Source organism: Nelumbo lutea, chromosome 4, assembly GCF_056320005.1.
Source record: "Nelumbo lutea isolate HS-2025 chromosome 4, American lotus-T2T, whole genome shotgun sequence".
In the NCBI taxonomy this organism is placed as follows: Eukaryota; Viridiplantae; Streptophyta; class Magnoliopsida; order Proteales; family Nelumbonaceae; genus Nelumbo; species Nelumbo lutea.
Genome location: NC_142687.1, coordinates 88564675 through 88853032, shown reverse-complemented (window position 1 = coordinate 88853032; position 288358 = coordinate 88564675). Strand labels below are relative to the sequence as shown.

General features: G+C 39.7%; 8 protein-coding genes and 1 non-coding gene across 18 annotated transcripts in view; 6 read left to right on the top strand and 3 right to left on the bottom strand.

Moving 5' to 3' along the window:
* The window catches only part of LOC148861644 (uncharacterized), a 78650-nt gene extending 23200 nt beyond the window's left edge, over nt 1-55450 (top strand). For 4 of the 5 annotated variants that reach the window (XM_088985741.1, XM_088985743.1, XM_088985744.1 and 1 more), the window contains 16 exons: nt 5118-5183; nt 5280-5369; nt 5530-5838; nt 11532-11629; nt 17760-17795; nt 25468-25588; nt 25736-25972; nt 40385-40480; nt 40633-40698; nt 40859-40897; nt 40992-41126; nt 49913-50271; nt 50756-50849; nt 51412-51603; nt 53892-54012; nt 54770-55289. In XM_088985741.1, coding sequence (XP_088841867.1) covers nt 5118-5183; nt 5280-5369; nt 5530-5838; nt 11532-11629; nt 17760-17795; nt 25468-25588; nt 25736-25972; nt 40385-40480; nt 40633-40698; nt 40859-40897; nt 40992-41126; nt 49913-50271; nt 50756-50849; nt 51412-51603; nt 53892-53990 — 2037 coding nt within the window. In that variant the 3' untranslated portion in view covers nt 53991-54012; nt 54770-55289. Of the gene's footprint in view, nt 1-5117; nt 5184-5279; nt 5370-5529; nt 5839-11531; nt 11630-17759; nt 17796-25467; nt 25589-25735; nt 25973-40384; nt 40481-40632; nt 40699-40858; nt 40898-40991; nt 41127-49912; nt 50272-50755; nt 50850-51411; nt 51604-53891; nt 54013-54769; nt 55290-55390 lie in introns of those variants that run through there. The other variant, XR_016113187.1, reaches the window with a different exon arrangement.
* LOC148861645 (U4 spliceosomal RNA) lies at nt 4622-4760 on the top strand. The gene has a single exon (XR_016095152.1). It is a non-coding gene; the product is annotated as a U4 spliceosomal RNA (small nuclear RNA).
* Nucleotides 55451-63450: 8000 nt separating the features above from the next.
* LOC148861643 (zinc finger protein CONSTANS-LIKE 13-like) lies at nt 63451-66921 on the top strand. Its single transcript, XM_088982809.1, has 4 exons — nt 63451-64696; nt 64906-65124; nt 65965-66251; nt 66509-66921. The coding sequence occupies exons 1-4, from the start codon at nt 64058-64060 to the stop codon at nt 66612-66614; spliced, it is 1251 nt and encodes a 416-aa protein (XP_088838935.1). The 5' UTR covers nt 63451-64057; the 3' UTR covers nt 66615-66921.
* A 1571-nt stretch (nt 66922-68492) lies between these two features.
* LOC148861642 (uncharacterized) lies at nt 68493-69831 on the bottom strand. Its single transcript, XM_088942014.1, has 2 exons — nt 69358-69831; nt 68493-69270 (listed from the first exon to the last, which is right to left on the bottom strand). Exons 1-2 carry the CDS (start codon nt 69601-69603, stop codon nt 68890-68892), a joined length of 627 nt encoding a protein of 208 aa, XP_088798140.1. The 5' UTR covers nt 69604-69831; the 3' UTR covers nt 68493-68889.
* Nucleotides 69832-80287: 10456 nt separating this feature from the next.
* LOC148861641 (CASP-like protein 1E1) lies at nt 80288-82005 on the bottom strand. The gene is made up of 2 exons (XM_088982331.1): nt 81650-82005; nt 80288-80968 (listed from the first exon to the last, which is right to left on the bottom strand). The coding sequence occupies exons 1-2, from the start codon at nt 81898-81900 to the stop codon at nt 80620-80622; spliced, it is 600 nt and encodes a 199-aa protein (XP_088838457.1). The 5' UTR covers nt 81901-82005; the 3' UTR covers nt 80288-80619.
* Nucleotides 82006-96473: 14468 nt separating this feature from the next.
* Nucleotides 96474-99197, top strand: LOC148861640 (CASP-like protein 1D1). Of its 2 annotated transcripts, XM_088982491.1 has the most exons (4): nt 96474-96837; nt 98239-98328; nt 98487-98613; nt 98719-99197. In XM_088982491.1, exons 1-4 carry the CDS (start codon nt 96569-96571, stop codon nt 98935-98937), a joined length of 705 nt encoding a protein of 234 aa, XP_088838617.1. In that variant the 5' UTR covers nt 96474-96568; the 3' UTR covers nt 98938-99197. The 2 variants fall into 2 exon arrangements, with proteins under 2 accessions (XP_088838617.1, XP_088838618.1); XM_088982492.1 differs by lacking the exon at nt 98239-98328 and having other exon boundaries at nt 96478-96837.
* Nucleotides 99198-105247: 6050 nt separating this feature from the next.
* On the top strand, nt 105248-260046 carry LOC148861638 (phytyl ester synthase 1, chloroplastic-like). 4 transcript variants are annotated; one of them, XM_088982144.1, is made up of 13 exons: nt 105636-106317; nt 106528-106579; nt 108585-108640; nt 133449-133607; nt 133724-133828; nt 134699-134802; nt 176753-176874; nt 177155-177263; nt 197635-197768; nt 197865-198234; nt 203929-204042; nt 259205-259290; nt 259385-260046. In XM_088982144.1, the coding sequence occupies exons 1-13, from the start codon at nt 105885-105887 to the stop codon at nt 259683-259685; spliced, it is 2145 nt and encodes a 714-aa protein (XP_088838270.1). In that variant the 5' UTR covers nt 105636-105884; the 3' UTR covers nt 259686-260046. The 4 variants fall into 4 exon arrangements, with proteins under 4 accessions (XP_088838274.1, XP_088838271.1, XP_088838270.1 ...); XM_088982148.1 differs by lacking the exons at nt 105636-106317; nt 108585-108640 and adding an exon at nt 105248-105514; XM_088982145.1 differs by lacking the exons at nt 259205-259290; nt 259385-260046 and adding an exon at nt 206327-206598 and having other exon boundaries at nt 105621-106317.
* On the top strand, nt 112713-114783 carry LOC148861639 (uncharacterized). 2 transcript variants are annotated; one of them, XM_088982150.1, is made up of 2 exons: nt 112713-114320; nt 114647-114783. In XM_088982150.1, the coding sequence occupies exons 1-2, from the start codon at nt 113522-113524 to the stop codon at nt 114682-114684; spliced, it is 837 nt and encodes a 278-aa protein (XP_088838276.1). In that variant the 5' UTR covers nt 112713-113521; the 3' UTR covers nt 114685-114783. The 2 variants fall into 2 exon arrangements, with proteins under 2 accessions (XP_088838276.1, XP_088838275.1); XM_088982149.1 differs by having other exon boundaries at nt 112713-114356.
* A 7327-nt stretch (nt 260047-267373) lies between the features above and the next one.
* Nucleotides 267374-269108, bottom strand: PCB2 (NAD(P)-binding Rossmann-fold superfamily protein). Its single transcript, XM_088940945.1, has one exon. It carries the CDS (start codon nt 268877-268879, stop codon nt 267617-267619), a length of 1263 nt encoding a protein of 420 aa, XP_088797071.1. The 5' UTR covers nt 268880-269108; the 3' UTR covers nt 267374-267616.
* Nucleotides 269109-288358: the final 19250 nt, after the last annotated feature.

Below are 288358 nucleotides of genomic sequence, written 5' to 3'. Positions count from 1 at the left end.
CCTAACCTTCAGACTCAGCACATCCTGGATTTTCACTTCTTCAAACAGAAATGCCTTAGATTCAACCTTAGCAATCTCCTCCACTGGCTTGCCTCCAAGAAGCTCTCCATTTCACTGAAGAGTCCTCTTTCTTCTTTACTTGTTGGGGGCTGATCCTCCACTGTCAAATGTTGGGACAGATCAGGTTCTAGAGTCGACCTTGGGCAGGGGTGAAGAAAGGGCAGAAGAAGAGCTTCATCCCAGCTTGGCTATTGCCGTTAGCTTGGAGGAGAATGGATTAGAGGAAGGGGGAAGAAACAGAGGTAAAGGCCCGATCACTTTGTGGCCCAGAGTGTATAACATGAAGAAGCTTGTATTGGTGGCCCGGTCAATTAGTGAGGCAGGCGAGGAGGAAGCTTGTATTGATGAGACTCATAAGATCGATAGTGTTGTTGATGATTTAACTATGGTTGCAGATGTGGTAGTTGATGTAAGTGAAGATTTAGGCCTGATTGTGCTGGGAGGTGAATCTTTCACAAGAGAAATGTTTCAAGAATTGGAGGAGAATTACAAGTTGCCCACTGATAAAGCTCTTCTTTCTTAGTTTTAAAAAATAACTCAAAGACACTGTGAGCCATTTCTCTATACTTGAGTTCAACTCTTGATCTTTCTACAATTGATTGCTTCTTGCTCCTTCAAGAAACGATAATTCTTCCAACAAAAGTGTAATACCTAGAAGTTTTGAAGATGATTGGGTGGGGATTGGTAAACTATGTGATGTATGTCCATGGTTGTGCAACTTAAGCAAGACAAATGTGTCTGTTGCAGATAGTTTTGAAGTAATCCAATGAAGGGTTGTGTGGTGCCCGTACTTTAGAAGGCCTCTTTTTGATGGGGAGATGGAGGAATGTGTGAGTTTATTATCAAAGTTGTAGCTGGCTGAAGTGCAAACTGGAGGTAGGGACTTAAGATGGTGGAAGGAAATTTAAAATGACATTTTCTTTGTTAAATCTTTCTATAATGCCCTGTAAGGAATCAAGTGGAGAAATCAGTATGAGAGGAGTTTGTGGATTCAAAATTGACTTCTTGGAACCTAGACATCTAAGAGAGATTTTTGCTCGATGAGCTACAATGTGAGGATATAAAAAGGAGAAGATTGCTTGGATCTGTGTACCCTTTTCCATTTGTTGGGAAGCCTGAAAAGAAAGAAATGGGAGGATCTTTGAAGACAAAGTGAGAAGAAGAGATAAAATAATGATGCTTTGCAAGGAACGTCTTGGAAGTGGTTTTTGGTCTTTACTGAGTTGGAGCCGAGAAGCTAATATTGTTGTCTTCTTTTTTATTAATAAAGTTTTCCTTTTTATTTATTATCAAAAAAAGAGGTACGACGTTGTGCCTCTCTGTGGGATGCTTGTACCTTTCTTCATTGCTCTTTAATAAATACTTACTTTTATTTATAAAGAAAAAAACACCATGACTTAAAATGTGCACATATTTCCTATTATTTTCGCTTTCCATTAGTATCAATGTGAAATATTTCTGGAATTGATATATTCCCCAATGAAAACTATTGGCACTATGTGGAGTACAAAAGATGGTATTATAAAATAAGTTAGCGACAATATTGGGGCAAAAACTTCAGTCTCTTCTACTTGGCAACCAATTCTCAACTGGATAGACCAAACTCTAAAGACTAGCAAGATGGAAGGGTATGTATCTCTCTCTTAGTGGAAGGATTACTCTTATAAAGATTGTGCTATCCAATCTCCGGGTATATTACCTTTCACTTTGAAAGGTTCCAACCTCTGTAATAGACTCAATTGAAAAATTGCAAAAGGAGTTCTTATGGGGAGTTAAAAGGGATTGAAGAAGTTCCACTTAGTGAAGTGGAGTAAGGTCTGCAAGGAAAAGAAAGATTGGGGGGGGGGTTATTTATCAAAAAAAAAACAAAGATGGGGATAAGAAGATTGAAGATTTTCAATAAAGTTCTTTTAGTGGTTGTGGAGGTTTGGGCTGGAGAGGAAGGCGTTTTGGAGAAGGGTGGTGGCATTTAAATATGGGGTTACTGGATTTGGGTGGGAACCTAGAAAAGTGAAGTTATGCTATGGAGTTAGTGTGTGGAATGGGATTATGTGTTTCCAGTTAGCTTTTTTCAATCTTGTATCCTTCAGAGTTAGTGATGGTACAACAATCAAATTTTGGGAAGATGATTGGATGGGTATTGGAAAGCTCTGTGATCTTTGCACTCATCTGTATGGGTTGGGTATGAAAAATAGCTCTGTTGCAGAGAATTTTGAGGTCAATCAAGGTAAAGCAGTATGGTGTCCTGGAAGAACTCCAGTCAGCTGAAATTTAACACTCAGGTGGAAAGGAAGGATTCAGGATGGTGGAAAGAAGCTAGAAATGGACTATTTTTAGTCAAATCTTTCTACAAGGTCAATTGGAGAAAATGCAGAATTGGATGGCTTTTGGGGGAACCTTGTCCCCCCAAGGGTGGAAGCTTTTGCTTGGCTAGTGATGATGGAGAGCATTTTGACATAATGCCATCTTCAAAATAGAGGCTTGTACCTAGCTAGTAGATGCTACCTCTGTGAGAATGCTGACGAGAATGTCTATCATTTGCTTGTTGAGTGCGTTTTCTCCAATTTCATATGGGCCTTTTTCTTTGGGCTCTTCAGTATAGCGGGTGGTCTCCAATTTTGTGGAGGGGATTTTCTCTAAGTGGCCAATGGCAAGGGGAAATGTTAAGGAAAGGATCGCCTAGATCTGCATTTCTTTTGCTGTTTGTTGGGAAGTTTGGAAAGAAAGAAATAGAAGAATTTTTGAAGAGAAGGCTTGACCAATGGAGCATATCACATCACTATGTGGCAAAGGAATTATGGACTGAGTTCTCATTCTTCCATAGTTTGAAGGAATCACAAAAGAAGATTTTGGCTCTGGTTTTTGGAACATTCTGGTATTGGGTTAACAGTTTCCCTTTTGTTTGGTTTATGTATTTCTCCTTTTTTCTTTCCAATGTCTCCTCTATGTTTTGTTTCACTATCCCTGTAGTTTTGTTTTCTAGTAATATCTAATCACTATCAGATGTACTTTTCTCTATCATTAATGAATTTTCTTTTTTATTTATTACAAAAAACATTATTCTAGATAATATGTGGACTGGTATATTGCCTGCCTAATTAACACGATTACCACTTCGAGTTAAATCTGGTCATGTGCATAGAAGACCATCAACAATACCCACAAGAATAAGGATTTGTTACAAGTTGAAGGGGCTAGAAGGGCAAGGGTTAGACCAAAAAGAACATGCATAGTAGTCGGAAATGATTTAAGCGCCAGTAATTTAACAATGGCTATGACATTAAACAGTATGGATTGGCGAAACAGTATTCATGTAGCCAACCCCATATGGTTGGGACAAGGCTTGGATGATAATTTTGGCATATTTCACAATGTCCCCACTATGTTATAATTTTACAGTATTTCCCATGCCACATTTCTGTTGTTTCTGACACATTTCCTATACCTGCATGACTGATGTTGCAACCAACGATTGACCTTTTCAAGTGATTGGACCATTGCTTCTAATACACTTCAAATGTTACAGTCCTGGCTTCCCATCTTTCCCTGTATATACTTTTAACTATTTACTTCATTAATCAATGCCATGCTCCTTAAATCTTTACTCATGTATTATGTAACATGTCTGTGTGTAATTATGCCAGCTATTAAGATCTGTGCTTTTGGTCCCTTTAACTTGGATCTTTTGAGTGAAGGGGTTTGATTATCTTTTTCTCTCTATGAACAAACTCTCCTCAATCATTTATTGATCCGAACCACCCTTCAAAAATCTTGTTTTTGAATCTGTTTTTTTTTTTTTTTTTATCAGTAACAAAATTTCATTAGATTCATAAGAAATAGGCACAACAATCCAGAGAGTTAAAAAGACTTAGCTCTCTACAAGAGAGCAAAATAACATCTCACAATACAGCCCAGTACAATCTTGTTTTTGAATCTGTTATTTGCAATTATCTTTGTGGTTAGCATTTTATAATGTCTAGGTACTAGTATTTTGAATAATTATTTATGCATAGACTGAACTGTTTTTTTTTTTTTTTTTGATGAATAAGATTTTATTATAGAAAGAAGAGAAAAAGTTACAACTGTGTAGGGAGAGGCATGGGCTGCAACCTCTCCTAACAGACTAAAAATAAATCAAATTACAATTGTGCCCAATACAATTGTTCCCTATTTGCCCCTTGCTTGGCTATGCTGTCAGCCATACCATTAACTGATCTCCCCACCCATTGTATCCTTACACATATATTCCTTGTATTTCACTTGATTTTTTTCAGTTCATTTTTGTAACACCAGACAACATTCTCTGGTTTCTGCAGCCACCCCACCACCACCTTAGAGTCACCTTCTATTAGTAGCTGTTGCACTCCTAGCTGTACTGCAAATTGTACCCCTTGGAGGGCAGCTAGTAATTCTGCCCTAGAGGAGTCGTCCTTGAATTGTTGGACACTAATTTTCCCTTGTTTTCCTTGTAGATCATAGAGGTATGGAAAGATTTTATTATTATGTTACCTATTGCAGCATAATAGTTAAGATAAACTGATGGTGAATTGGCGGCATCCATATCTTTGTGCCTGGGGCAATACTCAGCTAGTGAGGTATTAACTGAAGTGCGTCAATGGCTGGTTGAAAACTATTTCCAAACCACCTCTTTGGCCTGGGTTGGCCCTGGCTGTTGAGAATATCTAGAAGGGCTCCCTGTTGAAAAGAAAGAAGGAATCGGCGATATAGATTTCTTTGTACTTGAAGTTTTAATTTTCCTCCCCTTTAGAGTTTGTGTATGAGTTTGTACATCTTTCTGTGGGAGATTATTTTATTTAGCTTTTGATCTTTCTCTTTGTAATTGCAAGGACCAAATCCCGCCTGCATCTGGGTTTGGGGGGGGTTATGGGTTGGGGGATGGGCTACCCCGGTTGTGTAGCCCTTCAAAAGATATCAGAAAAAGATCTTTCTCTTTGTATTTTTTAAAATTTTTTTAGTGACTACAGATTTGGCTTCCCAAGCTCCTGTTTTACTCTATAGTAATGCATTTACTGGTTATAACAGAGTATTTTGTGCAGGTTAATGATGCTGTCCTTGCAGGCAATAACACCCTTGTTTCATGTTCTTCAGACACAACCCTTAAGGTTCATAAACTCTGAAAAATTAGTATTGCATTGTTAATATTCACCAAAAATATGTACTGTCTTTATTGACCTTCTTGCTTCATTGGTGGATGCCAGACATGGAATTGCTTGTCTGGCGGAGCTTGTAGCAGAACTCTGCACCAACATACTGACTATGTCACTTGTCTTGCTACTGCTGAAGAAAATGTAATTGCTTACTCAACTTTTGAAAGTATTGTTGAAAGGGTTCCTTTTTAATATTTTGCACTTTTATGTTAGATTAGACATTATTTTGTATTCATGAGAGCAGTAATTTTGATTTGGTCACCATGAGTTTCTGATCTTTTTGTAGTGTCATGCATTTTAGAGCAATATTGTTGCCTCGGGTGGACTTGGTGGGGAGGTTTTCATATGGGATCTTGAAGCTGCCCTTGTTCCTGTCTCAAAGTCAGCTGAGACCATGGAGGATGATTGTCAAAATGGTATTATTAGTGCTGGAAATTTTGGGATGCCAATTACAGGTCTTTGTTCAATTAGTTCAACCAGCAGTATATCTCTCCACACGACTCAGTCACATGGATATAGTCCTATTGCTGCCAAAGGCCATAAAGAGTCGGTCTATGCATTGGCAATGAATGACAGTGGAAGCTTACTTGTTTCTGGAGGAACTGAAAAGGTAAACCGATAGATACAGTTAGCTTCCCCGTGATTTTGGTATTACCCCTCATAATTGGTCTTAGTTGTCTATACTCTATATTGAGTTGAAGGGGTTAAGGGTCACTTGGACACCCCCTGTAGTTTCACATATTTACTAAGGCCTACTCTCTAGTTTGCATATTACTAAAGCATGTCCTATAGTTTGCAACCACTTTACTTAATGGACCTTCCATCAGGAACCATTTATATTTTCATCTTGGAATGGTCATGTAACCTTTTAAGATGTCTGGAAAATGTGAAAGGGCATATGTTCAGGGTTTTTATTCCAAAAGTACCCCTAGTAGTTATTGTATCTACCTTTTAGAAACAAAATCCACCCCCACATTATAACTTGGTCTAGAGAAAGCATGTAGTGCATGTGATATGAGAATTTCTGGGGGCATTATTGGAATAAAAAACCTTGGAGCCTTGCCCTTCACATTTTCACTCATTTTAAGAGGTAAAATGACTGTTAGTGTTGATTGTGTAGGGGCATTTTAGTCTTTATAGTTATGTTTTAAAGCTGATGTGTAATGTTCTGTTAGTTGATGTGTCTCATACTTATGTAGGGGCAAAGGAGTCTTTTGCTTTTATGAATAGAAACATATAAATTAAATCTGGCCAGCTAGAGAGGTGATCATTCTCTCTAGTTCGAACCAGAATTCTTCTTCTCTATTCTCCTTTCTTCTTCTACTTCTTCTAGTCTTTCTATTATCTCTTCAACTCTAATTCTAACAGAATTCTAGTGCAGATTAGGTTTATAATATGGTATCAGAGCCATTGTGACAAAACCCGAATCTGCCCAGAATTCTGGTTTTCTCGCATTCAGCCTAGGTTTTTTTATTTTTTCTTCATCATCGATTGGAGATAGGGAAAGGGGCTGAAAAGGAGTGGTCACCCTCTTCCCTTGGAGGTTTCTATGCCTCCGGTGAGAAGAGGGCTGGTTTGAGTGATGCAGTGGAGTGTTGAGTGTAGGTTGATATTTTGGTGATTAGGTAAGTGGGTTTTGTGCAGTTTTCAGTGTGGACCAAATGGTTAGTGAGTTCCAAGTAGTGTGGTGAGAATTCTGGTTGTCGTGTATTAGGGTTTTGTGCAGATTTCAGTGTGGATCGAATGGTTAGTGAGTTCCAAGTAGTGTGGTGAGAATTCAGGTAGTTCTGTAGTAGGGTTGTGGTGTGGAGAGTGAAGAATTCAGCGACAGGTGGTGCTGAGTACAGTGTGGTGAGAGGTGAATTAGGAAGACTTTTTTTTTTTTTTTCATCTATGGGAGATAACAGTGAAAACAAAACTAGTGTAGTGGTTCCCACCGACTACCTGAATGTTCAGATGACTTCTATCAAATTGAATGGGGAAAACTATGTGTCTTGGGCGAAATCTGTACAAGTCTTTCTTAAAGATAAGAAGAAAGTGAAGCATATAAGGGAAGAAAAACCCTCTACTGAGTCTCAATATTATGGTGATTGGGAACAAGAGGATGCATAGATTATAACCTGGTTATGGAAAGGTATGGAACACAAGATCAATATGAATTTCATGTTTCTTGATACAACCAAGGAAGTTTGGGACCATACTAAGAAGTTGTATTCGGGACAAGACAACACAACTAGAGTGTATTAGCTTTATCAGGAATACTTTAATTTGCAATAGGGTAATCAGAATTTTGAGGAGTACTATGCTAGCATGAGAAACCTTCGGAATGAGCTGAATGTGTACCATCCCCTCACCTCAGATGTTAAAATTCAGCAACTGCAGAGAGAACAACTAGATGTGACTAGATTTTTTGGTAGGACTGAAATCTGTATATGAACCAGTGTGGGCACAAATACTAGGAGGGTAAGCTCTTCCATCGTTAGAAGAGGTGTTTGCTCGTCTTCGGAGGATCTCTATTGGATCTACAGAGAATTCTAGTATCTCTGACAGGTCGGCCTTTGTAGTGTCAAGAGGAGGCCGTGGTGTTAGAGGTGGAGTTCGGGGAGCTCAATCTGGCCGTAGTGGTAGCAATGGACCGGTGTATGGTCATAGTGGTGGTGGTGGACCTATGTATAGTCGTGGTGGTGGACGTATTGGAGGTCAAGATTCAGGGGGAGTTCATGGTAGAGGACGTAGTTCTGGTTCAAGAAGATGTATGCACTGTGGTATGGAAGGACATACCATCAATTCTTGTTATGATTTGCATGGCCTACCTTCAACTTGGGCAAATCATGCGGTGACTAGTGATGGTAGTTCTAGACAGGAGGGTCATCCAGCTGATCAGATGCCCTTTATAACTTATGTCTGTTAGTAAGTTGACCAAATCTCTTAATTGCTCTATCACTTTTTAATCTTCCTCTTGTGTTTTTCAGGATCTCAAGATGGGGATGAAGATTGGTGGAGGGCATGAAGCTGGTGGACTGTATTATCTTGATGGTGGTGGCAGCGCATCAACAGCTCTTCAAACATCTCTTTCTCCTCTTCAGTGGCACTGTCGATTTGGTCATCAATCACTTAAAGTTTTGAAGTCTCTTGTTCTATTGTTGAGTCATCTTTCTGTTTTGGATCTTGAGTCATGTTAGTTGGGGAAACATTATCGTGTTCCCTTTAGTCGTAGGGTTGATAATCGTATGTTGAGTCCTTTTTCTTTAGTTCATTCAGATGTTTGGGGTCCAAATAAAATAATGTCATATAATGGTTATAAATACTTTGTTATTTTTGTTGATGATTGTTTAAGGATGATGTAGCTTTACCTAATGAAAGAAAGGAGTGAATTGTTTTTCATTTTCAAAAAATTTTATGTTGAAATTTGCAACCAATTTGGTGAACACATTATGATTCTCTGTTCCGATAATGGCCGTGAATACTTTTATACACCATTTCAGGGGTTTTTGGAATAACATGGCATTATCCATCAGACTTCATGTACCTACACCCCACAACAAAATGGGGTAGCTAAGAGGAAGAACTGTCACATTTTGGAAACTGCTCGATCCCTTGTGCACCATATGGATGTACCTAAACCTTTTTGGAGTGATGCTGTGCTTACATCTTGCTTTTTGATTAACCAGATGCCTACATCCATCCTTGAAGGTCATTCTCCCTTCACCACATTGTTTCCTACCTTGTCTCCGTTTCACCTTCCTCCTCGGACTTTTGGGTGTGTCTGTTTTGTTTATAATCTAGGACCGGGAAGGGACAAGTTAGATGCATGATCCATTAAGTGTATTTTCCTTGGCTATTACCGGACCCAGAAGGGGTATAAGTGTTATAACCCTATCTATTCCTTGGTGTGTGCTGATGTTACTTTCTTTGAGTCCACTCTGTTTTTCTCGGGGTCAGGTGATGTTTCTTCTTCCTCAACACCACCTCCTCTTCCAGTTCTAGTTGAGGATCCCATTCTACTTGTTCCGGGTGTGATCAAATGTTTGCCTCCGGTGCAACTTCTTATTGAACGGCCATCTATTCGTCAAGTGTATACACATCGACAACATGTACTGGCTCCTCCCTAGCTCCATCACCGTTGACAAATCTGACTGTTGTTCCCACACTAGCTTCAACCCTAGTTTCTGATCTTGATCTTTCGATTGCCTTGCAGAAAGGTAAACGTGGTTGCACTCTTCATCCTATTTCTAATTATGTTTCTATCACCCACATTTTTGCTTCCCATCGTCAGTTTATCTCTTTGTTATCTTCTATTACTGTTCCTACGGATGTCTAGGAAGCCCTTGCCTCTCCAGGGTGGCGCCGTGGAATGGAAGAACTCTCTGCCTTAACTCATAATCATACGTGGGATCTCACCACACTTCCTCCTAGTAAGCAGACTGTCGGTTTTAAGTGGGTATACACTATTAAGTATTTACCTGATGGTAGTAAAGAACAGTTAAAAGCTAAACCGGTTGCCAAAGGGTATTCCCAATCATATGGTATTGACATCAAGAATGCTTTCTTACATGTTGATCTACTTGAGGAAGTCTATATGGAGCAACCATCGGGGTTTGTTGCTCATGGGGAGGATGGTAAGGTGTGCAAACTAAAGAAGGCCATTTGTGGACTTAAACAATCTCCTCGTGCGTGGTTTGGTAGGTTTAGTGAAGTGGTAAAGAAGTTTGGTATGAAACAGTGTCAGGTTGATCTCTCAGTCTTCAGTCATGACTCGCAGGTTGGAAAGATCTTATTGGTGGTATATGTAGATGATATTGTCATTATCGGGAGTGATAGACTAGGAATTGATAGGTCGAAGATCTTTTTGTAGGAACACTTTCAAACAAAGGACCTTGGTAAACTAAAATACTTCTTGGGGATAGAAGTAGCAAGGTCTAAGCATGGTATTAATTTGTATCAGAGGAAATATGTTCTTGATTTGTTGGAAGAAACAGGATTATTAGGTGCCAAACCAGTTGAAACACGTATGGAATCAAATACTAAGTTGAGCAGTGATATGGGTGAAGAGTTCGAAGATCCTGGAAGGTACAAGCGGTTGGTGGGTAAACTAAGCTACCTAAGCATTACCCGACTAGATATTTCATTTGCAGTTAGTGTAGTGAGTCAGTTCATGCAGAAACCTCGGGTTCCACATTGGGATGCAGTTCTAAGGATTGTAAGGTATTTGAAGGGAGCTCCTAGTCGTGGCTTGATATATAAGAGTGGAGGAAAACTTGAAATAGAGGGATATACTAATGCTGATTGGGCTGGCTCTATATCTGACAGAAGATCCATTACGGGTTATTGTACTTTCCTTGGGGGTAATTTGGTGACATGGAAAAGTAAGAAACAGATAGTTGTGGCAAGAAGTAGTGCATAAGCAGAATATAGAGCTGTGGCACATACCACTTGTGAATTAGTGTGGCTGAGAAATCTTCTACAGGATATGGGATATTCGATTGACACTCCAATGAAGCTCTATTGTGACAACCAAGCTGCAGTCCACATCTCTTCTAATCCGGTGTTTCATGAGAGAACAAAGCATATAGAAGTTGGCTGACACTTTGTGAAAGAGAAGGTGCTGAGTGGAATGATAGATACTGCATATGTTAACACGGGAAATCAATGGGCAGATCTGTTCACCAAAGGATTGAGTTAGGGGAGAGTGGACTACATATGTAACAAGCTGGGATTATATGATACGTACTCACCAGCTTGAGGGGAAGTGTTAGTGTTGACTGTGTAGGGGTATTTTAGTCTTTATAGTTATGTTTTAAAGCTGATGTGTAGTGTTCTGTTAGTTGATGTTTCCCATACTTAAGTAGGGGCAAAGGAGTCTTTTGCTTTTATGAATAGAAACATATAAGTTAAATCTGGCCGACTAGAGAGGTGATCATTCTCTCTAGTTCGAACCAGAATTCTTCTTCTTCTTCTTCTTCTACTTCTTCTAGTCTTTTTATTATCTCTTCAACTCTAATTCTACCAAATTCTAGTGCAGATTAGGTTTATAATAATAACCTTTCCCAGACAGAAATACAGACGGTTGCTGACAGAAGGTTGATTAAATAAAGCAGTTGCAAACTATAGGGGGTGGGGGTGTTTTAATAACACACACTAGAGGATACACTTTAGTAAATAAGTGAAACTATAGGAGGTGTCTAAGTATGTGGTCCAGGGGTTAATTGTATTATTTGATTGCTGGTATTTGGTGTCCTCGTTATTTGTTTCATTTTTTCCTCTCTGCAATCAATTTTCTGGTTTCCATAATCTTCTATGTAGGTTTTGCGTGTTTGGGATCCAAGAACTGGTTCAAAAACAATGAAGCTAAGAGGCCATACGGATAACATTAGGGCTCTGCTTCTGGATCCAACTGGCAGGTCGGTTTAGTTAGATGTGCAATTTATCATGTTCAATTTGTTTAAAATTTTAGCCAAAATTCATTTTCCCATTGACTGTAATTTCCACCGCAACCTGAAAAATGTTATTCATACTTTTTTGTTCTTCTTTTATTATTTGAAGTTTGACTTGAAAAATGCAAACACACTTGGTTTCATATAGAGATATGAACCAAGATAATGTGGAAGGGTTGAAGGCATATGTTAGTAACAATAGAGCTCTATAACTAGCAGATTCTAAAACCTGCCTATCAGATCAGAAAGGGAAATTTCACTTCCTAATTGTTAATTATAGTTTTCTTAGTAGTTATCTTTTCTTAATGTTTCATAATAATCAGTTACTTTTTTCCTTATTTTTTTCTTAAATGAATGAAAACAACTGGCCTTCCTTTGAACCCTATCATGCAACCTGACCAAGGCTTGTTAATAAGAGACTTCAGAAATTAATGTTCCTGTGAGGACAACCTCGGTCTTGGAGGCATCCACATCCCTTATCGGCTCACTATAGGTCCAAATAACAGAATCATTGTGATCTGTGAACCCCCAAGGTGGATTCCAGATGGTCTAGACTCTAGAGTTCCTAAAGAGAGCTTCTGTCAAAATTCAATTTGATATTTTGAATGGTGGAGGACATGAAGCTAAACCTAGGAAAATTGTGGAATTAGTCACATGGAGATGGTTTTGTACAAGAAAGAAGGTGGAGGGTGCAAAAGCAAAGAATTAAGACTTCTATTCTTTTAATAAAACATTTATGTTGTTCTGCTTTTTGTATTCTACTCCATTGATGGAGATCTTAATTAGAATAGAAAAGGGTTTAGGGGATTAATCAGAGCCCAAGAAGGTAGGCAATTTCCAAAAGAAAGTCTATGGTTCAAATAATAACAAAAAATTAAAAATTGATTTGGTGAATATCTTGTGGAGAAGGCAAAGTGTGGTATTATTAATTCTTTAAAATGAGAGGGTGGCAAAGCCCATCTATATACAGTGAGAAACTATACATATGTTGAAACACCTCACAAGAAGTCTCAAGCTTTGAGGAATGCTCCTTATACTTTCAGGCATGGCCCTCAAGGTTGATCCATGAGGCCTTTTCCTTGAGCCTTGCCTCAAGTTGATCCTGAAGGCATAAACCTCATATTTCTTCTAACTCCTCACTCTTTGATTGTCTAGGCACCTCTGCAATGTTTCTGTTTTTTTTTTTTTTTAATTTTTAAATAAAACCCTAAATCCTAGGGTAATTCCCCAGGTTTCATAGCAACCAGCTATCATCTTTTTCCCAGTAATTGGTAATAATCTTCATGATAAGTTATAAACTTCATATCAGAATATAGAAAATCAATATATTCATGAGAAGAAAAAGAAGAAAGAAAAGAAAATTCAGAAAACACAGGAGCTGAGCCCCTGTTTTAAGGGTTAAAGATAGCATGGCAAACATGTGTGTTGTTTTATCCCTAACAAATAAGAAATTAATAAAAAGAAACTAGTATATAAACCCGCAAAATGAATAATTTAATGCAATAATGTTTATTTTGTGATTATAATATCAGAAAACAAAAAATATAAGATTATTATATAGCGTCTTGTATAAAAAGACTAGACACTTGGGCATGGTGATCATCCATGGGAACTTTGTTGCTTAGGTGTCTTGACAACTATGGGTAGGTAGCAGGTGCTAGCTGCCTAGCTCACTGAAAGGGTGCTTGGCACAGATTCTGATATTGTTCTCATTCTTTTACCATAATTAATTTAACTTCTATTTGTTACTGATTCATAAAGAACTATTTGAAATCCAGGCAATTACTTTACTTAGCAAGCTTTGGCAATGATGAGAGTGGAAGAATGTTTTTTTGGAGACATTGGGCCTTTAATCTTTGATAAGAACAGAAACCTTTCTCCTGTCCATTCTGCCCTTCTCATTTCAATCACCATTCTTGAATGGCTCTGGTTGTGAAAAGTAGCAATCTTAAAGCTTACTTGTATTCACTCGTAATTTTCAAGGCGTGAAGGCGAGGCTAGGCAACCATGGGGCACTCAAGCGCCTAGGCGATGAAATCAGAAAATAGGAAGCCTACATGTTTCTACCCCTCATGAGCTAGTTACTTGGTTTTATACATTAACCTACAAACCTCTAAACTAAATTTTCTGCTTATGATTCTTGCAGTTGTACTTAAAGTATGCAACACAGAATATTATAAATAGAAATTCGGACTTAAAAGAACTGAAGAGGGTGTTGCCCCTGTATTTGGCCAAGAAAAGAAAATGAACTTAAGGAGAAAGGAGGAGGGCGGAGCCCCTGTTTTAGACCAAAAAAAGAAAAAGAACAAGGGGCTCCGCTGCTGTTTTAGACCAAGAAAAACTGGGGAAACACTAAAATAAGAGAAGAAAATGAAAAGAAGGGGGCAGAGCCCCTGTTTCAGACCACCAATGAAGAGGAAAAAATGATGAAAATGCTCAGAGAAATGAAGAAGAAAAGGGGGCAGAACCCCTGTTCCAGATCACCTTCAAGGAGGAAAAAAGTGCAGGTAAATGAATAAGTAAAAAAAATCATGCAAAAAACGTAGGGAAAAGACAAAAAAAAAAAGAAGAGGGTGATTCACCCTCTATTGCAAAAAACGTAGGGACTGAAAACTGTTCGAAGTTGTTTAGATTTCCTTTTCGGTTATGCAGCATTGCAGCAACAGCTTGGAGTTGGACTGGGTGTGAAACAAATCTGACCAGACAGCTCTCCCTCTTATTTTCAGTTCTGCCATGAAAATAAACCCTAAAAATGACAAAAGGTTTGCTAGTATTCTTCTAATAAAAAGAGTGATAATGTGTGATAGGTTTTATTATAATAATAAAAAAACAAACCAATAAAAATTATTTGCAGGAAAAGACAAAAAAAAAATCATGCAGATTCACCCCTATTTCTTCTTGCATCCCAAACCAGACTGCCGAGAATTCTTTAAACCTCCACCTCAGAAGACCCCTAAGGGACTCGGAGATTTCTGATTTAATAGCCTTAATCCAAACCCTCAAAGATGCCTACATATCCCCCTCTCATTCTGACACCCGAATATGGACCCTTCACCCAAATGGCGAATTCTTTTCTAAGTCTATGTTCATGGCTTTGACTGCTGAAGATCAGCATTCCTCTTTTCCTTACAAGAAAATCTGGTGCAGCCACATCCCCTCAAGAATTTGCTTCTTTGTATGTGAAGCATGTCTCCAGAAAGTTAACACTTTTGATCTCCTACAGAAAAAACTTTTGGGAAGACGCTCCATTTCTCCTCATGTTTGTATTTTATGTCTCAGTGAGGGTGAATTTGCAGATCACATTCTTCTTCATTGCAGTTTCACTCAAAGGATATGGTCCCACTTCTTGAATATGGCAGGGTACAGCTGGGTTTTTCCAAAACACATTATGGACAACTTGAATCAATGACAAGGAACAGGGCTTAGCAAAAGGGGTAAAGTCTTTTGGCAATCAGTGCCTCATGCAGTGATGTGGGGTGTTTGGGATGAAAGAAACAACCGTATCTTTGACAATAAAAGCAGAACCTTGGAGGTGTTAATCTCAGATTTTACCTATCTTTGCATCCTTTGGTCGGTGAATTCAACTCTGTTTAAAGGACTTTCAGTTAATGATCTTATCAGAGATATTCACCACTTTTTGTTTCTGCCTCATCCCCAGCAAACATCCTTCAGGCATCCCGTATCCATCAGTGAAGGTGTGTGATAACCCTTAGTTTTGACGGTTGTGCCTTAGGTAATCCGGGCCTTGCAGGTATTGGTGGCACAGTAAGGGACGAAAGGGTGATATCTGCTGGACTTTTAGTGGTCCAATCGGCTGGGCTGACTCCACAAAGGCTGAAGTGATGCCTGCTCTCACCAGAATCAGGATAATAAAGAATTTGGGAATTCAGAATTTGATCATTGCAGGTGATTCAGCAAATATGATAAAATAGTTGAGACAAAAAAGGGGGCCCTTGGAGACTGTATCACTATCTGACTGAAGCTTGGGATTCTTGGGATGGTTTGAATATTAACTTAGTTTGGATTCCTAGGGATCACAATCATACTGCAGATGGCCTAGCTAAATTTGGTGTGTATTTGGAACATTTGTATAGCGACAAGCTTCCTCCTTTGTAACTTGTAGGGGTTCCCCCCTGCTTTGTATATCTCCTCTTGATCCCCCCCCCTCTTTTTCTTAATAAATTCTGGTTAAATTTTCTCAAAAAAAAAATAGCGTGTCTTGCATCTAGGTGCCCTCCTAGGAGTTAAGCGCACACCTAGTCGCCTAGGCATGCACCTTTTAAAAAAATTACATAGCGTTTGGGCGAGGTGAAATTTGAAAACCGCCTAGTCGCCTAGGCACCTATTGAGGAATTGTGTTGACCACTATGATCCACTCTACAACGTGACACTTATTGTGCCCTCTGTTCTGTTTCACAAGAAATCCTCTTTTAACTTAAAAATTTATATGTAAGTGATGCTAATACTTTTTTGATAGTAAAAGCAAAAATTTCATTAAAAACAGTATTACAATCTAATCAGATGTTAAGGCAACACGTGCAAGCAACACTAAAACACCAATACATACCAAATAAATCATCCAGATTACAAATTTTAACCCCAAAACTTCCCAAAGCCTGTCGCCAAGGTCCTCTTTTTTGACTTGTTTGAATTCTGGAAGTTCCAAGACCCAGTCTGAGACAGATTTGCCAACATCTGTCACCAGCCTATCCAAATTCCTAGCTATATCTTCAAACACTCTTCTGTTCTTTCCTTTCAGATGTTCCAGCAGAGTGCAAAAGGTATGCGGCTCCAAATTAACCTTGCTTTCTTACTTTCTTACTGTCTCTGAACATTGGTCATGATGAGAAAATCTCTGAAGGAAACCTTGGCTGAAAGTTTCTTACCCCAAACAATGCTGTGAAGAGATTCCATATGAAATCAGAAATTTTGCAAGATATGAACAAATGACTAACTGTTTGAAGCTGAAAAGAGACTCCATATGATGCTAATACTGACAATGGAAGAAAACAAATTTGAGGCTGAGATAAGGCCTAATCACCTTAATGTAACTGAGAGGTTCATGTTTCATCTTTTAAGTTGAGCATCTTATCTGGTGGATATTAAGATTTGTGCCAATTTACTTGCAAAAAATTTCCTTGTATGTTCCATTTTATGGGTTATGTAACGCCATATGGCCTTTTTTTTTGTTTTTTTTGCACCATTTTTTGCTTCTCTTTTTTGCATGGCTGTCTCAGGACTGCTTTTGTCTTAAGTTTTGGTTTGCACGTTGTTCCTCCTTTTGCTTTAACGAAATACATATTCACCAGTTATAAGGAGAGGAGTTTGACATTGTTGATGAAGAATGAAGTGTTCTATTGGTATGCTGCAGGTGAAAGGGTGAGGCTTGTGCATCTGTGGTTGTTCTGCATTTGGTTCCTGGGATTAGTTTGTGTGCTTATGCGGATGTTTCAGATTCTGGGTTATAGCTTTTATGTTTCTTTTGGGGTGGTTGGTTTTGTAAGATATTTGAGGGGTTGTTGTGATGGGATTTGGGTGAAAAAGTTTTAAAAGGAAAGTGTTTGGGTGAATATTGTTCCTTAGCTTGGTTTGGAGGTGTTTCCCCAACACCTCTCTAGGTTGTATTTGCTTTTTCTTTTTAATGAATTTTCTTTTTTACTTATAAAAAAATACATATTCACCAGTTATCAAGAAGAAAAATCTTACTGGTAAGAAATAGAAAAGGGGCAAATGATAAACACACTTATACATGGATAGATTCATACATAGCGCCGTTACTTGGTGCAATGGTTAAATCTTGGGATGACAGGCATGAGAACTTGAGTTTGAGTCTGACACTGGTCACTATGTGTTACTTAAACCATCACATGTTAGAACTCTATCCAGTCCACCCCTCATAAGAACCAAGATTGCTGGGATCACCCTAAAAATATGACATGTATTGAAAAATGTCTTTTTGTAGTTGTGTTCTGCCTACTGTGGTTTTGTTTTTGATCTGTTTCTCTCTTGTTACTATATCATGTAATGTACCAGTTCCAGAAAAGGGTAAGAAATTATATCATGTGATGTACTCAGGTTTTTCATCATCATGCTGCAGGTTTTGCTTGTCGGGATCATCTGATTCTATGATCAGGTAAATGTTTCATAAGTATGATGAAGTTAAGGATTCATATCAGATTTGTAATATCATGCTACATATATGTGGTTACTTGCTAGGTCAGTTGGCTTTAACCATTGTTAGTTGGGTCTTTTATTGTTATCCTCTTTTATTTATCCATTTTTATTGGGAACTTAAATTTTTATTTATCCTTTTTGTTAGACCAAGAATGTCTTTGTATATACGAGGGGAAACCCCTAAATTACTAGCGAACAATATGATGTATGGTTCTATATGTTTTAACAAAAAAGATTGGGGCTGGGGAAACAAAAAAAATTAGGGTGGGCTGCTCTTTTTAAAAAAAATTGGGGAGATGGAACAATATGATGTATGGTTCTATATGTTTTAACAAAAAAGATTGGGGCTGGGGAAACAAAAAAAGTTAGGGTGGGCTGCTCTTTCTAAAAAAATTGGGGAGGTGGAACCCCCTTGTCAGGGCGTTGAGAAATTGGAGCCTTCAAGCTTCGCCTGGATAAACGTTTTCAGTATGCCTTTACATGCCTGGAGCTTTCAAACATTCAGGGATGTTGGGGATGCATGTGGGAGTTTTAGGTTCTTCTGGGGTGGTGAGGAAGTTTGCCAGGAAAGCCTTTGAAGAGTTTGAGAGGAGTAAGAGGGAAGAAAGCTTGAAGAAAGGTGTAACTGGAAGAGGAGGGATGTAGGATGAAGATGATGATACACAGGAGGAGGTGTTTGAAGGTGAAGATTAGGATCCTGTTTCTGCTAGGCTCTGTTTGCTCGTGTCACAGGTTATCAATTGTGGAGTTGTCTGAGGATCTGGTCCTGGAGTGTTAGATCTCTATGCTGCTAGAGTTTTGTAGTTTGCTGATATTTTTGTGAAAGCTGTGTCACAGTTCGTCTTTTCTTCTCTCAGGTGATATCTTATCACCTTCATTTTGTATTCTTTTATTTTTAATGGAATTCTTATTTACTTTTCCAAAAAATAATCTGTGTCAAGCTGGCAATTGTCCATAAGGCCCTGTACAGTTCAGTTTGCTTGGTGTCATACTCTGCTTAATTTTCACAAGTAGTTGGGGCTAAACAGAACTTGCAAAAGTTTGCAAAATGAAGGAAAGCGGGTTTTATAGGTTAATAAAGATGGTTTAAAACAAAGTATAAAATGCATATTTAATAGGAAAGGTTGGTTAGAAGTCTATAAGGATTTTATGGGGATAGAAAGAATTAAGGTGTTGCCAGTAGTTGCTTAATAACAGAAACAAAGGGTAAGTGAAAGAGATAATGGGGATTAAGAGATTTAGGGGATAAATTGGCAGTTGAGAGAGAAAGTAGAACAGTAGCAGTAGTAAATGATCTGACTGCATTCAGGAATTAGTACCTAGATATAGGAGTCGTACTTCTATGCAGTTGTAGTCAGTACCAGGTGGAGCAAAGGGAATAGTTTTTTTTTTTTTTCTTTTTTTTTTGGGGGTGGGGTATCAGAAAAGAAACACAAAGCAAAGAATAGAAAATCTTTGATTTTGTGCAAAAGAAAGTTTGTCTAGTTTTATATAGAAGGTGTAAAATATCTCTTTTAAGATCAATGTTTTCAGGCCAGAGAGATCAGAGAAGAGGAAGAAGGAAGAAGAGAAAGAGAGGAAGAGAGAAGAAAATTTGGATTCAAAAATTATGGCTGGCGGCGCCAGCTATTAGCTTTTATATTAGGGCGACCCAACTTATAAAAATAAGAGGAATTACATGAGTGCCCCTGCGACACTAAAGAACAGAAAAATAAATAAACAGCTAGGAGAAACTAACTGATTTCAAAACTCCCCCTCAAGTTGGGACATAGATATCAATCATGCCCAACTTGTCACATAAATCATTGTTCCGTGGATGATGTAACCCCTTGGTAAAGATGTCTGCAAGTTGATCTATGGAACCGACATATAGAGTGCACACTTCCCCATTTATAAGTTTTTCCCTAATAAAATGCTTGTCAACCTCAATATATTTAGTTATATCATGAAATACTGGGTTGGCAGCAATATTGATAACAACTTTGTTATCACAATACGAGGATATGGGGCCATGAACAGGAAATCCCAACTGATTCAACAAGTTGTTTATCCACATAGCTTCACCCACTCCATGAGACATTGCTCTATATTCAGCTTCAGCACTAGACCTCGCTACAACATTCTGTTTCTTGCTTCTCCACGTGACTAGGTTTCCTCCCACAAAGGTACAATACCCATCGGTAGACTTTCTTTCATTAACTGATTCAGCCCAGTCAGCATTAGTATACACCTCAACCTTCAAGTGGCCATTCTTTTGAAAAAGTAAACCAGCCCCTGGGAACTTCTTTAGGTACCCGAGGATTCTATCGGTTGCCTCTAAGTGTGTAGTCTTAGGAGCATGCATGAATTGGCGAAGAACACCCATAGTATAAGCAACGTTCGGCTCTGTCATAGACAAATATAATAGTCTGTCAACAAGTCTTTGGAATTGTTTTACATCCTTGATAGTCTCACCTTGACAATCACCTAATCTGTGGTTCGGATCAATGAGGTAGTCAACAGGCTTGAGTCCAAGTTTTCTTGTATCTTGTAATAAATCTAGGATGTATTTTCTTTGAGAAATGAAAATCCCCCTTTTTGAACGGGCCACTTCAATTCCAAGAAAATACTTCAAGGAACCTAGATCCTTCACCTCAAACTGAGTGGATAGGAACTCCTTTAGTCTCTGAATTTCCACCTTCCAGTCGCCTGTGATCACTGTCGTCAACATACACTATCAAGGCTGCAATTTTTCCCTTTCCTTGTTTCACAAATAATGTATGATCAGTCAGACACTGTTTATAGCCAATTTGTTGTACAACTAGCTGAAACTTGCTAAACCAAGCTCTCGGTGATTGTTTTAGTCCGTACAAGGACTTCTTTAACCTACACACCTATTTTTGGTCTTGAGCATAGAAACTAGGAGGTTGCATCATGTACACCTCTTCTTTAAGATCACCATTCAGGAAGGCATTTTTAATATCTAACTGGTGGAAGATCCCAATCAAGGTTAGCAACAAGAGAAAAAGGAACTCTGAAAGAATTCATCTTAGCAACAGGAGCAAATGTCTCTGCATAGTCTACTCCATACACCTGAGTAAACCCTTTCACCACTAACCGAGCTTTGTACCTTTCTACTATACCATCAGCCCTGTGTTTTATTGCAAAAACCCACTTGCAGTGTTGCACCCTACCGGTTCCTTTCCCACAGGAAGGTCCACTAATTCCCATGTACCATTTTTATGCAATGCATCGATCTCTTCTTTCATTGTATCTGTCCATTCAGGTACTAAAAGAGCTTCTACCACATTTTTGGGGATAGGGACACTATCAATGGAAGAGAGAAAAGCATAAAAGGAGGATGAGATGTTCTCATATGAGATAAAGTGGGAGATAGGATGTTTGGTGGTACATGACCTAACTCCCTTCCTTTGTGCAATAGGGATGTCAAGGTCTTTGGCAGACGAAGAATCAATTACAATAGGATCAGGAATGTCAATAGGAATAATAGTACTTGGTGGGATGGGATCTGTTCCCAGTGAATCTGGTGATGTTGGCAGTACAGTTTCAAGTTGCTCCATAGCTTTTGAACCCAGCTAGCCCTTGCGGCGACGGAGAAAGACACGGAATGGAGGATCAGGTAGAGGAGGTAGCACTTGAAATTGTTTCTCCTTCACCCTATTCTCCCCCTGAGGAGAAATCGGAAAGAAATGATCACTCTCAAAGAAAGACACATCCACAGAAACATAGTATTTCCGAAAAACAGGATCAAAACAATGGTAACCCTTTTGAGAAGAAGGATAGCCCAAGAAGACACAAGGGAGAGCACGAGGGTCAAGCTTACCATGGATAGGAGACAAGTTTTGAACAAAACAACGACAACCAACACACGAATGGGAATAGAAAAAAAGGGGCTTTAGTGAATAGGGGCTGATGAGGGGCCTTGTACCCTAACACCCTAGATGGCATACTGTTGATGTGATAGGTAGCACATAACACAACATCCAACCAAAAACGTTTTGGAACACTCATATGGATGAGTAACCCACAAGCTACTTCAAGTAGATGGTGGTTTTTTCTTTTTGCAACACCATTTTGTTGAGGAGTTTTGGTACAAGAACTACAGTGGATAGACCCACACGAAGCAAAGAACTTTGTGAGATCACTATGGAATTATTCTTTGGCATTGTCAGGTTGGAAAATTTGGACCTCTGTCTGAAATTGGGTGAATATCATGTATTGGAAATCTTTTACGATCTTTGGTACTTCATCCCTGGACCGCATGGGGTACACCCATGTATATCTAGATTAGTCATCAATAAAAGTAATGAAATAGTTATAGCCAAGCTCAAATGGTAAAGTAACGGGGCCCCAAACATCAGAATAAACAATATAGAAAGGAAAATCAGATTTATTATTTCTTGAAAAAAAGATTTCTACAATGTTTGCACAACTGACAAGTTTGACATTTGAACCTAGACACTGACACTGATTTAAATAAATCTAGAAGTAAGAGCTTTCGCGACTCAAACGATAAATGATCCAAATGACTATGCCATTACTTGACTCATACTAGACTGACTTATAGATTCAAAGACTGCAAGACTAGATTTGTTCTCCAGCATGTAGAGACCATCCACCATACAATCTCTACCAATCATCTTCCTTGAGTCCAAATCTTGTAGAACACAAGAAGAAGGGAAAAAGGTCATTGAACAATTTATGGAATTTGTAATGCTACTGACAGAAAACAAGTTTATAGGTAATTTTGGAACATGTAATACATTAGAAAGGGTAAGTCCAAAAGGAAGGGTTATGGTTCATTGACCAGCTATTGTGGAAAAAGAACCATAAGCTAATCTCACTTTGTCCCTACCAGATAAAAGTTGATAGGACTGAAAGCAATTTTACTTACCCGTCATATGGTTTGAGGTTCCAAAGTAAATTATCCAAGGGGAATCAGGTAATGGGAAGACACATGGAAGGTTGTGGTAGAATTACCATTACCTGAAGTAGATGCAAAAGAAGTTGAGGCAGGAGGAGCAGAATCCATCTGACGGATTGCTCTCCCATACAGATCCAAGCGGTCACGGAAAGAGTTAATGATATCTTCACAGAGATCGACAACGGAATGGTGGTCCTGGTGAATAGCAGTAGATGACTGAGGCTCCTAAGAGGCCAAGTTTGCTGTATTGAACCTTTTTTGACTCTGCTGTCCAAACTTCTTATTCTGATCTGATTTCTTACTCAACTCTTGGGTGCACTTTGGCTTTCTCTGGAGGTCCCAACAAGTATCTCGGGTATGTTTGGCCTTCTGGCAATGAGCACACCATAACTTATCCATATCTTCCACTCTCTTTTGGAAGTCACCCTTTTTAAAGGAATTATTGCTTCCTACATCTATACTCCCTTTAGCCACTAAGGCAATCTGCTCCCCCTCGGAGCTATTCATTACACTTTGCCTACTCTCTTCGGACTGTACTAGAGCATACACTTCTTGCACTGAAGGTAGATTTTTACTTCCTAATATCTGAACTCTGAGACTCATATATAGGGCACTCTCTTCGGACTGTACTAGAGCATACACTTCTTGCACTGAAGGTAGATTTTTACTTCCTAATATCTGAACTCTGAGACTCATATACAGGGTTCAACCCCAAGAGGAAGGCAAAGACCCGTTGTTGGGAAACCAGAGACTTGTAGGCCTTAGCATCAGCATCACACTTCCAATCAATGTTTTGATAGTGATATAGTTCTTTGAGGTCAAATCTGAATAGTAGGCTGAGAGGGTCCTCTCCCCCTGCTTACATGTAGAGGAGGCAGCTTGCAACTAGTATATTTTGGCATAGTGGTGTTGCTCTGAATAGGTAGATTTTGCCTGCTCCCAAATCTCAACATCTGTTTCAGCCCACATGAAAGTCTTCCTGACTGGAGGCAACATAGACAGTAACAGCCATGACATCACCATGCTGTTTTCCTAATCCCACCTATCATGCTCTACCCCCTGAGACTTTGGTTCTTTAGTTTTACCATTAATATAGCCCGCCTTCCCCCTGGTTGTTATGTATAATTTGATTCCCCTTGACCATTCTAGGTAGTTAAGACAATCAAAAGGTATCACAGCCATGGGAAAACTCATGTCAAATACCCCACTCACTCCAGCTTGACTGGAGGGCCCACTAGACAGGATGGAATCCTCAGAAGACATATTATAAGATTTAGGTTCCCAGATCAGGTCTGTTCAAAAAAGGTCACAGTTCAGTCACAAATCATTAACAGTTCCATTCATATTGGTTCAGTTCAGCCACTATTTAATTACAGTTCAGTCAGTTCAGTCAAAGTTCAAACCCTAATTCAGTTCAGCCACAGTTCAGTCACTGTTTAATTACAGTTCAGTCCCCAGTTCAGATTCAGTCAAGTGTAAATTTTAGGAATACCACACAGATCAGTTTGTCTGTACATTGCTGAAAGACAGTTCAGAAACGAAACTGGGGGCTAGGCTGACTTTGTATGTTCCCTTTTCATCACTTTTCTTGGATACACAGCTACTGGAAATGTTTCCAAGGAAGGTAGCCAGCTACTGTCATACAGTTACAGGTCATTTAGGCCTACACTGCCCAGTTGTTTGGGTCAAAAAAAAAAAAAAAATTCAAGACTACACGATCCACAGTTCAAGGAAACCTAGCAGTTTCATGTCATCTAGACCTCAAAAAACCCACTTACCTGGGTACAAGAGAGGATCACACGATCCACAGAAGATAGATTTATCCTCCTTCCTTAAGTGTTTCTTGGCACATGGCCAAGGAAGAAGAGAAGAAGACTAGCAGAACACCCTTCAGATCAGTCTGATCTGCTTCTTGATCAGATTTGATCCACAGCAAGGAGAGTCAAAAAAGGAAACTTTATCACTCTTTCTGATCTCAGAAGGCCTGCTCTGATACCATGTTTTCAGGCCAGAGATATCAGAGAAGGAGAGGAAGAGAGGAGGAAGGAAGAAGAGGAAGAGAGAAGAAAATTTGGATTCAAAATTAGAGGAATTACAAGAGCACCCCTGCGGCACTAAGGAACAGAAAAATAAATAAACAGCTAGGAGAAACTAACTGATTTCAACAATCAATAACATATTTATTTTCCTAAGAAGCAAAACTGAAAACATGAAAAGAAAAGAAAATATACTTGCTTATAATGAAATATTGCAAGGCCTCCCTAACTGTTGAAATTCTCCCAATATCCAGCATATCTTGCGGATCATTTGACCAAGAGATATATGCACAAGACAGAATGGAGTGATGAAACAAGATTTACACACACATATTCATGTGCACATACATGTGTGTACATACCTACATGCATACATATTTAATAATATTTATATACACAAATATGAAGACATATTGGTTCGGGTTGGGTCAGGTTGCACAAAGCCTCAACGCTAACTCGAAGTCAAACTTAGTCCGATCCAGTCCAACTTGACCTTTTCGGGTTCAGTTTGGGCTAACTTGGCCCAAGTTGCATCTCACTGTATTTGCTTATGCTTGAGAATGAGAATTGGCATAATGAGCTACCTATTAATAACTGAATGTGTGTGTATGTCGCATTTTACAGAAGTAGGTTACTCACTAAGTGATTGATTTTGTTATTTGATTTCATAGACTATGGGATCTTGGTCAGCAGCGATGTGTGCATTCTTATGCTGTACATACAGACTCTGTTTGGGCACTAGCGAGCACTCCAACATTCAGCCACGTTTATAGTGGTGGGAGGGATCTTTCTGTAAGTATTGTTTCCATTAAAATCTTTGTCTTGGAAAAAATTCCTCCCCCCATTCCCAACAAAAAAAGAAAAAGTTATTTTGGTGCTTTATAGTCTATATGCTGCAACTTCTGTCACTTTCATCTGTAATCTTGGTTGCTATTTCAGTTATACCTGACGGACTTGACGACAAGAGAGAGTGTTTTGCTTTGTACAAAAGAACACCCTATTTTGCAGCTGGCCTTGCATGATGACAGTATATGGGTTGCAACTACAGATTCTTCTGTACATAGGTGGCCGGCTGATGGCCGTAACCCTCAGAAGGTTTTTCAAAGAGGTGGTTCATTCTTGGCTGGCAACTTGTCCTATACCAGGGCTAGAGCTTGCTTGGAAGGCTCTACTCCTGTAAGTTCTGTCTGCCCTGATTTATTTTATGGTAAAAATTTATTTTGTAATTGCATTTCATGGTGAAAATTTTGATGCCTGAGGAATTAGTCCTAATTTGAGATAAACTGGTACTTGTCATTATTATGTTAACAATATATTGAACTTAACATTTCCTCCAGGTTCCATTCTCCACTACCTTCAAGGTTTGCTTTTTTTTTTTTTTTAAGACAATTTGCAGGAAACACATGTTTACTTTTATTATAGTTCTGGCCTTGTAGGACACTTTTGAGACTGCATTTGATTGCACATATTAGTAAACCACACTATTTCTGCCTTTTGTTTCTCCTTCACATGTTCTCTTTTAGTTTTGACCATGAAAACTTTTAAAGCTTCACTTTCTGTAGCTTTGCATGCAGTGCAGTTTAGTTCAATATGTGATTTAGTCCTTTACAAGTTAGTTTGTTTTTGGGTTTCAGAATAGATATTTGTTTAGGGTTGAATGAAACTTCCAACAAGTTAGGGTCTATTTCTTGTTGGGAAGGTAAAATCTTAACCTGAGAAGTATTAGAAAATTTGAGTTTCAGAGAGGCCACTTCGTGCTAAAAATGATGGAGGTTAGGACTTAGGACTGTACTGTGTCTAGTCCACCCCTTCCAATTGGACAGCCGGGTCCAGCCTTCATAATGGAATTTTGACAAAGGCCATAAATGATTTCATGAATGACATTTTTCCTCCACTGAAAATGTCAGGTTTCTTTGTTAAAAATGTCTTTCTTTTCTTTTGCTGAAATTATTTTTTCTAGGTCCTTGAAGCTTAAAAAAAACTTATCTTTTCTAGGTCCTTGAAGCTTATTATTTAATGTGGACCATGTATAAGGGGCCATTGCTTGAAGCAATGGTAAATTCTCAAGATGACAAGTGTGAGAATGCAGGTTCATGTCTTATAGTGCCCACTTCGTGCAAGATAATGTCGAAGGTTAGGTCTGTATATGGTCAGCTGGGACCAACATTAATGGCCTCTAAAATTAGACCATGTGACTTTCCCAACCTTTTGTCTCAGTTATCAGCCAGTCGGACTGGTGACCTGGTGACTAGTCACAATCCCAGTTTGTATCAACCTCTAATGGGTTATATTACAAAACCCATTGATTTGGTGAATGACTTGCTGACCTGGATGGTTGAACTGTTGATCCAGCTGAACTGTTCAGTGGGTCATTGGGTTTTTATACCATTTTATCATTTTTTTTGGATTTTTTTGAACTGCTGACCCATTGATCAGGAGGAAAATGGTTCAACATCTGGGCTAGGTTTTAAAAATGTGGGTCTTTAGTAGGCTGACTCATACTGAGTTTATTTTTTTAATTTTTTTTTTGTAATACTTTAAGCCTTGTAGACAATTCAATGTTCATAAGAGTTTGGTGAAAGTTTTAATACTCTCTGCCAACCCAACCCTCCTTTATCCAAGCTTGGTACCATAATGTACGATACGCTCACACTGAATATGGCACTGAACAGAATGGAATGGTGGAAGGCATGGAACAGGATTCAAGTAGCTGACATCATATAGTTGGCAAAAGGCTTAGATAATGATGATTTTAAGCCTTGTAGACCTTAGTATGGTGTAGGGTCTATAACTATGTGTATCATTTTCAGTTTTCTAGCGCCTATCATTCAATACATGGTTATACTATGCGCCGGACTAGGCTCCTGTAGCGGCTTTTTGGTACATTTGGCAGAAGGCAATTATTAGGATATTCAAGCACAAAAGTAGCTCCGCTGATTCAGTGTTTTAGAAAAAATTGGGAAAATGTTTTCTTGGCTTTCTGTGAACAAATTGTTTAAGAACAGAATTTACAATTCTTTTTTTTTGTATATAATAATCTTTTCATAAAGCAGGGTTTGGGGGTATAGGACTGCATGGGCAGTGATTGTAAAATCCCTGTGTACAGCAGCCTGTTGTACATGTTTTCTCTCTTTAATGATATTATTATTCTTTACCTCTTCTCCAGAAAATAAAAAAGGAAAAACAAAGCTGAGACAGACTGGACCAAAAATTAGCTTGAAATGATGATTGCCACGTTTCCTTGTTTTATTCATTTGGACACTGCAAAGAAAGAAGGGTTCAGTTGCAGCTCAAAAACCTCCATAAAGACTGACATTGCAGAGATCAGATTGCAAGGTCTATTTGTCTTGCTGCATTTTTTAAATGCTGTAAGGTTAGCTCTATATCCCATCCCTCCTCCCAAGACTACCAATAGCTGGGAGCAACATTGGATAATGGCCATTTTGGATTTTTTGACCATATATTGCCAATTCTTTGTTTTAGTTATCTTTAGTAGGTTGGCCTTTAGTTTGAAGTTTATCTTGGTAGTACTAAGACCAATCTAGATATATATTTCCTATTTCCAAGTATAGTCTCTCACGACCCTTTTGCCTTTCCTCAAAAATACTCCAGCAAACTGCAAATGGAGTGCAGCTCCAAAATATCTTTGCCTTCTTGCTTCCATGTATAACAGGCCACAAAGAGAAAATCCCTTTGGGAAGCTTTTGTCTTCAAACTCAACGAGTAGAGAGTAACCCAACATAAACTTAGTGAAATTGCAATGAATGAAAAGATGCCTATTCTCTTCTATGTAGTTGCAGCATAAGTAGCATCTATTTTTCATCTGAAGTCTCCTCTTCTTAGCAGCCAAGTTGAAGCTTCCACCCTAGGTGATGATAACATATTTCTTTGTTTTATGTTTGGACAGTATAAAGGGTTCAATTGAAGCTCAAAAGCTCCAAGAACAATGCAAGGATTAGATGGAAAAATACATCTGATTCACTTATTTTTTCATCATCATTGAATTATCCCTCGGTATCCAATCCTAAGTGTATCCTGATTTGTACCCAATTTTGAATTAACATTATTTCTCATCTGGAAGATGGTGGGCGTTGGTGCAAGGGTTGGGTTACTCCATTGTGACCTGGGTAACCTGGGTTCTAATCTTGGAAACAACCTCTCTGTATGTGCACTGCACTGGGCTGTCTTTTTTATTATTTCTCATCTGGAACCCAATTCAATGCTCTGTCTTGATCCTCTGAACATGGGGAACCTCATGAGTTCCTGTGGCTTCAGTGACATGTACTATCTATGTTTATGTAGTCCAGATACAACCCCAGAAGCTCCTCCTTATGTTGCATTAATAATATTAAAAAAGTACAGTTGCCACCAACCAAAGGATGGCTAAAAAGACCAAAATCATAAACAGCCTACAAGCAAGCCCAAAATGAACCCCCCCCCCCCCCCTATTTACTCCTTGCTTTGCTAGAGCATCATTCATTCCATTTTCTGATCTTCTTACCCACTTACACTGTACCCTTAACTCCCTTGTTAAGTACAATATTTCCCTTAACTGTTGCTTGTAAGGCCATGCACCTAAAATTCTTACCTGCATCCAGCCGGTTACCAGCTAGGAGTCACCTTCCACTTTTAGCTGTTGCATACCCCGCTGCTTAGCCGATCTAAGACTTTGTATTAAGGCCTTTATTTCTGCCCGAAGTGAGTCGCCCACCCCAAATTGGACCCGAGAAGAGGGCCAGCACTTTTCCTTCCTCATCTTTGAAGATTTCCCCAATGCCTGAAGGACCTGGGTTGCCTAGAGAACTTCCATCGAAATTCAGCTTCACTCTAGCCTGTAGAGAAGGGGACCAACTCTCCTACACTATATGAGAAGTGGAGGAGGAAGTAGCCATAGCACTCCAACCTCTAACCAAATCATCATAAGAGAAGTCCTTGAAGAGTTGCAGAATTTTCAGCCAATGTAAAATTTTGATGGTGATGCCCTTGACAAGTGCTTCCTTTGATTTTTCCCTCTCTTGGAAGATCCTATTGATTCTTTCTTCCCAAATTGACCATATGATGGCTGCTCTTGTTATTCTCCACATCACCCTACCCTTTTTCTTTGGTTGATGGAAAGCTAGGTTCAAAAAAGGCTTAGCACACACGATGGGGGGTTCCAGCTACAACAAAAGAGAGAAGAGAACCAGTCCCAAATGTAATAAGCAAAAGGACATGATGTAAATAGGTGATTCACCGTGTCACCATTCCTTAGGCAAAGGCAACAAATGTTAGGGGACAGGCACCAGTTTGGACTTTTTCTCTGAAGTACGTCCAAGGTATTGATCTTTTGGAGCACCACTTCCCACTTCCCAGAGAAAAGCCTTAACCTTTGTTGGAACAGGAGTAGACCGCACTTCTTTCATAGTAGGAGACTGAATTAATTTATCAGATCTTGATTGCAAATGAGTGTGTAGAGGAGATGAAGAGATCTAGGAAAAGAGGTTTTGTTTGTTAGCTGGACTTAGAGAAAGCCTATGATCTGGTGGATTGGCAGTTTCTGTTAGAGGTCATGAGGAATTGTGGGTTTGGGGAAAAGTGGTGCAGTTAGATGATGGGTTGTGTCAGTAATTGTCACTTTTCCATCCTAGTAAGCGAAGTGGTTAGGGACTTGTTTCCAGCCTGTAGGGGCATTAGGCAAGGGGGTCCCCTTTCGCCTTTTCTCTTTACCTTGGTAGCTGATGCTTTTAGTCAAATTATCACTAGGGCTGATAGAGAAGAGGTCATAAGGGGGTGGAGAATAGGCAGAAACCATGTTACAGTTCTGCATCTTCAGTTTGCAGATGATTTAATGATATTTTGTTATGGAGGCTGTTGAAATAGCTTAGTTTATTCTGGTTCTTTTATTCAGTTAATTTAATGATATTCTGTTTATGACTGTAAGTGCTGCAGGGGCATAAGAGTCCTTTCCCCACCTTTTAAGTGTCACTCTATATGATATAATATATTTTGGTGCCATCAGAACTGATTTGATTCCCAAACACTTTCTCTTCTCTTCTCCCTTCTTTCTTCCCTCTTGCCTCTCTTCTCCCTTTTTTCTTTTGTATTTTTCTGTTAATGGAGGCTTTAGTGAGGCTTTGGTGAGAGCTGCATAGCAGGGATTAATTTGGAGAATGAGGAGGTCGAGGCTATTTCCCATTGCCTTGAATGCTCTACTTCCTCTTGGCCTATGTCCTACTTTGGGCTTCCATTAGGGGCAAATCCTAGGGAGAGTAGGTTTAGGACTCCAGTCATCATGAAGTTTGAGAAGAGGTTAACGGTGTGGACTAAAAATTACATCTCATTTGGGTGGAAGGATTTCATTGATAAGAGCTACTTTTACTAACCTACCTACTTAGTCTTTAGGGTACCGCCTAGGGAAGCGAAGAAATTAGAAAAATTGATGAGAGACTTCCTTTGGGATCTAGGAGAGGAGAAAAAAGATCATTTGATCAGATGGGAGGTTGTGGGTAGAAGCAAAGAGGAAGGGGGATTAGGTTTAGGAAATTTGGTCAAAAAGAATTTGGCTCTACTAAGTGAGTGGTTATGGAGATGGTGAAGAGTATTCATGGATGCTCAGAGAATCGATGGGATGTTGGTGCATCAAGAAAGGGCTAACATGGCAACACCTTGGAAGGCAATCTACAAAATTCTCCCAAAGTTTCTCAGTTGTTTTCGGTATGATACTTGTTCTGAGACTTCTGTTTGTTTTCGGGAAGACACTTGGGATGGGGATCTCACTCTTAAAGATCTTTTTCCTTCCTCGTTTTCTATTTCTTGGTTTAAAAATGAGTCAATTTCAAAGTTCCTTCCTTCTCCGTTAAATCCATTGGCCTTGTCTTGGGATTTGGGTTTTCGTCGAGGGTTAAAGGATGAGGAAGTTGATTGCCTGGCAATTTCAAAGTTCCTTCCTTCATGTGGTTTCTTTTTTAAAATACCTCCTCATTATAGGATTTCCTGTCCAAAGAAGTCTAGTGTAGGCGGACCCCCCTAGGGTAGTGGCTTTTTCTTGGGAAGTGTGACGTGGGAAAGGAGCAGCCAGACATTGAAGGATTACATCTTAAATAGGGCAATACATTGGTTAAAATCTATGGAATTGTTTTATCCCTTCTCCTTTAATAACCTGTGGAGGAACTAGACAACAGTAGCAAGCTGCTCTTCCATAAAGGATGGGGTTTCTACAAACTAGGCCCCACCTCCACAAGGTTTCATGAAACTGAATTTTGATGGCAACAACCAGGGCAACCCAGGGTCCTTTGGTTTGGGAGGAGTTTTGAGAAATGAGGTTGGAGAGGTGGCATCTCATGCCTCTCCAAGGGATTATATCTTCCTCTTGATCTTAATGAAATGTGATATTATTTATCAAAAAAAAAAAAGAAACAAGAACAAGAGAAAAACCTTGAGGGGGATTCCGACCTATAGAGATGATGGGCCGAATGGGCCTCGGTTTCTTTATTTTTCTTCAGTTATGTGATGGTGGGTCGAATAGGCCTTAGTTTCTTTGTTCTCTTTAAGTTATGTTTATGACTTATGTTTGTTAGTAGTGGGCCTTAGTTATGGGCCTGTTTTTCTCTTTTATTATTGTCTTTAGTGCTGACTGCCCTACTAAGGGTAACCGTGTAATTGTCCTCATTATTACAATCGAAGAATAAAGATATTGTTGGGGGCTGAAGAGAGGATTAAACAACTCTCTTTTCTCCTTCCCTTTCTTCCATTTCCTTCCTCCATCACTTCTCTCTTTTCCATCTCCTTGAATCTTCTCCTCATGTTTTTTCTTTTCTTTTGTTTTAGATTATTGCAGGTAGGATTTACAACTTAAATTCTACTATCCACACAAGTCATTTATGCTTTCTACTACATGAACCCTCAGAGGAAGAAATTGAAGGGATGAGAGATCCATCATATGGATGGCCAAACCTTATAGGAAGGTAGGGCGAAATTTCAAAAATTTCCTCTCTCCCATCTAGGAATCACATTCCCTGTTTTAGAAAAACTGCATTTTTCAAGGATCAATCTTGAACCGAGAACTGAACCAGATCTAAACCAAAACGCTAGGAGAGGGATATACCTGATACGAAGATGCAATATCTCCCAACGAAGGTGTTCACGCCCAAAGAAAGACTTCAAAGACTACTCCCACTGAAGATGACATAGTGAATGGTGGAGCAAAATCAGCAGGGTCCGTTCAACGAACCGAATTCTTCAGCAAGAATTCGATGGTGGCGGTGAGCATGACTTCTGATCAGCCTTTCTTTAAAGACTGATATTTGGGTAAGGAGTTCTCTTTTAAGAGATAAGGATAAGACCTTATCTTATCTGCAGATTAAATCAACTCTCTCCTAATCTCATTAGGAGGTTTCCAAATCTGAATTAAGATCTGGACTCTCTGAGTGGATAGGGTAAGACCCTATCCTATTTGCTGATTTAATCCCAGATCCGCCCCCTTTATTTAACTAATCAAATTAGGCCAGTTCGAAATGGGCTTTAGGCCCAATAAGTCTAAGTGCTCAAACTGCTTCCAAACTGTTGCCCAGTTGGGCTTCTTTGTATGGTGTGGGACCCAAACATTGATCTACACATCAGCCACATGGGTATAGTCCAACCTCTGTTACAAGGCCTGGCCGAATTCACTGAAAAGACAGTGAACCCCTGAAGCCCATCACATGGACTCCTAATGGGCCCAACACTTACACTAAGTGGCCCCTGGGCCAAGCCACCTTATAAAAACCCAGGGACTGTGGGCAGATGCAAGATTAACCCATCAGGTATTACACTCAATGGTCTTACACTTAACCTCTCAGCCCATAATGATCATACACTGCCCGACAAGAGAGGACTTCTCCCCCGGCTACAAGGAACAATGCTGCACTCTCTACTCACATGGATCCCGGGAATTAAAATCTTTTGCAAAAATTTTGAAACCATAATATATATATTTATATCAGTATATAAAATATATTTTGCAAAACAAATTTCAACGATTGAAATCGGCTGCCGGCAATCTTGGTTTCCATTAGAGAGAGTGCATCCCCGATCATTACCTTTGTCCGACAAAGAGGCTGATCTTGTCACTATGATCACCCACTCAGATGAATTCTCAGACTGTCTCAACATACCCAGGATTTGACCCCCGCTAAGTGTCTCACTGATTGGCATATCAAATACAACCCAATCCAACACCTAGTGCAGTATCATAATTGAGTCTAGGGGTCAGGTGTAATTTTCCAGTTTTGCCCACTAATCACCAAGGTCCAAGGCAATACTAGAAATCTGGTCCGGTTTAGGGTTTCAAGTAAACCTACACTACATGTACCTCAGGTCTCACCCTGGCAGCTGAGACAGGCCACCCCAACACTTGGCGGCACATCAGCAGGATAAATCTCCCCAGACTTATCCAATGGCTGTGAACATTCTAAACTAACATGAGTCTCATAAGTGTCCAGTTTAAGGGTATTACACAGAAGCACACCACTATAACATGAATCAAATATGTACTTTATTCATTTACAATAAATGTCATAATGTACATCAATCTGATTGGAGCTAAGGGCATACACTGTCTAATAGAAATTACCTTGAATTTATTCAAAGAAAGGGAATGCAAAGAAGTGAACTTATCCTTTTAAGGGAGTATTCCCACACCAAATCTCCTCCCGAAACAGAACTTTGTTACCTAAGCACACATCATACCTGATGTATGGTTGAAAGGAATGCAGGAGATCAACAATGGCTTTCCAAGGAGAAAAGTGAGAAGCCCTTGAGTCGACACCAGCATCCCATCCATTTGCTTCCAAGCCATGTATGTTTTCTACTACAGAGTGCCATAAACTGTTTGTCTCTAATGGAAACCTCCACAACCACTTCCCTAGCAAAGCCAAATTTCTTAACCTAGGGTAAAGAGGAAGGGGGTCTCCTTGTCTAAGGCCCCTCTTAGTAGGAAAGAAGTCCCCAACTACTCCATTCACCATGACAGAATAGTGACAAGTAGTGATACAACCTTTAATCCATTTGCACCGTCTCTCTCCTAAACCTTTGTTTCTCAAGATGAAGTTTGCAAATCTGGCCCTTTTCTCCTTTTCTTTTCCTATAATCCATGCACTCATTGGCGATTAGTATTTGATCAGCAATTTGTCTCCTTAGCATGAAATCCCCTTGATATTGAGAAATTAAACTAATAGGCCTAAAGTCCTTGGGTTGAACTGCATCCACTTTCTTGGGGATTAAGGCTATAAAAATAACATTTGTACCCAAGTTAAACTTTCCCGTTTCATAGAACTCTGAGAAATCCTCCACCAAATCATCACCTAGAACAAGGCATCTGGGCCTAGGGCTTTTGATCTATCCATAGAGAACAAGGCATCTTTTATTTCTTGAACCTCAAAAGGCCTCTCTAAGGGTTCCAGAAGCTCCCTCTGTCTGATTTGCCAGTCAAAACCCACTAAGGGTTCCAGAAGCTTCCTCTCTTGGCAACACTTCTCCATTCCACTCCAACCTTACTACATTAATCTTCCTTTTTCTTCCATTTGCCAAATTATGAAAGAACCTTGTGTTACCATCCCCTTCTTTTACCAGTTGCATCCTGCCTTTTGTCTCCAGGTTACCTCTTCCTTCCCTAGGGTTTCCTCTAATTCTTGTTGCATTATTTATTTATTTTTATCATTAACAGAAAACTTTTATTAATAAGAAAGATTGAAATACAAAAGGTAAACTCTCTTAACTCTCCCCCTAGAGATAAAATTACAATGTAGCCTAAAACAATTGCCTTTTCCCACCCCCTGTTTGGCCAATGCGTCTGCAAAAGAATTGGCACACCTTTTAACCCATTATGTGCGCACTTCCATACCCTGAGTTAACCATTTTAATTGTCTTCACTCGTTAATGTATGTCCACAACCCATCATTTGCCTTCTCTATCTGAGAATCTGCCCTAGAAGGGTCCAAGAAGACCTTTTGCAAAATTTAAACTAAAGACCACACCGAAACCAACTCTAATTCTTTGAGACTTCTTCTATACACCAAATGCCAATTGAGTTCAGTCCCTAGACCAGAAAAGGCAACAAAGGAGGATGCATTCTTATTTTTGTACCTAGAAAGGGAGAATAAGGAAGGGAATTGATCTTTAAGTGGTACCTCCCCCACCCACACATGTTCCTAGAACCTCACCAAATTTCTAGAGCACAAATTATACTTGACAAAGGGTAGAAAAAGAGGGAAGATAGCATGAATAGCTTTCCAAGGTGCTAGAGTAGTTACTCGAGATGAAATTCCCGCATCCCAACCATCAACTGCCAACCCATGTATGCTCTTAACCACCTTTGTCCACAGTTTATCATGATCCACCAGAAATCTCCACAACCATTTCCCCAACAAAGCCATTTTCCTCTTCTGAATGTTCCTGATTCCTAAACCCCTCTGAATCCTTACTTTTACTCACCATTTGCCATCCAACCCTATGATCCTTCTTTTCCTCTCCTGGCTCCCACAAAAAATCCCTCATTAACTTCTCTAACCTTCTACAAATCCTCAAAGGCATCCTAAAAACTGACATGAAATAGATTGACTGATTAGCCAAAGTAGATCTAATCAGAGTGATTCTTCCACCAAGAGAGAGTGAAGGGATGGGATATCCATCACATGGACGCCCAAATCTTGCGGAATGGACTGGGCGAATTTCAAAAAAAAAATTCTCCCATCTTTGCAGGGAATCAAATTCCCTATTTTAGAAAAACATATTTTTCAAGGATCAATCTTGAACCATGAACCAAACCAGATCTGAACCAAAAGGAGTAGGAGGGAGGATGTACCTAATATGGAGATTTAGTGTCTCCCAATGGAGGTGTTCACGCCCAAGGAAGGATCCAAAGACTGCTCCCACTGAAGATGGTGCAGTGTAGGATGGAGCAGAATCAACAATGTTCTTCAAAAGAACTTGACCCTTCGCAAGAATCAACTGGATGGCTTGTGAGTATAGCTCCAATCAATCTTTTCCCAAAAGATTGGTATCAAGATCAGATCTTGATTTCTCTCAAGAACTAGAGATCGAATTGAAGGTAATGGCGGCGGCAGGAAGGAGGCAGCAAGAGAGATTTTGCAGAGGTTGCAGAAATCTCTCTTCTGTGATTTCAGGTCTGAAGACAAGAGTCTTAGGTTGCATGTTCAAAGCTGCCGCCCCCTCCTTTTATAGATTTAAAGGGATCAGCTCCTAATCCTATTAGGAACTGCTGATCCAAATTATATTTGGATTAGAAGTCCCTTTAAGTGATAAGGGAGAACCCTTATCTTATCTGCAGATCAGATCAGCCATCTCCTAATCTAATTAGGAGGCTTCCAGATCTAAATCTTATTTAGATCTTGGACTCTCTAAGTGGGTCTAGGCCCAATCCTATCAGCTGATCCATCTCAGAATTCGCCCCCTTTAATTCACTGATTAAATCAGCCCAGTTCGAAATGGGCTTAAGGCCCATTTAAGGTTATGTACTCACTTAGCCTTCCAAACTGCTGCCCAGTTGGGCTTCCTTGTATGGCATGGGACCCAAACATTAATCTACACATCAGCTACATGGGTTCAGCCCAGCCTTTGTTACATGACCTGGTCGAATACACTGTTATGGACAGTGCACCCCTTGAAACCCATCTTATGGGCTCTATGGGCCCAACACTTACCCTAAGTGGTCCCTGGGCCAAGCCACCTTGTAACACCCAGGGACTGTGGGCAGACGCAAGATCAAGTATTATCCTCAATGGTCTTACACTTAACCTCTCAGCCCATAATGATCAAACACTGCCCGACAAAGGAGGACCTCTCCCTCGACTGCAAGGAACAGTGTTGCACTCTTTGCTTACATGGATCCCGGGAATTAAAACCTTTTGCAAATCATTTCGAAACCATAACATATATATATATATATGTATATATATATATATATATATATATATATCTTTATATATTTTGCAAAACAAAATCTCAACAATTGAAATCGGCTGTCGGCAGTCTTGGTTTCCATCAGAGAGAGTGCATCCCCGATCATTACCTTTGTCTGACAAAGGGGCTGATCCTGTCACTATGATCACCCACTCAGATGAATTCTCAGACTGTCCCAACATACCTAGGTTTTGACCCCCGCTAAGGATCTCACTGATTGGTACATCAAAGACAGTCCGATCTGACACCTAGTGTAGTATCATAATCGAGTCTAGGGGTCAGGTGTAACTTTCTACTTTTGCCCATCTATCTCCAAGGTCCAGGGCAATATTGGAAATCTGGTCCGGTTCAAAGGTTCTATTAATCCTACACTGCATGTGCTTCGAGTATCACCTTGGTAGCTGAGACAAGCCACCCCAATAGTTGGCAACACACTAGTGTCAGCCTCGGCAGGATAAATCTCCTCAGACTTACCCAATGGCTGTGAACATTCTAAACTAACACAAGTCTTATTAAGTGTCCAATTTAAGGGTATTACACAGAAACACACCACAAGAACATGAATCAAATGTGTACTTTATTCATTTACAATAAATTCATAATGTACATATTTCTGATTGAAGCTAAGGGCATACAACTGTCTAACAGCTCCCACTTGCACTTAGGTCCAATCTGGTATAAGCCGGAGTCCCATACTTTCCACGTGTTTCTCGAATACTTTCTGTGTCAGTGGCTTAGTCAATGGGTCTGCTACATTCTCCACTGATGCTACCTTCTGAATCAAGATGTCCCCTCTACCAACAATCTCCTGGAGTACGTGGTACTTCCTCTCGATGTGTTTCGACTTCGAATGAGCTCGTGGCTCCTTAGCCTGAGCAATCGCTCCATTGTTGTCACACAATAATGGGATGGATGATGTGCTGGACGGAACTACTCCCAATTCGTGAACGAACTTCTTCATCCACACGGCTTCCTTGGCAGCTTCACTTGCAGCAATGTATTTGGCCTCGGTTTTGGAGTCTGCTGTGGACCCCTGTTTGCTGCTTTTCCAGCAAACAACACACGATCCTATCGTGAAAACATATCCAGATGTAGACTTTCTATCATCCGGATCCGACTGGAAATCCGCATCTGTATACCCTTGGATCTATAGTGAACTACCATCGAACACCAGACAAAACTCTTTTGTCCTTCGAAGGTACTTAAGTATGCATTTCACACCAGTCCAATGCTCCTGCCGTGGGTTGGCCTAGAATCTGCTTACTACACTCACTGCTTAGGCGATGTCAGGACGAGTGCACAACATGGCATACATGATGCTCCCTACGGCTGAGGCATAGGGAACATCTTTCATGCTCTCGATCTCCTCAGAGGTCTTTGGAGACATCTTCTTGGAGAGATTGACTCCATGCCTGAAAGGAACATTTCCTCTGTTGAACAATAGTCTCACCTTCATCCTCTAATTTAGAGATGAGATTTTTCCTCCTTCTGTCATTAGCTAATGTGTGGAAGAATTTTGTATTTCAATCCCCCTCCTTTATCCAAGTTTGCCTAGATTTCTGTCTCCAACTTATCTCTTCTCTGATTAAGATATCTTCCAATTCCTTTCTTAGTCTCCCTCTTTCCTGCTTCTCTCTTTCTCCAAATATTCCATCATTCTCTTTACTGTCCAGCAACTCAATATTATCAATTACCTCTTGCTTGTTTGCTTCCAGTCTCCCAAACTTCTGAACATTCCATATCTTGATTTTTGCTTTCAACTCAATATTATCGATTACCTCTTGGTTGAATGACCTTTTATTTATCAATAAATGTAGATGTGTCAATACTGATTATAAATAAAGATGATGTCAATCTGTCTTCTGGCCTGATTGTATGTTTATGGCTTCATTGACCTTTCGTTTCTAGTATTAACACTAGAGGTTTTCTCGTTATAGACTCCTTATATGTCAATCTGTCTTGGTTTGTGTTGTAGACTCCTTATATGGTGCTGTAGATTTTCTCGTTACATATATTGGCCCCTATAGGCAATAGCAGTGGCCATGTGCTTTTCTCTCTTTTATTTGAATATAGCTCAAGATAGGAGTCACCTGGTTGACTGAAAAACAAGCATACACAAAATTAGAGAAGACCATTCAATTTCTCCATCCTGTTCTTGATGGATTGATTGGATTCTAACTATCATACATAGACCAGGTAAAATTAAAACAAAAATTATCTAAATATCCTATACAATCTAAATTGGACATAAGGCCAGTAGGATGGCACTCATGGGCTATGATGTACAGAAGTCTATACATGCTATGTGTACCTGTGTTGGATATTATACTTTCCCAATACTACATTGGATGTTTAGTCTGAGAAACCTTTTTAAATGTGCTATCTTTTCTTGTATTCATTTATCAGAATCATTCCAATTATTTGGTTAATTTACCTTTCTCTGTAGTTTGTCAGCCAATTTACTTAATTTGCATTTTGATAAACTCTTCTTACAACCTGAAATTATAATATTGAACCTGTTTCTTAACTCTCAGAAGTTCTTACCCTGCCCCCCTCCCGGATGCCTCTTTGTGGGTCTGATTTGGTTTCTTGTGGATATTTTTTGTTGGTTTTTTGGCATTGATAAGTACTTACTGTTTGACATTTTTCCAGGTCCCTGTTTACAAGGAACCATCTTTTACAATTCCTGGAACCCCAGGAATTGTACAGCATAAAATTTTAAATAATAGAAGGCATGTCCTGACTAAGGTGATTATGATGCTTGCCTTTGAAATGCCCATTTTACAGGGTTTTTATTTGTTTTTTTTTTCTTCTTGTATATACTATGGTCTTGATTAAAAAATGCCGGTATTGGTTAATATAGTTTTATAACCTAATCTCCCTTTACTTTTCTTTTATAGGATACTGCAGGCTCAGTGAAGCTATGGGAGATCACCAGGGGCATTGTGGTTGAGGATTATGGCAAGGTTGCTTGAGTAAAATTGTACCTTATGTTTGATTGTTGACTAAAGCAATATCATTGTTAGTCATTGGATATGCTGGAAAGGAAAAAGTACTGATGATAATGCCAAGTTTTCTTATTTTGTGATGCATTGTTATGGATTAATTATATTGGCTACTTTGCAGGTTTCATTTGAAGAGAAGAAGGAAGAATTATTTGAGATGGTTTGTAAATATAAGATATTTGCATTCAATACCATATACAATTTTCAGTTCTTTAGACGACCTTTCTGTTTTCATTTCCTTTTGGCTTCTCCAGGTAAGTATTCCTGCATGGTTCACTACGGATACTAGGCTTGGAAGCTTGTCCATCCATTTGGATACCCCACAATGCTTTTCTGCAGAAATGTACTCTGCTGACCTTAACATATTTGGGAAACCTGAGGATGACAAGGTAAATTCTTTAATTGTTTTTTTTTTGTATCTTATTTAAGCAATAATATTTTTGGATTGTTTATTTATAGTAATATGAAAACCTTTCTTTCTTCCCCTTTTGGTGATATAGTGCAGTTACTTGAAAAATGTCTTTAATATTTTGTTCTAGAATAAATTAGATACCCAAAATTGTAGTCATTTTATAGATTATGCAATATATGATATCATGTTGGGGGCTTTTCTTTTTCACATTTTTCTTGATGAAGAATTCTCTAAAACATAGTTGTCAAGTGATCCCTAGGCAACAAGGCACCCTTGGAGGCTTGCCTCACCTAATAGCCAAGCAATTTTGTACATTGTGTTATGAAATACTTTTATATTCTTAATTTTTGGAGTTTATGTTGGAAAACGTGGGGTTATTGGTTCAGATCTGAAAATAGAATTGTATATATTCCTAGGATTGTGGAAGGATTGATTTAGAAAGTTTTTTTCTTTCTATTTCTTTCTTTCTATTTTTGTACTTTCTATTTTCTCTTCTTTCTATTTTTTCTTCTTTCTATTTTCTTTTCTTTCTATTTTTCTTTCTTTCTATTTATTGCAGCAGCTTACTGTATAAATATGCCCATTGGCAATAGAATGAAACATATCAGCATTCTACCATTCCAAAACATGGTATTAGAGCTCTAGGTTTGTCAACTTCGAGATTTTTTCGGCCTTCATTGCCAGTTTTTTTTTTGTTTTTCTCTTCTGGCCTTCAGTGTTGATCTATAACCAGAAGTGCTCTTTTATTCTCCTTTCCTGTTGGCCTTATTTTTCCTCCATTAACAATGTCCGACATGACTGCAACAAGTGCTCCCGTCCAAACCGATGAAGGAGCAACAAACTCTCATCCTCACACTGGTGATTTGCAGAATATTCAGGCAACATATAGACTGAATGGCCAGAATTACTTGAAGTGGTCACAACTAGTGCGTATCTATTTGAAGGGAAAAGGAAAAATTAGTCACCTCCTTGGAATAAGACCAAGGTTGGGCGAGCCAAATTTTGATGCTTGGGACGAAGAGGACTCTATGATTATGTCATGGTTGTGGAGTTCAATGACACCCGAGATCAGTGATACTTGTATGTTTCTTCCCTCTGCAAAGGCTATTTGGGATGCTGTCCAACAAACCTATTCCAAAGCCCATGACGCTGCTCGTGTCTATGAGGTCAAAGTGAAGACTGTGGCGGCCAAACAAGGGAGCAGGAGTGTTACAGAGTATGCAAATCTGCTGCAAAATTTATGGCATGAGCTTGATCATTATCGGGTTCTTGAGGCAAAGTGCGCAAATGATGCTGTGATCTTGAAGAATTTTATTGAAAAAGATAGGGTGTATGATTTTTTGGTCGGACTGAATGTCGAATTTGATCAGGTTCGAAGACAAATTCTTGGCAAAGAAGAAGTGCCTCCATTGAATGAAGTCATAACCCTCGTCAGAGCTGAGGAAAGCCGCCGTGGAATTATGCTTGAGCCTAAAGATCCCGAAGGCTCAGCCATGGTGGCAAGGGGAGGAAGTTATAGTGGTTCAAAGGGTGAGAACAATCACAACTTGGCTCGTGACACAACCACTCGTGACTCTAACGATAACCTCTGGTGCACCTATTGCAAGAAGCCCAGACACACGAAAGATCGGTGCTGGAAACTTCATGGGAAACCTCCCACATCCAGCAAGGAATGGGGAAATCGAGGAGTTTCAAAAGGAGTTCAACAGGCCCATAATGTCTCCACAACCCCACAGCAAGAACGCTCGAGTCAGGGACCATTTAATGATGAAGAAATTGAAAGGCTAAGGTGCTTCCTGAAATCCTTGAAACCAGGAAGTGGTTCTACCTCTCTTGCTCTCTTAGGTGAGTCTTTATCTCTAGGATTACATGCCTCGGCTAGTGTTTTTCCATGGATTCTTAATTCTGGAGCTACTGACCACATGACACCCTCTTCACTACATTTTCTCACCTATACACCCTGTCCTAGTAATAGAAAAATTTCTGTTGCCGATGGTTCTTTCACCATTGTGGCAGGGATTGGGAATATTCAAATTGCTCCATCCCTATTACTTAAAAATGTGCTTCATGTTCCTAAGTTATCCACTAGCCTTATCTCTATACATAAACTCACCCAGGATGTGAACTGCAATGTTGTGTTCTTCCCTTCTTATTGTGTATTTTAGGACCAGGTTTCGGGGAAGAAGATTGGATTTGCTAAGGAAAGAGATGGACTCTACTACCTTGAAGCAACCAACAAATCATCTCACACTGTTATGCATGTCACACATGAGTCATTCTTATCTACCTCCAATAAAGATTTAATTTGGCGTCATCATTTCCGTTTTGGTCATCCTTCATTTCCTATTTTAAAAACAATGCTTCCTTCCTTGTTTAAAGGAATTGATGTTGAAACCTTTCATTGTGATGTTTGTGAACTTGCTAAGCACAAAAGGATTTCTTTCCCAATCAGCAATTAAAGATCTTCAACTCATTTTTATTTGATTCATTCGGATATATGGGGCCCTTCTCAAATTTCCAACATTACTAGTTCCAGATGGTTCGTCACCTTTATTGATGATTGCACTAGGGTCACATGGATTTTTCTTCTTAAGTTTAAATGTGATGTGGGTACGGTTCTTCTCAACTTTCATAACATGGTCCAAACTAAGTTTGGTGTGAGAATTAAAAGGTTTCGATCTGATAATGCTACAGATTATTTTAATCAGAATTTGTCCCCATTTTTTTAGAAAGAAGGCATTATGCATGAATCCTCCTGTGTTAACACTCCCCAACAGAATGGGGTAGCTGAGAGAAAAAATGGCCATCTTTTGCAAACCACCTGAGCCTTTCTCTTTCAAAATCAGGTGCCAAAACAATATTGGGGGGAAGTTGTCCTTACTACTGCCTACACCATAAATAGACTACCATCTAAAGTTCTTGACAACTGAAGCCCAATACAAGTCCTTTCTCAAATTTACCCTGATATTCGAGCCTCAAATAATCTCACACCAAGAATTTTTGGCTGCATTGCCTTTGTTCATGTCCATAATAAGGGAAAATTAAACCCACGAGCAATCAGGTGTGTCTTCTTGGGATATTCCCCAACTCAGAAAGGTTATAAATGTTATCATCCAGCCACCAGAAAATTCTACACCTCCACCGATGTCACATTTGAGGAAGGAAAATCTTTTTTCACTCAACCTTATCTTTAGGGGGAGCCCTCATTAATGGAAGATAAGGCATCAGATCTATTGTCCCTAGATGTTTTACCCTCCTCACAGACAGTCAATCGTCAAGAATCACATCCCTCTGAGTCACATTCCTCTGAGCCCCACATTCCCGAGTCTCAACAAGAGTCAAACAACCCGACCATTGAACCAAATTTGGACACTGTTAACCCCACGAATGATGTGCATGATAATGTGAGATATATACAAGTTTACTCTAGGAGGAAAAATCCAGATCCTCAACCTGTGCAAGTCCAAGATTCAATTCCTAATCCTAGAACTGAGGGATGCTTAGATCCTGAACCTACACCTTCACAGTCTGAGTATGAGTATGACCTACCTATTGCACTGAGAAAAGGAACCAGAGAATGTACCAAACGCCCATTGTACCCTTTAGCCAAATATGTATCATTCCAAAGATTCTCTAAATCCCATAAAAGTTTTCTAGCCAACCTTAACACCATTCCAATTACTAATACTCTAGTCGAGGCACTTTCTAATAAGGAGTGGAGAAAAGCCATGAGAGTGGAAATGGAGGCATTAGAAAAAAACAACACATGGGAAGTTGTGGATCTACCAAGAAACAAGAAGACGGTAGGTTGTAAATGGGTGTTCACAATTAAGTACAAATCTGATGGGTCATTAGAAAGGTACAAAGCACGCCTGGTAGCCAAGGGATATACACAGACTTATGGGGTAGATTATCAGGAGACTTTTGCCCCAATAGTTAAAATGAATACAGTAAGGGTGTTACTGTCGTTGGTTGCTAACTATAATTGGGATTTGCAACAGTTTGATATAAAAAATGCGTTTCTCCATGGTGATCTAGAAGAGGAGATATACATGGACATTCCACCGGGTTTTGGAGAAGGCATTAAAGGGAACAAAGTTTGTCGGTTGAAGAAAGCACTATACGGTCTCAAACAATCTTCGAGAGCATGGTTTGGAAGGTTTACGAAGGTAATGCTGAGTACAAGTTACAAGCAAAGTCAAGGTGACCACACATTGTTTATTAAACACACAACCTCAGGGGGAGTTACTGCACTATTAGTATATGTGGATGATATAATCGTTACTGGGAATGATAAAAAGGAGAAGGAAGCATTGAAAAACTGCCTTGCCAGAGAATTTGAGATAAAAGACTTGGGGAGACTAAAGTATTTTCTCGGAATTGAAGTTGCACATTCTAAACAAGGCATCTTTATCTCTCAACAAAAGTATGTTGTCAATCTTTTGAGAGAAACAAGAATATTGGCATGTAAACCAGCTTCCACGCCTATAAATCCCAATCATAAACTTGGAGAAGCTCACGAGAATGCAAGTGTAGACAAGGAGATGTTCCAAAGACTAGTTGGAAAGCTCATTTATCTTGCACATACACGACCGGATATTGCATATGCTGTAAGTGTAATAAGTCGGTTTATGCATAATCCTAAAGAAGTTCATCTGCAGGCTGCTCATCGAATTCTGCACTATTTGAAAGCCAATCCAGGAAAAGGAATTTTATTCAGAAGAAATGGAGGACTGACTCTTGAAGCATATACAGATGCCGATTATGCAGGATCTCCAGTAGATAGACGGTCCACTTCTGGTTACTGTACCTTCTTAGGAGGAAACTTAGTCACTTGGAGGAGTAAGAAGCAAAATGTAGTGGCTCGGTCAAAGTGCAGAGGTGGAATTCAGGGCTATGGCACAAGGAGTGTGTGAATTACTCTGGTTGAAGATAATTTTAGAAGACCTGAAGATTCCACAAGAAGAGCCTATGAAACTATATTGTGACAACAAGTAAGCCATCGATATTGCTCACAATTCTGTTCAACATGACAGGACGAAGCACATCAAAATTGACCGATACTTTATAAAAGAGAAACTGGACAGCAAGTTGATTTGCACTCCCTATGTGTCTACAAAAGGACAACTGGCTGATGTACTTACTAAAGGGCTCCATAGTACAGACTTTCGGAGAATTATAGCCAAGCTGGGAATGGAGGATCTCTATTCACTAGCTTGGGGGGGAGTGTTGGAAAACATGGGCTTATTGGTTCAGTTCTGAAAATAGAATTGTATATATTCCTAGGATTGTGGAAGGATTGATTTAGAAAGTTTTTTCTTTCTATTTCTTTCTTTCTATTTTTGACTTTCTATTTTCTCTTCTTTCTATTTTCGTTTCTTTCTATTTATTGCAGCAGCTTACTGTATAACTATGCCCATTGGCAATAGAATGAAACATATCAGTATTCTACCATTCCAAAACAGTTTATAATTTTAAAATAGACATTATTGAACTAAAATATTCACTTTACGTGTTTATATACTAATTTCTTTTTATTATTTTCTTATTTGTTAGAGTTTAATCAACATAGACATTGCTAAATGTTGTATTGAACCGTCAAAGACTTCTAGACTTGAACCACTAAGTAATGAAGTGTGAACCAACATGAAAGAGAATAAATAGTAAATCAAGAAGAAAATAGGAAGAAGAAATAGAGCAAAAACCAAGATTTAACATGCTTCGGCTTGGTAGCCAACTTGAGGTGGGGAAGCCAACTTGAGTTTGCAAGTAAGGATATTGAAGCAACCTCCATGAAAATTAGTGTATTGTTGAAGCAACAACCATGAACTTGAGATGTTGAAGGGGCCTCTTTGAAACCAAAGTTGAATGAACAAATGTTAGAAAGCTAGAGTAGAGCCAAGTGATGATCTAGTAATCACCAAACTAAAGCTGGCCAATACAAAGCCAACACATATCATGCCAAAGAATTGAAGTTAGCCATCAAAAGGCCAATCACAACCATTGTGCTGAAGACCCAGCAATGTCAAACAGCTAGATAATCGGAAATGCCAATAGAATTACCAAAACAAAGTTGGCTAGCAGAAAGCCAACTGTAGTGAACTCCATAAAATAGAGCAAAGATTTTGAGTTGATCAACAAAAAGCCAACTATGAACTCCATAAACCAAATCGAGTAATCAGAAAGCCAGCTAGATAAAGTGAATTAAAATCCCATGTCACCTAAGGAGATCAAAACTCCAAGGATTTCTTCAACAATAACTCAAAACTGATGAGCATAATAAAGGATCATTGTTCAAACATTTTGTCAAACATCTTCCATGCAAAACATAAGGTAAACAAACCAGATATTGACCGATGATGGTAGATCTATCATTCACCAAAATATTCCAAATATCAAACCAAGCCACAAACAAGATCGGATTGGAACATAGGGAGCTACCATAGGGTATTTGTTTTTTACTTAAAAAGATCCATCGCCTAGGTGACTAGGCGACAAGGTGCCCCCTGTCACCTAGCCTTGTCTTGGCACCTTGAAAAGTATGCTATAAAAATTTGGTAACTAATAGATGACAAATGCCTACTGTATAGTTATTTTGTCTTATTCTCAATTGTTTTAGATTGGTAAACTTAAATTTATTAATATGTGAAAAAAATGATGTTGCATTTAATACATATATAATATATATATATATATATATATAATGCAATTAGATATATTTCTGTATAGCATTCAATATGGCTTTGTTAAGAAAAATGCTGATGTGTAGTAGCCATACTTACCTTGGCTTTCCTCATCTTGTTAGTTGGCTGAAGTTGTTTATCCTGAATGTTCTGGAAAGTATATTTTACTTAGGGTCAGTTTGGAAGGAGTACAAATACGAATATGTAGAGTGCAAAACAATGTATTTTGTATGTATTTGTAAATGTACATATTTGCATTTGTATTCCTTCCAAACTGAGCCTTAAGTATTGATGTATTTTGGTTCCTACTCTGGAAACCTTTAATGTTTTAGTCTACTACCAAGCTCTCTATTTTAAAATTTCTGTTGTTTTTTGATAGTAAGGATAAATATTTTATTAAAAGGAAAAGAAACTACAATGCCAAAACTTGTGTTCTTTTAATTTTATGGTTAGTAGTAACAAATGATTATGGTTTTTCTTTTTCATTAGAGATAAGGGATAAAAGGTATGGTATAAAAGCTAGATTTGAAATATGTAGCTCCCCCCTGTAACTTAATGTATCCATTGAAGATAAGTATAGAATTAAAACTGTCTGCCCCTTAGATGGATCCCCAATACAGCTTCTGTGAAAGGTAAGGAATTGTTGAGGAAAGCCTAATGAAAAAGGGGTAAACTAGTATTTTGAATTGTTAACGTGTGATCTGGTTTAGAGAAGGTTTAGGAATGATAGTATTTTGAATTGCAATACACATTTACAATAATTATAAAAACACCCCTGGACCCAAAAAGTTGAAAAGACACCCATAATTCCTCATATATTGAACTATAAGGTGGTATTTGAGGACTGTTGAAATAGGTATTGAACCAAATGCAGAAAAGTCCCCAAACTTTAAAACAACTTAAATCCATGGATAGTATTACCATGCTCTCTGATTAAAAAAGGTCAGTCCAGTGCACCAGGCTGCCACCAATGTGGGGTCTGGGGAGGGACTGATGTAGGCACCTTACCCCTGCACGTATACAGAGAGGATGTTTCCAAGATTTGAATCCTGGTCACCCAGGTCGCAATGGATGAACCCAATTGTTGCAAAGGTCCACCCTCACCATGCTTTCTGATTGATATAAGGTGTAAAATTTATACATATGTAGTGTTTAAATTAATAAAGATTATTGTTATTTATCAAAAAGGTAGGGGTATAATCTCCACCCTCAATGCTAGTGCTTCATCACAGACAAGTAGGTTGCTAGTTTACTAAAATGTTGAATGGGAATTTTCTAAATTTGAAACCTCTTGTTGATTCAACTTTCAATACCTATTTTATCAGTTATCAATTAATAAGTAGACAAATGGCTCATATTGATTGGATCCGCTTCCAATATATTAAAACGATTATCATACCATTATTGCCCAAAGAATATTGAAAATGCATGAATAAAGAAAAATTTTCAGAAAACTCCTTTTCTTGAACCTTCCCTAGTCAAATTATCTGCTGCCAGACTTAGCTGATCTTGGAGATCATCTAAACATGACCTTCATACTGGCTGTCAACAATCTAGCCTCTCTTATTGCATGCCAATATGGCCATAAGCCAAATTCAATGGTCTCCATCTATCTAATTATGAGGTGAGAGTTCTTAAATAATTAATAATCAATTAATCTTTGATAATCCAATACTTTAGCTAACCTCAGTCCTTTGTAGTAGGGCTGTAGGGGTAGTAGTTCTGCACACATTGAATTACCCTTTCTGATTGACACTGGTATTTTACCATCATCTCACCAGATTGATTTCTTAAAGCCCTTCCAATACCTGATCTTTCTGGATTTTTGAGATGCTATTCTTTTTATTATCTTGTTTCTCCTTCTCAAATGGAAAACTGCAAATTTGTTGTTTTATCACTCTGTTGGAGTTCTTATACCCCATTTATGAGCATCTCTTGCCTTCAAAAATAAAAGTATCTTTTCCTTCCAAAAGCTATCGAAAGGAGCTAAGTTCCAAATAATATGAAATCTCATTGTTTCTTTTTCTGGATTATTGGAGTCAACATGTTTCTCTTCTATTAATTTACATGTACTATGCAGGTCAATCTAGCCCGGGAGACCCTTAAGGGGTTGTTGGCTCATTGGTTGGCCAAAAGGAAGAAAAGATCTGGACAACAGGCTTCAGCTAATGGTGATGTTGCATCAAAGGACATGGCTGTTAGAAATCATTCCCAGTCAAGAATTGAGATTGATGGTAATGCAGACAGTGACTCAATGGTCTATCCTCCGTTTGAGTTCTCAACAGTTTCCTCACCCTCTATAATTACTGAGGGCTCCCATGGAGGTCCATGGAGAAAGAAAATAACTGAGTTGAACGGAAGTGAAGATGAGAAAGATTTGCCATGGTGGTGTCTGGATTGTGTCTTGAATAATCGATTACCACCCAAAGAAAATACCAAGTAATGTTCCAACCTCAAGTGCATCTCTCTCTCTCTCTCTCTCTCTCTCTCACACACACACACACACACACACACACATTTCTATAAAACTCTTGCTTCTAAAGGCTTACTTGGACTAAGGTGCTGTCTCTATTTCATTTTTGGGTAATTTCTTTAGGTGCTTATTGTTGAATTTGTAACAAAATAAGTACAAATTTTTGGAGAATGCATTTTCACAACAGCCCAGAGACGTCTGAGCTTCTTGAATATATATGTTCAGATTTTTCATCAGAAATTTATTTACCTGTAAGAAAATCTACATTCTAGGTTGATAAAAACTAGGAATTGCATCTTGTTGATTGTCAACCACCTCCTTTTCTGTTGAACTTAGAAATAGAAGAAGAAAAGTTCTTTGTATAACTTCATTTGGAGTTTTTTATTGTTTGATGTAGATATGACAGTAATTAAATGATTCTTAAATTGAGTTTGTTGTTGTTCTCAACAGATGCAGCTTTTACTTATATCCATGCGAAGGTTCAACTGTCCCAGTCCTCACACAAGGGAAACTAAGTGCACCTCGGATACTGCGGATGCATAAAGTATGGACATTTAATTGTTTGCTTTATTGTTGATTTATCTTTAGAATGGTCAGAATCTACATGTATGGATTGGTCATACATACACACACACACACAATGTATGTACATCTATTTATTATGATGGTAAGTGGTCTTCCTCAGATGGAGATTGTGTGGATATTTAACCTTTAGATATTTGACAGGATATCCTGACTTTATTTCTATATACTTTGGCCTTGAATTGCAAATTATTTTGGACCTTCTTTAACAATGTTATGTGTAGTTATGCAGCCATTGACAAATTCTAAATATATATGAATATAGGGAATGGCATCAGTGCCCTGTTCAAAGCTCAAATTTGTACTTCACGTTTGGGTTTTGGGCCAGTGCATACATGAATTCATACTCAGCATTTGAGTCTTAGCTTCTTATTGGACCAAATTCAGATATATCTCTATCTGAATTCGATCCAATCCATTTGCGGCACCACATGAAATCTCTTATGTGGACTTGTTTAAGGAGTTTGATGAAAAGAATTCTAATCACTGAGTAATAAATTGGTATTATTGATATGTTTGTCCAGGTTGTTAACTATGTCGTAGAAAAGATGGTTCTTGACAAACCATTGGAAGGCGGAAATTCTGATGGAACATATGCTCCCAGTTTGCCTGGGCAATCACAACTTGCAACACTTGGAGGGGATGGTTCGTTCTGCCCTGGCTTGAAGCCCTGGCAAAAGCTAAAGCCTTCTATAGAGATCCTGTGCAATAATCAGGCAAGTAATTCTATCAAAGATATTTGAGGAAGTTATCAAGTAGCTTGTTAGCCAACTAAATTAGTTTATGGGTTTTAATATGTGTTCATGATTCATGGATGACATGTGAAGAACCAAACTGCTTTATCAATGTTGTTCTAATATCATCATTGCGGGATCCGTGTTTCTTTTTGAAGAGACCCTCCCTGTTACACTCTTAACTAGCCTTGACAGGCCAAAAGATCACTGGGTTGCTAGAATTAGTTCTCAGTGCTAATTCTTCTATATATTCACCGTAACTAGTTACCAAATGGTACCCATTTTCCAACTGGTCATTACCATTCTATTTCTCTACCTGATTCTAAGTTTCAGTTCTGCTCCAGTAAGTTAAACCTGCCAAAATCAACCTAGTCTGAATTCTTGTGGATTTTCTTCTCATCTCAATTATTTAATTTTTGATTCCTAAACAGAGTGATTTATGAAAAGATGGGGAAAGGTGTGTAACCAAGTGCAAGTCTCACACTCTTGACGTAAAATAGTGTAATGCAATTTGCAAACCAATTCCATATATAAAATATATGAAAGAAACCCTGAACTAGACTTTAGAAAGTGTACAATCTCTTAAGGTGCCAATTTTTTGAAATTTCAGGTTCTTTTAGTATCCTTGCTTTTACTACATCTTGAATTTTTCTACAATTTAATATTTGTTTTTGAAAATATCCTCTGTCCATGGTTTTTATATGTATGTAATTGTTTACTCTTTTGGACACTTTAATCATCCCACTCGAGTTAATACTGGTTTAGATTATTGGGTGTGCCCTTGTGCTGTGGTTTTATTTATTTTTTGATATACAAGGAAATATTACACCCAACACAAGACCTGAACACCAAGCATATCTGCTAGAGGTAAGAACTTGAGCTCTTGTTGAGTGGCCAAATCTTCTTGAAATTCTCTCTCTTGTCTTTTATTTGCCAGCCAATCTGCCACCTGGTTTCCCTCCCTGTGAACATGGTTATATGTAACACTCGACTTTGCCTCTTCAACTAGCTTCCTACATTGCAACAGTATGACCTTGCAAGTCTACGTCGTCTTCCCACAACCTTTAAGTGCATCAACAGTTGTTTTGGAGTCTCCTATAATAATGTTATTAGCTTCTAAGTCCACTAGTTGTTTATGTGCTCTGAGAGCTGCCCTCATTTCAGCTGTGGCGATGGTAGAAGATCCAATCGGGCATGCTCCTATTTTTATCTCCTCCATGGTTTTGAGTAACATATCTAAAAGCACGTAGATCATTTGTCAGTTTGTGAAGGGGGGGGGGGTCCATTTTACCCATATGTTTGGTTTTTCAAGTCTTTCCTTACATTGGCACATCTTCCTTTGGGCTTTGATATATTCTCTACAACTTCATAATGGTTGGTCTATGATTTCAGATGGGCTATAATTTTTGTTTTTCATTTCTGTTTTTTCCATAGGTACCACATGATATAACCTGTTTTCTCCCACACCATATCTGATTCTTCGAGGTGTCTATTTCCCTGAATTTCGTCCCACCATTCTATAATACTTTGGTGTCTGTTCTGATCGAGACCTACAATATTATTACCCATTGTTTGAGTCAGGATTAGATGGGAGTATCTGTGTCTATTTAGTTTTATAACACAAGTGGGAATACAGGATAGTTGGTTAGTGTACTTTTATTACTTAAAGGGGTTAACATTGATTCCCTCTCCACCCCTTGCTTAGCTAACCCATCAGCAAAAGAATTAGCTGATATTTTAACCATCCACAGAATTAAGTTGTATTCCAATGGATGCAGCATAGGAAATCCAGAAGAGTCAGGCATTAGGGAAATATGGGCCTTGGAATCTCAGATATAAGAATAGGAAAATAAGGCATCATTGGCAGATTGCCTTGCTTGTTAGGGAGTGGATATTAGAGGAACTAAAATGGGGTGGGTATCCTTTGTGTTAAAATCAAAACTGTATGGATTGGACTCTTGGTGGGTCAGGATTAGGCTATGTATCTTCTTGCTGTTTACTCTTGTTATGCATATATGAGTTTGCACCTTGTACATTTATCACTTATCAAAACAATTTCGCCTATTACTGATCAAAACAAAAGTTATATCCATGCCTTGTTGACACTGGTCTAGGGAATGATACAAATCCAGACTGAAGTTCATCCAACTTGAAAAATGTTAAACTAGGAAAATGGCTTCCTGAATTGTAATTCCTATCTTTTTATACTTTTATTTGTTATGTGGTTGGTGAGATGATGCCATGTGGATTTCATCTTGTTAATTGTTCAGGTTTTATCCCCTGACATGAGCTTAGCAACGGTGCGAGCTTATATATGGAAAAAGAATGATGACTTGGTCCTTAATTATAAAATAGTGCAGGGCCGATGATCTCTTCACTCAATGGAAGGAGGTTAGTGGAAGCCTGAATTTTTATTTTCAATTCATTAATGCTATTATCTGCCCTACTACAATCTTCTTGCAGTTGCTTTAAGATGATAAAATTCAGTTGATTTGATGAAACTTTGGCTTCTGAGATCTCTTCTTTAGCGTTCCTAATACAGATATGTATCATGTAAGATGAATTTGACTTTGAGATCCATGATGGTTCCCCAAGTTTTAAACCTTTTTGTTGAGTTAACTGTAGTGTTTTGTGCCACCTCACCTGTCTTGTTTTAAGTTTTGATTAATAAACATTGAATTTGATGTTCAATAGATAAGTTACTATGTTGTTGATTATATTTATGATATTTAGAGTTTAAACAGTTTAAATATACAAGGCTTCAACTTCTCTGTTAGTAATATTATGATCTAATCAATTAGCTAATTGTGCTTTTTGAAATATTTTCATTCAGATTTAGATTTCCAATTTCTTGTGCAATATTTTATTTTTCAAAAGTGGCACTTCACTTTGCCCAGGTGAACACCTCACCTTGCGCCTTAGACCTCTGGCTCTCGGAATCCTTGTGCTTTAGTAGTCCATGCTTTTAAAACACTTAACTTGGTTACTTTAACTGGATTTGTAACTTAGAATATGGAATCCTCACAAAACTCGAATTAGTCCAGGAATAAACCCAATCATTTTAATTAAGTTAGGGTTTGAGTGTATCTACATTTTGCATTCTAAGATATTGCTTTTCTTTGCATTTTTTTTTGCTTTCTATCTATAGATGGTTGCTGGATTGGAGTTTCTGGCCTGTGGTGGAAAGGTCAGGCATGTAAATTACAGGAGTATAACTGATTCTTCAAGGCTGCTGGTCATGATTGGAACTGCTTATTGCGTTCTTGTAAATTTTGGAAGCTGATTATTCGACAAAGTGTTGTTGAAAACTTGCAGAGTTTCCTTGGGAGAAATTTTCTAGCCTGGCACATGATATTTCAAGACAAAGTTTGTGTTGCAAGCATGCAGGCAGGTGATTGATGGTCAGGGTGTACGTATTCTCAGCGAAATTGACTGGCTAGAGGCAGGAGGTTATGAAATTGTAAATGAGAAAAAAAAAACGATGTTACAATTGTAGAAAACAACCTTAAAAGGAGCAAAATTAGAGATAAAGACAATGCCGAAAGCTGTGTAGATGAGGATCTGTGGGGCACCTAAAGAACTGTTTTTAGAAAGTATTGTTTGTTGGTAATAAAACAATTTCTGCTTGTGTGAAACTAGTCATTCAATTTATATATTCCTTTTCTTCATCTTTCGTGATGTTCTTTAAGAAAGGTTGGAATATGTAAGATATCTGATGAGGTTTTCCTGATTGCTGATTTTTTGTAATTTCTTCTGTACTTGTTTTTAGCTTACTGGTATAAAGAGGTTATGGGCATTATGTATGCCAGGAAAAAGACACATTTCATACAGAACAGGAAGAAGCCCAGCCCTAGTGGTAAATATCTGGTTATCTGCTTTCAAATTTAATAAGGGTCCTTAATTTTTCTTCTTTCTTTTTAATTGTGGACATATATAATTCAAACAAAATATGTTTTGAGATGTATATTACAAGTGGAACATGAGACTCTTTGGTGCAGGTGGGTTGATGCTTGGGAGTTGAGAGAGAGTCTCTTTCTGGTCATTTGTATTTTGTATTGTCAAGTCATATTTGATGGATGATGGTCATGGATGTAATGTAATGTCTGTGTCAACAACTCATTCGGTCTCCTCTCTTTGCAACTTCAACTGCTCCAGAGTTGGATTTGCATTGCACGGGCACTGAGCGCCGAGGTGCCTCCTCGATCTCACCAAGGGCTGGGAATCTAGCACATTAATACTTATTTACTTGAATCTCTTTGCCTCCACAAAAGTAACGTTACAGTGTTTCACTTTCACTAGCACCTTCTGTTAGGACCGGATGATGAATGAAATCTAGTGGCGGTTGGAGTGGTCAAATTTGTGTAGTGTTACTGAACATGTCCTTGGGACCCCAATTGGACGGATTTGGTCCAATCCTATCCAGTCCAATGTGAGCCCACTTATTAATGGATTGGACCCAGTCCAGTTCAAATCCAATCCAATCCATTAAAATATAAATGGATTGGATTGGAACCAACCCAAACCGAATGAAATATAAAAAATTATATAAAAGCACTTTTAGCATTGAAAACACTTATGTAAAAGTACTTTGATAAAAATATTTTCATAAAAGTGCTTTTACAAAAGCACTTTATTAAAAGTACTTCGAAAAAGTGCTTTGTCGGAAAGTGCTTTCATAGACTTATAAAAGTACTTTCATAAAAGTTTTTATAAAAGTATTTTCATAGAAGTGTTTTTCTAAAAGTATTTTTGAGAAGTACTTCGAGAAAGTGTTTTTGTAAAAACACTTTTTGAAAAGTACATTCAGACTTGTAAAAGTACTTTTGTAGAAATGCTTTTGTAAAAGTACTTTTATAAAAGTGCTTTCGTAAAAGTGATTTTATGCTGATTTCGATTTTGTATAATTTCAAATTGGACAAGGTTTGGCCTCATGATCGGATTATTGGAAGTTTGGTTTAGGTTTAATTCAAACCAATTAAAATTTGGATCAATTTATTTTGGATTGGTCCAATCTAATAATTATAATGGATTGTCCAAATCCAATTTGATAAGGTTTGGATCGGATTGGATCGATTGACACCCGTACTTTTGGGTTAATTAAAGTGACCTCTCTTGTGCTTGACCTCTATGTCTCTATGCTATCTTCTTGTAACTTTCATATTATTAGGATGCTTAAGATAAAAATGACAAAAGAGAAAAAGAACCGGAAGTGAATGTAATCATCTGAACCATGATGTGGAGGTAGAAGTGGAGATGATGGACTGGTTCCAACTTGTGGAAAAGGCTGAAAGGCACAGATGAGAACGGTGGTAGAGCAAAAGATGGGCGGATGGAGATTAAAGCAGGCGGTGATCAAGGTTCAAAATATCGTAACATATCAGTCTATATCGGCCGATACATACTATTTCAATAAGAACTCGCATCTAAATCATTTTTTTTTCATTTTTTTTCATATGTATCAGTCAATACGGGCCCGTATCGGGCTGTTTCGGATATGTATCGGCCAATACGGTTCCGTAGCGAATTGTTTTGGATATGTATCGAATGATACGAACCCGAAATAGGCCGATACAAACCGAAACCTTTTGGTTCCCCTTCTTGTATTAATTTGGTTAATTTATATTTAATACCAAATCTCTCTCATTAATGTCATTTGTTACTCCTATATTTAAGTCTAACTTCTCCTTCATTAATTAGTTAATTAGTCCTATATTTAAAACAAATTTAAATTTAAATTTGAATTTTAGCGCCTGATTCCAATTCTTTCATTAATTCAATTAATTAATGATCCTCTCTCTCATTAATTTCGCTTTGCTAGTATAAAAACTACAAATGTTAACATTAGCAGGACTTAAACCTTAGTCACTAGATTTTAACACCCATAACTTCGCCACTAAGCCACTCCAATTTGCTTGTTATAATTATATACATTTTTAGTTTTAAGTAAATTTTATCTTTTCTTAGTAGTGCTTATTAAAAAATGCTGAAATTAATTATTAAAATTTATATACTAATAAATATTAAGATAAATTATATTGGTTATCTGAAAATTGATGTGTGTGTATATATATATATATTCTCATTTTAGTTTTTTTTTGCTTTTTTCACATTTTAGTTATTCCATCAATTTTCAACGGTTATTAATTATATCAAAGGTTCAAAATTTCATCACGTATCGGCCGTATCAGTCGATATGTATCATTCCAGCAAGTTTTCGGCACGGTACATGGTACCAAATTGAATGTGCCATATCTATTCATCGTATCAAGGCCGTATCGTACCTTTATCATTGAGTATCGATGCGTTTCGGCACTGTATCGGCTGATACAATACGATTTTACTGTGGTGGAAATGCAAATAAAACTCCCTTCGAAAGAGGGTTTCTAAACCCATTTCAAAAGCCCTCTTTCTTTCCCAAACCCTTCAAAAAGCTTTTTAACATTTTTAAAGATTCAAATCTTGTAAAAATTTGCCAAAACGCCTATAAATTTGCAAGATTCAACAAGTTTTTCAAGGTTATGAAAAAAGGAGTGAAACTAAATATGTTTTTTTCAAATTTCTTTTACATTTTCAGCCAATGTTAGAAAATATAAGGGGAAAAAAAGTGGTTTGCCCCTTACCCCTTTGGCTGGGGGCTTTCTAGACCCCCCCCCCCCCATCCCCCTTTTCGTTGTAGCCTAATTTATTTTTTTGAGTTAGGGGGGTCTTGCTCCACTTCGACAAGACCCCCCTTTCAACAACCATTATGCATTTTTATTTTTCTTTATATAAAAGTTTTTTTATTAAAGATAAAGAAAAAAATGAAATCCCTCCTTACTCCTCTTAAGGAAGCTTACACCTCTTCCATTCTGAACTATGCTTCACGCCTCTAGGTAGTGGAATGCCTTTGTGTTTTAAAACATTGATATTTATTTTTTTTAATTTTTAGAATAAAATATGCAAAATAATTATTTCATCTATTATGTCCACAAATCCATTCAATTTTTTGTTACATATTTACTTTTCTTAATTTTAATTTAATTTTTAGAATAAAACATAAAAAAATAATTATTTGAATAAAAATAAAAAATAATTTAGCTTTTATAAAATTAGAATAAAACATGCAAAATAATTACTTGATCTATTATGTCCATAATTAGGTAGTATGTTTCTATTCCCAACTTCCCGTTTATTGATTATAATATGTTTTTTCATAAAACCCACTGAAAATGTGTTATTTTTATGCATAAATAGCTCATTTACGTCTTATATTTAGTGATATTGATGTTTATTTATGATTTATTAGAGTATTTATAGCATTTCCATGTGTTTCCATGCGTATCTTAATTTTTTGTCCGTATCCATGTGTATACAAGGTGCATCCCGATACATCTCTTAAATTTGCCTCTCTGATACTCATAGCATTTCCGATACTTTGAACCTTGATTATATCTTGATATGTCACATTTTATATAAACATTAAAATATGTTTTTTACATTTAAATAACTTATTTACAATCATATAAAACTTATAAGTATTATTACTAATATATTTTTTACGATTTATTTAAATTTTCTATCATACTTATGTGTGTCTTGATTTTTCATCCGTATCTATGCGTATCTAAAATGTATCCCAACACGTTTCTTAAAATTGTGTTTCCGATACTTTGAACCTTGGGTTCAAAATATCGATACACTCGATACGCCCCTATCGGCGTATCGGGCGAATTGATACTATTTTTTTTTGCTTTTTTTTTATTTTTTTCTGAAACCGGTTCAGGGGGCCCGGTTTAAGGCTCCTCTACCCCTTGAACAAGTCATACCCCCAATACACCCACTATAGGGGCGTATCGAAGGGGTCCCGGAACGATGCATATCAGCCGATACGTGTCAATTCTTTGAACCTTGGTTGTGATGTGAATGATGGTCGTAGATTAGTGGAGGCTGAAATCGTTGTATATCATGGATGGCTAAGATTAATTGATTGATCTTAGGATGCCGTTTTGATGGTTGAGGTTGAAATTTTGTCACATTATTTGGGTGGTCAAGACTGACTAGTTGATCAATTTTGACAGTTTAGATTTTTATGTTGATTAAGATTTGGTGTAATTTTTTGGATTTCCTAGACTAGTTGCATCAAATGCCTATTTACTTGAAGCTATTGCACATCATTTGGATTTTTAAGATTGGTTGGCTAATCTTAACAGTTTTTTTTTTTTTTAATCTTTTGTTGTATGACTCCAACCACAAGTATATGTTATAATAATATTAAGGGAAAATTGCAAATTTGCACATTGTATTTTGGGCCTTGAAGTTTAAAATATGCCAATTCAGTATTTATACTTTCAAAAACATGCCAATTTAGTATCTACCATCCATTAATCAGCTGTCAATTATGTGTATTATGTGACATTATGATTGAATTCGGATTAGCTGAAGGCTTTAGCTGTTCAGCAGGCTATGGAACCAATGATGCCAATATTAAATTCATAAAAGATGTGGATCCCATGTATTTAATACTGACAAAACCTTATCATTGGTTCTACAGCCCGTTGAATAACTAAAACGATCAGTTAAACTTTGCTAGTCAAAATTGGCTTTCAAGAAAAAAATACTGTTCATCATCTTCTTCCTCAAGAAGATGAAACAGAGGAGGATGGTATGTTGGCGGAGATTGATCTAAGATCGTTAGTGGCAGTAATGATATTATAGAAGTGATCCCTACACCTTTGATATGCTATATCGTAACAATCTTTTTGGACAAATACTCAAAGAAATCGTAACAATCTTTGGGTTGTGGATTTCAATCCTAAGAATCTGTGTGGAATCCTCAAAGAAATCTTAACAATCGTAGCAATCTCTATTATTGGTGGGTTTCAACTGTAACCCTAGAATTTTAGACTGAAAGACCGTCTTCAAGTGACATATATCATAAGTGGGTTCATATGCTGGACGGCGTAATAGCAGTTAAGGCTGTTAAGCTCCTGGTGGGTGGTGAGAAGTAAAAGCCCAGGCCCTAATCCTTCTTGTTGGAGGAGACCTGAACCAGAAACTGATGGTGACAACCGACGATTTGGTGGACTAAATATTTCTGCTCCTGCTCCCCGACCTTGTTGCTCATAAATCTTGGCAAACTCCCCATTGTGACCTTTTCCACCGGCGACATTAATTTTCACTCCTGGATATTGCCCTCCAGTTTGTCCAAAATCAATTTGGATGGATTGGATAGACCAACAAGACGTTGGATTGAACCAATTCAATCCAAAATATTTATTAGATTAAATTGGTCCTGGTCTGTCCTTAACAAATTTATATTGGATTGGTTGGATTAAGTCACTGTCTGATCCATTGATATAAGATAAGAAAATGTGTCAATATACCAGGTTTGGGTTGAAATCAATCTAAATCAAAATGAATTTGAACAGATTGGACAGTCCAGTCATTGAATTGGATCGGTCAAAATTGATCCAAAACATTCATTGGATTGGATTGAACCTGATCCATTTATAATGGGCTCATATTAAAATGAATGAGATTGGACCAAATCCAATCCAATTGACACCCCTACTCATGATGAAATTGGGATTTGCTGGAATTTTTGTGGGCTTTTAGATTTTTAACAACCCGGATCCTTATAATGATCCCCACATGTTGGGAAGCGACCAATTGTAGTTTGGCTGAGACCATGGTGGAATGGTGAGGCATAATATCAATGAAAATAAATACAGTCAAAGGGTTTGGAGCTGGAAACATTGTAGGTGGATGTATCGTTCTGCCTTTTGAAGAATCGAGTGTGATTTTGTGCTAAATGCTTCGTTTATGTTAATTTTGGCATTTTGTTTTCTTTAAAATTTTATGTGCAATCCCTTTTCCAGTGTCACCTTAACCAGCATGAAGAACAGGTTTATAAAGAAAATTAGCTGACGCCTGAAGGGCATTTGTATCTTTTTACATTTTATTTAATGGCTGGTTTACAGTAGGTATTAAATTGGTATGTCTTGAAAATTTAGGTACTGGATTAATATGCTTTAAAGTTTGGGGACTAAATTGAGACTAGGCACAAAGTACAGGATACTAATCTGCCATTTTCCCTAATAAATAGGTATAAATGGGTATATTGTGTTTAACATTGCAATTTGCACTAGTACAAATGCATGCAACTGCAAATAAAAAGAACGCAAATGGTTTAATGTTGTTTTGGGTTTTACTTTACTCCAGGTCTTCTATTACTTTCATTTGTACTGCAAAGAAACAAAGGAAGTTAAATTTTGAAACAGAAATAAATCAAAATTTGCACTACCAGTTGTACATCAGTGCAAATTAATTTGCACTGCAAGAACAAAATTGTTTTATAAAGCAAGACATGGGATTTTTTTTTAATATTTGAAGGTCAAACTTCTTTTGTATGAAACAGTGATGAAAAAGGATCATTTGTCATCATATAAAAGTACAAGGTGCTGTGTGAAACCCCCTAAAACTACATGTTGCCTATGTGGGGTGGGGGGGGTTTTCTGTGTTTCATGAATCATCCCAAGAAAACGATGACATACTGCAAGACTTTGGCATTTCAACTTCCTAGAAAAAATTTCATTGATTAAGACGGGCTACAAAACGTGAATAACCTCTCTCTCTCTCTCTCTCTCATATGCCTCTCGTGTGTTTCTAGTTTGATTACGCGACAAAGTTGGGCACCCTCACAGAAAAGAGGACAAGAACATTAATTGTATAGGATAGAAAGTGAAGCAAGAATCTTTGAATCTCTCTGTTCCATTCCATTCTATTCTATTCTATTCTATTCAATGTACCGGAACCGGAAGGACACTGGTGAAGAAGGCAATGCCATCCGATGATTTTATACTTTTGAGAAAGATCTGAGCCCACATCCAAGGTAAGGGCCCACGTAAATTTGGTGACGCACTTGTGGGCCTTTGCAGAGCAAAGCCCATGAGACTAATCTTGATTACTAGAAGTTTACTACTGACTACTGAGGGGCCCAGGGCTCTCTTCTCTCATTACGTGGTCTCGTGCTCATCCCAAATCGCAGAGACTTCAGAGCTTAATACACCACTTATTATTATACTTAACATTAGAAGCAGAGTGCCACGACGCGGCTGTTCCGCAAGCCATCCATTTATCTGTTTTTTTATTCCTAAAACCATTGGTTTTAATTAATTAATTAAGGTGGTGTTTGGTAAATCTTTTCGTGGTCTTCTGGGTTTAGGTTGGAAAATCGAAAATCAGTCCTTTTCTATTTAGGGGGAATTTGTTTTGGGGATTTTGAGAGGGGGAAAACTTACCATGAAATCCATCATTTTTTTTTTTTCAGATTTATGTAGGATTAGGGGAAGTTTATTTTCCTAGACATCACTAATCCCTGTGATACCCATCTCCTATGTGGGTAAATTAACTTTTCCATCTAAGGAAAAATTGCCAACACTTGGGTGGGAAAAATTGCCCCTTGATAAAGGAATTTTTATAAATAAAATAGTTATTATTTTATTTATCTAGAAAATAAAAAAACATAAATAAATGCACTTACCCAGGTAAATAATTTATCGAAACACGAACAAGGCCTTAGTAACTAAAGGCCAAATTTTAGGAAAAACCCGAAAAGACTTATAAACCCCAGATTTTAGGAAGTTTCAAATGAATTTTTTTTTTTGCATAATAAATAATTTTTAAATGTGATTTTAAAAGCTCCATAGACCAATCCACTTGCCAAACGGCATTTGTATTTAAAATATTTCTAAAAAATTGTTGTCAAACGGTACCTCATTAAAGTAGCTTTTCGGTTTTATCATGTCAAATAATAATAATAATTAATAAGTTAATAATCGCATAGCTTCCATTGATGTATGAACATACGCTGCAGTATTTTCTTGATTAAGATTCCAATCTAACAGTCAACATACCGTGCTTTGTATCCTGATCAGGGTGGCTAATTATTTACTAGAACCGTTAAAAGCTTAAAAATCTGTTGGGACTAATGGGACAGGATTGGTGGCTTTTACCAGAAAATTGGGTTCAGGACTAAAAATATCAGACCTCTCCTTCTTCTCTCTCTGTTGTGTGTCAGTCCGTCTGTAAGACTGTACTCTGTACTTGTTATTGTCCTCTCCCTATAATCCTTTCTCTTTTGGAAAAGATCGAGCGAGAAAACCAGAAATCACCTTTTTGTTTCTCGTCTCCTTCAAGAGACAAGAGAGAGAAGAGATTCAGCAAACCAGCTTTCCCTCGTTGAAGTCTAAAATCTGGAGAGAGTGAGAAACCTTCTCTGTCGTCAGCATCCCTGTCTATGCCGTTTCTTTTACATAGAAAAATGCAGGCAGTGAGGGCAGTTTGATCGTTCTTATGCCTTGTTATAATTTTCCTCATTACTTTCTCTGTTCAAGTCTGTCTTTTCTTCTTCTCTCCTCTGTTTTCCAGAGAAATTGCAGAGATATAACGAAAGAAAATGGCCGAGTTTATACGGGATCCGCAAAGTCCTGAAGAAGAGCAGGAGCAGCCAATTAACGTAAAAGGAAAAGAAGATGATGAGCAACGACAACAACAGCAGAATAGAGAAACCCAGAAATGTCTCTGCGATTTCTGTGGAGAATTGAGAGCACTGATCTACTGCAGGGCCGATACTGCTAAGCTCTGTATCTCCTGCGACCATGACGTCCACTCGGGTAACCCACTCTTTGGAAAGCACTCTCGGTCGCAACTTTGCGATGCTTGCGCTTCAAACCCGGCTTCAATTTACTGTTCCACGGAGAATCTCGTCCTCTGTCAGAACTGTGACTGGGACAGTCATGGTGGTTCTTCATCCACGCTTCACGACAGGAGACCCCTTGAAGGGTTTTCTGGCTGTCCTTCGGCGATTGAGTTATCTTCCATTCTTGGGTTTGAAGACGTAGGGTACAAGTCTCTGTTACTGAGAGAGGATGATCCTGAAGGGAATTCATTTGTTTCTGTCCACTATGGATCGATGGGTGATAAGCTCACTGATGATTTGGCATGGGACACTTCTGTTGTAAGTCTCGACAATCTGATTGTTTCGACTAATTCGAGCCAAAATTTCCAGGCAATAGGGATCCCTCCTCCGCCCAAGGTAAGGCTCTGAAAGTTCCCTTTCTCTTCTATTTATTTTATTTTGGCTAAAGTGGATTAATTCAAATTGGGCTTAAATAAACGGTGGGATCTCAGAAACTTATACTTCTGGTTTCCTCTATTTTGAACGAGAATTTCTTATTGCTGTTTTGCTTTTGACTATCATCATTTGTTATTAACATTCTTTAGATGTTCATTTTTTTGCCTCAGAACCGAAAAACAGCTTGTGGGAAACACAAGGAAGAGATACTCCATCAGCTCTGCAAACTAGCAAAGTTGGAAAGCTTAAGCAGCATGAACATTGAACCTGGGGAGATCGAATCACTTCTTGGGTTAGAAACTCCAATTCTGGAGCAAAATCTACAGAGTGGATACATGCATACAGGAATTGGACACAACACAGGGGTAACATTACTATCTGGTTACGATGTAAGCCCTCTTTTTCACCTTGCTTTAGTCTGAATCACCTTGTTATACTCCCTATCATTTTATTTCTCATTGATTAGCAATGTTGATATGGTAGTGCTTTCTATAGTAACTCATTGTGCAGCCTTGAAGGGTCTCTTCTATTTAATTGAGCCGTTATGCGAAGGTTTTGTTAAGGTGGCAACTAATAGAAGAGGCTTTGAGATTTAGGAACTCATTCAAAGGCTAGCTTTAGGATTTAGGAAAGTTCTGTGGTGGGTGGCCTATTACCATCCTAACTTAAGTATGCCTATCTCTTTTTCTTGATCCTTCTTTAGTGGAAAAAATGAATTAGTACTGCATCATCTCTGCTCTTATGTGAATGAATATTCCTGCTCCTCAACCAGCTTTATTACTTAGAATGTGGTATCAATTTGTTCACCAAGTAACCCTACAGTTGTCCCTTCAGTGAGCTGGTCATCAGTAATCTTTTTTCAGCTGGTATGGGCTAATGGTGCATGAGTGTACTACTAATAAATTAATGTTAGGTCATTTGGTGTTGGCATTTAAAGGTCTTGGGTTCTATGGTGGCAATCTCTTGGGAGTGCTGAAAGGAAGAACCAACCTTAGCCAGTGGAGTTGTGTCCATGCATCAAAGATCATATCTGTTACAAGTTTGTTTTTTATGGATCTTAATCTAATCTATTATTTAATTTCAGCCTGTAGTTTGATCTATTTTTTGAGTGGTTATGGTTGGATTGAAGCATTGTGAATTTATAATTGGTTTCAGCCTGTAGTTTTGCTTCTTCAATTTGATATGATATTTACCTGGTGAAGTTAAATATTTGGTTTCTACGTATGCAGGCAAGTGTACTTCAATGGCATGGTGACTGTGGTGAGCCAGCAGATCAAGTTCCAATTTCACTCACTTATTCAGAGAACCATTTAGAGGAAAGCCTGCTGGTTCTTGGCAAACCTACTGAAGATTGTGGCACTGTAAGCCATGCCAACGCTGGCTACAAAGAGCAGTTACAATGTCCAATTGTTACAGAGAGCTTACCAATCTTGGCAAGAACTTTTCAACATGAGTTAACTAGAATTGACAGGGGCTCAGTGATCTCAAGGTACAAAGAGAAGAAGAAAGCAAGAAGGTAACCACGTTATCTTTGACCTTACCAAAAGTAAATAAATAAAAACTTCATGAAGACAGTTGGTATAAGTACTTTACAATTTTTCAACGAGTCAGAAAACTAAAATTAGATTTCATTTATGATTAAAGAATATGAGCCAACTTCCTAACTTGAATTAGGAAACAACATGATTTTTATATTTAGAGTGAGCTGAGGACTTTGTCTTTCATCATTTTTTAGTGAGCTGATACTCTTAATTGGAAAAAAAAAAAAAACAGATATGACAAGCATATTCGATATGAATCCCGGAAAGTTCGTGCAGAGAGCAGGACAAGGATCAAAGGGCGTTTTGCCAAGGTGGATAACACAAGTACTGGCACATAAAAGAGACAATTCACTTGGAGTTTTTTGGAGCATTTCAATCTAGTTTTAGTATTCTCTACTCTTTTCAGAGTGTTCTTTTATTGTTTTGTTTTGCAGATTAATATCTGAAAGATAAGCAGTGGCAGCTAAATTTTCTTACAGATACACATCTCACTTTTTTGTTTTTGTTGTTTTTTTTGTGCCCCATGAAAATGTGAAACTGTATGGAAATTGAGGTAATTCATATCTCATATTTGAGAAATGACTGCCCAAAATAAATCTCTGCTTGGTTATCAGAGTTTTACCTATTGAGCTGAGGTTTAAGCCATGTTTTGTCTTCTAAGCTTGAAACACAGTGCCAGCAGCTATGAGAAACAAACCTTGTTCTCTGGTGCCTATTACTAGAGGTCAGTTTTCAGCACTCATAATTTAACAACGGATATAGCATTAAACAGAACAAAATGGCGAAACAGGATTCATGTAACCAACCCCATTATAGTAGGGATGATTGCTGGAGGTCAGTATATCCAACAGAATGAAGCAACACATGTAGGCTGTAGCTAGATGAATTGTTTAGAGAAAAGATTTAGATTGCCCAGATGTTAGATGTAGGAGCAAGTTTTTAAGTATTGATACATATCTTACCTGCACATTGCATGGGAAGAATGGCAATGTTTCGGTGTCATTCTCCCATATCTAAGAGTAACAACTAATGACTGATAAACATCAGTTTATCAATTGGTAGATCTTTTGTGCATTTGTCGACAAACATATGTAAGCTTGTTGAACATGTTACAAGTTCAGAGGTTCCTTAACCTGATGGAGAGTCTATGTTGGATAAATGTCTTTCCATGTGACTAAGATAAGTTGAATTGAGTTGAGAATATTTCATTTTTTTGGCACTCCAAGTCCCAGATTCTTGATGCTGCATTTGGTTCCTTGTTATTGAAATAAGTGGGTAAGTGTGCAAGAAATCTTTCCATTCAGTTTCTTTTCCAATCCAAAATGTACTAGAGACTCTGTTTGCACTTTGCAGTGCAAATCTGAACCAGCGCCCAACTCAGTTTTACACCCATTTGTTTGTAACTATGATTTGAACTCCTACAGTCCTACCGGATATAAAACTTGTACTTTTTGTCTCATTTGCATTCACTTGAAGTGAAAATTTTGCATCCCAAAAACCAATGCAAAATTTGTATCACCTTCCTAGTTCCTCCTACCTCACGTGGGGACCAAATCATCTTGTTTCTTATATCTGTCCCAAACATATAGCCCTCCTCTTACCTCCATTCTCTTTCATATAAGATGGGGAACCAACATCATTTCACCACTTATTTTACTTCTTACAAACAAATAAAGCCAAGTCTGAGGCAAAAGTAAACCAGAATTCACACTCAACCTATTTGCACTCCCATGCATTTACACCAGTGCAATTGAGATTCAACTTGCAAATAATTCGAGCCTGAAGAACCGAAGGCAACATAAAAACCATACTCACAAAATATAAAATTCATACCATATATACAGCTTGTTGTAAGAATTTAAGAGTTCATTTGGTTCATAGTCAAAATCAGAATTGGAACCGGAATGGCCTATTCCCATAGACTGTTTGGTTCAGATAAAAATCAGAATGAGAATTTGAATAAACTGGAATAGGATTTCATTCCCATAGGAGGGGGAGGGATGTGGGAATGCCATTCTACCAGGAATAGGAATGGGGTTCCCATTCTGCCCAACCAAACAGTTGGAATCGGAATCCAATTCCAGACCCCTATTCCCACAAATCAAACAGGCGCTAAGAGAATTAGGGTTCTTAACCGGTCCAAGTTAATTCCTTTTTTAATACAGCTTTATCAGACTTGCTCCGGAGTACACGTCTAAGTAAATGCCCATCCATCCTTATTGAAATCCAATCCACCCAATTTCATATAGCTGGACTTGGAAGCCCAAAAGCTCTTTTACTTGAAAGAATTTCAATTATATTAACAAACCTATAGGCCTGGGCCCGGCCCAGCCCAATCTACACCACAGTCCACACGTGACTATGAGCACTGGACCTGGACTTGAAACTGTCTCCATCTTTGGAGTTTGGACCTTAACTCAAGCTCGCTTTCATAATTCATCCCCAAAAAACGGAAAATGTGGACCCCACCAACAAAAATGTGCTGGGTTGGTGGGGTCCACCATCTTCTCTCCTGCTGCAATCTGCAAATCTGCTGCTATTAGCTTTTTTTTTTCTCCTGTACAGAGCAAACTCCTCAGTCTTGAGTAAGAGAAAAAGGAAAACAGAAAAGAACTAGAACAGTAAGGTTAGGAGGTCCGTCTTGATTCTCTCAGCAGCACCGACGTCGTCTCCGTTGCCGTCGATCAAAGCAGTGACCGTTAACCTCAGCTCCGGCTCATGCACAGCAACACCGGCGGCCAATACCTCCACCCTGTGTTTGTCGAATACCCCAAAAATTTCCTTCACCAGACTCCGCCGTACCATCGCCGAGCGCACCTCGAAGAACGCAACGTTGCCGGAAACAGTCACGTCTACCGACGACGATGCATTCGGATGGTTGCACAAGCGTAATGCACGAACCGCCGCTGCCTTCCGTCGTTTCAATTCTTCTAAGCATTCCTCGAGTTCTTTTATGTAAGCAATTGTCTCCTCGATTATCTTCACCCTCGTAGCCTGCATTTCCTCAGACCCGTTATCTATTTTACCATTTCGATACAACCCAGCACAAATACCAGAGGGGGGGGGGGGGATTCCGCTAACCTTATGGAGGAGATTGGGAATCATGGATTGGAGAGTTGCGTAGAGACCGCTCATCTGGACTCTCCGGTCGCGTTCTATCTGAGGCGAAGGTTTCCGTTTTCTTGAACATGAAGCAGCTTCTGCGTTAATAGTGATTTCCTTTGACGGCGATAATTCAGATAATGGAACAATTGCAGCATCGCTGTAGCCTTCCATGAGCTTCAGAAGCAGCTTAGAAACGTCTTTGTCTTCATGGTTTCCTTCCATCGATTCGTCTCTGTTAAACAAACTGTTGAGCCTCTAAAACCATGGTGAGAGGGGGAGGAGGGTATGGACCATTTATCGAGTTGGGTAGTTGAGTACGAGGGGCAATGGCCGTCGTGATGTTTGGTTCCGATTAAGGAAACTAATCGAATATTTTCTGCAAAGAGATTTGCCCGCAGGCGCGCAGAGAGAGAGAGAGAGAGAGAGAGAGGAATGTGCAGTGTACGCACCAACGAATTATAACGTTTTGATTCTGTTTTTTAGGGGAAGTTGAAGCATGTGCGGTAGTTACATTATAGTTCTCGGAACCAATTAGTCAATTACTCATACTTCTTTTCCAGAATGACAAAGTTATCCTTATAATGAATCTCAAGATGGTTCCATTTCTCTTCAGTTTTCTGGTGAAAAAGACCAAATGAGGTCGAATCAGGGTCGGTCATGGTCTAGCAATTTTGGGGTCGGTTTTAAGTAGGGGTGAGAAAAATACCGAAAACTGAATCGACTGAAAAAATCAATCGAAAATCGGTTAATCGAATCAGTCTGTTTGGTTTTGGTTCGGTATTTAAAAAAAATAAAGGTATCGGTTTGGTTTCTGTTAATCAATATAAAAAATTGGCAGTTAATTGAACCGATCGGTATATATATATTTCTATATATTTTATATATATTTATATATATTATATATATTATATATTTTTATATATTATAAATTAATAAATATACATTATATATAAATATATTTATATTTTTTATAATATATTGTAAAAATAAAAAAACCAAAAAATCGATGAACCAAACTGATGGTTAACTGAACCGGTCAACCGGTTAACCGATTGGCATTGGTTCGGTTTAGGTTACCAGTTTTCTAAAAACCGGTAGTATCAATTCGGTTACAAAAAAGGCTCACGGTTCGGTTAACCAAACTATGAGTACCCCTAGTTTTAACTTTTAAGGTCTATTTGTGGCATTTGTTCTTCTTTTTTTTTTTTTTTGCTCTTTCCTTTCAAAAGAATGAATCATGTTTTTTAAAAACTTGATTTTTATTAAATATAATACATAACTTAAAATTTATATTATCTTTATTGATTAAATTGAGTAATTTAATATGTATATTATCATAATATATTAACATATGATTTAAAAATTATCATTATAACTTAAACTTTATAAATATTACATTTTACATTACTTATTATACACATTCAAATATTAAAATGAAAATAAATGACCAAACCACTTAAGTAATTCAATAATCAAGTGAGACCATGACCGTGTAAAAGTGATTTTCTCATTTTTCGAAGCAATTTTGTACAAAATGTTATAAAATAAACACCATCGATAGTTCGATGCAAAACAACTTCTAAATCGATCAATCTACAATTTTTTCGGTTTGGTTTAGATTAACCTAGAAAGAAAAACCTACAATTAATTTAGCTAGTTGGCATAATATATTTATAATATATATTATAAATACCTACTTACTCGTGAGTGTTAAAGTGGAGTATTTTATGATAAGGGCAAATTTCATAAATTACCTTTATGATTTAGCTAATTGACTAACTATACTCTGTTTACATATTATCTTAAACTATCCTTATTGTTTTTAAGAATTGATATCATGTGCTAACAGAAAGAAACGAAATGTTGAATTTTCTCTCATGAAAAATTTGCCCTCCTCCCATCGGTTGTCAGCACCACTAACGTAGCAAAAATATTTGTGGAAAGGAAGAGATTGTATTGGGAAACCCTAGAATTGGAAACCGGAAAATTGTGGATTTGGGGATTTTGTGGCATTCAAATGCAAGAGCCTCAGATCTGCCATGGCTGAACTTGCAGGCGGTGGGGAGGGTGTTGGCATTCGAAGGGAAGATGTCGAGGAGGAAGACATTGGTGAGGCTGAGTTTGAACGCATATGAGTTTATAAATTTGTTGAATAGGTTAGATCCGATGAAGGTTGAGCTCAACTGATCATTGCTTAAAGTGGCCCTTCTAACCCTCTCCTCACCGACGGTAGCCTCTCTAAGTGGAGAACCTTCCCAAATGGCCAAACGAGTCTGGTAAGTTCGAATCTGAGAAGGAATGTTCCCACTATGACTGGTTCTATTTCCCAAACAAGAACCTTCCCAAAAGAGGATGGAGAGCGCTATCAACACACTTCCTTTCAACAAAGCAAGTTATTTTTCATTCTCAAGAAAATTAACAAATCAAATTAATTTATTCTCTCTAATCTCTTCGCACTTATTTATTTATTATTTATTGAGGTGGGAGCTTTATGGGGATTAAACCTGTTCATGGCCTAGATAACCTAATGGATTGGCCCTAGCCAACCCATTCTATATCAGACTTGGACAAACTTTTAAGCCTACCGGCTTGGGTTCTTACTCTAAACCAAGCCTGAGCCCTACTTGACTGATAAATTACATGGAAAACACACTTCACATGCACCTTGAGAACTGGTTTTAAAATTCCCGACAAAAGTTAGACTTATTTCATATTGAAAATTTATTGAACTTGTTTTGAACTTTTAAGTAGGAGCTTGTTTACACTCCTTAAAGTTATAAAGAAGAGAGTATAGAGACTTTCTACCATGCATGTGTGCGATGCAATGAGGCGCTTCAGAGGTACATTTTGCTCGCACTTTCGCGTGCACCCGCATGGTTTGCAAGAAGTAACTATATTTTTAATGTGATGGCATTTGAAGCGATGAGAAGGTTTGCGATGACACATTTCGTAGACTACAATTTGCAAAATCGCGAATCACATAACATGAATTTTGTGAAATCACAAATCACAGACATCACGATTTGCAAAATCAAAAATTGCAAACTGTGGATTTTGCGAAATCGCATTTGGTTTTGATCTGCACATAAGGGTGCATTGGCTTGAAGGGTGAACCATGACCATTGATGTTTTAAGTTAATCCAACGGTCATGACTTGATCTCGTGTGATCAAGGGACAATATTTAAACATTAAAGGTCACTAACCATGCATGTGTGCGATGCAATGAGGCGCTTCAGAGGTACATTTTGCTCGCACTTTCGCGTGCACCCGCATGGTTTGCAAGAAGTAACTATATTTTTAATGTGATGGCATTTGAAGCGATGAGAAGGTTTGCGATGACACATTTCGTAGACTACAATTTGCAAAATCGCGAATCACATAACATGAATTTTGTGAAATCACAAATCACAGACATCACGATTTGCAAAATAAAAAATTGCAAACTGTGGATTTTGTGAAATCACATTTGGTTTTGATCTGCACATAAGGGTGCATTGGCTTGAAGGGTGAACCATGACCATTGATGTTTTAAGTTAATCCAACGGTCATGACTTGATCTCGTGTGATCAAGGGACAATATTTAAACATTAAAGGTCACTAACCATTAACTAATTGAGAGCAGTCACAAAGTTTGAAATCATGGCTATACAAAGAGGCTCTTTGAACCAATGCATTTCTCTTGGTGATGACTCTCCAAGATCTCTAAAAAGGATGTGAGCAAAGCCAAATCATACACAAGTTTTGATCACTTCTCACTCAAAATCACTACTGCCTCTCTCAGTCCGATTTACTATTGTCTCACAAAAGATTTCTTTAGAGAATCTTCAACTTTGTTGATTGCAATTTTCACTCAAAGTTCTATTGAATCCTGGGAATGAATTTACCTGTAACACAACAACAAACTCAGTGAATCTGAGTGGGGGCAAATAACATTCTAAACATAGTGTCTTTAGATACACCTCAGAGCTTCTCCTCCAAGTTTTTGGTGACCCCAATTTCATAACATTATTAATAATATTAGTAGTAAAAAATATATTATACTATAGAATATTATATGGGTTTAACTATGATGCTGAAAAGACATGATACTAAAAAAACTTGCGACCAATCAACCATAATCTCAAAAGTAGGAAGCAATCAAGTGGGTTTTCAATAAAATTCATGGGAGGCCTACTTTGCAATACTGATTGCGCTACTGCAATTCTTAAAGCATCAAAGTTAAATGGGGTTGGTGGCTTTATTCTAGGATGGAAGAAAGAGGATTTATTTTTGGGAGAATGATGGTTCAGCCCAGGGTCAGAATTTTTAGGCCCAAAGTACATTTGGGGTAGGTGCCATCTCGGAATTGATGTCAATTCATGGGTAGGCATTGGTGTATAAAGTGGGGGTATTTTACATTTTAATTGTTTATAGATCTACAGTGGAAATTAGAAATTTGCAATGGGCGTATCTGTACTTTTCCGTTTATTTTCTGCAACTTAAACAAACAATCCACAATATTTCTCCTCACAACTGACAGTGAGGAGAAATATTTGACAAGGGAAGAATGACAATCGCTGTAATTCTCCACAATATCTCTTCCTCCATTTAATCTGACAGTGAGGAGAACATGGAGATAACTGATTTGGACTTTCTACAAAAATTGGTGGTGTTCCGTGAATGACAATCCGCATTAAATTTGTGACAAATAAACATTCAACACATTAAATTTGTGTCAAAGAACCATCCCTTAAGAGAAATCTATTTGCAAAACTCTATTGAGGTTTGTTCCGAAGGAATATAAATACAAATATGTAGACTACAAATATTTTGTATTATTTTATATATATTTAGGGGGTGTTCTTTTTCTGGATTTGGAGAGGGGGGAAAGTTGCTCAATGGGATTTTGGTTCTCATTGACCAGGAATCCCATTTTTTTTTCAGTTTTATGTGGGGACCAGGGAAAGTTTATTTTCTTGGGTATCACTTATCACTTACCCAAGAAAGTGATATCCATATCCTAGGTGGGTAAATAACCTTCCCACATAGGGGGAAGGTTGCCAACACTTGAATGGGACAAAAATGTCCCTTTTAATAATGAATTTCTATGATTAAAATGGCCATTGCCTTATTTACCTGGGAAATAAAAGAACATGGGTAAATGCACTTACCAGGGTAAGGGTTTCCTGGTAAGTGCATTTACCCGGGTAAGTAACTTACCGAAAAGCGAACGAGGCCTTATATTATACATATTTGTATTTATATTCCTTCCAAACTGAACTTTACTGCTTTTGATTTGAAACATGAATAGAGATACAAGTCCACCCATGAACCACTTGAAAACTGATATTAAAAATCCAAAACATTAAAAATAGTTTTAATTTAAGCCTCAAAATCATTTTTTCGATGAAACTAATTAGATAGCTGTTCCCAAGCAATTCAGGCCCCATTTGGCATGTTTTTCCCTGCGGTCTGTCGGTTATTTATAAATTTGGTAGATTGCAATTTGGTCTTTTCCTATTTGATTCGTGGTAGATCTAACCATCACAAGCTTATGTGCCAAAAAGACGTGAAAAAGCTTATGTGCCAAAATCACAAAACGGGCGATTTTCAAGAAGATCCAAATGGAACTTTTTCATTTTTTTCTATTCATCTTTGCATGGAAAGACACAAAAAAGAAACACCTAATGGATTGGTGGTGGGGGCTTTGTGGAGATTAAACATGTTCATGGGCTGGATAACCTAATGGATTGGCCCTATCCAGCCCATTCTATATCAGACTTGGACAAACTTTTAAGCCTACAGGCTTCAGTTCTAACTATAAACACCGAACCTAACTATTTTTCTGGTTGGATTAAAGCTTTCCCAAATAAACCAAGCCTAAGCCCTACTTGATTGATGAATTACATGGAAAACACACTTCACATGCACCTTAAAAATTGGTTTTAAAATTCCCAACAAAAGTTTTTGTTTCAACTTGTTTTCTCTTCCTTAAAAACTTGTTTCACATTGGAAAATTATTGAACTTGTTTTGAGCTTTTAAGTAAGAGATTGTTTACACTCGTTAAAGTTATAAAGAAGAGAGTATAGAGACTTTCTACCGTGCATGTGTGCAATGCAATGAGGCACTTCAGAGGTACATTTTGCTCGCACTTTCGGGTGCACCCGCGTGGTTTGCAAAAAGCTAATATATTTTTAATGTGATGACATTTGATGCAATGAGAAGGTTTGTGGTGGTGCATTAATCGTAGACTACAATTTTCAAAATCGCAAATCACATAACATGAATTTTGTGAAATCACAAATCACAGACATTACGATTTGCAAAATCGCAAATTGCAAACAGTGGATTTTGCGAAATCGCATTTGGGTTTGATTTGCACATAAGGGTGCGTTGGCTTGAAGGGTGAAACATGATCGTTGACGTTTTAAGTTAATCCAACAGTTATGACTTGATCGAGTGTGTTTAAGGGACAATATTTAAACATTAAAAGTCACTAACCATTAACTAATTGAGGGCAGTCACAAAGTTTGAAGTCATGGCTATACAAAGAGGCTCTTCGAACCAATGCATTTCTCTTGGTGATGACTCTTCAGGATCTCTAAAAAGGATGTAAGAAAAGCTGAATCATACACAAGTTTTGATCACTTCACACTCAAAATCACTACTGCCTCTCTCAGTCTGATCTACTATTGTCTCATAGAAGGTTTCTTTAAAGATTCTTCAACTTTGTTGATCATGGTTTTCAAAACCGAACCAGACTGAATGGTTAGACCGGGAAAACCGGGAATTAGTCACCTTACCGGTTCCGTTTTTCCCCAAAACCGTTGATTTTGGTCAGCAAACCACTGAATTGGCCGATTAATTGTTCGAACAGTTTTGACCGTTTTAAAATTTTTTTAATTTAAAAAAAAATTGTCAGAACAAGGCGGTCATTCGGTTGAACGATCGGACCATTCGAACCGGTAACTTAGACCCATGACCGGTTCGGTTTTAAAAACCATGTTGTTGATTGTAGTTTTCACCCAAGGCTCTGTTGTATCTTGAGAACGAATTTGCCTATAACAAAACAACAAACTCGGTGAATTTAAGTGGGGCAAATAACGTTCTAAAGATAATGTCTTTAGATACGCCTTAGAGCTTCTCCTCCAAATTTTTGTGACCCCAATTTCATAACATTATTAATAATATTAGTAGCAAAAAATATATTATACAATATTCTATATATTATATGGGTTCAACTATGATGCTGGAAAGACATGATACTGAAAAAAACTCACAACCAATCAACCATAATCTCAAAAGTAGAAACCAATCAGGTGGGTTTTTAGTATAATTCATGGGGGTTGTGATTGGTCAAAACCTTTCCAATATGATATCTTTCTAGCATCATAAATTTTATCATATTATATAATATATTATCAATAATGTATAATTAATTATAATAAAATATTTGTCTAAATTGGGCTTCGGGCTTTATATAAAACTAGGTTTGGGCTCAAGATTTAGGCTCAATGGTTAGACCAAGCTCAGTCTCAGGCCTAGTCATTTACTATTTACAAAGAGGCAAAGCCTGACCCATAAACAGGTCCAATGGGGTTACACAATGTGGAATTGTTTTACGTGGCACATAGGTTGACACCCATAAGAAATTTGCTTCTTACCCTATCCACCATCAATATTGGCAAGTTTTAGGTCCAAAGACCATCCTAGATGTGAACTGATTTCCTACACACATGCTTGACCAGGCCAAGGGACAAGGGGCCTTAAGTAGGGGTGGCAATTTTCCACCCAACCTGTTGAACCCACCCAACCCAACCATTTACTTGGTGGGTTGTGTGATCAACCTGATGTAGCACGATCTGGTCACTCCTAGCTGGCAGGGGCTTCGCTCCTATCTGGCAATGGACAACACCTGAGAAGGAGAAGATGAAGGGTTCCTGGGGAGCTCGCCCGATGGGAACACTCCGATGCTTAAGTTAGAACTCTGAGAGAGAAGCTTAGAGAGTAATGACGAGCTAAGAGTGGAGATGCGCACTACTCGATTACTAAAAATTCAATTACCTTTTCCTTGGGGGTCGGAGCCCTTATATATTAATGCGCTACCAAATCGGGTGTAACCGCCTTTGATTCTTCTGCTACAACCGTTATTCGTCAGGCTGATTTGATTGGCGCAGGTATTCGTCGCAGTGTACGGTCCTGTCACTTGAGAGACGTTATGCAGAGCTGGCGTGCACGACGCCGCTTGATGTGAGACGTGGGCGCAGTCGTCTGGACTTGCGGGTGCTGCGCCGCCGGACAAGAGACGTGGGAGCAGTCTGACGAGCATGATCTGGTCGGATAAGAAGTTTCTTGAAGGCTTCGGGTTACTCAGTAGCGAGCTCCTTTGTAGCGAGCTCACTTGTAGGGAACTCTTTCGTAGCGAGCTCCAATAGCAAGCTGCCTTGCAGCAAGCCGTGCTGTAGCAGGCTGTAGCAAGCTGTGGCGAGCTATCTTATAGCGAGTTCTGCTAAGGTTTCAACGAGTTCATTACGCAAAGTTGTGGCCAAGCTATCATGCTGAGTGTCACTTACGCTGAGTCATGTCCACGTGTCACCTGGTTAGGAGATCGGGTCAGATCACCCTCCATCACAACCCATCACCCAACCTGCCCATTTAAATGGGTTGGGTTGGGTTGGGTTGTGGATAACCATTGGGTTAACCATTACAGATATAAGTATTAATTCCTTAGCTTTTTTTTTAATTTTCTTCATTTGAATTAAATAATTTATAATTAATGCATTAATTTTGTATTAATTATTGACTAAATTTAGTTCCAATTTACTTACATTGACCCACTTCGGGTTGGTCAGTTCGGTTCCAAACCCATGCACAAACCTGATATGGGACGGTCCAAATCAATCCACCATTGACTGAACTGGTCCGATTTGGTCCAACCATACTAATCCAGATCTAAATGGTTCAACCACCCTTGATGTGATTAGCTCGAATATAATCCAATTAGATAGTTCAAGTTGGTTTGACCGGTTTGAACCTAAGTGGTTCGGTTAAACCCGAAATCCGAACACAATCGAATGGCTTCGCCGCTTGTGTAAAGATATCATGCATGTAATGTGATTTAAACCTTTACCACTTGTGTGAATAGTAACTACTATTACCATCAAGCTATGACCAACTTATTTGCTAAGAGAGAGTTAGTTTGTTTTTTAAGTCCATAAATATAAGATTAATGGGTTTGGGCGGATTGAATTGGGTTAAAGAAGGTTTGGGTTGAACTCAACCATTTAATTTTATATAATTGGGTCATTAATGGATTGGCGGGTTAAATGGGTTGGGTTGAATCTCAACCCAAACCAAACCCAACCCAATCTGCCCAATTGCCAGCCTTAAGGAATGGCTGATCAAGCTTAGCCTAACCCAGAAGGTTAGGCCCATCCAGAAAGCCCGAGTACCCAGGCCTGGCCTGGACCATTGATCACTTAGGCCTACTATGCAATACCAATTGCACTGCTGCAATTCCTAATGACTTAGTTTGGAAAGAGTATAAATGCAAATATGCACAGTGTAAATACAAACAAAATATAAGGTTTTGCATTTATACTTCTTCCACACTAAGCCAAAACATCAAAGTCAAATGGGGTTGGTGGCTTTATTCTAGCCTGGAAGAACCTGCAACTTAAACAAGCAATCCACTGTTTGTGGAGTGGTGATAACAGACAGTGAGGAGAAATATTTGACGGGAAGAATGACAGTCGCTGTAATTCCCCACAAGATCTCTTCCTCCATTTAATCTTTCTACAAATAATGGTGGTGTTCCGTGAATGACAGTTCGCATCAAAATTTGTAACAAATAAATAACCATTCAACACATCAATTTGTGTCAAAGAACCATCCGTTAGGTGAGTTTTCTAGCATTCCTCTTCATGCAAAATTCTTTGTGATAGATAACCATTCAACGCATTAAGTTTTGAAGGAACATAAATACAAATATGTGTACTACAAATATTTTGTATTATTTTATATATTTATATAGTATATATATTTGCATTTGTATTTTTTTCAAATTGAACTTTAAGCTTAGGTCCCATTTGGGGTGTCTTTCCACATAGCCTTTCGGCTGTTTATAAGTTGGGTAGATCGATTTTTGATATATTCCTGTTTGGTTCATGAAAGATCTAGCTACCAAAAACCGGAGCATCAAAAATACGCAAGAAGTCTATTTTGGGCTGATTTTGAGAAACTCCAAATGAAGTTTTTTGCGTCTTTTGCATTTTATTCTCATGCAGAAAGACACAGAGAGACATGTATATGCCAAATGCAAAGCCTTATATTTTGTATTATTTTTATACATATTTATATTTGTATTCTTTCAAACCGACAACCACTGCTTTAGATTTGAATCATGAATAAACACAACTCCACCCCATGAACCACTTGAAATTATAAGAAGAAAGATGATATTAGAAGTCTTCTCCCGTATTTTCCCATAATTAGGTCTGGCGTTGAGGGCTTTAATTAATGGTGTCGCAACTCACTCGTTCATCCAACCACCAGAGCATTTTCAATTCAATAGTGAATAGTACCAAGTTGTGAGAAGGCTTTCTTCCACGCAACGGTTTCTGGCATTATATGGACTGAACTACTGCTGAAGAACCCCATATGCCATAAAATCTTATTAGCTAAGAGTTCAAAAAATTAAAAATAGTTTTAATTTAAGCCTCAAAATCAAATTTTTGATGAAATTAGATCAGATAGCTGCTCCCAAGCAATTCAGGCCCATTTGGCATATTTTTCCATGCGGTTGGTTGGTTATTTATAATAAGTTCGGTAGGTTGTGATTTGGTCTTTTTTTTGTTTGATTCGTGGTAAATTTAACTACCAATAGCCGATGCATTGAAAAAATGCAAAAAGCTCAAAATGAGCGATTTTCGGAAAAATCCAAATGAAACTTTTGCATTTTTTTTTATTCATTTTTATACGGTAAGATGCACAAAAAAGATTCATCTTAACCAAACAGACTTGCCAAACGGCCCTTCAATTAACGCAGAAGCCCTCCCAAACGGACTCTAAGTCAGGAATTAAAGGGAGTAGGTGCATCTAGCTGCTGCTATGGTATTAAATATTAATGCACAACTAATTAAGATGGAGTCTGGAGCTCATGGCAAATTAAAAAAGAAGCAAGTAGTGGTACCAGCAGTTACAACATGCAACCAATACAGAGCGAATATATGTGATGTATGGAATGGGATAGTTGCAATTAAGACGTGTTTGTCTTGTGGAGGTTCAAAACGGCGAGCAGCACCAGCAGGACAAAGAGCAGGGACCCAAGCAGCGAGACGCCTATAGAAGCCGCGACTTGGTGGCAGTAAGTCCCGAATACTTTGCAGACCTTCTGCCAGTTGGCGTGCGAGTTGCCTTGGTAGCCAAGGAGGCCGATTGCAGCGGCAGCCCCATTGCCGGAGAAAAGCAGACCCACCATTATCACATCCAGGCTGATGATGATGGTTGCCAATGTTATGGCGTTGCCTCTCGCTCGTTTCGCGATTAGTAGCAGCAGTGACAAAGCTGCGTATGCACAGGCTATGGCGTTTGACACCATGAAGAACCTTCAACAACAGAGATATCAACAAAACCCCCCAAATAAAAACCCGGTTAGCTATATATTATTATTGCAGGCTTCTAGTTCGATATTACAGTTATGTTCGGTGAAAAAGCACTTACTTTGGATAATAAGTGCTTCTTTAGATATTTTGAAAATCATTTTGGTTGGTCAAGACAGGTCAGAAACACACAAAAAAAAAGTGCTTAAAAAAAATAAAAATTTTGAGCTTGTTTGTAATGGGCTTATTTCTTGAAAAATCACTTATTCAGACTTATTATTTTCTAAATGCATAAAAGTACTTATTGACGTGGTTGTGGGTTAAAATAAGTGATTAAAAATAAGCACTCTCCAACAAATAAGGTTTTAGCCTAATTGGGACTTGGGAGCAATGTTAGCACTATCAGCACCGGGTGCCATGAGCTATTAATATATTTAGTCACTGCACTTAAGTTATTAGGTGAGATCCCTGAATAAGCTTAAAAAGGGCTTGGTTTAACAAGTTCTAACCATCTCAAGGCTTCTGGTATATTGGTCTGGATCTTCTGCCCATAAGAACTCTGTTATGTCTATCTATATAACATCACAGTCACATATGGGAAACATCTCATCCTAAAAACTCTATCGGTATCAAATTTAAACAAAAAATAACAATGAAAAAATGATAACAAGGAGAAAGAGTGCTTACACAAAAGCAGAGGAGTAGTGAGACTTGGCAGTTAAAGGAACATACGAGGGTGGAACGTTAGAGAGGAGAGAGAATGGAACCATCTTGGTCTCCCTAGCAACGCCGATGATGATAGCAGCCACAAGGGTTGTGACTACGGCCAGTAGTCGAAGTAGGAAGTCTGATGACCTTACACTACTTCTTGGGTTCGCCACTTTTGCTTCCACTTCGACACCATGGTTGGCCTTGTATTGGCTTTGGCTTCTCTCCATCTTCTGAGACGCTTTTTGAGCAACTTCACTAAGAGATAGAGAAAGAAAGAGAGAGGGGCCTTGTATAAATAGAGTAATCAGCTGGAGATGGATTGAACGAGAAGTGAAATGAACAATTTATTGGACTAGCTTATTTAGGTAGGCAGTTAATACATGAGACAAGTCAACCCGTGGTTCCATTCGTTTTTTTTTTTCTTTCTTTTTATATGTTTTTGGTATACATGGTTCCTTTTTTTCTTGATATCCACATTCCACCATGAATTCCATTCTTATATTCTTATAAATTAAGCATTGTCTCTGTGCTATATTGTATTAAACTACCAGTACCACCACAATAAAAGGAAAAAAAATATATATGACTAAGATACTCTTGTCATAAAATTCAGAAAGACTGAAACCATATTTATTTGGGTAAATTGCTGAACCTTTTTTAAAATTTCGTAATTGCAATCACCTGGCCTGAACCTTTTAATACAGTTGCAAGTAGACCCCAAATAAAAAATAGATAATTTAAAGTTGCAGTTTTGTCTTTGTGTGATTGATATGAAAGGAAAATTTGAAAAATAAATCAATTTAAAAAAAATGATTGGAAAGTTTTGGTGAAGTGATTCATATGAAGAGTTAAAATTGGAAAATAAACATTACTATATGGGTATTTTGGACATTTTTATGTCTTTACTTATAAAATTCTACCAAAGGGGGTCCACTTGCAACCATATCAAAAAATTTATGAGAGGTGATTGCAATTACCAAACTTCAGGGGAGGTTTCAACAACAACCAAGCTTTAAGGGAGGTTTTAGCAATTTACCCTATTTATTTACCAAAAAATAGGGGTATCAATTGGACTGGATTTGGTCCAATCCGATCTGGTCTAATATGAGTCCATTACAGATGGATCAGGTCCAATCCAATACGATGAATACTCTGAACCATTTTGGATACCAAACTTCAGGAGAGGTTTTAGCAATTTACCCTATTTATTTTACCAAAAAATAGGGGTGCCAATTGGACTGAATTTGGTCCAATACGATCTGATCTAATATGAGTCCATTATAGATGGATCAGGTCCAATCCAATACTCTGGACTATTTTGGACCAGTCCAATTCAATGTTTGGACCATCCAATCTATTCAAATTGGTTTTAATTTTGATTGTTTCCAATCCAAACCTGGCCCATTGACACCTGTATTTTCATATTCTATCAATGGACTGGATATTGGTTCAATCCAACCCAATCCAATATAAACCCATTACAGATGGACTAGGTTCAATCCAATTCAAACTTTGGACCATTAAATCTGGATTGGTCCAATTCAATATGTCTTACTGGTCCATCCAATCCATCCAAATTGATTTTGATTTGAATGGGCTCCAACCCAAAACTGGTCCATTGACACCCTATATGTGAGTAGCTCACATCATTCCTTGAATGGGGCAGTACAATTGCTGTTTCTATTGAAAGGTTTTGGGTTCATCAATGCAGTACCCTTTCTAAAGGGCTTTTCTATCACAATAGCTGAAACATGAGTAGGTCTAGAATCCCAAGAGTTGGTTGGCTAGGCAGGTAGGAGATGCAGCGGTCGGTAGAGGGCGACTCTAGGGCAGAACCAGAGGGTGATGGAGGAAAGCAATGGCCCCATATGCCTCTATCTTGGAGGAGAGGATCAATGATAGAGGATAATCAAGCAATGGACTGTCTAACAAACAAAGGTCACCAAGGAGCTTCATGGGTAGAATTCATTGGGAGTTGGATTATATTGGTTTAGGCGGTGTTTGGCATCGGTGCTGTTTTTTGAGAAAACAGTGCCATGTAGGCACCACATCAGAGAAAATGGTGCTTGAAGCAATGCCCTCTTGTTTGGTATCGTTTTCTCAAAAAAAAAAGAAAATGTTGCTCCAGACCATATCTTGAAAATCAGCAAAGTGTGATCTGGAGCAACGCCAAATTTGATGCTTTCTGGGAAAATGGTGTGTTGCTGCCAATGATACAATGACGTGGTATCATTTTGGACGTTGGATAATAAGATCAATATTGAAAACGTTATTACCAGCACTGGTACCAAACTAAACTAGTGGTGTTTTCTCAAAAAAAAAAATAAAAACAACTATGTGATAGCACTGGTTTCAAACAGAAAATAAACACCATTTTCTCAGAAAACGGTTCGATGTTCCAGCTCGATGCCAAACACCTACTTAATGAATATTGCAAGAATAGTAATCCTGTACCTTTTATATTTCAGTTCCTTTTCTGTAAACTTCAGCCATTTACCATATGAGTTCCCTTTCTAATTTGGTTCATGTGGTAGTTGTTTTCTGTTTTGAAAAAATTGACAAACACCCCCTCGCCCCTCTGTGATTACTGAACAAGAGAATACCTAATTCAGAACAAAGGCACTCCTTCATATGGAAAAAATCAAAAGTTTTCTAAACAAACTGTCCCTCTCTAGAGGGATGGTTTGTTAGAAGAAAACTTCAAAGGCAGCAATTGCTGATTTGCTGGTAAGAAATCGTGAGGAAATAAGTGAGCTTGGAGAACAAGGCACAGGGGAACAGGTGAGACTATATACCACTAGAGAGAAGACTTCACACATATTAACATGTGAAATCATGTAATTACTCCCTTGGGCCTTGTCCCATCTGCCTTGGATTAGATGGCCATCAATAACTCTCTCCATGGACGGCAGCCATTACTGCCCATTTATCACTGTCTTCTGCCATGAATGGAGCTCAGCTCAGCTCACATCTGACGTGATCATGATGGCGAAACTTTCTTAGGTTGCCCAATAAATCACAGAGACAGTCCCCTTTGTTTTAAATTCAAAACACTGAGTTATTCCACGTGAAGGAAATCAAGCCACGGGTTGGTTTAGAGATTTTTAACTTGGATTTTCGTCAGCCATTCTTTAATAGGAAGTTAAATAAATTACATGAATGCTTATCATTGTAGGAGGTGTTCGAAAATATAGTTGATTTTATTTTTGAAAATAAAAAATCATGGTTTTCAAAACCGGACCAGGCCTAACGGTATGATCGGAAAAATCGAGGTGACCAGTTCCGTTTTATCTCAGAATTGTTATTTTGCCAACAACCATTGATTTAGTCAGAAAAATCATAGATTCGGGCGGTCAAATCATTGGACCCGAAAACCGGACCCCTGACCGATTCGTCATCTGACTCAATTTTAAAAACTTATAAAAAACAACTGTTATTAGTAAAATTATATTATTTTTGCTATAACAGTTATTTTTGTTATTAAAAATAAAATCAATCATGTTGTCGAACGCTCCTGTAACACGTAATGTGTGGGGGAGAACGACATATAGGCTTGTTTAGTCTTTTTTTTTATTTTTTTTTATACAAAGAAAAAAAAATTAAAACAGTGAGTGATGTTTTCTTTTAATTTGGATGGTATTTGTGAGAATAGTGTGGATCGCTTGGTTTTGATTTATGCCACAATATTTCTCCATATTCATTTGATGGTGTAGCTCATTTACAACCACAATATAGCATGGATTGAATTGGATTATATCGTAATTTATCATCCACAATTAATTTCCGTGGATCACTTTAGGTTTTGATGGATTTAACTGAATAATAAATGATTGAAATATTTTTATTTAAAAGTTTATTATATATATATGGTTTCTATCACACCATAGTGGGGCCCAATAGATTTAAATACAACACACCTTATTAAGACCACAGTACCAAATACCCCCTTTTATTATTAGCATGCCCATATTTTATTAAACAGTAATAGGGTAATAGGAAAGTGTTGTGATCGTGGCTACAGCCAGCCAGTGTTTTCGAACCAATGTTGATCTGAATGATTGGACTCTTTTGTTCAAAAATCGTTCAAGCAACCAGTTTGTTTTACCCTTAACCTGTTATTGGGTCAAAAATCGTTAATTTTGAAGAACCGCTAACCCGAGTGATTGAACTGTTGACCTGTTCGACTTAGACAGTAGTTCACCATTTAATTTCAAAAAAGGATGTTGAAAGATGAAGAGGGGCTCTCATGTTAGAATTTCAGAGATCACTGAGATCCCAGAGAGAGAGAGAGAGAGAGAGAGAAGAATTGATTTCAACTTGATGTTGTGCTTCTATTGTCACTACCATCTCTGTCACCATCACCGGTGATTGTCAGATCCTCCTGTTTATCCTCCTCTCCTTCCTTTCCTTTTTTTCTCCTTTCTCCCCTTCCCTTTTCTTTCTTTCCTTTCTTTCCTTCTTTTCTTTCTTTCTTCTTTCTTTCTCAGCCAATAGCCACCTCTGTCTCAGCCTCTCTTCTCATAAAAGAAAGACAACCACAAATATTTGCCCTAATCTAATCAAACTGTCTGAAACGTTTAACCTGAATGGTCGAATTGCTGACCGGGGAACTAGTAGCCACAACAGTTCCATTTCCGAGTTGATTTTTAAAACCTTGGTTGCAGCAGATGCAAACTACTAAAATGGTCATGATGAAAGAAAATGTCTAAATAGGGGCGTGAGCAACAAAAGAAACAGTTGAGGAAACACTTGTGCTAAACAAGAAGAATTTGGATTTGCTCCTCACAGATCAATCCTCACAACACTTGCAGCCAAGGGCGGAGCCATGACCCCCCCTATGGCCTAGAAAATCCCCACTCTTCATGTATATTTCCCCTCCCCTAGTCCCCACCCCAATGGTTGTAGCCAAGGGCGGAGCCATGACCCCCCCCCCCCCTATGGCCTAGAAAATCCTCACTCTTCATGTATATTTCCCCCTCCCCCAATTCCCACCCCAATGGTTGGCCCCCCATGGCCATCCATATTTATTCTCCTCCACCCCCTTCCCCATTTCAATTAGATTTTGGTCCCCTATAAAAAATTCCGGGGTCGCCCTACTTGCATCCGTGGGAGCACCTCTTGTACTTGTATCTTCTCATTCATAGGAAGATGTTCCTAATATATACATGACTGACTGCAACATGTTGTGAGGTTGGTCTGAGGAGTGCCATATGAGGAGCAAATCTTAATTTTATCATCCAATTCCTCAAGAAAATTAAACCTGTATATATAGACCATCTGAAACAATATTATGAAAGACATATGGGGACTAGTAGAAGCAAGAGGAAAGCAAATCTAGAAGATTTCTTTGAGGAAGCTTGCCTTTGGCTTCACTTCTAGACCACCATACAAAAAATTTAATCCATTTATTTTCCTCTCTTTCCTCTTGGGTTGCAAATTTGCACATGTCATTCAACTAGTAGCCCAATATAAGGAAAACATTCTATGCATGTGGAGGTTTTTGGGGCCCATGTGTTTTACACTATTGGGTCAAATAACTTGTTGGATTTTAATCTCATTAGAGATTAAACCCAATGTGGTTTGATTGATTAATTACATGAAAAGCACACATACACACATATTTTGGAAAATAGTTTTTTTCTCTTACTAAAATCAAATTTTAACTTATCTCACATTGGAAAATTATTAAACTTGTTTTGAGTTTTTAAATAGGAGCTTATTTACACTCCTTAAAATATAAGAGGAGACTATGGAGGCTTTCTACTGTGAAATGCGCATGCACACGTGTGCATGCATCTATGCAGTGTAATGAGGCGTTTTAGAGAAGTACTTTACTTCGCAAAGAGCAACTTTGACTTTTGGTGCGAGACTGCATGTTGATGTTTCAACTGTCATGATTCGATCAGGTGTAATCAAGAGGCTCTATTCAAAGTTAACAACCATTAACTGTTCAATGAGCCTTTTCTAAACCAGTACCTTCCCCTGCTCCATAACTCTTCAGAAATTATTTAAGGAGTGTGAATTAAGCAAATGAACATAAGATTTCTGAAAATCACTCTTGTCTCTATCAGTTCAATCTGTTATTGTCTCAAAAAGGTTTCTTCGAAGACTCCTCAACTTTGTTGATTATAGATTCTCGCCTAAGGCTCTGTTGTATCTTGAGAACGAATTAACCTGTAACCCAACAGCAAACTTAATAAAACTAAGGTGTTATTCGGTAGTATGTTCATCTCGTGGATGAACCATTTCAGTCCATGCCACGGGATGAACGGTGTGTTCGGTTTGCTGTGAACAGGACCGGTTCACACTATCTTGTGGACCAGTCCTGTCCACACCAATTTCTCGGCAACGCCTTTTTTTTGTGGATGGGGTCGATCCACGGGTTGAAAATGCTAATATGTTTCATGCACGCTCTCTATAACCCTACATCCTTTACTGTTGTCTACACTGAAAGTCTCCATCACTGAATGAAGTTGTTTTGCTCTGCGAAGGTTTCCACCAAACCTCTGTTGTGCTCCACCGAAGCCGTCCAAGCTCTTCACCAAGGTATCATCTAGTGGAAAGACCCCTATTGCATCTTTTTTTTATCTTGACCAACATCCTTTGTTTTTTCTCTTCACCGAAGCCGTCCAACCTCTATTGTGCTCCACCGAACCTCTCTTGTGCTTTTTTTAATCTTGACCAACATGATCCAAATTTCTTCTCATTTTCATCTAATTGAAGGGACTCTGTGGCATTCTTCATTTTGTTTTGATTCATTCCATATGCATGGGCAGATTTATGCGAGATCCTTTCAACCTCACCTTTTGGCTTCTTTTGGTTTCTTTTCAGCAGCTCAGCACTTTGGTTTCTTTCAACCTTAAATCGTCTTTGCTTTTTCTTATTCTGCATTTTCATTTTACAGGTATTATTCTCTCTCTACCACTCCCATGTTTGTCTTTTTGGATATTCTTAACGCAAATGGTAGTCAATAATCAAAAGCAAGTATAACCTCCATCACAATCATTTGCAAGTTGGACTGTCAAAATAATGTTTTTTAGCTTTCCTAGAAATCCATCAGCACTTTTCTTATATTTGCTTCATCCATAGAAAAAATGATGTCTAGTGGGGACAAATTCTAGGCAGAACCATGCGGGGAGGAACTCGTTGTCAAAGACTTACCCAAATATACTATTAATCCTTCATGCATGCCAAATCTTCTTGCATTGGTCTCAATGAGTTTGCTTGAACCTAGAATTCAAGCTTTAGATGGGGATTGAGATTTTGAAACAGAGAATGTTACCCTATCCCTCAATACTCTAAAGGTTGTCTTTCTTTCAAATAAAGGTATGTATAGTCATACGGGCTTAGTGAGTTAGTGGTGGACATATTGCCAATTATAGTTGTTTAGGAAAAGAGATCCAGTTATAATTATTAAGTAGTGAGTTGAAACAAATAATTCATAGAGGAGGTTTATTGGACACTAAAGTCTATAGTGCTTTGGCTGAAAGCAAATGACAAAAATATTATTTTCTCTTATGTTTTTGCAAGGGTGAGGAGGGGACTTTATTCCAAAACCACAATCAGGAGAGAAGTGGTAAACATCCCAAATGAGAATAAAGAAAGTATTGTGAAATCCTATTCAAGACTTTACACCGTTGTTCCGTGGAGAGTGTTCACTAGAGATAGTTCTTTGTAAGTTGGGGGAGAAAATGCTTGCTGGGTAGACTGAGAAAGAAATTCAGGCAGCTTTTAGTGGGGTGAGTGGGAATAAAGCATCAGGACCAGATGGTTATAATGTAGCCTTATTCATGGCTTGTTGGCATATTGTGAAGCATGATATATTTCTTTTATTTGTGAATTGTGAAGAGTGAAAATATTAAAGTAGTTAAAGAGGTTTGCAATCTATAATGCAAAGGTGGCGGAGATAAGTGATAATTCAACTTTCATATCCTTAATTCCAAAGAAGGGAGCTATTGAGTTGAAGAAACTTAGGCCCGCAAATAATCTTACTTTCATATCCTTAAATATCTTACTTAATTTTTTAAGTTTTATATTTTTTAATGTTTTTATCAATGAAATAATGTTTTATTTAAATATTTAATACATATTTTATAATTTTATAATTATTTTACTATTGTTTTATAAAAAAAATGATATTTTTTGTTAATATTAATTTATTGGTGTATTTTTTAAAATTATTTATTATATAAAATGCAAAAATTAGATATTTATGATTAACCGTGTATATCATTCATTTTATGTACATAAGATACATGGAACCAAAACGCCACTATGGGTGTGGACCGGTCCTGTTCACACAATTTGTTCATAATTAGGGATTATGGTGTGATATGAATTGATCCCTACCACACAGGGTATAGTGTGGATCAGTCCACACCCACCAATTTCTCATCCACACTACAGAACACTCCCTAAGTGAGGAAAAATAATATTTTAAAGACAATATCTTTAAACACACCTCAAAAGTCAAAGCTTCTCCTCAAAATTTTCATAACCCCAATTCCCAACATAATTCACCATAGAAGTTTTTCTACAATAATGGGCAAAACATTTGCTTATTATATACAAAGCATCTATACTTGTCTATCGAGCTTTCATTTATTCATGATTTCATTGTAACAGACATCTAATTGCAGCAATCAATTATGATAAAAAAAAATCATGAATTCAAGGCCAGATAACCCATGTTATCATCTTTCTGAGTTGTCACTCTCTCCGACATGGATGGCGTGGCTTTGTTATATCCATCATTGGAATGAGTGTTTCATCCTTTTCATCCTTTAAAAATTAATGGATTGTTTGCCCATATGTATGGTTTTGTTTTTCAAAACAAAAACATCTGTGCAACTTATACATCAAAAAATTCAGATTCTCACTTCACATCTTCAGGGAAGAGGTTTTCGAGGTGCCACTTGAACCTTATCACAAGGACCATATTAACCATGTGGAGAAATGAAGTCACCTTTTGTATGAACAAGTTACGGGATATCGTATATGTGTTTAACTTTGGATTTCTAGTTCAAATTGCATATTTTTAGCTGGTTATTTAATACTATATTCAATAAATCATATAATATTTGTACTACATTTTTTGCTTTAAAAATAATCACCATTTTGAATATTTGATGGTTCATAAAACATGAATGTTTTTTTTTTTTGAAAATAAACAAGTTTTTTTTTTCTTTTGCTTTTCATCATGAAAACATAGTTCGATCAAGAACGTGTTTGTGTTTTCTTGTTGATATGGAAATTTAAAAAATAAATGAAAAAAATGGTAATTTTAGGGTCCTTTTGGTTGATCGTCAGGTATGGATTGGAATTGGAATCGGAAGCCCCTAGAATTGAAATCAGAATTGCCTATTTGGTTCATGCAGGAATTGGAATCAGATTCTAGTCATTGTTATTTGGTTCATTGGAATTGGAATTAGAATCATTTGAAAGTTTTTCAATTTTGTATTAATTTATTAATATTTTATTATTTTATTAGTACTTTATTATTATATTATTATTATTTAATAATCAATAACTTAGTATTTTATTATTAATTTGTAATATTTTATGAATAGGTTGTTGTTGTTATGAATATTTCATTACAAGTTTATTAATAATTTATTATTTTATTAATATTTAATAATTCATATCTTTATTTTTAGGGGTTTTTTATCGTTCAGTCCACCCCTAGGTGGAACTAGAATTTTTAGGAGTGGATTGAATCCTGCCCGTGGATTGATGCCAAATTCCTGGGCAATATGTGATTTATAGGGGGGGAGTATTAGTAGACTAGGAGGGGGCTGCAAATAAGATTTCTGAGGGGGATTGCAGTCCAAAAATCCCTTATTTTTATTATTATTTTATTATAATTTTATTATAATACTATAATTATATTACTATTTTACTATTATTTTATTAATAACTTACTAATACATAGGCTCTGTTTGTTGTATCTTTTTGTGTTGTCTTTCAATTGTTTACAAGCCAAGTAAAGCGCACCATGGTCTTTTTCCGTTTGGTTCGTAATAGATCTAGCCACCAAAAGTCAGTGCGCCAAAAAGACGTGAAAAGCCAATTTTGGGAAGTTTCAAATGGAGCTTTTCGCATCTTTCTCATTTTATTCTCGCGTGAAAAGACACGGAAAGACGTGCAATAGCCAAAATAGTTTAAGATTGCTTAGATCTTCATGCAAAAGTTCAATGTGTCTTTTGACTGTTAAAGCTACCATAAGATCTTTCCAAAAAGAGTTGCAAAAAGGCCCCCTAATTGTTTATTATTACTTTAATAATATTTTATTATTTTATTAATATAAGGATTGGGGGTTTTGTGAAGAATTCTTTACTTCCTAATAGACTAACATGGGAACCCCATTCCCAAGGGGAGCCTGGAATGGCCACTCCCCCATATGGAGAAATCCCATTCAAATCAAAATCCCATTGCATACAAGCAAATGGTTGAAATTAGAGACTCCGAATCTCCTGCCCACAAAAATTATGCCCATGTCTACTCATATAACTTTGCAGCCACACATGGGGAATATCTCATCTTCCTACTTAGTATTATGTACACGGCAGGAGGTCTGGAGTCAAAATGAGATCGGATCTACTGTTCACAAAAATGCTACCACGCATATCAATGTGCAGTGTTGTGGGTACGTAGCAAATCTGGACTCATATTTATGGGTAAAAATCCATTTCAAAACCCCTATATGCTTTGTGCATTTATGGATTAAATAAGTGTTTGGTAGTGTGGTTATTTTCCAAATAAATACTGTCACATCAGCACCAGCATTTTTCATATGTTTCAATCCATCTCTTAGGAAGTTTAACAATTTCTTTAGAAATATATGAAAGTATTTTTTTTCCGATAAACAGTTTCTTGCTTTTTTTTCCTCTTTTGACCTCTTGATGTTATTAAAAACATGGCAAATCATGAATGGAGGACCAAAAATGGTCCCTTTTCACCGAAATTCATTCGGGTATAAAGGGAATTTAGAGGGTTCTCCACAAGGCTTGTCCCACAAGCACTCCACTGCACATCCTCTCCACACATTGAGAACATCTTCCATGACAAGTATAGAATATGTTCCTAATACACAGAGGGGATGCGCGGTGGGGTGCTTGTGGATTGGGAGTTCATACGAACTCGTATAAGGTTTCACAGACAGTCTAACAGATGGGCTGAAGCGGAATGCATTAGAATTTGAGGGGGATTGAACTCAAATCAAGGGATAGCTTGTCTTAAATTATCCGTTACAAATATTGGGAGGGCAGTGCTCAGCACTGTGTTCATCTCATGGATGGAACTAGTCCATGCTATATCGTGGATCGGTCCTGTCCACACTCCAATTTAGTGTCAACGGAAAAAACTCGTGGATAAAGCTCATTCACAGTCTATTTAGGCTAAAGCCCTATATTGTCTATTTCACATTTTACCATTGGAGGTCTTTGTCGCTCACACGCTAAAACTTTCCACCGCTGTAACTCTCCACCACCGGTAATTATTTTGTCAATAAAATATTAATTATTTCACTTCATTTTTTATTTTTTTAATTTTTTTATATTTTTATTAATAAAATAATATTTTTAAATATTTAAAATATATTTTTTATATTTTAATTATTTTACTATTGTTTTTATAAAAAATTAATATTTTTTGGTTAGTATTAATTCATTAATACATTTTTTAATATATTTATCATATAAAATATAAAAATTAGATATTTATGATTAACTGTATAAATCATTCATAAAATATATATGAAATACATGAAATCGAAAAAGTATGATATATAAATGTGACTAATTCATATAATTTATCTATAATTCAAAACAGTTATAAATTATGGTATGATGTGGATTAGTGTCTATCACATATTATGACGTAGACATCCACCAATTTCTCATCACATTAAACACCCGTCTCGCTGCTTTCAAGATAAGATGTCTAAATAAAAAATTCAAAACATTAAAGAGAAAGAGAAAGAGAGAGACGATGCTTATCGCTCTGAAACAGTTTATTATTGGGAGATTTGGGAGATAGCTTGTCTTAGTGGCCCGACAGACAAGATGTCTAAATCAAATCATTATTGGGTTTTCTTTTAGAGATGGGTTTCCATTCTTTTTCTACTTAATTATTGTTTGATTCTCTTCGCACGGCAAACGATAAAACAAATAAATTTTTTTATGAGTATTTGTAATTCATCTAGTTACTTTAGAAGAATTTCATCATCCTTTTAGGCTTTTATTAGTCAAATCACTGACTCAATTTAAAGCAAGTATTCATTTACCTGTCAAAACCTGAGCCTGAGGCATAAATATGAAAAATTCAAATTGAATTTAATTACAGACTTATCGGAAGCAACCAAGGATGAAAAGTCAGCACCACCCATAAATATGGAGTCGCCTTTTGACCGGAGGAGAACGATGCCAACATAAGGTGAAGATGACATTTCATTTAATTTAGTTGGATTATATGAAATGAGGTGGACCCTTTGTCAATGAACAGATAAAGCCCACTTTTCAGTCTGCCGTCTGTGAACAAAAACATATTTTTTACTTTTAATTTCCTCCCCTTTTTTTAATTTCTGTTTTATAAAAAATATTTATAATTTTTTATGTTTTACTTTTTTTATTATGAATTTCCAACTTTCTTGCTTTTCCTTTTGGTTGGTAAGATCCCACTTTGTTGTTTGATTTTTAGCAAAATTGTGTGAACAAAAACGTGGACCAATGATATTTTTGATTAATAAGGCTCAGTTTAGAAGGAGTATAAATGCAAATATGTATAGCATAAATACATATAGAATAATATAAATTATAAGGTTTTGCACTTAGGAGTGGTGACAAGCCGAGTTTTTTTATGACCTGTTTGAACTCGACTCGTGAAAAGCTCGGCTCGGCTCGGATTCAGCTGAATTCGAGCTCGAGTTCGAGCCCAATTCAATAGCTCGATTATTAAACGAGTCGAGCTTGACCCTACTAGAGCTCGGTTCGTGAGGCTCACGAGCCTTATAGAATAGTTTCGAGCTTAGCTCGAGCCTAGTACTATTCAATGTGGCTCGGCTCGAATCCACCCATATTTGTACTTTATATATTTGCATTTGTATTCCTTCCAAACTCAGCCTAAGGTGAAAGTATACTTTGTAAATTATGAATCAATAAACAAGGTTTTGAATCAGAATATGGATTATTCTGATTCTAACTATTTGATTGGGTGGAATTAGAATTACATTCCCATTCTCCCATTTGAGAGAATGGCTCTTCCCTTCTCCTTTCTTGTGAATGAAATTTCATTTCAACTTATTTCAATTCTGATTTTTACTCTTATTTGGATCAAATAGACTATATATAAGAATAGGTTCCAATTCCAAGGAATTTTGATTTCAATTTTTCTTCTAATTCTGACTGCAAACCAAATCAACCCAGATGTTTTTAAGGTAATTAGTTGAGATTTCGATTTTATCGTTGAAAGTGTTTGGGTTGTATCATAACTGTTCAACCTTGCCACGTGTACGCTGCACTCAATGAATTTGGCCAAATGCACATTGGCCACATCAGCGATGCAACTCAATGCTCACTAAGCAGTGGCATAGATTAACGAGACTCACGGATGGATAAGCTCCAAGACACCTAGGGCCATAATCCATGAGGACACCCAAGGAGAACGAAGTCCTGCATGGTCAAAGATAGGGACCCTCTCCGAGGAAGCCAGGTCTTCCAAGAACCTCAAGGGCAGCTTCATCACTTTAACCCTGCAAAGATCTTGTTCGACTATAACACGAACAGTCTATTTAAAGACATCTTCCTCCTCATGAATCTTGAACTTTATAGCCTTTTGCTCTCTTTGCACTCCTTAGTTTAGACTAGCTCTTCTTTCTACGGCTCAGCTCGACCGACCTCTTTTTTATTAATTTGAGCGTTGGAGTGCTTTTATTTATGGGATCACATCCTCAGACTTTTGATCTTTCTCTGCTTACATGTCCTCGATGCACAACTTCGTCTTTTCACTTCGACTTCATCCAATTGACAAAATATCTGCTACGTATTTATTCACCTCATATCAGACAGCATCAGAATGCACTGTAGTCGAGTTCTTTATTCCCTTATTGATTATTGAAAACTATGCATGAGAGGTGAAGCTGCAGCTTGTAGAGGTCAACAACTGATCAGCCACCAATTTTCTGTTCTTTTTTCCTTAAAACATTCACACAAGACTTGAATTGCAGTGGAGAAGCTCGGGTTCACACTTGAACATTTCAGAGTTCACACTACCTTTTTTTTTGGTTGAATGATAGATGAGTCCAAATTTGCTAACCGCAATACATTGCTGACTACATTTTTTTGAAAATGTCAATGATATGGATTACAAAAATATTCCCACTGTGCGGCTAGATGAACATGGCCAACCATGTATTATGATCAGCATGTCCGAACTCTGGTAGATTGGGGTCCAGAGGCGAGGAGCCGAGGACCCATCAATCCATCATGTATAGCAGTCGCCCATGAAAGCCGCCTACAGTCCACGCACGATCTGTAGGGCGGAATTTAGGGAGTTGCACTTCACTTTCTGTGAAGTGAAGACCCAAAAGCATCTATACTTGACAGCTTGACAATTGGCGGAGCATTCCGGCTTCCGAGGGCAATACAATAAAGCAGGACGCAATTGACAATTCATCCTTCCACGTGGCGTTTCTTGAATATTCCACTAGCGTAAGTGGCGTGTCGGGTCCTGCAAGCAACCAACCACCGTGCCGGACCATCCCGGCTCTGAGTCTCTCGTCTATATAATAATCGTCATCTCCTTACTCGTCCATCTCCCTATCCGTTTACATTATTACATGAAATAGTACGTATCCAAGAAAAAAAAGAGGGCTAGCTAGAGATAGAGCAGAGGACGCCCATGGAGAGCACCACCACCGAGAAGAAGCCAACAGCCGATTCCGGCAAGGCTATGTCGGAATCTCAAGCACCAAGAGAAACGTCCTCTCGCACCACGGGCAGCTTCACCGTGCTGGATTTCTCCCTAAGGTTCCTACTGTTTGCGTCGACACTTACGGCCGTGGTGGTGATGGTCACCAGCAAGCAGACCGAGTTCATCCCAATCCCATTTCTACCAGTGCCGGCCAGGGTGGCTAAAGCAGCCAAGTTTAACCATTCTCCCGCCTTTATGTGAGTCTGTTTACTTCTTTTAACAACTACGATTAGAATTAGTACATCTCAATTAAAGTTGGTCTTACGCTTTGCCATATATAGCCGCACAAACTGGCAAAGCATGCCGGCCGGCCGCTGCTTGAGCGACCCCGGCCGAGAAGTTCCTGAAGAGGAGGATGTTTTGCTTTCTGCTTTTTTAGATAACCCTTCTTCTTGGGTGCCCCGAGGGCCCGAGGGAAGACGATTGGCTTGCTCTCTTTCACTGATTGTTGCTTTGGATAAATCAGCTGCTCTCATCGGAGCAGCGCTGGACTAAAACCGTTAAATAATGGCATTCTGTGCATTGCTGTGGCCTCCCTTTCCTCACGTCATCCAATTCATGGTGAGAAAACATTACTGAAATGTGAACACGCCGGCGTGTTTGAGTTTTGAAATTAAAAAAAAAAAAAAAAAGAATGAATTGACGTGATTTATTGAATTGTTTTACGAATACTGGCGTCGTGTTCACAATTCACCGGAGGTCGTTGAAGTGTTCTGCGACCATGGTCGCAGTTTATACGAGCCCATTCATGAATTGGTGGGGTCACATGGAGACTGTAATTTACGGTTTTAGCCAAAGGCTAGCGTAGCTGATTTTTGTGCATCGGCGCACAGGGCTATAAGACCTTTGTGGAGAGTTTTGTTGTGAGCCGATTTTATCCGCTCAGCCATCCCGTTGAGCTAAAAAAACACGCTATGACAATGGGCATTGGGCCTAGCAGGCGAGCAGATTAGATAAAAGTGGAGCTGATTATGTGCCCATTTCGGGAAACAGGATTCAGTCAGAGCAAATTCCATTCGAACACTCATCATATCCTTGCATTGGGAATATCTCCCATGAAATAAAGTATAGAAGTAGGAGATATTCTCGATGCAAGGCTATAAAGACTATTTGAACAGTATTAAAAGTAGGAAATATTCTCGATGCAAATCTATAAAGACTATTTGAACAGTATTAAAACAGACTTTGCTTTGATTGAAGCTTATTTCCCATTTGGGCGTAGTAAATCCAAAAAGCATGCCATTGTGATCTAGATGTGAGAAATGTAGACCTCGTAAAAAGTTGATTCTTTTAATTTTGACTTTTTTTCATATAGTTTTTTATTTTTTTAAATTTCAGTTATTTTTTGAAATGACCCGAATTGACCTATGGGTCGATCCTAATCCGAATATTTAGGGTTAGTATTTAGCATTTGATAACTCAACTTAAAATTCAACCTGACCCAAAATCAACCCAAAATGTCTTGGCCCAACTCAAACCCGACCCACCCAACCCAATTGCCAGGTCTAGAGAAATGTTATGTGAATGTAATACAAGTATTCAACCACCACGGCTCTATTGTCGCAATTCACTTTCAACATGGAAGTCATACCAAACAGGTTCTATGGTCGTGGCTTACGTTGGATTAGATATCGTGGGAGGCCATATGATGTATGGAAGGCCATGATTTCACGGTTTTTAGCCTTAAAGTTACGTCAATGGGCATAGCAGGTTTCACCACCCTTTTTTTCTTTTCTTTCCTTCTTGTTTTATTTTAAGAAAAACCAGTCCGATTCGACCAGTCGAACTGGTCTAACCAGGAATAAGTAACATCCATCGGTCTAATTTGGATTAACCATGCATGCAGATACTTCGTGGCTGCACTTTCAGTGGCCTGTTTACACGGTCTCATTTCCACGCTTACATCCCTGGCAACTATCTGGAAGCCATGTCCCTCAAAGAAACTCTTGCTCCATTTGGCCTTTAGTGATGTGGTAAGCTCTGAACTTCCTTTTTCTCTTTGTGCTCTCAGACATTGTTGCTTGCCGAAAGGTTAGGGTTTGTACTTTGTAATCTGAACTGATCTGTATCTGGTGCAGCTAATGTTGGGGTTGGTGGCTTCGGCCACCGGCACGGCTGGCAGTGTCGCTTACATTGGGCTTAGGGGAAATTCTAATGTCGGGTGGAGTAAGATCTGTTCCGTCTACGACAAATTCTGCCGGCACATTGGGAGTTCTATTGCAGTCTCTCTATTTGCTTCCATTCTACTCGTCTTGCTCGTTATGCTCTCGACATACTCCCTTTACCGCTCCAAGTAATTAATCGGATTCCTGAGCCATAAAGCTTAAATTAGTAGCGGGTCTGCAGTAAGAAGTGTTTTCGTGTCGTTCAAGTGTTTGGGTTTATGTGTGTATGATGTAAATTAGTGCCTTTGGTATTGTTGTGATTTAATCATGCATGTATTAATGTTTTTTTTCACTTTTTCTTCTCTTGATTAAGATTAATTGTCGTTGTATTCGATGTAAATTGTTTCTTGTGTAAGTAATAATTCATGATTTACAGAGTATTTTTTCCTGAATTGGGAATTCTTATAACAATAGCAAGAATTAAAGACATTGAGACAACTCAACTGTACAAATTGATTATTTCTTTAACTACTTGTACATGCAGAATCATGGTTTTCAAAACCGGAACGAAATGGATGGTTGGACCGGAAAAACTGGGAACCGGTCCGGTCAGGTGACTGGTTCCGGTTTTCCCCAAAACCGGATTTTGCATAAAAACCGCTGATTTTAGTTAGCAAACCTGACCTGGGCAGTTAACCATTTGAATGGTTTTGACCAGTTTTCATTTCTTTTAATTTTTTTTTTTTGTCAGAATGGGCTGACTGTTCAAATACCCGGTAACTGGACCCCTAACCGATTCGGTCTCCTGGTCGATTTTAAAAACCATGTGCAAAATTATGCGCTATTGAATAAAAAAATTGCTCAAATTCCTATTGCACATGGTTTAATTCCTCACTATTATTGGCTTTAGGCTAAAAACTGAAAATTGGAGTTGGAAAAGCTCGAATCCAATAAGTTGGGTTCAAAATATTTATAAAAATTATGTAAATATTGCTCAAGAAGGTGGCTGTAACAAGAGCATACCCCCCCCCCCCCCCCCACAAAATGTAGAAACCCTCTTTCCATAGTTATAAAAATGGTTTTTTTTTTCTGTTCAAATCCATTCATTTTCACTAATTGGTTGTACAATAACAAGTAACAGAAACAAATATTATTCAATGAAAATATGAAATTTCAAAGGCATGCAAAATTGAATTTGAAAGTTGAAACCTCTTTTTTATTTTTTGACAATCTATTTGAAACCACATGGAAATTAATTCATCTGTTCAAACCTAGAATAATCGTTTCTGTCTTTTAACAAGCAGAGTTGACTCTATCTTTGGATTAGATGATAATTAAGTTTGTAGCTCGGCTCAGCTGCTGAACCACCATGATTGGATAGGAGAGCATTTTGGTAGTTGAATACTTGAATTTGGACCAAGTTGAACAAAATCTAATATATACGTGGATAATGTGTTCTTAAAAGTATTTTACAAGAATATATTATCACCACCAAAGTCCAAGGAGTTGGTATGAAAGAATTATAGAGTCCAGAATTTGCTTCTTGAAAAAGAAGTCTAATAATTATTTAATTAAGTGAAGGAAAGCTCTTAAGCAACATTTCATCCGTTTTTCAACTTGACCTCTATTTTGATTTTTGATTTCTAAAATAATATTTCTAGCATCTGCTTGTCACAATGATATTGATTTCTTGCAGTTCAATATTCAAAATAATACTCCAGATTGTCCACCAGATAAGGACCCATTAGTTGGGTCATGTGTGTTCAATCTTATCCCATAGTTCATTTCATCCCATGCTTAATCTTGTAATGGAGTTTTGTAGAATTTGGGAGAGCTTTCATGCAAAGGCTTTTGCTTTTATAAGGCGAGCCCTGCCCAAACAGCTTTCATGAAAAGGTTTTTAGTTGAAGTTTCTTTAATTACTTTAATCTTCAAAGCATATCACCAAAAGCAGCTCAACTAAAACTCCACCATTCCCAAATGGGCTCCTACAGAATTTACTCTAGAAGCTATCTATGGAAGTGGATTTATTATATACACATGGCCAGGCCTCAAGATGAAATTAACTATTTCCATGAATAAAAGCTTTGCTAATTAGATCATGTAATGAAGCCTCAATGACTTAGGAATCTTTCATATATTGGATAGGGGTGGCAAATGAATGGGTTGGGTAAGGGTTGAATATCAATTCACTTATATTAATTCATCAACCCACTATAACCCATCATCAATCATTGTTAAAGGTTCATAATCCACCCTAACCCTAATCCAACATGGCTCACCCATATTGACCCACTTGACCCATCCATATTAATCCTTAACCACTCTCACCATACTAACCCATTTACCCTTACTTATAAATACAAAGATGGGTCGAAACAACCTATATATCCAAAATAATGAATTTTGAGAGAAGAATCTCTCTCAAGACTTCCACGTGACAAAAACGAGTCAGGTCAACCCATATACCCGAAAATGCAAAAATTGTAGATAAATGTAGAAAATAGTAAAAAATTACAAAAAATGCAAAAACACAAAAAACACAAAAAAAAATACGAAAAATTACAGAAAATTCAGATCTTTTGTAGAAAAAACAGAAAATATGCAAAAAATACCAGAAAATTGTATGAAAATGCATGAAAAACACCAAAAAATGTAAAAAGGATGTAGAAAAGCACCAAAAAATTATAGAAAATGAAAAAACCATAAAATTTTAGAAAATGTAGAAAATTTTCAAATAATTGCAAAAAAATAGCAACAAAATACAGAAAATGCATAAAATAACAAAAAATTGCAGAAAATGCATAACTTTTATAAAAGTGCTTTCGCAAAAGTACTTTTATGAAAGTACTACAAAAGTGCTTCTACAAAAGTGCTTTCATAAAAGTACTTTCATAAAAGCACGTACTTTTATAAAAGTGCTTCTATGCTTTCACAAAAGTGTTTTTGTAAAAGTAGTTTAATAAAAGTGCTTTTATGATTTCATGGAAGTTTTTTTGTAAAAGTACTTTCATTTTTGTAAAAGTACTTTTATAAAAATGCTTTTGTGTAAAAGTAATTTTGTAAAAGTCCTTTTCATAAAATTACTTTATAAAATTGCTTTTGTAAAAGTAATTTTGGTAATAATATGGTTGTCTAGGGCTAGAAATTTGTGGGAAAATCAAGGTAGGCCTGGCCAAACCAAATCATAAATGATCATCCCTAATAGAGAGGAATAGAGTGAAAAAGGGGGGTTAGATGGAACTCGATGTCATAAGTGAGAGAGAGGGGGGGGAATGGAATCTAGTGTTATAATTGGAGGGAGAGGGGGAGAGAGGGAGTTGTGTGGGAGTTGATGGGGCGCATGTGGAGAGAGAGAGAGAGAAAATCTAATTAATAGAATCGACCGGTTTGGTTTCGGTTAACTAATATAGAAAATTGGCGGTTAGCCAAACCGACCAGTACACATATATTTCTATATAGTTCATACATATTTATGTATATTTTATATTTTCTATATATTATAAATTAATAAATATGCATTATATATAAATATATGTTTATAATATATAATATTATATTTATTATTTAAAATATAATATTTTATATAAAATTATATTTTTATTATATATTTATATGTTTTTATAATATATATTATAAATATAAAAAAAACTAAAAAAACGATGAACCAAACTGATGGTTAACTAAACCAGTCAACCGGTTAATCGATCGGCTTCGGCTTGGTTTCGGTTACCGATTTTCCAAAAGCCGATAGGACCGGTTTGTTGGAATGGTTTAGAATCCATCATATGGATGGCTAAACCATGCTAGATGGTTGGGCGAAATTTCAAAAAAAAATTCTATCCCTTGCAGGAACCGATTTCCCGATAAATTCGAAAGCTGAATTTTCTAGATCGATCTTGCATTGAAATAGACTAGATTTGAAACCAAATCACAAGTGGAAATTATACGTAATACAAATACCACAAGCGTAGATCCCAAGGTGAAAGTTTACGCCCAAGTCAATCCTAAAACCAACCTCTACTGAAAATGGCATAGTGTGTAGATGAAATTGATTCAACAACACTATTTTCAACAAAACTGTGATCCAATTTGCTTGAATCGAATGAGGTAAGTGAGCCTAATTTTTTTCAACGCTTTTCTTGTAAAAACTAAAAGGAAAAAGTGATAAAAAAATCAGTTGTTGAAAGCCTAGGTCGTGATAGGGTTTCTTGGGAGATAAAGAAAAGAGGAGAAAACAAGAGAGATAGGTGTTCTAGTTTGTTTCGCCCTCTTCTTCTTTTATCTCTTTATGGAGCACTCTCCTAAACAAATTAGGAGATTATACAAATCTAATTTGGATCTGGACTCTATTAAGAGATAACCCTTATTTTCTTAAGATGATAGGTGCTCCATACCTATTACCAAACCCATATTCGAGTCAATCGACCTAGAGCACATTACAACTTAACAACTTACTTAATCTTATTAATTATGGGTCTTAAGTCCATCTACTTCAAAGGCTCACGACCCAAGGTGTTGTATGGCCACTTTAGGCCTGATTTCAAACCCAAGTGAAATCCACTAGCTAATAATTTAGGTTTTCATGAGAGAATGTAAACCCATATATTCACTTTGTTCAACAAAGGGGCCGATCTTATCATTATGATTACCCACTCAGATGAATTCTTAGACTGCCCCAATACACTTAGGTATTTGACCATGAATATCACTGGTTGGCATATCAAAGACAACAAGTCTAACACCTAGTATAGTACCATACTCAAGTTTGAGTTATGTGTAACTTTCTTATTTTTGCCCATTTATCTTCAAGGTTCAAGGCATAATTGGAAATTGGTCCGAGTTCAATGCTTTTAATAAATACAAACTGGATGTGCTTGGGGTTTAGTCATAGAAATTGAGACAAGTTGCTCCAACTCTTTGGCAGCACACCAGTATTAGCCTTAGCAAGATAAACTCCCCAAATTTATAAAATGGCTAAGAACATTATAGACTAACACCACAAGTCTCTTAAATGTCCAGTTTAAGGGGCAATAATAGAAACATACCAATATTAACATGAAACAACAATGTATTTTATCCATTTACAAAAAAAAAAAATGTTTATGTACATCATTCTTATTGGAGCTAAGGTCATACATTGTCTAAGACGGTTCGATTTCAAAAATAGGCTTACAAATAAATAACTAAACTGTGAGCACCTCTATTGTGTGGTACTTGATGGGGGCTTGACATTAGGGGTGAGAGAGTGTGTGTGTGTGTGTTAGAGGATTTATTTTAAAATTTTTCATTATTTTTATTTTAATGAAAGTAATTTATTTTTCTTTTATTTAAAAGGGCAAATAAAAAACTAACAAAAATGCCTTATGAATATATATAATTCAGCCACATTGTTCTCAAAAATCATAACCCAATTATAATTATAAGGGAAAATCTATGATGCGGAAAATATATGGTATGGGAAGAGTTTTAACCAATCAAAACCCACCTATGAATTTTGATAAATAACACTTGATTGGCTATCACATTTATGATTCCAATTGATTGTTAAGAAGTTATTTAGATATCATATCTTTTCCATATCATAGTCGAACCCATAATTATAATAGTGATTTCATATTTTTGGTTGTTTGTTGAGCTCCCTTGGAAAACAAAAGTTTTACACTCCCATATCCACTTTTAACTTTTAATTTTAGTAGTAGTATAATATAGATATAGATATATAATACCAAGGTTTTAAAAATCGACCAAGAAACAGAACCGTTCTAGCTACCGGTTTTTGGGTCAGCGGTTCGATCGTTTGGGTCGAACGGTTCGGACGGTTTGCAATTTTGTATTAGGGCAAATATTTATGTTGATATGAGAAAGGAGAATGGAGAAGAGACTGATAGACTGATGTTGACTGAGAAAGAAAAAAATAAAGAAGAAAAGAAAGAAAAAAAGAAAGAAAGAGAAAGGAAAAAAAGAAAAGAAGAGAAAGGAAGGCTGCATTTGGTTTCAAGGAAAAAGTTGGGAAACCTTTACAAACCTTGTATAGATTTCCTTACCTTTCCCTACCTTTTCTTTCAAGCCAAACAAGCTAGAAAGGAAGAAGAAAGAAGAGGGAAGAAGAAAGAAGAGGAGGAGGATGGTTCAACGCTCATGGCGATAACATATCTGAGTTGTCATATCTCATATTTGAGATCAATTTTTCTACAACATTTTTTCTTCTTCTTTGTCTTGGATCTCAGATTTGAGATGTGTCTGAGGATCTCATATTTGAGGTCTTGTGTTTTTCCTCTCTAAGTTTTTAAAACTGTGAACCACTATTTGGGTAAAATGAGTCGACGATTTAACCACCCGTGTTAGCGGTTTTCTGACGGAGTCAATGGTTTTTGACAAAAAAATGGGTTAGAGGTGAAACTGAACTGATTGCTTAGACGGTTTCTGGGCTGAACGGTCCGACCGTCCGGGTCAACGACGGTTTAAAAACATTGTATAATACTATCGGGCCAGGCCGGACCAATTCGTCGGGCTACCCGGCCGATGATGTCCGGAGGTGGCGCGGCCTTGTCGCCTGTCGGAGGCGGCGAAGGAGTGAGTGAGTGGTGAGTTTTGGCGAAAGAGAGAACCAGAGAAGGCTATGAACAGGTGGGCAAGAAATCAAGAACAAGGCATGGGCGCAACTCAGAAGCTCAAGCGCGTCTCTCGCCAAAACGCTCTCCGCCATCCTACCGTACGGGTGAAAGAAAACAAGATTACTCACCCAACAAAGAAACAAGAAAAACCAGTAATTTTCACTGTTCTCCTTTTTCTTTTTCCTTGTCGTTAAGATCTGTTTTCTTGTTTTCCGTGTTTTATCTGCATAATCAATGGGATTCCAGAAACGGTTCAATCCCTTTCCGTCTTTTCTTTTCAATCGACCAAACGAAATTCATTAAATTACTATTTTTCACCTTCAGTCCGTTGCAGAGAAGCTTGGGCGAGAAAAGTGTGATTAGTTTTAGTTAGAGCAATTCCAGACGTAATAAATCACTGCATTAATAACTTCGTGTAATTCTCCATAAAAATCTCTGTATCATAGCGTCTCTTCTGAGCTTCCCTGAAGTGCTGAAACTTACTTCAAACCCCAGTTTCAGAGCTTATTGGTTGGAGAGGCCATGGCCTTGGCTATAGTATATTGTTCTGCTACTCGTCTTCTGGGTTTGCCTTCTCTTACTGCATTTTCTAGACCCAAAATATGCGGTAGATTTCAGTGTCGTACTTTGGCCAGTGGGAACCCGGCGGTGGTGTCTTCGGAGTCTGTTGAAACCAATGGAGCTCCTTTCGTTAGAGACCAGGATGGAATTGGGTCTAGGATTGATGGAGGGAATGGTCATTTTGGTCCGAAATGTATGGACAATACGAAGAACGTAATGGGTCTGGAAGAGTTGGAAGTGTTGTGGGATGATGGTTTTGGGACTTACAGTGTGAAGGATTTCCTTGATATGGCCAAGGACATGGTTAAGCCTGATGGTGGGCCTCCTCGCTGGTTTTGTCCCCTCGAATGTGGGCGTTCATTAAAAGATTCACCTGTGCTACTGTTTTTGCCCGGTAATCAATGTCTAACTGTGGATAGCGCCGTGCTTGCTAATTGACCAAGGCGAACTCTTAGGCAATTAAATTTTGTATTAGTTTAAACCTTTTGTTACTTTATGTTTCACTGATTATTAATGTTTTAGGCAATTTGTGTTTCAGTATTTTGGAGGTTTTCTGTAACTTCGATATCTGAATGCTGATTGCTTTATTAATTGGGGCATGCAGGAATTGATGGTACGGGCCTGGGGATCATTTTGCATCATAAATCTCTTGGCAAGTTAGTCAAATCTATCCTATTTGCTAAAGTGAATGTGGCATTATTTTATGTCATTGGGGGTTATTACATGTTATCACTTGCACAGCCACAAATAAGGCCTTATGAACACGATCTCAAGTTTTACATGTTAGGAGTTGGATATAAATTTTTAGTTAATTTGGAGAAGCAACTTTCGCATTATTGAATTCAATGATTATTTGATAAGTGAAGAATCAAAGTTGTATACGGTTTTTTGTGTTCCATTTTCTTGAATGTTTTTAGCCATTTTCCCATTGATGAATGGATTGCCCTTTCCCTTTAAGACTATTTTTCTTAAATAAAAATATAAAATGAATTTTATCCATCTGGATGATAAACTATGACATGACTTACACCAAATGACTCCTTTGTTAACAGGTAATCAGCCTTGGTTTAGAAAGGTGCTTTCATTTTTCCTTTATGAATAACTAGAGTAATATGTTAAGTTTTAACCCCATCTGATCTGACTAAGATCCGAGTCCAATTAAAATTCATATTACATACAATTTATAACTAATAAATTAAATATTTCAATTTATATTCTCCATTGTATTACAAAAAAAGAGGGTGGGCCTTGGTGCAATGGTTGGGTTACTCCACTGTGACATAGGTGACCAGGTTTCAAATCTTGGAAACAGCCTCTCTGTATGTGTAGGGGTAATGTTGTGTATATCTATCCCTCCCCAAACCCCACATTAGTGGGAGCCTCACGCTAATGTTGTTCGTTCATTCATCCTAATAAAATATCTTCTTAAAAGGCAATTAAAATTATAAAATCATTATTTTTTTTGTGTGAAAATCAAGAATTTAAGACTATTACATGGACTTGTTTGGCTTGCCTTTAGGGGCGTGGCACAAAGACGGCTCATAGAATCAGGAATGTAATATATCATACATCACATTAGCTACTTGAAGTAATGCAATTGAGGAAAAAAAAAAGAGATTATGGGTTTTACATGCTTGAAAATGTTTTATATGTTTGATTTTATTTTTAAATTTACATTTGGATACGCTTTACATGTTATGTTTATGTATTTTAATTTTAGATAATATGTTTTTTCAGAATGTTTATTTTAAAATTTAAGTTTATACTTTTATTAATATTATCTTTAATATTTTGTTTGATTTTTTTTCTATCGTTTTTAATTTTTTAATTTTTTTTGTGCCTTGCTTCAAAAAGGCTTGTGTGCCTCGCCTTGCACCTCAGGCGCCCCTTGTGCTTTTAAAATACTGATGTTAACAAGAGAAAAAGAAAATCAATACTAGACACACAATGAGAGTCCACAAAAACAAAATGCCACCTCAAAGAGGATCTCAGAAGCAAAACAATTCAATAAAAAAATCTACTTTGGAAGAGTAGCACCAGGAAATTTTCATTCTAGGAAGGCATTTCTTTTGTCTATCTTGTATTATTTCTTTAAGTGCAAATGAGTATATGATAATAAAATAGGGAAGTCTATCTTATATTTCCTGTTGTTTTCCTTATGTTTTCTGCCATGTGGATATCATTTAACTTGTATGAAGTTGGATACAAGTGTTAATTTTTCCATATGTATGGCTTTCTTTCGAAGATTCAAAATATTAATATGCATGGTATGCATGGACATGTGTATTGGGTGTTTTCGGGTGGCTCAAAACCTTTTTGTTTTATTTTTTTAGTTTTTAATTTTTACAGGGGGCTTAAATTATTGTTATTTAACCCCCCAAAACTTTGTTTTTTTTTTGAGAAGCCTTAAATTCGTTTGGCTTTCCTTCTTGCATTCTTTCTGCAACGAATTTAACTTCTAAACATGTTCCCGATCTATTCCTCATGTGTTTATCCTGTGAGTGAAAAGTTGACACTATTAATATGGAATATCAAGAAAATTTTCATTCTGATTGTCAGGGAAAAACTGTACATTTGGCCCTATATGTACTGCAAATTATGGCCTACATATCAAGTTACATCTAGATGAAGATATCTAATTTAGAAAAATTTTCACTGCAGGGTTTTTGAAGTTAGATGCATGCATATCCCTGTTTATGATCGGACATCATTTGAAGGTGTTGATCTTTGAACTCTTTCTAATTGAATTAATTGAAAAAAATATGAAGCTTTCCATGGGAATATAATTTTGATGAGTTTTTTTTTTTTAATTTATTTTTCCTTTTCAATTTTCTTTTAGGTTCCTTCTATGAGTTGATAAAATGTTAGATGTTGATGTATCAAACTGGCATTTTAACTGCTGAAAATTTTGACAAAACTCACATAAGTATAACTTATAAATTTATTGGATTACTCAAAACAAAAAGAAAAGATAAAATGCATACTGATAATAATAGTTTTTAAGGTTATTATAAAAAAATAATAGGCTTTAAGGTTCCTGAGGGAGAAATGCAAAATATTTTTTGTGATTTGTAAAACTGTGAACCATTGGTACAAGTTGAAACAAATATAAATTCAATATTTATGTTTAAAGCCACCAATCATCATCCTCATCCATGCCTTATCCCAACAATATGCGGTTGGTTACATGAATCCTGTTTCGCCAATCCATTCTATTTAAAGTCATATCCACTGTTAAATTATTAGTGCCTAGATAATTTCTTACTACCTCTACTCATGTCCTTTTAGCATCCCAGATGATGTTGCAGCTTCTAGATCATTCTTTTTGCCCTTATTCCTTTTGACTATAAATTATTCGCATAGAACCACATCTTTTTATTTTTGTTAGCAAAGTTATATACGAGAACCTTTAATAAATTATAGTTGCGAGGAATGGCTAATTTCATCTATACTCCTAATATCACACGGTTTAAAGGGAAAATTAGAGAAAGGAAGGGAAAGATAAGGTTTGAAGGATACTTGGTGTTTTTTTTTATTTGAATTCTTTGTTATTGTTGTTCATTGACAGATATCAAAATGAGTTTGATAAACTTAGTGACGTAGGATGAATAGTTCTGATGCCAACTTGATATAGGACTGAAGACTGATGTGATCCAAACATAGTTGTCAAGGATTAATGCAAGTATTAAGGACACAAAGGAATGGAAGGAAAACCCAAATGCAACAAGATGCTTTAGAAGTCAGAAGAATCATTGGACTGTTCGGGTTTCAAAAGTTTTCATCAGACTGAAAGGGGGTTTGTTTGGGATTTGGCCTATCAAAAGGGCAGTTTTAAGAAAAATATTAAAGCCATAGGAGAAGCTAAGTAATCAAATGGAGTCTTTAGTTGGTAATTTGGAGTCTAGAGTTTAGATGTTGTTGGGCTACCTTGGACTGTTGGAGACTCCTTGAGGGCAAAATATTAGCTCTCTTATCAGGTTGAGGCTTGCAAAGCAGCTTGGATTCAGCCAATTGGAAGTGGAAGGGGATTTCTCAATTAGTAAATAGTAATAAGCTGAATGTAAATGAACAATTTGAGGGTTTGGAACCACAGACAAACCATAAGGGAGGTGAGATGTCTAGCCAGTGATATGGGGGTCAACTTTAGATGGGTTAGAAGAGCATATATGGGTGTTGTTGGGCTACCTTGGACTGTTGGAGACTCCTTGAGGGCAAAATATTAGCTCTCTTATCAGGTTGAGGCTTGCAAAGCAGCTTGGATTCAGCCAATTGGAAGTGGAAGGGGATTTCTCAATTAGTAAATAGTAATAAGCTGAATGTAAATGAACAATTTGAGGGTTTGGAACCACAGACAAACCATAAGGGAGGTGAGATGTCTAGCCAGTGATATGGGGGTCAACTTTAGATGGGTTAGAAGAGCATATATGGGTGGTGAACACACATATTAAAACAAATTATAAATGATATATATAGTATATAATAGAATTTATGAACATGCATATTAGTAAGATGTAACAATGTGAATGATATTTTAATATGGTGCCCACCTTGTTATTTTGTTGTCTAGGCAGGTGCCTAGTTGCTTAGATGGGTGCCTTATTGCTATAAGTCAAAGTGTTAGGTCAGGTGTCCATGTGCCTAGTTGCCTAGACAACACTTTGACAACTATAGATCCAAGAAGTGTTTTAAAAGTGCAAGGGGCATTTTACGCCCGAAATGCAAGACGCTAGGCGAGGCGTGTGTGCCTTTCTGAAGCAAGGTGCAAAAATGCAAAAATGAAAAGTACTAAACATAAACTTAAATTTTAAAATAAATGTTTCAAAAAGCCTATTGTCTCAAATTAAAATACATAAACATAACATGTAAAACATATTTAAAATGAAAATTTGAAAATAAAATCAAGCATAGCATATAAAACATATTCAAGCATCAAGCATGTATAACTCTCAATGTCTTTATTTTTTCCTCAATTGCATTATTTCAAATAGCTAATGTGATGTTAAACATTACGCATTCCTGATTTTATGAGCCACTTTTGTATCAAGCCTCTCAAGGCAAGCCCAAACAAGTCCATATTAGGGTCATAAATTCTTAATCCCTATAAAATAAGATTTTATAGTTTTAATTGTCTTTTAAAAATATTTTTTATTAGGATGAATGAATGAGCAATATTAGCAAATATGGGGTTTTTGGAGCTTCAGTGAGTGAGCGAAAAATATGCTTTGAAATTCAGAGAAAGAAGTTTGGTAGGTAAAGTTCAGAGAAAGAAGTTTGGTAAGTAAGATTCAGAAGGAAGTTTCTCTCTCTAGAAAGTGTGTAGGTGTTGAGTCACTTCTAGGTTTCCTAGAATCACTCTAAGGCCTTGGGAATCACTCACTAAAATCCACATAAGCAGAAAAATATACTTCAAAATTCATTGCTCACATTTTGAGACTTTTTTTTTGGAAAAAAGTAACTTTTAGTAGAACATACAAAGTACAACAGGCCCCCAAGGGAAACTACCCTGGCTGGGCAAAAGCAAGAATAGAACATCAAAGTTACAATTCCAAAATACTTCTAGAGCTCATCAGGGCCACCAGACTATGCTTCTGAAGAACCTTATAGCTGAGATCCAGGACACCGTCCTTCCAAAATAGAAGGAGACAATCCTCCATATCCCTAGAAACCTGCTGGAACGTCCTATTTCTTTCAGACCAAATAGTACTAATTACAGCTGCTGGCACAACAACCCAAACAGTTTGCAGACTTTGAGAGCCCTTGAACATCCCAGCCCCAAAGGAGATCCAGAACATTTCTTGGCATGACCCAACTCAATCCGAAAGCAGAAATAAAGTGCCATAGACTAAGGAAACAAAAAGACGGTGGATGAAAAGATGATTTGTCCTCTGAACTCTGCATGCAGAAAATACAACTCTGGTCAGGGATCTGCACTGCCCTTCCGAGCAGATTAGCCTTGGTTAGGCACCTATCCAGAGCTGCAGCCCACACCAAAGCATTGACTTTGAAGGGGAGATTGGGTTCCAAATTTTTGAAGCTGGGACTGTGCCCTGGTTGCTCTCCGACAGCTTGAGAGGAAAAGATTTAACAGAAAACAGTCCATCTGCAGTCGAGTTTCAGCTCCAACTATCCTCTCTGCTAGAATCCACCTCCTGGCCTGAAAGAAGCTCTAACATCCCAGCCAAACTCCTGGCCTGAAAGAAACCTTAAAATTACTGTGGAGAACACTGATATGGACCCCACAGCTATGGTCCCACTGTGTTCGTAGGGTAGAAGATGTTCTAGTCTGCCTAGGGTTAGCTATTGGTCATTTAGTTGTTTCAGTTGTTATTTATTTCAGTCTTTGTTTTACTCTATTTGTTATGTAAAGACTAAGGGCAGATCTGTCCTTTCCATGTAATGAGCATAACCTATAAATATTAATTAAAGTGGCGGCGGCAGAACATTAAGCTTCTGCTCCTCCTTTCAACCCTTGTGTTCTACTGCTTCTCCTCCCTCTTCCTCTTCTCTCCTCTTTCTTCCTTCTTATCTTCGATCTTGAGATTCATTAGGGTTCAGGACTGATAACAGTCCTGAACTTCTAGTTGGTATCAGAGCCAAGTTCTCTCATGTGAGTCTAGTCCAGCCGACCACATGAGAACCATCTAAGGCTGGAAGCTGAGAAAGCAGAGTTCGTTAATTGGTTCTTGGAGATCTCCAGAGGATTAGCAGCTGTTTGAAGAAGTGTCATAGTTGTAGCAAGTTGGTGATCAGGAAGAATCAGAGAAGGCTAGGGTTTGGGTAACCTTGGTAGGTAGCGAACTGCATTCTACTGTAAGTTTTTTACTTTCTGAGAGAAGTAACATTAGAAAAGATAGGTTGGACCTATCCAGCAAGGGTGGCCGAACTACTCTAGGGTTTTATCTCTCTATTCTCTAGGGTTTCTCTAGGGTTTTGTCTTATCCCTATGGAAAACCCTAGTATTAGGCCGAAACTTGTGATCTTATTCCTGCGGAAAACCCTTGAATTCTCCTCAACATTGATCAGTTTTAGGGTTTCATATTAACCCTAATACAAACCTTATCCGTACGGCTCTTAGGACTGGTTAAAACCTCAAATTGGCTTCAGCATATCAGATTGCTCTTCAAACTGTGTTTCAGTTTTCTTTTGGGGTTTCGAACACTTTTGAAGGGGTGAAAACAGTTCGGACTGTTGCTGTTGTGTGTGGTTATTGATTCCAGATCAGTCTTATATATATTTCATGCACATCTATCGTGAGTACAGATTGGTTCTCTACTGATTTTGTGACTGTTGTTGGGAGTTCTAGTGCTGGTTTTGACTGTAGTAACCATAATCTTTGATACTTCTGGTTCTTGACTGAAATGGAGTTTAAGAATCAGGCAGAAGGCAGTTTTGGGAATAGCAGTTATGGCGGTGGTTCTGAGACAGGTTTTCAGATTACAACCGTAAAGTTTGATGGATCAAACTATTTGGAATGGGCCCAATCAGCCATGATGGCTATTGGGGGAAGGGGCAAAGTAGGGTATCTCTTGGGAGATGTGGCAGAACCTTCCAAGGGAGACCCTATGTATACCAAGTGGGTCTAAGAAAACTACTTGGTTATGACATGGCTTTGTAATTCAATGCAGCCCCATATCAGCCGAAATTACTTATGGGCAAAGACAGCCAAGGAGATATGGAATGTGATGAAAGAGACTTACTCCCAACCCCTTAATGTTGCAAGAGCATATGAGTTGAAATGTGAGGTGAATGCCCTTAAACAAGGAGAGAAACCGGTGTCGGTCTATTTCTCTAACTTGCAATCCCTGTGGCATGAGATTGATCACTTAGAGACTCTTGAGTGGGAGAGTCCCAAAGATGCTCAGATACATAGAAAGCACATTGAGACAAATAGAGTGTTTGAGTTTCTGGCAGGACTGAATACAGAATATGATATTGTGAGGCAGCAGATCTTGACTAAAGATAGTGTGACCCCCTCTCAGGCATACTCCTTAGTGCACAGTGAAGAGACCAGGAGGAAAGTCATGATGCAACCTCAGCCGCTTACACCTGCCTTGGTAGCTGTCAAACCCAAAACAGAGGGTGATTCAGAGAGGGACAGAAAGAAGGAAGATAAAAGGGATGTGGTGTGTGAGCATTGCAAGAAACATAAACACACAAAAGAAACATGTTGGAAGTTGCATCCACATTTGGTCCTGGCAAAGTTGAGAAATAAAAGGAGTAATGCTCATGTGGCTACGACTACTGATTCAGCATCCTCATCTGGCACGAGAGGCACACCATTAGAGACCTTAGCTGCAGTTCGGGCAGCTCTAATACAATTGGAGAAGGAAGTTGGCAGTTCAGCTCAGTTACTGCAGTCATCATCAGCTCCGGCTACATCGGCCTTTGCACACTCAGGTACTCGAGCCTCAGCCTACCATGCCTCCGCTCCAGGTACTACTGAACCGTGTTGGGTAATATATTCAGGTGCATCTGACCATATGACTAGCTTGCCCTCTTTGTTTACTACTTATCACTTATCTTCTGGTAGGGATAAAGTATCTATAGCTGATGGCTCTCTTGTCCCTATTTCTGGCAAGGGTGACATCAAACTGTCAGATACTATATCCTTGTCCTTTGTCTTGCATGTTCCTAAACTGGACACTAACCTCCTTTCCGTCAGTAGCATTACCAAACATTTGAATTGCTCAGTAACTTTCTTTCCTGACCGATGTGTTATTCAGGACATGGAGACGAAGAAGGTGATTGGGGCTGGCTGTGAGACGAATGGGATCTATCTGCTCGAGGAGAGTTCTCGTTGGGAAGAGTCAGTGGATAAGAAGTTACTTGTTTCTCAAGTTGTGAGTCCGGTTATGTTGTGGCATAACCGATTGGGTCATTTATCTTTTCGGTCCTTGAAGAGTCTGCTTCCTACTTTGTTTGAGTCTGTTGAGTCATCTCAGTTGAAGTGTGAAAGTTGTGAGTTGGCTAAACATTGTAGAAACTCTTACTCATTGAGTAATAAAAGGAGTAATAGTTCTTTTGATATTGTGCATACTGATGTTTGGGGGCTATATCACATTCCTTCTATAGGGGGCTACAGGTATTTTTTGCTATTTGTTGATGACCACACCCGGTTTTCATGGGTTTATCTTATGCGATCACGAGATGAGGTGCCTGTCCCGACCCAAAACTTCCACCAAATGATCCTAACACAATTTGATGTCAGGATAAAAGTGCTTAGATCTGATAATGCAAAGGAATACTTTGCTAAGCCATTGGCATCGTACCTCCTTAATCATGGGGTTATTCAACAGAGCACGTGTCCTCATACACCTCAGCAGAATGGGGTTGCAGAGAGGAAGAATAGGCACATCTTGGAGGTGGCTAGAAGTATTATGTTTACCTCCAATGTCCTTATTCGCTTATGGGGTGATGCTATCCTTACGACGGTATATCTTATTAATCGGATTCCTTCTTGGGTTCTTGATATGAAACCTCATTTTTCCCTTCTATATCCCAATGAGGAGTTGTTCACTATTCCCCTCAAGACATTTGGTTGTACCTGTTTTGTTCAGCTTTTTGGTCCCAATCACTCCAAGTTTCAACCCAAGGCCTCCAAATGCATCTTTCTTGGTTATGCACAAACTCAAAAGGGTTATTGTTGTTATGATCCTTCTCAGGGAAGAATTTTGTATCCATGGATGTCACTTTCTTTGAGGAGACACCCTACTATTCTCGGGTCTCTCCTTAGGGGGAGAGTAGTGAGCGTGGAGATTTGGGTTTTTTTCTTCAAGGGGAGGGGGAGTGCAGTGAGGACAGGGTTAATACCTTTGGGGCTGTTCCCTTACCTATTCCAGTTGATGATGAGGGCTGTAGTAGCGAGGGTGGTCAAAGGGATCGGGAGTTGAGAGTCTATCATAGGCGATGCAGGCAGATTGATCCTGGTCATCAGCAGTCCCAACCAGCTACAATCTCTTTTGCGGCTCCAAGTCCAGATATTACAGTCCCAGGGCCCACAGAGACTCCTTCCATTGTTGCTACCTCACCCTCTGCAGATGACCTTGACATTCCCATTGCCCTCCGTAAAGGAAAACGGCATTGCACCACATCTACAGCTCACTGCATCTCCCAGTTTTTGTCCTATGATCGCCTATCTCCCTCCTACAGGTCCTATCTCACCTCTGTTGCTGATGTCCCTATTCCGAGAATAGTGCAAGAAGCCCTATCAGTCCCGGAGTGGAGAGGTGAAATGCAAGTTGAAATGGATGCCCTGTTGAAAAATAATACCTGGGAGCTAGTTGACTTGCCCAAAGGAAAGAAACCAGTTGGATGCAGGTGGGTATTTACTGTGAAGCATAATGCGGATGGTTCCATTGAGAGGTACAAAGCTCAGCTAGTTGCAAAAGGGTTCACTCAGACTTATGGTATAGATTACTTGGAGACATTTGCCCCGGTAGCCAAGATGACCACCATTCGGGTTCTATTATCTCGCAGCAAGCTACACTTGGCCTTTGTACCAAATGGATGTTAAGAATGCTTTCCTGAATGGGGACTTGCAAGAAGATGTCTACATGCAGTTGCCTCCTGGATTCTATGATACAGAGGCAGGTAAGAAAGTTTGTCGGCTCAATAAGGCATTGTATGGTTTGAAGCAGTCACCTAGAGCTTGGTTTGGCAGATTCAGACTAGCCCTTGGAAGTTCGGTTATGTACAGGCCCAGTCAGATCATACACTGTTCATCAAGAGGGTGGAGTCATCACTGACACTACTTGCAGTTTATGTTGATGATATTGTGGTCACAGGAAACGACAACCATGAGATTGAGTCCCTCAAACAGCTCCATCAAGAATTTGAGTTGAAAGATCTGGGTACACTACGGTATTTTTTGGGTATTGAGGTTGCTAGATCTAAGCAGGGGATCTTTGTCTCTCAAAGGAAATATGTGTTAGATCTCTTGGCTGAAACTGGAAAGCTAGGTGTCAAACCTGTAGATACACCCATTGAACAGAACCACAGGATTAATGCAGAGAGTGGGGAGCTGCTTGAAGACAAAGTTATGTTCCAGTGGTTAGTGGGAAAGCTCCTATATCTATGCCTTACCCGACCAGACATCAGTTATGCCGTTAGTGTTATCAGTCAGTACATGCATTCTCCTAGAACCACGCACCTTCTAGCAGCAGAAAGAATACTAGCATACTTGAAGAGATGCTCGGGTAGAGGTATACTGTTCAAGAACAATGACCACATGAAGGTGGAAGTCTATACGGATGCCGATTGGGCTGGGAGTGTTGATGACAGAAGGTCTACCTCTGGATATTGTGCTCTTGTGGGAGGTAACCTGGTTTCTTGGCGGAGTAAGAAACAAAGTGTTGTCTCTCGATCCAGTGCTGAAGCTGAGTACAGGTCAATGGCTAATGGAGTGGCTGAAATTCTTTGGCTGAGATCACTACTTGAGGAGTTGGGTGTTGAGTATGAGAAGCCCCTGATGCTGTATTGTGATAATCAAGCGGCTATTAATATAGCACACAACCCAGTGCAGCATGACAGGACTAAACATATTGAAGTTGATCGGCACTTCGTACGAGAGAGGGTCTCATCATAAGACGTATGTCTCCTATACATCACCTCCAATATGCAACCGACAGATATCCTCACTAAAGCTGTATCACGAAAGAAGCTAGAGGCAGATCTATCCAAGTTGGGAATGATAAACATTTATTCCCAACTTGAGGGGGAGTGTAGAGAACACTGATGTGGACCCCACAGCTACAGTCCCACTGTGTTCGTAGGGTAGAAGATGTTCTAGTCTGCCTAGGGTTAGCTATTGGTCATTTAGTTGTTTCAGTTATTATTTATTTCAGTCTTTGTTTTACTCTATTTGTTATGTAAAGACTAAGGGCAGATCTGTCCTTTCCATGTAATGAGCATAACCTATAAATATTAATTAAAGTGGCGGCGGCAGAACATTAAGCTTCTGCTCCTCCTTTCAACCCTTGTGTTCTACTACTTCTCCTCCCTCTTCCTCTTCTCTCCTCTTTCTTCCTTCTTATCTTCGATCCTGAGATTCATTAGGGTTCAAGACTGATAACAGTTCTAAACTTCTAGTATTACAATTCTGCCACTCATAAACCAGCCTAAAGAAAACTAAATCACTCTTAAGATACTTAACCAATGAGGCATGACTCAGTGAGAGCTGAATTTTTGGTTGCTATTGTTGGGGTGCAAAAAGCTAAGGATATGGGAATTGCTAGGATGATTCTTGAAGGGGACTCAAAAATAGTTGTTGTCTGGTTGAAAAAAGGAGAAGGGGTTCTATGGCAATTCAGAAATGATTTCAGAAGATTGAAGATGATCTCAAGAAATATGCAAATCCATGTAAGATGGGTTAGGAGGTCTGCAAATGGGTTGGTTGATGGATTTGAAATTTTAATAAAATTTTATTGAGTTGCTGATAAAAGAAAAGATACTTAACCAATGAGGCAATGGATTTGAAATTTTAGAGATACGCTTGCTATGACTAGGGGTGGATTTGAGCCGAGCCAAGCCAAATATCCAGCTATTTGAGCTCGGCTCACAAATATAGTATGAGGCTTGAGCTTGAGTCAAAAGCTTATAAGTTCGAGCTCAGCTCGGCTCGAGCTCGAATGTGAGCCAAATGTTTTATAAAAATAATATTTTTTATTTGACATTTAAAAAATTAAAAATTATATATATTATTTTCTATATGTATACTATTTTTATATTTATTATTTTTTTATATGTATATATGTATGTATATATGCATATATACATATATGTAAAAGTTCGATTATGTGGAGACTATAACTTGATGTATCTTATTAGTATAGTCCTTGTTGTACATTACTTATACTTCTTATTCTTCTTTTCTCTTTCAACCCTATATGGGCATTCTTGTAATTGTACATATCTTTTAATATATAAGAGACTCTTTGATGTGGGGGTCATTCATTCTTGACACCTCTAAGATTATTCTTGTTCTTCTCTCTATTCAAACAAGAATGTTGACATGGTATCAGAGTAGGTTGCTCTCTGATATATTCTCTCTCTCGTGAAACTCACTAGAAGTAGTAATCCTGTCATATTAGGGCTGTTTTGTTCAACCCTTTTCTGCTCAGTCTTCTTTGCGCAACCAGCAGGAGAGATTTCGTTAGATCTCTCTTGTGAGACATTGGTTCAAGGCCAAAATTCAGTTATGGTGTCGCCTAGACCTGATCTATTCTACCTACAAACAACATCTGATTTGGTGAAGTTTTCGAAGGAGTTTTGATCTTCTTGGGGCTGTAACACTATACAGTTTCCTTTTTTGGACTGTAACTCTTTTTTTTTTTTTTGATTTCTGGCCTTCTACATCAGCCTGCGATTTGAGTTTTTCTCTCCAGATTGAAGGGTCCTCTCAAGCTCTTCTTAATCCTACACTCAGTTTCTGGTTTGGAGATTGATAAGGACTGTTTCGATCAGCACAAGATATCTCCTTATTCTTGAAAAAGACGCCTGCTGTGTTGGTAAATCACAGTTTTCTTTCAATTGGCTAACTCGATCAACCTATAACCCTAGATTTTGTGTCATCCTAGGGTTTTCTTGCTTCCCATTTATTTGATTCAGACTTCAGATTCATATTTGAAGGGTTTTAGACTTGACAGTCTTAAAACTTGCCTTTTTTTTGGATTGTCATCTTGAGTTCTTGATTGCTGAATTTGGCTATCTCTGATATCCTTGTGCCTGGACTGCTGTTTTCTTGCTGAAATGGCCTCCAATAGAGAAGATACTATTCCTATAAAGCTGGAAGGATCAACCTATGGAATCGACACTGTTGCTGTAGCACATGGGAGTAAGAAATCTATTGCTAGTGGTGATTCTTTTGTTAAAGGTAATTCTCTGGCATCTATGGTTGAGGAAAACATTCGACAACTAGTAACTTCTACTATTTCTTCATCTCTTTCTGCTATTGGCTTACCTGGTGAGTTTTCTGGTTATCGTGCTTCTTCTTCTCATACTTTGATCTTTAACTCTTGAGCTACCAACCACATGACAGGATCCTACCCTAACCAACCAAGTAACCTTACTAAGACCCATCACAAACATATTCTTACTGGCAATAGTGAAAAGTTAAACATCATTGATAATAATGATCCATCTCTTAAGCTTTCACCCACTGCATCTTTCCCTCTTACCAAGACCCTTCTTGTTCCTAATCTCACTACAAACTTGATTTCTGTTGGCCAATTAATTGATGAAGGCAACATTCTCATTTTCTCTCAAGATGGATGTTTGATTCAGGACCGGAACACTGGGGAGGTGAAAGGGAAGGGGTGCAGGTTGGGCCGTCTGTTTGCATTGGAGTTCGAGAAGCCTTAAACACCAACATCATCAGTTTATTTCAATTCCTCTACTTCTAGTTCCTTTATGAGTCATAGAAATAATGTTTGGGACTTATGGCATGAATGTTTGGGTCATTTACATTTTGAAAAATTAAAATTTTTGTTTGATTTAGACCTTATTAAGAATAAAGTTCCTTCTTTGCACACCTTTGATACATCTTGTGTTTCTTGTTGCTTGAGTAAGAGTCGTACCATACCATTTCCTCACATATCTGAGCAAGCTACCTCTTCCTTCGAGCTTATACATAGTGATGTCTAGACCGCTTCTATCTCTTCTCGCTTGGATACAAATATTTTGTGTTGTTCATTGATGATTGTACCAGGTACACATGGATATACTTTATTCGCCACAAGATTGAGGTGTTCCCAACATTTAAGTTGTTTCATGCTATGGTGTGGGTTCAGTTTCAATCACAAGTGCGTATTCTTCGTTCAGATTCAGGGGTGTTACAAACTGTATACTTAAAATAGGAAGATGTTACAGATTGTATAATTAAAATAGGAAGTAAATACTAGGGAGATATGATGTTACAGATTGTATAACTAAAATAGGAAGTAAATACTAGGGAGATATGATTTACCTTGATTGTAGGACTGATTTGTAGGAATTTGATTAGTCTTCTTTCCTAATATATTCTTTCCTTACATAGAATTTGTAACTTGTATATATACATACGAGATTGATGAATAATAATATAAATTCTTCTTCTTCCTCTGTTTACTCTTATTTTACATGGTATCAGAGCATCTAGTTTTTGCCTGCCCTTTTGTTTTTTTTAAAGTAAACAGTAGGTAGAGGAAAATTTCTGGGTGTTTCGGGTCACCTCCTTGGAGCAGTCAGAGCATCTAGTCTTTGCAAAGTCCGGTTGTCAGCAGCCCTGCGCATGTGTCTAACACACCGCCTGAAGATTCTGCCACAGTCACACGCATCGGCACGTGGAGGCGCATCTATCGCCGGAAAATTTTTTCGGTTGTTGTCTTTTGGCTCGCCTCGTCTTGTATAGCACATATTTGTGCTTTGTTACGTGCATATCCATTCCGGTTGTTTCAACAGGTGTGCTCTGTTGATTTTCGGTGTTCAAAATATTTTGTTTATTTGAATTTTGAGATTATGGCAGGCAAGAAATCAGTAGTTATGTCGGATGTTATTCCAGTGATGTCAAAAATAACTGAGCATAAGCTTAATGGCTCTGATTATCTGGATTGGGGTAAAACTATTCAACTATATTTGCTGAGTATTGCTATGGATAACCATTTGACTGATGACCCTCCTAATGATGACTCGAGAAAGTCTTGGTTGAGGGAGGATGCCCGTTTGTTCTTGCAAATATGCAACTCCATTGAAAGTGAGGTGGTTGGTTTAGTCACTCACTGTGGATTTGTTAAGGAATTAATGAACTATCTAGAGTTCTTGTACTCCGGAAAGGGGAATATTTCCCGCATTTATGATGTGTGCAAAGCCTTTTACAGGGCAGACAAAGGCGATAGATCTCTTGCAATCTATTTCATGGATTTCAAGAAAACATATGAAGATAGCAAACTTTCCCATACTCCCCCTGAGCAACAAAGCCAGGTGGTTGCTCTATATAAACTTCTTCTTGAAGATCCCCATGAAGAAAAGCATTCTTGATGTCTAACTGATGAAGGGGCCAATTATAAGTAGCTGCCATAGAAATAAACAACCTGATAGAAGTAAGTTTAGCAATAAGAGAAAAGGTATCAGAATAATCCACTCCATAAGTCTGAGCATATCATTTAGCAACAAGACGGGCTTTCAATCGAGCAATGAACCCATCAGATTGACTTTAACTGTAAACACCCATTTACACCCAATAGCCTTCTTATTTGCAGGTAAATTTACCAAGGTCCAATTACCATTGTCCTCTAAAGCATTCATCTCCTCAATCATAGCATTACGCCATTCAGGGTGAGAAAGGACTTCCTTAACAGTCTTAGGAACAGAGATAGAATCAAGAGATGCAATAAAAGAACAAGAAGAGGACGACAAATGATTATAAGACACAAATGAAGAAACTGGATAAGTACACTTACGCTTACTTTTACGAAGAGCAATAGGATGATCATCATTAGAGACTGGTTCTGATGATGAAGGAACAGGATCAGTTGAGACTGGATCTGCCGACGAAGGAGCTGGTGCAAGACATGGATCCGGAGGGGTTGGTCGTCGAGAATAAACCTGTACTGTAGGTGGCTTAGGCCTGGCAGGAGCAGATTCAATAGGATGTGAACCAGATGATGTGACAGTATAGATTAACAAATCATCATCCTCCCCCTGAATTGAATGAGGAGTAGATGGAAAGAAAGGTGTATCTTCTAGGAAATTAACATCACCTGACACAAGATATCTGTGAAGAGTAGGACAATAACATCTATACCCTTTTTGAACACGGGAATACCCAAGAAAAAGACACTTCAAAGATTTTGGATCTAGTTTGGTAACCTGAGGACGAACATCCCGAAAAAAGCATGTACACCCAAATACAAGTGCAACGAAGTTGTCCAGATACTCCTCAACAGAATCGTGTGGCCAAGTGCAAGAATGGACATATCCTTAGTGTTGTGAGGACATTATTGCAGGAGTCCCATACTTCACCTTCCTTTTGGGTAGATGCAGCCAGTACAACTGTGTTTTTGATCAACTATATTCCTTCCTCAATTCTTGGTAATATGTCTCCCTTTTAGAAGTTATTTGGTCGTTCTATAGATTTATCTATGCTTCATGTTTTTGGATGTGTGTGCTTTGTTCATCTTCCCTCTCATGAACGCTCTAAATTGTCTGCACAGTCTGTCATGCGTGCCTTTGTGGGTTATAGTCCTGACCACAAAGGATTTCTTTGCTATGATCCCTCTACTTGTCGCATTCGTATATCACGTAATGTTGTTTTCCTTGAGCACTGTTGACAGATGTTGTTGTACACATATGTTTAGTACCACAAGGGTACTTTTGTAATTTCTTCTTTTTTTATGTTGTACGACCATCCTAGTATAAATAATAACATACTGTACACGCTTGCAGTATTCTTTTGGGCTCTCAGTCCTCTCGCCTCTCCTCTCTTTCTCTTCTCTTGTTCAACATGGTATCAGAGCAAGTCGTCCAGGCCTGAAGGGTGATGTCGAGCAAATCTGATTTGTTCATCTTCCAAAGTCGAGCAGTCAGTCTCTTCATCTCCCAGCTGTATCCATCTGTTGTTCGACCTTAAGAAAGTAGGAAGCATGCCTGACTTTTCATCTTCCAGCGTAGAAAAAAGTTCTGGTTTATAGAGAGTTTTCTATCTAATGTTCAATATTAGTCTGCCTGACTTTGCATCTTCCAGCGTAGAGAAAGTTCTGGTTTATAGAGAGGCTATCATCTGATGTTCAAGAAGGTATTATCTACTATTCATCTGTTGTTCGGGTGCCCTGGTATTCGACTGAAGTTTTTTTTTTTGTGTTACTTTGCACCCATTGATGGACTATTAATGCCCTGGTATTCGACTGAAGTGTTCTTTTTGTATTACTGTTGTTCGGCTATCCTGTTGATGGACTGAAATAGCTCTTTCTTTTACTTTTCTCTAATTGACTGTTCGGTTGCCCTGAAGTTGGCACTGTTCCAGGTTTGCCGATTAGGTGTGTGGTGAACTTCACCTTGCTCCTTCCATTCTGTTGTGGGGTCGTATGATCTCTGTAAAACCGTAGGTCATACAAACCTGTTTATGTGCTGCAACAACAATGTTTTTCTTTTGGATCCTTGTAAAACCGTAGGTCATACAGACCTGTTTACGTGCTGCAACAACAGTGTTTGTTCTTGGATCCCTGTGAAACCGTAGGTCATAAGGACCTGTTTGTGTGCTGCAATAGTAGTCTTTTTAGTGGACTGAAGGTTAGGAAGTGCCTGGTGCCTTATGTAACAACTCTGTGAGGCAGTGCTCCTTCTTTGGGTGTTGTTTTTTAAACCTGAAATCATGAGTGGTGAAGATTCAGCCACATCTGGAGTTTCTTCAATGCTGAATGGAATGAGTGGGGGTGGTGACCTATCCTTTCCTATGGCTATTGTCCCTCTTGATGGTTTAAATTACCTAGAGTGGTCAAGAGGGATCAAGCTATACATCACTGCAAGGGGAAAGATAGGCTATATTAATGGGAGAATAAAAGAACCACTATGGGAGTGTTGAATATGATAGATGGAATCAGGAGAACGGTATGGTTATGTCTTGGCTCTTAGTCTCCATGCAACCTCAAATAAGGAAGAATTTCATGTGGGCTGAAACTGCAAATGAGATCTGGGAACAAACAAAATCTACATATTCAGAACTGCGATACTATGCCAAGATCTATTAACTACAGGCAGAATCATCTACTTGTAGACATGGGGAGAGGTGTTTATCAGTATATTACTCTGACTTGACTTTTGTCTGGAAGGAGTTGGACCATTACCAGAATGTGGATTGGAAGTGTAACGAGGATTCAAAACTGTACAAGAAACTTGTCTCCCAACAAAGAGTGTTTGCCTTCTTACATGGTCTGAATCCTATGTATGAATCTATCAGAGTCCAAATTCTCAGCTCTAAGAATCTTCCATTAGTTCAAGAAGTTTATGCTCTTGTACAATCTGAAGAGAGCAGAAGGAATTTGATGAACAACCCTGGTGGGGATGCAGTTGTGTTGGCAGCAAAAGGGGGTGTCTCTACTAGTGTGGGATCTTCTTCCAGGAAAGGAGATCTCCAGAAAAAAAACAGAAGATAAGGACAAATTGTGGTGCACTCATTGCCAGAAACCCCGACACACCAGAGATACCTGTTGGGATCTTCATGGGAAACCAAAATGGGCTCAAGATCTGAATAAGAAGCAAGGTTCAGATGTGAATAAAAGGTCTGGATAGCAAGGTACAAAGAAATACAACATGGATACTTGGGAGAATCAACCCTCCATCCCTACTATGACTCAGACACATCTCTTTGGATCTGACCCAAGGGAGGATATTATGAATTCTTTCTATGACCATTTAGAGCTCTATGGTAGAGCAATTCGTCAGATGGATGCTCCTCCCTCAACATCATTTGCATCTACGTCAGGTAACTCTGCCACAGCTTTCCATGTTGCTTCTCACACCCTTGACTCTCCATGGATCATTGATTATGAAGCGTCAAAACACATGACTGGTACGTCCTCTTACTTTCAAAGCTATCACCTTCTTTCTGGAAGAGACAAGGTGAGACTAGCTGATGGATCATACACTTCCATAGCTGGTCAAGGAACCATCTCTCTTCCCCTTGGCCTTACCCTCTCTGATGTCCTACATGTTCCAAAATTTTCCATTAATTTGTTCTCTGTTAGTAGTGTTACTAATTCCTTAAACTGCTCAGTGACCTTTTTCCCTTCTCATTTTGTGATTCAGGATTTGGCCTCGGGGAGGACGATTGGTAGGGGACGTATGGTTGATGGACTTTACATGCTAGAGAATAAGGCTGGTCTTCATGTTACAAAGTCTATGAGTCAGTCCTGTAAGAGTCAAGTTTATTTAAGAGAAAGGAGGGACAGATCTGTCAAGAATCTGTCCCTCCTTTCAGCAACTTGTGTCCTCTTGCTTCTCTTCTATTCTCTCCCTTTTCTCTCATCTTCTTTTCTATTTTACAAACCTAAAACCTTTTAGGATTCAAGACTGATTACAGTCTTGATCTTCTACTCTTCATAATTCCTTTCACATGAAGGACTTGGGCCCTCTCACATATTTCTTGGGACTGAAAGTACATCATAGTGATCGAGGGTATTTTGTTTGTCAGCAGAAGTATGCCTCTAACCTTGTTAAACTTGCTGGTCTTAATGATGAAAAGCATGTTGATACACCTATGGGGCTAAATCTTAAGTTATCTAAATCTGAAGGTCCATTACTTCCTGATGCTACTTTATATCGCCACCTTGTGGGGTCCCTCATATATCTCACTATGACTCGGCCTGAAATTTCTCATGCTGTTCAGGTTGTTTGTCAATTTTTTTTTTGCTCCTCGTCAGCCTCATATGACCGTTGTTCATCGCATCATTCGATATATTAGAAGCACAACTTCCTAGGGATTGTTCTTCTCTTCCTCTCCTATATAGTTGAGAGCATATGCTGATGTGGATTGGACTGGTTGTCCAAACACTCGTAGGTCCACTTCTAGGTGGTGTGTTTTTATGGGTGATTCACTCATCTCTTGGAAGTGTAAGAAACAATAAACAATTTTCAAGTCTTCCACTAAAGTAGAGTATAGGGTCATGTCTTCGGTTTGCAGTGAGATTGTTTGGTTACAGTCTTTATGGATCTTGGCATTCAGCTTCCTACTTCTACTCCTCTCCATGCAGACAATATGAGTGCTATCAAGATTGCATCTAACCCTGTCTTCCATGAAAGGACCATGCACATCGAGGTGGATTGCCACTTTATCCGAGATCTCTTCGCTATTGGGTCTATATCGCTTCCTCATATAGCCTTGGACATGCAGATTGCTGATATCTTCACCAAAGCTATGACTAGAGTTCGACATCTCTTTCTTATAGACAAACTGATGCTTATGTCTAGGCATTAGTTTGAGGGGGTTGTGGAGACTCTATAACTTGATGTATCTTATTAGTATAGTCCTTGTTGTAAATTACTTATACTTCTTATTTTTCTTTTCTCTTTTAGCCCTATATGGGCATTCTTGTAATTGTACATATCTTTTAATATATAAGAGACTCTTTGAGGTGGGGGTCATTCATTCTTGACACCTCTAAGATTATTCTTGTTCTTCTCTTTATTCAGACAAGAATGTTGACAGATTAGGCTCACGAGCCAACCCGAAGATTATTAGGCTTGAGCTCGGCTTGAAGCTTGGTTTAGATCGAGCCAACCCGAGCTTTTCATGAATCAAGCTCAAATAGCTTGTGAAAAGCTCAGCTTGTGGCCACCCCTAGCTATGACTAGGCAAATTGAAATACTAGGCAAAGCCCTACAAACATGTAAAGTCAAATGACCAAAATGGCTCTTTCATACAAAATTACAAATACAACAATTTCTATGATACCTGAAAGGTATCATACTGGAAAAAACTTTAACTAATCAGAGACTAATGTGAATTTGAATGAATACCAGTTGATACCAATTGGATAATACTAGTTCATTGTTCATTAGTTTTTTAGGTATGATACCTTTTGGTATCATAGTCGGACTCTCATCATCATCATCTAATCTTTGTCCCAAACTCCCAGTATATGGGTTGGCTACATGACTCCTATTTTTCCATTCTATTTTGTTCAGTGCCATATCCATTGTTAAATTATGGACACTTCAATCATTTCTTATTGCTTCAACCCAAGTCCTTTTCGGTCCGCCCTTGGCTCTTCTAGCTTCTTTAACTTGTAGCAGACCACTTTTCCTAATAGGTGCTGTAGATGCTCTTACCATGTATATGATCAAACCATTTCAATCTACTTTCGCTTATTTTATAACCTATTGGAACTTCTCCTAGGTTCATTCGTATGACTTCATTTCTAACCCTGTCCTTTCTAGTTTTACTAGTCATCCATCTAAACATATGTATTTCTCCCACATTCATCCTTTGGACATGCTTTTTCTCAACCGCCCAACACTTTTCTCTGTAAAACATATCTGACCTTACAACTATTCCTAGATGCTTGGGAATGCTTCTTCAAAATGTTGATAACAAGGTGTATGTTCATGTTTGTTCTTGCATGGTGAAAAGTTAACGATATTGAAATTGAAGACTTCAACTTTGAGGTGGAAAAGTGAAGTGGAGATTGTAGCCAAGAAATTCGTGTTCGAAGAAGGGAGAAACAAGGGAAGTTATGGAAGGGAGAGCTACAAGGAGCGTAGAAAGTGTGGACGGTTGATGGAGAAGTGAGGTGGTGATTGAGAAAAGATGTTGGTCTTAGAAGGAAAAAGTTGAAATCAATTGATGTTAAAGATCAAAGAAGAAGGGAGAACTACGATTTTGCTAATAGAAGAAGCGGTACAATGGTTGAGAGGTTTCACTAATGGGGCTCTACTCACTATTAAGATCGTTGGGTGGAAAAGCACGCTGGATCTCTCAAGGAGAAGGTATCAAGTCAGTCTAAAAATCAACCAGAAAGGGTGGTTTTTGGAGATTACAATATTTTTTGGAATACCCCAGAAGGAGAAAAGAGGTTGGGGTTGGAGACTGTTGGCTCAAATTTGAAGGAGAGACCGAGTGCCATGAGCTAGAGGAAACCCAGCAACACTCCTTGGAGGCTAATAAGTGAGAGGATTTGCAGCAACAAATATCAGTGACTAGCCTTGGAAAGGTCCATAGGTTAGCATTGGAAAACGATTTCAGAGGTTGGGATAGAAGAATGATTGTAAAGGCTGAGAAGAAGTTTCCTGATTGGAAGTTGATTGTAGAGGCTATTATGAAGGAATTAGAAATATCCTCTGGAGTTTTGGTATTTCCTTTTCATGAGAGAAGAGCTATTTTGGATATAGGGTCGAAAATGGTAAACTTTAGGTTGGTGGAGACTAGACAAGGGGTGGTGGTATTAGAAAAATGGTCGTTCTCTTGCAAGAAGGTGGAGGTAGTGGCTAAAGCTTTTGAGATATTGTTGTTTGGCTTACCTTTCACTCTATGGAAGGAAACCTCCTTTGAAAGGATCACTCTGGGGGCTTTTAGAGGTTAATGCATCTGTTTTGCGAGCAACAAAGGTGAAGATTACTGGAATTTTGCTGGAGGATGTTCCTCAGATGATTGATATCCTCGCCAACGGTCTCTGCACCAAAGTTTGGTTGGTCACTAGACCTGTTCATGGGCCGGGCCGATCTTTGCCTATGTATCCATAGAATACATTCATGCTTGAGCCCAACCATTGGGCCTAGGTCTTTTGCTCGAGCCCAACCAGAAATTTTTCATTTTTATTGAATAAAAAAGTTTTTTATTTATATTAAAAGCCCTCAAAACTAAAATATAATAAAAGATCTCATTATTACTTGAAAAAGAGAGGAGAAACAAAGAAAAAAAATATTGTATATATAATTTATTAAATAAAATATGTTTTTTATTATATAATATATATTATCAAGTCAGGCTTAGGATCGGGCTGGTCTTTTTTGAGAAAGCCCGAGCCCAACCTGAATAAAGGTCAAACTTGGTGTTTAGGCTTGAGCCCGAACCCATGGGCCTAAAATAATGTTGGGTGGGACCGGGCCAACCCATTAGGCTACTCGATCCATGAACAGATTGGTCATGGAATATGAAACGCCACTATGGAGGAATGGGCTAGAGGTTGAAGAAGATGCTGATCTGGCAATTAAGAATATGCGTGGCGAAAGAGGTGAGGAAGCCCTTAATGGTGTGTGGTTCTCGGAAGGAGAGCAACTAAAAGTTGGGGCCCAACTTGAGATAGGCCTTGACCCTTGAAAATGAGAATCATGCAAAATTCCCTAGAGAAAACTTTAATTCAGCGAGTGAGATTTCTTATGTCAAAGCAACCAGGGGCAGGGCTCAGTTACAAAACTTCATACTCGATGGGGGCCTAACTCATACTAATTCGATGTTGGGCGAGTTGGGGGCCCAATTAACTCGGTCCTAGTAGATGCTGCTCCGAGAACCCCCTATTTGCTAATGTTGTTCATTCATTCATTGCAATAAAATATTTTCTTAGAAGGCAATGGAAGTTATAAAATCATTATTTTTTGTGAGAAATAAGAATTTCAGACCCTAACATAGACTTGTTCGGGCTTGCCTCGAGGGGCATGGTCGGGGGTTTGGGGGCGGAGCCCCGGCCCAGTCGTTAGACTCAAAAAAAGCAAAAAGACGCATGCCTGGGATGAGGCGCAAGGCACATCAGGCACACCAGGCGCTTGCCTTTTGAAAGTGGTGCGCCTAGGCCTTGGGCGAGGCACATACCCCAAAATGCGCCTCACCTGTGTGCTTAGGCATGCCTTTTAAATCACTGGGTGAGTGATAGGTATCTCCTCTCTACCAATTCTCTAACCCCTCACTAAATTCCTAGCATCAGCCCTACCAATCAATTTCCCGAGGACTTCCGCAATCAGAGTGAGCAGGAATGGAGAAAGAGGGTCCCCTTGCCTAATTCCCCTAATAGCTTGGAAATGATCAACGGCAATTCCATTAACTAGAATTGACTAATGACAAGTCCTGATACAACCTAAGATCCATTTGCACCATCATTCACCGAACCCAAAATTTTTCATTATTTCCACCAATAAACCCCAATCAACAAGATCATATGCCTTTTCTAAGTCCAATTTACAAATCAGTCCCTTCCTTCCCGATCTCTTCATCTCTTTAACACATTCATTTGCAATCAAAATCTAATCAATAATTTGTCTATCCTAAATGAAAGCCCCTTGAGCCGATGAGATCAATGAAGGTAATACAGCCCTAATTCTCTTAGAAAGCACCTTAGCAATTATTTTGTACAAACTATTGATCATACTAATTGGCCTGTAATCCTTTGGGTGCACAACATCAGGCTTTTTAGGGATTAAAGCAATAAATGTGGAGTTGAGCCCTGGATAGATTACACCTCTCTCGAAAAATTCATTAAAGATTTCTATAAATCATTTTAAAACTTCCAGCAGCCTTGGTAGAAAGCCATCATAAAACCATCTAGACTAGGGGCTTTAGATCTATCCATAGAGAAGACCTCTTTGATCTCTTCAATCTCAAAATTTCCTTCCAACCACTCCTTAGAGTTCTCAGTCAGCTTAGGCCAATCTAATCCATCAAATCTACAATCTTCTATTCAAAGGTCTTTTAAATATTGACTTAAAGTGATCCACAAAAGCTTGGGCAATCTCATTATGATTGGGCAGGGTGGCATCCCCTACCAACAACTTGGAGACAAAAGTTTTCCTCCTTCCATTAGCCAAAGCATGGAAAATTTTGGTATTTCTACCTCCCTCTTTAAGCTAATTATTCCTTGATTTTTGTCGCCAACTTATCTCTTCCTTCAATAAGAGATATTCCAACTGTTTCCTTAGAGACCACCTTTCATCTTTGTCCCTTTCTTCAAACAAGCCTGAGTTTTCTTTTGCATCTAGATCCTCAATCTTACTAATCAGCTCTTGCTTCCTCTCCTCAAGTCTCCCAAACTGCTGGATGTTCCACTCCTTAATTTTGGCTTTGAGTTCCTTCAGCTTCCAATGGAACTTCATTCCTTCCCACAAGGCCCTTGGATTGCTCTCCTCCCACCATTCCTTAACTTTTTTCTATGAATCCATCTGCACAAAGCCACATGTTCTCAAACCTAAAAGTTGCTGGACCTCTTCCACCCAAATCTTCCTCAAAGATTGAAATAGGCCAATGATCAGAGGTGATTCTAGGTTAGGCTCTAGACACTAGGTTACCCCAATGCTCCTCACAATCCAAGGTGAATAAAAACCTGTCTAATTTAGAATAAATTGGAGTGGACTACAAATTAGACCAAGTAAAATATGAACTAAAATGTCTTTTGCTGTTTAAAACAATATTCACATTAATTGTGATATGCAATTTGATTCAACAATTTGCTCATAAATTGTGTGATAATTCCATGAAACAATTTCATTTTGCTATTTGAATCCTTTTATCTGCATTTTGATTTGAATCCCAAATCATGGGATTTTAAAAACATTGGGGAGTAAATCAATCTACCTTTTTTTTTATAGTTAATAGAGTATGCCTGTATTCATTGGCAAGAAAAGCCGTGCTTGATTAGTAGATTTGATAGCAAGGAAAATTACAAGCAGTTCACAGCTGACAATACATGTAAAATTTTCAATTTATAAATTTACAGAACATTCTCATGCCCAGGGATTCCCCAAAGAAGACTTTCATTTTTTGCTACATTGTCAGCCAGGTAATTGTCAGTCCTTGGAACGCACCTTAACGAGCAGTTCAGGCTGCTTGTTATTTCTTTTACTTCTCTAACAAGAAACCAGTAAATCCAAGGGATCTCTTCTGCACATGGCCAATGGCAACAACTTCACAATCCCCCTTCACAATCAGATTTCTCCAATTACTCATAGCTGCCAACTTTAGTCCTTAAATTATAGCCAGCATTCGTCCCTTGCTCCTCAATGATTTGCCATACCATATTGGCACTGGAAAACTGAGTAAAATATTGTTTCTATCATCTCTCACTGTCCCTCCTATCCTGACGCACCTGGGTTGCCTAAGCTGCACTCATCAAAATATAATTTTATTCTGCCTGTTTCAGGAAGTCTCCATTCTACTAATCTGGGTTGGTTCCTAATGAAAAAACCAGCCACAATTTGCCAACCTTTCCATAGTTATTGGTTTTAACCCCCTTTAATCCTTCATTCAACGATGCCCAACATACTATTCTCACCTTGATGAGTTCTATTAATGACTGTACATCTTGTTCTTTGTTCTTAATAATCTAGCCTTCCTCTCATCCCATATACTCCATAACATAGGAGCTTTTATGCAATGCCTAAAAAATCTTTGTTCTTTTTGTATGAGAGTTTGATAGACTTTCTGTGAAGAGATCAATGATATTTGGAGGTGCTTCCCAAGAAGTCCCAAAAAAGGAATAGAAAGTAAGTCCATGCATTTCTGAGAGGCAAATTGACATGACAATAAATGGTGGTTTGTACTGTCAACATACCTTTCGTCTTTCTTTATTCATTCCCTTTTTTTGATAGATTCTTTATTCATTCCCTTTCTGTATATATTCTTTTTATTAATGTGTTTTCATTATCTTACGAAAAATATACTCTTTTTTCAGTTGGAATAAAAAGAAAAGGTGATAATAAATTTAGAAATGCGTGGGTGAGTTCTTAGGTTGGGGTTTGGGACTAGAAGGTATCACTGTGGGGTATAAAATGATGCATGGTGTAGGACCCTTTTGTTTCCAATGGATTTTAAATTTATGGATACTGGCAGGAATATCTTATTTTCTCCCTCTTTCTCTCTCTACATTTTGTTTGCTTAACACTTCCCTGTAGGTTCATAGATACCTAACTGAAATGGTAATTTTCTCCATATTGTGGATGTTTTATCATCTATATTTATGTTTTCAGATTGACCAATATATTGTACACATTTTTATTGTATTTTATGCATGCAAACAATTTCTTGGATTTATCAATGGAAAAACTAGTTATTTTTTTTCTCTCCCTTCTGTTTAGGACTGGTGAAATTTGTTGAAGATGCTGTGAAACTTGAGCATGCTTTAGCTCCAAATAAGCCAATTTATTTAGTTGGGGATTCATTTGGAGGATGTTTAGCACTTTCAGTTGCTGCTCGTAACCCTTCTATAGACTTAGTACTGGTATTAGCCAATCCAGGTCAGACTGCCCATGTGTGATTTATCTTTTCTATTATAAAATTTGTGCTTTTTAAATCATCTTTGATTCCTTTTAATTTGTATTATAAGTTAGCAATATTTTTCCTTTTTATTTAGCAACATCATTTGGAAAATCACAACTTCAACCATTGCTCCCGGTTTTGGAGGCTTTGCCAAATAGACTTCATGTTACTGTCCTTTACCTTCTAAGCTTCATCATGGGTATGTGATTTGTCTCTTTGAAATCTTAAATGGGATTCTTTTTTTATTGTGGAAGAAAGTCAGAATTATCTTATAATTTTGGTATTATTTTTTCTTAATTGTTTTTGGAGTCAGAGTATACATTTGATTATTCCTATGGGTTATATGTACTACATTATGTAGGTTTGTTTTAATTCTAATGCAATTAGGAGTCAGTTCTGGTCAATTTCTTAGTTGGAGTTGGAGTCAATAAAGGGTGATCCAAGCCTACATGTTGAGTCTATAAATAGGTTTAGTAGTTGGAAATCAGAAGAGTTGCTTTGGTGAATAAAAGTTTGGTTTAGTGAATTCTGGGTTGTAGCAAGGTTGGAGACATCAACCATGTAGCACCCACCACACCCAAACAAAGTACCATCTTAGCAAAATTCAAACCCCCATACAGAAAAGGGAGTGAAAAATGGAGGAAATCAATTCAATTTTCATTGCCAACTCCTGTATTTATATAGTTACAAACAGATCTAATAACTGGATCCTGCCTGACCATCCTAACTAGCTGATGTGGCTTCCTCCTGTAAACATACTTAATGGGCAACGATTGGGCTTTCAGAGGTTACCCACTGGCTGAGTGTGGGCTTGGACTGTAGTTGGACCAATAGTTGTTGGCTGCTGGGTATCAAATCTGTTAGTCAAGTCTTCTTAATGTTTGCTCTTCCACCTATTCACATGTTCTTTGTACTCTTAATGTTGTAACTAGTAAGTTTGTTTGGGATCCATTTGATGACCATCCTGTTGCTCTTAAGTTTGTTGAAATCCACAATTTTCACCTATTTTCTGTTGTGTTGGATTTCAATTTGTACTCATCCTAGTTTCTCCCATATTTCATGACATTAGGTGATCTAATTAAGATGGCAATGGTCATTGATGATGGACTTCCTCCCGCACGAACACTTGAACAATTGTTGGGAAATCTCACTGCCTTATTGCCACAGCTTTCAGTAAGAATCTGCTTCCTTTGCTTAAGGTTTGTGTGTTTAAGGTTCTGATTTGTGATGTGCATGATCAGTTTTTCATTTTTATGTATTTAATTTTACTTGTCTTGATTGTGTGTCAAAAAATTACTCGTCTTGATAAGTAATAGAAAAGTTTTCAAATATAGCAGACCCAAGTAGGTAGGTTGAAGAAGAGAGAACAGAGAAAAAGAAGAGGTTAGAATGAAAGAAATCAATTAGAGTGGGAAGACGGTCTTGTGGTGTGCGCGACTTGTGAAAAATGACTAGTATACCCTCCGTGGGTGGCAGAAACATAAGCCGTAAGATAAAGCATAAGAAAACAGCAACATAAACACAAACAAGGAGAAAAATAAACATCTCAACGTTCCCCCTCAAGTTGAGCATAGGTGTTAATCATGTCCAGATTGTCTACACAATGTTCCAAATTAGCTTTAGAAACTCCTTTAGTGATCACATCCGCTATCTATCCTCCAAAATCCACAAATGGTTGATAGACCTCATCAAAAGTTACCCTTTCTCTTATAAAATGTTTGTCAACCTTGATATGCTTTGTTCTATTTTGCTGTATTGGATTATGGGCTATATTAATTGCTACTTGATTATTTCAGTAAAGCACCATAGGCCTGTCATATTAGACTCCCAACTTATCTTGTAATGAACAAACTCATAACACCTCTGAGACTTCATGTGCCTTAGCCTGTACTCTGCTGATACAAATATGGAACAAAAGAAATGGAAGACATGCAGGTTATGGTCAAAGTCAACAGGTTGACTAGTGGATCTAACTTACTATTTTACTCATAATAGTAGTCTTGGTGTCAAGTTTGGTTTGTGTTGGTTTAATCATTAGAGAGTTAAGTTTTAATCTTGTAGAAATTTACTATTTATAGTAACTTTTGAGATACTATTTAGAGCAATTCTTTCAATTGCTATTTATAGTAAAATCATTACTAACTTTTTTTAGTAATTTATGGTTTCTTATATAAGTTAGAAGAAAATGAAAACACCAAGAATTAAAGGGAAAAATAAGAGTTTAAGAGTGGCGATTTCAGTTTCAGATCTTAAGTTGACATTAAAGAGAAAAAGTAAGAGAGAGAGAGGGAGAGAAGAAGAAAACCTGTTCGAACCCAAGAGAAGAGAATAGTTCTAATTCTCTCTTAGGTTGACCAGGATATATAGATTACTAAAATAAATAGAAAAAGTCTTTTATGCCCCTATTTAAGTTGGGACACATCAGCACTCACTAAAAGACACAACATCATATTAATAAAACTCAAATGACTATGCTACCCTTCTTTAGTTGACACTAAACACTCCCCCTCAAGCTGGAGAGTATATATCATATAGTCCCAACTTGTTACATATGTAATCCACTCTTGCTCGGTTCAACCCTTTGGTAAACAAATCTGCTCATTGACTCCCTGTATTAACATATGCTGTACTTATCCTCCACTAAGAATCTTTTCTCTCACAAAGTGACAATCAACCTCTATGTGCTTTGTTCTCTCATGAAAAACTGGGTTAGAGGAGATGTGGACTACAACTTGGTTGCCACAATATAGCTTCATCAGAGTGGTAACCGAGTACCCCATCTCCTATAGGAGATTTCTCAGCCACACTAGTTCACAAGTTGTATGTGCCATGGCTCTGTATTCGGCTTCTGCACTACTTCTTGCCACCACGGTTTGCTTCTTGCTCTTCCATGTCACCAAGTTACCCCCAAGGAAAGTACAATAACCTGCAGTAGACCTTCTGTCAGATATAGATCCAGCCCAATGAGGATCTGTATATCCCTCTATTTCAATATTTCCACCACTCTTATATAGCAAGCCACGACCAGGAGCTCCCTTCAAATACCTTACAATCCTTAGGACAGCGTCCCAATGTGGAACTCAAGGATTCTGCATAAATTGATTCACCACACTCACTGCAACTGAGATATCTGGCCAAGTGATAGTTATATAGTTTAATAGTTTAGCTTGCCCACCAACCTTTTGTACCTTCCTGGATCTTCAAACTCCTCACCTGTATCACTGTTCAACTTGACATTCAATTCCATGGGTGTTTCCGCTGGTTTGGCACCCAATAAGCCTATCTCCTCCAATAGTTCAAGAACAAATTTCCTCTGGCACAAATTAATACCATACTTGGACCTTGCCACTTCTATCCCTAAGAAGTATTTCAATTTGCCAAGGTCTTTTGTTTGAAAATGATCATGCAGAAATGCTTTCAACCCGTCAATCCCAGGCCTGTCACTGCCAGTAATAACTATATCATCAACATAAACCATTAACAAAATCTTCCCCACATTAGAGTCATAGCTGAATACTGAATGGTTAACCTGACACTGTTTCATGCCAAATTTCTTTACGACTTCACTAAATCTGCCAAACCAAGCACGAGGGGACTGTTTAAGTCTATAAATAGCTTTCCTGAGCCTACACACCTTACCATCCTCTCCCTAAGCAACAAACCCGAGTGGTTGCTCCATATACACCTCTTCAAGAAGATCACCATGCAAAAAAGTGTTCTTAATATCAAGCTGAAACAAGGGCCAATCATGTATAGCAGCTAGGGAGATCAAAACACGAATAGAACCAATCTTGGCAACAGGAGAGAAGGTCTCTGTGTAGTCAATACCATATAACTGTGAATAACCCTTGGCAACCAATTGAGCTTTCAATCTCTCAGCACTACCATCAGGCAAATACTTGACCGTACATACCCACTTACATCCTATAGTATGCTTACTTGGGGGAAGAGTGGTGAGATCCCACGTATGATTATGAGCTAGAGTTGAGAGTTCTTCCATCGCCTGATGCCACCCCGGAGAGATAAGGGCTTCTTGGACATCCTTAGGATCAGAAACAGAAGATAACAACAAAACAAATTGTCGATGGGAAGAAGATAGGTGAGAAACATAAACATGAATGAAGATAGGATGAAGGGTACAATTACGTTTACCTTTCCGCAGGGCAATGGGAAGGTCAAGGTTAGAAACGTGGGGTGATGGTGTTACGGAAGTCACTTTTGGATCCGTCGACGATGAATAAGCTAGAGGGGCCGGTGCATGTCGATGCGTATACACTTGATAGATAGGTGGCCATGCAAGAGGAAGTGGCACCGGAGGTGAAGATTTAGGTACAACTGGAACAAGAGGAATGGGGTTCGTGACAGGAACTGGAAGCGGAAGGAAAGAAGAAGGGGAAGAGACATCTGACCCAGAAAAGAACGGAACCGACTCAAAGAAGGTAACATCGGGACACACAAAACAATGTTGAGAACTGGGATTGTAACACTTGTACCCTTTTTGGGTCCTAGAATAGCCATGAAAGACACACTTCATTGATCGTGCATCTAATTTGTCTTGTTTGGGACCAAGATTATGAACAAAGTACACACACCCAAAAACCTGAGGAGTAAGAGGAAAAGGAGACAATGTAGGAAACAGGACAAGAGACTAACCATCAAGGATGGACATAGGCATTCTGTTAATAAGAAAGCAAGATGTAAGCATAGCATCACTCTAGAAACGTTTGGGTACATTCATATGGTGCAACAGGGACCAAGCAGTTTCTAAGAGATGGCGATTTTTCCATTTAGCCACCTATTTTGTTTGGGGGTGTAAGAGCAAGAGGTTTGATGAACAATACCATGTTGTTCTAAATATTGCTGAAAGGGTGTATAAAAATATTCTCGGCCATTATCTAAACGTAGGATCTTGATGTGAATACCAAATTGAGTGCGGATTTCAGCATGAAACTTTTGGAAAATAGAAAATAATTCACTTCTTTCTTTCATAAGATAAAACCATGTCATCCTTGAATAATCATCAACAAAAATAACAAAGTACTTGTATCCATTGTGTGACACTACTGTATTTGGACCCCAAATGTCCAAATGGACCAAAGAAAAAGGACTCGACATACGATAATCGATTCTAGGACTGAAGTAAACCTGATGATGTTTCCCATACTGACACGACTTACAATCCAATGTAAAAAGACGACTCAATGCTGGAACAAGTTGCTTAAGTGCTTTAAGAGACGGGTGCCCAAGCCTGCAATGCCACTGGAGAGGAGTGAGAGGCGACTGAAGAGCTGTTGAAGAACCACCACCACCACCATCAAGGTAATACAGTCCACCAGCTTCATGCCCTCCACCAATCTTCATCCCCGTCTCGAGATCCTGAAATACACAAGATGAAGGATAAAAGGTGATAGAGCAATTAAGAGACTTGGTCAATTTACTAATAGACATAAGACTAAAAGGAAATTTGGGTACATATAGAACTGAAGACAAAGATAATGAACCAGTTTTAACATCACCAATACCACTTATGGAAGAAGTGGAACCATTAGCAAGAGTGACAGTGTTGATTGTAGAGGATGAAGAAAGTGAAGAAAACACACCTGGAGTCCCAGTCATGTGATTGGAATCTCTAGAATCAATGATCTAGTGGGAGGATTTGGATGCCAAACAAGCCATACCTAAGTGGGCAAGTGTAGCTGTACTCGGTTGAGAAGTATTCAGGATCAACCGCTCATATTCAGTATGAGAAATACTCATCATCTCCTGTCCGGAGGCATCTATAGGTGAAGGTGTTGCACCGGTCTGTTGACTCCCTTGTTCCATATCACCACTTGCCACTGCATGATTTGCCTAGGATGACGGTGAAGGGATAGGATATCCATCAGATGGACGCCCAAAGATTGCAGAATAAGGGGGCGAATTTCAAAAATTTCTCTCCCTTCAACTGGGAATCGCATTCCCTATTTAGAAAATCATATTTTCAAGGATCATTCTTGAACCATAAACTGAACCAGATCTGAACTAAAAGGAGTAGGATGGGATTATACCTGGTACGGAGAAACAGTATCTCCCAATGGAGGTGTTCACGCCCAAGGAAGGATCCAAAATCTGCTCCCACTGAAGATGGCGCAGTGCAGGATGGAGCAGAATCAGTAGTGTTCTTCCAAAAGAACTTGACCCTTCGCAAGAATCAACAGGATGGCTTGTGAATACAGTTCCAATCAATCTTTTCTCCAAAAGATTGGTACCAAGATCAAATCTTGATTACTCCTGTAGAGAATAGGAGATCGAACTGCTGGAGGCGGCGGCTGCAGGAAGGAGGCGGTGAAGGGATAGGAAATCCATCATATGGACGCCCAAGATTTCCAAATAAAGGGGGCGAATTTCAAAATTTTTTCTTTTCCTTCAACTGGGAATCGAATTCCCTATTTAGAAAAACATATTTTCAATGATCATTCTTGAACCATAAACTGAACCAGATCTGAACCAAAAGGAGGAGAGAGAGATAATACCTGATACAGAGAAATAATATCTCAATGGAGGTGTCCACGCCCAAGGTAGAAACCAAAATCTGCTCCCACTGAAGATGGCGCAGTGCAAGGTGGAGCAAAATCAGCAGTGTCCTTCCAAAGAACTTGATTCTTCCCAAGAATCACCTGGACGGCTTGTGAATACAACTCCTACCAATCTTTTCTCCAAAAGATCGGAATCAAGATCCATTCTTGATTTCTCCCAAGCAATGGAGATTGAACTGCTATAGGCGGCGGCTGCAGGGAGGAGGCGGCTAGAGAGTATTTGCAGGGTGCAGAATTCTCTCTTCTGCGATCTCAACTCTGAAGACAAGACAGTTGGTTGTCTGTTGTGATGTGTCTAAAGGCTGCCGCCCCCTCTCCCTTTTATAGACTTAAAGGGATCAGCTCCTAATCCCATTAGGAGTTGCTAACCCAAATCATATATGGATTAGAAGTCCCTTTAAGATAAGGGATAATCCTTATCTTATCTGCAGATTAGATCAGCCCGCTCCTAATCTAATTAGGAAGTTTCCAAATCTAAATCTCATTTAGATCTTGGACTCTCTAAGTGGATAGGGTGTGGGCCCAATCCTATCAGCTGATCTTATCTCAAATTTCGCCCCTTAATGACTAATCAAATTAGCCCAGTTCGAAATGGGCTTAAGGCCCATTTAGGGTTATGTATTCATTTAGCCTTCCAAACTGCTGCCTAGTTGGGCTTCCTTGTATGGCGTGGGACCCAAACATTGATCTACACATCAACCACATGGGTTCAGCCCAGCCTTTGTTACAAGGCCTGGCTGAATACACTGTTATGGACAGTGCACCCCCTGAAACCCATCAGATGGGCTCTATGGGCCCAACACTTACCCTAAGTGGTCCCTGGGCCAAGCTACCTTGTAACACCCAGGGACTATGGGCAGATGCAAGATTAGCCCATCAGGTATTATCCTCAATGGCCTTACACTTAACCTCTCAGCCCATAATGATCATACACTGCCCGACAAGAGAGGACCTCTCCCTCGGCTGTAAGGAACAGTGTTGCACTCTCTCTCAAGTATGGATCCCGGGAATTAAAACCTTTTGCAAACATTTCAAAACCATAATATATATATACTTTTTATATCTCATATAAAATATATTTTGCAAAAGAAATCTCAACGATTGAAATCGGCTGCCGTCAGTCTTGGTTTCCATCAGTGAGAGTGCATCCCCGATCATTACCTTTGTCCGACAAAGGGGTTGATCCTGTCACTATGATCACCCACTCAGATGAATCCTCAGACTGTCCCAAACTACCCATGTTTTGACCCCCGCTAAGGATCTCACTGATTGGTACATCAAAGACAGCCCAATCAGTCACCTAGTCCAGTATCATAATCGAGTCTAGGGGTCGGGTGTAATTTTCCAGTTTTGCCCATCAATTTCCAAGGTCCAAGGAAATACTGGAAATCTGGTCTAGTTCAAAAATTCAATTAATCCCACACTGTATGTGCCTAGGGTCTCACCCCGACAGCTGAGACAAGCCACCCCAACCGACTTGGTGGCACCACATTGTCGCCTTGTCAGGATAGGTCTCCCCAGACCGACCCATTGGTTGTGAACATTCTAAACTAACACGAGTCTCATTAAGTGTCCAGTTTAAGGGTATTACGCAGAAACATACCAAGGGAACATGAACCAAATATGCACTTTTATTCATTTACAATAAACTCATAAAGTACATCATTTTGATTGAAGCTAAGGCCATACAAAACTGTCTAACAGCTTCCACTTGCACTTAGGTCCAATGAGGTACTAGCCGGAGTCCCAGACTTTCCATGTGTTTCATAAACACTTTTTGTGTCAGTGGCTTAGTCAATGGGTCTACCACATTATCCGCTGATGCTACCTCTTACTATCATCCTCCCGCAGGTCCAGTGTTGTCATACAACAGTGGAATGGGTGATGTGCTGAATTCCAAATTCAGGAATGAACACTTTCATTCATAAGGCAGCCTCACTTACGACAATGCGTTCGGCCTGGGTTGTGGACTATTAATTTGCAACTTAGGACCCCTGTTTGCTGACACTCAGGAAATAACACACGATCCTATCGTGAAAACATATACAGATGTAGACTCTCTATCATCTGGATCCGACTGGAAATCGACATCTGTATACCCTTGGATCTATAGTGAGCTACCATCGAATACTAGACAAAACTCTTTTGTCTTTCGAAGATACTTAAGTATGTTTTTCACAGCAGTCCAATGCTCCTGCCCTGGGTTGGCCTGAAATCTGCTTACTACACTCACCGCCTGAGCAATGTCAGGGCGAGTGCACAGCATGGCATACATGATGCTCCCTACGGCAGAGGCATAGGGAACGTCTTTCATGCCATCAATCTCCAAAGAAGTCTTGGGAGACATCTTCTTGGAGAGAGTGACTCCGTACCTGAAAGGAACATTTCCTTTCTTGGAGTTTTCCATGCTGTATCTTTTGACTATTTTATCAATGTAGGCAGATTGGGATAATCCTATTATCCGCTTCGATCTATCTCTATAGAGTCGAAGACCCAGTATATAGGAGGCCTCTCCAAGATTTTTCATGGAGAATTGTTGTGAAAGCCACACTTTCACCGTAGTCAACATTCCTACATCATTCCCAATGAGTAGAATGTCATCTACATATAGAACCAAGAAGGTAACCTTATCTCCACTGTACTTTCTGTAAACACAGGGTTCATCCAGATTCTGCTCGAAGTCAAACGATTTGATGGTAGAGTCAAAACGGATGTTCCAACTTCTAGAAGCTTGCTTAAGTCCATAAATGGATCTATTAAGTTTACATACCATGTTTTCCTGACCTACAGCAATGAAGCCTTGTGGGTGCTGCATATAGATATCTTCAGTAAAATCTCCATTCAGGAATACAGTTTTGACATCCATCTGCCAAATCTCATAATCATGGTATGCTACTACAACTAGCAGGATCCTAATGGATTTAAGCATGGCCACAGGCGAAAAGGTTTCCTCATAATCGATGCCTTCTTTCTGAGCGTACCCTTTCACCACCAGACGAGCTTTGAAGGTCTCAACTCTACCATCGGGGCCCTTCTTCCTCTTGTAAATCCATTTGCAACCGATTGCTTTTACCCCGGAGGGCGGATCTACTAGTGTCCAGACTCCATTGGTCTCCATTGAGTCCCATCTCTGCTCTCATGGCCTCCACCCACTTCTGGGAATCTATGTCCAACATAGCTTCCGCGTAAGTCACGGGATCCTCATCACTGGTCAAGGTTTCCACCAGGTAATTATTCTGGTCATAACCATAACGGACTGGTGGCCTGGATACCCGAGTGGATCTTCTAGGTTGGTCACTACCTAGAACTTGTGGGACATCTCCCACTGCTCCTGAGCTCTCCTCATCAAGAACAATTTCCTGACGATGGGTGTCCAGGATATAATCGGTCTCCAAGAACTGGGCATTTCGACTGCAGAACACTTTCTGCTCATTTGGGTCATAGTAAAGGTAACCTACACAGCCTTTTGGGTAGCCTACAAATAGGCAACGACTGGTCTTGGATTCCAACTTGTCTGCACTCGTTCTTTTAATGTGTGCTGGACAACCCCAAATCTTCAAGTGTCTGACACTTGGTTTCTTTCCGGTCCAAAGTTCATAGGGAGTGTTCAGAACCGATTTGGTTGGAACCCGATTCAGCACGTAAATCGCAGTCTCTAATGCGTAACCCCAAAAGGATGTGGGTAACTCTGAGTGTATGAGAAGTGACCGGACCATATCCAATAAGGTCCTATTCCTCCTCTCTGAAACACTGTTAAGTTGTGGTGTAGCAGGAGGAGCTAATTGTGATACTATCCCATTGTCCTTCAAGTAGTCCCTGAACTCGTCAGAGAGATGCTCGCCACCTCGATCAGATCGAAGGGCTTTAATTTCTCTCCCCAACTGTTTCTCGACCTCTTGTCTAAACTCTTTGAACTTTTCAAAGGATTCAGACTTGTGTTTCATTAGGTACACGTAACCATATCGTGAGAAATCATTTGTGAAGGTGATGAAATACACGTGTTGATTCCGTGTCCTAACACTCAGGGGACCACATACATCAATATGTATTAGGTCAAGTGTGCCTGTACATCTTTCAGGCTTACCGTCAAATGGCCGTTTCGTCATCTTGCCTTGTAGGCAAGGCTCATAGGTGGGAAGATCTTCTACAGTTAGAAAATCCAAAGGACCATCCTTTACCAACCTTGTGATTCGGTCAACACCGAAGTGGCCAAGTCGGTAATGCCACAGACACGTGGGATTAACTGTATCACGGGCTCTCTTCTTGGGGATTTCAGTCGACGTAGTTTCGGTTATGTTAGTTTCTAGAGAAGGATGTAGAACATAGAGACCGTTCTCTAGTTCCCCATATGCAATGAATCTGTTATTTCTTTTAATAGTAATCGTATTAGTAAAAAAGACAGAATAACCATCTCCACAGTTTTGAAACAGAAATCAAATTTTTCTTAAGTTTTGTACATAAAGACAATCTTTTAGTACAACTTTTCCTTCTCTAAAAAATAACTCCACGGTTCCTATTGCCACGGCTGCAACAGTTGCAGTAGTCCCCAAGTAGAGAGTGACTTCTCCTTCACTCAGCCTTCTGCTTACCTTGAACCCCTGTAGTGAGTTACACGCATGAGTTGAAGCCCCGGAGTCAATACACCAGGACGCAAAAGCTACCAATAAATTGGTTTCTATAACACAAGTTTCGAAATTACCTTTCTTGGATTCCAGGTAGGTAGGACAATTCCGTTTCCAGTGGCCGGTCCTTTTGCAGAAGTGACATGCATCCGATGCTTTGTCTTTCTTCTGAAGACAATGGTCGTGAACTTGTTGGCCCTTGGACATTTGAGTGGTCATGAATTGGTTCAAGACCTTTTGCCGAGTAGAATGATTTTGCTATTCATACATCGTCCTCAGGCTGTCCAATATGTCTTTGGCAAGTTCGATCTGATCGAACTGCCTCTGTATTGGGTTGTCCAAGGAGGCAATGATGTAACACGAGGCTAGGGAGTTTTTCTCCTCCCATTCCTGATAGTCACTCTTTCGGGCCTCAGAAGCCCTGTCACCCGGACACTCGGGGGCAGGATTCTTTGCCACTTTGTCTAGCTTTTCTGAAGCTAGGACCAGAATAAGGTTCCTGTACCAGTCGGCGTAGTTTGGGCCCTTAAGCTTGTTGTCATCAAGAAGCTTTGCAAAAGATCCGTTTGCCATTTTCTGATAAAAGAGAAAACATCAGTCCACAACCTAATTTGACTCATGTTCATTTCATAGATATGGATTTTAATCTACGATTCATTTCCATTTTTTCATCTCTGAGATTTCCCTCCTTTCTTAGTGATGGAGACTACGGTTTCTCTGGAAATGTGGGAAATCACATAGGGTGCATGGAGCCAATTGTTTCAGCTGCATAACCCCACCACCTCTCTATGAAGGATCATATCCACTCATCATATGAGTTTTCCCTTTCGCCTCTGTCAAACAAGGTTTAGAGTCGTTTTCAGGTAAACCTTTCTGTCCAGTGAGTGCTTACCCATCATATTCGTGAACGCCAAGGTACCGTGAGAGAGTCCCCATTTTCTGGTGAAGCCCCTCCCACATCGGTCTATGACGCCCCTATCATCTTATGAAACACTCAGACAAGCCCAACAGCAAATGGATAGCCCATTTTCTGGTGCGTTTCCTTATTATTGAATGACTCATCCTCATGCTAATGATGGAAGGCCTTTAAAGAGTTCATCATATGAATCTCTGTATCACTTGCACTCATATTAGCTGAAGGGAACAAATAATTACGCCCTAGTTTGATTTAGGTCAAACCAAAGTGGCTCCCACTGACTTTCATAAAGCCAGATTTCGGTGGGCCTAAAATCGGCTAGGGTTCCGCACGTAACCTCTTGATGAGGCGTGGGGCCCACCACTGAGGGAGGTCATCCAATGACCAAAATGGACACCATGGCAATGATGTGCATTCGCGCAAGAGCCACTGTCGAATGAGCATGGGCCAAGCACTTATGGCCCATGTACGCAACACATCACACATCCATACATCTCATGTAGGGATAAATTGATCAAATCAATTAATTATCTGTAAGGCCCATTGGAAACCCGTTAAAATTCCATAATATTAACCATTAATATTATCTAGGTATATGGGATGAATTAGGGTTACCCAGTTCGGCCCATGTAGCTTTATCCTTTAAAGTGGGCTTTTGCAGTTTTAACTATTTAAAACTGGGCCTTTACAGGTTGGGCCGAATTAACCATTTAATTAAATATCAATCATCAGGCCCATTAGTGGGAAAATCAGGGCTGACTTTCAGCCTTGTTTAAACCCTAGATTTGGTCCAAACAGTTTGAACCAATCTTGGTTCGAATGGGTTTAGGGTTTGATTTTTAATTAAATCCTTAATTCAAGAAAATAATCTGAAATTAAATAACTGATAAAAGAAAATCAATAATCAGTTAATCAGGGCTGTTCGCACACTCCATCCTGCAAAACAAAGGTTAAATCACAGATTGCAGTTTCTCAGACTGCAAATCGCAGATAGCGAATCTCCCATCTACGAAATCTCCTTCTTTGCGCCGCCATCTTCGATCCAAAATTAAAAATAAATAGAAATCCCATTTCTATTAATTATTACATCAAATCGAATGCCTATACATTGAGTCTAAAAATAAAAAGAAATTATTTACAGACCAAATGTAATAAATAAATTCAATAAACTACAAATCTTGCAGTTCTCCCTGCGCAAACCAAGATTTCGATCTCTTGTACGAACAACCCATAAATCAAGAAAATTATAAAGAACTATTCTAAATAATAATCAGATTTATTTAAAATTAATTTCAGATTATTTGCCCATCTGTTTTGGGAACAATTTTCCCAAAACCCATATCTGCGCAAATTGGGTAGAACGCCTTCTCCCTATTTGCGCAGGTTCATATCTGAAACAGAATGGTTCAATATTTGAACCATGGCTCTGATACCACTGAAGGGATAGGAAATTCATCATATGGACGCCCAAGATTGCCGAATAAAGGTGGCGAATTTCAAAAATTTTTCTTTCCCTTCAATTGGGAATCGAATTCCTTATTTAGAAAAACATATTTTCAAGGATCATTCTTGAACCATAAACTGAACCAGATCTAAACCAAAAGGAGGAGAGAGAGATAATACCTGATACAGAGAAAATAATATCTCTCAATGGAGGTGTTCACGCCGATGGTAGAAACCAAAATCTGCTCCCACTGAAGATGGCGCAGTGCAAGGTGGAGCAGAATCAACAGTGTCCTTCCTAAGAACTTGATTATTCCCAAGAATCACCTGGACGGCTTGTGAATACAAATCCTACCAATCTTTTCTCCAAAAGATTGGAATCAAGATCCAATCTTGATTACTCCCAAGCAATGGAGATCGAATTGCTATAGACAGCGGCTGCAGGAAGGAGGCGGCTAGAGAGTATTTGCAGGGTGCAGAATTCTCTATTCTGTGATCTCAACTCTGAAGACAAGACTGGGCGGAACTAATTCCAACTCGTGAATGGACTTCTTCATCCACACGGCTTCTTTGGCAGCCTCACTTGCGGCAATGTACTCGGCCTCGGTCGTGGAGTCTGCAGTGGACCCCTGTTTGCTGCTTTTCCAGCAAATAGCACACGATCCTATCGTGAAAACATATCCAGATGTAGACTTTCTATCGTTTGGATCTGACTGGAAATCGGCATCTGTATACCCTTGGATCTGTAGTGAGCTACCATCGAATACTAGAGAAAACTCTTTTGTCCTTCGAAGGTACTTAAGTATGTTTTCAACAGCAGTCCAGTGCTCCTACCCTGGGTTGTCCTGAAATCTGCTTACTACACTCATTGCCTGAGCAATGTTAGGACGAGTGCACAACATGGCATACATGATGATTCTTATTGCAGAGGCATAGGGAACGTCTTTCATGCCATCAATCTCCTCAGAAGTCTTGGGAGACATCTTCTTGGAGAGAGTGACTCCGTGCCTGAAAGGAACATTTCCTTTGTTGGAGTTTTCCATGTTGTATCTTTTGACTATTTTGTCAATGTAAGCAGATTGGGACAATCTTATTATCCGCTTCGAGGAAGATTTCTTCAGCCTGCATACCTTCCCTTTTATATCAGTTCCATACATCCCTGGAGGAAGAGACATGTAAACCTCCTCATGTAATTCATCATTTAGAAGTGCATTTTTCACATCCAATTGATAAAGGGACCAGTCAAATTGAGCAGCTAAAGATGTCATATTGGCAACAGGTGCAAAAGTCTCTAAATAATCAATCCCATATGTCTGTGTATAGCCTTTTGCAACCAGTCTGGCCTTGTACATTTCAATGGTACCATCAGCTCTGTATTTGATAGTAAAGACCCACTTGCAACCAACAGGATCCTTCCCTTCAGGCAAATCCATCACTTCCCAAGTGTCATTCTTTTGTAGGGCATCTATTTCAGATTTCATAGCATCCCTCCATTTTGGAATCTTAAGAGCTTCTGACACAGACCTGGGAATAGGATGAGAAGCAACAGAAGAGAGATAGGCAAAATATGAAGGTGAAAGCAAACTGTAAGAAAGGTGCTTGGAAATGCAGTGTGCAGTGCACTTCCGTTTTCCTTTTGTAACAGCAATGGGAATATCAAGGTCAGGGAAGGATGAATCCAAAGGTGCTGAACCAGTACCTGTTGTCTCTTCTGTGACTGGAGGTGTAGGAGGCTCATGTGTTGTAGGAGAAACAACTTGCACATTTATGGATCTTTGCCTTTGATACACCTTGGGATTGAGGACAGGATGAGGAGGTAGGGTACCAGGACAAGGAGAATGGAAGGACTGGTCCAACCTTGATTCATTTGAGGGAGAGGCAGACACATCAAGGGACTCAACAGGGACAGGAAGAGGAAGAGCAAACACCTGTGTCAAATTCACCCCTGTGGACAATGTCCTTCTGGAGAGGAACCATAAAAAGGGGAAGACTCATCAAAGATGACATCCATTGAGACATACCGATTGCTAGACTTTGGATCAAAACAGCAATAACCCTTTTGTTTGGGGGAATAACCAAGGAAGATACACTTTTGGGCTTTGGGTTCAAATTTATGCATTTGAACACTTGGAACATGTACATATCAGGTGCAGCCAAAGACACGAATAGGAATAGGAAAAAGATCTTTGTCCGGATGAAGAAGAGTGAAGGGAGACTTAAAACCCAAAACCCTGGATGGCATGCGGTTTGAGATAGGTAGCAGTAAGTACAGCATCACCCCAAAACCTGGTAGGAACATGTGAGGCAAATAAGATACTTTTTGCAACCTCAACAATATGCCTGTTTTTCCTCTCAGCAACCCCATTCTGTTATGGGGTCCTAGCACATGAGTTTTGATGAATAACCCCCATGTTAGAAAGATAGCAGGATAGTTTTTTTCAAAGTAATCTTTTGCATTGTCTGATCTGAAGATTTTAATCCTGGTATCAAATTGGGTTAGAACAAATTCATGGAATTGTTTTACAAGTCTTGGGACTTCATCACGGGATTTCATTAGGAATATCCAAGTGAATCGTGAAAAGTCATCAATAAACATGATAAAATATTTGTAGCCACCCATGGAGGTTAAGTGGTAAGGCCCCCACACATTAGAATGCACAATATTAAAAGGAACAAAAGATCTTTTATTTTTCAAAGGATACTTGCTTCTACAATGCTTTGACAATTCACAAGACTCACAATGAAGACTGGATAGACTAATTCCCTTAAACAGTTCAGGGAATAGATGACTCAAAGCCAAAAAAGATAGATGACCAAAACGACAATGACACAACATAATCTGACTAACAGACTCTGAAGAGACAGATCCAAGAGCAACATTCCCAAGATGATTAGTGCATTGTTCCGGAGTATCAAGCAGGTATATTCTGTTCGCCTCATGGCCACTCCCAATCACCTTCTGAGACTCCAGATCCTAAAAAACACAGTAGGAAGGAAAAAAGGTTACACAACAGTTTAGTGACTTGGTTAAACTGCTCACAGACAACAAATTTGTATTTAGTTTAGGTACATGAAGGGCAGAAGGGAGGTACAAGGAATCTGTAGCCTTGATGGTTCCCTTACTAGACATAGGGGCAAGTGAACCATCAGCTAAAGTGATTTTATCACGTCCAGGAAGTAAGTCATATGAAACAAACAAGGTAGACAGATTGGTCATATGGTCAGAAGCACCTGAGTCAATAATCCAAGGGATCTTGAGATTACCTGAAGAAGTAGCATGATTAGCAGAAGCCCTTATACCTGAATGAGCAAATGCTGAAGTAGTAGATTTTTCTGAAGGGTCGGTAGCAAAGGTTACATCACTCAGTTGATTGATCATCTTCCCAAACTTTTCATATTCTGCTCTCATGGCTGCCAACTGTGCAGAAGCAGACATCTCTTCACTATCTGGCCCGGCGGCTACATTTGCACTTCTTGATCTTTTACTATCATATTTTTTCTGAAAACTGATGGGAACAAGATTAGGATGTAACTTCCAGCACTTGTCTTTGGTGTGCTTCGGCCTCTTGCAGTACTCACATACAACTTCTTTCTTTCCTGTGCCACTAGAAGTTCCAACATTCCCTTTAGGTTTAATCCCCATATTGGCAAAATGATCATTAATATCAGCCCCTTGAACCTGTACAGCCCTTCTGCTCTCTAAACTACTCACCAATGCATAAGCTTGTGACAAAGATACACACTCCTTGGAAAGAATATTCTGTTTTGTGATATCATATTCCGGGTTTAGTCTGGTTAAGAACTCAAATACCCTGTTTCTTTCAACCAGTTTCCTGTAGGTCTCTGCATCATTGGTGGTGTCCCAGGTTACAGCTTCTATCAAGTCTATTTCTTGCCACAAAGACTTCAAAGTTGAGAAGTATAAAGATAGTGGTTTCTCCCCCTGTCTCAGATTCTTCACATCACTTCTCAACTTATAGGCTCTAGCCACATTTAGTTTTTGGGAATAGGTTTCAGCAACACTATCCCATATTTCCTTTGCTGAATTCATCCATAGATAGTGTTGGCTGATCTTTGGCTGCATTGAGTTCACAAGCCACCCAATGACAGTGTAATTTTCTTGCATCCACTTCTCGTAGGATAGATTGTCTTCTGGGGGAGCCTTCTTACTCCCGGAAATGAACCCCCACTTTCCTCTACTACAAACATGAATCTTTACTCATTGTGACCATGCTAGATAATTAGTTCCATCTAGCTTAACTGTGGTCACAGTCAATAAGGAATCACTTGGAGTCCCCTGACCCAGTCCATATTCAGCATCACTTTTGTTTTCAAACTCTGAGGAGTACATCATGTAAACACTCCAAATATGATTTCAGATGACTTCTACAAGTATGCTGGATAAAAACAAGCAATAACTGAGTTCAGCCGACCACAAGGAGACAATACACTGAGTTCAGCCGACCACAAGGAGACAATACACTGAGTTCAGCCGACCACAAGGAGGCAACACACTGAGCCAAGAAGAGTAAGTACCAATCGGTATTGCTGAATAGGCCTTTTCACAAACACAGTGTGGGCAATAGAGACAACCCCACTGTCAAAGAAGAGAAAAGACCCCAAAAACTGTTCGTACAACCCTCTAAAAACAGCCGAACAAGAGTAACAATAAACAGCCTTGTTACAAGGATGTTTCGGCAGATTTTAACAGTCCAAGAAGAAGAGAAAAAACAGCCCAGAAATTTCTGGGTTAAACTAGATTTAATGGAGTTGAAGGTAGTACAAAACAGCTAGGATTTTCGAAAACTTCAACAGTCCAAACACAGTCGAAGGTAATGCAAAACAGAACCAGAAAACTGAGCACAACTTACAGTTCGATCTTCAGCAGTCCAAACACAGTCGAGCTTCAAAAACGGAACCGAGCTGTTCCCCTTCCCCTTTTTTTCTTCTTCTCTGATTCTTCCTGGTCACCGAACCCTTTCTCCAAGAGATTCTAGTCTTGGGCTTGTCCAATGACCTCCAAGAATCAGGCAGTACGTGACTAAGCCTCCAGCCCTAGGACGTTCAAGTTCAGATACGCTCTGATACCATGTTGAAACTAAAGAGAGGAGAGGAGACTTGTGTGTTTCAGCAATGAGGGTTCTAAGAAGAGTTTTCGAACAGTCTCTATCTCAGCCCTCTAACACTGTTTTATTAGATATTTTTGAGTAATTACAAGGAGGCCCTTAGTTGGGCAGAATTTACAAAGAACTTAAAAAAAAAATCTTAACATTGACAGGATGGGTCCAAAATAACAAGAAGAATAAACAACCTATGGGCCATTCGGCCCATCTTCTCTACAATATTTAATTAAATGGTTAATTCGGCCCAACCTGTAAAGGCCTAGTTTTTAATAGTTAAAACTGCAAAAACCCACTTTAAAGAATACAAGCTATATGGGCCGAATTGGGTAACTCTAATTCAGCCCATATACCTAGATAATATTAATGGTTAATATTATGGATTTTTTTTAACGGGCTTCCACTGGGTCTCACAGATAATTAATTGATTGGATCAATTTATTCCTGCATGAGATGTATGAATGTGTGATGTGCTGCGTACATGGGCCATAAGTACTTGGCCCATGCTCATTCGACAGTGGCTCTTGTGCACACCATGGCTGAATGCACATCACTGCCATGGTGTCCCTTTTGGCATTGGATGACCTCCCTCAGTGGTGGCCCCACACCTCATCAAGAGGTCACGTGCGGAACCCTAGTCGATTTAAAGCCCACCGAAATCTGGCTTTATGAAAGTCAGTGGGAGCCACTTTGGTTTGACCTAAATCAAACTAGGGCGTAATTATTTGTTCCTTCCAGCTAATATGAGTGCAAGTGATAGAGAGATTCATATGGTGAAATCTCTAAAGGCCTTCCATCATTAGCATGAGGATGGGTCCTTCAGTAATGAGGAAACGCACTAGAAAATGGGCTATCCTTTTGTTGTTGGGCTTGTCTGAGTGTTTCATAAGATGATAGGGGTGTCATAGACCGATGTGGGAGGGGCTTCACCAGAAAATGAGAACTCTCTCACGGTACCTTGGCGTTCACGAATATGATGGGTGAGCACTCACTGGACAGAAAGGTTTACCTGAAAACGGCTCTGAACCTTGTCTGACAGAGGCCAAAGGGAAAACTCATATGATGAGTGGATATGATCCTTCACAGAAAGGTGGTGGGGTTATGCAGCTGAAACTGTTGGCTCCATGCACCCTATGTGATTTCCCACATTTCCAGAGATAACCCGTAGTCTCCGTCACTGAGAAAGGAGGGAAATCTCAGAGATGAATAAATGGAAATAGATCGTAGATTAAAATCCATATCTATGAAATGAACATGAGTCAAATTAGGTTGTGGACTGATGTTTGCTCTTTTATCAGAAAATGGCAAACGGATCTTTTGCAAAGCTTCTTGATGACAACAAGCTTAAGGGCCCAAACTACGCCGACTGGTACAGGAACCTTATGCTGGTCCTAACTTCAGAAAAGCTAGACAAAGTGGTAAAGAATCCTACCCCAAAGCGTCCGGGAGACAGGGCTTTTGTGGCCCGAAGAAGAAACTATCAGGAATGGGAGGAGAAAAACTCCCTAGCCCGGTGTTACATCATTGCCTCCTTGGACAACCCAAAACAGAGGCAGTTCGATCAGATCGAACTTGCCAAGGACATATTGGACAGCCTGAGGACAATGTATGAAGAGCAGAATCGTTCTACTCGGCAAAAGGTCTTGAAACAGTTCATGACCACTCAAATGTCCAAATGCCAACAAGTTCACGACCATTGTCTCCGGATGATGGGTTACATCAACGAACTGGAGGCTCTTGGATCCGGGTAGGACCTCGCAACCCAGAAAGATGCTATCCTTAATTCTTTGCCTCCTTCCTTTAATCCGTTCATCATGAACTATAACATGAACAAGCAGAATGTCAGCTTGCAAGATCTCAGCAATATGTTGCAAAGAGCTGAAGAACTGATTAAAAAGGATGAGCCTGTAGCTATGTTTGTTGAATCTAGCAAAACGGGCAAGAGAAAGAGAAGGCAAAAAAGCCTCAGAAGAAAGCCATTAAGAGCAAAAGGTAGAAGAAAGACAAAGCATCGGATGCCTATCACATCTGCAAGAAGACCGGCCACTAGAAAAGGAATTGTCCTGCTTACCTGGAATCCAAGAAAGGTAATTTCGAAACTTGTGTTATAGAAACCAATTTATTTGTAGTTTCTACGTCCTGGTGTATTGGCTCTGGGGCTTCAACTCATGCGTGTAACTCACTACAGGGGTTCAAGGTAAGCAGAAGGCTGAGTGAAGGAGAAGGAAAAGTTGTACTGAAAGATTGTTTAGAATGTTCACTTGGTATGCCCTTAGCTTCAATCAAAATGATGTACTTTATGAGTTTATTGTAAATGAATAAAAGTGCATATTTGATTCATGTTCCCTTGGTATGTTTCTGTGTAATACCCTTAAACTGGACATTTAATGAGACTCGTGTTTGTTTAGAATGTTCACAGCCAGTGGGTCGGTCTAGGGAGACCTATCCTGACAAGGCTGAAACTATGGTGCCACCAAGTCGGTTGGGGTGGCTTGTCTCAGCTACCAGGGTGAGACCCTAGGCACACACAGCGTGGGATTAATTGAATCTTTGAACTGGACCGGATTTCTAGTATTGCCTTGGACCTTGGAGATTGATGGGCAAAAACTGGAAAGTTACACCCGACCCCTAGACTCGATTATGATACTGCACTAGGTGTCAGATTGGGCTGTCTTTGATGTACCAATCAGTGAGATTCTTAACGGAGGTCAAAACCTGTGTATGTTGGGATAGTTTGAGAATTCATCTGAGTGGGTGATCATAGTGACAGGGTCAGCCCCTTTGTCGGACAAAGGTAATGATCGGGGATGCGCTCTCACTGATGGAAACCAAGACTGCCGGCAGCCGATTTCAATCGTTGAAATTTATTTTGCAAAATATATTTTATATGAGATATAAAAGTATATATATATTATGGTTTTGAAATGTTTGCAAATAGGTTTTAATTCCCGGGATCCATATATGAGAGTGCAACACTGTTCTTAGCAGCCGAGGGAGAGGTCCTCTCTTGTCGGGCAGTGTATGATCATTATGGGCTGAGAGGTTAAGTGTAAGGCCATTGAGGATAATACCTGATGGGCTAATCTTGCATCTGCCCACAGTCCCTGGGTGTTACAAGGTGTCTTGGCCCAGGGACCACTTATGGTAAGTGTTGGGCCCATAGAGCCCATCTGATGGGTTTTAGGGGGTGCACTGTCCATAACAATGTATTCGGCCAGGCCTTGTAATAAAGGCTGGGCTGATCCCATGTGGTTGATGTGTAGATCAATGTTTGGGTCCCACGCCATACAAGGAAGCCCAACTGGGCAGCAGTTTGGAAGGCTTAATGAATACATTACCCTAAATGGGCCTTAAGCCCATTTCGAACTGGGCTAATTTGTTTAGTTTTTGAGGGGCGAATTCTGAGATAAGATCAGCTGATAGGATTGGGCCCACACCCTATCCACTCAGAGAGTCCAAGATCTAAAGGACATTTAGATTTGGAAACTTCCTAATTAGGTTAGGAGCTGGCTGATCTAATCTGCAGATAAGATAAGGATTATCCCTTATCTTAAAGGGACTTCTAATCCAGATATGATTTGGCTTAGCAACTCCTAATGGGATTAGGAGCTGATCCCTTTAAGTCTATAAAAGGAAGAGGGGGCGGCAGCTTTTAGACATCCAACACAATCACCAGCAACAGTCTTTTCTTCAGAACTGATATCAAAGAAGAGAGAATTTTGCACCCTGCAAATACTCTCTAGCCGCATCCTCCCTGCAGCCGCCGCCTATAGCAGTTTGATCTCCATTGTTTGGGAGAAATGAAGATTGGATCTTGATTCCAATCTTTTGGAGAAAAGATTGGTGGGAGTTGTATTCACAAGCCGCCCAGGTGATTCTTGGGAAGAATACTGCTGATTCTGCTCCACCCTGCACTGCGCCATCTTCAGTGGGAGCAGATTTTGGATCCTACCTTTGGCGTGAACACCTCCATTGAGAGATATTGTTTCTCTGTATCAGGTATTATCTCTCCCTACTCTTTTTGGTTCAGATCTGGTTCAGTTTATGGTTCAAGAATGATCATTGAAAATATGATTTTTTAAATAGGGAATTCGATTCCTAGTTGAAGGGAAAGAAAAATTTTTGAAATCTGCCCCCTTTATTCCTCAATCTTGGGCGTCAATGTGATGGATTTCCTATCCCTTCAGTCTAATGGTTGCCGCCCTCTCCTCCTTTTATAATCTTAAAGGGATCAGCTCCTAATCCCATTAGGTGTTGGTGATCTAAATCATATTTGGATTTAGAAGTCCCTTTAAGTGATAAGGGATAACCCTTATCTTATCTGCAGATTAGATCAGCCATCTCCTAATCTAATTAGGAGGCTTCCAGATCTAAATCTTATTTAGATCTTGGACTCTCTAACTGGATTGGGTCTGGGCCCAATCCTATTAGCTGATCCATCTCAGAATTCGCCCCTTTAATTGACTGGTCAAACCCGCCCTGTTCGAAATGGGTTTAAGGCTCATTTAAGGTTATTTATTCACTTAGCCTTCCAAACTACTGCCCAATTGGGCTTTCTTGTTTGGCATGGGACTCAAGCATTGATCTACACATCAGCCACATGGGTTCGGCCCATCCTTTGTTACAAGGCCTGGCCGAATACACTGTTATGGACAGTGCACCCCCTGAAACCCATCTCATGGGCTCAATGGGCCAACACTTACCCTAAGTGGTCCCTGGGCCAAACCACCTTGTAACACCTAGGGACTGTGGGCAGATGCAAGATTAGTCCATCAGGTATTATCCTCAATGGTCTTACACTTAACCTCTCAGCCCATAATGATCATACACTGCCCGACAAGAGAGGACCTCTCCCTCAGCTGCAAGGAATAGTGTCGTATTCTCTGATCATATGGATCCCGGGAATTAAAACCTTTTGCAAATCATTTCGAAACCATAATATATATACTTTTATATCTCATATAAAATATATTTTGCAAATAAACAAATCTCAACGATTGAAATCGGCTGCTGGCAGTCTTGGTTTCCATCGGTGAGAGTGCATCCTCGATCATTACCTTTGCCCGACAAAGGGGCTGATCCTGTCACTATGATCACCCACTCTGATGAATTCTCAGACTGTCCCAATATACCCAGGATTTGACCCCCGCTAAGGATCTCACTGAATGGTACATCAAAGACAACCCAATCTGATACCTAGTGCAGTATCATAATCGAATTTAGAGGTCGGGTGTAATTTTCCAGTTTTGCCCATCAATCTCCAAGGTCCAGGGAAATACTGGAAATCTGGTCCAATTCAAAGATTCAATTAATCTTACACTCTAAGTGCCTAGGGTCTCACCCAAGCAGCTGAGACAGGCCACCCCAACCGAATTGGTGGCACCATAGTGTCAGCATTGTCAGGATAGGTCTCCCCAGACCGACCCACTGGCTGTGAACATTCTAAACTAACACGAGTCTCATTAAGTGTCCTATTTAAGGGTATTACACAGAAACATACCAAGGAAACATGAATCAAATATGCACTTTTATTCACTCATAAAGTACATCAATTTGATTGAAGCTAAGGGCATACAAAACTGTCTAACAATGATGTGCATTCAGCCATGGTGTGCGCAAGAGCCACTGTTGAATGAGCATGGGCCAAGCACTTATGGCCCATGTACGTAGCACATCACACATCCATACATCTCATGCAGGGATAAATTGATCTAATCAATTAATCATCTGTAATGCCCATTGGAAGCCCGTTTTAAATCCATAATATTAACCATTAATATTATCTAGGTATATGGGCTGAATTAGGGTTACCCAGTTCGGCCCATATAGCCTTATACTTTGAAGTGGGCTTTTTGGCTGTTTTAACTACTTAAAACTGGGCTTTTATTGGTTGGGCCGAATTAACCATTTAATTAAATATCAATCCTCAGGCCCATTAGTGGGAAAATTTGTTAGACAGTTTTGTATGCCCTTAGTTTCAACCAAAATTGATGTACTTTATGAGTTTATTGTAAATGAATAAAAGTGCATATTTGATTTGTGTTCCCTTGGTATGTTTCTGTGTAATACCCTTAAACTGGACAGTTATTGAGACTTCTGTTAGTTTAGAATGTTCACAGCCAGTGGGTCGGTCTAGGGAGACCTATCTTGACAAGGCTGACACTGTGGTGCCACCAAGTCGGTTGGGGTGGCTTGTCTCAGCTACCGGGGTGAGACCCTAGGCACATACAGTGTGGGATTAATTGAATCTTTGAACTGGACCAGATTTCCAGTATTGCCCTGGACCTTGGAGATTGATGGGCAAAACTAGAAACTTACACCCGACCCCTAGACTCGATTATGATACTGCACTAGGTGTCGGATCGGGGTGTCTTTGATGTACCAATCAGTGAGATCCTTAGCGGGGGTCAAACCTAGGTATGTTGGGACAATGCGAGAATTCATCTGAGTGGGTGATCATAGTGACAGGATCAGCCCCTTTGTCGGACAAAGGTAATGATCGGGGATGCGCTCTCACTGTTGGAAACCAAGATTGCCGGCAGCCGATTTCAACCGTTGAGATTTGTTTTGCAAAGTATATTTTATATGAGATATAAAAGTATATACATTATGGTTTCTAAAATGTTTGCAAAAGGTTTTAATTCCCGGGATCCATATAAGTGGAGAGTGCAACACTGTTCCTTGCAGCCGAGGGAGAGGTCCTCTCTTGTCGGGCAGTGTATGATCATTAAGGGCTGAGAGGTTAAGTGTAAGACCATTGAGGATAATACTTGATGGGCTAATTTTGCATTTGCCCACAGTCCCTGGGTGCTACAAGGTGGTTTGGCCCAGGGACCACTTATGGTAAGTGTTGGGCCCATAGAGCCCATTCGATGGGTTTCAGGGGGTGCACTGTCTTTAACAGTGTATTCGACCAGGCCTTGTAACAAAGACTGGGCCGAACCCATGTGGCTGATGTGTAGATCAATGTTTGGTTCCCACGCCATACAAGGAAGCCCAACTGGGCAGCAGTTAGGAAGGTTAAGTAAGCACATAAGCTTGATGGGCCTAAAGCCCATTTCGAACAGGGCTATTTATTTAGTTAATTAAATGGGCGAATTCTGAGATGGATTAGCAGATAGGATAGGATATTAATCCTATCCACTAAGAGAGTCCAGATCTGAATGTGATTCAGATCTAGAAACCTCCTAATGGGATTAGGATAAAGCTAATCTAATCTGCAGATAAGATAAGGGTTTATCGTTATCACTAGAAGAGAAGGATGATCCAAATATGATTTGGATAAGCACCTCCTAATGGGATTAGGAGCTGATCTTTTAATTTAACAAAAAAGGAGGGGGCGGCAGCCTAGAAAAAAAAGAGAGACCAAGAAACACATCAGATCTTCTTTAGTGCTGAAATCCAGAAGAGAGAATTCTGCACCCTGCGAATACTCTCTTGCCCTCTCCCTGCTCTTGTCGCCTTGTTTGCCAGTTCGATCTCCAGCTGTGGGAGAAGTCAAGATTGGATATTGACATCAGTTCTTTGAGAAAGGATTGAAAAGGAAGCTGTGTTCACGTACCATTTTACTGATTCTTGCGAAGGACAGAGTTCTTGGGGAAGAACACTGCTGATTCTGCTCCATCCTGTACTGCGCCATCTTCAGTGGGAGTCGTCTTTGGATCCTTCCTTGGGCGTGAACACCTTCGTTGGGAGATATTACTTCTCCGTATCAGGTATTATTCTCTCCCATTCCTTTTGGTTCAGATCTGGTTCAGTTTAAGGTTCAAGATTTATCCTTGAAAATATGATTTTCTAAATAGGGAATGTGATTCCCAGTTGAAGGGAGAGGAAATTTTTTTTTGAAATTCGCCCCTTATTCCAAAAATCTTTGGGTGTCCATGGGATTGATCTCTCATCCTTTCAAAATTAGGGCTGACTTTCAGCCTTGATTAGACCCTAGATTTGGTCCAAACAGTTTGAACCAATCTTGGTTCGAATGGGTGTAGGGTTTGATCTTTAATTAAATCTTTAATTCAAGAAAATAATCTGAAATTAAAGAACTGATAAAACAAAACAAGAATCAGTCAAATAGGGTTGTTCGCACAATCCATCCTGCAAAACAGAGGTTAGATCACAGATTGCAGTTTCACAAACTGCAAATCGCAGGTAGCGAATGTCCCAACTGCGAAATCTCCTTCCGTGCGCCGCCATCTTTGATCCAAAAAATATAGAAAACAAAAAACCTAATTTCTATTATAATTACATCAGATCGAATGCCTAATACATTGAGTCCAAAAAAAAAAAAATTATTTACAGGCCAAATGTAATGAATCAAGAAACTGCAAATCTTGCAGGTTCCCTGCGCAAACCAAGAATTCGATCTCCTCTTGTACGAACAGCCCATAAATCAAGAAAATCATAAAGAACTATTCTTAACAATAATCAGATTTATATAAAATTAATTTCAGATTATTTGCCCATCAATGTTGGGAAGAGATTTCCCAAAACCCATATCTGCGCAAATCGGGTAGAACGCCTTCTGCCCTTTTGCGCAGGTTTAGATCTGAAACAAATTGGTTCAAGATTTGAATCATGGCTCTGGACCACTGAAGGGATAGGATATCCATCAGATGGACGCTCAAAGATTGCGGAATAAGGGGGCGAATTTCAAAAATTTCTCTCCCTTCAATTGGGAATCACATTCCCTATTTTGAAAATCATATTTTCAAGGATCATTGTTGAACCATAAACTGAACCAGATTTGAACCAAAAGTAGGAAGGGATTATACCTAATACAGAGAAACAGTATCTCCCAATGGAGGTGTTCACGCCCAAGGAAGGATCCAAAATCTGCTCCCATTGAAGATGGCGTAGTGCATGATGGAGTAGAATCAGTAGTGTTCTTCCAAAAGAACTTGACCCTTCGCAAGAATCAATAGGATGGCTTGTGAATACAGCTCCAATCAATCTTTTTTCCAAAAGATTGGTACCAAGATCAAATCTGGATTACTCCTATAGAGAGTAGGAGATCGAACTGCTGGAGGCGGCGGCTACAGGAAGGAGGCGGTAAGAGAGTATTCGCAGGGTGCAGAATTCTCTCTTCTTGTGACTTCAGCTCTGAAGACAAGAATGTGTTGGTTGCATGTCTAAAGGCTGCTACCCCCTCCTCCTTTTATAATCTTAAAGGGATCAGCTCCTAATTCCATTAGGAGTTGGTGATCCAAATCATATTTGGATTTAGAAGTCCCTTTAAGTGATAAGGGATAACCCTTATCTTATATGCAGATCAGATCAGCCATCTCCTAATCTAATTAGGAGGCTTCCAGATCTAAATCTTATTTAGATCTTGGACTCTCTAAGTGGATAGGGTCTGGGCCCAATCCTATCAGCTGATCCATCTCAGAATTCACCCCTTTAATTGACTGGTCAAACCAGCCCAGTTCGAAATGGGCTTAAGGCCCATTTAAGGTTATGTACTCACTTAGCCTTCCAAACTGCTGCCCAGTTGAGCTTCCTTGTATGGCGTGGGACCCAAGCATTGATCTACACATCAACCGCATGGGTTCGGCCCAGTCTTTGTTGCAAGGCCTGGCCGAATACACTGTTATGGACAGTGCACCCCCTGAAACCCATCTCATGGGCTCTATGGGCCCAACACTTATCCTAAGTGGTCCTTGGGCCAAGCCACCTTGTAACACCCAGGGACTGTGGGCAGATGCAAGATTAGCCCTTCAGGTATTATCCTCAATGGTCTTACACTTAACCTCTCAGCCCATAATGATCATACATTGCCCGACAAGAGAGGACCTCTCCCTCGGCTGCAAGGAACAGTGTTGTGCTCTCTGTTCATATGGATCCTAGGAATTAAATCCTTTTGCAAATCATTTCGAAACCATAGTATATATACTTTTATATCTCATATAAAATATATTTTGCAAAACAAATCTCAACGATTGAAATCGGCTGCTGGCAGTCTTGGTTTCCATCAGTAAGAGTGCATCCCCGATCATTACCTTTGTTCGACAAAGGGGCTGATCCTGTCACTATGATCACCCACTCAGATGAATTCTCAGACTGTCCCAACATACCCAGGTTTTGACCCCCGTTAAGGATCTCACTGAATGGTACATCAAAGACAACCCAATCCGACACCTAGTGCAGTATCATAATCGAGTTTAGGGGTCGGGTGTAATTTTCCAGTTTTGCCATCAATATCCAAGGTCCAGGGCAATACTGGAAATCTGGTCCAGTTCAAAGATTCAATTAATCCTACACTGTAAGTGCCTAGGGTCTCACCCTAGCAGCTGAGACAGGCCACTCCAACCGACTTGGTGGCACCACAGTATCTGCCTTGTCAGGATAGGTCTCCCCAGACCGACCCACTGGCTGTGAACATTCTAAACTAACACGAGTCTCATTAAGTTTCCACTTTAAGGGTATTACACAGAAACATACCAAGGGAACATGAATCAAATATGCATTTTTATTCATTTACAATAAACTCATAAAGTACATCATCTTGATTGAAGCTAAGGGCATACAAAACTGTCTAACACCCTCCATTCTGGAATCTTAAGAGCTTTTGACACAGACCAGGGAATAGGATGAGAAGCAACAGAAGAGAGATAGGCAAAATATGAAGGTGAAAGCAAACTGTAAGAAAGGTGCTTGGAAATGTAGTGTTATCCTGTCCTGAATAAAGCTTCCTTGTATGATCCCAAATTTCCTTGGTTGTGTCTAGGAACATGAAGTTTACACTAATCTTAGGTTCCATATTGTTCCATAGCCAAGTCATAATATGTATATTTTTTTGCTCCCAATCACCATACTCTTGGGAATATGCTGGGGATTTTTCTTCTCTTATATGCTTTACTTTCTTCTTAGCTCTGAGAAACACTTCAACAGATTTGGCCCAAGGTACGTAATTTTCTCCATTCAATTTAGTTGAGGTCATTTGTACATTCAAGTAGTCTTGAGGGATCATAACCGAATTATGTTCATTATCTCCCATGGCTGTAATTTTTTTTGTTTCAACCTGCCTACCCAGTAATCACTACACTGCACTCCAACAACATTGTACTTCACTCCTCAAGTTAATCACTCACCACCATATGACTGACCATTGCTGAAACATACACTGTCACAGGTTTCAGGAATGTTAACCTCTACTATTGTCACTTTCGGCACCTCACAAACATATCACACACAAGGGTACCACACATCTGAACCTACCACATATCTGAACCTGCCACCATACTGATACTAAGCCTTCGACCCACTAATCTGAACCACACATCTTCACCTACCATGAAACCTACTGTTGCGTCCCTCTTCGTTCCATCGAGTGGAGGGTTCTCTACCAAATCACCTGAAACCACAACTTCACACCCAACCGAACACATTAAAAACTCCAGAATGAAGATACAAACTCCTTTTCAGTCCTTTTACGAAACTCCAAAAAAAAAGAGAAGAAAATTGAGAGATTACGAACAGTTAAAGAGAAGAAGTAAGAGAGAGAGAGAGGGAGAGAAGAAGAGGAGAAATCGAAGAAGAAAACCTGTTCGAGCCCAAGAGAAGAGAATAGTTCTAATTCTCTCTTAGGTCGACCAGGATACTAAAATAAATAGAAAAAGTCTTTTATGCCCCTATTTAAGTTGGGATACATCAGCACTCACTAAAAGACACAACACTATATTAATAAAACTCAAATGACTATTCTACCCTTCTTTAGTTGACACTAACAAAGAGTGAAGGAGAAGCAGAAGGGTTCAGAGGAAGAGAGGAGAAGAGATGGGAAAAGAAGGGGTTAGGAGAAGAGAATGATCGAACCACTATCCAGCCCCAAATTGTATTACTTTTAATTCTAATTGTAATGATGTACAACATGACAGGATTACCCTTAATAGGGTGGCTGCATAAATAGGACATAAAGAAAGACTGTAGGCCCATTAACATGAAATTAAAAGAAAAGAGAGTAAACATGACTGACCCAACTACTTAACACTCCCCCTCAAGCTGAACATGGATTTATTTATTTTTTTTTTGATAATTGAATAAATTTTATTAGATATCAAAGATAAGAAGTACAAGAATCCCAAGGAGAGGCACGAGATGCAACCTCTCTAGAATATTCAGATACAGCTATCCCTACTTACTAGAATAAGTTACAAAATGCCCAAAAAAAGACCTTCCTTGGATACCCCTTGGCCAAAGAATCAGCCAGTGTTTGCCAACCTGCTTACCCATTTAACATCCACTCTCATAGTTCTAGACAACCACTTCACTCTTTTGAGATCTCTATATCCCCATATGGCAGTGTTTGGATTTAACAGCCACCCTACTACCACCTGAGAATCTCCTTCAATTAGAAGATGTTCCACCCCAAGCTGGTTAGCAACCTGAATCCCTTGAACAACAGCTAGTAACTCAGCTCTTGTAGAGTCTCCCACTCCCACCGGTCTTGAGAATAATGAGATAATGTTGCTGTCCTTATTCCTTGGCACACCCCCTACACCTGAAGACCCAAGATTACCTGGGCTGCTCCCATCAAAGTTCAATTTAATGACACTGTTGGGTAGCTGCCCAATTCAGTTCCTCTTCGTGGGAGGATAACCTCCAGAATAGGGGAAAGTGAGAGTGAAGAGAGAAAGAGATCAAATGTTCTTATTATTCCCTTATTGTAAGTACACCTCTGTATTTATATTCAATCTTGCCTTCAATGTAACTGATTTACAACAAAATTATAACAACTTGCCAACTTGTTTGATTCAGTTAACTCCAACTTGAGTCAGTCAACTCCAGCTGTCTTTGCACTGGCTTCCTTATGCTGAGGTGGTCTTCTCCTCCTTCTAGAATATACTTGTAGTTCCTGCCCCCTTGTGCCTCTAACAGACACCTTCTGGGGGAGGTTCCCACTCTACCACACTTCTATTCTTTCTAGTGGAAGTGCTAGCCACTTCTAGCCAGTTTCTCCAAAGATCATCGAAAGAGAATTCAGCAAACAGGGACAAGTTCTTTAACCAATGGATTACTCTAGTTAAGATACAGTCCTTCACTTCATCCAAGCTTCTTTACTTCTCTAGGAAGGTTCTAGCATTCCTTTCCTCCCAAACAGTCCACAATATAGCTGCCCTGATACACTTCCATATGATTTTACCTCTTCTTGTGTGCCACCCAAAGGTAGACGGATTAAACAACATATTTACATCAGACGGTGGGTTCCACCTACACCCAAATAAATTAAAGCTCCAACTCCATAAGGCTGTAGCAAAGGAGGAAGAAATCAGTAGATGGAAATAGTTCTCATTCTAGGCCTTGCACAGGAAGCACCAATTAGGGGAAAGGCATAGATAAAGTCTCTAATTTTACAAGTTTTCCAACGTATTGATTTTCCCGTAGAAAACTTCCCAACAAAAAACAACAATTTTGGGGAAAGTAGGTTTTATCCAAATTTCTTTAATAGGGAACACCCGAGGGTTAGGATTGGCCATGAGGGATTTGGTCCAAACTCTTTGATCAGATTTAGTGGAGTCCAAACAAACCGATTCGAGTAAAAGAAGAAACTCAGAAACACAAACCAGTTCATCATCCCTTAATCCCCTACGAAAGCCAAAGTCCCACCTTGAAGGCAAAGGAAGTATTGGACTGTAAAGGGAGAGAGAGAGGGGAAAAGATTCTTGAGAGGTTGGTTACCCACCCAAACATCCTCCCAGAAATGAATAGAAATGCCAGAGCAAGCTTCGTACCTGATGAACTTGAGGAAGTGAGGGAGAATACCATGTGTAGCCTTCCAAGGTGTTTTGAGAGTTGCACGACGAGATATCTCGGCATCCCAACCATTCTCTAAGCAGCCATGTATGCTTGACACCACCTTATGCCATAATCTCTCTCTCTCTCTCTCGAGGCCATCTCCATAGCCACTTCCCTAAAAGAGCTTTGTTCTTATGAACTATGTTCCCTATCCCTAAGCCCCCTTCTTTTCTTCTATTGACCATCTCCCATCTGATTAGATGATCCTTATTCGCCTCTCTTGGTTCCCACAAGAAATCCCTCATTAGTTTTTCCAATTTCTTAGCCTCCCTTGGGGGAATCCTAAAAACTGAGAGGAAGTAGGTTGGAAGGTTAGCAAGTGTTGCCCTAATCAAGGTTACCCTATCCCCTATAGAGATTGTAGAGAAGATGGGCCGAATGGCCCATAGGCTGTTACTGGGCCCATACTCTTTTATGTTCCCCTTTTGTAATTTCTTGTCCAACTAAGGACCTCTCTTGTAATTACTAAAAGATTAACTTAATAAAAGTGTATTAGAGAGTTAGAAGGAGGTTAAGTTCGAACTCCTCATCCTCTAACCCTTCTTGCCGCAGCTCTCTCTTCTTCTCTAATCTTCTCTTGCTAGTTTTCTTTGTTTCAAACACAGTCCCTACTTCTAGGACTGTTTTTCAACTTGGTATCAGAGCAGGCCATTGCTTGGCATGTCCCTCATGTGGTTCTAGTTCAGCCAACTACATGAGGAGGTTCTAGGGTTGAAAGTTTACAGTCATCCGCCTGGTTCTTGGAGGTCATTGGAGGGTGCCCAAGCTTCTACACACTTGGAGAAGGGTTCGGTGACTAGGAAGAATCAGCGAACAAGTTGTTTGGCCTGATTTGAAATCAGAGAAAAGGGTTTTCGAAGTCATCCTAGAGGACAAGTGTTAGGCCTGGTTTATAGTTCAAACCAGAGACTCTCTTACTGTAAGTCTTTGCACAGTTGTTTCTGGGTTTTTTTTTTTTACTGTTCTGGACTGTTAAAAGTCCGAAGTTTCTTTGGAAACAGTACAACTATTCGGCTATCCTCTGGTCTGGTTTAATCCAGAGATTTCTGGGTTGTTTTTCATTTCTTTTCTGGACTGTCAAGTAGCCGAAATACCTCTGGAATCACTATTGCTGAGACTGCTTCATTCGGCCACTGTTGCTGGACTACTCCTACTCAGAAATTTCTGGGTTGCTTTGGAGGTCCTATTTGGCTGATTATTGGGTTGGGAAGCTGCTGAGACTGTTTTAAATCTAAGTGATACTAGTCTCATCTTCATTCCAGCCCCTTCTTGGACCTATACTGAACACTTTGAAGTGGTTTCTTCAGTTAACAATAGGCTATTAAGTATTGCATATTGAGTGTTCGACAAAAGGTCTCTTAAGGACTGTGGTCTTTTTTCTTCCTCTTTAGGACATCGACTGTTAGAATCTGAAATACCTTGTGATTGGAGGTTTCTGGGTGTCCTTTTGAAGGCTGAAATAGTAAAGAAAGAACTACTACCGAACTTTGCATGATGGATTTCTCAAACCTTGAAAACAAGAATGCTGCTGAATATGGGCAGATTTTGGGAACCCCAACTGATTCTATGCTGGCTGTAACTACAGTCAAGCTTGATGGGACCAACTACTTGGCTTGGTTGCAATCAGTGAAAATCCATATTTGTAGCAAAGGAAAATGGGGTTTTATTTCTGGGAGCAAGAAAGCTCCTTCAGAGGATGATCCATCTTATGAGAGATGGGTACAAGAAAACTACACTGTGATTGGGTGGCTTGTGAACTCAATGCAGCCACAGATCAGTCAACATTATCTGTGGATGAATTCGGCTAAAGAAATCTATGATAGTGTTGCAGAGACTTACTCCCAGAAGTTGAATGTTGCTAGAGCTTACAAACTGAGAAGTGATGTGAAGAATCTAAGACAGGGGGAGAAGTCACTTGCAGCATACTTCTCAACCTTAAAATCTATATGGCAAGAGATTGATTTGATAGAGGCTGTGACATGGGATACCCCTAAGGATGCTGAAACATACAGGAAATTGGTTGAACGGAATAGGGTCTTTGAGTTCTTGACAGGGCTGAATTCTGAATATGATATTACAAAGCAAAACATCTTGTCCAAGGAAGATGTTTCATTGTCACAAGCATATACTTTGGTCAGCAGTGAAGAAAGTAGAAGGCAAGTGCAGGTTCAAGGAGTTTGTATCAATGATCGTTTTGCAAATATGGGAATTAAACCCAAAGGGGTTATAGAAGCTCACAATGGCACAGGAAGGAAAGAAGTGGTGTGTGAATATTGTAAGAAGCCGAAACACACAAAGGACAAGTGCTGGAAATTGCATCCCAATCTTGTACCTATCAGATTCCCGAAAAAGAATGATAGTAGAAAGACAGGAAGTGCACATGCAGCCACAGGCACAGATGTAGAGGTTGAGTTTACCAGTGCACAGTTGGCAGCCATGAAAGCTGAATATGAGAAGTTTGGAAAGATGATCAGTCAGTTTGAAGGTGTATCTTCATCATCCATCCCTTCTGAAAGTCCAGCCACCATTGCATTTGCTCACTTAGGTATAAGGGCTTCCACTAACCATGCATCCACCTCAGGTAAACACAAAACCCTTGGATCATAGACTCAGGTGCTTTTGATCACATGACCAACCTTTCCACTTTATTTGTTTCATATGATTTACTTCCTGGCCGTGACAAAATCACCTTAGCTGATGGTTCTCTTGCCCCTATTTCTGACAAGGGAACTGTCAAGGTTATAGACTCCTTACTCTTATCTTCCACTCTTCATGTGCCTAAATTAAATACCAACTTATTATCTGTAAGTAGCCTGACCAAATCATTGAATTGTTGTGTAACCTTTTCCCCTTCTCACTGTGTGTTTCAGGACCTGAAGTCTCAGAAGGTGATTGGGAGTGGCCATGAAGCGAATGGAATATACTTGCTTGACACCCCTGGCCAATGCTTTGATCATCCCAAGAATGTTGCTTTTGGTTCTACTTTTTCAGAGTCTGTTAGTCAAATTATGTTGAGTCATTGTCGGTTGGGTCATTTACCTTTTCTGCTTTAAGCCATTTGTTTCCAAAACTGTTTAAGGGAGTCAGTGTGTCCAGTCTCAATTGTGACTCCTGTCAGTTGTCAAAGCATTGTAGAAAAAATTACCCTGTGAGCAATAAAAGATCCTCTTTTCTTTTTCATATTGGGCACTCTGATGTGTGGGGGCCATACCATTTATCCTCTATGGGGGGTTACAAATATTTTATCTTGTTTATTGATGACTTCTCTAGATTCACCTGGATATACTTAATGAAATCCCGGGATGAAGTCCCAAGACTTGTGAGGCAATTTCATGAGCTTGTTCTAACTCAATTTCGTACCAGAAATAAGGTTTTCAGATCTGACAATGCAAAAGAGTATTTTGAGAAGAGTTTATCCTTGTATTTTTCTGACATGGGGGTTATTCATCAAAGCTCTTGTGTTAGAACCCCTGAACAAAATGGAGTTGCTGAGAGGAAAAATAGACATATTGTTGAAGTTGCAAGGAGCCTTTTGTTTGCTTCATATGTTCCCACAAGATTTTGGGGTGTGCTGTACTTACTGCTACCTATCTCATAAACTGTATGCCATCCAGGGTATTAGGGTTTAAATCCCTCTTCAGTCTTCTTCATCCAGACAAGGATCTCTTCCCAATTCCTCTTCGTGTGTTTGGCTGTACTTGCTATGTTCACATTCCAAGTGTGCAAAGACACAAGTTTGAACCGAAATCCCACAAATGTATCTTCCTTGGTTACTCCCCAACACAAAAGGATTATTGTTGTTTTGATCCAAAGACTGGAACCGGACATGTCTCTATGGATGTTACTTTTAATGAACTTTCTCCTTTTTATGGTTCCTCTCAGGATGGACATTGTCCACAGGGGGAGAGTCTGTCACAAGTTTTTGCTCTTCCTCTTCCTGTCCCAGTTGAGTCTCTTGACAAACCTGTATCCTCACCAAATGAGTCAAAGGAGGATCAATCACTTCATATCTCTTGTCTTAGGGACCCTATTTCTTTACCCCCTCGCCCTATCCATAATCCCAAAGTGTATCAAAGGCAGAGATCCAGGAATGAGCAAGTGGTTTCCTTTACAACAGATGAAGCTCATACATTCCCAAGCAAGTGGTTTCCTGTTCAACTCCTTTGGAATCATCTTTTCCAGACCTTGACGTCCCCATTGCTGCTAGGAAAGGGAAGCGGAAATGTACTGCACACTGCATTTCCAAACACCTTTCTTATGACCTGCTTTCTCCTTCATACTTTGCCGATCTCTCTTCTGTTGCTTCTAACCCCATTCCTAGGTCTGTTTCAAAAGCTCTTAGGATTCCAGAATGGAGAGATGCCATGGAAACCGAAATGGATGCTCTACATGCAAATGGTACTTGGGAGGTGGTGGATTTGCCTGAAGGGAAGGATCCGGTTGGGTGCAAGTGGGTTTCTATTGAGAGGTACAAGGCTAGACTTGTTGCCAAAGGCTACACATAGACATATGGGATTGACTACCTGGAGACTTTTGCCCCTGTTGCCAAGATGACATCTGTGAGGGTTCTTTTATCTCTGGCAGCTCACTTTGATTGGCCTCTCTATCAGTTGGATGTAAAGAATGCATTTTTGAATGGTGACTTACATGAGGAAGTCTACATGTGTCTTTCCCCAGGGATGTATGGGAAAGATATGCAAGGAAAGGTATGCAAATTGAAGAAATCTCTTTATGGTCTTAAACAATCTCCTAGAGCCTGGTTTGAGAGATTTAGAGCTGCACTTGTTAAATTCGGCTATGTTCAGACACAGTCAGATCATACTCTGTTTGTGAAGAAAAGTAGATCTTTTGTAGTGTATCTCATTGTGTATGTTGATGACATTATAGTGATTGGTGGTGATGCCTCGGGCATTCTGGCTCTTAAGTCTTTCCTCCGTACAGAGGTTGAGATTAAGGATCTGGGGGAGTTGAGATACTTCCTTGGCATAGAAGTTGCCAGATCCAAGGATGGGATCCTTATTTCCCAAAGGAAATATGTTCTTGATTTATTGTCTGAAACTGGAAAACTGGGTGCAAGACCTGTTAGACAGTTTTGTATGCCCTTAGCTTCAATCTGATTTGATGTACTTTTGTTATTTATTGGAAATAAATAAAGTGCATATTTGATTCATGTTGTTTGGTTTAATTCTGTGTAAAACCCTAAAACTGGACATTTATAGAGACTCATGTTAGTTTTAAATGTTCACAGCCGTTGGATAAGTCTGAGGAGATTTATCCTGCCAAGGCTGATACTGGTGTGCCACCAAGTGTTGGGATGGCCTGTCTCAGCCATCAGGGTAAGACCCGAGGCACATGCAGTATGGGATTACTTGAATCCTTGAACCGGACCAGATTTCCAGTATTGCCCTGGACCTTGGAGATAGATGGGCAAAACTGGAAAGTTACACCTGACCCCTAGACTCGATTATGACATTTCACTAGGTGTTGGATCAGGCTGCCTTTGATATGCCATTCAGTGAGATCCTTAGCGGGGATCAAAACCTAGGTATGTTGGGGCAGTTTGAGAATTCATCTGAGTGGGTGATCATAGTGACAGAATCAGCCACTTTGTCGGACAAAGGGTAATGATTGGGAATGCACTCTCTCTGTTGGAAACCAAACTGCCGGCAGTTGATTTCAATCGTTGGAATTTTGTTTTGCAAAATTAATATATTTATATATATATGTACGGTTTCGAATTGTTTGCAAATGGTTTTAATTCCCGGGATCCATGTGAGAGGAGAGTGCGGCACTGTTCCTTGCAGCCGAGGGAGAGGTCCTCTCTTGTCGGGCAGTGCTTGATCATTAAGGGCTGAGAGGTTAAGTGTAAGACCATTGAGGATAATACCTGATGGGCTAATCTTGCACCTGCCCACAGTCCCTGGGTTTTTATAAGATGGCTTGGCCCAGGGACCACTTAATGTAAGTGTTGGGCCCATAGGGTCCATATGATGGACTCAAGGGGTTCATTGAGTTTTTCAGTGAATTCGGCTGGGGGCCTTGTTTTAGAGGCTGGGCCGAACCCATGTGGCTGGTGTGTAGATCAATGCTTGGGTCCCACGCCATACAAAGAAACCCAACTGGGCAGCAGATTGGAAAGTAATTAGACACTGAACACTTAATGGGCCAAAAGCCCATTTCGAGGTGGGCTGATACGATCACCCATCCATGGGGCGAATTTGAGATTAAAGTTAGTAAAAGGATTGGGCCTTTAGCCTTATCCACTCTTAGAGACCAAATTCAAATTAGATTTGAATCTGGTAACCTCCTGATAAGATCAGGAGTAAGCTAACTCTATCTGCAGAAAGGATTAAGATTATCCCCTATCCAAATACTGATTTGGATTGGGATAACTCCTAAAAAGGAGGTTTCTTAATCAAGAAGAAAGGAGGAGATTTCAAACAAAAAGAAAAATCGCAAGAAAGGTTCCTGCGAATTCAGATCAGATTTTCATACTCTCCAAAAAAACAGAAAAAGCAGTTCAGCCTTTTTCGTTTTAGAGATCTCCTCCTGCCGCCGCCATCTGCCATTGCAAGATTAGATTTTTGCAGAAAAGAAAGTCAAGAAATCTGTTCTTGACATCAGTCTTGCAAGAAAGACTGAAAAAGATTCAGTGTTTAATACTTCCAGAGGATTCTTGTGAAGGATCCAGTGTGTAGGACGCACTCTGCTGGTTCTGTTCCATTCACAGCTGTGTCATCTTCAGCAGGAACGGATCTTGGAGCATTCTTTGGGCGTGAACACCAACTTTGGGAGATACTGCTTCTCCGGATCAGGTATATTCCTCCCTTTTATCTTTTGGTACAGATTTGGTTTGATTATGGTTCAAGTAGGATCCTTGAATATTGTATTCTAAATTTAGGGAATATGATTCCCAGTTGAGAGAAGGTAGGAAATTTTTGAAATTCGCCCACCCATTCTGCAACCTTTATGGCGTCCATTAGATGGATCCTACCATTCTTTCAAGACCAGCTGCAACACCCATTGATATGAGTCACAAACTTTCAGCTACAGATGGAACTCTGTTGGAAGACAAAGGGGTTTTTCAGAGACTTCTTGGGAAGCTTCTGTACCTGTGCATGACTAGACCAGATATTGTGTATGCTGTCAGTTGCATTAGCTAGCTGATGCATGCCCCTAGAGATACTCATATGGCAGTAGCAAAACGGATTTTATGCTATCTGAAAGGCTCTCCAGGGAAAGGAATCCTATTTACCAAGCATGACCACCTGAAACTTGAAGCCTATACTGATGTTGATTGGGCTGGAAATATGGATGATAGAAGATCTACTTCAGGATATTGCAGTCTGGTGGCTGGTAGTGTTGTCTTTTGGAGGAATAAGAAACAATCTGTTGTGGCCAGATCCTTTGCAGAAGCAGAGTATAGAGCCATGGCACATGGGGTCTCGGAATTGTTGTGGCTAAGGTCCTTAATGGAAGAACTTGGGATTGATCATGACAGACAATGATGTTGTACTGTGATAATCAGACTGCCATCAACATTGCTCACAACTCGGTACAACATGATCGAACCAAACATATTGAAGTTGATAGACACTTTATTCGAGAAAGAGTCTCCTCCGGAGAAGTGTGCCTTCCATTCGCTACTTCTGAAGGACAATTGGCAGACTTTCTCACCAAGGGCATTTCCAAGGCAAGACTTCATCATGACACTGGCAAGCTGGGCATGATTGACATCTATGCTCAGCTTTTGGGGGAGTGTAGAGAAGATGGGCCGAATGGCCAATAGGCTGTTACTGTATATTATCTTTATGTTCTTCTCTGTAATGGGCCTTATTCTGGGCTCATACTCTTTTATGTTCCCCTTTTGTAATTTCTTGTCCAACTAAGGACCTCTCTTGTAATTACTAAAAGATTAACTTAATAAAAGTGTATTAGAGAGTTAGAGGGAGGTTAAGTTCGAACTCCTCATCCTCTAACCCTTCTTGCCGCAGCTCTCTCTTCTTCTCTAATCTTCTCTTGCTAGTTTTCTTTGTTTCAAACACAGTCCCTACTTCTAGGACTGTTTTTCAACTGTAATTCCTTTTCCATGCCACCAAACATTCCCAAATTTCTCCACAATAGGGGACCAAAAACTACTCTCTTTAGGGTTTGCACCTAAGGGAAGCCCTAAGTATGTCAAAGGCCAAGAAGAGATGGCACAACCTAAACACACTGCAATGGACTCTACCTCCCCATCCTCCAAGTTTATTCCAACGACACAACTTTTATCAAGGTTTATCCTCAAATTGGATGCATTCTCAAAAGCCCTTATTAGATACTTAAGATTGTCCACCTTCCTTAAGTCACTCCCCTCACAAAAAATTATGATATTATCATCAAACTGAAGGTGGGTCACGGGAACGCTTCTTCTACCTAGTCTCGATCCCTTTATTAGCTCTTGCCCATTTGCTTTTGAGATCAATTTACTAAACACATCAACAAGAAGTGTGAAAAGGAAGGGAGAGAGTGGGTCACCTTGTCTTGGGCCTCTATTGGCTGGGAAGAAGTCCTTAACCACTCTATTCACTAGGACTGAGTAATATAGGAAATTAGGCTTCCACTTTTCCAATTATACAATTTGTTCCCAAAGCCTCGCCTTTTAACACCTCCAATAGAAAACTCTAGTCCACTAAATTGTAAGCCTTTTTTAAGTCCAGTTTGCACACAAAACCTTGATTGCCTGATCTCATCATTTCCTCCACATTTTCATTTGCTATGAGGATCTGATCTATAATTTGTCTATCCTATATAAAAGCTCCTTGTGCTTGACTAATAAGAGTAGGTAGAACTGCCTTGATCCTCCTTGAGAGCATTTTTGCTAATACCTTAACTAGTCACCAGGCTACTTGGCCTAAAATCTTTGGGATGTTTAGCACCAGTCTTTTTGGGAACATGAGCTAGGAATGTAGCATTTACTCTAGGACTCACTACATGTTTTTTCTCAAATTCTCTTATGACCCCTGTAGAGAGACTGGGCCGAATGGGCCCTAGTATCTTTTCTTGTAGTGTGTTTTCATTTATCTGTTTGTTAATGGGCCTATCTTTATGAGCCTGCTATTTCTTTTTGTAAGTTCTCTTTATGTTACTGCCTAGTTGGACACCCACTTAAGGGCATACTTGTAATTAGCCTAAAGAATGAAGTTTAACAAAAGGATTAGAGAAGGGAGGGAAGAGATAATTCAAACTCTTCTTCTTCCTCTTCTTTTCTCCATCTTCTTCCTTTGTGCTGCTGTTCTCTACTTTTCTCTCTAATTTTAACCAAGTTTATTTTCAGTTTTGGTGGACTGATTCACATCTACCCCTATCAAATCTTCTTCGAGTATACCCCAACAATCTTGACAGAATGCCATTGTAAATCCATCTAGTCCTGGAGCCTTATTTCTATCCATGGAGAGGACAGCCTGTCTTATCTCTTCTTCCCTAATAGTTCTTACTAGCCATCCCCTGTCCATCTAATTCAAGATTGACTAATCCTCATCCTCCACTCTCAACCGATTCTCCAAAGGTCTTTGAATGATTGATTTGAAGTGAGCCACAAAGCAACTAGCAATCTTCTCTTGTGAAGTTATATCAACTCCATCAACCTCAAGATTTACTATCAAGTTTTTCCTTCTTCTCCCATTCTTCTAAGAGGAAAAATCATCATATTGTTGAGGTTGCTAGAAATATTTCATTTTTTTTATGTTCTAATAATATATTGGGGGGAATTCTGTCCTTACTACAACCTACTTGATTAATTGCATGCTATCTCGGGTTCTTGGTTTCAAATCCCCCATTAGTCTCCTTTTCATAGGCAAAAACTTGTTTTTTATTTCTCTTCATGTGTTTGACTGCACTTGTTATGTTCATATTCCTAGTTTTCGAAGACATAAGTTTGAACTCAAAGCCCAAAAGTGCTTTTGACCCAATTACAAGTCATCTTTATCCCTTTTAATAATTACATGGCTTTCCTCTTCTCATAGATATAGCACCACCATCCAGCTTCCTCTTCCTTCCAGAGCCATCTTATTACAAGCTTTGAGTTGCTGTCTTCAATTACCAACTTTTTGATATTCAGCTCCTTAGCCCTTTGAATTCCTTCCACAGTAGCCACAATGTCAACCCTCAAGGTGTCCTCTATTCCAATTGGACCTGAATAGATTGCAATGACATTTCCCTCATTTGTAAAGACTCCTCCAATGCCAGACGGACCAGGATTGCCTTCACTCTTCATTTCCCTCCTCATTCTAAAGAATCCTCCATTTCTAAAGGCTCCTTAGCCTTTTGAATTCTATTCTCTATTTATTTTTCAACTGTTACTTCTTATTTTGCATTGCTAAACTGAACAAGTGAAGCAGAGTCTAGCGCATGACATTTTCATTCAAGCAATGAAAACTTATAATACATAGTGCTCCATTGTGATATTTTTTGTCATAATTTTTGACTTTTGAAGGTGTTGCATGCATTCTATGAGGTTGTAGGTGGATTGGCAGCTTACAAACCCAAAAGAGATGTAGAAATCTTGTGTGCCTGTGGATTATAATTTCACATGCCTCTGAATATATTTGGTTGATCTCAAATAAGGGCTTCAGTGTCTCATCTTTGTGGGTGACATTGTTATCTATTTATCTTCAGGGTTTGGCTGATATTTTACCCAAGGAGACTCTTTTGTGGAAATTAAATCTGCTCAAGGCAGGTGCTGCTTATGCTAATTCTCGTGTTCATGCTGTCAAAGCTGAAGTACTAGTTCTCGCCAGGTTCTACTTGTCACTTTATATCTCCAAAATTCTGTGATTTTGTTGCATCAACTACAATGTAGTTTTTGATGGTCTTCTGTCTACCTGTAAGACTTGTGTGCTTGCTGTAATGGATGTAAATCTGTTTCAAATGCATTTATCTTTTCCTTTTGTATATATATTTCATCTCTGTTAATGAGCCATTGGACCTTTTCCTCCAAATTATTATAAGGATGTTCTGTTTTGGTTGTTATTAAATTTCTATGTCTTGGATACTATTCTTTTAACTGTTTTTATTTAGTGGCAAGGACAATATGTTGCCTACTGGAGCTGAAGCTCAAAGGCTTTCAAAGTCATTGCAGAATTGCAAAGTTCGCTACTTCAAGGATAATGCTCATACTCTATTCTTGGTAAGTCATATTTTCCTTCTGTTTTTCTTTCCTGCTTGTCTTTTCTTCTTATAGATGTTTCTTCACCTGTGATGCAAATGAAAGCTTTCTTCATTAGGTATTAGCTTTAAGATAGCTACAGGAATTCATGATCCATTGATTCATTCAAGATTGTGATTCTTGCATAAGTATCTAGTTATCAAAATTTTATGCAAGTTATTGATGATTCATCTGAATGTTGAAAATTTATGCAAGTTCAGATAGTTAGTGTTCTCCAATTGACAACATAGTGTCTCAGTTGCAGTAACCCATCTTCTCAGGCTGGTATCTTCTCTTAGTCAGCAACCATCAGCAAGATTGCTTAAACCTTATATTTGTAGGCATGGAAATGCTATATTGAGGCATCTATGGCCCCTATTGGGCATAGTTTCATTGTTTCTGAAAGCATACTGTTGAAAAAGTCCCATTGCAATTATGTCTACTTGTCCATGATAACTGACAGCAGTAAACCCCTAGAAGTCAACATCACAAACTGTTGCGATATTTATGTATTTTTTCTGATTTTATTTATTTTTTCTGGGTTTTTCTTACTATGATCAGACAGGGGTATACTTGTCGTTTTGTGTATTTTAAAGGCACTTTTATATAATGGAGGAGGTGGGCTATGAACCAACCTATGTTATTTTTGGGAGAATGACCAATCAGCCCAGATCAGAATTTTATAGCCCGATAGTGCAGGGGGAATGCATCCTGACCGTGAATTGATGCCAAATTCATGGGCAGGATGTGGTTTATAGGGGGGGAGAGGGCTAGTAGTAGGGGGGGGGCTGGAATTCAGAATTCTGCATCGGGTGTATCTGTACTTCTCCGGTTATTTTTCCCCCAAATAGATTTCTTTTAGCTTGTTTTTCCACTTCTTTTATTCTTTGTTCAAAACAAGTTGGATCAGAGCAAAAAGTTCTTAGTTTTTTGAGGTGAAACTTGTTCAGTTCTAGGATCATTAAATTGCATGGTGCCTTTAAAAGACTGGTCAATGTACTTGAACTGCCTGAACTTAGAAGATTTTTGGAGATTGATTTATATGTTTTGGTGCATCAGAGCAATCCTAGAGAAATTTCCTGAAAATCAAAGAAAAATCAGAGTTTCAGAGTTTCTGCTTTGTTGAAGTTTAGAGAGCAACATTAGTATCTTGCTCAGGTACAGATTAATGTATGAATTCCTGTAGAGATTGATCTTGTTTTTACAGAGTTCCGAGCATTCTGGAGTGAGTGCTCCCCATTTATCCCACTCTTAACTTTGGCACCAAGTGGAACCTACTGCTGTGAATCTTGATTGTAAGTCAAGATTTCTTATGTTATAGGCATTTTGGTGATCAAGGATCATCAATTACAATTATTATCAAGATTTCTTATGCTACTGGGGATAACTGAGTATGCAAAATATCTCCACATAAACATTACGTATATACTTTCAGTTACACTGTAGTTAATTTTGCCTGTATGCCTGTACCTGCAGAAAATGTAGTTAATTCTGCCTGAAATGCATACTAGTTACTCTGTAATGCTAAGAAAAATACCAACTCAATTACTTTTATACAAGGAAAGATGGAGAAAGAAAATATAGCTTGAGCCACAAAAATATTGAATTAATCAGAATACGACCCCATGAGCTCGATGAAGTTTGATGCTGAATAGCTTATAATTTAACCCATGGGCCTGTTAATAGAACAATAGTTTAGAACAGAGCTGATTATATTTGCACAAAGGACCTGTTTGGATAGACTTTTATAAAGTACTGTCTTACTTTTGAAAGTACAAAAGTATGAAAAGTACGATATAGCATTTGTATTGTATACTTTATGCTTCTGTTTCTATAATTTTTAAAAGTATGAAAACCCCCAAAAGCACGAAGTTGGCTTTTTATACTTCTTGCTTATGGCGAAATAGTGCTTCCATTTTTGTGCGAACGGGTGATCATGTGTGACCACCCTCCAATAAAACTCTCAAACCTACCTCTTCTTGCTGCTGTTGGAGTCAGACCATCGCACTGGTCTCAGGCCGCCAAACCACCGGAAACCATCACCAGAAGCACGAACTGACGTGCTTTTGCCAAACAGAAAATGGTACTTCTGTTTTGGAAAGCATACTTTTCAAAATTTTTTACCCAAACGGTTTTCAAAGAAAAAACACCAAAGTAAAAATATTTTATATACTTTGCACTTTGGTATTTTTAATAGTACAAAAAGTAGAAGTCTATTCAAACAGCGCTTGGTTTTGCCTTGGTTTTCTTTGTTATAATATGTCTAAAAGACACCATTTTGGTACTTTGTCGAAAGAAAAAGTATCTTCTTTGATCACCTTGTGAATGAGTCTAGACTTATGATATTCAACAGGAAAAAAAAAATTATGGCCAAAATACGGACATCAATTTTGTCTATGACAAAGATTACTATGCTATATCATTTTTTTTATGTGGGCTTAGTTTCTTTAGACTATTTTTTATAGATGTTATTTGAGTTTTATAATCTTTTAATCAGATAAGTATCACCTCTCAGTTTACTAGTTGAGGTGACCTGGGCTAGTGTAAGTATGTAGTCTTTTACTCAAAAGCTCTTTATTAGAGAATTTGAACCCCAACCTTGGGCTCAGTATGAGCTCTATCTGATCCTGCTTTTGAGTATAGGTTTACGAGGCCAATCTAAGGTGGGGTTCTTTAGATCTCCTTTTAATGCAAAGCCATATGAATAATGTAGTTATGGTTGCTCCTCCTTTCTGTTGCTTTATTCTCATAATGAAGTTCTACTGCCATTGTTAGCCAAAAACATTTTCTACAGCATCTGGTGATGCAAATTAGTTCACAAGGAATTCAAGGGATCAAAAGAAAAAGAGGAATAAACAAAACAACAGAGAAAAAAAAAAGAAAATGCAAAGGACTGGTCTTGCAAAATTTCCTAGTAAAGACTGCAAGGTGCCATATCTTTAAGTTTGATTGTTTGTAGTAATCAGGAAGATCAGAAACAACAACTAATAGAACAAGGTACTTACCAGAAGTTGCTTGAAAAATATTGATCAAAAGTAAAGAAGAATAATCCCTCTATAGTAATCAACTATGGAGAAAGTAGAGAAAAGTCAAGGTTTATTGCAGATATCAGAAAATATATCAAAAGAATAAGATACCAGTTTGAAAGTTTTCTTGTGTAACTAGTAGAACAAGGTACTTGCGTTTCGAGGCGTACGATGAAGAGGCTAACGAGGACTAGCTGTAGGCTAACTTTGACCTAGTAGAGGAAGTTCGTGACTTGGCCTAGATACGGACCGCAATATACCAGCAGCGAGTAGCTCGATACTATAACGCTTGAGTTAAGAGATGCCAATTCTGAGTTGGTGACCTAGTACTCAGGAAAGTTATGGTGCCTGAGCCCAACTCGGGTAAGATGGGCTCGAACTAGGAAGGCCCCTATAGGGTTTCAAAGGTGATCGATGAAGGAACTTACGAGCTTGAAACCTTGGAGGGAAGGCAAGTACCCTGTGCGTGGAACGTTGACAACCTAAGGAGGTACTATCTATGAGGACTTTGGAGTTTCGAGTTGTGTCCGCAAAAGCCACAAATTATGCTAAGTACAAAAACATAGACTGCCCACTACGGTGACCTTGTCGAGTCGACATGTATTGTAGGCATTTCGGGTAAAAGATTAAGGGGAAACCAAACCGCTCTAAGCTCTAATGCCCCCTAGGTCGACCTTGGAAGATGTTGGCTATTCGGCTGCGTTTCGACTTAACCAAGAAGTTTAAGGCACCCTATCCTGACCTCGGAAGACGTCAGCAGTTCGACAATGTTTTGGCTTAGTCGAAATCTTGGTAAACTTATTCGCTTTGGCACCTTGGCGTTGGTGCACCTTGTGACTCCAACTCTCGTGGAATACTTGGCCCATTTTCTAAAATAGAAAATAAAAGGTGCAAAGGAAGGCACAATCTATGCAAAAAACTGACTTCTTATTAACAAAAAGAAAAGTACATGGCTACTCAAAAAGTAGTTTTTTTTAAGATAGTCGAGCTTGGAGGCTCGACATACAGTATATACATGGGGGTCCAAGAAAAGAGGTAAGAAAGTCAGACATTTTGAGGCTCCTCAGTGCCCACATCATCCACACCATCAACATCGATACCAGCTTCATCGCCCATGCCGCCCGCCCTCAACCTCATCTTCCTCCTTAGAGTTAGGTTCCGGTAGGAACCACTATCTGCTGATTCGATCAAGCTTCTTGTGGAAGGAAGAGGAGAAAGTTGTAGATTTCAGCAATAGGGAAGAGAAAAGGGAAAAAAGGAGAAGGTCAACTAGGATTGTGTATCATAACCCTAGCCGCCAGCTCCTCATTCTATTTATATTTAACTTAAATATGAGATATTACAAAGATGCCCTTAGTAGGGCGGCAACTCAAACTAAATAGTTACAACTCTTTTAAAAATAAAAGCTAATGGGCCCAAGGCCCAACAACTTCTTAATTAATTTAAAAGAAAACAAACTAAACACAAATCGGCCCATTCAACACTCCCCCTCAAGTTGGGAGTAGATGTCACACATTCCCAACTTGCGTAGATCATGCTCCAGCTTATTCTTTGCAACGGCTTTTGTGAGAACATCAGCAAGCTGCAGATCAGAAGAAACGTATGGAAGACAAACTTCTTCAGAAGTTACCCTTTCTCTGATAAAATGTCTATCTACTTCAATGTTCTTAGTTCGGTCATGCTGGACTGGATTATGGGCAATATTAATTGCTGCCTGGTTATCGCAGTATAGCATCATAGGTTCTTCTGCCTGTACGCCGATTTCTTCTAACAGAAAACGGATCCAGAGAAGTTCTGAAACTCCATGTGCCATGGCCCTATATTCGGCTTCTGCACTTGATCTTGCCACAACTGTTTGTTTTTTACTCTTCCATGAGACTAGGTTACCCCCAACTAGGGTGCACACTCCTGAAGTTGATCTTCTGTCATCAAAGCATCCTGCCCAATCCACATCTGTATAAGTCTCTAGCTTCAATTGTCCATGATTAGTAAACAATATGCCTCTGCCTGGATGTCCCTTCAAATAAGCAAGGATCCTGTCAACTGCCTTCCAGTGTTGTTTTCATGGAGCATGCATGTATTGACTCACTACACTTACTGCATAGGAGATGTCCGGTCTTGTCATACACAAGATTAGTATCCGACCCACAAGTCTTTGGTATCTCCCAAGGTCCTTTACTAGTTCACCTTCTGATGCACAGATTCAGTAGAAGATCAAGACTGTAATCAGTCTTGAATCCTAATAGGTTTTAGGTTTACAAAACAGAAGAAAAGTGAGAGAAAGGAGAAAGAATAGAAGAGAAACAGGAGAACACAAGGGGTTGAAAGGAGGGACAGATTCTAACAGATCTGCCGCCGCCACTCTCTTATTATTTATAGGTTATGTTCAGTACATAATGGAAAGGACACATCTGCCCTTAGTACTTACATGATAAATAAAGTAAATAAAAACTGAAATAAATAACAACTGAATTAACAAACTGACTCAAACTGACACTACTATAACTGAAACAAATAACTATGCATGCTGTCCTACGAATATAGTGGGGACGACTACAGTGGGGCCCACATCAGTGTTCTCTACACTCCCCCTCAAGTTGGGAGTAGATATCTATCATTCCCAACTTGGATAGGTCTGTCTCTAACTTCTTCCTTGGTACAGCCTTGGTGAGGATATCCGCGTGCTGCATATTAGATGTGATGTACGGAACACACACTTCTTGTGATGTGACCCTCTCTCGCACAAAATGTCGATCAATTTCGATATGTTTAGTTCTGTCATGCTGCACTGGGTTGTGGGCTATATTAATAGTTGCCTGATTATCACAATACAACATTAAGGGCTTTTCATAGTCAATACCCAACTCTTCAAATATTGACCTCAGCCATAAGATTTCAGTCACTCCATTAGCCATTGACCTGTATTCCGCTTCAGCACTGGAGCGGGAAACAACACTCTGCTTCTTACTCCTCCAAGAGACAAGGTTACTTCCCACAAGGGCACAATATCCAGAGGTAGACCTTCTGTCATCAACACTCCCAGCACAATCGGCGTCTGTATAGACTTCCACCCTCATGTGATTATTGTTCTTGAGCAGTATACCTCTACCCGGGCATCTCTTTAGGTATGCTAATATTCTCTCTGCCGCAAGAAGATGAGAAGTTCTAGGGGAGTGCATGTACTGGCTAACAACACTAACTGCATAGCTGATATCTGGCCGAGTGAGGCAGAGATATAGGAGCTTTCCAACCAACCGTTGGAACATAACTTTGTCTTCAAGAGGCTCCCCGCCCTCTGCACTAATCTTGTGATTTTGTTCGATGGGTGTATCAGCCGGCTTAACACCCAACTTTTCAGTTTCCGCCAATAAATCTAGAACATATTTTCTCTGAGAGATAAAAATCCCTTGCTTGGATCTAGCAACCTCAATACCCAAAAAGTACCATAGTGCACCAAGATCTTTCACCTCAAACTCTTGATGAAGGAGCTGTTTGAGGGACTCAGTTTCATGGCTGTCATTTCCTGTCACCACAATATCATCAACATATACTACAAGTAGTGTCAGAGAGGACTCCACCCTCTTGATGAATAGTGTATGATCTGACTGGGCCTGTACATAACCAAACTTTCCAAGGGCTAATCTTAACCTATCAAACCAGGCTCTAGGTGACTGCTTCAAACCATACAATGCCTTGTTCAGTCGGCAAACCTTCTTACCTGTCTCTGTATCATAGAATCCAGGAGGCAACTACATGTAGACCTCTTCTTGCAAGTCTCCATTCAGGAAGGCATTTTTAACATCCATCTAAAATAAGGGCCAAGAATGATTTGCTGCAAGGGATAATAGAACTCGGATGGTGGTCATCTTGGCTATTGGGGCAAAGGTCTCCAAGTAGTCTATACCATAAGTCTGAGTGAACCCCTTTGCAACCAGCCGGGCTTTGTATCTTTCAATAGAGCCATCAGCATTATGCTTCACGGTGAACACCCATCTGCATCCCACCGGTTTCTTTCCTTTTGGTGGGTCAACCAGTGCCCAAGTATTATTCTTCAACAGGGCATCCATTTCGACTTGCATTGCATCTTTCCATTCTAGAACTAATAAGGCTTCTTGCACTGTTCTTGGGATAGGGACATCGGCAATGGAAGTGAGATAGGACTGGTAAGATGGAGATAAACAACCATAGGATAAGAACTGTGAGATGTTGTGAGCTGTAGAAGTGGTGCAATGTCGTTTCCCTTTGCGAATGGCAATAGGGAGATCAAGGTCATCCACAAGAGGGGAAGTGGCAATAGTGGGAGGTGTCTCAGTAGGCTCTGGATCTGGAGCCGCAGAAGGAACTGGAGCTGGAGCTGGCCGGGATTGCCGATGACTAGGATCAACCTGCCTGCATCGCCTGTGATAGACTCTCAACTCCGGCTCCCTCTAACCACCCTCACCACTACAACCTTCATTACCCAGTGGAATAGGTAAAGGAACAACCCCACTCAAAACAACTCCACTTTCCCAACCCCACTTCCACTCTCACTGCTCTCCCCCATGAGGAAAGAAACTCAAAACAGCCCCACTCTCACTGCTCTCCCCTTGAGGAGAAACTCTAGGATAATAGGGTGTCTCCTCAAAGAAGGTGACATCCATGGAGACAAATCGTTTCCCTGAAACCGGATCATAGCAACAATAACCCTTTTGAGTTTGTGCATAACTAGGGAAAATGCATTTGGAGGCCTTAGGTTCAAACTTGGAATGATGAGGCCCGAGAAGCTGAACGAAACAGGTACAACCAAAGGTTTTAAGGGGAACAATGAACAACTCCTCGTCTGGGTATAGAAGGGAAAAAGGGGTTATCATATCAAGAACCCGGGAAGGAACTCAATTGATGAGATAAACTGCTGTGAGGATAGCATCACCCCAGAAGTGAATAGGTACATTGGAGGTAAACATAATGCTTCTAGCCACCTCCAAGATATGCCTATTCTTCCTTTCGGCAATGCCGTTCTGCTGTGGTGTATAAGGGCAAGTGCTCTAGTGAATAACTCCATGGCTAAGAACTCACAAACTGGGAAACAAAAGACTTCTTATCCACTGACTCCTCCCGACGAGAACTCTCTCCAAGCAGATAGATCCCGTTCATCTCACGACCAGTCCCAATTAACTTCCTCGTCTCCAAATCCTGAAAAACACATCGGTCAGGGAAAAAGGTTACTGAACAATTCATTTGTTTGGTAATACTACTAACTGAAAGCAGGTTAGTATCAAGCTTAGGAACATACAAGACAGAAGATAAAGAGATAGTATCCGATAGCTTGATGTCCCCCTTGCCCGAAATGGGAACAAGAGAGCCATCAGCAATGGATACTCTATCTCGGCCAGAGGACAAGTGATAAGAAGTGAACAATGATGGAAAGCTAGTCATATGGTCGGATGCACCTGAATCTATTACCCACTAGTGGTCAGTATTACCTGGAGCTGAAGCATGGTAAGCTGAGACTCGAATGTGCAAATGCAGATGTGGCAGGAGCTGATGGTGACTGAGATGGCTGAGCTTGTTAGACAGTTTTGTATGCCCTTAGCTTCAATCAAAATTGATGTACTTTATGAGTTTATTGTAAATGAATAAAAGTGCATATTTGATTCATGTTCCCTTGGTATGTTTCTGTGTAATACCCTTAAACTGGACACTTAATGAGACTCGTGTTAGTTTAGAATGTTCACAGCCAGTGGGTCGGTCTGGGGAGACCTATCCTGACAAGGCTGACACTGTGGTGCCACCAAGTCGGTTGGGGTGGCTTGTCTCAGCTACCGGGGTGAGACCCTAGGCACATACAATGTGGGATTAATTGAAACTTTGAACTGGACCAGATTTCCAGTATTGCCTTGGACCTTGGAGATTGATGGGCAAAACTGGAAAATTACACCCGACCCCTAGACTCGATTATGATACTGCACTAGGTGTCGGATTAGGCTATCTTTCATATATCAATCAGTGAGATCCTTAGCGGGGGTCAAAACCTGGGAATGTTGGGATAGTCTGAGAATTCATCTGAGTGGGTAATCATAGTGACAGGATCAGCCCCTTTGTCGGACAAAGGTAATGATTGGGGATGCACTCTCACTGATGGAAACCAAGACTGCTGGCAGCTGATTTCAATCGTTGAGATTTGTTTTGCAAAATATATTTTATATGAGATATAAAAAGTATATATATATTATGGTTTTGAAATGTTTGCAAAAGGTTTTAATTCCCGGGATCCATACTTGAGAGAGAGTGCAACACTGTTCCTTACAGCCGAGGGAGAGGTCCTCTCTTGTCGGGCAGTGTATGATCATTATGGGCTGAGAGGTTAAGTGTAAGGCCATTGAGGATAATACCTGATGGGCTAATCTTGCATCTGCCCATAGTCCCTGGGTGTTACAAGGTAGCTTGGCTCAAGACCACTTAGGGTAAGTGTTGGGCCCATAGAGCCCATCTGATGGGTTTCAGGGGGTGCACTGTCCATAACAGTGTATTCGGCCAGGCCTTGTAACAATGGCTGGGCTGAACCCATGTGGCTGATGTGTAGATCAATGTTTGGGTCCCACGCCATACAAGGAAGCCCAACTGGGCAGCAGTTTGGAAGGCTTAATGAATACATAACCCTTAATGGGCCTTAGGCCCATTTCGAACTAGGCTAATTTGATTAGTCTTTAAGGGGCGAATTTTGAGATAAGATCAGCTGATAGGATTGGGCCCACACCCTATCCACTTAGAGAGTCCAAGATCTAAATGAGATTTAGATTTGAAAACTTCCTAATTAGATTAGGAGTTGGTTGATCTAATCTGCAGATAAGATAAGGATTATCCCTTATCTTAAAGGGACTTCTAATCCAGATATGATTTGGGTTAGCAACTCCTAATGGGATTAGGAGCTGATCCCTTTAAGTCTATAAAAGGAAGAGGGGGCGGCAGCCTTTAGACATCAAAAAAAAAAACACAATCACCAGCAATAGTCTTGTCTTCAGAGCTGAGATTACAGAGGAGAGAATTCTGCACCCTGCAAATTCTCTCTAGCCGCCTCCTTCTTGCAGCCGCCGCCTATAGCAGTTCGATCTCCATTGCTTGGGAGAAATCAAGATCAGATTTTGATTCCAATCTTTTGGAGAAAAGATTGGTAGGAGTTGTATTCACTAGCCGCCCAGGTGATTCTTGGGAAGAATCAAGTTCTTATGGAGGACACTGCTGATTCTGCTCCACCCTACACTGCGCCATCTTCAGTGGGAGCAGATTTTGGTTTCTACCTTGGGCGTGAACACCTCCGTTGAGAGATATTATTTCTCTGTATCTAGTATTATCTCTCCTCCCCCTTTTGGTTCAAATCTGGTTCAGTTTATGGTTCAAGAATGATCCTTGAAAATATGATTTTCTAAATAGGGAATTCGATTCCTAGTTGAAGGGAAAGAAAAATTTTTGAAATTCGCCCCCCCCCCTTTATTCCGCAATCTTGGGCGTTCATATGATGGTTTCCTTTCCCTTTAGAGCTGAACTCCCAACTTCCTTTTCCAACTGTATGAGGGCAGCCCGAACAGCAGCTAAATTCTTTAGGGATGTGCCTGATGAGGATGTTGAATCAGTGTTCACGGCCACATGAGCATTACCCTTCTTATTTCTTAGTTTTGCTGGGACCAAGTGAGGATGTAGCTTCCAACAAGTATCTTTTGTGTGCTTGGGTTTCTTGCAATGTTCACATATCAAATCCCGTTTATCTTCCTTCTTCTTGTCCCTTTCTGGATCACCCCCTGGCTTAGGTTTAATAGCTTCAAGGCTGGGAAAGGGGGCTGAGGCTGCATCATGACTTTCCTCCTGGTCTCTTCACTATGCACCAGAGAGTATGCTTGAGAAAGGATCACACTATCTCTTGTCAATATCTGTTGTCGCACAATGTCATATTCTGAATTCAAACCAACCAGAAACTCAAATACCCTATTCGTCTCGACTTGCTTTCTGTGAGTCTGTGCATCTTTGGGACTCTCCCACTCAAGGGTTTCTAGATGGTCAATCTCATGCCACAAGGATTTCAAGGTAGAGAAGTAGACAAAAACTGGCTTCTCTCCTTGTTTAAGGCTGTTCACCTCACACTTCAGTTCATAGGCTCTGGCAACATTAAGGGGTTGGGAATAGGTTTCTTTCACAACATCGCATATCTCTTTGGCTGTCTTTGCCTACAAGTAATTTCAGCTGATATGTGGCTGTATAGAATTACACGCCATGCCATAACCAAATAGTTCTCTTGAACCTACTTGGTGTATGTTGGGTCCTCCTTGGAAGGTTCTTTCACATCTCCCAAGAGGTAACCCAGTTTTCCCCTTCCTCCAATAGCCATCATAGCTGATTGAGCCCACTCCAAGTAATTTAACCCATCAAATCTCATAGTTGTAATATGAAACCCGGTTTCAGATACACTACCATAACTGTTGTTTCCAAAACTACTTTCTCCCTGACCCTTAAACTCCATCTTTGATCAAGAATCAGTGGCTACAAACTGTTAGAGCCACTATACCAGAAAACAAAGTAAAACAAGCAGGTCTGAAATCTGATCTGAAACCAACACAAATCTGATCTGAAATCTGATCTGAAACCAACCCAAATCTGATTTGAAATCAATCGCCTATTACAGTATATGCAAGAAATCAACTCAAATCTGATCTGAAATCAATCGGCATGCACAGTACCAGGCAGCCTGTCAATCTGAGATGCTATTTTCTGAAATCACTACTGTGGGCCCACTGTTGTGAGAGCAAAATTAGGGTTTCTACTGTAGGTCTGAAATAAGTGCTCAGCTGCACTCTCCAAGCAGTCCGCACAAGTGGGACTTGTCGTAGGGCAATATGAAACCCTAAAAACTAATCACCTCTGAGAGGGGGGGGGGGTTCGGCCCAACAGTCAAACCCTAGAAACAAACTTAAAAACAGTTCGGCCTCTCCTTCTAGATAGGTCCAACCTATCTCGACTGATTGCAGTCTCTGAAACTCAATAAAAAAAACTTACTTATGGATTTCGGTTTACTGCCTTCCAGGGTTACCTGAACCCTAACCTTCGCTGCTTGTTCTTGAGTACCAACTCTCTGCAAGCCACGACAAGTCTTCAACTGCTACAAACCTCTCCTGATAATCTCCAAGATTCAGCCACTGAATACTTCTTCGTAAGCTTTCAGCCCTAGCTAGTCCTCATGTGGTCGGCTGGACTAGACACACATGAGAAGCCCTAGATAGGCTCTGATACCAAGTAGAAGATCAAGACTATAATCACTCTTGAATCCTAATAGGTTTTAGGTTTACAAAACAGAAGAAAAGTGAGAAAGGAGAAAGAATAGAAGAGAAACAGGAGAACACAAGGGGTTGAAAGGAGGGGCAGATTCTAACAGATCTGCCGCCGCCACTCTCTTATTATTTATAGGTTATGTTCGGTACATAATGGAAAGGACACATCTGCCCTTAGTACTTACATGATAAATAAAGTAAACAAAAACTGAAAAAAATAACAACTAAATTAACAAACTGACTCAAACTGACACTACTATAACTGAAACAAATAACTAAACATGCTGTCCTACGAATACAGTGGGAACCACTGCAGTAGAGCCCACATCAGTGTTCTCTATAAATTCTATGGTTCTAATCAATGGGGGTGCTAGCTGCCTTTGTTCCAAGCTTCCCTGTCTCTTGGAGAAGGTTCAAGACATACTTCCTTTGAGAGATAAAAATTCTATGTTTCGATCTTGCAACTTCGATGCCTAAGAAGTATCTCAATTCTCCAAGATCTTTCATCTCAAATTCCTTATGCAGGTTCCTCTTCAGACTATCAATCACACTCAGATCATTCCCAGTGGCAACAATATCATCCACATAAACAATTAGGATTGACACCAAAGATCCCCTGCGCTTCACAAACAAGGTGTGATTAGATTGAGTTTGAGTGTAGCCAAAAACAATCAGGGCCTTTTTGAATTTGTCAAACCATGCTCTGGGAGATTGTTTCAAGCCATATAGTGACTTCTTCAGCTTGCATACCTTTCCCTTTCCAGCATTATCATAAAAATCAGCTGGAAGATCCATATACACTTCTTCTTGCATATCCCCATTTAGGAAAGCATTCTTCACATCCAGTTGAAACAAGGGCCAAGAGTATGAGGCAGCAAGAGAAAGGAGTACCCGAGCAGAGGTCATCTTTGCAACTAGCGCAAATGTCTCTAGATAATCAAAGCCATAGGTCTGTGTGTACCCTTTCGCAACAAGTCTTGCCTTGTACCTCTCTATACTTCCATCTGCCTTATACTTTACTGTGTAAACCCATCTGCATCCAACTGTCTCCTTGCCTTCTGGTAGGTCCACAATCTCCCATGTCTGATTCTTAATCAAAGCCTCCATCTCTTCCTGCATAGCTGTCTTCCACTCAGGTTTGGAGAGAGCCTCACTAACACCCTTGGGTATAGACACTGAATCAAGAGAAGAGAGAAAATCACGGTTGGAAGGAGAAAGTCTACTGTAGGATAAGTACTGTGAAATACAATGAGCAGTGCACTTTCTCTTCCCTTTTCTAAGTGCAATAGGGAGATCAAGGTTATCTGTAACAGTGTTAGTAGGACCAAAGGGAACTTAAATAGTAGTGGGATCAAGAGGAATACCTGAATCTGTATCAGCCGAATCTGGAGTCTCCAAGGGATCGACAGGAAGTGGTGTGAGTTATGCTGTAGTGGAATCAACCGCCTTATGAAGTCTCTACCATGAGTAGTGCTGTGAGACGGAACGCAAAGGAGGTGGCAAGGTAGGTGACATCGGGTGGTGGTCAAGCACAGGAGTAGACACAGGGACTGGAAGAAGTACGTAGATTCAAAAAACACTCCCCCTGAGAAGGATTCCTTGAGAAGAAGTACGTAGATTCAAAAAGGTAATGTCCATAGTAACATACCGGTTCCCAGAGACTGGATCATAGCAACGGTACCCTTTCTGATTCTCTGCATATCCAAGGAAGGCACATTTCTTTGCCTTGGGATCAAGCTTCGAACGGTAAGGACCAAGGATATGCGCAAAGCAGACACACCCAAACACCCTTAGAGGAATATGAAACATCTCCCCCTGAGGAAAAAGAAGGCTGAATGGAGTGCTGAATCCAAGTATACGAGAAGGCACCCTGTTAATCAGATATACTGCCGTGAGAGCTGCATCACCCCAAAAACGAATTGGAACTGTAGTTGTGATCATCATGCTTCTTGCCGTCTCAACAATGTGTCTGTTCTTCCTCTCTGCAACACCATTCTGCTGTGGACTGTAGGAGCAACTACTCTGATGGACAACACCATACTCCAACATATATGAGGCAAGATGTCTCTCAAAATATTCCCTAGCATTGTCAGATCTGAACATATTTATTCTCGTTTCAAATTGTGTTAGTACCATCTGGTGGAATTGCCTCACCAAGGATGGTACTTCATCGCGGGATTTCATTAGGTAAATCCAGGAATATCGAGAGAAATCATCCACAAACAGGAGAAAATAGCGATAGCCGCCCATAGAGGGAACATGATAAGGGCCCCACCCATCTGAGTGAATAACATCAAAAGGAGAAGAACATCTTTTATTACTAGGTTTAAAAGAGTGTCTACAATGCTTTCCAAGTTCACAACCTTCACACTTCAAACTTGATAGACTCACAGACTCAAACAGTTTTGGAAACAAAGAACTCAAAGAAGAAAAAGACAAATGACCCAGACGATTATGCCAAAGCATAATCTGATCCACAGATTTTGACTCACTGTCCCTGCAAACATGATTACTTTGGTGAAGAGGAAGAGCATCTAGGAGGTAGATTCCATTCACTTCACGACCACTCCCAATCGTCTTCTTTGAATCCAGATCCTGCAAAATACAGCGTTCAGGATAAAAAATTACTGAGTAGTTCAGATTCTTAGTCAAACTACTAACAGATAATAAATTGGTGCTCAATCTAGGAACTTGGAGGACAAAGGGTAAACAAATGGAGTCATTAATCTTGACAGATCCCTTGCCAACAATAGGAACACGGGATCCATCAGTTGTGGAGACCCTTTCTCTGCTAGAACAGAGCTGGTAAAAGGAGAAAATAGTGGAGCAATGGGTCATGTGCTATGAGGTTCCAGAGTCTATAATCCAAGGAGATCTCTCCTTACCTGAAGCAGAAACATAGTTTGCAGTGACATGTGAACTACTTGTGTGGGTGAAGGAGGTAGAGTGAGCTCCACCTGTGCTACATGTACCTTGTTGTCCGCTTGCGGCTGAACTGGAACTAGCTGTATCCCTCTGATTCAGAAGTAACCCAAACCTCTGAAGCTCGGCCCTTACTGCAGCAGCTGCAACAGACTCCAAAGCAGTTGTAGTAGGGGGGGCCGGAGTGTCACCAGTAACTGCCATGTGCGCATTTCCTTTCTTATTCTTCAATCTGGTCGGCACAAGATGTAGGTGAATCTTCCAACAAGTATCTCTTGTATGCTTAGGCTTCTTACAGTAGTCACAGACCAAGTCCCTTTTGATTTCTCAGTTGATAAGCCCTAGCAATAGGTTTCTGCAACCCCATCCCATATCTCCTTAGCAGTATTTGCCCATAAAAAAATTTTACTTATATGTGGCAACATTGAATTACACAACCATGTCATTACCATATAATTTTCCTGCATCCACCGGGAGTTGCCAGTTTTAGGTTTCACCTCTTCACCAGTAATATACCCCAATTTTCCACGAGCCCCAATGGCCATCTTTGCAGATTGGGACCATTCCAAGTAGTTTGTACCATCCAACCTAACTATAGTAATGGTCCCAGCTCCGAAGGGGTCTCCAGCACCTCCTCCCAGAGGTCTCATTTCATTCCCGGGCTTATATTCAACTCTGTGTCCCTCCATGCTTCTCAAAAGGGTATAGAAACAAATAAAAAGTGTAGCAAGAACAAACAAAACACCTTCTGGAACCAACGACACTCCTTTGGTGTCCTGGACTTTCTTTCCACGAAAGATTCCTTTTCTGTGGAATGGGAGAAGAGAGAGAAAAAGCAACCGCCCTCTCTAGGAGCCTCCAAACCATGTGGGACCTGAATCGCCCCTTATAAAAAACTCCAAGGAACCCTAAAAAATTAGGGCACCACTACCTAGGTCAAAATTGAAGAGTCCAACAAAAACATGACTTCCCTTTCTCCAGTTTTTCCTGATTCAGATGAGAAACCCTAGACCAGCTACAGGGCATACAAATCCATCAAGAAAATCCAAAAATTGGGCTTACCTGAGAGCTTCGATCAGCCTCTTAAATCTCCATGCAGTCGGCCGATCTAGGGCTGCATGGGAGAATCACTTCTAGAACCTTCAACCTGCTCTGAGACCAAGTAGGAACCACTATCTGTTGATTCGGTCAAGCTTCTTGTGGAAGGAAGAGGAGAAAGTTGTAGGTTTCAGCAATAGGAAGAGAAAAGGGAAGAAAGGAGAAGAAGGTCAACTAGGATTGTGTATCATAACCCTAGTTGCCAGCCCTTCATTCTATTTATATTTAACTTAAATATGAGATACTACAAAGATGCCCTTAGTAGGGCGGCAACTCAAACAAAATAGTTACAACTCTTTTAAAAATAAAAACTAATGGGCCCAAGGCCCAACAACTTCTTAATTTAAAAGAAAATAAACTAAACATAAATTGACCCATTCAACAGTTCCTAGTCAACCCAACCCATCATCTCGTTGGTGGACGCCAAGGTCTTCAACTTCTCCAAGTTGAATTCCAGGCACATCAAGGCCACTGGCATCCGACTCAGCTTGAATTCCTAACGAAAGGCGTTGGACCCGAACTCCTCCCTCTCCTTCAAGAAGTTTGGGGACATCTTAAACTCCTCAACTGTGCAGATGTCATTGAGGAACTTTGAGTGTTTCTCTGTGAATTTGGCTTCCTTTTCCTATAAACCTTGGCTCTTGAGCTCCAACTCCTTGCTCAGTTTCTCGATCCTCCTGATTAGGTCTCCGCCGTGGCTCCGTTCCTGTATCAGCTCAGCCTTTAGATCGCTAACAAGTCGACAAGCTCGTTCGAGGCAAGACCTGCACTCCATAGCCTCCTCCTCTAAAGCTCGAGCCCTCGCTAGATCTCCCTCAGCCTGCTCTAGCATAGGGGTGAGCATTCGGTTTATTCGGTTCAATTTTTAAAACCGAAATGAAAAAATGAAAACCGAACCGAAACCGAATTACAATAAAACTGAAATAACCAAATTTTCGGTTCGGTTTTCGGTTAAAAGCCAAATTTAATTAATATTATATATTATATATTATAGATTATAATATATATTATGAAATTTAATTTCATTATAATACATTATATATAATATATTAATATATAAATATAAAGCATATTATATATTGTATATTATATATTGTATATTATATATTATATATTATATAATGAATTTTAGTTAACTCGGCTTTTTCGGTTAACCTAATTACCCAAAATTTTCGGTTCGGTAATTTGGCTTTAACCGAATAATGCTCACCCCTACTCCAATAGGGAGTGTTCGAAATGAGTAGATATATATGTTCGAAATGGAAATCAGGACAAGTACAATTGGGAAAGTTAGGAACATACCACCATAAGGCAATGTGTGAGCTTCTTGTCAAATTCATTGGGGTATGATTCGCCAAGCTCTGTGACCTCTTTTGGAAAGACGGCCTCCTTGTTCTTCACTAGAGCAGTCCGGAAGTCCATAATGGTGCACTTGTCCTCAACAACGATCTTAGCCTCGAGTGATGGAAGAGGCTCCTCGGAAGTCTAGGCTACCTCGGCCTCTGGTTGGTCTTCCTCAACCAGATCAACCACTAACACGGCTTCGGCTGCACTCCCCTTGGTAGGCTCGGGAGCAATGACTTGAGGAGCCTCATGGGAAGTCACCTTCCTCTTTTTCCTCTTCATGGCCTAGAACAGCCCGAAAGTTGGCACGCCCGACATTTTTCCTGCATGAGAAGTCAAAAGATGAGTCAAATCAAAAGAGGGAAAGGAAAATGCCTGAACTTGGAATGACGTCCTACTTGGAGGACTCAACCCGGCCTGGATCAGCTTCTCCTTGGCCAAGAATTCACTTAGCTTCGACCTCTTGTCCACTAAGGCCTGCACCCTTATCTGCATCTGTTCACTCAGTGTATCCTCCCCGGTATCCCTAGTCCCCTTTGTCCAGGTCATTGGGAACGAGCATCCATCACTTTGGTCAAGGAAGAGATACTTCCTCTTCCAGTCCGTTACCTTGGAGGGGTAGCCATTTAGCAGCTTACACCTAGAGTGGTAGGACACGTAGTAGCTATACATCTTGGAGGGATTTTGCTTTAATTGGCATATGCTAGCGAAGGTCTTGACATCTAAAGGGAAGCTGACATGGTGATTGAACAAGATGGTCCCGACCAGGGTCCTAATAGAATTGGGGTAAAGCTGACCTAAGTTGATGTTGTAGTAGTTCAACACCTTGGGAATAAGTGGATGAAGGGGGAACAGAAGGCCCACCCTCAGGGCCTCCTTGAAGACGGTGATCTCGTCCTCATCATGCTCCCAGGGGTACTGTCCAAGGGGAAGGGAATAACCAAACTGGTCTGGGATCCTATATTGTGCCACGAGCTCGTAAACGTCCTTGGCAATTAGCTCGGTGAGACTGAACTCGGACTTACTCTTAGGTGGTTGATGGGAGGATGAGGCCCTCTTATGGGAACCTCGCTGCTCTTGGGCCAAGGACCCCTCCTCGGCTTGGTAGGTCAGACCCCTCTCTTCCTTGGACACGACACCAAACATAATGAAAAAAGGATAGGACAAAGGGAAGACGACTCACTTAAAAAACGAATAGGCCAACCTCACCGACGACACCGACTACTTCGACAACACCGAGCTCCTCGACCTCAAAAGGCATCAGAATTTCAGAGTTAGGGACGAAGGAAATGGGCCCCTGAAGGTCCTATTTATAGGCGGACAAGTCGAACTATGAACATCTGAGATCAGTTGGATCCAACGGTCCTCGAAGACGTGATGGTTCGTATTCCGAGGTGAAATTAGTTTAGTGCATTTTTTACGTCCGCTGGACATAATGATTGTGTGACGTCTGCACGTGCCATTAATGCAACCTCGTGGCTGAGCCGGACTGGTTGAGCCAATCGGATCCTGAGCCATTGGCAAGACCACGGTCAAAGCCAAAACTCGGGCCAAATCACCTTGGGTTAATACTACTCCCATATCGAGCTGATCACGTCAGACTCGGGAGTGGGGGGCAATTGATGAGGGGTGATTTGGTTCTCCAATAATATCATGACACATGGCACTACAGAACTATCCGGCATCTCGACACCACACAAGCAGAACTCGGACACCTGGCATCTATCTCAACCTCCTCAGCCTCCACCTCGACAGAATGACCTATGAACAGCTCGGGAGATGTCAGGTCGGCGTGAAGAGGCAACCTGCCTCCGCCGACCTAGCCTGGATCCAATTAGTGACCTGCTCGATGTGATGGGCGACTTCCTTCTTGAGTAGGTTACTGTCGTCGATTCCCCCAGGATCATGATGACACGTCGACGGAGCTGATCTCGTTCTTGCCCACTTCGGACAAGACTTGATAAGCATTATCAGCTTATGCGGAATCCGTCTCTGGGCATGGAACCACCTCTGAATCAGATGGGCCAGAGATCTCGGACGCGTTTCGTGGTGCTCACAACAATTAGCATATATAAAGGTGTCCTCTTCCTCAGAAAAGATACACACGATTTATCTCTCAAAGTCTACTTGCTTTCTCGCTTCTATTTCACCTGTTTGCTAACTTAAGCATCGGAGTGCCCACCCCGGGTATATACTCTGACACTATTCTTTGCAGCTCGACCAGGCGACCTCATCAGCCCGGCATCCGAGCTGTCTGTCAGCAAGGAACTACCAGACCGCACAACATCAAGGTCCATTTGACCCAATATCTATACATGCTCGCCAGTCCATGTTTTCTCATCTTGCCAAGACAGACTCTTGGACACATGTTGGATTCTGATTCCCATATCCATCTCCATGCAACTCTGCCTTTTAACAGCCTTGTGTTGTTAAAAGGAAAATAAAAATGGCATGATCTCTTTCCATGTGGCTTCCTGATAATTTAGTTTGAAAATTTTGCCTTAGATACTTCTTCAAGATGTCAACCTTTTTTTTTTCTTTTACTTATTCTGATAGTTAGACAATACCAAATGAGTATAGCCTTTACATTAAACATAACGTTGTATGACTTCACAGTAAGGCCTCCTTTGAGATAAGCTAATTGAAATGCACAAAATGATGGTGCAGGAAGATGGTATTAATTTGTTGACTATTATTAAAGCTACAAGTACATACCGCCGTTCACATCGACATGATTATATCTCAGATTTTATTCCACCCACTGCAACAGAATTCAAAAAAGCAGTTGATCAAGATAATGTGTGAGTGTTCAATCTCAGCACAGTTACATTTATTCAGTTTTAAATAACAAATAAAAGGTGTAGTGAGATATTTATGCTGTTTAAACATTAATGCAGATTGTTTCATTTGGCTACAAGTTCTGTGATGCTTTCAACCTTGGAAGATGGAAAGATAGTGAGGGGTCTTGCAGGAGTTCCCAATGAAGGTCCTGTTCTACTAATTGGTTATCATATGTTGCTAGGATTAGAACTTCCTCCACTCGTTGAAGCATTCCTGAGGGAGAAAAAAATTATGGTTCGTGGTATGGCTCATCCTGTAGTATTCACAAAGGATTTTGAAACTCCTTTGCAAGGATTCTCCTATTTTGATCATTTGAGACTATTTGGCGCATCACCCGTCTCTGCAAGCAATCTCTTTAAGTTGTTGTCAACAAAATCATATGTTCTTCTTTATCCTGGTGGTGCTCGTGAGGCTCTTCATCGCAAGGTTTTTGTCTTTTTTGCTAAAAAACTGTTTTTCAGTTTCCTGCATTTGATAAAATTCTTCAAAAATCTGAATGATCATTGTTGTTTTCTGTATGGAAGCCAAATAATTAAATGCTGAGTGTGCCTCTCTGTGCCACTTCCTTTGGGAGATAAGGATTCCATCCTTGGATCGAGCCACTTCTATGCCAAGAAAGTATCTCAATTCCCCCAAATCTTTAATCTCAAACTCTGTATGGAGAAAAGATTTTAGATCATGAATTCCTGAGGCATCATTACCCGTCACTACAATATCATCTATATACACAATGAGGTATACTGCCAGAGGTCCACTCCTCTTCACAAAAAGAGTATGATCGGGCTGTGTCTGCACATAACCAAAGTTAACAAGTGCTGTTCTAAATCTCTCAAACCATGCTCTAGGGGACTGTTTTAGTCCATAAAGAGATTTCTTCAGCCTGCATACCTTCCCTTTCATATCAGTTCCATACATCCCTGGAGGAAGAGACATGTAAACCTCCTCATGTAATTCACCATTCAGAAATGCATTCTTCACATCCAATTGATAAAGGGGCCAGTCAAAGTGAGCAGCTAAAGATAGAAGAACCCTCACAGATGTCATCTTGGCAACAGGTGCAAAAGTCTCTAAATAATCAATCCCATATGTCTGTGTATAGCCTTTTGCAACTAGCCTGGCCTTGTACCTTTCAATGGTGCCATCAGCTCTGTATTTGATAGTAAAGACCCACTTGCAACCAACAGGATCCTTCCCTTCAGGCAAATCCACCACTTCCCATGTGTCATTCTTGTGTAGGGCATCGATTTCAGATTTCATAGCATCCCTCCATTCTGGAATTTTAAGAGCTTCTGACACAGACCTGGGAATAGGATGAGAAGCAACAGAAGAGAGATAGTCAAAGTATGAAGGTGAAAGCAAACTGTAGGAAAGGTGCTTGGAAATGCAGTGTGCAGTGCACTTCCGTTTTCCTTTTCTAACAGCAATGGGAATATCAAGGTCAGGGAAGGATGAATCCAAAGGTGCTGAACCAGTACCTGTTGTCTCTTCTGTGACTGGAAGTGTATGAGGCTCATGATTTGTAGGAGAAGCAACCTCCACATTTCTGGATCTTTTCCTTTGATACACCTTGGGATTGAGGATAGGACGAGGAGGTAGAGTACTGAGACAAGGAGAATGGAACGACTGATCCTCCCTTGATTCATTTGAAGGAGAGGCAGACACATCAAGGGACTCAACAGGGACAGGAAGAGGAAGAGCAAACACCTGTGTCAAACCCTCCCCCTGTGGACAATGTCCTTCTGGAGAGGAACCATAAAAAGGGGAAAACTCATCAAAGATGACATCCATTGAGGCATACCGATTGCCAGACTTTGGATCAAAGCAACAATAACCCTTCTGTGTGGGGGAATAACCAAGGAAGATACACTTTTGAGCTTTGGGTTCAAACTTATGCCTTTGGACACTTGGAACATGTACATAACAGGTGCAACCAAAGACACAAATAGGAACAGGAAAAAGGTCTTTGTTCGGATGAAGAAGAGTGAATGGAGACTTAAACCCCAAAATCCTAGATGGCATGCGGTTTATAAGATAGGTAGCAGTAAGTACAGCATCACCCCAAAACCTGGTAGGAACATGTGAGGCAAATAAGATATTTCTTGCAACCTCAACAATATGCCTGTTTTTTCTCTCAGCAACCCCATTCTGTTCTGGGGTCCTAGCACATGAGTTTTGATGAATAACCCCCATGTCAGAAAGATAGCATGATAGGTTTTTCTCAAGGTATTCTTTTGCATTGTCCGATCTGAAGATTTTAATCCTGGTATCAAATTGGGTTAGAACAAATTCATGGAATTGTTTTACAAGTCTTGGAACTTCATCACGGGATTTCATCAGGAATATCCAAGTGAACCGTGAAAAGTCATCAATAAACAGGATAAAATATTTGTAGCCACCCATGGAGGGCAAGTGGTAAGGCCAGGCTGGTTGCAAAAGGCTATACATAGACATATGGAATTGATTATTTAGAGACTTTTGCACCTGTTGCCAAGATGACATCTGTGAGGGTTCTTCTATCTTTAGCTGCTCACTTTGATTGGCCCCTTTATCAATTGGATGTGAAGAATGCATTTCTGAATGGTGAATTACATGAGGAGGTTTACATGTCTCTTCCTCCAGGGATGTATGGAACTGATATGAAAGGGAAGGTATGCAGGCTGAAGAAATCTCTTTATGGACTAAAACAGTCCCCTAGAGCATGGTTTGAGAGATTTAGAACAGCACTTGTTAACTTTGGTTATGTGCAGACACAGTCCGATCATACTCTTTTTGTGAAGAGGAGTGGACCTTTGGCAGTATACCTCATTGTGTATGTAGATGATATTGTAGTGACGGGTAATGATGCCTCAGGAATTCATGATCTAAAATCTTTTCTCCATATAGATTTGAGATTAATGATTTGGGGGAATTGAGATACTTTCTTGGCATAGAAGTGGCTCGATCCAAGGGGGAGTGTTCTTACTCCCGGAAATGAACCCCCACTTTCCTCTACTACATACATGAATCTTTACTGATTGTGACCATGCCTGATAATTAGTTCCATCTAGTTTAACTGTGGTCACAGTCAATAAGGAATCACTTGGATTCCCCTGAACCAGTCCATATTCAGCACCACTTTTGTTTTCAAACTCTAAGGAGTACATCATGTAAACACTCCAAATATGATTTCGAATGACTTCTACAAGTATACTGAATAAGGACAAGCAATAACTGAATTCAGCCAACCACAAGGAGGCAACACACTGAGTACAGCCGACCACAAGAAGACAATACACTGAGTTCAGGCTTCAAGAAGTAATCAGAAACTCCTAGGCACTGTGCACTCAGCCGAAGTACCTTTTCAAAGTTGTACACTCAGCCAAGAAGAGTAAGTACCAATCGGTATTGCTGAATAGGCCTTTTCACAAACAGTGTGGGCAATAGAGACAACCCCACTGTCAAGGAAGAGAAAAGACTCCAAAAACAGTTCGTACAGCCCCCTAAAACAACCAAACAAGAGTAACAATACACAGCCTCGTTACAAGAATGTTTCGGCAGGTTTTAACAGTCCAAGAAGAAGAGAAAAACAGCCCAGAAATTTCTGGGTTAAACCAGATTTAATGCAATTGAAGGTAGTACAGAACAGTTAGGATTTTCGGACACTTCAACAGTCCAAACACAGTCGAAGGTAGTACAAAACAGAACCAGAAAACTGAGCACAACTTACTGTTCGAACTTCAACAGTCCAAACACAGTCGAGCTTCAAAAACAGAACCAGAAAACTGAGCACAACTTACTGTTCGAACTTCAACAGTCCAAACACAGTCAAGCTTCAAAACAGAACGGAGCTGTTCCCCTTCCCCCCCTTTTTTTTTCTTCTTCTCTAGCTCTTCCTGGTCACCGAACCCCTTCTCCAAGAGATTCTAGTCTTGGGCTCGTCCAATGACCTCCAAGAATCAGGTAGTACGTGACTAAGCCTCCAGCCCTAGGATATTCAAGTTCAGATACGCTCTGATACCATGTTGAAACTGAAGAGAGGAGAGTTGAGTGTTCTGCAATGAGGGTTTGAGAAGAGGATTTCGAACACTACCTCTCTCGGCCCCCCTAACACTGTTTTATTAGATATATTTGAATAATTACAAGGAGGCCCTTAGTTGGGCAAGAATTTACAAAGAACTTAATATTGACAGGATGGGCCCAAAATAACAAGAAGAATAAACAACCTATGGGCCATTCGGCCCATCTTCTCTACAAGTTGTTTCAGTTGTTATTTGTTTCAGTCTTATTTTGCTCTATTTGTTATGTAAAGACTAAGGGCAGATCTGTCCTTTCCATGTAATGAGCATAACCTATAAATATTAAATAAAGTGGCGGCGGCAGAATATTGAGATTCTGTCCTCCCTCTATTCTTTCTCCTTTTTCGAACCTGAAATTTATTAGTGCTCAAGACTGATAGCAGTCTTGAACAACTACAATTACTTTAAAAAAAAAAGTGATGTAAAACATCTTACTTTCCTAATGCTGTTCATTCATTTGTCCTAGTAACATATCTTCTTAACATTATAAAATCATTTACTTTTGTGTAAGGATTAAGAATTTAAGACCCTATCGGCCCATCCGTTAGGTTCAAAAAAGAACAAAAGATGCATGCCTGGGCTGAAGCGCAAGGTGCACCAAGCACACGCCATTTGAAAGTTCTGTGCCTAGGATCTAGGCAAGGCACATTCCTTAAAATGCACCTCGCCTGAGCACCCAGGTGCGCCTGAGGCAGTGAGGCATGCCTTTTAAATCACTGATATTGTGAAAGCCGAACTCCTCTTTCTATAGTCCATTTCTATATATATTTTGCACCTACATTCTTGGGTGAGCCTAGCATAGTTTCTTTACTGAATTTTAGATTTCCTAAGGGTGGTTACCAGTGCTGAACTTTCCTCTAAGGTTAAAGCCCTGTCTAAAAGCCAAGAAGCCTTCACCAAAGCCCAAGAAGAAGCAAAATTTGGGTGTCCAAAACCTTTAGAGCATACTAAGAAACCCTTTGAAGCCCTATGTATAAGAACTAAAAATTTGGGTGTCTGGAAGCAGGTTCCTTATCCACTGCTGCCATGTTTGCCCGAAGTTCATTTTGCTTAAAATATTATTCTCAAAAGCCTAGTTACATGATCATAGGCCATATTGATTTGCATAAAACACAGGTTACACTACATCTCCCCCTAATATCCACCAGCTCATTTGCGGTAAGTACCACATCAAGGATGTGTTTTCGATGCACAAAGCACCTTCATGCATAATACTAAGGTCTTTGATAGGACTTTATGGATACTGCCAATTAGACTAATTGGTTTAAAACTATTAAGCTCTGTAGCTCCTCCTATCTTGGGGCTTACTGCAATCAAGGCCATGTTTAGGCTCTTCTCAAAGGTAGATTCTTTTTAATGAAATTCTTGCAGTATCCTCATGATGTCATCTTTCGCTATTGTCCAACAATTTCTATGGAAACTATTAAGTTCTGTAGCTCCTCATGATGATTGTCCCTCCATTTCTTTGATACCATCCTAAATTTCTTTAGTAAAATGCCTTTCCAGATTTTGGTTTAGCTGTTCTTATCCTTGCAAAATCAAGGACATTTAAGTTTTAAGTGTGGGAGGCCATGGTTCTCTTATAGAGCAGAACAATATCCAATTATTTCTTCGTTATCTTCCAACAGTATCCCCATTCACTAGATGTTTTCTGACTGTTGAATGTTGATACGGAAAACAGTTGTTGCTATTTGCTGCCCCTCTAGTGATATGGTGTACGATGCACCTACAGAGGTTAATTACAAATGACTAGGCATATGATATTAAAATGTGTTCCCTCTAGTAACAAGAGCAAGAAGATTAAGGCTTGGGGCTTAGGTCCCCAGTGTAGTTGGTTAACATATTCCAAACAATCGAGTGGCCACAATTTTTTTTATCCATCTTCACCCTTTATCTGTCCAAAAAATTAAAATGTGTAATAAAATAGTAGTAACATGAGCATGTGACTTCTGTTCTTAATTTCAAGCAATGCCTAGAGTTTTGTATGTGATGACTTAGGTTTCAGTTGTAATTCATCTGTTACAAATTTGTTTACTAATGGTTGTCCTACTTTGATAATTGGCAGGGTGAAGAATATAAGTTGTTTTGGCCAGATCAGCCTGAATTTGTGAGAATGGCAGCTAGATTTGGTGCAACAATTGTACCATTTGGAGTTGTTGGAGAAGATGATGTTGCAGAAGTAAGCTTTAAAAATGTGCATTCTAATTCTTTCATTGTACCATTTGGTATTGTTTTAGAATTCCAAATTGATATCATATTTCTACATCAAAACTTTGAATCATGTGGGGGATTGCTGTATTTTTTTTTTTTTATTAAAAAGTTTTATCAAGGGTATTTTCACCTTTTATCTTTGTTGAGTTTTGGGCTGATATAACATGTTTTTTATTTACATAGCATAGTTAGGGAGTTATTGGGCCTTAGGCCCATTAGTTTATGTTTTAAGTTAAGAGTGTTTTTTAGGTTCTCATAAGTAGCCGACTTACTAAGGGCATACTTGTCTTTGTACTCTTTTATTTATGAGTATATAATCTAATGAAAGGGGCAGCCAGACCTAACTTTGAGCTTCTCCCATTCTCTTCTATCTCTTATCTCTCTCTTTCTTAGTTAAAACCTTGTCTCCTCTTTCTTTTCTTCTTTCTTTTACAGTTTTTATATCAAAACAGGTTGTCCAAACTTTTCTACTTGGTATCAGAGCAAGTTTAAACATTTCTTGAGCTGCTCCATCATGCAGCCCTAGATCAGCTGACTACATGATAAGGCAAAGGGCTGATCGAAAACTTCAGGTAAGCCCAGTTTTTGGATTTTTTGGTGGAATTGCAATCCCTTGTAGCTGATCTAGGGTTTTACACCAAAATCAAGAAGAACTGGAGAAAGGGGGAGAGTCATGTTTTAGTAGGACTCTTAAATTTTGACCTAGGAAGTGGCGCTCTAGTTTTCTAGGGTTCCTTGATGTTTTCTGAAGGGTGCGGTTCAAGTTCCACCCTTTTTGGAGTTCTCTGGAGGGAGCGATAGCCTCTTCTCTCTCTTCTCCCACTCTCACAGAAAAAGGAATCTTTAGAGGGAGGGGCTTCTAGGGTTCCAGGAGGGTATTCTGAGAGTTATGGAGGGTTGTATAGTTGAAAACAAATATTTAGGAGAAATGGGATCCAGGGGAGGAGGTGTTGGAGATCTCTTTGGGGTTGGAACCATCACTACAGTCAAGTTGGATGGTACAAACTACGTAGAATGGTTACAATATGCAAAGATGGCCATTGGTGCTCAAGAGAAATTGGGGTATGTCATTGGTGAGGAAAAGAAACCTGAAACTATCCATTCCTGATGGGTACATGAGAACTACATGGTGATAATTTGGCTATGTAATTCCATGTTGCCCCATATAAGTAAGAACTTTTTATAGGCTAACACAGCTAATGAGATTTGGGATGGAGTAGTAGAAACATATTCACAGAATGAAAATGTTGCTAGAGCCTATCAGTTGAGAAACTAGGTGATTGCTACTAGGCAGGGAGATAAGTCTGTTGCTATTTAATTTTCAGCCCTAAAAACCTTATGGTAGGAGATAGATCATTTGGAGACTGTGGTTTGGGAAAGTAGCAAAGATGCAATATCTTATCAGAACCTGGTAAAAAAGAATAAGGTTTTTGAGTTTTTAGCTAGACTTAACCCTGAGTATGATATTGCACGCCAACATATTCTTTCCCGAGACAGTGTAACTCTCTCTCAAGCATATGCCTTTTGTGTTTGGAGAGGAGAGTAGGAGAAATGTGATGATGAGGAACCCAAGCCTTGAGCAACCATGGTTAGTATAGTGAAGCCTAAGCCGAGCGGGGATAAGGGTGGAAATGAACTGAGGAAGAGGACAAAAGGGATTTGATCTATGACTACTGTAAGAAACCCAAACATACCAGAGATGCCTGTTGGAAGCTTTACCCACACCTTGTACCGAGCCGATTTATCAGGGCCACATACTACAACCTCTCTAGAATCTATTGCAACAGCTGTAGTGAGGGCCGAATTGGAGAGATATGGATAGTTCTTGAATCAGGAGGATAGAACCAGTTCCCACTGTTTATCAGGTGGACAACAAGGTGCAAGTGGATCAGGAGGTAGTCATTCTACCTTGTTTGCACACATAGGTAGTTCACATGTCACTGCAAATTATTTATCAACTATAGGTAAGGGAGGACCTCCCTACATTATAGACTCAGGAGCCTCGGAGCATATGACCAACATTTCCACCATTTTCACCTCACACCACCTTTGCTCTAGCAGATATAGAGTTTCTAGAGATGATGGATCGCATGTTCCCATTGTTGGAAAAGGGTCTGTTAGGATAACTGATACCATTACCCTACCTTTTTTCCTTCATATTCCTAGATTGAGCACTAATCTTTTGTCTGTTAGTAGCTTGACAAATAATTTTAACTGTTCTGTGATTTTTCTCTTGGTCATTGTGTTTGCAGGATCTGGAATCAAAGAGGACGATTAGGAGTGGTTGTGAGGTATATCTTCTTGATGTGCTTCCCAGTCATCAGAGTCCTCATGTTAGCAGGAGTATTGAGTCAATGTCATGCTTTGGCATAATTGTTAGGACATTTGTCTTTTGCTTCTTTGCGTTTTTTGTTTCCTAAATTGTTTGAGTCTGTCAGTTTATCCAGTTTGGAGTGTGAGGGCTGCCAACTTGGAAAGAATTGTAGACATTCCTTTAAAGCAAGTAATAAAAAATGTTCTTCTATTTTTTATATTGTTCATACTGATGTGTGGGGGCCATACCATGTTTCTTCTATGGGTGGCTATTTGTATTTTCTTCTGTTTGTGGATGATTATTCTCGGTACTCTTGGATATATTTGATGAGATCCTATTATGAGGTATTGTCTTTGGTTCAAAAATTCCATCAGATTGTGCTAATACGGTTTGGGGTATGAGTGAAACTGTTTAGATCAAACAATGCTAGAGAATACTTTGAAAAAAAACCTGTCATCATACCTTTTGGAGCATGGAGTTATCCATCAGAGCAATTGTAAAGGAAGAATTGATCCAATCAATTAACTGTTGTAAAGCCCATCGAATGGCCCATTAAAAACTTAAAGCATTAACAATTAATGTTTACTAGGTGTATGGGCTGAATTGCAGTTAGCAGTTCGGCCCATACAGCTTTTCTCACAACAATGGGCTTTTGCAGTTTTAACCCTTTAAAACTGGGCTTTACAGGTGGGCCGAATTAATCCCTGTAATTGAACATCAGATTTGGAATAATCAGTGTGAGAAATATGGACTGAAAAACAGCCCCCTTCGAATCTCAGATTCGGTCCAAACAATTTTGGTCCAATCTAGTCCGAAATGGTCCAAAACTGATTTTCAATTCAAGAATTAATTCAAGAGAGATCTAAAATTAATAATTTTTTATTTTAGACAATCACAAATAAAAAATATGGACTATTCCTACCACCTGAAAAATAGAGGTTAATCACAAAAATTACAGTTTCATAAACTGTAAATCGCAGTATGCGATTTCTCCATCTGCAAATCTCCAGCGCCGCCATCTTCTTCCTTCTTCTTTAATCAAGAAAATAAATAAAAAACAGAAATTCTATTTCTATTAATTAATTACATTCTTCATCAAATCCTATACATTCAGTCTAGAAAAATAAAAAAAAAAAATTATTTATAGACTGAATAATAATAAAAGGAAGAAAAAAGGGTGCGCAGACTATCTGTGCCAAATCTGCACTGTGATCTCCAGGTTTGAACAGTCCATTAAATCAAAAATAAATAAAGAACAATTCTAAATAAATTTTTGGATTTAACAAAATTAATTTCAGATCAAACGCCCTTAACAAGAAACCATTTCTTGAAAAAAAAAGGAAAGCAATCTGTGCAGATCTTGGCAGAACATTTTCTATTCATCTGCGCAGGGTCAAATTTGATTTTCTTTTGGTTCAAGATTCGAACCTGTGGCTCTGATACCACTGAAAGAATGGTAGGATCCATCTAATTGACGCCAAGAAAGGTGCGGAATGGGGGGCGAATTTCAAAAAAAATTTCCTACCTTCTTCCAACTAGGAATCGTATTCCCTAAATTTAGAATACATTATTCAAGGATCCTGCTTGAACCATAAACAAACCAGATCTGAACCAAAAGGAAACAGGAAGGATTATACCTGATCCGGATAAATAATATCTCCCAAAGTTGGTGTTCACGCCCAAAGAAGTAACCAAGATCCGCTCCTGCTGAAGATGACACAACTATGGATGGAACGGAACCAGCAGGGTGCGTACTACACACTGGATTCTTCACAAGAACCCTCTTGAAACCTTGAACACCGAATCCTAGTGTCTTTCTTGCAAGACTATTGTTAAGAACTGTTTTCTTGACTTCTTGTTGCTGCAAAGATCCAATCTTCCAACAGGTAGTGGCAGCGGCTGAAGGAGGAGAATTCCAGGGACGAAGAGGGCATAATTGTCTCTTCTCTCTGGAGTCTGTGAGAGATCAAATCTCAGATTGCAGGATGTGTTTCTTGCTTACTCAAACCCCCTAGTTCGAAATCTGATATTTCTGCTAGGGTTTTCTCCTCTTTCTTCTTGATTAAGAAACCTCCCAATATTTTGAGAGTTATCCCAATCCAAATCAATATTTGGATAGAGGTTAATCTTAATCCTATCTGCAGATTAAGTTAGTTAACTCCTGATCTTATCAGGAGGTTACCAGATTCAAATCTAATTTGAATTTGGTCTCTTAGAGTGGATAAGGTCAAAGACCCAATCCTTTTACTAACATTAATCTCAGATTCGCCCTATGAACTGGTGATCATATCAGCCCAGTTCGAAATGGGCTTTTGGCCCATTAAGTGTTCAGTGTTTAACTAGTTTCCAACCTGTTGCCCAGTTGGGCTTCTTTGTATGGCGTGGGACCCAAGCATTGATCTACACACCAGCCACATGGGTTCGGCCCAACCTTCATTACAAGGCCCAGCCGAATTCACTAAAAGACTCAGTGACCCCTTTGAGCCCATCACATGGACCCTATGGGCCCAACACTTACATTAAGTGGTCCCTGGGCCAAGCCATCGTATAAAAACCCAGGGACTGTGGGCAGGTGCAAGATTAGCCCATCAGGTATTATCCTAAATGGTCTTACACTTAACCTCTCAGCCCTTAATGATCAAGCACTGCCCGACAAGAGAAGACCTCTCTCTCGGCTGCAAGGAACAATGCCGCACTCTCTACTCACATGGATCCCGGGAATTAAAACCTTTTGCAAATCTTTTGAAACCGTACATATACATATATATATCTTATTTTTGCAAAACAAAATTCCAACGATTGAAATCAACTGCCGGCAGTTTGGTTTCCATCAGAGAGAGTGCATTCCCGATCATTACCATTGTCCGACAAAGGGGCTGATCTTGTCACTATGACCACTCACTCAAATGAATTCTCAGACTGCCCCAACATGTCCAGATTTTGACCCCCACTAAGGATCTCACTGATTGACACATCAAAGACAGCCCGATCGACACCTAGTGATGTGTCATAATCGAGTCTAGGGGTCAGGTGTAACATTCCAGTTTTGCCCATCTGTCTCCAATGTCTAGGGCAATACTGGAAATCTGGTCCGGTTCAAGGGTTCAAGCAATCCCATACTGCATGTGCCTTGGGTCTTACCCTGATGGCCGAAACAAGCCATCCCAACACTTGGTGGCACACCAGTATTAGCCTTGGCAGGATAAATCTCTCCAGACTTATCCAATGGATGTGAACATTTTAAAACTAACACAAGTTTCTATAAGTGTCCAGTTTTAGGGTCTTACACAGAATTATACCAAACAACATGAATCAAACATGCACTTTAATTTATTTCCACTAAATAACAAAAGTACATCAAATCTGATTGAAGCTAAGGGCATACAAGACTGTCTAACAGTAGAATCCTTGAATAATGTATTCTAAATTTAGGGAATATGATTCCCAGCTGGAAGAAGGTAGGAAATTTTTTTTGAAATTCGCCCACCCATTCCGCACCCTTCATGGCGTCCATTAGATGGATCCTACCATTCTTTCAGGAAATGCACATACTATTGACATAGTTGTCAAGGCGATGCCTAGGCGACAAGGCGCCCTTTGAGGCTCGCCTCGCCTCATCGCCTAACAGTTTTCTACTTCCTACTATAAAATAATTTTTTATTCATTCTTTTTTGAGATTATAATTATAAAATAGACATTATTAAACTAAAATAATCATTTTGTGTGTTTATATACTAATTTCTTTTTATTATTTTCTTATTTATTAGGGTTTAATCAACACAAACATTGCTAAATGCTGTATTGAACCCTCAAAGACTTAAAAACCTGAACCAATAAGTAAGGAAGAACTAAAAATTTTATCTAATCAGCACATTTTCCTCTTCCATATGTTGATTTTCTTCTCATGAATATGTTGATTTTCTATACTTTAATATGAAGTTTATACTTTTCTTATGAAAATCATGAATAATTATTTAAGAAATATGGCTGTGGTACCTAGGGAACTACCCTAGGATCTATGTTTTTAACATAAAAAATCCATTGCCTAGGCGACTAGGCGACAAGGCGCCCCCTAGTCACCTAGCCTCGCCTTGGCGCCTTGAAAACTATGACTATGGATTAGAGGGACATACTGTTAATTACTGTTATGATTTACATGGTCCACCCAACCCTTGGGCTAATCATGTTGTGACTAGTAACAGTGGTATAGTGAGTGAGAACCAGCAAATTGATCAGACCCCCTCTACTTCTACTGGTGCTTCTGGGAAGGAAATGGTGTGTGTCCCATGTGAGGTATATGAGAAGTTTTTTCAGACATCCTCTTAGTAGAAAATAGGTACCCTTGCCCATTCAGGTATGGCTTGCTTGGCTTCAAAACCCCTACACTAGATCATTGACTCTGGAGCCTCGGATCATATGTCTGGGACTCCATATATGTTTTCTTCACTTTCTCCATCTTTTACTTCTCAAACAGTTACCCTTGCTAATGGTTCTACCTTTCCCATCTATGGTGTTGGTGATGTTGATCTGACCTCCTTATCCTTATCCTCTATTTTATATGTACCCAAGTTCCCTTTAAATCTTATGTCTGTTAATAGGTTAACGAAGTCACTTAATTGTTCTATAACCTTTTATCCTTCTTCTTCTGTGTTTTAGGATGGATCTCAAGATGGGGATGAAGATTGGTGAAGGGCATGAGGTAGGTGGATTGTATTAACTTGACGGTGGTGGCCTGAAAGTTGTTTTCCAGTCATCTCTTACCCCTCTCCAGTGGCACTACACAGTTTAGGGCTGCCCTTGTTAGCTTTGGCTATGTACAGACACAGTCTGATCATACCCTCTTTGTGAAGAGGAGAGGATCCTTGGTCGTTTACCTGAGTGTATATGTTGATGATATTGTTGTGACTGGTAATGATGTATCAGGGATTAATGATCTCAAATCTTTCTTTCATACAGAGTTTGAGATCAAAGATCTGGGGGAATTGAGATACTTTCATGGCATAAAAGTTTTTGGATCCAAGGATGAAATCCTTATCTCTCAGAGAAAGTCTGTTCTTGATTTGCTCTCCAAAACAGGGAAGATGGGTGCTAGACCAGTTGCTACTCCTATCGATATGAGCCATAAACTCTCTGCTTCAGATGGAATATTGTTAAAAGATAAGGGAGTTTCCAAAGACTACTTGGAAAACTTCTTTATCTATGCATGACTCAGCCAAACATTGCATATGCTGTCAGTTGCATCAGTCAATTCATGCATGCTCCCAGGGATACTCACATAGCAGCAGTAGAGCGGATTCTGTGTTAGAATACACAAATCAGGGGTATTTTGGAAAACTTCTTTTGAATTTTTGCAACTTTCTTAATAGAATACACGAATCAAGGGTATTTTGGTCATTTTGGTTTATCTGTTTGAGAGTGAAAGGTCTATTTTATTTAAGTTTAAGTTATGTGTCCCATCTTTCATGAGGGACAATATGGTCTTTCTTGTAACTCTATTATTTGAAATAAATACAAGTGGGTCGGCTAGAGAGGACTGATTTTTCTTCTTCCTAATCTGGCTGAACCCTTCTTCTTCTTCTTCTTCTTCTTCTTCTCTACTTTAACCTAGAATCGAATAGTGTTTTCTTACATGGTATCATAGCGGTAAAACCTTGTTCTCCTTTCATTCTTCCTTGTTGCTGTCTTCTTCCTGGGTTTGCCGCCAACCATTTCAGCTTTCCTCAATTTTCTGCTAGCCTGAGTGGAAGCTCGACAAGGGGCCAAAGAGGAGTCGTCGTTTTGTGGTTTTGGAGGTGAGAATGCCTCCAGTTACTATGGTGGTGGTTGTTGAAGTTGTGTACTAAACGCCCTCTATCCAGTGATACGAAGAGGGCTGTTTGTGGACAGGTATGAACTGTGCTGTTTTTTGCCCAAATAGTGGAATGTGAATGTTGTGTTTTGGTTCAAAATTTTTTGTTGTGGAGGTTTGGAGTGACTAGTGTGCATATCAGTCTTGTTCTTCTCTGTTTTACCTCATATGTGTGCTGAAAGTAGGGTTTTTCAACTGCTGAAGTTCACGACAGCAGTGGCGTGTGGTGGTAGTTGTATTGTGGTGAATGGTGTATTGATGATTCTGAATACTTAAAAGTGAACCCTTGGATCTGGTGTGTTAACAGTTCTGCAGTGTGCAGTACAAGTGTTTGATTTAATGACTGAGTGACTTCAGCCCTTGTATTTTGGTGGGTGAATGGTTCAGCAGTGTGCAGTACAAGTGTTCGATGTAATGACTGAGTGATTTCAGCTTTAGTATTTGATGTGCATGTGTATTTGAAGAAGTTGGCGGTGTCGTAAGTGAGATAAGTTTTGTGAAAGTGTGTGAGGCTGTGTTACATATTTGAAGGTGAATTAGTTAAGATGGCATTGATTGGAGATGGGAATGACAATAAAACAGGCATCATGCTTTCTCTAGACTACCTAAGTGTTCAACTGACATCTATTAAGCTGAATGGTGAGAATTATGTGTCGTGGGCAAAATTTGTGGAAGTGTTCTTAAAGGCCAAGAGAAAGGTAAAACATGTGAGAGAGGAGAAACCTTCCTCTGATTCTCCGGTGGGTTTCTGGCGGGTTCAACAACAGCAGCGTGAACAACTTGATGTGACAAGGTTTCTGGTGGGTTTGAAGGCTGAGTATGAGCCTATCCAAGCACAAATATTGGGGGGGGGGGGTCTGCTCTTCCCTCACTTGAAGAAGTTTTTGCCCATCTTAAGAGGACATCTATTGAGTCTGTAGAGCATTCCTCTCTCTCGGACAGATCTGGTTTCGTGGTGACTAAAGGGGGTGACTGTGGAAATAGAGGTGGTGGTGGTAGTAGTGGACTTCCAGGCAACCGTGGTGGTCCCATGTTTAACCGTACTGGTGGCCGGAGTGGAGGTCGAGACTCAGGGGGAGGTCGTTGTAAAGGAAGAAGTAATACCCCTAGGAAGTGTACACACTGTGGCTTAGAGGGGCATACAGTTAATTTCTACTATGATTTACATGGCCCACCCAACACTTGGGCTAACTATGTTATGACTAAGGGTAGTGGTACAATTACTGAAAGCCAGCAAACTGACCCGATTCCTTCCACATCTACTGGTGCTTTTGGGAAGGAGATGGTGAGTGTACCCCGTGTAGTATATGAGCAATTTCTTCAGACATGTCAGCAGAACACCGCTACCCTTGCCCATTCAGGTATGGCTTGCTTGGCTTCCAAGCCCCCACACTGGATCATTGACTCCGGAGCCTCGAACCATATGTTTGGGACTCCTAATGTATTTTCTTCCCTCTCTCGGCCCTCCACATCTCAAACAGTTACACTTGCTAATGGTTCTACATCTCCCATTTGTGGTGTTGGTGTGTTGATCTCTCCTCCTTGTCTTTATCATCCGTTTTATATGTTCCCAAGTTCCCCTTTAACCTTCTTGACAGTGTAGCCGGCCAGAGATAGGTGAAAGAGGAGAGAAGAGAAGAGAAGAGAAGAGAAGAGAGGAGAAAAGAGAGGGTTTGCAATGCAATAGTACTGACGGCGCCAGTGTTTATTTAATATATATAGGGCGTTAGAAAATAACAAGGGAAAAGACCCTTGTGCCCCTGAGTACAATAACAGACATAACAGAAATAAAAAACACTTTAATTTAGAGAAACAGGCCCTAACAACTACAACTAAGTTATTCTAACATTATTCCAACACTCCCCCTCAAGTTGGAGCATAGATGTCAATCATGCCCAACTTGTCACAGAAATCTTTGTGCCGCACATGATGAAGACCTTTGGTGAAGATATCTGCAAGTTGCTCTTCCGAGTTGACATATGGTGTGCACACTTCTCCACTTTCAAGTTTCTCTCTGATAAAATGCTTGTCCACTTCAATGTGTTTCGTCCTATCATGCAGAACTGGATTAGCAGCAATATTGATGGCTACTTTATTGTCACAGTAGAGTGAAGTAGGATTGTTTACTGCAAAACCCAGTTCACCTAACAAATTTCTTATCCACATGATTTCTGCAACCCCATGAGCCATCGCTCTATACTCTGCTTCAGCACTGGATCTAGCCACCATACTTTGTTTTTTGCTTCTCCATGTGACAAGGTTTCCTCCTACAAAGGCACAATAACCACTGGTGGACTTCCGGTCATTGACTGCTCCTGCCCAATCTACATCAGTATATACTTCCACTTTTAAGTGACTGTGTTTCTGGAACAACAAACCAGCTCCAGGAAACTTCTTGAGATATCTCAAGATCCTCTCTGCAGCCTCAAAGTGAGTTGTCATCGGGCTGTGCATGAATTGACTAAGGACACCCACTGCATAGGCAATATCAGGCCTGGTCATAAACAAATACATAAGTCTCCCCACGAGTCTCTGGAACATCTTTACATCTTTCAAAAACTCTCCCTGACTGTCTCCCAGATGGTGATTAGGTTCAATAGGTGAATCATATGGTTTTACCCCCAACTTTCCTGTATCTTCTAGTAGATCTAGTACATACTTCCGTTGGGAAATAAAGATGCCCTTGTGAGAGCGGGCAACTTCAATTCCAAGGAAGTTTCGTAAGGGGCCTAGATCCTTCACCTCAAATTTAGTGGCTAAAAATTTTTTGTCTCTAGATTTCAGCCTCCCAATCTCCTGTGATCACTATGTCATCCACATACACAATAAGAGCTGCAATTTTACCTTCACCTCTTTTTACAAACAAGGTATGATCCGACTGGCATTGTTTGAATCCCATTTGTTGGACTACTACATGGAACTTACTAAACCAAGCCCGAGGTGATTGTTTCAATCCATATAGGGACTTTTTCAACCTGCACACCTTTTGTTCATTGCCTCTGGCACAGAACCCTGGGGGTTGGGTCATGTACACCTCCTCTTCCAAGTCACCATTCAGGAAGGCATTCTTGATGTCCAATTGGTGAAGATCCCAGTCAAGATTTGCTGCCAAGGAAAGGAGAATCCGGATGGAGTCCATCTTCGCTACAGGGGCAAAAGTTTCTGCATAGTCCGCTCCATATACTTGTGTGAAGTCTCTTGCTACCAGTCTAGCCTTGTACCTTTCAACAGTTCCATCAGCTTTGTGTTTAACTGTGAACACCCACTTGCACCCCACTGGTTCGTTCCCTTCAGGAAGATCTACCAACTCCCACGTACCATTTTTATGTAAGGCATCGATTTCTTCCTTCATTGCATCTGTCCATTCAGGTTTTGACAAAGCTTCTGCCACGGTCTTAGGGATGGGAACACTATCCACAGAGGAGAAGGCACGGTACGAGGGTGAAACATGCTCATAGGACACAAAGTTACAGATAGGATGATTAGTGGTACAAGATCTAACACCCTTTCTCTTAGCAATAGGAATATTAAGATCATTGGGGACATGTGAATCAACATTTAAAGGAGCAATGGGAGCAAGTGTACCTGGCTGATGAGACGGATCTGCCTCGGGTGAATCCGATGATGTTGGTTGCATAGTGTCCGGCTCCACGGCTCTTGAACTCTGCTGGCTCTTATGACGACGATGGAAAACCCAGAACAGAGGAGGATCGGGTAAAGGAGGTAGTTGAATCTGAGTCGTCGCCTGTTTCTCCTTAACCCTACTCTCGCCCTGAGGAGAAACCGAGAAGAACGGTTGACTCTCAAAGAATGAGACATCAATGGAAACATAGTACTTGCGGGCAATGGGATCATAGCAATGATACCCCTTTTGAGATGAGGGGTAACCAAGAAAAACACAAGGAATAGCCCGAGGGTCAAGTTTACCACGAGTAGGTGAGAGGTTGTGGACAAAACAACGACACCCAAAAACACGCATCGGAATGGTGGACAGTGGGGCTGTAGGGAACAGGAGCTGATGTGGGGCCTTATACTCTAGTAGCCGAGAGGGCATGCGATTGATGATATATGTCGCACACAATACTGCATCCATCCAAAACTGTTTTGGCACATTCATATGAATCAGCAAGCCACGAGCAACTTCGAGTAGATGACGATTTTTTTGTTCAGCCACACCATTTTGTTGGGGTGTCCTGGCACAAGAGCTTCGCTAAAGTGACCCACTCGAATTAAAGAACTTCGTGATATCACTATGGAAATATTCCTTTGCATTGTCCGACTGGAAAATATGAATTTCCGTTTGGAACTGAGTGAACACCATGCATTGGAAATCTTTCACAATTTGTGGCACTTCATCTCGAGATCGCATAGGATAAACCCAAGTGTATCGAGAATAATCATCAATCAGCGTAACAAAATACTTATAGCCAGCCGCAGTAGGTAGAGTAACAGGGCCCCAAACATTAGAATAAACAATATGAAAGGGAAATTCAGATCTTTTATTTCTTAAAGGTAAAGAACTTCTACAATGCTTACTCAACTGACAAGTTTGACACTGTAACTGACTCACTGACAATGACTCAAACAACTTTGGGAACATAACTTTTAACGACTCAAAAGAAAAATGACCTAAACGACTATGCCATAAATAGGCCTGACTCTCACTCGACGAACTTGTGGACTCAGTCGCCACTAGACCAGCATTATTCTCCAACACATAGAGACCATCCACCATGCTTCCTCTACCAATCGTCTTCCCCGAGGTCAAATCCTGAAACACACATGAAGACGGAAAAAAGGTGACTAAGCAGTTCAAAGAGTGAGTAATACTACTAATGGACAACAAATTAATAGATAATTTCGGAACATGCAGGACATTTGGAAGAGTAAGGCCAAGTGGGAGAGATATGGTGCCTCGGCCAGCTATGGTAGAAAAAGAACCATCAGCCAGTCTTACCTTATCTCTCCCAGAGAGAAGGTTATATGTCTGGAACAAATTTGACTTACTGGTCATGTGATTTGAGGCTCTGCAGTCATTAATCCAAGGTGAATTAGTAGTATGAGATGACATAGGGAAGGATGTGGCATTACCTGATGTAGACGCAAATGAAGTAGAAGGAGTAGACCCAGAATCCACCTGGCGGAGAGTCCTACCATACAATTCCAAATGTTCACGGAAGGAATTGATAATATCTTCCTTGGGGTCAGAACCGGGATGTCTCTCCTGAGTTACGGAAGGACTAGTCTCTGTCGATGCTAGATTAGCTGAGTTATACATTCTTTGATTCTGCTGGCCTGGTTTCTTGCCCTGATCCGGTGCTAACTTTTTACCCAAATCCTGTGCCCATTTAGGTTTTCCATGGAGATCCCAGCATGTATCTTTAGTGTGTCGTGTCTTCTGGCAGTGAGTGCACCAAAGCTTGCTTTTATCTTCTGTTTTTTTCTGAGTGTCACCCCTTTTAAAACCACCTCCGACATTTGTATCTGAATTTCCCCGGACTGCTAGGGCAACTGACTCCCCTTCTACACCATTCATCACACTTCTTCTGCTTTCTTCTGACTGCACCAAGGCATACACCTCCTGAACTGATGGCAAGTCTTTACTACCCAAGATCTGTACCCTGATGGACTCATATGACTGATTCAGCCCTAGGAGAAAGGCAAACACGCGTTGTTGTGATACAAGTGACTTATAGGCTTTTGCATCTTCATCACACTTCCAATTCACGTTCTAATAGTGATCAAGTCCTTTCCATATTGATGTCAAATCAGAATAGTACATTGAGAGACTCCTCTCCCCATACTCGCAAGTAGAAGATTCAGCTTGTAGTTGATATATCTTGGCATAGTGTCTCTGTTCTGAATAAGTGGACTTCGCTTGTTCCCATATCTCACAAGCAGTTTCAGCCCACATAAAGGTCTTCCTTACTTGTGGCAGCATTGAAACCAAGAGCCAAGACATCACCATACTATTCTCTTGGTCCCACCTATCATGCTCAGCACTTCCATACTTCGGTTCCTTTACTCTCCCATTGATGTATCCTATTCGCCCCCTAGCAGTGATGTAGAGTTTTATCCCCTAGACCACTCAAGGTAATTCAGACCATCAAAGGGAATGACAGCCATGGGAAAGCTCATATCCATTCCCCCACTCACTCCATTGTGGCTCCCTGAGATTTCTGAAGTAGTAGAATTCTCAGTCGACATGGTCAAGCAGTTACTCTGTCCCACACACCGGATTTAGGACCCCTTCTTACTCCACAAAGCAATGCTCCACTCAGTTCACACCCACACACTAGGGTTTACCAACCAGATTGTGCACAAACCGTACCAAATTCTGGACAAAACTGAGGTAATATACAGCAGTTTCAGACCTGCCTATCAGAATTCTAGAATGGCTAACAGCCACTAATCAGCAGGAGAGATCCTTCTTGCTTATGGTCAGCTCAAACCATTGAGAAGACAGGTCAGCATTGACCTACAGGTGTCTTAACACACCAATAGGATCACACGATCCAAGACAACTAGGGTTACACAGGTTCGATAGCATTCAGCTGCCCCAGATTCATAGGGTTTTCACTCGGCCCATGATCAAGGAGAGTAAAGAGGAGAAAATTAGAGGGAGAACTGTACCAGTCATAGCTATTCTGTAGTCCAGAATCAGATTTCCTTTCTGCTAGTCTGTCCGACCTATTCTTTGGGTTGATCGACCTATTCTCTTGATAGTAGGGTTGATCGGTCTGCTCTCTTTTAATCAGTATTCCTGCTCTGATACCATCTTGACAGTGTAGCCGGCCAGAGATAGGTGAAAGAGGAGAGAAGAGAAGAGAAGAGAAGAGAAGAGAGGAGAAAAGAGAGGGTTTGCAATGCAACAGTACTGGCGGCGCCAGTGTTTATTTAATATATATAGGGCGACAGAAAATAACAAGGGAAAAGACCCTTGTGCCCCTGAGTACAATAACAGACATAACAAAAATAAAAAACGAAATAAAAAACACTTTAATTTGGACAAACAGGCCCTAACAACTGCAACTAAGTTATTCTAACATTATTCCAACAAACCTTATGTCTGTTAGTAGATTAACCAAGTCTCTTAATTGTTCTATAACCTTTTATCCCTCTTCTTGTGTGTTTCAGGATCTCAAGACGGGGAAGAAGATTGGTGGAGGGCATGAGGCAGGTGGATTGTATTACCTTGATGGTGGTGGCCCTCCAATAGCTTTTCAGTTGTCTCTTACTCCTCTTCAATGGCATTGCAGACTTGGTCATCCTTCTCTCAAGGCTCTAAAGTTGTCGGTCCCATCCTTGAGTCATCTTTCATCTTTGAATTGTGAGTCATGTCAATTGGGGAAACATCATAGAGTCTCTTTTAGTCCAAGAGTTGATAGTCGTGTCTCGAGTCCTTTTTTTTTAGTTCATTCTGATGTCTGGGGTCCAATCAAAGTGATGTCATACAATGGCTATAAGTATTTTGTAACTTTTGTTGATGACTTTTCAAGGATGACATGGATTTATCTTATGAATGATCGCAGTGAATTGTTTTCAATTTTTCAAAAATTTTATGCTGAAATACGCACCCAATTTGGTGTTCATATTAAAATTCTTCACTCCAATAATGCCAAAGAGTACAACTCATCACCATTTCAGCAATACTTAGAGCACCATGGGATAATTCATCAAACTTCTTGTGCCTACACCCCACAACAGAACGATGTAGCTGAACGGAAAAATCGACATCTCCTTGAAACTGCTCGGTCCTTGATTCTTAATATGAATGTCCCAAAGCATTTTTGGAGTGATGTCATCCTCACATCCTGTTTTCTGATCAATCAGATGCCCATGTCCATCATTGGAAGTCAATCCCCCTTCTCTGTGTCGTTTCCCACCTTGTCTCCCTTTCCTCTCACCCCAAGAGTCTTTGAATGTGTTTGTTTTGTTCAACACTTCGGGCCTGGTTTACACAAGTTAGATGCACGGGCTACTAAGTGTATCTTCCTTGGCTACTCCAGGACTCAGAAAGGGTATAAGTGCTATAACCCTAAATTCCATAAGTCATTTGTGTGCTCTGATGTCACCTTCTTTGGATCAGTTTCTTTTTTCTCAGATGTTGTGGTTTCTTCTCCTTCCTCCGTAGTTCCTCTTCCCGTCCCTGTTGTGGATCCCCTTCCCGTGGCTCCCATTCCTGCTGCAGATTCACATCCCATGCCAGTTACTACTGAGAGGCCACCAATCACACAAGTGTATACCCACAGAAGAGCATCGTCCCCTTCTCCAACTCAGCCCTCGTCGACAGATCCTGCTATTGCTTCTTCTCCCTCAGATCTTGATCTTCCTATTGCTCTGCGGAAAGGTAAACGTATTTGTACTTCTCATCCTATCTCACACTATGTTTCAGTTGCTCACCTTTCTGCTTCTCATCCCAACTTTATATCATTGCTCTCATCTGTTTCCATTCCCAAGACTGTCCAGGAAGCCCTTACCCCCCCAGAGTGGCGGCAAGCCATGGAAGAACTCTCTGATCTACAACACAATGAAGTCACTGCTCTTCCTCCTAGTAAGCATGTTGTTGGGTGTAAGTGGGTCTACACAGTGAAGTATCTTCTAGATGGCAATGTGGAGCAATTGAAAGCCAGATTAGTGGCCAAGGGCTATTCTCAACTGTATGGTGTGGACTATATGGAGACACTTTCTCCTGTGGCTAAGATTGGTTCAGTTTAGGTGTTGATTTCATTAGCTGCTATGTATGATTGGCCTCTTGTACAACTTGACATAAAAAATGCTTTCCTACATGGTGATCTCATTGAGGAAGTATATATGGAGCAACCACCAAGGTTTGTTGCTCAGGGGGAGGATGGTAAGGTTTGTAGACTCAAAAAGGCAATTTATGGACTGAAACAATCTCCACGTGCTTGGTTTGGCAGGTTCAGTGAAGCGGTGAAAGACTTCGGGATGAAACAGTGTCAGGTAGACCATTCTATGTTCAGCCATGACTCAAAAGATGGGAAAATCTTGCTAGTGGTGTATGTGGATGATATTGTCACAACTAGGAGTGACAGTAACAGAATCGACAGGTTGAAGAAATTCCTACAAGACCACTTCAATACGAAAGATTTGGGTAAGCTGAAGTACTTCCTGGGAATAAAGGTTGCAAGGTCAAAACATGGAATTAACTTATGTCAGAGAAAATATGTTCTTGACCTACTTGAAGAAACAGGGCTGTTAGGTGCTAAACCAACAAAGACTCCTATGGAACTCAATGCCAAGTTGAGTGTTGATGCAGGTGAAGAGTTTGATGATCCCGGAAGATACAGGAGGTTGGTGGGAAAGTTTAACTACGTGACCATTACCCGACCAAATATATCATTTTCCGTGAGTATGGTGAGTCAGCTTATGCAACGTCCTCGGATTCCTCATTGGGAAGCAGTTCTAAGGATTGTTAGGTACCTGAAGGGTGCTCCAGGTCGTGGTTTGCTATACCGAAGTGGAGGGACCTTTGATATAATAGGGTACACAGATACTGATTGGGCTGGTTCCATATCAGACAGGAGATCAACTACAGGGTATTGTACATTCCTTGGTGGCAATCTTGTAACTTGGAAGAGAAAGAAACAAACAGTGGTGGCAAGGAGTAGTGCAGAAGCTGAGTATAGGGCTATGGCTCATACCACATGTGAACTAGTATGGTTGAAGAACTTGCTACAAGAGATGGGGTTCTCAGTTGATAAACCCATGAAACTATACTGTGATAACCAAGTTGTTGTTCACATCTCTTCTAACCCTGTCTTCCATGAGAGAACTAAGCATATTGAGGTTGATTGTCACTTCATAAGAGAGAAAGTGATAAGTGGAGTGATAACCACATCTCATGTGAGCTCAGGAAATCAGTGGGCAAATCTCTTTACAAAGGGATTGTCTTGGGGCAGAGTAGATTATATTTGTGACAAGCTGGGACTATATGACATATACTCTCCAGCTTGAGGGGGAGTGTTAGAATACACGAATCAGGGGTATTTTGGTCATTTTGGTTTATATGTTTGAGAGTGAAAGGTCTATTTTATTTTAATTTTAAGTTATGTGTCCCATCTTTCATGAGGGACAATATGGTCTTTCTTGTAACTCTATTATTTGAAATAAATACAAGTGGGTCGGCTAGGGAGGACTGATTTTTCTTCTTCCTAATCTAGCCGAACCCTTCTTCTCTTCTTCTTCTTCTTCTTCTTCTTCTTCTTCTTCTTCTTCTTCTTTCTTCTCTTCTTCTCTACTTTAACCTAGAATCGAATATTGTTATCTTACATTTCTAAACAGTCCTTTCTTCTCAAAAGGTTGTTTTTCTTCTATTGCATATGTGACAAGCTAGGACTATATGATATATACTCTCGAGCTTGAGGGGGAGTGTTAGGATCGACAGTACAAGGTTAGTTAAGTCATTTGTCTGTCTAATTAAAGTTGAATAGTCTGTTTGGTCTAAGTTTAAGTTGTGTGTCCCATACTTAACGAGGAACAATATTGTCTTTTATAATCCAACACATAGAGTATAAATACAAAGTGGGTTGGCTGGGTGAAGTGACTTTTCTTCTCCTAGACCGAACCCTTCTCCTCTCTCTTTCTTCTTCTTCTTCTTCTTCTTACCCAGAATTAAACTAGGGGTTAATCGATATATTCACAACACCATTTGGTATAAAAGCACAAATTTCATCCTTCTTTAGATTATGGCTCCTAAGAAAAAACAAGTGGCTCACATCGTGGAGCAGGAACTCAACAACAAAACACAAGAAGAGGTGGCAAAGTTGAGAAGACAAGTAGATGCACTTGCTCAAGAGTTGAAATCGCTATGTTCTCGTTCTTAAACAAGCAAGTGCCTCCGCTCGTAGTCGTTCCTTTTCATCATCAAGGCAAGCATCTAGGTCAAATGTAGTTACGAGTGGTGACTAGAAGCAATGTTAGATGGGTTTCAATATTGAGATCCCAAAGTTTCATGGAGGTTTCTCTACTCGGCAAGCAACCAAGCTAGTTGTATTGCGAGTGGTGATTAGAAGCGATGGGAAACAGATCTCAAGTTTGAGTTCCCAGAGTTTCACGGAGGTATAGCCCAAAATAAATTCATGGAATGGAGTTCCATGGAAGAGTTATCAATTTCAGATCTGAGGGTAAAATCAAATCTTATGACTTTGTTGATTGCTTTAATACTGTTGAGAATTGTGACAAAAATCTTACGTGGCCATTCTCCTCAACAATATCTATTGAAAAGAAACTTATTGATTGGAACAAACCTCCAATCTATGATGAAAAACCCATTGCTTAGGAGGAATATGTTATTCTTCATAATGAATTTCAAGATGACGGGATAATAGTTATCATGTCGAAGGCTTTGATAACAGTTGAAAAACAGTCCTAGAAATAGGGACTGTGTTTGAAACAAAGAAAACTAGCAAGAGAAGATTAGAGAAGAAGAGAGAGTTGCGGCAAGAAGGGTTAGAGGATGAGGTATTCGAACTTAACCTCCCTCTAACTCTCTAATACTCTTTTATTAAGTTAATCTTTTAGTAATTACAAGAGAGGTCCTTAGTTGGACAAGAAATTACAAAAGAGGAACATAAAAGAGTATGGGCCTAGAATAAGGCCCATTACAGAGAAGAACAAAAAGATAATATACAGTAACAGCCTATGGGCCATTCGGCCCATCTTCTCTACACTCCCCCTCAAGCTGAGCATAGATGTCAATCATGCCCAGCTTGCCAGTGTCATGATGAAATCTTGCCTTGGAAATGCCCTTGGTGAGAAATTCTGCCAATTGTCCTTCAGAAGTAACGAATGGAAGGCACACTTCTCCGGAGGAGACTCTTTCTCGAATAAAGTGTCTATCAACTTCAATATGTTTGGTTCGATCATGTTGTACCGGGTTGTGAGCAATGTTGATGGCAGCCTGATTATCACAGTACAACATCATGGGTCTGTCATGATCAATCCCAAGTTCTTCCATTAAGGACCTTAGCCACAACAATTCCGAGACCCCATGTTCCATGGCTCTATACTCTACTTCTGCAGAGGATCTGGCCACAACAGATTGTTTCTTACTCCTCCAAAAGACAATATTACCAGCCACCAGACTGCAATATCCTGAAGTAGATCTTCTGTCATCCATATTTCCAGCCCAATCAGCATCAGTATAGGCTTCAAGTTTCAGGTGGTCATGCTTGGTAAATAGGATTCCTTTCCCTAGAGAATCTTTCAGATAACACAAAATCCGTTCTGCTACTGCCATATGAGTATCTCTAGGAGCATGCATGAACTGGCTAATGCAACTAACAGCATACGCAATATCTGGTCTAGTCATGCACAGGTAAAGAAGCTTCCCAAGAAGTCTCTAAAAAACCCCTTTGTCTTCCAACAGAGTTTCATCTGTAGCTGAAAGTTCGTGACTCATATCAATGGGAGTTGTAGCTGGTTTTGCACCTAGTTTTCTAGTTTCAGACATTAAATCAAGAACATATTTCCTTTGGGAAATAAGAATCCCATCCTTGGATATGGCAACTTCTATGCCAAGGAAGTATCTCAACTCCCCCAGATCCTTAATCTCAAATTCTGTACGGAGGAAAGACGAGCCAGAATGCCTGAGGCATCATCACCAGTCACTATAATGTCATCAACATACACAATGAGATACACTGCTAAAGATCTACTTTTCTTCACAAACAGAGTATGATATGACTATGTCTAAACATAGCCGAATTTAACAAGTGCAGCTCTAAATCTCTCAAACCAAGATCTAGGAGATTGTTTAAGACCATAAAGAGATTTCTTCAATTTACATACCTTTCCTTGCATATCTTTCCCATACATCCCTAGGGGAAGACACATGTAGACTTCCTCATGTAAGTCACCATTCAGAAATGCATTCTTTACATCTAACTGATAGAGAGGCCAATCAAAGTGAGCTGCCAGAGATAAAAGAACCCTCACAGATGTCATCTTAGCAACAGGGGCAAAAGTCTCCAGGTAGTCAATCCCATATGCCTGTGTGTAGCCTTTTGCAACAAGTCTAGCCTTGTACCTCTCAATAGTTCCATCAGCCCTGTATTTAATAGTAAAAACCCACTTGCACCCAACAGGATCCTAACCTTCAGGCAAATCCACCACCTCCCAAGTACCATTTGCATGTAGAGCATCCATTTCGGTTTCCATGGCATTTCTCCATTCTAGAATCCCAAGAGCTTCTGAGACAGACCTAGGAATGGGGTTAGAAGCAACAGAAGAGAGATAGGCAAAGTATGAAGGAGAAAGCAGGTCATATGAAAGGTGTTTGGAAATGCAGTGTGCAGTACATTTCCGCTTCCCTTTCCTAAGAGCAATGGGGACATCAAGGTCTGGGAATGATGATTCCAAAGGAGTTGAAGCAGTACCTGTTATCTCATCTGTGATTGGGAATGTATGAGCTTCATCTATTGTAAAGGAAACCACTTGCTCATTCCCGGATCTCTGCCTTTGATACACTTTGGGATTATGGATAGGGCGAGGGGGTAAAAAAATAGGGTCCCTAGGACAAGAGATATGAAGTGATTGGTCCTCCTTTGACTCATTTGGTGAGGATACATGTTTGTCAAGAGGCTCAACTGGGACAGGAAGAGGAAGAGCAAAAACTTGTGATAGACTCTCCCCCTGTGGACAATGTCCATCCTAAGAGGAACCATAAAAAGGAGAAAGTTCATTAAAGGTAACATCCATAGAGACATGTCGGGTGCCAGTCTTTGGATCAAAACAACAATAACCCTTTTGTAAAGAAGATGGGCCGAATGGCCCATAGGCTGTTACTGTATATTATCTTTATGTTCTTATCTGTAATGGGCCTTATTCTGGGCCCATACACTTTTATGTTCCTCTTTTGTAATTTCTTGTCATATAGATTTTAAGGTTGAGAAGTATGCTGCAAGTGACTTCTCCCCCTGTCTTAGATTCTTCACATCACTTCTCAGTTTGTAAGCTCTAGCAACATTCAACTTCTGGGAGTAAGTCTCTGCAACACTATCCCAGATTTCTTTAGCTGAATTCATCCACAGATAATGTTGATTGATCTGTGGCTGCATTGAGTTCACAAGCCACCCAATCACAGTGTAGTTTTCTTGTACCCATCTCTCATAAGATGGATCATCCTCTAAAGGAGCTTTCTTGCTCCCAGAAATAAAACCCCATTTTCCTTTGCTACAAATATGGATTTTCACTGATTGTGACCAAGCCAAGTAGTTGGTCCCATCAAGCTTGACTGTAGTTACAGCCAGCATAGAATCGGTTGGTGTTCCCAAAATCTGCCCATATTCAGTAGCATTCTTGTTTTCAAGGTTTGAGAAATCCATCATGCAAAGTTCAGTGGTAGTTCTTTCTTTACTGTTTCAGCCTTCAAAGGACACCCAGCAACCTCCAATCACAAGGTATTTCAGATTCTAACAGCCGTTGTCCCAAAGAGGAAGAAAAAAGACCACAGTCCCTAAGAGACTTTTTGTCGAACACTCAGTGTGCAATACTTAACAGCCTACTGTTAACTAGAAGAAACCACTTCAAAGTGTTCAGTATAGGTCCAAGAAGAGGCTGGAATAAAGTTGAGACTAGTATCACTTAGTTTTAAAACAATCTCAGTAGCTTCCCAACCCAATAATCAGCCGAATAGGACCTCCAAAGCAACCCAGAAATTTCTGAGTAGAAGCAGTCCAGCAGTAGTGATTCCAGAGGTATTTCGGCTACTTGACAGTCCAGAAAAGAAATGAAAAACAACCCAGAAATCTCTGGATTAAACCAGACCAGAGGATAGCCGAATAACTGTACTGTTTCCAAAGAAACTTAGGACCTTTAATAGTCCAGAACAGTAAAAAAAATAACCCAGAAACAACTGAGCAAAGACTTACAGTAAGAGAGTTGCTGGTTTGAACTATAAACCAGGCCGAACACTTGTCCTCTAAGATGACTTCAAAAACCTTTTTCTATGATTTCAAATCAGGCCAAACAACTTGTTCTCTGATTCTTCCTGGTCACCGAACCCTTCTCCAAGTGTGTAGAAGCTTGGGCACCCTCCAATGACCTCCAAGAACCAGGCGGATGACTGTAAACTTTCAGCCCTAGAACCTCCTCATGTAGTTGGCTGAACTAGAACCACATGAGGGACACGCCAAGCAATGGCTTACTCTGATACCAAGTTGAAAAACAGTCCTAGAAGTAGGGACTGTGTTTGAAACAAAGAAAACTATCAAGAGAAGATTAGAGAAGATTAGAGAAGAAGAAAGAGCTGCGGCAAGAAGGGTTAGAGGATGAGGTATTCGAACTTAACCTCCCTCTAACTCTCTAATACTCTTTTATTAAGTTAATCTTTTAGTAATTACAAGAGAGGTCCTTAGTTGGACAAGAAATTACAAAAGAGGAACATAAAAGAGTATGGGCCCAGAATAAGGCCCATTACAGAGAAGAACATAAAGATAATATACAGTAACAGCCTATGGGCCATTCGGCCCATCTTCTCTACAATAACATTGTCTTCATACAAGTCTATGAAGCTCCATATTGGCATGCATTTTTGCAATGTTTAGAATGGTCAGTAAAGGAGGAATTGAATTATTTGAAGATTAAGAAATATGGTCAAAGGTTAAGAGATGTAATGAAGAAATATCAGTTCGTATTGAAGGTTTACATTATCAATTATCTATCAGAGGGTTAGAAACAAAGAAGCACAATGGAAGTGCAACAACATATGTTGGCAGCCTCTTAAATGGTAACATGAACCGGGTTGGATTCTCTCCAATCCGGGGCGGATGATGTAGTAGGGGATTTGGCCCAACCGAGTAAACATTTACTAGGTTAGCTTCCGATGACTCAACTCAGCTCATATTTACCAAGATAGCATCAATGGAGGAATTTTGTATCTATCTATCTTGGTTTGCATTTACCAAGTTAGCATTACAGTGGGATTTCCAAATTTGTATTCAATTAGGACTTTCTTTTTTGAAGAGATTTAATAGGATTATAATGAGTATTTTATTAGATTAGGAAATTTCCTTATAGGAGGCATAAGGGTGTAAAGAAGTCTATATAAAGAGTAAGTAGGGCAAAGCTAGGGGAGTTTTGGTTGATTTTCTCTCAAGTATTCAGTGAAGAGTTGTTCTTCTTGTTTATTTCCACTTTGGTTCTTTTCTTTGAAGCTTCTCTAAACGTGATTTGTTTTCCAATATGTGCCACTTCCTCATGGCTCCACCCCCACCTGAACCCATGATGCACGAAATAGCAAAGAGTTTTGATTTGAAAATTATTCTTTTTAGCAATGTTCAATTAATCCTTTCTTCCATTTTTTCATGTTAATCATTTTATACTAATTGTGTCAACAATCATCTAATGGAAGCATCTAACCTATGCAGAATGATCTGAAAGAAATCCCTTTTTTATTTCCTAGTGTTTAGCCAGAGGGAAGGAGCAGTGGATGATTTTTTTTAAGAGGTGACTAATGGAATATATTACACCCTCCACTAATTACTGAACAAGGGACATTACATGCTTCTAGGGAGTAGGGACAGCTGTTACTATATTATTTGGTTAGTAGAAATGTGAGCTGAATGCTGTATTCGAAGTAGAGAAGTGAAGAAGAAAACCACTGGTATGCTCATAATGTTGAACTGAACTGCCCAGTCAACCAGCTATTATTTATATTTGAATGTAGTACAATGATACAAGAATTTACTGGAATGCCCCTGATTAGTGATGGGACACCCAGTTAACTTAAAAACATTAAACAGGCTTAGGCCCATTAACCCAGGCCCAGTTACAGGATAACTTAACTTAAGTATGAGCTAATAAGACTCTTATCAACCGAACACTCATACAAAGAGATTTCATTCTAACATTCTAACACTCCCCCTCAAGCTAAGCATGGATATCAATCATGTTTAGCTTGCCAAGTAAGTCTCTGAACTTTGTTGCTGTCAGTCCTTTAGTCAATACATCTGCAATTTGCATCTCAGATGGTGTATAGGGTACACAGAGTTCTCCTGAAACAATTCTCTCTCTGACAAAGTGTCGGTCAATTTCAATATGTTTTGTCTGGTCATGCTGCACGGGATTGTTGGCAATGTTGATAGCTGCTTTATTATCACAATACAGCCTGAGAGGGCCCTCAGCCTTAATACCAAGCTTGTTAAGAAGAGTTATGAGCCATAAGAGTTCAACAACCCCGTGTGCCATAGCTCGGTATTCTGCTTCTACACTTGATCTAGCCACCACATTCTGCTTCTTACTACGCCATGTGACCAAGTTCCCTCCTAAGAATATACAGTAACTTGAGGTTGATTTCCTGTCTCCAATAGAACCAGCCCAAACTGCATCAGTGTAGGCTTCAATTTCAAGTTTGTTGCTTTTCCTAAATAGGATTCCTTTCCCTGGGCAAGTCTTTAAGTACCTAAGAATTCTTTCCACTGCTCTCATATGAGGGGTCTTTGGCAAGTGCATGAATTGACTGACAACATGCACTGCATAGGCAATGTCTGGCCGAGTAAGGGATAAGTATATCAGCTTTCCTACCAATTTTTGGCACCTCTCTTTATCACAGTATTCCTCACCCATTGATTCTTGTAGTCCATGGTTCGGTTCTATTGGGGTCTCTGCTGACCTACATCCCATCATGCCTATTTCCTGTAGGAGATCTAACACATATTTCCACTGACATATGTAGATTCCTTCTCTTGATCTAGCAACTTCAATCCCAAGAAAATATCTCAGATTTCCCAGGTCTTTGATCTCAAATTCTGAAGCTAAGAACTCTTTCAGCCTCTTCATCTTTTCCAAGTCATTTCCGGTGATCACCATGTCATCCACATAAACAATGAGTGTTGTAAGTTTGTCATCCTGTCTCCTTGTAAACAATGTGTGGTCTGCACTACTTTGAGTGTACCCTACTTTCTTCATAGCCATACAAAGTCTCTCAAACCATGCCCGGGGAGACTGCTTCAAACCATATAATGCTTTCCTTAGTTTACATACCTTCTTTCTAACATCATAGCCTAGTGGGGGTTCCATGAATACCTCTTCACGAAGATCACCATTTAGGAAGGTATTCTTCACATCTAGCTGTTGGAAAACGTGGGGTTACTGGTTCAGATCTGAAAATAGAATTGTATATATTCCTAAGATTGTGGAAGGATTGATTTAGAAAGTTTTTTCTTTCTATTTCTTTCTTTCTATTTTTGTACTTTCTATTTTTTCTTCTTTCTATTTTCTTTTCTTTCTATTTTTCTTTCTTTCTATTTATTGCAGCAACTTACTGTATAAATATGCCCATTGGCAATAGAATGAAACATATCAATATTCTACCATTCCAAAACATGGTATCAGAGCTCTAGGTTTGTCAACCTTGAGATTTTTTCGGCCTTCATTGCCAGTTTTTTGTGTTTTTCTCTTCTGGCCTTCAGTGTTGATCTGTAACCAGAAGTGTTCCTTTATTCGCCTTTCCTGCTGGCCTTATTTTTCCTCCATTAACAATGTCCGACATGATTGCAACAAGTGGTCCCGTCCAAACCGATGAAGGAGCAACAAATTTTCATCCTCACACTGGTGATTTGCAGAATATTCAGGCAACATATAGACTGAATGGCCAGAATTACTTGAAGTGGTCACAACTAGTGCGTACCTATTTGAAGGGAAAAGGAAAAATTAGTCACCTCCTTGGAACAGAACCAAGGTTGGGCGAGCCAAATTTTGATGCTTGGGACGAAGAGGACTCCATGATTATGTCATGGTTGTGGAGTTCAATGACACCCGAGATCAGTGATACTTGTATGTTTCTTCCCTCTGCAAAGGCTATTTGGGATGCTGTACGACAAACCTATTCCAAAGCCCATGACGCTGCTCGTGTCCATGAGGTCAAAGTGAAGACTGTGGCGGCCAAACAAGGGAGCAGAAGTGTTATAGAGTATGCAAATCTGCTGCAAAATTTATGGCATGAGCTTGATTATAGTTGAAAAACTGTCCTAGAAGTAGGGACTGTGTTTGAAACAAAGAAAACTAGCAAGAGAAGATTAGAGAAGAAGAGAGAGCTGCGGCAAGAAAAGTTAGAGGATGAGGAGTTCGAACATAACCTCCCTCTAACTCTCTAATACACTTTTATTAAGTTAATGTTTTAGTAATTACAAGAGAGGTCCTTAGTTGGACAAGAAATTACAAAAGAGGAACATAAAAGAATATGGGCCCAGAATAAGGCCCATTACAGAGAAGAACATAAAGAAAATATACAGTAACAGCCTATGGGCCATTCGGCCCATATTCTCTACACTCCCCCTCAAGCTGAGCATAGATGTCAATCACGCCCAGCTTGCCAGTGTCATGATGAAGTCTTGCCTTGGAAATGCCCTTGGTGAGAAAGTCTGTCAATTGTCCTTCAGAAGTAACGAATGGAAGGCACACTTCTCCGGAGGAGACTCTTTCTCGAATAAAATGTCTATCAACTTCAATATGTTTGGTTCGATCATGTTGTACCGGGTTGTGAGCAATGTTGGTGGCAGCCTGATTATCACAGTACAACATCATGGGTCTGTCATGATCAATCCCAAGTTCTTCCATTAAGGACCTTAACCACAACAATTCCGAGACCCCATGTGCCATGGCACTATACTCTGCTTCTACAGAGGATCTGGCCACAACAGATTGTTTCTTACTCCTCCAAAAGACAACATTACCAGCCACCAGACTGCAATATCCTGAAGTAGATCTTCTGTCATCCATATTTCCAGCCCAACCAGCATCAGTATAGGCTTCAAGTTTCAAGTGGTCATGCTTGGTAAATAGGATTCCTTTCCCTGGAGAGCCTTTCAGATATCACAAAATCCGTTCTGCTGCTGCCATATGAGTATCTCTAGCAACTGACAGCATACGCAATATCTGGTCTAGTCATGCACAGGTACAGAAGCTTCCCAAGAAGTCTCTGAAAAACCCCTTTGTCTTCCAAGAGAGTTCCATCTGTAGCTAAAAGTTTGTGACTCATATCAATGGGAGTTGTAGCTGGTCTTGCACCCAGTTTTCCAATATCAAACAATAAATCAAGAACATATTTCCTTTGGGAAAAAAGGATCCCATCCTTGGATCTGGCAACTTCTATGCCAAGGAAGTATCTCAACTCCCCCAGATCCTTAATCTCAAATTCTGTACGGAGGAAAGACTTAAGAGCCAGAATGCCTGAGGCATCATCACCAGTCACTATAATGTCATCAACATACACAATGAGATACACTGCCAAAGATCTACTTTTCTTCACAAACTGAGTATGATTCGACTGTGTCTGAACATAGCCGAATTTAACAAGTGCAGCTCTAAATCTCTCAAACCAGGCTCTAGGAGATTGTTTAAGACCATAAAGAGATTTCTTCAATTTGCATACCTTTCCTTGCATATCTTTCCCATACATCCCTAGGGGAAGACACATGTAGACTTCCTCATGTAAGTCACCATTCAGAAATTCATTCTTTACATCCAACTGATAGAGAGGCCAATCAAAGTGAGCTGCCAGAGATAAAAGAACCCTCACAGATGTCATCTTGGCAACAGGGGCAAAAGTCTCCATGTAGTCAATCCCATATGCCTGTGTGTAGCCTTTTGCAACAAGTCTAGCCTTGTACCTCTCAATAGTTCCATCAGCCCTGTATTTAATGGTGAAAACCCACTTGCACCCAACCGAATCCTTCCATTTAGGCAAATCCACCACCTCCCAAGTACCATTTGCATGTAGAGCATCCATTTCGGTTTCCATGGCATCTCTCCATTCTGGAATCCCAAGAGCTTTTGAGACAGACCTAAGAATGGGGTTAGAATCAACAGAAGAGAGATAGGCAAAGTATGAAGGAGATAGCAGGTCATATGAAAGGTGTTTGGAAATGCAGTGTGCAGTACATTTCCGCTTCCCTTTCCTAACAGCAATGAGGACATCAAGGTCTGGAAAAGTTGATTCCAAAGGAGTTGAAGCAGTACCTGTTATCTCATCTGTGATTGGGAATGTATGAGCTTCATCTGTCGTAAAGGAAACCACTTGCTCATTCCTGGATCTCTGCCATTGATACACTTTGGGATTATGGATAGGGCGAGGGGGTAAAGAAATAGGGTCCCTGGGACAAGAGGTATGAAGTGATTGATCCTCCTTTGACTCATTTGGTGAGGATACAGGTTTGTCAAGAGACTCAACTAGGACAGGAAGAGGAAGAGCAAAAACTTGTGACAGACTCTCCCCCTGTGGACAATGTCCATCCTGAGAGGAACCATAAAAAGGAGAAAGTTCATTAAAGGTAACATCCATAGAGACATGCCGGGTGCCAGTCTTTGGATCAAAACAACAATAACCCTTTTGTGTGGGGGAGTAACCAAGGAAGATACATTTGTGGGCTTTCGGTTCAAACTTGTGTCTTTGCACACTTGGAATGTGAACATAGCAAGTACAGCCAAACACACGAAGAGGAATTGGGAAGAGATCCTTGTCTGGCTAAAGAAGATTGAAGGGGGATTTAAACCCTAGTACCCTGGATGGCATACGGTTTATGAGATAGGTAGCAGTAAGTACAGCATCACCCCAAAATCTTGTGAGAATTTGTGAGGCAAACAAAAGGCTCCTTGCAGCTTCAACAATATGTATATTTTTCCTCTCAGCAACTCCATTTTGTTCAAGGGTTCTAACATAGGAGCTTTGATGAATAACCCCCATCTCTGAAAGATACAAGGATAAACTCTTCTCAAAATACTCTTTTGCATTGTTAAATCTGAAAACCTTAATTCTGGTACCAAATTGAGTTAGAACAAGCTCATGAAATTGCCTCACAAGTCTTGTGACTTCATCCCGGGATTTCATTAAGTATATCCAGGTGAATCTAGAGAAGTCATCAATAAACAAAATAAAATATTTGTAACCCCCCATAGAGGATAAATGGTATGGCCCCCACACATCAAAGTGCACAATATGAAAAAGAAAAGATGATCTTTTATTGCTCACAGGGTAATTTTTTCTACAATGCTTTGACAACTGACAGGATTCACAATTGAGACTGGACACACTGACTCCCTTAAACAGTTTTGGAAACAAATGGCTTAAAGCAGAAAAAGGTAAATGACCCAACCGACAATGACTCAACATAATTTGACTAACAGACTCTGAAAAAGTAGAACCAAAAGCAATATTCTTGGGATCATCAAAGCATTGGCCAGGGGTGTCGAGCAAGTATATTCCATTCGCTTCATGGCCATTCCCAATCACCTTCTGAGACTTCAGGTCCTGAAACACACAGTGAGAAGGGAAAAATGTTACACAACAATTCAATGATTTGGTCAAGCTACTTATAGATAATAAGTTGTTATTTAATTTAGGCACATGAAGAGTGGAAGATAAGAGTAAGGAGTCTGTAGCCTTGACAATTCCCTTGCCGGAAATAGGGGCAAGAGAACCATCAGCTAAGGTGATTTTGTCACGGCCAGGAAGTAAATCATATGAAACAAATAAAGTGGAAAGGTTGGTCATGTGATCAGAAGCACCTGAGTCTATGATCCAAGGGGTTTTGTGTTTACCTGAGGTGGATGCATGGTTAGCGGAAGCCCTTATACCTGAGTGAGCAAATGCAATGGTGGTTGAACTTCCAGAAGGGATGGATGATGAAGATGCACCTTCAAGCTGACTGATCATCTTTCCAAACTTCTCATATTCAGCTTTCATGGCTGCCAACTGTGCACTAGTAGATTCAACCTCTGTATCTGTGCCTGCATGTGCACTTCCTGTCTTTCTACTATCATTCTTCTTTTGGAATCTGATAGGTACAAGATTGGGATGCAATTTCCAGCACTTGTCCTTTGTATGTTTCGGCTTCTTACAATATTCACACACCACTTCCTTCCTTCCTGTGCCACTGTGAGCTTCTGTAACCCCTTTGGGTTTAATCCCATATTTGCAAAATGATCATTGATACCAACTCCTTGAACCAACACTTGCATTCTACTTTCTTCACTGCTGACCAGATTATATGCTTGTGACAATGAAACATCTTCCTTGGACAAGATGTTTTGCTTTGTAATATCATATTCAGAATTCAGCCCTGTCAAGAACTCAAAGACCCTATTCCGTTCAACCAATTTCCTGTATGTTTCAGCATCCTTAGGAGTATCCCAAGTCACAGCCTCTATCAAATCAATCTCTTGCCATATAGATTTTAAGATTGAGAAGTATGCTGCAAGTGACTTCTCCCCCTGTCTTAGATTCTTCACATCACTTCTCAGTTTGTAAGCTCTAGCAACATTCAACTTCTAGGAGTAAGTCTCTGCAACACTATCCCAGATTTCTTTAGCCGAATTCATCCACATATAATGTTGACTGATCTGTGGCTGTATTGAGTTCACAAGCCACCCAATCACAGTGTAGTTTTCTTGTACCCATCTCTCATAAGATGGATCATCCTCTGAATGAGCTTTCTTGCTCCCAAAAATAAAACCCCATTTTCCTTTGCTACAAATATGGATTTTCACTGATTATGACCAAGCCAAGTAATTGGTCCCATCAAACTTGACTGTAGTTACAGCCAGCATAGAATCGGTTGGGGTTCCCAAAATCTGCCCATATTCAGCAGTATTCTTGTTTTCAAAGTTTGAGGAATCCATCATGCAAAGTTCGGTGGTAGTTCTTTCTTTACTGTTTCAGCCTTCAAAAAGACACCCAACAACCTCCAATCACAAGGTATTTCAGATTCTAACAGCCGATGTCCCAAAGAAGAAGACAAAAGACCACAGCCCTTAAGAGACCTTTTGTCGAACACTCAGTGTGCAATACTTAACAGCCCACTGTTTACTGTTTCAGCCTTCAAAGTATAGGGCACTGTTTACTGTTTCAGCCTTCAAGAAGGGGCTGGAATGAAGATGAGACTAGTATCACTTAGTTTTAAAGCAGTCTCAGCAACTTCCCAACCCAATAATCAGCCGAATAGGACCTCCAAAACAACCCAGCAATTTCTGAGTAGGAGCAGTTCAGCAACAGTGACCGAATGAAGCAGTCTCAGCAGTAGTGATTCCAGAGGTATTTCGGCTACTTGACAATCCAGAAAAGAAATGAAAAACAACCCAGAAATCTCTGGATTAAATCAGACCATAGGATAGCCGAATAGCTGTACTGTTTCCAAAGAAACTTCAGACTTTTAACAGTCCAGAACAGTAAAAAATTAACCCAGAAACAACTGAGCAAAGACTTACAGTAAGAGAGTCTCTGGTTTGAACTATTGTAGAGAACACTGATGTGGGCCCTACAGCTACGGTCCCACTGTGTTCGTAGGGTAGAAGATGTTCTAGTCTGCCTAGGGTTAGCTATTGGTCATTTAGTTGTTTCAGTTGTTATTTATTTCAGCCTTTGTTTTACTCTATTTGTTATGTAAAGACTAAGGGCAGATCTGTCATTTCCATGTAATGGGCATAACCTATAAATATTAATTAAAGTGGCGGTGGCAGAACATTAAGCTTCTGCTCCTCCTTTCAACCCTTGTGTTCTACTGCTTCTTCTCCCTCTTTCTCTTCTCTCCTCTTTCTTTCTTCTTATCTTCGATCCTGAGATTCATTAGGGTTCAAGACTGATAACAGTCCTGAACTTCTAGTTGGTATCAGAGCTAAGTTCTCTCATGTGAGTCTAGTCCATCCGACCACATGAGAACCATCTAAGGCTAGAAGCTGAGAAAGCAAAGTTAGTTGACTGGTTCTTGGAGATCTCCAGAGGATTAGCAGCTGTTTGAAGAAGTGTCACAGTTGTAGCAAGTTGGTGATCAGGAAGAATCAGAGAAGGCTAGGGTTCGGGTAACCTTGGTAGGCAGTGAACTGCATTCTACTGTAAGTTTTTACTTTCTGAGAGAAGTAACATCAGAAAAGATAGGTTGGACTTATCCAGTAAGGGTGGCCGAACTACTCTAGGGTTTTATCTCTCTATTCTCTAGGGTTTCTCTAGGGTTTTGTCTTATCCCTACGGCAAACCCTAGTATTAGGCCGAAACTTGTGATCTTATTCCTGCGGCATACTCTAGAATTCTCCTCAACATTGATCAGTTTTAGGGTTTCATATTAACCCTGATACAAACCTTATCCGTACGGCTCTTAGGACTGATTAAAACCTTGAATTGGCTTCAGCATATCAGATTGCTCTTCAAACTGTGTTTCAGTCTTCTTTTGGGGTTTCGAACACTTTTGAAGGGGTGAAAACAGTTTGGACTGTTGCTGTTGTGTGTGGTTATTGATTTCAGATCAGTCTTATATATATTTCATGCACATCTATCGTGAGTACAGATTGGTTCTCTACTGATTTTGTAACTGTTGTTGGGAGTTCTAGTGCTGGTTTTGACTGTAGTAACCATAACCTTTGATACTTCTGGTTCTTGACTGAAATGGAGTTTAAGAATCAGGCAGAAGGCAGTTTTGGGAACAGCAGTTATGGTGGTGGTTCTGAGACAGGTTTTCAGATTACAACCGTTAAGTTTGATGGATCAAACTACTTGGAATGGGCCCAATCAGCCATGATGGCTATTGGGGGAAGGGGCAAAGTAGGGTATCTCTTGGGAGATGTAGCAGAACCTTCCAAGGGAGACCCTATGTATACCAAGTGGGTCCAAGAAAACTACTTGGTTATGACATGGCTCTGTAATTCAATGCAGCCCCATATCAGCTGAAATTACTTGTGGGCAAAGACAGACAAGGAGATATGGAATGTGATGAAAGAGACTTACTCGCAACCCCTTAATGTTGCCAGAGCATATGAGTTGAAATGTGAGGTGAATGCCCTTAAACAAGGAGAGAAACCGGTGTCGGTCTATTTCTCTAACTTGCAGTCCCTGTGGCATGAGATTGATCACTTAGAGACTCTTGAGTGGGAGAGTCCAAAGATGCTCAGATATATAGAAAGCACATTGAGACAAACAGAGTGTTTGAGTTTCTGGCAGGACTGAATTCAGAATATGATATTGTGAGACAACAGATCTTGACCAGAGATAGTGTGACCCTCTCTCAGGCATACTCCTTAGTGCACAGTGAAGAGACCAGGAGGAAAGTCATGATGCAACCTCAGCCGCTTACACCTGCCTTGGTAGCTGTCAAATCCAAAACAGAGGGTGATTCAGAGAGGGACAGAAAGAAGGAAGATAAAAGGGATGTGGTGTGTGAGCATTGCAAGAAACCTAAACACACAAAAGAAACATGTTGGAAACTGCATCCACATTTGGTCCCGGCAAAGTTGAGAAATAAAAGGAGTAATGCTCATGTGGCTACGACTACTGATTCAGCATCCTCATCTGGCACGAGAGGCACACCATTAGAGACCTTAGCTACAGTTTGGGCAGCTCTAATACAATTGGAGAAGGAAGTTGGGAGTTCAGCTCAGTTACCGCAATCATCATCAGCTCCAGTTACATCGGCCTTTGCACACTCAGGTACTCGAGCCTCATCCTACCATGCCTCCACTCCAGGTACTACTGAACCGTGTTGGGTAATAGATTCAGGTGCATCTAACCATATGACCAGCTTGCCCTCTTTGTTTACTACTGTAGAGAAGATGGGCCGAATGGCCCATAGGCTGTTACTGTATGTTATCTCTATGTTCTTCTCTGTAATGGGCCTTATTCTGGGCCCATACTCTTTTATGTTCCTTTTTTGTAATTTCTTGTCCAACTAAGGATCTCTCTTGTAATTACTAAAAGATTAACTTAATAAAAGTTTATTAGAGAGTTAGAGGGAGGTTATGTTCGAAACACTCATCCTCTAACTCTCCTTGCCGCAGCTCTCTCTTCTTCTCTAATCTCTCTTGCTAGTCTCCTTTGTTTCAAACACAGTCCCCACTTCTAGGACTGTTTTTCAACTACTACTTATCACTTATCTTCTGGTAGGGATAAATTATCTATAGTTGATGGCTCTCTTGTCCCTATTTCTGGCAAGGGTGACATCAAACTGTCAGATATTATATCCTTGTCCTCTGTCTTGCATGTTCCTAAACTGGATACTAACCTCCTTTCCGTCAGTAGCATTACCAAACATTTGAACTGCTCAGTAACTTTCTTTCCTGACCGATCATGTACAGGCCCAATCAGATCATACACTGTTCATCAAGAGGGTGGAGTCGTCACTGACACTACTTGCAGTTTATGTTGATGATATTGTGGTCACAGGAAACGACAACCATGAGATTGAGTCCCTCAAACAACTCCTTCATCAAGAGTTTGAGGTGAAAAAACTGGGTACACTACGATATTTTTTGGGTATTGAGGTTGCTAGATCTAAGCAGGGGATCTTTGTCTCTCAGAGGAAATATGTGTTACATCTCTTGGCTGAAACTGGAAAGCTAGGTGTCAAACCTGCAGATACACCCATTGAACAGAACCACATGATTAATGCAGAGAGTAGGGAGTTGCTTGAAGACAAAGTTATGTTCCAGCGGTTAGTGGGAAAGCTCCTATATCTATGCCTTACCCGACCAGACATCAGTTATGCCGTTAGTGTTGTCAGTCAGTACATGCATTCTCCTAGAACCACGCACCTTCTAGCAGCAGAAAGAATACTAGCATACTTGAAGAGATGCCCGGGTAGAGGTATATTGTTCAAGAACAATGACCACTATAAGGATGCCGATTGGGCTGGGAGTGTTGATGACAGAAGGTCTACCTCTGGATATTGTGCTCTTGTGGGAGGTAATCTGGTTTCTTGGCGGAGTAAGAAACAAAGTGTTGTCTCTCGATCCAGTGCTGAAGCTGAGTACAGGTCAATGGCTAATGGAGTGGCTGAAATTCTTTGGCTGAGATCACTACTTGAGGAGTTGGGTGTTGAGTATGAGAAGCCCCTGATGTTGTATTGTGATAATCAAGCGGCTATTAATATAGCACACAACCCAGTGCAGCATGATAGGGCTAAACATATTGAAGTTGATCGACACTTTGTACGAGAGAGGGTCTCATCACAAGAAGTATGTCTCCCATACATCACCTCCAATATGCAACTGGCTGATATCCTCACTAAAGCTGTATCACGGAAGAAGCTAGAGGCAGATCTATCCAAGTTGGGAATGATAAACATTTATTCCCAACTTGAGGGGGAGTGTAGAGAACATTGATGTGGGCCCCACAGCTATGGTCCCACTGTGTTCGTAGGGTAGAAGATGTTCTAGTCTGCCTAGGGTTAGCTATTGGTCATTTAGTTGTTTCAGTTGTTATTTATTTCAATCTTTGTTTTACTCTATTTGTTATGTAAAGACTAAGGGCAGATCTGTCCTTTACATGTAATGAGCATAACCTATAAATATTAATTAAAGTGGTGGCGGCAGAACATTAAGCTTCTGCTCCTCCTTTCAACCCTTGTGTTCTACTGCTTCTTCTCCCTCTTTCTCTTCTCTCCTCTTTCTTTCTTCTTATCTTCGATCCTGAGATTCATTAGGGTTCAAGACTGATAACAGTCCTGAACTTCTAGTACTATAAACCAGGCTGAACACTTGTCCTTTAGGATGACTTCGAAAACCCTTTTCTCTGAATTTAAATCAGGCAAAGCAACTTGTTCTCTGATTCTTCCTAGTCACCGAACCCTTCTCCAAGTGTGTAGAAGCTTGGGAACCCTCCAATGACCTCCAAGAATCAGACGGATGACTGTAAACTCTCAGCCCTAGAACCTCCTCATGTAGTTGGCTGAACTAGAACCACATGAGGGACACGCCAAGCAATGGCCTGCTCTGATACCAAGTTGAAAAACAGTCCTAGAAGTAGGGACTGTGTTTGAAACAAAGAAAACTAGCAAGAGAAGATTAGGGATGAAGAGAGAGTTGCGGCAAGAAGAGTTAGAGGATGAGGAGTTCGAACATAACCTCCCTCTAACTCTCTAATACACTTTTATTAAGTTAATCTTTTAGTAATTACAAGAGAGGTCCTTAGTTGGACAAGAAATTACAAAAGAGGAACATAAAAGAGTATGGGCCCAAAATAAGGCCCATTACAGAGAAGAACATAAAGATAATATACAGTAACAGCCTATGGGCCATTCGGCCCATCTTCTCTACAATCATTATCGGGTTCTTGAGACAAAGTGCGCAGATGATGTTGTGATCTTGAAGAATTTTATTGAAAGAGATAGGGTGTATGATTTTTTGGTCGGACTGAATGCTGAATTTGATCAGGTTCGAATACAAATTCTTGGCAAAGAAGAAGTGCCTTCATTGAATGAAGTCATAGCCCTTGTCAGAGCTGAGAAAAACCACTGTGGAATCATGCTTGAGCCTAAAGATCCCGAAGGCTCAACCATGGCAGCAAGGGGAGGAAGTTACAGTGGTTCAAAGGGTGAGAACAATCACAACTTGGCTCGTGACACAACCACCCGTGACTCTAACGATAACCTCTGGTGCACCTATTGCAAGAAGCCCAGACACACGAAAGATCGGTGTTGGAAACTTCATGGGAAACCTCCCACATCCAGCAAGGAATGGGGAAATCGAGGAGTTTCAAAAGGAGTTCAACAGGCCCATAATGTCTCCACAACCCCGCAGCAAGAACACTCAAGTCAGGGACCATTTAATGATGAAGAAATTGAAAGGCTAAGGTGCTTCCTGAAATCCTTGAAACCAGGAAGTGTTGCTCTCTCAAGTGAGTCTTTATCTCTAGGATTACATGCCTCGGCTAGTGTTTTTCCATGGATTCTTGATTCTGGAGCTATTGACCACATGACACCCTCTTCACTACATTTTCTCACCTATACACCCTACCCTACTAATAGAAAATTTTCTATTGCTGATGGTTCTTTCACCACTGTGGCAGGGATTGGGAATATTCAAATTACTCCATCCCTATTACTTAAAAATGTGCTTCATGTTCCTAAGTTATCCACTAGCCTTATCTCTATACATAAACCCACCCAGGATGTGAACTGCAATGTTGTGTTCTTCCCTTCTTACTGTGTATTTCAGGACCAGGTTTCGGGGAAGAAGATTTGACTTGCTAAGGAAAGAGATGGACTCTACTGCCTTGAAGCAACCCGCAAATCATCTCACACTATTATGCATGTCACACATGAGTCATTCTTATCTACCTCCAATAAAGATTTAATTTGGCGTCATCATTTCCGTTTTGGTCATCCTTCATTTCCTATTTCAGAAACAATGCTTCCTTCCTTGTTTAAAGGAATTGATGTTGAAACCTTTCGTTGTGATGTTTGTGAACTTGCTAAGCACAAAAGGGTTTCTTTCCCAATCAGCAATAAAAGATCTTCAACTCCTTTTTATTTGATTCATTCGGATATATGGGGCCCTTCTCAAATTCCCAACATTACTGGTTCCAGATGGTTCGTCACCTTTATTGATGATTGCACTAGGGTCACATGGATTTTTCTTCTTAAGTCTAAATCTGATGTGGGTATGATTCTTCCCAACTTTCATAACATGGTCCAAACTCAGTTTGGTGTGAGAATTAAAAGGTTTCGATCTGATAATGCTATAGATTATTTTAATCAGAAATTGTCCCCATTTTTTCAAAAAGAAGGTATTGTGCATGAATCCTCCTGTGTTAACACTCCCCAACAGAATGGGGTAGCTAAGAGAAAAAATGGCCATCTTTTGCAAACCACCCGAGCCTTTCTCTTTCAAAATCAGGTGCCAAAACAATATTGGGGGGAAGCTGTCCTTACTACTACCTACACGATAAATAGACTACCATCTAAAGTTCTTGACAACCGAAGCCCAATACAAGTCTTTTCTCAATTTTACCCTGATATTTGAGCCTCAAATAATCTCACACCAAGAATTTTTGGCTGCACTGCCTTTGTTCATGTCCATAATAAGGGAGAATTAGACCCACGAGAAATCAAGTGTGTCTTCTTGGGATATTCCCCAACTCAGAAAAGTTATAAATGTTATCATCCAGCCACCAGAAAATTCTACACCTCCATCGATGTCACATTTGAGGAAGGAAAATCTTTTTTCACTCAATCTTAACTTCAAGGGGAGCCCTCATTAATGGAAGATAAGGCCTCGGGTCTACTCTCACTAGATGTATTACCCTCCTCACAGACATTCAATCGTCAAGAATCACATCCCTCTAAGTCACATTCCTTTGAGCCCCACATTCCCGAGTCTCAACAAGAGTCAAACAACCCAACCATTAAACCAAATTCGAACACTATTAATCCCACAAATGATGTACATGATAATGTGAGAATATATGTAGGTTTACTCTAGGAGGAAAAATCCAGATCCTCAACCTGTGCAAGTCCAAGATTCAACTCCTAATCCTAGAACTGAGGGATGCTCAAAACCTGAACCTACACCTTCGCAGTCTGAGTATGAGTATGACCTACCTATTGCACTGAGAAAAGGAACTAGAGAATGTACCAAACGCCCATTGTACCCTTTAGCCAAATATGTATCATTCCAAAGATTCTCTAAATCCCATAAAAGTTTTCTAGCCAGCCTTAACACCATTCCAATTCCTAATTCTCTAGCCGAGGCACTTTCTAATAAGGAGTGGAGAAAAGCCATGAGAGTGGAAATGGAGGTGTTGAAACTGAAGAGAGGAGAGGAGACTTGTGTGTTTCGGCAATGAGGGTTCTGAGAAGAGTTTTCGAACAGTCTCTATCTTAGCCCTCTAACACTGTTTTATTAGATATTTTTGAGTAATTACAAGGAGGCCCTTAGTTGGGTAGAATTTACAAAGAACTTAAAAAAATAACTTAACATTGACAGGATGGACCCAAAATAACAAGAAGAATAAACAACCTATGGGCCATTCGGCCCATCTTCTCTACACTCCCCCTCAAGCTGAACATAGATGTCAATCATGCCAAGCTTGCTGGTATCATGTTGAAGTTTTGCCTTGGGAATGCCTTTGGTAAGAAAATATGCCAACTGTCCTTCAGATGTGATGAAAGGAAGACACACTTCACCCGAAGAGACCCTTTCCCTAATGAAGTGTCGATCAACTTCAATATGCTTGGTTCTATCATGTTGCACTGGGTTGTGAGCAATGTTGATGGCAGCCTGATTATCACAGTATAACATCATTGGCTTGTCATATTCAACTCCAAGTTCTTCCATCAAAGATTTTAGCCATAATAATTCAGAAACCCCATGTGCCATGGCCCTGTATTCTGCTTCAGCGGAAGACCGAGCAACAACTGATTGTTTCTTGCTTCTCCAAGAACAACATTACTAGCTACCAAGCTGCAATACCCAGATGTAGATCTTCTGTCATCAATGTTCCCGGCCCAGTCAGCATCGGTGTAAGCTTCAAGTTTCATATGACCATGCTTGGCAAACAGAATACCCTTTCCTGGGGAGCCCTTCAAATAACTTAGGATTCTCTCTACAGCTGACAAATGAGTGTCTCGAGGAGCATGCATGAATTGGCTAATGCAACTGACTGCATATGCAATATTTGGCCGAGTCATGCATAGATACAAAAGTTTCCCAAGAAGTCTCTGAAAGATTCCTTTGTCTTCTAACAATGTCCCTTCTGAGGCTGAGAGTTTATGACTCATATTAATAGGAGTAGCAGCTGGTCTAGCACCCATCTTTCCAGTTTCAGAGAGCAAGTCAAAAACATACTTTCTTTGGGAGATAAGAATCCCATCCTTAGATCGAGCCACTTCTATGCCAAGAAAGTATCTCAATTCCCCCAAATCTTTAATCTCAAACTCTATATGGAGAAAAGATTTTAGATCTTGAATTCCTGAGGAATCATTACCCGTCACTACAATATCATCTACATACACAATGAGGTATACTGCCAGAGGTCCACTCCTCTTCACAAAAGAGTATGATCGGACTGTGTCTGCACATAACCAAAGTTAACAAGTGTTGTTCTAAATCTCTCAAACCATGCTCTAGGGGACTGTTTTAGTCCATAAAGAGATTTCTTCAGCCTGTATACCTTCCCTTTTATATCAGTTCCATACATCCCTAGAGGAAGAGACATGTAAACCTCCTCATGTAATTCACCATTCAGAAATGCATTCTTCACATCCAATTGATAAAGGGGCCAGTCAAAGTGAGCAGCTAAAGATAGAAGAACCCTCACAAATGTCATCTTGGCAACAGGTGCAAAAGTCTCTAAATAATCAATCCCATATGTCTGTGTATAGCCTTTTGCAACCAGCCTGGCCTTGTACCTTTCAATGGTACCATCAGCTCTGTATTTGATAGTAAAGACCCACTTGCAACCAACAGGATCCTTCCCTTCAAGCAAATCCATCATTTCCCATGTGTCATTCTTGTGTAAGGCATCTATTTCAGATTTCATAGCATCCCTCTGAAGGGATAGGAAATCCATCATATGGACGCCCAAGATTGCGGAATAAAGGGGGGCGAATTTCAAAATTGTTTCTTTCCCTTCAACTGGGAATCGAAATCCCTATTTAGAAAATCATATTTTCAAGGATCATTCTTGAACCATAAACTGAACCAGATCTGAACCAAAAGAAGGAGAGAGAGATAATACCTGATACAGAGAAATAATATCTCTCAATGGAGGTGTTCACGCCCAAGATAGAAACCAAAAACCGCTCCCACTGAAGATGGCGCAGTGCAGGGTGGAGCAGAATCAGCAGTGTCCTTCCTAAGAACTTGATTCTTCCCAAGAATCATCTGGGCGGCTAGTGAATACAACTCCTGCCAATCTTTTCTCCAAAAGATTGGAATCAAGATCCGATCTTAATTTCTCCCAAGCAATGGAGATCGAACTGCTATAGGCGGCTGCAGGAAGGAGGCGGCTAGAGAGAATTCTACCTCTGTGATCTTAGCTCTGAAGACAAGACTTCAGTCTGTTGGTTGTTGTGTGTCTAAAGGCTGCCACCCCCTCTTCCTTTTATAGACTTAAAGGGATCGGCTCCTAATCCCATTAGGAGTTGCTAACCCAAATCATATCTGGATTAGAAGTCCCTTTAAGATAAGGGATAATCATTATCTTATCTGCAGATTAGATCAGCCAGTTCCTAATCTAATTAGGAAGTTTCCAAATCTCTCGTTTAGATCTTGGACTCTTTGAGTGGATAGGGTGTGGGCCCAATTCTATCAGCTAATCTTATCTCAGAATTCGCCCCTTAAAGACTAATCAAATTAGCCCAGTTCGAAATGGGCCTAAGGCCCATTCAGGGTTATGTATTCATTAAGCCTTCCAAACTACTGCCCAGTTGGGCTTCCTTGTATGGCGTGGGACCCAAACATTGATCTACACATCAGCCACATGGGTTCAGCCCAGCCTTTGTTACAAGGCCTGGCCGAATACACTGTTATGAACAGTGCACCCCCTGAAACCCATCAGATGGGCTCTATGGACCCAACACTTACCCTAAGTGGTCCCTGGGCCAAGCCACCTTGTAACACCCAGGGACTGTGGACAGATGCAAGATTAGCCCATCAGGTATTATCCTCAATGGCCTTACACTTAACCTCTCAGCCCATAATGATCATACACTGCCCGACAAGAGAGGACCTCTCCCTCGGCTGCAAGGAACAGTGTTGCACTCTCTCAAGTATGGATCCCGGGAATTAAAACCTTTTGCAAACATTTTGAAAGCATAATATATATACTCTTATATCTCATATAAAATATATTTTGCAAAAACAAATCTCAACGATTGAAATCGGCTGCCGGCAATCTTGGTTTCCATCAGTGAGAGTGCATCCCCGATCATTACCTTTGTCCGACAAAGGGGCTGATCCTGTCACTATGATCACCCACTCAGATGAATTCTCAGACTGTCCCAACATACCCAGGTTTTGACCCCCGCTAAGGATCTCACTGATTGGTACATCAAAGACAGCCTAATCCGACACCTAGTGCAGTATCATAATCGAGTCTAGGGGTCGGGTGTAACTTTCCAATTTTGCCCATCAATCTCCAAGGTCCAGAGCAATACTGGAAATCTGCTCCAGTTCAAAGATTCAATTAATCCCACACTGTATGTGCCTAGGGTCTCACCCCGGTAGCTGAGACAAGCCACCCCAACTGACTTGGTGGCACCACAGTGTCAGCCTTGTCAGGATAGGTCTCCCCAGACCGACCCACTGGCTGTGAACATTCTAAACTAACACGAGTCTCATTAAGTGTCCAGTTTAAGGGTATTACACAGAAACATACCAAGGGAACATGAATCAAATATGCACTTTTATTCATTTACAATAAACTCATAAAGTACATCAATTTGATTGAAGCTAAGGGCATACAAAACTGTCTAACACCCTCCATTCTGGAATCTTAAGAGCTTCTGACACAGACCAGGGAATAGGATGAGAAGCAACAGAAGAGAGATAGGCAAAATATGAAGGTGAAAGCAAACTGTAAGAAAGGTGCTTGGAAATGTAATGTGCAGTGCACTTCCGTTTTCCTTTTCTAACAACAATGGGAATATCAAGGTCAGGGAAGGATGAATCCAAAGGTGCTGAACCAGTACCTGTTGTCTCTTCTGTGACTGGAAGTGTAGGAGGCTCATGTGTTGTAGGAGAAACAACATGCACATTTCTGGATCTTTGCCTTTGATACACCTTGGGATTGAGGACAGGATGAGGAGGTAGGGTACCAGGACAAGGGGAATGGAACGACTGATCCAAACTTGATCCATTTGAAGGAGAGGCAGACACATCAAGGGACTCAACAGGGACAGGAAGAGGAAGAGCAAACACCTGTGTCAAATTCTCCCCCTGTGGACAATGTCCTTCTAGAGAGGAACCATAAAAAGGGGAAGACTCATCAAAGGTGACATCCATTGAGACATACCGATTGCTAGACTTTGGATCAAAACAGCAATAACCCTTCTGTTTGGGGGAATAACCAAGGAATATACACTTTTGGGCTTTGGGTTCAAATTTATGCCTTTGAACACTTGGAACATGTACATAACAGGTGCAGCCAAAGACACGAATAGGAATAGGAAAAAGATCTTTGTCCGGATGAAGAAGAGTGAAGGGAGACTTAAAACACAAAACCCTGTTTTATTAGATATCTCAGCTCTCTAACACTGTTTTATTAGATATTTTTGAGTAATTACAAGGAGGCCCTTAGTTGGGCAGAATTTACAAAGAACTTAAAAAAAAATAACTTAACATTGACAGGATGGACCCAAAATAACAAGAAGAATAAACAACCTATGGGCCATTCGTCCCATCTTCTCTATAAGAGGCATTAGAAAAAAACAACACATGGGAAGTTGTGGATCTACCAAGAAACAAGAAGACGGTAGGTTGTAAATGGTGTTCACAATTAAGTACAAATCTGATGGGTCATTAGAAAGGTACAAAGCACGCTTGGTAGCCAAGGGATATACACAGACTTATGGGGTAGATTATCAGGAGACTTTTGCCCCAGTAGCTAAAATGAATACAGTAAGGGTTTTACTGTCGTTGGCTGCTAACTATAATTGGGATTTGCAATAGTTTGATGTAAAAAATGTGTTTCTCCATGGTGATCTAGAAGAAGAGATATACATGGACATTCCACCGGGTTTTGGAGAAGGCATTAAAGGGAACAAAGTTTGTCGGTTGAAGAAAGCACTATACGGTCTCAAACAATCTCCGAGAGCATGGTTTGGAAGGTTTATGAAGGTAATGCTGAGTACAGGTTACAAGCAAAGTCAAGGTGACCACACATTGTTTATCAAACACACAGCCTCAGGGGGAGTTACTACACTATTAGTCTATGTGGATGATATAATCGTTATTGGGAATGAAAAAAAGGAGAAGGAAGCATGAAAAACTGCCTTGCCAGAGAATTTGAGATAAAAGACTTGGGGAGACTAAAGTATTTTCTCGGAATTGAAGTTGCACATTCTAAACAAGGCATATTTATCTCTCAACAAAAGTATGTTGTTGATCTTTTGAGAGAAACAGGAAATATGGCATGTAAACTAGCTTCCACGCCTATAGATCCCAATCATAAACTTGGAGAAGCCAACGAGAATGCAAGTGTAGACAAGGAGATGTTCCAAAGACTAGTTGGAAAACTCATTTATCTTGCACATACACGACCGGATATTGCATATGCTGTATAAGTCAATTTATGCATAATCCTAAATAAGTTCATCTGCAGGCTGCTCATCGAATTCTGCACTATTTGAAAGCCAATCCAGGAAAAGGAATTTTACTCAGAAGAAATGGAGGACTGACTCTTGAAACATATACAGATGCCGATTATGCAGGATCTCCAATAGATAGATGGTCCACTTCTTGTTACTGTACCTTCTTAGGAGGAAACTTAATCACTTGGAGGAGTAAGAAGCAAAATGTAGTGGCTTGGTCAAGTGCAAAGGCAGAATTCAGGGCTATGGCACAAGGAGTGTGGGAATTACTCTGGTTGAAGATAATTTTAGAAGACCTAAAGATGCCACGAGAAGAGCCTATGAAACTATATTGTGACAACAAGTCAGCCATCAATATTGCTCACAATCTTGTTCAACATGACAGGATGAAGCACATCGAAATTGACCAACACTTTATAAAAGAGAAACTAGACAACAAGTTGATTTGCACTCCCTATGTGTCTACAAAAGGACAACTGGCCGATGTACTTACTAAAGGGCTCAATAGTACAGACTTTTGGAGAATTATAGCCAAGCTGGGAATGGAGGATCTCTATTCACCAGCTTGAGGGGGAGTGTTGGAAAACGTGGGGTTACTGGTTCAAATCTGAAAATAGAATTGTATATATTCCTAGGATTGTGGAAGGATTGATTTAGAAAGTTTTTTCTCTCTATTTCTTTTTTTCTATTTTTGTATTTTCTATTTTCTCTTCTTTCTAATTTTTCTTCTTTCTATTTTCTTTTCTTTCTATTTTTCTTTCTTTCTATTTATTGCAGCAACTTACTGTATAAATATGCCCATTGGCAATAGAATGAAACATATCAGTATTCTACCATTCCAAAACACTAGCTGATGGAGTTCCCAAGATAAATTTGCTACTAGTGATAGTAGGACCCAGATTGTGTTGAGCTTTGCTACTGGGGCAAAGGTTTCTTTGTAGTCAATTCCTTCCTTTTGTGTAAATCCCTTTGCCACAAGTCTAGCCTTATACCTTTCGATTGACCCATCTTCCCTGTGCTTTACTATGAATACCCACTTGCACCCAATAGTGCCTTTTCTCTATGCCAGGTCAACCAATTCCTACGTTTTTGCTTTCATCTCTTCATTCATGGCTTCTTTCCACCTTGGATCAGATGTTGCCTCTGAGTACCTAGAAGGGACACGAACAGAGGAAAGAGCAGACACAAAGAAGTGGTAGGCAGGAGATAAGTGTGAGTAAGAAACAAAATCAGCTATGCGATGCCAAGTAGTACAAGAATGAACAGGCTTATGGAGAGCAATAGGAAGATCCAAATCTGAAGTGTGTGGGTCAGAATTACTTTGGATTGCAGAGACAGATTGGTCTGAGTTCAATTGGTTGTAATCATGAGATTAAGGGCCCTTCTTTCTTCTGCTGTATGTAAGTATCTCTTTCTCTTGCCTACTGGAGCCTTCAGGAGCATCTGCTGTATCAAGAGATGTAACTGGCACAGTGGGAGCCTCACTAGGTTAACCCGAAATGTCACAGCTAGGAATAGTGGAAGGTGATGAAAGGGGAACAAAAAAGAAAGGAGGATGAGAATCCTCTTCCACCCCACTTGTCTCCCCCTGAAGAGGATTCTGAGAAGACTGGAAATAGGGTTGAGACTAAAAAAAAAACTACTTCTCTAGTAACATACTTTCTCTTGGAGACAGGATCATAACACTTGTACACCTTTTGTGTAGGAGAGTACCCCTGAAATATTCCCTTTGTAGCCTTGGGATCCAGCTTGGTTTTCTTTGGATCCTACACATGTATGAAGCATGTACAGCCAAAAACCCGTGGGGGAAGAGGAAATTCTGGAAGAGTGGGACACAAAACAGAGAAAGGGATCTTCATACCTAATAGCTTAGATGGCATCCGATTTATCAGGTATGATGCAATGAGTATAGCTTGAGACCAATATTGCTTGGGCACTTTGTGTTGGAAGAATTGAGCTCGAGCTGTCTCCAAGAGGTGCCTGTTCTTGCGCTCAGCAACCCCATTTTGCTGTGCTGGTTTTGCTGGGGCTTCGAAGCTGCTGTTGTAGGGAAGCTCTCCCCCTTTCGGCTAGGGCTAGGACTGCTGAAATCAGTCCTCAACTAGGTCTGTCCTATACAGACCTCACTTAGTAGCCAAATAGCTACTATCTTGCTGAAGAAGAAGCTAGTAGGACATCCACTTCTGGGCCTTACCTCCCTTGAGCCCTACAAACAAGGGAAACCCTAGGTTCGAATCTACCTTGTTCTCTTACAACCCTGTTTTTTTTTCAGCAACCCAAAGAAGAAGAAGAAATGAGAAAAGAGCAGCAAAAGAAGAGAGAGTAGAAGCTGGTGTGCCAGCTGAAACCCTAGGTTCGAATCAGCTCTGATACCATGTGAGCTGAATGCTGTATTCGAAGTAGAGAAGTGAAGGAGAAAACCACTGGTATGCTGGATAATGTCGAACTGAACTGCCCAGTCGACCAGCTATTATTTATATTTGAATGTAGTACAATGATACAAGAATTTACTGGAATGCCCCTGATTAGTGATGGGACACCCAGTTAACTTAAAAACATTAAACAGGCTTAGTCCCATTAACCCAGGCCCAGTTACAGGATAACTTAAGTATGGGCTAATAAGACTCTTATCAGCCGAACACTCATACAAAGAGACTTCATTCTAACATTCTAACAGAAAGGTTACTAAGAGATCTGCACTCATCTAAAAAGGTGTGGGTTGCTTGAACTTCTCTACTAAGCTTTGTTATGGATTTATCATTTACCTTATCTGACTACCCTAAATGGCAAGTTAGTCTTTGGATCAAATTCTCTGCTCCTTTATGATCAAGAATTCCATGCTAGAATTGGTTCTTTCCCTAGGTCTTGTGCAACTCATGTGTTTTATCTTTTCAAAATAGCAATACGATTTAATCTAGATGTTGTTACAACACATGCTAAATCCTAACAAGGTGCACTATGGTCATCCACATTGTACATCCAGTATTCATGTGATGTTCCTGAGTCACTAGCACCTTAGAAATGCTTTGCGTAGGTGTAACACTGGTGCCTTTGGTGAACTGTCATAGGTAAGATCAAGGAGTACCACGTCATTCTAAACCATTGGGTTACATAAATACTTTCAAGAAGCTTTGGCAAATCTTCTGTCCTTTGGCTAGTTGCAGAGACTTGAGATCAAATCCCTTTGCCACCAAGGTTTGGGGAGTTAAAAAAATGCTTCTAAGAAACTAAACACCAATTAAAAGTAATGGAAAACAGTTTGAAGTTATTATCGGTCCTTCATGATGGACTGCATCTTCAGTTCATCAAATTAACAGATGCCTGGTAACGTTTGTTTTATTTCTAACACTGTTAAAGCCAACAGTAAAGTCAAGAAGTCGTACATACTGCAGACTTGAGTTGATATGAGAATCTGACAAAACCTAGTTGCATAGTACATGAGGGTAATTTCTTGATCTTTCCTTTTGAAAAATTAAAAGCACTCATTTATTTTGAATTATGGAATTAGAGTTTGTAACCTTGAGGTTGTCTATTCTTGAACTTCTGACAGAAAATACTATTCAATATATATTTGATGGAAATCATATATGAGTATGTTTGATTGCCCTTTGAGCTTTCAAAGGTGTACTGATTACCTCCGCATTACTTTTAATATTGGGATAAACATAGATAAATGTTCATGAATGGCATCTTGGCAATAAATCCGATTGAAATATGAGGAAGTAGAGAAGAGAAGGGAAGAAGAAAAGAGAAGAAAGAAACGAAGAAGAAAAGGTTTGGAGCAATGGAACAGTGCTGGCGGCGCCAGCTTTTATTATATTATATAGGGCGGCAGAAATAAGAAGGGAAAAGACTCTTGTGCCCCTGCTGTAAGTGAGTACAATAACAGAAAATAAAAAAAGGCTTTAACTAGCCAAACAGACTCTAACACAAATAACTAAATTATTTCAACACTCCCCCTCAAGTTGGAGCGTAGATGTCAATCATGCCCAACTTGTCACACAAATCATTGTGCCGCACATGATGAAGACCTTTGGTGAAGATATCTGCAAGTTGTTCTTCTGAGCTGACATATGGAGTACACATTTCTCCATTTGCAAGTTTCTCTCTAATAAAATGCTTGTCCACTTCAATGTGTTTCGTCCTATCATGCAAGACTGGATTAACTGCAATATTGATGGCAGATTTATTGTCACAGTAGAGTGACATAGGGTTTCTCATTGCAAAACCCAGTTCACCTAACAGATTTCTTATCCACATGATTTCAGCAACCCCATGAGACATCGCTCTATATTCTACTTCAACACTAGATCTAGCCACCACACTTTGTTTTATACTTCTCCATGTGACCAAGTTTCCTCCTACAAAGGCACAATACCCACTGGTAGACTTTCGGTCATCAACTGCTCCTGCCCAATCAGCATTAGTATATACTTCCACCTTTAAGTGTCCATGTTTCTGGAACAACAAACCAGCTCCGGGAAACTTCTTGAGGTATCTTAGGATCATCTCTGCAGCTTCAAAGTGAGTTGTCCTAGGATTGTGCATGAACTAACTAAGGACACACACTGCATAAGCAATATCAGGCCTGGTCATAGACAAATACAAGAGTCTCCCTACGAGTCTCTGGAACTTCTTCACATCTTTCAAAAACTCTCCCTGACTGTTTCCCAGTTGATGATTAGATTCAATTGGTTTTTCCCCCAACTTGCCTATATCTTCTAGTAGATCTAGTACATATTTCCGTTGGGAAATAAAGATGCCCTTGTGAGAGTGGGCAACTTCAATTCCAAGGAAATAACATAAGGGGCCTAGATCTTTCACCTCAAACTGAATGGTTAAGAATTTTTTTAATCTCCGTATTCCAGCCTCCCAATCTCCTGTGATCATTATGTCATTCACATACACAATTAGAGCTGCAATTTTCCCTTCACATTTTTTCACAAATAGAGTGTGATCTGACTAACATTGTTTGAACCCCATCTGTTGAACTGCTAAGTGGAACTTATTAAACCAATCCCAAGGTGATTGTTTCAACCCATATAAAGATTTTTTTAACCTACACACTTTTTGTTCACTGCCTTTGGCACAAAAACCTGGTGGTTGGGTCATGTACACTTCCTCTTCCAAGTCACCATTCAAGAAAGCATTTTTGATGTCCAATTGGTGAAGTTCCCAGTCAAGATTTGCTGCCAATGAAAGAAGAATCCTGATAGAGTTCATCTTGGCTACTGGAGCAAAAGTCTCTGCATGGTCCACTCCATATACCTATGTAAAACCTCTTGCTACCAGTCTAGCCTTGTACCTTTCAACAATTCCATCAGCCTTGTACCTTTCAACAATTCCATCACCCTTGTGTTTCACTGTGAACACCCACTTGCAACCCATTGGTTCCTTCCCTTCAGCAAGATCCACCAACTCCCAAGTGTCATTTTTGTGTAATGCATCAATCTTTTCCTGCATAGCATCTATTCATTCAAGTTTAGATAAAGTTTCTGCCACATTCTTAGGAATGGGGACACTGTCCACAGAAGAGAGGAATGCACGGAATGAAGGTGAAATGTGATCATAGGACACAAAATTAGAGATAGGATGATTAGTGGTACAAGATCTAACACCCTTTCTCTTAGAAATGGGAACATCAAGATCATTGATGACAGAAGAATCAACATTGAGAGGAACAGGTCTATCAATAGGAGCAAATAGGAGCAAGTGTACCTGGCTTATGAGAAGGATCTGCCTCTGCCGAATCCGATGATGTTGGTTGCATAGTGTCAGGTTCCACCGCTCTTGAACTCTGCTAGCTTTTATGGCGACGATGAAAGACACGGAATGGAGGAGGATCGGGTAAAGGAGGTAGTTGAGTTTGAGCCGCCTGTTTCTCCTTAACCCTACTCTCCCCCTGAGGAGAAACCGAGAAGAAAGGTTGATTCCCAAAGAAGGATACATCATTGGAGACATAGTACTTGCAAGAGGTAGGATCATAGCAACGATACCCCTTTTGAGATAAAGGGTAACCAAGGAAAACACAAGGAATAGCCCAAGGATCAAGCTTACCCCGAGTAGGGGACAAGTTATGGACAAAGCAACGACACCCAAAAACACGCATCGGAATGGTGGACAACAGAGCTGTAAGAAACAGAAGCTAATGTGGGGCCTTATACTCTAGTAACCGAGATGGCATACGGTTGATGATGTATGTAGCACACAAAACTGCATCCATCCAAAAACGTTTTGGCACATTCATATGAATTAATAAGGCACGAGCTACTTCGAGAAGGTGATGGTTCTTTCGTTCAGCAATACCGTTTTGTTGGGGTGTCCTAGCACAAGAGCTTCGTTGAAGTGACCTACTCGAAGCAAAAAACTCCATGAGATCACTATGGAAGTATTCCTTCGCATTGTCTGACTGGAAGATATGGATTTCATTTTAGAACTGAGTGAACACCATGCATTGAAAGTCTTTCACAATTTTTGGCACTTCATCTCTAGATCGCATAGGGTAAACCCAAGTGTATCTAGAGTAATTATCAATCAAGGTAATGAAGTACTTATATCCAACCTCAGTAGGTAGAGTAACAGGGCCCCAAACATCAGAATAAACAATATGAAATGGAAATTCAAATCTTTTATTTCTCAAAGGAAAAGAACTTCTACAATGTTTACTCAATTGACATGCCTGACACTGTAGCTGACTCGCTGACAATGACTCAAACAACTTTGGGAACATAACTTTTAATGGCTCAAAAGAAAGATGACCAAGACGACTGTGGCATAAATAGGCTTGACTCTCATTGGACAAACTCATGGACTCTGTAGCCACAAGACCAGCTTTATTCTCCAACACATAAAGACCATCCACCACGCTTCCTCTACCAATCGTCTTCCCCGAGGCCAAATCTTGAAACACACATGAAGACGGAAAGAAAGTGACTGAACAGTTCAAGGAGTGAGTTATACTACTAATGGACAACAAATTTATAGGTAATTTTGGAACATGCAGTACATTAGAAAGGGTAAGGCCGAGTGGGAGAGGTATGGTACCTTGGCCAGCTATGGTAGAGAAAGAACCATCAGCTAGTCTCACCTTATCTCTCCCAGAGAAAAGGTTATATGTCTGAAATAAATTTGACTTACCGGTCATGTGGTTTGAGTCTCTGGAGTCAATAACCCAAGGAGAATCAATGGTATGAGATGACACATGGAAGGCAGTGGCAGCGTTACCTGATGTAGATGCGAAAGAGGTAAAGGGAGTAGGACCAGAATCCATCTGGCGGAGAGTCCTACCATACAATTCCAAATGGTCATGAAAGGAGTTGATGACTTCTTCCTTAGGGTCAAAACTGGGATGCCTCTCCTGAGTTACCAATGGACTAGTCTCTAGAGATGCCATATTAGCTAAGTTATACTTTTTCTGATTCTGTTGACTTGGTTTCTTGCCCTAATCAGGTGTTGACTTCTTACCCAAATTCTGTGCCCATTTAGGTTTTCCATGGAGATCCCAACATGTATCTCTGGTGTGTCTTGTCTTTTGGCAGTGAGTGCACCAAAGTTTACTCTTATCATTTGTTCTCTTCTGAGAGTCACCTTTCTTAAAAGCACCTCCGGCATTTGTATCTGAAGTTCCCCGAACAGTTAGGGCAACTGACTCCCCCTCTACACAATTTATCACACTTCTTCTACCCTCTTCTGACTGCACTAAGGCATACACCTCCTGAACTGATGGCAAGTCTTTACTACCCAAGATCTGCACCCTGATGGACTCATATGAAGGATTCAGCCCGAGGAGGAAGGCAAAGACCCGTTGCTGAGATACAAGTGACTTGTATGCCTTTGCATCTTCATCACACTTCCAATTCACATTCTGGTAGTGATCAAGTTCTTTCCATATCAATGTCAAATCAGAATAGTACATCAAGAGACTCCTCTCCCCCTGCTTGCAAGTAGAGGATTCAGCTTGCAGTTGGTATATCTTGGCATAGTGTCTTTGCTCTGAATAGGTGGACTTTTCTTGTTCCCATATCTCACAAGCAGTTTCAACCCACATAAAAGTCTTCCTTACCTGTGGCAGCATGGAAACCAAGAGCCATGACATCACCATACTATTCTCTTGGTTCCACCTATCATATTCAATACTTCCATTCTTCGGTTCCTTCACTCTCCCACTGATGTATCCTATTTTCCCCCTAGCAGTGATGTAGAGTTTTATTCCCCTAGACCACTCAAGGTAGTTCAGACCATCAAAGGGAATAACAGCCACGGGGAAATTCATATCCATTCCCCCACTCACTCCATTGTGGCTCCCTGAAATCTCTGAAGTAGCAGGATTCTCAGACGACATAGTAAACCCAAAGTTTTTTTTTTTTTTTATCTAAACTCTCAACTTAGGATCCCTCCTTATATCGACAAAAGCTCCACACACAACAATTCAGTTCTGGACTTAATCTGAGCACAAAAAACAGCACCAATTTCCAAAGAAGAACTATGACGAGACTGATTTTCAGATCTGCATGAAAAATAGTCCCAGCCTACTGGTTTTGCGGTAAGCTCCACCACAGCATTAATCAATAAGAGAGATCCTAACACATGAAATCAGACTAACAAGCAGAGAAAACAGTTCATCTGTGACCTACAGTCACCTTTTCACATGTCCAGGATCACACGATCCAACAAATAAACGAGGTATAACCCTCACAAAAGTCTGCCGACATTCAGTGTTTTGGATTCATTTGTTCTCCACTTGGTACACGACCGAGGAAAGAAATAAAAGAAGAAAGAAAACTATAGGGTTGTACCAGTTGCAGATCTGATTTGATCAGCCCAGATCCAATCCTCTGTTCCGCCCAGATTCAGCAACTTGAAGAGAAAACTTGGTCACCCAGATTCAACAGCCTTGCTCTGATACCATCTTGGCAATAAATCCGATTGAAATATGAGGAAGTAGAGAAGAGAAGGGAAGAAGAGAAGAGAAGAAGAAAGGAAGGAAGAAGAAAAGATTCAGAGCAATGGAACAGTGCTGGCGGCGCCAGCTTCTATTATATTATATAGGGCGGCAGAAATAAGAAGGGAAAAGACTTTTGTGCCCCTGCTGTAAGTGAGTACAATAACAGAAAATTAAAAAAAAAAAGGCTTTAACTAGCCAAACAGACTCTAACACAAATAACTAAATTATTTCAACATGGCAAAAGTTTTAAGGAAATGAGGCTTATTGAGACTAATTCACAACAATTCATTTTCTTCCTTACATGTTTACTAGAAATATATTTTCCACCCAAGAGTTTTTTAAAAAAACATGGAAGTTGAAAGAAATATGGTTTGGCTATTGGAGAAATACATCTGATGCATGGAAAAAAATCAGGAAACTTGCTGGTGCCTAGTAGAACATACAAGTGGGAAACTAAAATCTCCTCAGCATGCATATTATACATAAAAGCATGTGGATGCACCACATCTGTGTAAATCTAGCCATATACCCTAAAGGTTACTTGTTGTTGATGTACCAATTCAATATAAACCCCAAGGTTTTTTGTTCGTATTTTAGCCTTGCTTTCTTACTCTTTAAAAGGTTCCTTGCAGCTTCCTCATTACTGTCAACTTTATCCTTGTTTCCCACATCAGCGTTTCTGTCATAATCTGGTTCACTTTCTGGCAATTATTCTTTAAATGATTGTTGTGCTTGTTTTTTTTCCTTACTGCCTTAGTGCCCTTTTCAGTTGTTTCCGTGACGGTGTGTGCATATCCATAACCAAGAGTGGAGCATGCCTAATTTGAATTTATGCTTGAGGGTGGGGAAGAGGGGACATGCTTATTATGTTGTTCTTTTCCTCCCTCATTTCTTCTAAACTGGAGTTTGTCTGGAGTTGCTGTTTTAGTTATTGTGTTGATGATATAATCTTAACCTAGCTATTAACATTGATAATAATGGATGTTGCAGCTTGTTATCGATTACAATGATCTAATGAACATTCCCTTTGTCAGAGACTGGTTAAAAGAGGCAAGTATAAATGCTGCCAGAGTAAGGTAATGTTATTTTGTTCTATCATATTTGACAATTACGTAAAGATTTGTCCCTGATAATCTCATCTATTGACAGGGGACATATTTCTTGTTTCAGGACCAATTCAAGTGGGGAGGTAGCAAACCAGTTCCTTTTCATTCCTGGAGTTTTTCCCAAGATACCAGGCCGCTTTTACTATCTGTTTGGGAAACCAGTTGAAACAAAGGGAAGAGTGGAAATTCTGAAGGATAGAGAGAAAGCTAGCGAGTTGTACTCGCAGATAAAATCTGAAGTTGAAAGCATGATGTCCTATCTGTTAAAGAAGCGAGAGGAGGACCCATACAGGGGCATCATACAAAGGGCTGTCTATAGAGCTATTTCAGCTCCAATAGATCAAGTCCCCACATTTAAACCATGATCTATTACATATTTATAAACCTTGGTTAAGTTGGTACAGAAAATGCAATTCTATGCTCGTTTCATGCATATGAAAATAATTGAAACTATTTATACATGAGAAGCCCAGTCCCTAGGTCAATCTAATCCTTGTAAAGTTTTGTGGCTGTCCTAATTCCTAAATATCCAGTTAGATCAATACTCTGCTGATTTAAGTTTCAGTCAACCACCATGTTGCCACCCTTATTGCATACCTAATGCTTTATTTTAAACTTGATAGATGCTCCAATTTTTTTTTTTTTTTTTGTATTTAAATTTTAATGTATTGTTCAGTTCAAAAATGGCTATATTGCGATATTTTGAATTCTGGTAGAATCTGCCAACATTGACAGGGAATCATGAAGGTGTAAGAATAAAACAAATCGCTCTTCTAGTTATATAGTTTCCAATTTACTGATGTCTTGTGCCTTATGTTTAGCAGAATTGTTTGGCAATTCACGACTTCAACCATTGCCCCCAAAGTCTTCTCTCATCATGAAGCAAGTCTCCTTCTAAGCACCCTATTTCACATGGATTTTGTTCAATTTGACAAAGATTTTTTGGTCCATAATTCCATATATCAAGATCCAAAGGATTTATTTCTTTTTCTTTGTGCTTTTTATACTTCATCCGTTTGATCAATCAGAAGGAGAAGATCCGCTTGGTTTGGGACAATCTGATCAAGTGCATGGACATGACCGCTTAGGCTTTGGAACCTAAATTTGTGTGCATATATATATATATATATATATATATATAAGCAATCTAATCAGACTCGACCAGGTGAAAAACCGAAAAGCTCACTGAGTAATGGTTTATACTGTTTAAATGTTAGTTAACCGTCCAATCCATGAAAACTGTAAAAGAAAATTGGGATTCGGGACCCATAACGGAATTCGGATGGGCTCCCCACATAATGCGCCCCACAGGCACCCCACTATCCATCCCCCCCTAGGCCCCTAGTGTAGGCAACATCTTCTAGTACATTTCATGGGGAAATGTTCCCAATTCATAGGAGGGATGGGCTATGGGGAGAGCTCTATGGGGAGCCCATCTTGTCACAAGTGACCATTTCACCGTGCCTAAAAGTGCCATCATCATGCTTGCGACGTGCCATCAAGTGTGTCTTAGGTGGGGCAATGCATGTATTTTGCATGAGGGGAATGTCAATGGCAATATCATAATTATGTAGTATGATTTTTCACTATTTTGACGTTTCTTTCTATCATTCCCCCAAAAGCTTAACTTATTTTTTGAAGGGAGATAGGTAGTTGAGCGAACTAAGAACATGTAAAGGTCAAGCATGAAGTCCCGTTGACACTAAACTATGTGTTTATGCTTGCCACCAATTTATGCAATACAAAGAACCTTTTGACTAATTTGTGTGTCATAGTTGTTGCCTTTGTTGTTTGTTGCTTTGTTTCGTAGGCTTTTTTGACACAATTGAGTGTTGCATGGGGTTCCATCAACTAGCATCATGATAGTTAGTATCAGAGCCAGAACTTGATGCACGCCACGAACCAAGCATGTGACTCTTGACGGTAGTGATGCCATGAAAAACACTCAAGACCTTAAGGAAAATGATGCACCCGAAGACAACCCTAGCAAGGATAAGGCCTCAAAGGGTTGAGCATCAAAATCCAACAAGTGCAAGAAATCCACGAATAGGCTCGCCAACATTGACACCCACATGCTACACTATGAAGTAACAATGGGTGAGACACGTGATCGAGTGGAGGAGCTTCACCTCACCATGGAGAGAGTCGAACCCGCAATTGTAGAGTTAGAGGGGTGCTTGAATGGTGTCCTAGAGGAAGTGCACGATGTGATGAATGGAACCCTCAATGAGGTCTTGAGCACCTCGCGTCAACAAGAAACAAGCTCTTCACAATCAAACATTCAAGACACGCTTGACAAATTTCAAGTGCCACTCGAGGAAATGAAAGATGAATAGGCAAGGTGGAAGCGAACCATGTCCACATCCTTGGCCGTTCGGGCCCAACTTGATGCAATGAAGGAAGAATGGGCAACCATGAAGTCGGCCATGTGCACCTCAACCAACATGTAGGCCCAACTAGATGAGATTAAGGGGGGTGTAACATTTTAAGGAGAGAAGTTACCAATTTGGCAATACCTACAACGACATTCATTCCTTCCCACATAAAGATTCAAGAGTCAACTCCTTACTCAAGCACACGCAATGCACGTGAGCGTGACAACTTCTTGTGGTAGATGGATCAATACTTTTCAGTAACAAATCTTAATGATGAAAGAACCAAAATTCGCACTGCATCAATGTATTTAGCTGATATTGTTATGTTGTGGTGGCATAGGAGATGTGGAGATATTGAGCATGGCACGTGCACCATTGACACTTGGACCAAGTTCAAAAGAGAACTAAAGAGACAATTCTACCCGAAGAACGTAGAATACCTGGCCTGTAGGAAGCTGAAATGACTTTGACATAAAAACTCATGCCATGAGTACGTAAAGGAGTTTTCAACTCTCACACTTGAGATCACTGACATGTCAAAAAAGGACCTACTCTTCAAATTCATGGATGGTCTACAACCATGGGCGGAAGTAGAACTTCAACAACGAAATGTTCAAGATCTTGCATCAGCCATGGTCATAGCTAAGCAACTCACTGACATGAGAATATCAGATGACGAAAAGCCTCCAAGTCCAAGTGCCATGGACTTGAGGAGGGGAGAATGACAATCAAAACCCTCACGAGAGAAGTAGCCACACTACAACAAGCTAGCCGAGTATCAAAAAGGGAAGAAGCCGGAGGAGACTACAACACTTACAAATACAAGAGGCCAGCTACCCCATCAAAACCATGCTTCATTTGCAATGAGATGCACTGAACTAGAAACTACCCTACAAGGAAAAAACCTAATGCCCTCATCGCCAAGCTCAATGATGATGAACAAAACGACAAGGACAGGCATACTCCGGCGCCAAGAGTTGGCGCCCTCCAACTAATCAATGCCCTGGTAAAGAAAGAGGCCACACCTTAGTAGCCCAACAAGGCCCACAATGGGCTCAAATATGTTGACATTACCCTCGGCAAGAGGATGACTCAAGCCCTGGTAGACACGGGCACAACACATAACTTCATTTCACTCGCAAAGGCCAAGCGGCTCAACTTGGCTACCTCTAAACAGGTGGGGTGGATTAAAGCGATAAACTCTGGTGCCAAGACAGTGGAAGGCATGGCTCATGGAGTAGAACTCCAAGTACGGCCATGGAAGGGAAGCATCAACTTATTTGTGGTACCCCTGGACGATTTCCAAGTTGTCCTTAGAATGGAGTTCCTAACACAGGCAGAAGTAGCCCTTGTTCCACACATTGACATCCTACTCATCTTGGACAAGCACTCTCCTTGCATGATCTCGGTGACGACTGCAATCAAGGTGCATGGGAAGCAAATTTCAACCCTATAATTGTACCCAAAAGAAGTCACCCCCAACGTCAATGTCATGCCAATAGTAGAGAAGACCCCCACTCCAGCATCTCACACTAACACAAGGACTAGCAAAGAAGTCATCAAGAAGTAGACTCCATCGAAGTCGTACCAACGCCAGTGTCAATGCAGCAGCAACCCGATGACAAAGACATCAAGAAGACCAAAGGCCGCCTCCAACAACACACCCACCTATTGTCAAACCAACAAGAGAGAGAGAGAGTGAGTGAGTGCTAACCACCCAAAATAGGGACCACAAATCGACTTGGCCTCAACCCAATACTTTTAGCAACCTGGGACCAATGTCACATCAATCCCAAGACACCTTTTTCCCTAAGCCTAACCACAATTTTCCCTTCAACCAAGCCAAATCATCCAATGTTCTACCTTGAAAAGGACAGGAAGGGACTTAACCAAAACCATAGCCATAGTATTCCCCAACACTGAGTACACCATCAAGCTTACCAACCAAGCTTACGCCCAGGCCTTGGAAGAGACAAAGTTTGCAGAGCAGTAAAAGAACCCTCCTTCCTCAACAATAGATTCAAGTAATGAGCAGAAAATTGGTCTTCGAGGACGAAGACCGAATTGAGTGGGGGAGACTATTAGAAGTGACCACTTCACTGTGCCTACAAATGCCATTATCATGCTCGTGATGTGCCATGAAAGTGCCATCAAGTGTGTCTTGGGTGGGGCAATGCATGTATTTTGTATGGGGGACTGCTAATGGCATATTGTAATTATGTAGTATGATTTTTCACCATTTTAATGTTTCCTTCTGTCACTCTTCCAAAAGCTTAACTTACTCTTTGAGGGGTAGGTAGGTAGTCGAGTGAACTAAGAACATGTAAAGGTTAAGCACGAGATCCCCTCGACACTAAATTGTGTGCTTGTGCTTGCCACCAATTTATGCAATACAAAGAACCTTTTGACTAATTTGTGTGTCATCGTTGTTGCCTTTGTTGCTTGTTGCTTTGTTTTGTAGGTTTTCTTGACACAATCGAGCACCGCACGGGGCCCGTCGACTAACTCCGTGACAATCTAGTCTCCCATAACATTCATTGGTTCACCTGTTTAGGGGTTTGACCGTGTTGTCACGGTCTGACACAGGCTTAGCCTTGCCTACGCTTGGCAGGCTTACGTTGAGTGGCAATACTATAAATATTCTAGTATGATTTTTCAGAAAAATGATGTTTTCTATTGGCAAACCACCAAAAGCTTAATGTACTCTTTGAGGAGTAGTGGTTGACTTCCTTGGTTCCCTAACCTTGGCACTCCTAGACTAACATTCCCTTGCAGGACGGCCCGGGTTAATGGCTAGCATGGCTACTAGGGTTATTCATGGGCATGCATACGCTCAAGGGGATAGTGCATGGACCGACACTGCACCACACACATTGAAGAGAGGCTTTTCATGAGAGTTTGGCCCAAGCATGCCTCTACAACTCGCCAGTCCCATGCTTAAGCTAATCGAACTACCCCGTTGCCCACAATGCACAGGTGTGCTGAGGCCCAATGGTTGCCTTACATCCTCAACACAACAAGTGCCTCACATCATCGACCCAACATGTGCCTCTCATCATGGCGATCCCCCTTTGGCACGTAAGAGGTGCCTCCCATGGACCAGGAAGAGCCACAGAGAGCCCTAGCCATGAGATGCAAGGTCATGATCCAATGCCATTGACCTTAATGAAGCCATTCATCGGGTTGACACATGGCCCTTAAGCACACATTAGGCTTGTCCTGGCCGCACATGACCTATATGCCACACAGGGTTCTTCCACTACAGAACTACCCCTATGACAGTGTGGTAATCCGAGTGTGACAACAATGTGCACCGCACCGTGCACATCTGTTCAACTCCCGAGTGGAGGGCTATTAGATTTAGTATCTTTGTTGTGTTTGGTTTGGTAGAAAATAAGAGAAAAGCTTAAAATGGAAGCCTCCGACTCACAAGTTCAACCCCTAATTTATTCGACTGCTCCTGATTTCTGTTTCGTACATACATTAAGAAGTCTTCATTTATTTCCTAGTTCGATTTTAATTTTGGCTAGGCCCAAACAATGAACAGTGTTTTCACTTAGTCTCCTTGGCCTAAAATTTACGCTTGCTGCTATAAAATTCTCTTTTCTTTTTCACGCTACAGAAGTTTCGTGACAAAACAGTTGAATAAATTCTCCTACCTTTCTTCTTTATTCTCCCAAAGAAAATGTTCCAAACTTACACCAGTCATTAGTCAATGTGGCAAAGCAATGCAATTGAGATAAGTTCAAAGGTAATGGAGGTCACTCTCTTTCGGGAGAAGCAGAATCTGTCCTTTCCAAACGGTTGTTCATTTGCCACTGAAAAAGAATATCAAGATGCATAAACTAACTGTAAATAGATGCCACATTGCCTTGGCCAGACAGAACCCAATCCCCTGGCATCAGTTCTAGTGGAGGTACTTTAGTTATTCATCTTCCTCATCCTATGCGTAGGAAAGTGGGACAAATCTTTCATGTCTGAGAATTCTATATTAGGAGAAGATCAGCCCCTTCCACAAGTGAGACAGAAGTTCTGAGTTCTTGGGGGGAACGAGAGTCCAAAGGCAAATAAGTAATGGCTGAGTATAGTTACACGAGAAGAGGCTATGCCACACAGGAGGAAAGCAGGCAATACACCATTATCCAGAGTTGGGGCACCCGCCACAATGAGCTTGGAGTTGAAAATTGCTCAGCTGTTTGGAGAGAACCAAACAATGCCATCAATTGTGAGGGATATCGGAAACATCCATGCCCACCTGTCATTGTAGATGCAGAGGGTAGAAGGGCAGTGATTTCTTCCACACCCAATCATTATTCAGATAGCAATTGTGAGCGGTATCAGAAACAGTCATGCCCACCTGTCATTGTTGATGCAGAGGGTAGAAGGGAGGCGATTTCCTGCACTCCCAATCGTTGTACAGATAGGTATGCCATCAAAAATGAAACCAGAGAACCGAAAGTTTACACACGTCCAGTGGTAGACTACAGATGCAAATCCCCCACGAAGATGCGGCCAACAAAAGATTATGAAGTTGTCAATAATGGATGGGATAATTACAGAAGCCCATCTCATGACCGACCTCCTGAAGTTGAAGACTTCTTTAGAAGAGTGCAAACTGAAGTAAGTCAACCAAACAAGGTAAACCTAGTGAGCAGCAAGCATTGGCATCAGACACAAAAATCTGATGATCACTATGGAACCAGTGGCTATGGTGGATATGGTGACAACAGAGCTAATCAGTGGAATAAACCAAGTGGCAACACCATACAGCAGCCGCAGTTTGATGGCTCCTATGGACGAAGTGAGAGACTGCCAGACACTGAGAAGAATCCTGCCATGATCACTTCAAGTGGCGGGAATAGGCCCAGTCATTCAGGGTGGGCAACATCACCTAGTTACAATGGGCCACTCACCAGAGTAACAAATGATATAGGCACTGCCATCGATTACTTGAGAGAAACAAGATCTCCATTTAGAAACACTCATCCAGTGTAGATCCCCCTTCTGAATGGAAGTACAATAGCATGTCTATCAGTGTATGTGAAAAAGAAATCAAGTTAAGTCCCATAAACCTCACATGGGCCTCAAGCACTTGATCTGATGGTTTCTGGTACTATGTGATGTTTTCATTACTGAAACTCTGCATTTTTCTTGTGGTGCTCTATAATAATAAAGAAGTTGGTTTAGCATGCAATCACCATTGTATAAGGACAATGGTTAAAATCCTATACATATCAATCTCCTGCAGCATATTTATTTGGAAAATCTTGCAGTATTAAGGGGCCTGCTAATTACCCCCTTTTTATATTATATCCACACCCTCCTGTTGCTGGTCTCACAGCTCAAAGTACTTCAATTCGCAGCAGGGCTTCACAAGAAAACTTGGTATTAGAACTAACAAGCCGTAATTCATCAAATTCTTAAATCAATGGTATGAGTAAACCCAGCAGGCTCCACCATCAATGTTAGGTCGAAAGTAAGAAGGTAGATGGAGGGGAACTTGTTTGCTCTGGTATTTCTGAATAAGCAAGCTCAACTCTGGTTCTTGCCTGATCACAGCTAAACCATGTTTTCTGATGAGAAATATCTAAAACACTGGAAATTAAAATAACACATCTTAAAAGCTTGTAAAATGCAGTTCATATAATTGACAAAAACAGCAAGAAAGAAAACTTATATTTGGAAAGTTATCAGATAGTGAACTAATTATGCTATTAGTTTATCTTGTTTGTAACCAGTACAACTTCAAATGCAGGTTTCACAATTGAGAGATTCAATCATACGCCTAAACCAAGCATTGTTACAAAATTGTCTTATCCTGTTGAAAGCTTCAGGCCCTTCCACCCATTAATGAGCCTTCATTTAAAACAAACGCATCACCCATCACCCCAAATTTACAAACTCCTTCCACATGACAACATTCAGAAAATTGTTTGTTCGCCCAATTCTTGCCCGGCCATCCCTTCCCTGAGCATTCTCTTAAAGAAATCTTCCAGTGTATCTTTGCCATAGCTCGGCGTTTCCTCTGCACTGTACTCCCCAGTTTCAGGATCCAAAACCAACATGCTCTCAGCCGCGTAGTATCTCCCAATTTTTCCATACTCTGCAGCATCCTCCATTGAAGGAAATATCTTGACAAGAAAATCAAGAACCCCAATAGCCAAGTCCATTATCTGGATAGGCACTTTCAAGAACTTGGGTTCCCTCCCCACAAGTCTAAACAGCATCTCCCCCTGCTCCAATGGAGTCAAAGCCTTACCAGGTCCGCCAATTGGGAGAATCTGATTGATCTTGTCTCTGTCCAACACACAATCTGCCATGAAGGAAGCTAAGTCCTGCTCACTGATTGGTTTACATGCACACAGCTTCCCATCCCCAAACATCACATAAGGCTTCCCGTCTTTAACCAATTCGACCTGCCCACCCAAGCTCTTGAAGAATGCAGTTGGCCTAACAATGCTGTAAGTGAACCCAGAATCCTCCTCAGCTTCTTTTATCAACTCGGCTTCGAATTTCAGCTTGGCACGCTGGAATTCAAGAAGAGGCTTCTGTACGCAAATTGCTGAGAGCAAAACAAAATGGGAAGCCCCATGATTCCTACCCACGACGAGGCTGTTCTTCGTGGCCTCGTAATCTATCTTCCACGAGTCCTTGACACCACCAGATCGGCTAGCTAGGCACGACACGACGACATCAATTGAAGACCCAAAACTCTCCAGAGAATTCTCAAGAGAACCCAGATGGGTAACGTCGGAGAAGCATACATTAGCCCCTTTTAACTGTTCTAGTGTATCTTCCTTGCTATTTTTACCTCTAATTCCACTTTTCTCTCTGGCAATGGCTATGACATTGAACCCTCTATGCGCCAATTCTTTAACCACGAATTTTCCAATATACCCAGTCGAACCCACGACTAGGACATTGATGTCTTTTGGGTTTTTGACTCTGAAAGAAGATTTGGCAGTCTCGACAACTGGGGCAGTTGAAGCCGTTATAGAACAGACCCTTTTTCTGCAAAAATTAGTTGGTTCTGATACATACAGAGGAAGAAGCAGTGAAGGATTGTAACTGTTAAAACTAACCTGAATTTGAGAGTTGGGTAGCTGAGAAGGGCTGCATCTTTTGCAACTCTGAAGCTTTGTTGAATGAAGACTGAAACCATTGGAGGAGAGGGAGAGAGACATTTCCACTTAGAAGATTTTCGAATGAAGAGACAAAGTGGTTTTGATTCCTTGGCGGGGAGTTGGCAGGAAAAGAAGCAAATGCAGAAGGATTAATGCGTGATTGCATTGGTTTTTGTAAGCTTTTGTGGTCGCTGTGAGCCACGTTATCACAACAAAATCTCGACGATAGGTGGATATGACATATGAGTGAGCAAGGGAGATATCCTGCGGAAAATTTAGGGTCATCTACCAGATCATCCCCTTAGTTGTGTCGTTCAATTAAACTTACTTATAATTTTCATTTTTTCAAAACACCCCTATAGTTTTTAACCAATTTACTTGCTTGACCTTTCGCTACGAAATGTCTGTTTTGCATCGTCGGAAAATAATTACATGATCATCTAAAGCGAGTGGATATAATGTTTATTTCAAAAGTACCCTATTACGGGTAAAAATGGTATTTTAATTTGTATTTTCTTTTAATTAAATTCATTCAAATGGGCATTAGGGTTAAAACTGTTACTTTTCATTGTAATGGAAGGTTGATTAAGTAAACCGATTGCAAATTATAATCGGTGTTGTTTATTTCAAAAGTACCCTAATACTGTTTTATTAGGGGTAAAAACGGTATTTTAATTTGTATTTTCTTTTAATTAAATTCATTCAAATGGGTATTAGAGTCAAAACTGTTATTTTTTATTGTAATGGAAGGTTGATTAAGTAAACTGATTGCAAATTATAATGGGTGTTTTAATAAAATGCAAATTATAAAATAGGTTTTAGTAAATCTATAAAACAATAAGGAGTATTTTAGTAAATAACCCAAATTTTAACATGTACTACGATAATTACATGTCATAATATGAGGGTATACATCCAGACTGTCCAACCCATAGAACAAGAATTCCAAGCCGGTTGGTGAGATAGAATCTCCTACCCAACAAAAATCGGATCAAGTTGGAATGTGTTGGAAGGGATTTTTGTTGGTAGGATATCTAGACATAATATGACTCCATGCAATTTGGGTCAAATTTTTTAAATATCCCTAAGTTTTAGGATATTGACTAACACTGCCCTATTATTTATATATTGTCTTAACATACCTTAGGTTTTTTGACAATTGGCTAAATCTTCCTTACTTTAAAATTTCAAAATGAAACATTTGAATAATATTTGAAGGCGAGAACACTGAAAGCCAAAACCTCCTTACTTCCGACAGCTCATTTGCTCTTCTAATGGCCACGAATTCTGCACTAGATTCACCTCCAAAGAATTCAAATATCAGATCTTTTTAAAAAAGCAAACAGAAATTCTTTGATCATTTCACATTTGTTTCTTTCATAGGGAAGATCATATCTTTTAAAGATGAACTTACATGTGGTTTGTTTATATTCCTTTGTTTTCATTCGCTCTTTACTCCTTTCTTTTCTTTTACAATTTTGATTTATTTGTTAGGAAAGATCTGAGGAATAATGGGATATCCTCTTTTCTACTTCAGATGTAATTGTCCCCTTTTATGAATTTATGGGTGTAAATTGAACTTTATTTGGTATGTTAATCAAGAAATTCGATTGGATCAACTCAAAGGCTCTCATGGTTCTCTTGATTCAAATTGTTCAATTGTTAATATGGCTATTAAGGGTAATGCTAATTTCAACAACATAAATGATTCTCGTAACTTTTCTAAGGGTAACAAATCTTACCCCCAATCTTCTAAACCCCAATAGAAGTGTCAAATCTGTTGGGCTTAAGAATCATTCTGCTTTTAAGTGCAAGTATAGGTTTGATAGGAACTTTGAAAGAGAAAGTTTTAAACAACAGAAGCAAGCTTTTCATGTCTCCACTAACTCATCACGTGGTGAAGCCTGGTACCCTGATTTAGGTGCGACGAACCACCTCACAGCTGATCTTGCCAACTTGAGTGAGCATTCAGAATACACTGGCCCCGATCAAATTTGAGTAGGCAATGGATCAGGTTTGCCTATAAAACACATTGGTTCTTCTATTATTCCTTCTTCAGATCGAAATTTGCATCTGAAAAATGTTCTGCATGTTCCTCATAGTACCAAAAACTTATTATCAGTTGGTCAAGAAAGTTCTTCTCCAAGGAGTGAATGAAAGTGGCCTTTACAAGCTCTCCAATTCACATAACATGGATACACATTCACCATTTGTAGCTGTTGGAGAGAGCACCAATATTAATGTTTGGCATAGGAGGTTGGGCCATCCCACACCTAAGGTGGTTCCTTCTATTATTAATAGATTTTGTTTGCCAATGGATTCTCATAATAAGTTAGAATTTTGTTGTGCTTGTCAAATGGGTAGAAGTCAAAAACTACCATTTTATTTTGATTCTATTACAATACGTTCACCATTAGAGGTTGTTTTCACATATGTTTGGGGGTCTACCCCTGTAGCCTCTCCTCATGGCTATACATATTATATTCTATTTGTTGATGGTTTCAGCCATTATTGTTGGATATATCACATATCTCACAAATCCGATGCCCTCTCTATCTTCATTAACTTTAAGCGTGTAGATACCCAATTTGGAGAAAGGACGGAATGGAGTTTGGATTAGAATCGCCACCTAAATTCTTGGAAAATGGGAATTTAGAAAAGCCCGAGATTTTTCAAGAAAAACATTTTTATTTTCTTTGTGACTTGTTGCCCAATGGGGATGAGATTCTTTTGGTCTAGGTACCAAGGCACGGTGTGGGAGGGTGTTGGGCACCTCACACACGCCCGATTAAACCAACCACTATTTCACCAATTTCCAAGGAAAACTTTAATTTTTGGGCTTAGTTTTATTACTGAAATTAACACTCACTCACTAGACATGATAAATTAAATAAGACAAGCATAAAATTAAATGAAAATCAACGAGAACATCCCACTAAGACAATCTAACAATTGTAATTGTAAAAAGAAATGCATGGCATCTAAATGTAGTGATTGAATACTTTATGCAAAGAGGTGATTGAAAAACTAAATGAAACATACCGGGAAAAAAAACAAAAAAGAGAATTAACGGACTAGTTAAGAGACGAGAATTTAGCTATACAAACTAGTGAATATCTAACTTTTCCTTTTTTTTATGAACTTGATAACTAAAATGAACTACTACATTAATGCACCAAAAACTAAAAAAATGTCAAAACAAAAAATGATGCAAGTATATATAAAAAGTCCAAGTTAAAATAAAATATAGGTTGGATTGATTCATTTAAAATAACAAGGATGGGACTGTTAACGGAGGATAAGAATAGCACCAACTGAAAAACAAGCGTAAGGAAATAAAATTCTCTAGTATTAAGTCACTACGTTAAACCAAGTCAATAGTTTTTGACTGTCCGACAGATTTTGATTGAACCAGATTCAGAATCTTAACCTGGTGATAGTTTGACTGGTTGGACCGACTAGGTCAACGACGGGTTGAAAACATTGGTAAAAAGGTAATGCTTACAAAATTTAAATCATAATGACAAATTTTCAACCATATATTAATATATTATGATAATCTACATATTAAATTACTCAACTTAATCAACAAAGATAATATAAGTTTTAAAATTTATTATTGAAAATCAAGTTTTTGAAGGACATGTTTCATTTTTTATCTTGAAGGGGAAAAGTAAAAATAGAACAAATTCCACGGGTAGACCTTAGAACCGACCCCGGAACTGTTAAGGCCAGAACCAACCTTCACAGGGTAGGTTCCGATTCCAAAAACTTGGAACCGACCCCTATAGGGTAGAATACAGGTTCTGCCATGAAACTGAACCGAACCGAAACTACCCATGATCACCCCTAATCACATGTGAGAGATTCCAAGTCAATGTCATAGTATATCTAGGGGTGTAAGCGGTGTCTACTTGTCCCAATTTTGATCGGGTCAAGGGTGATTTATTTGTAGTTGGATCAAATATGGGTCGACCCCACCCAATCTCATCCGATACAATTTAACCCAACTTGATTTAAATATATATTGTGTTTATTCGTAAAATTGGTTTAAATGTTGCCACCTGTGTTTTCCACTCTTGGTAAAACTCTATGTAATCAATCATGAATGAATATCAATGTGTCATACATATGCAATCATGGTTTTTAAAATGGTGTTGACCTGGGTGGTGGAACCATTTTGGACCGCAGAAACCGATCACCTTCGAGTTCTATTTAGACGGTCTAATTATTGAACTATTCAACATGGGAAATAGTTCATAATTAACAAGGAAGGGGTTCGACTATGATATGGAAAATATATGATATCTGAAAATTTTCTGATCAATCAACTACAATCATAAACGTGGTAGCCAATCAGGTATTATTTATCAAAATTCATGGGTGAATTTTGATTTTTCAAAACTTTTCCCATACCATATCTTTTTCACATCATAGATTTTCCCAACAAGGAAAAGAAAAAGGAAAATCTATGATGCAGAAAAGACATCATATGGAAATTCGCTGGTAGTGATGTGGCAGTAGTTCACAATGGATGTAACGGCAAGGATAACCTACATAATAAGCCTTGCCATCTGAGAATAATTTACGAATATCATTGCCAAACTTTCTCTGATAATTTCTTAATCCCTCTAGGGTTTCTCTTAAGCAGTACTGCCGAGCACCATAGCTTGGAGGGACAAGAAGCACTCTTCTCGTCTCTAGGAAGAGTTAGTTACCAGATTGGTATTATCAGTCATCAGAGCCTAGTGATATAAGAGAGAAACAAATGGAGGACTAGAAATAGGTATGCAATTTAAGCAGGTCCAGCCTGAGCCCGAACCGGTCCAACTCGGAGTTTTACACGGGCTGGGCTTGGATTTTCGATCCTCGGGCTGAGCTCGGGCCCAAGAAGTCGAGTTTTTTTTTATTTTTTGAAATAGGCTCGAGCCTTGCCTTTAGGTAGCTAGAGCCTGGCCCAATTATATACATTTATATATATATATATATATATATATATATATATATATATATATATATATATATATATATATATATATATATATACATATTTGTATATATAACTTTTGTATAGATATTTTGCATACATACATTTATATATGTATAATTTTAGAGTGGGTTCATTGACCAACCCGAGCCTGCCTTGGGCCCAAGCCCAACCCAAATGCATCAAATTATAGGGCGAGCCGGCCTCGGGTTGGGAAATTCGGGCTTGACCTCGGGCTTGGGCCATCACAAATTTTAGAGTTGGGCCTGGGTTGACCATAAACCTGGCCCAACCCGCCATACTTGCATCCCTACCTGGAACATCGGGTTAGCAACATGAAGAGAAGTCACAAGTCTCTCTAGAAGACTATAAATGAAATCTTGAGCAGGCTAAAAGCAAGACTGGCATTGAAGGGAGTGTCATAGAGTGGTTCTGTTGGATTAAGGACTCTACCAACCAACTCTAACGTGGGACCAGTTCTGATGGAGACCCATCCCATCATGGAGCCCATCTCACCATATAGGCGGCAGTTCATAGGATAAGGAAGCTTGCAGGATAAGGATAACTCAAGAATTCAAGATTATCCCATAATTCAAGAATTCAAGACCCATCAAGAATTCAAGATAAATCAAGAATTCAAGAATCCAAGATAATTCAAGAATTCAAAATACATCCAGATCCAAGACTCAAGGAAGTTCAAGATCCAAGGTAATTCCAATAAGACAGGATAAGTCATGCACCTAGAGAGATTGGACAATGGAGATCAAGCCCAAGAGTGTTCGATCCTATCAAGACAAAGATCAAGATCAAGAAGAGTTCGATCCTAGCAGATTAGAGATCTATCACAATTTTTTTCCTAGTTATTCTACAATTTCCAAATGTATTATAAATATTGTTATTTTTCCAAGCTAATAGACAACTCAGTTTTTTCGTCACCTTTTCTCTCTCCTCTAGAGATTTACGTTTATGTATTGTAAAAGAAAAGTTATGTACTGCTCCTGTCCTTGCTTGACCAGATTTTGATAAATTATTTGAAATTAAATGTGACGCCAGTGGAATTGGCATAGGGGCTATATTGTTCCAAGAAAAGAGACCCATTGCTTTCTTCAGTGAAAAGTTATGTGAATCCAGGAGAAAGTGGTCCACTTATGACAAAGAGTTCTATGCTGTGGTGAGAGCCTTGAAAACATGGGAACACTATTTAATTGCAAAAGAATTTGTTCTTTACATTGACCACTAGGCCCTAAAGTATCTTAGTGGGCAGAAACAATTAAGAAGTGATTTGCATGCAAGATGGTCTACTTTCCTTGACAAATTCCCCTACAAAATTGTGTATAAGGCTAGACAACAAAATAAAGTGGTCGATGCCCTTAGTAGACGTGTTGCCCTCATCATGACCCTTAGTATTGAGATTGTGAGCTTTGAGTGCTTAAAAGACCTATACGCCTAGGATGAGGACTTCCAACAGGTATGGGAGAAATGTGTGAATCAATAGCCAACATATGATTTTTACATTTATGATGGATTCTTTATGAAGGGGGAACAGTTGTGCATCCCTTGCACATCCCTCCACGAACAGATCATCAGGGATCTGCATGGGGTGGATTAGCAAGACACCTGGGAAGGGACAAAAAATTGAAGCAGTTAAGGAGCGATACTACTAGCCAAAATTAAGAAAGGATGTGTCCACTATTGTGAGTAGATGTTATATTTGTCAGACAACTAAGGGACAAACCCAAAATACTAGTCTCTACATACCTCTACCCGTTCCTACTGCTATTTGGGAAAACTTGTCCATGGATTTTGTGCTTGGCTTGCCAAAAACCCAAAGAAATATGGACTCCATCTTCATAGTGGTTGACAGGTTCTCTAAGATGGCTCACTTCCTTCCATGCAAGAAAATAGCAGATGCATCAGCAACAGCCAAATTATTTTTTCGGGAGGTTGTTTGTTTACATGGGGTACCCAAGACTATCACATCAAATCAAGATACAAGGTTCTTAAGTCCCTTTTGGATGACCCTGTGGAGGTTATTTGACTCATCACTAAATTTCAGCAGTACAGTCCATCCGCAGATGGATGGACAGATAGAAGTGGTGAATCGAACCCTTGGTAACTTGATTCGTAGTATCTGTCGTGAGAGACCAAAACAGTAGGATTTCGCCATAGCACGGGCCGAGTTCGCATATAATAATGCAGTCCACAGCTCTACAGGTAGGTCTCCCTTCTCCATTGTCTACATAAGGTTCCTAATCATGCACCGAACTTAGTGAAACTACCCAGAATGTTCGATGTCAGCACCTCCACAGAACAGATGGCAGACCAGATCCAATCCGTCCAAGAAGCCGAGAAGCAGAGACTGGAACAAACCAATGCCAAGTACAAGTTGGCAGCAGACAAACATCATCGGCACCAAGTATTTGACGTTGATGATGAAGTTATGGCATTCTTGAGAAAGGAAAGGATTCCCATGGGAAATTACAAAAAGCTACAGCCTCGGAAGTACGGTCCATACAAAATCATGAAGAAAATCAACGACAATGCTTATATCGTGGACCTACCAAATCATATGGGTATCTCTAAGACATTCAATGTGGTTGAACTTCACCGCTACCTATCAGAGATGACACTTGCATATCCTAGCCACGACTCGGGGTCGAGTTCTTCCCAAGTGGGGGAGAATGATGGAGGCCCATCCCATCATGGAGGCCCATCTCACCATATGGGCGGCAATTCATAGGATAAGGAAGCTTGCAGGATAAGGATAATTCAAGAATTCAAGACCCATCAAGAATTCAATAATTCAAGATAAATCAAGAATTCAATAATTCAAGATAAATCAAGAATTCAAGAATTCAAGATACATCCAGATCCAAGACTCATGGAAGTTCAAGATCCAAAGTAATTCCAAGAAGACAGGATAAGTCATGCACCCAGGGAGATCGAAAGGTGGAGATCGCCCAAGAATGTTCGATCCTATCAAGACAAAGATCAAGATCAAGAAGAGTTTGATCCTAGCAGATTAAAGATCTATCACAATTTTTCTTTCCTAGTTATTGTACAATTTCCAAATGTATTATAAATATTGTTATTTTTCCAAACTAATAGACAACTCAGTTTTTTCGTCACCTTTTCTCTCTCCTCTAGAGATTTACGTTTAGCTTCGCTAGAAGCTAGTGTTCACCCGGTGCTTGCATAACCAGCCCAGTTTTCATTGCTTCCACGCTGCATCAAGTTCATAGAATTAGTGGACAGCTAGTTCAAACCAACAGTGCAGGAGTATTTGGAAAGTTTCCAATTCTTGTCAAGTCGAGTAAAGGGGTGGTCGAAGGAGCATCTTGTAGGGTGTTTCGTGGTAGGCCTCAAACTGGAGCTACAACCAGAGGTGGAAAAGTTGGAACCCCCTACACCAACCAGAGCTATTCGGCTGGATAGATGGAATGCCTAGAGGTAGCTGACTCAACCAGATTTACAGAAAGTTAAACCGGTTCAGCCAACCCAGTCACTAGCCTGACTGCCAGAGGTAAAGAAGTTAACACTGGCTGATGCCAAAGAGCACAGGGCTACCTGTGCTACAACTGTGACGAGGTGTATCACCCCAACACAAGTGCAAGATCTAGATTTTTTTTTTTGGATTGTTGGACCAAAACAGGAATCAGATCCGACTAGATGTCCATCAGAGGACGAAGATAGTTAGCAGGAAGCAGAAACAACACTCTCACTTCAAGTACTCTTGGGTACGACATCAACCCTGGTTATGCAACTATCTAGTGGAATTCTAAACCTCCCATTGGTTATATTGATTGGTAGTGGGTCTACTCATAATTTTGGGACCTAAGAAGGCCCAAATATACCCAGCTAAGAACACATCTTTTGAAGTCATGGTGGCTAGTAGAGAGAAGTTATAGGAAACTGGTAAATGTGCCAAGGTTCCTCTCTCCATTCAAGGCACCACGATCACCCCAGATTTCTATTTGCTACCCCTCCTAGGTTATGATGTGGTTCTGGGGATTAATTGGGGAAAATATTTGGGCCCAATAGTGTGGGACTTCTCCACTCAGTGCCATAAGTATTCAGACCATGAGGGTGAACACACTTTTAGGGGATTTAGAGACAAGGAGGCAAGAATTATAGACCCATCCAAGACCTCACAGTCCTTGGGTAAGGCCCATCAAGCATACTTAATCCAATTACTAAGTTGTATTGAAGAAATTGCCCAAGACCAACTGGACCCAGTAATACAAGCCAATTTGGAAGAATTTAAAGTAGTGTTTGAAGCCCACTTGGCTGCCCCCATCGGCCCATCCTGAGTTATGATTATGCTATTCCATTATTAGATAGTTGTCCCATCAATGTAAAACCATATAGGTACCCACAGTACCAAAAAGGAGGAGATAGAAGTACCAATTAAGAACATGCTGAAGGAAGGAATCATCCGGCCCAGTAACAGCCTACTTTCAGCCTTAATCCTTTTAGTTGAGAAGAAAGATGGGGGATGGAGGATGTGTGTGGATTACTGACCCTTAATCAGGCAACCGTACAAGATAGATTTCCAATGCCTATTATCGATGAATTACTTAATGAAATTCATGGAGCTTCCATCTTTTTTAAGTGGGACCTCAGGTCCGGTTATCACCAATCTAGATCAAGGTGGGGGATGAACACAAAATGACATTTAAGACTCATGAGAGTCGCTATGAATTCTTGGTTATGCCATTTGGATTGACAAATGCCCCCTCCTCTTTTCAGGCACTAATGAATGATATTCAAGGAACATTTACGTAAATTCGTGCTGGTGTTCTTTGACAACATACTTGTGTACATCAACAACCTTGAAGAGCATGTGGATCATTTGAGAGTAGTTCTGAAGATACTAAGCTTTCACCATTTGTTTCTAAAGACGAGCAAGTGCAAGTTTTCCTCGAAGTAGATTGATTATCTCGATCATGTAATCTCAACAAAGGGGTGACAATCGATAAAAGCAAAATTCAATGCATGTTAAACTAGCCCAAGCCCAAACTAATGAAGGGGCTTCATGGGTTTTTGGGCCTAATATGTTACTACAGGAAATTCATAAAGGGTTATGGAGATATAGCACACCCTTTGACCAAGCTACTAAAAGGGAAATTGGGAGTGGAATGAACTAATAGAATCAGCATTCAAATGACTCAAGGGTTATGGAGATATGTTACTACAGGAAATTCATAAAGGGTTATGAAGATATAGCCCTCCCAAGTTTCTGCCAATCGTTTGAAGTAGAAACATGCGCAAGTGGTACAAGCGTAGGGGTTGTTCTCTGCTCTGCCAAAGTGGGAAGCCCATTTCTTACTTTAGCAAGGTCCTCCAAGGTAAGAACCTTCAACATATGACAAAGAATTACTCGATGTTGTCTTGGCTATATAGAAATGGTGTCCATACTCCTACCCAGTAGAGAACCAACCACCAAAGCCTTAGATTCTTGTTATAATAGAAATTACATACTCCTATCCAGTAGAGACTTATTGGGAAATTGATGGGCTATGATTTCAAAATCTGCTATAGGAGGGGAAGGAAAGATATAGTTGCTAACTCTCTATCTAGAAAAGAAGGCATGGAGTTGTTGACCATTACCCGACCAGTTTTGGAATGGGTATAAGAGCTTAAGTGGGAGGTGGCACAAGACCCAATGATGCAAACACTGATGCAATCTATTTGTAATGGGCCTAATCTTAGGCCTAAGTATGAATACAGAAATGGATTGATACGGTGCAAGGGGTAAATCATGTTGAGCTCTACATCCAAATTTAGGCGGTGGCTTTTTTTAAGAGGCCCATTCATCTCCTTCAAGGGTATATTCAGGGGTTCTACAAGTGTGAGGTGTAAGGTGAAGTCTTGGGTGAGGAAGTGTGAGGTGTGTCAGCAATATAAATCAGAAAATGTACCGAATCTGGGTTTAATGCAACCACTGCCAATTCTGGAGAAGGTATGGGACGACATTTCTATCGACTTTATAGAATGTTTGCCCTCTTCCATTGTTAATAAGTCATCCTTGTGGTCGCGGATAAACTTACTATGTGTGGACATTTCTGCCCTTAGCCCATCCCTATACAACTCAAGAGGTGGCCCGGGTATTTTATGGAGGGTGTTTTTAAACTCCTGTTGTCTTCTATCATTAGTGACCAAGATGTCACCTTTACGAGCCAATTTTGGAAGAAATTTCTCAGGTTGCAAGGGACGACACTAAACATGAGTTTTGCATACCACCCCCAAAGTGATGGCCAAACAGAGGTTCTAAATAGAACATTGAAGGATTACCTCCATTGCTTCACGAGTACAAAACCCAAGGAGTGGTGTAAGTGGTTACTATTAGCAAAATGGTGGTACAGTACCACATTCCATCCGGTGGCAAAGAATACCCCATTCCAATTGATGCATTGTTACCCACCACCAACATTGTTTACATACATTCCGATGACCACCAAAGTGCAATTGGTGAAGGAGGAGCTGAAGGCTAGAGATTACATGATAGCAAAGCAACTTATGTGTTGCACAAAATTAAATGAGAAAGTTAGTTGATAAACACAACATGAAAGAGATTTTGAATTAGGTGATTGGGTGTACCTCTGCCTCCAACTATATATGTCAGCACTCAATTTTTGCTCAATCCCTTCACCTTACCTCTTTGTACCCTCCTTCTAGACCCCAAAACTTGAAAATCAAATCAAACCAACCTAATACATGCCAAAACCCAAAATTCCCTCTTTTGATGCAATCCACATGACAAACAAGAACATTGAAATCAATATCATCTAATAAAACACAACTCCAAGACTTAGGAAACTAAATCTTAGTTGCACTTCATCATGATAACCTCCCCTCTAACAGTCTTGATCTATGCAATGTTCAAACTTCAACTCCACAAATCCAAATATAACACACCCATTTCCCTAAGGACACTAAGATATGCTCACCTCCCAAATCCCATCTTGAATCCATGACGATCAACCTTAAAAATACCAAGATTCCATTTCAATGATCCTAAATAATTAGAGCTAGAAAACCAATATCAACCATTTATTTCTCAGATAGGAACCATCCACTTGACTCCTCACCTTAATCTATGCCTACTCATCAAATCTCAACCCAAAATTCATTTTTTTTAACTATCCGATCAGTAAAGAATTCGATTTGACGTTTACGATTAACCTACCTAGAAGTCCTATTCTAATAGGAATGGCAACAGGGTGGGTATGGGAAGGAAGGGCAACGGGGCGGGTTTGGGGCAGGGATTACATTCCCCATCCCAGACCATGATTTCCAAATCATCCCCGATCCCCGTTAGGGAAAGAAATGTTCCCCCATCCCCGACCCTGATAGGGATGGGTTCCCCGTTAGAAACCCAGATCCTCGATTGCTTTTAACACCCTATGTCCTCTCTCGTCCCTCCTATGCTCCTTCTATTTGGAAACAAAAACCAGACAAAGCCTGTTCACTTTCAAGCCTCCACCACTCTGGTTGAAACCGTAAATATTTGGAAGGAATTCCAAAATAGTTCTTTATGCGTTGGGAGAAGCAGAGGGAGAGAGAATGTGATGAAGGAGGATTCAATTCATATTTAGAAAATGCCTCACCCACTTTTAAATACAGTAAATATCAGATTAGGAAAATGGAATATTCAAATCGTATTCAGAAGGCATCAGAACCCATAGAACTTGAAATGAAGGAGGAATTTTCCAAAGAGAAAAGTGTTGTAGAACTATCCCATTCCATGAAGCAGAAGATAACCCATGAGATTTTGCATTGTGGTATTGCCTTACCTGAGATCTAGAAGACTAGAACTGGAAGTATCGCGAAGAAGAAGAATAGGGTTTTACCGTTTCAATTTCAGCCACCACTACCAAAGTTCTTTTCTTTGTTCTTCATCGAGTTATTTAGTTGAGGTCAGTAGAAGTGTAGAACAGTAGAAGAGACTCTTAACAGTTATTAGTTAATTGTTATTTGTTAATTAAATAATTCATAATAATATTATAACATAAATATTATATAAATAATATATAGTATTATATATATAAATATTAATTGAGGTTGGGGCGGGGCGGGGATTGCATTCCCCATCCCATCCCCGAACCCGATTGGGGATTCAGTTTTAGCCCCATCCCCGCCCATGACCCTGCCAAAGCACTCCTTGCCATCCCTAGGTATGGGGCGGGGCATCCCTTTCCCATCCCTGCCCCATGGCTAAAATCCTCTAACCCGTCCCTACCTCGTCCCAGGTGTCAGGGTAAAGATTCAATTCCCATCCCCAACCCTATTGGGTATGGGGAATCCCCAACATGTACCCGCCCTGCTACCATTGAACTTGGGGACGAGTGATCCCTGACATACCTTCCCCGTTGACTATTACTCCAAAATCTATTATACTCTCTTGTTTTTTTTTTTTCATTTAACTAACGTTGGTTTAATGTTGTTGTCAATCTACAAGATGACATTAGTAGATTATTTTCTAAACACTAAAGATTGGTTTAGTTATAAACACTAAATATTGTTTTCTCGTATCAAATTTGTATTTGATTTTATTGAAATTGTTTTCAACCTTTCATAATTTCATTCAAAGTTTAATGTTATGGTCAGTGTTGGAGTCATTGAATGATTTAAACAAACCATGTCCTTAGATGAAAATGACACGAGATTGAAATTCACGGCGGTTGACGGGAGCACAAACCCTCCCTAGCAGTTGAAGGCTGAACCAAGAGAGGGAGAATGGACTTCGGCGGGTGAATTGTGATTGAGAAAGGGAGAATGGAACCAAAAGCTGAAAAGCACAAACCCTTCCTGATGATTGACGACCGAATTGAAACTAAAAGAGGGAGAACGGAATTTGTTCTCCAACAGTTAGCGGGCGAACTATGAAGAAGTGAAGTAAGTCTGAAGAAGAAGAGGTGAAGTCATGAAGATGAAGTGACAACGAACTGCATTTTGTGGTCTACTGAACTGAGAAGAAAACATAACCTAATTAAGTAACTTACAAAATCTATATATATATATATATATATATATATATATATATATATATGGGAATTAGTGTAATTTACAACTGGGTTCGAGGATTTATATGCAGACCTCATTCTCGCCCTGTCCCTGGTTCGGGGTAAAAGAAAATTCCTCAAACCCAACCCGTCCCCATTTTCTGATCGGGGAAAATCTGCCCCATTCAGATTGGGTCGGATTGGGAACCTAGTTTTGTGGGTACAATTGCCATCCCCACATTCCAAGTCCAAAATTCTCAAAACAAGCAAGATTCCATTTTAGACATTCTCATTAATTAGTGACTCATAAGCCCAAACCTTGAGCTAAACTAAATCCTTTAATCCACATCTTTGATCACATATCCATCCTTTCCATCAAATTCAAGCTGTTTAAAAATGCCTATCCACCAAATTGCATCCTAAAATTCTCTTGTTTAACCATTCATTAAACAAATATTCTATTTCAACAAATCTCATTAATCCAAACTTGGCTACCATAGATCTTCATCATCTTGACCCTATTTGATTAATCAAGCATCACCACTTTTAGAAACACTAAAAACCTGGTATGCTAAATTTCATGATCAAACTCCTCTTTTTGACCATTAAAAAAGTGAAAATTCCATCTCAAGCCTTTTCGTTGATTGATAAACCATAAGCTAAGACCTTATCTGAATCAAATATATCAATCTATACCTCTAATCAAATATCCTTCACTTTCATCAGATTTAAGATGTTCAAAAATGTTTATCTCTAAAATTTCATCACAAAATTCCTTTGTTTGACCCTTCATCAAGCTAAGATTCTATTTCAATAAATCTCATTGATTAGAGTATACCATCCATAGATCTCCATCATCCATGCTTTATTTGACCAGTCAAATCCCACCACTACATTCAAAAACTCGAAAAAAAAAACATATATGCCAGATTTCACAACCTAATTCATTTGTTTGACCGTTAAACTAGAAAGATTTCATTTCAATGCATCAAATTAAATTGCCACATCAGTTATCCCAACCTAAGACCTCAAGAGGGTGAGTGCTAACGTTAGCCCCTTGCTTGCTTGACTTGTTAAAACACATAGACCAATAAAATTAGGCCTATTAGAGTTAAAAAGCCCAAAAATCCGAAGATACCCCCACTTGAAGTTAAGAAAAGACAAAACAACATTTATAAGTAAGTCAAATTTACATTATATGTCATTAACTACATCGAATTCGAGACTGCAATGATAAGCATGCCCCCAGCTCTCATTAGGCGCACAAAACCTGTGAAAATCACCTCCAAATCATGGAAAATCATTTCACTAAAGAGGAAAGTTAGATTGAGCACATTTTTCTACCAAAATCTTAGCCTATTTTCTTAAAAAAAATCTCTTTTAAAGCCTATGCTCTCTATTTGGGCAAGATTTAAATGTATTCCCCTCCCTTTCTCTATAAATAGAGACCTAACTCAAGCTCTAGGGTAGAACTTTAAGTACTTTATAGAGGAAAACAAAAGGAGACCTCAGAAGCATCCCCAATCTCTGTAAGGCTCTCATTCGTGAGAAATCCCCAAGTATCTTGAACCTTATACTTCAATTCCATCCTTTGTTCTCAGACTGAAGGTTTTGCAACTAGGTACTCCTCTAGCTTAAGAACCCATTCAAGCTTCATTCTAACTCAATCTAGTTGTTGGAAAACCTTTGTCAATGTCACATCCATGAGAGGTAAGTCTCCCATTCTCTCATCTGCTTAGATTTGAAATCCTTTTTTCAGTTTAGTTCTTGCTTGCTTGAAGTTATAAAACCTTGGAGAACTTACGTTCTCAACTTTTTCTAAACTAAGCATAGAGGTAGAAAGGCGAGGGTCTTAGGGAAATTAGTACTAAGGCCTGATAACATCACCTCAAAATCAATATGAGGAGAAGTTAAGAGCATTTTTCTATAGTTTTCGGAAATTCTTGGGACAATTTTACTACATTTTCGTTAGAAATTGAGCCTAGACCATTCTTGAATTGGGTTGCTACAACAACTTGGAGAGAGGGGTGTCTAACATCTTCCCTCTCCCAATCATTGGGAACCTAAAATCTCATAGTTAGGTGCCTCTTTAGGTGGAGAAGGGAGTCACTATCAAAAGAATAAAAATCGAGTTTTCAAAGCTAAAACAAGGGCCCATTATCTGCCAGGTTTTTTGACCCATTTAGAGTACTATCTCGCATTGGACCTATGGCATATAAGCTAGACTTGCTTAAAGGAAGCTGAATTCATCCAATCTTCAATGTGTCATGGTTAAAGAAGAAGGTGGGGATGCATGCTACTATTAATCCCATTTTTTTCACCTTTATAGTCTAGAGGCACTTTGGATCCAATACCTAAAACCATCTTAGACAGAGTGGCTAAGCATGAAAACAAGGCAACAATGGAGGCTCTAATTCAATGGAAGGGCACCTCATATTTGGATGCCACATGGGAACAATGGAAGGAAATTCAAATAAGGTTTCCAAGAACCAGCCTTGTGGACAAGGCTTTAGCCAAGGGAGAGGGACTATCTTGAGAGAGATCTAAGAGAGAGAGAGAAAAAAAGAGAAGGGGCAATCAGTCTGGGGAAAAGACAAGACTGTCAATTTAAAAAAAAAATAAATAAATTGATAGGTTGAAAGTCTCTCAGACCGTCGAATTCGATTTTCAAAAAAAAAAGAATATAATATATAATATATATAATACTATTTAAATATATATTATTGTATATATATATTGACTAGTTCGATTAACTACCAATTTTTTTAAATGGTTAACCGAAACTATTGATTTTCTAAGAAAATCGAACCGAAAACGAACCAACCGATTCGGTTAACCAATTTTTCAGTTTGGTTTCGATCGATTCGATTTTTTTTGCTCACCCCTAGGGACTGATATGGGTTCCACCATTAGTTGATGAACCGAAGGCCCAACCCACTAGCTCTAATGCATAAAACTTAGGAGAATCACATGGATGTTGCATAAGGATGTCATGTGTAACATGAAGGATGCTTGTGATGGACCACATGTGAATAACCTGTTAAATATTGATAAAAATGGCAAAAAGACCTTTCTACCCTTCCATTAAGTGAATATGTGAAACCGCTATGAGGGCAAAATGTTTTTCTTGACCTCATATATTTAGGCGAAAAGATGCAAGCACATTTCACCCTCTTCGTTATTAACTTTCACCACTAAAAAGTAAAAGACATAGGAGAAAGGGGGCCTGTGCAAATCCTAGCGAGATCTCCAGTAGCCATGATCAAATTGCATGGCATTCTTTGAAATAGGTGGGTTAACATAGCACCCCAATTGCCAAGAAGGATGGATAACAAGATCAAGAATTTCTGGAACACCCACTTAAAGAAGCGCCTTCTCTCCATGGGTTTCAATTTATAGGTGCATGTAGAGGTGTAAATCGGGTCATGCCGCTCATGGCCCGACAAGGCCCGGCCCGACTTTGGATTGGCCTGGCACGACACGATCAAGCGGGTCATGCCGCTTGTAGCCCATGTGTCGGCATGGCCCATATATATTATTTATATTATATATAATATATCATATATAATATATATTTATATATATATATATATTTATAATTATATAATAATATATAGTATATAATGTATTAATAAAATAAACAATTGTTTTCAATTTTATTATATCAATTTATTTAATTATTGTATGTATAAGCAATTGTATACATCAAAATTCATATAAAATTAAAATTTTAAGTTTTTTTTCAAAATTTTTAAATAAATAGTTTTGGCCCAACCCACGGCCCAACTTGACCAAGGCTTGGCCCACAAACCAACACGGCATGGGCCCACAGAGGCTTGGGCCGTGGGCGGTGCTGGGCCGACCTCCCAAGTTATTCTAAGGAAGGTGGCATGGCCTGGAATGGCCCACGGCTGGCACGACACAGACCCGCACTTTACACGGTCCCCTCACGGCCGTGCCTTGCCGGTCCGATTTACACCTCTAGACGCACGCTCCTCCCGCCCTTTCCTCAGGGCTTATAGTCACTCCACCAGCATCTTCTTGGACGCGCTATATGGTTCAATGGGAGAGAAGGGAGAGCACTAGTGTAGAAGAGGAGGCTCCGCTGTCAAGGGAATTGTTACTTTGAAATCATTCATTCATCATCTTCTAAGAAACCTGATATATGATTACTTTCTCTGCATTTGGAATTTTGAAATTGGGAAATCGTTTTGGAGGGTAAACGGGCATGAATCATTGGCATATCAAAGCCCCTTATCCCAGGCATCGTCATCAACGAAATAGGGATCAGGGATGAGAATAGAGGTCATGCCTGTAGCTATTGGCGGTTGCACTTACTATATCAACCCAAAGGGCTGCGGTGTGAAAACAGCAAATCGGATGTGGAAGAGGTTGCAATTAGGTCAGATTACTCGAACTGGATGAGTCATCAAAGGCGTCATTGCAGTTGTTGTTGGATTTCCCGACTAGTGAATACATGAGCTTCTTTCAAAGACGTCATTGCAATTTCTCGTTGCCTAGCATGCTAAGCGAAAGCTCGTTGAATTCTTCCCCTTGAATATTACTTGTTAATTGGAGAAGTAAAGGAAATTACCATATTTCGGACTGGGTGGACGGGGGTTTGTGTCGCGCGCACGCTGGGCATGCACATGGTAGACATAACAGGAGGGGAAAAGGGTAGGTGAGTAAGGAGTGCCTTTGTCCAAATAGTTTAAAGGGAATCTGCAACCAAAGGCCCAAGGGTATTTTCGACAACAAAAGGGCAGTTTTGGATTTTTAAAGAATTAATAGTGTCAAACGATAGCACATGCTAGCAGATATTAATAGGGAGTTAATGGTAAGCACAACAACTACAAAAATGCCCAAAGCATATGGTTGAAAATCTGATTCTGTTCATTTATAATGGGGAGGTGTTCACAGGGGGTTCATTGTTTGCTTTTAATTGATATACTAAGATGGTGTTCTGCTTTCTAGTGCCGATTGGTATACTTAAGTGGTTTCACTTTCAAAATGGGTTCTTTATGGCAAGGTTTTTAAAACTGACCCATAAATAGAACTGATTTGGCCACTGGTTTCCAGGTCAATAGTTCACCCATCTGGGTCAAACAGGTTAAAACGGTTAATGCTAATGTTTATTTATTTATTGTATCCTGACTGTTGGATTAGCAATATTAGGTCAGGTTAGAATAAGGTTCATATAAATACTTTCTGTTAGAGAGACAATGAGAAAGAGGGTTGAGAAACGAATGTGAGGAGATTGCAGCTATGTCTAGTTGTCCATATTGTTGCAATAAAGAGAAGAATGACTGAGAAAGGAACTGTTGTTCTCATTTCATTGTAAATGGTATTTTGATACACAACATCATGTTCAAAAAATACATTTGTGTCACTAAAAAAGATGCCATTTCTAGTAACACAGAAATACAAGGAGAGAGAAGAGAAGAAAAAGAAAGAATAGTGAAATTGAGGGAAATGTTTTTGTCTAGGAAGTGAGAATGAAAGAGGGAAAAGTTTTCAGAAAAATACACTACACCACACTGCAGAATT

What these genes read in the sequence shown, in the direction of transcription:
- LOC148861643 (XM_088982809.1), top strand. Translation starts at nt 64,058, where the DNA reads ATGGCCGAGTTTATACGGGATCCGCAAAGTCCTGAAGAAGAGCAGGAG. An exon ending in GGATCCCTCCTCCGCCCAAG is followed by an intron (nt 64,697 to 64,905) that starts GTAAGGCTCTGA and finishes TTTTTGCCTCAG; the next exon opens with AACCGAAAAACAGCTTGTGG. An exon ending in GAGAAGAAGAAAGCAAGAAG is followed by an intron (nt 66,252 to 66,508) that starts GTAACCACGTTA and finishes AAAAAAAAACAG; the next exon opens with ATATGACAAGCATATTCGAT.
- LOC148861642 (XM_088942014.1), bottom strand. Translation starts at nt 69,603, where the DNA reads ATGGAAGGAAACCATGAAGACAAAGACGTTTCTAAGCTGCTTCTGAAG. An exon ending in TTCCCAATCTCCTCCATAAG is followed by an intron (nt 69,271 to 69,357) that starts GTTAGCGGAATC and finishes GAGGAAATGCAG; the next exon opens with GCTACGAGGGTGAAGATAAT.
- LOC148861641 (XM_088982331.1), bottom strand. Translation starts at nt 81,900, where the DNA reads ATGGAGAGAAGCCAAAGCCAATACAAGGCCAACCATGGTGTCGAAGTG. An exon ending in CACTACTCCTCTGCTTTTGT is followed by an intron (nt 80,969 to 81,649) that starts GTAAGCACTCTT and finishes CTGTTGTTGAAG; the next exon opens with GTTCTTCATGGTGTCAAACG.
- LOC148861640 (XM_088982491.1), top strand. Translation starts at nt 96,569, where the DNA reads ATGGAGAGCACCACCACCGAGAAGAAGCCAACAGCCGATTCCGGCAAG. An exon ending in TCACGGTTTTTAGCCTTAAA is followed by an intron (nt 98,329 to 98,486) that starts GTTACGTCAATG and finishes CCATGCATGCAG; the next exon opens with ATACTTCGTGGCTGCACTTT. An exon ending in ATTTGGCCTTTAGTGATGTG is followed by an intron (nt 98,614 to 98,718) that starts GTAAGCTCTGAA and finishes TATCTGGTGCAG; the next exon opens with CTAATGTTGGGGTTGGTGGC.
- LOC148861638 (XM_088982144.1), top strand. Translation starts at nt 105,885, where the DNA reads ATGGCCTTGGCTATAGTATATTGTTCTGCTACTCGTCTTCTGGGTTTG. An exon ending in CCTTCTAAGCTTCATCATGG is followed by an intron (nt 133,829 to 134,698) that starts GTATGTGATTTG and finishes TCATGACATTAG; the next exon opens with GTGATCTAATTAAGATGGCA. An exon ending in GCAGTTGATCAAGATAATGT is followed by an intron (nt 197,769 to 197,864) that starts GTGAGTGTTCAA and finishes ACATTAATGCAG; the next exon opens with ATTGTTTCATTTGGCTACAA.
- LOC148861639 (XM_088982149.1), top strand. Translation starts at nt 113,522, where the DNA reads ATGACATGGCTTTGTAATTCAATGCAGCCCCATATCAGCCGAAATTAC. An exon ending in CTACCATGCCTCCGCTCCAG is followed by an intron (nt 114,357 to 114,646) that starts GTACTACTGAAC and finishes TGTGTTATTCAG; the next exon opens with GACATGGAGACGAAGAAGGT.
- PCB2 (XM_088940945.1), bottom strand. Translation starts at nt 268,879, where the DNA reads ATGTCTCTCTCCCTCTCCTCCAATGGTTTCAGTCTTCATTCAACAAAG.